This window comes from Streptopelia decaocto, assembly GCF_964273445.1.
Source record: "Streptopelia decaocto genome assembly, contig: HAP1_SCAFFOLD_51, whole genome shotgun sequence".
NCBI classification, from domain to species: Eukaryota; Metazoa; Chordata; class Aves; order Columbiformes; family Columbidae; genus Streptopelia; species Streptopelia decaocto.
In genome coordinates this window covers 643,815-930,581 of record NW_028117052.1, presented here as the reverse complement: position 1 = coordinate 930,581, position 286,767 = coordinate 643,815, and positions in this window count along the sequence as shown.

Genomic DNA, 286,767 nt, shown 5'->3' with positions numbered 1-286,767 from the left:
CGGAGTTTGAGAGATTTGGACGTGAAAGGGTACCAATCTTGTCGGGGATTGGGAACCCTTCGCCAGAATGTCCAAAGTTTCAGCGGGATTTCCAAAATGTTGAAAGGAACTCGAACCATGTCAACCTTGGTTTTGAGAATCTCTCCCGGAGTTTGAGAGATTTGGACGTGAAAGGGTACCAATCTTGACGGGGATTGGGAACCCTTCGCGAGAATGTCCAAAGTTTCAGCGGGATTTCCAAAATGTTGAATGGAACTCGAAACATGTCAACCTTGGTTTTGAGAATCTCTCCCGGAGTTTGAGAGTTTGGACGTGAAAGGGTACCAATCTTGTCGGGGATTGGGAACCCTTCGCGACAATGTCCAAAGTTTCAGCGGGATTTCCAAAATGTTGAGAGGAACTCGAACCATGTCAACCTTGGTTTTGAGAATCTCTCCCGGAGTTTGAGAGATTTGGACGTGAAAGGGTACCAATCTTGTCGGGGATCGGGAACCCTTCGCAAGAATGTCCAAAGTTTCAGCGGGATTTCCAAAATGTTGAAAGGAACTCGAACCATGTCAACCTTGGTTTTGAGAATCTCTCCCGGAGTTTGAGAGATTTGGACGTGAAAGGGTACCAATCTTGTCGGGGATTGGGAACCCTTCGTGAGAATGTCCAAAGTTTCAGCAGGGTTTCCAAAATGTTGAAAGGAACTCGAAACATGTCAACCTTGGTTTTGAGAATCTCTCCCGGAGTTTGAGAGATTTGGACGTGAAAGGGTACCAATCTTGTCGGGGATTGGGAACCCTTCGCAAGAATGTCCAAAGTTTCAGCGGGATTTTCAAAATGTTGAAAGGAACTCGAAACATGTCAGCCATGGTTTTGAGAATCTCTCCCGGAGTTTGAGAGATTTGGACATGAAAGGGTACCAATCTTGTCGGGGATTGGGAACCCTTCGCGAGAATGTCCAAAGTTTCAGCGGGATTTCCAAAATGTTGAAAGGAACTCGAAACATGTCAACCTTGGTTTTGAGAATCTCTCCCGGAGTTTGAGAGATTTGGACGTTAAAGGGTACCAATCTTGTCGGGGATTGGGAACCCTTCGCCAGAATGTCCAAAGTTTCAGCGGGATTTCCAAAATGTTGAAAGGAACTCGAACCATGTCAACCTTGGTTTTGAGAATCTCTCCCGGAGTTTGAGAGATTTGGACGTTAAAGGGTACCAGTCTTGTCGGGGATTGGGAACCCTTCGCCAGAATGTCCAAAGTTTCAGCGGGATTTCCAAAATGTTGAAAGGAACTCGAACCATGTCAACCTTGGTTTTGAGAATCTCTCCCGGAGTTTGAGAGATTTGGACGTGAAAGGGTACCAATCTTGTCGGGGATTGGGAACCCTTCGCGAGAATGTCCAAAGTTTCAGCGGGATTTCCAAAATGTTGAAAGGAACTCGAAACATGTCAACCTTGGTTTTGAGAATCTCTCCCGGAGTTTGAGAGATTTGGACGTGAAAGGGTACCAATCTTGTCGGGGATCGGGAACCCTTCGCGAGAATGTCCAAAGTTTCAGCGGGATTTCCAAAATGTTGAAAGGAACTCGAAACGTTTCAACCATGGTTTTGAGAATCTCTCCCGGAGTTTGAGAGATTTGGACGTGAAAGAGTACCAGTCTTGTCGGGGATTGGGAACCCTTCGCGACAATGTCCAAAGTTTCAGCGGGATTTCCAAAATGTTGAAAGGAACTCGAAACATGTCAACCTTGGTTTTGAGAATCTCTCCCGGAGTTTGAGAGATTTGGACGTGAAAGGGTACCAGTCTTGTCGGGGATTGGGAACCCTTCGCGAGAATGTCCAAAGTTTCAGCGGGATTTTTAAAATGTTGAAAGGAACTGGAACCATGTCAACCTTGGTTTTGAGAATCTCTCCCGGAGTTTGAGAGATTTGGACGTGAAAGGGTACCAATCTTGTCGGGGATTGGGAACCCTTCGCGAGAATGTCCAAAGTTTCAGCGGGATTTCCAAAATGTTGAAAGGAACTCGAAACATGTCAACCTTGGTTTTGAGAATCTCTCCCGGAGTTTGAGAGATTTGGACGTGAAAGGGTACCAGTCTTGTCGGGGATTGGGAACCCTTCGCGAGAATGTCCAAAGTTTCAGCGGGATTTTTAAAATGTTGAAAGGAACTGGAACCATGTCAACCTTGGTTTTGAGAATCTCTCCCGGAGTTTGAGAGATTTGGACGTGAAAGGGTACCAATCTTGTCGGGGATTTGGAACCTTTCGCGAGAATGTCCAAAGTTTCAGCGGGATTTCCAAAATGTTGAAAGGAACTCGAAACATGTCAACCTTGGTTTTGAGAATCTCTCCCGGAGTTTGAGAGATTTGGACGTGAAAGGGTACCAGTCTTGTCGGGGATTGGGAACCCTTCGCGAGAATGTCCAAAGTTTCAGCGGGATTTTTAAAATGTTGAAAGGAACTGGAACCATGTCAACCTTGGTTTTGAGAATCTCTCCCGGAGTTTGAGAGATTTGGAAGTGAAAGGGTACCAATCTTGACGGGGATTGGGAACCCTTCGCAAGAATGTCCAAAGTTTCAGCGGGATTTCCAAAATGTTGAAAGGAACTCGAAACATGTCAACCTTGGTTTTGAGAATCTCTCCCGGAGTTTGAGAGATTTGGACGTGAAAGGGTACCAATCTTGTCGGGGATTGGGAACCCTTCGCCAGAATGTCCAAAGTTTCAGCGGGATTTCCAAAATGTTGAAAGGAACTCGAACCATGTCAACCTTGGTTTTGAGAATCTCTCCCGGAGTTTGAGAGATTTGGACGTGAAAGGGTACCAATCTTGACGGGGATTGGGAACCCTTCGCGAGAATGTCCAAAGTTTCAGCGGGATTTCCAAAATGTTGAATGGAACTCGAAACATGTCAACCTTGGTTTTGAGAATCTCTCCCGGAGTTTGAGAGTTTGGACGTGAAAGGGTACCAATCTTGTCGGGGATTGGGAACCCTTCGCGACAATGTCCAAAGTTTCAGCGGGATTTCCAAAATGTTGAGAGGAACTCGAACCATGTCAACCTTGGTTTTGAGAATCTCTCCCGGAGTTTGAGAGATTTGGACGTGAAAGGGTACCAATCTTGTCGCGGGGATCGGGAACCCTTCGCGAGTATGTCCAAAGTTTCAGCGGGATTTCCAAAATGTTGAAAGGAACTCGAACCATGTCAACCTTGGTTTTGAGAATCTCTCCCGGAGTTTGAGAGATTTGGACGTGAAAGGGTACCAATCTTGTCGGGGATTGGGAACCCTTCGTGAGAATGTCCAAAGTTTCAGCAGGGTTTCCAAAATGTTGAAAGGAACTCGAAACATGTCAACCTTGGTTTTGAGAATCTCTCCCGGAGTTTGAGAGATTTGGACGTGAAAGGGTACCAATCTTGTCGGGGATTGGGAACCCTTCGCAAGAATGTCCAAAGTTTCAGCGGGATTTTCAAAATGTTGAAAGGAACTCGAAACATGTCAGCCATGGTTTTGAGAATCTCTCCCGGAGTTTGAGAGATTTGGACATGAAAGGGTACCAATCTTGTCGGGGATTGGGAACCCTTCGCGAGAATGTCCAAAGTTTCAGCGGGATTTCCAAAATGTTGAAAGGAACTCGAAACATGTCAACCTTGGTTTTGAGAATCTCTCCCGGAGTTTGAGAGATTTGGACGTTAAAGGGTACCAATCTTGTCGGGGATTGGGAACCCTTCGCCAGAATGTCCAAAGTTTCAGCGGGATTTCCAAAATGTTGAAAGGAACTCGAACCATGTCAACCTTGGTTTTGAGAATCTCTCCCGGAGTTTGAGAGATTTGGACGTTAAAGGGTACCAGTCTTGTCGGGGATTGGGAACCCTTCGCCAGAATGTCCAAAGTTTCAGCGGGATTTCCAAAATGTTGAAAGGAACTCGAAACATGTCAACCTTGGTTTTGAGAATCTCTCCCGGAGTTTGAGAGATTTGAACGTGAAAGGGTACCAATCTTGTCGGGGATTGGGAACCTTTCGCGAGAATGTCCAAAGTTTCAGCGGGATTTCCAAAATGTTGAAAGGAACTCGAAACATGTCAACCTTGGTTTTGAGAATCTCTCCCGGAGTTTGAGAGATTTGGACGTGAAAGGGTACCAGTCTTGTCGGGGATTGGGAACCCTTCGCGAGAATGTCCAAAGTTTCAGCGGGATTTCCAAAATGTTGAAAGGAACTCGAACCATGTCAACCTTGGTTTTGAGAATCTCTCCCGGAGTTTGAGAGATTTGGACGTGAAAGGGTACCAATCTTGTCGGGGATTGGGAACCCTTCGCGAGAATGTCCAAAGTTTCAGCGGGATTTCCAAAATGTTGAAAGGAACTCGAAACATGTCAACCTTGGTTTTGAGAATCTCTCCCGGAGTTTGAGAGATTTGGACGTGAAAGGGTACCAATCTTGTCGGGGATCGGGAACCCTTCGCGAGAATGTCCAAAGTTTCAGCGGGATTTCCAAAATGTTGAAAGGAACTCGAAACGTTTCAACCATGGTTTTGAGAATCTCTCCCGGAGTTTGAGAGATTTGGACGTGAAAGAGTACCAGTCTTGTCGGGGATTGGGAACCCTTCGCGACAATGTCCAAAGTTTCAGCGGGATTTCCAAAATGTTGAAAGGAACTCGAAACATGTCAACCTTGGTTTTGAGAATCTCTCCCGGAGTTTGAGAGATTTGGACGTGAAAGGGTACCAGTCTTGTCGGGGATTGGGAACCCTTCGCGAGAATGTCCAAAGTTTCAGCGGGATTTTTAAAATGTTGAAAGGAACTGGAACCATGTCAACCTTGGTTTTGAGAATCTCTCCCGGAGTTTGAGAGATTTGGACGTGAAAGGGTACCAATCTTGTCGGGGATTGGGAACCCTTCGCCAGAATGTCCAAAGTTTCAGCGGGATTTCCAAAATGTTGAAAGGAACTCGAACCATGTCAACCTTGGTTTTGAGAATCTCTCCCGGAGTTTGAGAGATTTGGACGTGAAAGGGTACCAATCTTGTCGGGGATTGGGAACCCTTCGCCAGAATGTCCAAAGTTTCAGCGGGGTTTCCAAAATGTTGAAAGGAACTCGAACCATGTCAACCTTGGTTTTGAGAATCTCTCCCGGAGTTTGAGAGATTTGGACGTGAAAGGGTACCAGTCTTGTCGGGGATTGGGAACCCTTCGCGAGAATGTCCAAAGTTTCAGCGGGATTTCCAAAATGTTGAAAGGAACTCGAAACATGTCAACCTTGGTTTTGAGAATCTCTCCCGGAGTTTGAGAGATTTGGACGTGAAAGGGTACCAGTCTTGTCGGGGATTGGGAACCCTTCGCGAGAATGTCCAAAGTTTCAGCGGGATTTTTAAAATGGTGAAAGGAACTGGAACCATGTCAACCTTGGTTTTGAGAATCTCTCCCGGAGTTTGAGAGATTTGGACGTGAAAGGGTACCAATCTTGACGGGGATTGGGAACCCTTTGCAAGAATGTCCAAAGTTTCAGCGGGATTTCCAAAATGTTGAAAGGAACTCGAAACATGTCAACCTTGGTTTTGAGAATCTCTCCCGGAGTTTGAGAGATTTGGACGTGAAAGGGTACCAATCTTGTCGGGGATCGGGAACCCTTCGCGAGAATGTCCAAAATTTCAGCGGGATTTCCAAAATGTTGAAAGGAACTCGAAATGTTTCAACCATGGTTTTGAGAATCTCTCCCGGAGTTTGAGAGATTTGGACGTGAAAGGGTACCAGTCTTGTCGGGGATTGGGAACCCTTCGCGACAATGTCCAAAGTTTCAGCGGGATTTCCAAAATGTTGAAAGGAACTCGAAACATGTCAACCTTGGTTTTGAGAATCTCTCCCGGAGTTTGAGAGATTTGGACGTGAAAGGGTACCAGTCTTGTCGGGGATTGGGAACCCTTCGCGAGAATGTCCAAAGTTTCAGCGGGATTTCCAAAATGTTGAAAGGAACTCGAACCATGTCAACCTTGGTTTTGAGAATCTCTCCCGGAGTTTGAGAGATTTGGACGTGAAAGGGTACCAATCTTGTCGGGGATTGGGAACCCTTCGCCAGAATGTCCAAAGTTTCAGCGGGATTTCCAAAATGTTGAAAGGAACTCGAAACATGTCAACCTTGGTTTTGAGAATCTCTCCCGGAGTTTGAGAGATTTGAACGTGAAAGGGTACCAATCTTGACGGGGATTGGGAACCCTTCGACAGAATGTCCAAAGTTTCAGCGGGATTTCCAAAATGTTGAAAGGAACTCGAAACATGTCAACCTTGGTTTTGAGAATCTCTCCCGGAGTTTGAGAGATTTGGACGTGAAAGGGTACCAATCTTGTCGGGGATTGGGAACCCTTCGCCAGAATGTCCAAAGTTTCACCGGAGTTTCCAAAATGTTGAAAGGAACTCGAAACATGTCAACCTTGGTTTTGAGAATCTCTCCCGGAGTTTGAGAGATTTGGACGTGAAAGGGTACCAATCTTGTCGGGGATTGGGAACCCTTCGCGAGAATGTCCAAAGTTTCAGCGGGATTTTTAAAATGTTGAAAGGAACTGGAACCATGTCAGCCATGGTTTTGAGAATCTCTCCCGGAGTTTGAGAGATTTGGACATGAAAGGGTACCAATCTTGTCGGGGATTGGGAACCCTTCACGAGAATGTAAAAAGTTTCAGCGGGATTTCCAAAATGTTGAAAGGAACTCGAAACATGTCAACCTTGGTTTTGAGAATCTCTCCCGGAGTTTGAGAGATTTGGACGTGAAAGGGTGCCAATCTTGTCGGGGATTGGGAACCCTTCGCAAGAATGTCCAAAGTTTCAGCGGGATTTCCAAAATGTTGAAAGGAACTCGAAACATGTCAACCTTGGTTTTGAGAATCTCTCCCGGAGTTTGAGAGATTTGGACGTGAAAGGGTACCAATCTTGTCGGGGATCGGGAACCCTTCGCAAGAATGTCCAAAGTTTCAGCGGGATTTCCAAAATGTTGAAAGGAACTCGAACCATGTCAACCTTGGTTTTGAGAATCTCTCCCGGAGTTTGAGAGATTTGGACGTGAAAGGGTACCAATCTTGTCGGGGATTGGGAACCCTTCGCGAGAATGTCCAAAGTTTCAGCGGGGTTTCCAAAATGTTGAAAGGAACTCGAAACATGTCAACCTTGGTTTTGAGAATCTCTCCCGGAGTTTGAGAGATTTGGACGTGAAAGGGTACCAATCTTGACGGGGATTGGGAACCCTTCGCGAGAATGTCCAAAGTTTCAGCGGGATTTTTAAAATGTTGAAAGGAACTGGAACCATGTCAGCCATGGTTTTGAGAATCTCTCCCGGAGTTTGAGAGATTTGGACATGAAAGGGTACCAATCTTGTCGGGGATTGGGAACCCTTCGCGAGAATGTCCAAAGTTTCAGCGGGATTTCCAAAATGTTGAAAGGAACTCGAACCATGTCAACCTTGGTTTTGAGAATCTCTCCCGGAGTTTGAGAGATTTGGACGTGAAAGGGTGCCAATCTTGTCGGGGATTGGGAACCCTTCGCAAGAATGTCCAAAGTTTCAGCGGGATTTCCAAAATGTTGAAAGGAACTCGAACCATGTCAACCTTGGTTTTGAGAATCTCTCCCGGAGTTTGAGAGATTTGGACGTGAAAGGGTACCAATCTTGTCGGGGATTGGGAACCCTTCGCGACAATGTCCAAAGTTTCAGCGGGATTTTTAAAATGTTGAAAGGAACTGGAACCATGTCAGCCATGGTTTTGAGAATCTCTCCCGGAGTTTGAGAGATTTGGACATGAAAGGGTACCAATCTTGTCGGGGATTGGGAACCCTTCGCGAGAATGTCCAAAGTTTCAGCGGGATTTCCAAAATGTTGAAAGAAACTCAAAACATGTCAACCTTGGTTTTGAGAATCTCTCCCGGAGTTTGAGAGATTTGGACGTGAAAGGGTGCCAATCTTGTCGGGGATTGGGAACCCTTCGCAAGAATGTCCAAAGTTTCAGCGGGATTTCCAAAATGTTGAAAGGAACTCGAACCATGTCAACCTTGGTTTTGAGAATCTCTCCCGGAGTTTGAGAGATTTGGACGTGAAAGGGTACCAATCTTGTCGGGGATCGGGAACCCTTCGCAAGAATGTCCAAAGTTTCAGCGGGATTTCCAAAATGTTGAAAGGAACTCGAACCATGTCAACCTTGGTTTTGAGAATCTCTCCCGGAGTTTGAGAGATTTGGACGTGAAAGGGTACCAATCTTGTCGGGGATTGGGAACCCTTCGCGAGAATGTCCAAAGTTTCAGCGGGGTTTCCAAAATGTTGAAAGGAACTCGAACCATGTCAACCTTGGTTTTGAGAATCTCTCCCGGAGTTTGAGAGATTTGGACGTGAAAGGGTACCAATCTTGTCGGGGATTGGGAACCCTTCGCAAGAATGTCCAAAGTTTCAGCGGGATTTCCAAAATGTTGAAAGGAACTGGAACCATGTCAACCTTGGTTTTGAGAATCTCTCCCGGAGTTTGAGAGATTTGGACGTGAAAGGGTACCAATCTTGTCGGGGATTGGGAACCCTTCGCCAGAATGTCCAAAGTTTCAGCGGGATTTCCAAAATGTTGAAAGGAACTCGAAACATGTCAACTTTGTTTTTGAGAATCTCTCCCGGAGTTTGAGAGATTTGGACGTGAAAGGGTACCAATCTTGTCGGGGATTGGGAACCCTTCGCAAGAATGTCCAAAGTTTCAGCGGGATTTCCAAAATGTTGAAAGGAACTCGAAACATGTCAACCTTGGTTTTGAGAATCTCTCCCGGAGTTTGAGAGATTTGGACGTTAAAGGGTACCAGTCTTGTCGGGGATTGGGAACCCTTCGCCAGAATGTCCAAAGTTTCAGCGGGATTTCCAAAATGTTGAAAGGAACTCGAAACATGTCAACCTTGGTTTTGAGAATCTCTCCCGGAGTTTGAGAGATTTGGACGTGAGAGGGTACCAATCTTGTCGGGAATTGGGAACCTTTCGCGAGAATGTCCAAAGTTTCAGCGGGATTTCCAAAATGTTGAAAGGAACTCGAAACATGTCAACCTTGGTTTTGAGAATCTCTCCCGGAGTTTGAGAGATTTGGACGTGAAAGGGTACCAATCTTGTCGGGGATCGGGAACCCTTCGCAAGAATGTCCAAAGTTTCAGCGGGATTTCCAAAATGTTGAAAGGAACTCGAAACATGTCAACCTTGGTTTTGAGAATCTCTCCCGGAGTTTGAGAGATTTGGACGTGAAAGGGTACCAATCTTGTCGGGGATTGGGAACCCTTCGCGAGAATGTCCAAAGTTTCAGCGGGATTTTTAAAATGTTGAAAGGAACTGGAACCATGTCAGCCATGGTTTTGAGAATCTCTCCCGGAGTTTGAGAGATTTGGACATGAAAGGGTACCAATCTTGTCGGGGATTGGGAACCCTTCGCGAGAATGTAAAAAGTTTCAGCGGGATTTCCAAAATGTTGAAAGGAACTCGAAACATGTCAACCTTGGTTTTGAGAATCTCTCCCGGAGTTTGAGAGATTTGGACGTGAAAGGGTGCCAATCTTGTCGGGGATTGGGAACCCTTCGCAAGAATGTCCAAAGTTTCAGCGGGATTTCCAAAATGTTGAAAGGAACTCGAAACATGTCAACCTTGGTTTTGAGAATCTCTCCCGGAGTTTGAGAGATTTGGACGTGAAAGGGTACCAATCTTGTCGGGGATCAGGAACCCTTCGCAAGAATGTCCAAAGTTTCAGCGGGATTTCCAAAATGTTGAAAGGAACTCGAAACATGTCTACCTTGGTTTTGAGAATCTCTCCCGGAGTTTGAGAGATTTGGACGTGAAAGGGTACCAATCTTGTCGGGGATTGGGAACCCTTCGCGAGAATGTCCAAAGTTTCAGCGGGGTTTCCAAAATGTTGAAAGGAACTCGAAACATGTCAACCTTGGTTTTGAGAATCTCTCCCGGAGTTTGAGAGATTTGGACGTGAAAGGGTACCAATCTTGACGGGGATTGGGAACCCTTCGCGAGAATGTCCAAAGTTTCAGCGGGATTTTTAAAATGTTGAAAGGAACTGGAACCATGTCAGCCATGGTTTTGAGAATCTCTCCCGGAGTTTGAGAGATTTGGACATGAAAGGGTACCAATCTTGTCGGGGATTGGGAACCCTTCGCGAGAATGTCCAAAGTTTCAGCGGGATTTCCAAAATGTTGAAAGGAACTCGAACCATGTCAACCTTGGTTTTGAGAATCTCTCCCGGAGTTTGAGAGATTTGGACGTGAAAGGGTGCCAATCTTGTCGGGGATTGGGAACCCTTCGCAAGAATGTCCAAAGTTTCAGCGGGATTTCCAAAATGTTGAAAGGAACTCGAACCATGTCAACCTTGGTTTTGAGAATCTCTCCCGGAGTTTGAGAGATTTGGACGTGAAAGGGTACCAATCTTGTCGGGGATTGGGAACCCTTCGCGAGAATGTCCAAAGTTTCAGCGGGATTTCCAAAATGTTGAAAGAAACTCAAAACATGTCAACCTTGGTTTTGAGAATCTCTCCCGGAGTTTGAGAGATTTGGACGTGAAAGGGTGCCAATCTTGTCGGGGATTGGGAACCCTTCGCAAGAATGTCCAAAGTTTCAGCGGGATTTCCAAAATGTTGAAAGGAACTCGAACCATGTCAACCTTGGTTTTGAGAATCTCTCCCGGAGTTTGAGAGATTTGGACGTGAAAGGGTACCAATCTTGTCGGGGATCGGGAACCCTTCGCAAGAATGTCCAAAGTTTCAGCGGGATTTCCAAAATGTTGAAAGGAACTCGAACCATGTCAACCTTGGTTTTGAGAATCTCTCCCGGAGTTTGAGAGATTTGGACGTGAAAGGGTACCAATCTTGTCGGGGATTGGGAACCCTTCGCGAGAATGTCCAAAGTTTCAGCGGGGTTTCCAAAATGTTGAAAGGAACTCGAACCATGTCAACCTTGGTTTTGAGAATCTCTCCCGGAGTTTGAGAGATTTGGACGTGAAAGGGTACCAATCTTGTCGGGGATTGGGAACCCTTCGCAAGAATGTCCAAAGTTTCAGCGGGATTTCCAAAATGTTGAAAGGAACTGGAACCATGTCAACCTTGGTTTTGAGAATCTCTCCCGGAGTTTGAGAGATTTGGACGTGAAAGGGTACCAATCTTGTCGGGGATTGGGAACCCTTCGCCAGAATGTCCAAAGTTTCAGCGGGATTTCCAAAATGTTGAAAGGAACTCGAAACATGTCAACTTTGTTTTTGAGAATCTCTCCCGGAGTTTGAGAGATTTGGACGTGAAAGGGTACCAATCTTGTCGGGGATTGGGAACCCTTCGCAAGAATGTCCAAAGTTTCAGCGGGATTTCCAAAATGTTGAAAGGAACTCGAAACATGTCAACCTTGGTTTTGAGAATCTCTCCCGGAGTTTGAGAGATTTGGACGTTAAAGGGTACCAGTCTTGTCGGGGATTGGGAACCCTTCGCCAGAATGTCCAAAGTTTCAGCGGGATTTCCAAAATGTTGAAAGGAACTCGAAACATGTCAACCTTGGTTTTGAGAATCTCTCCCGGAGTTTGAGAGATTTGGACGTGAGAGGGTACCAATCTTGTCGGGAATTGGGAACCTTTCGCGAGAATGTCCAAAGTTTCAGCGGGATTTCCAAAATGTTGAAAGGAACTCGAAACATGTCAACCTTGGTTTTGAGAATCTCTCCCGGAGTTTGAGAGATTTGGACGTGAAAGGGTACCAATCTTGTCGGGGATCGGGAACCCTTCGCAAGAATGTCCAAAGTTTCAGCGGGATTTCCAAAATGTTGAAAGGAACTCGAAACATGTCAACCTTGGTTTTGAGAATCTCTCCCGGAGTTTGAGAGATTTGGACGTGAAAGGGTACCAATCTTGTCGGGGATTGGGAACCCTTCGCGAGAATGTCCAAAGTTTCAGCGGGATTTTTAAAATGTTGAAAGGAACTGGAACCATGTCAGCCATGGTTTTGAGAATCTCTCCCGGAGTTTGAGAGATTTGGACATGAAAGGGTACCAATCTTGTCGGGGATTGGGAACCCTTCGCGAGAATGTAAAAAGTTTCAGCGGGATTTCCAAAATGTTGAAAGGAACTCGAAACATGTCAACCTTGGTTTTGAGAATCTCTCCCGGAGTTTGAGAGATTTGGACGTGAAAGGGTACCAATCTTGTCGGGGATTGGGAACCCTTCGCGAGAATGTCCAAAGTTTCAGCGGGATTTCCAAAATGTTGAAAGGAACTCGAAACATGTCAACCTTGGTTTTGAGAATCTCTCCCGGAGTTTGAGAGATTTGAACGTGAAAGGGTACCAATCTTGACGGGGATTGGGAACCCTTCGACAGAATGTCCAAAGTTTCAGCGGGATTTCCAAAATGTTGAAAGGAACTCGAAACATGTCAACCTTGGTTTTGAGAATCTCTCCCGGAGTTTGAGAGATTTGGACGTGAAAGGGTACCAATCTTGTCGGGGATTGGGAACCCTTCGCCAGAATGTCCAAAGTTTCACCGGAGTTTCCAAAATGTTGAAAGGAACTCGAAACATGTCAACCTTGGTTTTGAGAATCTCTCCCGGAGTTTGAGAGATTTGGACGTGAAAGGGTACCAATCTTGTCGGGGATTGGGAACCCTTCGCGAGAATGTCCAAAGTTTCAGCGGGATTTTTAAAATGTTGAAAGGAACTGGAACCATGTCAGCCATGGTTTTGAGAATCTCTCCCGGAGTTTGAGAGATTTGGACATGAAAGGGTACCAATCTTGTCGGGGATTGGGAACCCTTCACGAGAATGTAAAAAGTTTCAGCGGGATTTCCAAAATGTTGAAAGGAACTCGAAACATGTCAACCTTGGTTTTGAGAATCTCTCCCGGAGTTTGAGAGATTTGGACGTGAAAGGGTGCCAATCTTGTCGGGGATTGGGAACCCTTCGCAAGAATGTCCAAAGTTTCAGCGGGATTTCCAAAATGTTGAAAGGAACTCGAAACATGTCAACCTTGGTTTTGAGAATCTCTCCCGGAGTTTGAGAGATTTGGACGTGAAAGGGTACCAATCTTGTCGGGGATTGGGAACCCTTCGCGAGAATGTCCAAAGTTTCAGCGGGGTTTCCAAAATGTTGAAAGGAACTCGAAACATGTCAACCTTGGTTTTGAGAATCTCTCCCGGAGTTTGAGAGATTTGGACGTGAAAGGGTACCAATCTTGACGGGGATTGGGAACCCTTCGCGAGAATGTCCAAAGTTTCAGCGGGATTTTTAAAATGTTGAAAGGAACTGGAACCATGTCAGCCATGGTTTTGAGAATCTCTCCCGGAGTTTGAGAGATTTGGACATGAAAGGGTACCAATCTTGTCGGGGATTGGGAACCCTTCGCGAGAATGTCCAAAGTTTCAGCGGGATTTCCAAAATGTTGAAAGGAACTCGAACCATGTCAACCTTGGTTTTGAGAATCTCTCCCGGAGTTTGAGAGATTTGGACGTGAAAGGGTGCCAATCTTGTCGGGGATTGGGAACCCTTCGCAAGAATGTCCAAAGTTTCAGCGGGATTTCCAAAATGTTGAAAGGAACTCGAACCATGTCAACCTTGGTTTTGAGAATCTCTCCCGGAGTTTGAGAGATTTGGACGTGAAAGGGTACCAATCTTGTCGGGGATTGGGAACCCTTCGCGAGAATGTCCAAAGTTTCAGCGGGATTTCCAAAATGTTGAAAGAAACTCAAAACATGTCAACCTTGGTTTTGAGAATCTCTCCCGGAGTTTGAGAAATTTGGACGTGAAAGGGTGCCAATCTTGTCGGGGATTGGGAACCCTTCGCAAGAATGTCCAAAGTTTCAGCGGGATTTCCAAAATGTTGAAAGGAACTCGAACCATGTCAACCTTGGTTTTGAGAATCTCTCCCGGAGTTTGAGAGATTTGGACGTGAAAGGGTACCAATCTTGTCGGGGATCGGGAACCCTTCGCAAGAATGTCCAAAGTTTCAGCGGGATTTCCAAAATGTTGAAAGGAACTCGAACCATGTCAACCTTGGTTTTGAGAATCTCTCCCGGAGTTTGAGAGATTTGGACGTGAAAGGGTACCAATCTTGTCGGGGATTGGGAACCCTTCGCGAGAATGTCCAAAGTTTCAGCGGGGTTTCCAAAATGTTGAAAGGAACTCGAACCATGTCAACCTTGGTTTTGAGAATCTCTCCCGGAGTTTGAGAGATTTGGACGTGAAAGGGTACCAATCTTGTCGGGGATTGGGAACCCTTCGCAAGAATGTCCAAAGTTTCAGCGGGATTTCCAAAATGTTGAAAGGAACTGGAACCATGTCAACCTTGGTTTTGAGAATCTCTCCCGGAGTTTGAGAGATTTGGACGTGAAAGGGTACCAATCTTGTCGGGGATTGGGAACCCTTCGCCAGAATGTCCAAAGTTTCAGCGGGATTTCCAAAATGTTGAAAGGAACTCGAAACATGTCAACTTTGTTTTTGAGAATCTCTCCCGGAGTTTGAGAGATTTGGACGTGAAAGGGTACCAATCTTGTCGGGGATTGGGAACCCTTCGCAAGAATGTCCAAAGTTTCAGCGGGATTTCCAAAATGTTGAAAGGAACTCGAAACATGTCAACCTTGGTTTTGAGAATCTCTCCCGGAGTTTGAGAGATTTGGACGTTAAAGGGTACCAGTCTTGTCGGGGATTGGGAACCCTTCGCCAGAATGTCCAAAGTTTCAGCGGGATTTCCAAAATGTTGAAAGGAACTCGAAACATGTCAACCTTGGTTTTGAGAATCTCTCCCGGAGTTTGAGAGATTTGGACGTGAGAGGGTACCAATCTTGTCGGGAATTGGGAACCTTTCGCGAGAATGTCCAAAGTTTCAGCGGGATTTCCAAAATGTTGAAAGGAACTCGAAACATGTCAACCTTGGTTTTGAGAATCTCTCCCGGAGTTTGAGAGATTTGGACGTGAAAGGGTACCAATCTTGTCGGGGATCGGGAACCCTTCGCAAGAATGTCCAAAGTTTCAGCGGGATTTCCAAAATGTTGAAAGGAACTCGAAACATGTCAACCTTGGTTTTGAGAATCTCTCCCGGAGTTTGAGAGATTTGGACGTGAAAGGGTACCAATCTTGTCGGGGATTGGGAACCCTTCGCGAGAATGTCCAAAGTTTCAGCGGGATTTTTAAAATGTTGAAAGGAACTGGAACCATGTCAGCCATGGTTTTGAGAATCTCTCCCGGAGTTTGAGAGATTTGGACATGAAAGGGTACCAATCTTGTCGGGGATTGGGAACCCTTCGCGAGAATGTAAAAAGTTTCAGCGGGATTTCCAAAATGTTGAAAGGAACTCGAAACATGTCAACCTTGGTTTTGAGAATCTCTCCCGGAGGTTGAGAGATTTGGACGTGAAAGGGTGCCAATCTTGTCGGGGATTGGGAACCCTTCGCAAGAATGTCCAAAGTTTCAGCGGGATTTCCAAAATGTTGAAAGGAACTCGAAACATGTCAACCTTGGTTTTGAGAATCTCTCCCGGAGTTTGAGAGATTTGGACGTGAAAGGGTACCAATCTTGTCGGGGATCAGGAACCCTTCGCAAGAATGTCCAAAGTTTCAGCGGGATTTCCAAAATGTTGAAAGGAACTCGAACCATGTCAACCTTGGTTTTGAGAATCTCTCCCGGAGTTTGAGAGATTTGGACGTGAAAGGGTACCAATCTTGTCGGGGATTGGGAACCCTTCGCGAGAATGTCCAAAGTTTCAGCGGGGTTTCCAAAATGTTGAAAGGAACTCGAAACATGTCAACCTTGGTTTTGAGAATCTCTCCCGGAGTTTGAGAGATTTGGACGTGAAAGGGTACCAATCTTGACGGGGATTGGGAACCCTTCGCGAGAATGTCCAAAGTTTCAGCGGGATTTTTAAAATGTTGAAAGGAACTGGAACCATGTCAGCCATGGTTTTGAGAATCTCTCCCGGAGTTTGAGAGATTTGGACATGAAAGGGTACCAATCTTGTCGGGGATTGGGAACCCTTCGCGAGAATGTCCAAAGTTTCAGCGGGATTTCCAAAATGTTGAAAGGAACTCGAACCATGTCAACCTTGGTTTTGAGAATCTCTCCCGGAGTTTGAGAGATTTGGACGTGAAAGGGTGCCAATCTTGTCGGGGATTGGGAACCCTTCGCCAGAATGTCCAAAGTTTCAGCGGGATTTCCAAAATGTTGAAAGGAACTCGAACCATGTCAACCTTGGTTTTGAGAATCTCTCCCGGAGTTTGAGAGATTTGGACGTGAAAGGGTACCAATCTTGTCGGGGATTGGGAACCCTTCGCGACAATGTCCAAAGTTTCAGCGGGATTTTTAAAATGTTGAAAGGAACTGGAACCATGTCAGCCATGGTTTTGAGAATCTCTCCTGGAGTTTGAGAGATTTGGACATGAAAGGGTACCAATCTTGTCGGGGATTGGGAACCCTTCGCGAGAATGTAAAAAGTTTCAGCGGGATTTCCAAAATGTTGAAAGGAACTCGAAACATGTCAACCTTGGTTTTGAGAATCTCTCCCGGAGGTTGAGAGATTTGGACGTGAAAGGGTGCCAATCTTGTCGGGGATTGGGAACCCTTCGCAAGAATGTCCAAAGTTTCAGCGGGATTTCCAAAATGTTGAAAGGAACTCGAAACATGTCAACCTTGGTTTTGAGAATCTCTCCCGGAGTTTGAGAGATTTGGACGTGAAAGGGTACCAATCTTGTCGGGGATCAGGAACCCTTCGCAAGAATGTCCAAAGTTTCAGCGGGATTTCCAAAATGTTGAAAGGAACTCGAACCATGTCAACCTTGGTTTTGAGAATCTCTCCCGGAGTTTGAGAGATTTGGACGTGAAAGGGTACCAATCTTGTCGGGGATTGGGAACCCTTCGCGAGAATGTCCAAAGTTTCAGCGGGGTTTCCAAAATGTTGAAAGGAACTCGAAACATGTCAACCTTGGTTTTGAGAATCTCTCCCGGAGTTTGAGAGATTTGGACGTGAAAGGGTACCAATCTTGACGGGGATTGGGAACCCTTCGCGAGAATGTCCAAAGTTTCAGCGGGATTTTTAAAATGTTGAAAGGAACTGGAACCATGTCAGCCATGGTTTTGAGAATCTCTCCCGGAGTTTGAGAGATTTGGACATGAAAGGGTACCAATCTTGTCGGGGATTGGGAACCCTTCGCGAGAATGTCCAAAGTTTCAGCGGGATTTCCAAAATGTTGAAAGGAACTCGAACCATGTCAACCTTGGTTTTGAGAATCTCTCCCGGAGTTTGAGAGATTTGGACGTGAAAGGGTGCCAATCTTGTCGGGGATTGGGAACCCTTCGCAAGAATGTCCAAAGTTTCAGCGGGATTTCCAAAATGTTGAAAGGAACTCGAACCATGTCAACCTTGGTTTTGAGAATCTCTCCCGGAGTTTGAGAGATTTGGACGTGAAAGGGTACCAATCTTGTCGGGGATTGGGAACCCTTCGCGACAATGTCCAAAGTTTCAGCGGGATTTTTAAAATGTTGAAAGGAACTGGAACCATGTCAGCCATGGTTTTGAGAATCTCTCCCGGAGTTTGAGAGATTTGGACATGAAAGGGTACCAATCTTGTCGGGGATTGGGAACCCTTCGCGAGAATGTCCAAAGTTTCAGCGGGATTTCCAAAATGTTGAAAGGAACTGGAACCATGTCAACCTTGGTTTTGAGAATCTCTCCCGGAGTTTGAGAGATTTGGACGTGAAAGGGTGCCAATCTTGTCGGGGATTGGGAACCCTTCGCAAGAATGTCCAAAGTTTCAGCGGGATTTCCAAAATGTTGAAAGGAACTCGAACCATGTCAACCTTGGTTTTGAGAATCTCTCCCGGAGTTTGAGAGATTTGGACGTGAAAGGGTACCAATCTTGTCGGGGATCGGGAACCCTTCGCAAGAATGTCCAAAGTTTCAGCGGGATTTCCAAAATGTTGAAAGGAACTCGAACCATGTCAACCTTGGTTTTGAGAATCTCTCCCGGAGTTTGAGAGATTTGGACGTGAAAGGGTACCAATCTTGTCGGGGATTGGGAACCCTTCGCGAGAATGTCCAAAGTTTCAGCGGGGTTTCCAAAATGTTGAAAGGAACTCGAACCATGTCAACCTTGGTTTTGAGAATCTCTCCCGGAGTTTGAGAGATTTGGACGTGAAAGGGTACCAATCTTGTCGGGGATTGGGAACCCTTCGCAAGAATGTCCAAAGTTTCAGCGGGATTTCCAAAATGTTGAAAGGAACTCGAAACATGTCAGCCATGGTTTTGAGAATCTCTCCCGGAGTTTGAGAGATTTGGACATGAAAGGGTACCAATCTTGTCGGGGATTGGGAACCCTTCGCGAGAATGTCCAAAGTTTCAGCGGGATTTCCAAAATGTTGAAAGGAACTCGAAACATGTCAACCTTGGTTTTGAGAATCTCTCCCGGAGTTTGAGAGATTTGGACGTGAAAGGGTGCCAATCTTGTCGGGGATTGGGAACCCTTCGCGAGAATTTCCAAAGTTTCAGCGGGATTTCCAAAATGTTGAAAGGAACTCGAACCATGTCAACCTTGGTTTTGAGAATCTCTCCCGGAGTTTGAGAGATTTGGACGTGAAAGGGTACCAATCTTGTCGGGGATCGGGAACCCTTCGCAAGAATGTCCAAAGTTTCAGCGGGATTTCCAAAATGTTGAAAGGAACTGGAACCATGTCAACCTTGGTTTTGAGAATCTCTCCCGGAGTTTGAGAGATTTGGACGTGAAAGGGTACCAATCTTGTCGGGGATAGGGAACCCTTCGTGAGAATGTCCAAAGTTTCAGCAGGATTTCCAAAATGTTGAAAGGAACTCGAAACATGTCAACTTTGTTTTTGAGAATCTCTCCCGGAGTTTGAGAGATTTGGACGTGAAAGGGTACCAATCTTGTCGGGGATTGGGAACCCTTCGCAAGAATGTCCAAAGTTTCAGCGGGATTTCCAAAATGTTGAAAGGAACTCGAAACATTTCAACCATGGTTTTGAGAATCTCTCCCGGAGTTTGAGAGATTTGGACATGAAAGGGTACCAATCTTGTCGGGGATTGGGAACCCTTCGCGAGAATGTCCAAAGTTTCAGCGGGATTTCCAAAATGTTGAAAGGAACTCGAAACATGTCAACCTTGGTTTTGAGAATCTCTCCCGGAGTTTGAGAGATTTGGACGTGAAAGGGTACCAATCTTGTCGGGGACTGGGAACCCTTCGCGAGAATGTCCAAAGTTTCAGCGGGATTTCCAAAATGTTGAAAGGAACTCGAAACATGTCAACCTTGGTTTTGAGAATCTCTCCCGGAGTTTGAGAGATTTGGACGTGAAAGGGTACCAATCTTGTCGGGGATTGGGAACCCTTCGCGAGAATGTCCAAAGTTTCAGCGGGATTTCCAAAATGTTGAAAGGAACTCGAACCATGTCAACCTTGGTTTTGAGAATCTCTCCCGGAGTTTGAGAGATTTGGACGTGAAAGGGTACCAGTCTTGTCGGGGATTGGGAACCCTTCGCGACAATATCCAAAGTTTCAGCGGGATTTCCAAAATGTTGAAAGGAACTCGAAACATGTCAACCTTGGTTTTGAGAATCTCTCCCAGAGTTTGAGAGATTTGGACGTGAAAGGTTACCAATCTTGTCAGGGATTGGGAACCCTTCACGAGAATGTCCAAAGTTTCAGTGGATTTCCAAAATGTTGAAAGGAACTCGAAACGTTTCAACCATGGTTTTGAGAATCTCTCCCGGAATTTGAGAGATTTGGACGTGAAAGGGTACCAATCTTGTCGGGGATTGGGAACCCTTCGCGAGAATGTCCAAAGTTTCAGCGGGATTTCCAAAATGTTGAAAGGAACTCGAACTATGTCAACCATGGTTTTGAGAATCTCTCCCGGAGTTTGAGAGATTTGGACGTTAAAGGGTACCAGTCTTGTCGGGGATTGGGAACCCTTCGCCAGAATGTCCAAAGTTTCAGCGGGATTTCCAAAATGTTGAAAGGAACTCGAAACATGTCAACCTTGGTTTTGAGAATCTCTCCCGGAGTTTGAGAGATTTGGACGTGAGAGGGTACCAATCTTGTCGGGAATTGGGAACCTTTCGCGAGAATGTCCAAAGTTTCAGCGGGATTTCCAAAATGTTGAAAGGAACTCGAAACATGTCAACCTTGGTTTTGAGAATCTCTCCCGGAGTTTGAGAGATTTGGATGTGAAAGGGTACCAATCTTGTCGGGGATCGGGAACCCTTCGCAAGAATGTCCAAAGTTTCAGCGGGATTTCCAAAATGTTGAAAGGAACTCGAAACATGTCAACCTTGGTTTTGAGAATCTCTCCCGGAGTTTGAGAGATTTGGACGTAAAAGGGTACCAATCTTGTCAGGGATTGGGAACCCTTCGCGAGAATGTCCAAAGTTTCAGCAGGATTTCCAAAATGTTGAAAGGAACTCGAAACATGTCAACTTTGGTTTTGAGAATCTCTCCCGGAGTTTGAGAGATTTGGACGTGAAAGGGTACCAATCTTGACGGGGATTGGGAACCCTTCGCAAGAATGTCCAAAGTTTCAGCGGGATTTCCAAAATGTTGAAAGGAACTCGAAACATGTCAGCCATGGTTTTGAGAATCTCTCCCGGAGTTTGAGAGATTTGGACATGAAAGGGTACCAATCTTGTCGGGGATTGGGAACCCTTCGCGAGAATGTCCAAAGTTTCAGCGGGATTTCCAAAATGTTGAAAGGAACTCGAAACATGTCAACCTTGGTTTTGAGAATCTCTCCCGGAGTTTGAGAGATTTGGACGTGAAAGGGTGCCAATCTTGTCGGGGATTGGGAACCCTTCGCGAGAATTTCCAAAGTTTCAGCGGGATTTCCAAAATGTTGAAAGGAACTCGAACCATGTCAACCTTGGTTTTGAGAATCTCTCCCGGAGTTTGAGAGATTTGGACGTGAAAGGGTACCAATCTTGTCGGGGATTGGGAACCCTTCGCAAGAATGTCCAAAGTTTCAGCGGGATTTCCAAAATGTTGAAAGGAACTGGAACCATGTCAACCTTGGTTTTGAGAATCTCTCCCGGAGTTTGAGAGATTTGGACGTGAAAGGGTACCAATCTTGTCGGGGATAGGGAACCCTTCGTGAGAATGTCCAAAGTTTCAGCAGGATTTCCAAAATGTTGAAAGGAACTCGAAACATGTCAACTTTGTTTTTGAGAATCTCTCCCGGAGTTTGAGAGATTTGGACGTGAAAGGGTACCAATCTTGTCGGGGATTGGGAACCCTTCGCAAGAATGTCCAAAGTTTCAGCGGGATTTCCAAAATGTTGAAAGGAACTCGAAACATTTCAACCATGGTTTTGAGAATCTCTCCCGGAGTTTGAGAGATTTGGACATGAAAGGGTACCAATCTTGTCGGGGATTGGGAACCCTTCGCGAGAATGTCCAAAGTTTCAGCGGGATTTCCAAAATGTTGAAAGGAACTCGAAACATGTCAACCTTGGTTTTGAGAATCTCTCCCGGAGTTTGAGAGATTTGGACGTGAAAGGGTACCAATCTTGTCGGGGACTGGGAACCCTTCGCGAGAATGTCCAAAGTTTCAGCGGGATTTCCAAAATGTTGAAAGGAACTCGAAACATGTCAACCTTGGTTTTGAGAATCTCTCCCGGAGTTTGAGAGATTTGGACGTGAAAGGGTACCAATCTTGTCGGGGATTGGGAACCCTTCGCGAGAATGTCCAAAGTTTCAGCGGGATTTCCAAAATGTTGAAAGGAACTCGAACCATGTCAACCTTGGTTTTGAGAATCTCTCCCGGAGTTTGAGAGATTTGGACGTGAAAGGGTACCAGTCTTGTCGGGGATTGGGAACCCTTCGCGACAATATCCAAAGTTTCAGCGGGATTTCCAAAATGTTGAAAGGAACTCGAAACATGTCAACCTTGGTTTTGAGAATCTCTCCCAGAGTTTGAGAGATTTGGACGTGAAAGGTTACCAATCTTGTCAGGGATTGGGAACCCTTCACGAGAATGTCCAAAGTTTCAGTGGATTTCCAAAATGTTGAAAGGAACTCGAAACGTTTCAACCATGGTTTTGAGAATCTCTCCCGGAATTTGAGAGATTTGGACGTGAAAGGGTACCAATCTTGTCGGGGATTGGGAACCCTTCGCGAGAATGTCCAAAGTTTCAGCGGGATTTCCAAAATGTTGAAAGGAACTCGAACTATGTCAACCATGGTTTTGAGAATCTCTGCCGGAGTTTGAGAGATTTGGACGTGAAAGGGTACCAATCTTGTCGGGGATTGGGAACCCTTCGCCAGAATGTCCAAAGTTTCAGCGGGATTTCCAAAATGTTGAAAGAAACTCAAAACATGTCAACCTTGGTTTTGAGAATCTCTCCCAGAGTTTGAGAGATTTGGACGTGAAAGGTTACCAATCTTGTCAGGGATTGGGAACCCTTCGCGAGAATGTCCAAAGTTTCAGCGGGATTTCCAAAATGTTGAAAGGAACTCGAAACATGTCAACCTTGGTTTTGAGAATCTCTCCCGGAATTTGAGAGATTTGGACGTGAAAGGGTACCAGTCTTGTCGGGGATTGGGAACCCTTCGCGAGAATGTCCAAAGTTTCAGCGGAATTTCCAAAATGTTGAAAGGAACTCGAACCATGTCAACCTTGGTTTTATGAATCTCTCCCGGAGTTTGAGAGATTTGGACGTGAAAGGGTACCAATCTTGTCGGGGATCGGGAACCCTTCGCGAGAATGTCCAAAGTTTCAGCGGGATTTCCAAAATGTTGAAAGGAACTCGAAACATGTCAACCTTGGTTTTGAGAATCTCTCCCGGAGTTTGAGAGATTTGGACGTGAAAGGGTGCCAATCTTGTCGGGGATTGGGAACCCTTCACGAGAATTTCCAAAGTTTCAGCGGGATTTCCAAAATGTTGAAAGGAACTCGAACCATGTCAACCTTGGTTTTGAGAATCTCTCCCGGAGTTTGAGAGATTTGGACGTGAAAGGGTACCAATCTTGTCGGGGATTGGGAACCCTTCGCAAGAATGTCCAAAGTTTCAGCGGGATTTCCAAAATGTTGAAAGGAACTGGAACCATGTCAACCTTGGTTTTGAGAATCTCTCCCGGAGTTTGAGAGATTTGGACGTGAAAGGGTACCAATCTTGTCGGGGATAGGGAACCCTTCGTGAGAATGTCCAAAGTTTCAGCAGGATTTCCAAAATGTTGAAAGGAACTCGAAACATGTCAACTTTGTTTTTGAGAATCTCTCCCGGAGTTTGAGAGATTTGGACGTGAAAGGGTACCAATCTTGTCGGGGATTGGGAACCCTTCGCAAGAATGTCCAAAGTTTCAGCGGGATTTCCAAAATGTTGAAAGGAACTCGAAACATTTCAACCATGGTTTTGAGAATCTCTCCCGGAGTTTGAGAGATTTGGACATGAAAGGGTACCAATCTTGTCGGGGATTGGGAACCCTTCGCGAGAATGTCCAAAGTTTCAGCGGGATTTCCAAAATGTTGAAAGGAACTCGAAACATGTCAACCTTGGTTTTGAGAATCTCTCCCGGAGTTTGAGAGATTTGGACGTGAAAGGGTACCAATCTTGTCGGGGACTGGGAACCCTTCGCGAGAATGTCCAAAGTTTCAGCGGGATTTCCAAAATGTTGAAAGGAACTCGAAACATGTCAACCTTGGTTTTGAGAATCTCTCCCGGAGTTTGAGAGATTTGGACGTGAAAGGGTACCAATCTTGTCGGGGATTGGGAACCCTTCGCGAGAATGTCCAAAGTTTCAGCGGGATTTCCAAAATGTTGAAAGGAACTCGAACCATGTCAACCTTGGTTTTGAGAATCTCTCCCGGAGTTTGAGAGATTTGGACGTGAAAGGGTACCAGTCTTGTCGGGGATTAGGAACCCTTCGCGACAATATCCAAAGTTTCAGCGGGATTTCCAAAATGTTGAAAGGAACTCGAAACATGTCAACCTTGGTTTTGAGAATCTCTCCCAGAGTTTGAGAGATTTGGACGTGAAAGGTTACCAATCTTGTCAGGGATTGGGAACCCTTCACGAGAATGTCCAAAGTTTCAGTGGATTTCCAAAATGTTGAAAGGAACTCGAAACGTTTCAACCATGGTTTTGAGAATCTCTCCCGGAATTTGAGAGATTTGGACGTGAAAGGGTACCAATCTTGTCGGGGATTGGGAACCCTTCGCGAGAATGTCCAAAGTTTCAGCGGGATTTCCAAAATGTTGAAAGGAACTCGAACTATGTCAACCATGGTTTTGAGAATCTCTCCCGGAGTTTGAGAGATTTGGACGTGAAAGGGTACCAATCTTGTCGGGGATTGGGAACCCTTCGCCAGAATGTCCAAAGTTTCAGCGGGATTTCCAAAATGTTGAAAGAAACTCAAAACATGTCAACCTTGGTTTTGAGAATCTCTCCCAGAGTTTGAGAGATTTGGACGTGAAAGGTTACCAATCTTGTCAGGGATTGGGAACCCTTCGCGAGAATGTCCAAAGTTTCAGCGGGATTTCCAAAATGTTGAAAGGAACTCGAACCATGTCAACCTTGGTTTTGAGAATCTCTCCCGGAATTTGAGAGATTTGGACGTGAAAGGGTACCAATCTTGTCGGGGATTGGGAACCCTTCGCGAGAATGTCCAAAGTTTCAGCGGAATTTCCAAAATGTTGAAAGGAACTCGAACCATGTCAACCTTGGTTTTATGAATCTCTCCCGGAGTTTGAGAGATTTGGACGTGAAAGGGTACCAATCTTGTCGGGGATCGGGAACCCTTCGCGAGAATGTCCAAAGTTTCAGCGGGATTTCCAAAATGTTGAAAGGAACTCGAAACATGTCAACCTTGGTTTTGAGAATCTCTCCCGGAGTTTGAGAGATTTGGACGTGAAAGGGTGCCAGTCTTGTCGGGGATTGGGAACCCTTCGCCAGAATGTCCAAAGTTTCAGCGGGATTTCCAAAATGTTGAAAGGAACTCGAAACATGTCAACTTTGGTTTTGAGAATCTCTCCCGGAGTTTGAGAGATTTGGACGTGAAAGGGTGCCAATCTTGTCGGGGATTGGGAACCCTTCGCGAGAATGTCCAAAGTTTCAGCGGGATTTCCAAAATGTTGAAAGGAACTTGAACCATGTCAACCTTGGTTTTGAGAATCTCTCCCGGAGTTTGAGAGATTTGGACGTGAAAGGGTACCAATCTTGTCGGGGATCGGGAACCCTTCGCGAGAATGTCCAAAGTTTCAGCGGGATTTCCCAAATGTTGAAAGGAACTCGAACCATGTCAACCTTGGTTTTGAGAATCTCTCCCGGAGTTTGAGAGATTTGGACGTGAAAGGGTACCAATCTTGACGGGGATTGGGAACCCTTCGCAAGAATGTCCAAAGTTTCAGCGGGATTTCCAAAATGTTGAAAGGAACTCGAAACATGTCAACCTTGGTTTTGAGAATCTCTCCCGGAGTTTGAGAGATTTGGACGTGAAAGGGTACCAGTCTTGTCGGGGATTGGGAACCCTTCGCGAGAATGTCCAAAGTTTCAGCGGGATTTCCAAAATGTTGAAAGGAACTCGAAACGTTTCAACTTTGGTTTTGAGAATCTCTCCCGGAGTTTGAGAGATTTGGACGTGAAAGGGTACCAATCTTGTCGGGGATTGGGAACCCTTCGCGAGAATGTCCAAAGTTTCAGCGGGATTTCCAAAATGTTGAAAGGAACTCGAAACATGTCAACCTTAGTTTTGAGAATCTCTCCCGGAGTTTGAGAGATTTGGACGTGAAAGGGTACCAATCTTGTCGGGGATCGGGAACCCTTCGCGAGAATGTCCAAAGTTTCAGCGGGATTTCCCAAATGTTGAAAGGAACTCGAAACATGTCAACCTTGGTTTTGAGAATCTCTCCCGGAGTTTGAGAGATTTGGACGTGAAAGGGTACCAATCTTGTCGGGGATTGGGAACCCTTCGCGAGAATGTCCAAAGTTTCAGCGGGATTTCCAAAATGTTGAAAGGAACTCGAAACATGTCAACTTTGGTTTTGAGAATCTCTCCCGGAGTTTGAGAGATTTGGACGTGAAAGGGTACCAATCTTGTCGGGGATTGGGAACCCTTCGCGAGAATGTCCAAAGTTTCAGCGGGATTTCCAAAATGTTGAAAGGAACTCGAAACATGTCAACCTTGGTTTTGAGAATCTCTCCCGGAGTTTGAGAGATTTGGACGTGAAAGGGTACCAGTCTTGTCGGGGATCGGGAACCCTTCGTGAGAATGTCCAAAGTTTCAGCGGGATTTCCCAAATGTTGAAAGGAACTCGAACCATGTCAACCTTGGTTTTGAGAATCTCTCCCGGAGTTTGAGAGATTTGGACGTGAAAGGGTACCAATCTTGTCGGGGATTGGGAACCCTTCGCCAGAATGTCCAAAGTGTCAGTGGGATTTCCAAAATGTTGAAAGGAACTCGAACCATGTCAACCTTGGTTTTGAGAATCTCTCCCGGAGTTTGAGAGATTTGGACGTGAAAGGGTACCAATCTTGTTGGGGATTGGGAACCCTTCGCGAGAATGACCAAAGTTTCAGCGGGATTTCCAAAATGTTGAAAGGAACTCGGAACATGTCAACCTTGGTTTTGAGAATCTCTCCCGGAGTTTGAGGGATTTGGACGTGAAAGGGTACCAATCTTGTCGGGGATTGGGAACCCTTCGCGACAATGTCCAAAGTTTCAGCGGGATTTTTAAAATGTTGAAAGAAACTCGAAACATGTCAACCTTGGTTTTGAGAATCTCTCCCGGAGTTTGAGAGATTTGGACGTGAAAGGGTATCAGTCTTGTCGGGGATTGGGAACCCTTCGCGAGAATGTCCAAAGTTTCAGCGGGATTTCCAAAATGTTGAAAGAAACTCAAAACATGTCAACCTTGGTTTTGAGAATCTCTCCCAGAGTTTGAGAGATTTGGACGTGAAAGGGTACCAATCTTGTCAGGGATTGGGAACCCTTCGCGAGAATGTCCAAAGTTTCAGCGGGATTTCCAAAATGTTGAAAGGAACTCGAACCATGTCAACCTTGGTTTTGAGAATCTCTCCCGGAATTTGAGAGATTTGGACGTGAAAGGGTACCAATCTTGTCGGGGATTGGGAACCCTTCACGAGAATGTCCAAAGTTTCAGCGGGATTTCCAAAATGTTGAAAGGAACTCGAAACGTTTCAACCATGGTTTTGAGAATCTCTCCCGGAGTTTGAGAGATTTGGACGTGAAAGGGTACCAATCTTGTCGGGGATTGGGAACCCTTCGCGAGAATGTCCAAAGTTTCAGCGGGATTTCCAAAATGTTGAAAGGAACTCGAAACATGTCAACCTTGGTTTTGAGAATCTCTCCCGGAGTTTGAGAGATTTGGACGTGAAAGGGTACCAATCTTGCCGGGGATTGGGAACCCTTCGCGAGAATGTCCAAAGTTTCAGCGGGATTTCCAAAATGTTGAAAGGAACTCGAACCATGTCAACCTTGGTTTTGAGAATCTCTCCCGGAGTTTGAGAGATTTGGACGTGAAAGGGTACCAATCTTGTCGGGGATTGGGAACCCTTCGCGAGAATGTCCAAAGTTTCAGCGGGATTTCCAAAATGTTGAAAGGAACTCGTAACGTTTCAACCATGGTTTTGAGAATCTCTCCCGGAGTTTGAGAGATTTGGACGTGAAAGGGTACCAATCTTGTCGGGGATTGGGAACCCTTCGCGAGAATGTCCAAAGTTTCAGCGGGATTTCCAAAATGTTGAAAGGAACTCGAACCATGTCAACCTTGGTTTTGAGAATCTCTCCCGGAGTTTGAGAGATTTGGACGTGAAAGGGTACCAATCTTGTCGGGGATCGGGAACCCTTCGCGAGAATGTCCAAAGTTTCAGCGGGATTTCCAAAATGTTGAAAGGAACTCGAAACATTTCAACCATGGTTTTGAGAATCTCTCCCGGAGTTTGAGAGATTTGGACGTGAAAGGGTACCAATCTTGTCGGGGATTGGGAACCCTTCGCGAGAATGTCCAAAGTTTCAGCGGGATTTCCAAAATGTTGAAAGGAACTCGAACCATGTCAAACTTGGTTTTGAGAATCTCTCCCGGAGTTTGAGAGATTTGGACGTGAAAGGGTACCAATCTTGTCGGGGATTGGGAACCCTTCGCGAGAATGACCAAAGTTTCAGCGGGATTTCCAAAATGTTGAAAGGAACTCGGAACATGTCAACCTTGGTTTTGAGAATCTCTCCCGGAGTTTGAGGGATTTGGACGTGAAAGGGTACCAATCTTGTCGGGGATTGGGAACCCTTCGCGACAATGTCCAAAGTTTCAGCGGGATTTTTAAAATGTTGAAAGGAACTCGAAACATGTCAACCTTGGTTTTGAGAATCTCTCCCGGAGTTTGAGAGATTTGGACGTGAAAGGGTACCAGTCTTGTCGGGGATTGGGAACCCTTCGCGAGAATGTCCAAAGTTTCAGCGGGATTTCCAAAATGTTGAAAGAAACTCAAAACATGTCAACCTTGGTTTTGAGAATCTCTCCCGGAGTTTGAGAGATTTGGACGTGAAAGGGTACCAATCTTGTCAGGGATTGGGAACCCTTCGCGAGAATGTCCAAAGTTTCAGCGGGATTTCCAAAATGTTGAAAGGAACTCGAACCATGTCAACCTTGGTTTTGAGAATCTCTCCCGGAATTTGAGAGATTTGGACGTGAAAGGGTACCAATCTTGCCGGGGATTGGGAACCCTTCGCGAGAATGTCCAAAGTTTCAGCGGGATTTCCAAAATGTTGAAAGGAACTCGAACCATGTCAACCTTGGTTTTGAGAATCTCTCCCGGAGTTTGAGAGATTTGGACGTGAAAGGGTACCAATCTTGTCGGGGATTGGGAACCCTTCGCCAGAATGTCCAAAGTTTCAGCGGGATTTCCAAAATGTTGAAAGGAACTCGTAACGTTTCAACCATGGTTTTGAGAATCTCTCCCGGAGTTTGAGAGATTTGGACGTGAAAGGGTACCAATCTTGTCGGGGATCGGGAACCCTTCGCGACAATGTCCAAAGTTTCAGCGGGATTTCCAAAATGTTGAAAGGAACTCTAACCATGTCAACCTTGGTTTTGAGAATCTCTCCCGGAGTTTGAGAGATTTGGACGTGAAAGGGTACCAATCTTGTCGGGGATTGGGAACCCTTTGCGAGAATGTCCAAAGTTTCAGCGGGATTTCCAAAATGTTGAAAGGAACTCGAACCATGTCAACCTTGGTTTTGAGAATCTCTCCCGGAGTTTGAGAGATTTGGACGTGAAAGGGTACCAATCTTGTCGGGGATTGGGAACCCTTCGCGAGAATGTCCAAAGTTTCAGCGGGATTTCCAAAATGTTGAAAGGAACTCGAAACATGTCAACCTTGGTTTTGAGAATCTCTCCCGGAGTTTGAGAGATTTGGACGTGAAAGGGTACCAATCTTGGCGGGGATTGGGAACCCTTCACGAGAATGTCCAAAGTTTCAGCGGGATTTCCAAAATGTTGAAAGGAACTCGAAACGTTTCAACCATGGTTTTGAGAATCTCTCCCGGAGTTTGAGAGATTTGGACGTGAAAGGGTACCAATCTTGTCGGGGATTGGGAACCCTTCGCGAGAATGTCCAAAGTTTCAGCGGGATTTCCAAAATGTTGAAAGGAACTCGAAACATGTCAACCTTGGTTTTGAGAATCTCTCCCGGAGTTTGAGAGATTTGGACGTGAAAGGATACCAATCTTGGCGGGGATTGGGAACCCTTCGCCAGAATGTCCAAAGTTTCAGCGGGATTTCCAAAATGTTGAAAGGAACTCGAAACGTTTCAACCTTGGTTTTGAGAATCTCTCCCGGAGTTTGAGAGATTTGGACGTGAAAGGGTACCAATCTTGTCGGGGATTGGGAACCCTTCGCGAGAATGTCCAAAGTTTCAGCGGGATTTCCAAAATGTTGAAAGGAACTCGAAACATGTCAACCTTGGTTTTGAGAATCTCTCCCGGAGTCTGAGAGATTTGGACGTGAAAGGGTACCAATCTTGTCAGGGATTGGGAACCCTTCGCGAGAATGTCCAAAGTTTCAGCGGGATTTCCAAAATGTTGAAAGGAACTCGAACCATGTCAACCTTGGTTTTGAGAATCTCTCCCGGAGTTTGAGAGATTTGGACGTGAAAGGGTACCAATCTTGTCGGGGATTGGGAACCCTTCGCCAGAATGTCCAAAGTTTCAGCAGGATTTCCAAAATGTTGAAAGGAACTCGAAACATGTCAATCTTGGTTTTGAGAATCTCTCCCGGAGTTTGAGAGATTTGGACGTGAAAGGGTACCAATCTTGTCGGGGATTGGGAACCCTTCGCGAGAATGTCCAAAGTTTCAGCGGGATTTCCAAAATGTTGAAAGGAACTCGAAACATGTCAACCTTGGTTTTGAGAATCTCTCCCGGAGTTTGAGAGATTTGGACGTGAAAGGGTACCAATCTTGTCGGGGATTGGGAACCCTTCGCGAGAATGTCCAAAGTTTCAGCGGGATTTCCAAAATGTTGAAAGGAACTCGAAACATGTCAACCTTGGTTTTGAGAATCTCTCCCGGAGTTTGAGAGATTTGGACGTGAAAGGGTACCAATCTTGGCGGGGATTGGGAACCCTTCGCGAGAATGTCCAAAGTTTCAGCGGGATTTCCAAAATGTTGAAAGGAACTCGAAACGTTTCAACCATGGTTTTGAGAATCTCTCCCGGAGTCTGAGAGATTTGGACGTGAAAGGGTACCAATCTTGTCGGGGATTGGGAACCCTTCGCGAGAATGTCCAAAGTTTCAGCGGGATTTCCAAAATGTTGAAAGGAACTCGAAACATGTCAACCTTGGTTTTGAGAATCTCTCCCGGAGTTTGAGAGATTTGGACGTGAAAGGGTACCAATCTTGTCGGGGATTGGGAACCCTTCGCCAGAATGTCCAAAGTTTCAGCAGGATTTCCAAAATGTTGAAAGGAACTCGAAACATGTCAACCTTGGTTTTGAGAATCTCTCCCGGAGTTTGAGAGATTTGGACGTGAAAGGGTACCAATCTTGTCGGGGATTGGGAACCCTTCGCAAGAAGGTCCAAAGTTTCAGCGGGATTTCCAAAATGTTGAAAGGAACTCGAAACATGTCAACCTTGGTTTTGAGAATCTCTCCCGGAGTTTGAGAGATTTGGACGTGAAAGGGTACCAATCTTGTCGGGGATTGGGAACCCTTCGCCAGAATGTCCAAAGTTTCAGCGGGATTTCCAAAATGTGTAAAGGAACTCGAAACATGTCAACCTTGGTTTTGAGAATCTCTCCCGGTGTTTGAGAGATTTGGACGTGAAAGGGTACCGATCTTGTCGGGGATTGGGAACCCTTCACGAGAATGTCCAAAGTTTCAGGGGGATTTCCAAAATGTTTTGAGGAACTCGAAATATGTCAACCTTGGTTTTGAGAATCTCTCCCGGAGTTTGAGAGATTTGGACGTGAAAGGGTGCCAATCTTGTCGGGGATTGGGAACCCTTCGCGAGAATGTCCAAAGTTTCAGCGGGATTTCCGAAATGTTGAAAGGAACTCGAAACATGTCAACCTTGGTTTTGAGAATCTCTCCTGGAGTTTGAGAGATTTGGACGTGAAAGGGTACCAATCTTGTCGGGGATTGGGAACCCTTCGCGAGAATGTCCAAAGTTTCAGCGGGATTTCCAAAATGTTGAAAGGAACTCGAAACGTTTCAACCATGGTTTTGAGAATCTCTCCCGGAGTTTGAGAGATTTGGACGTGAAAGGGTACCAATCTTGTCGGGGATTGGGAACCCTTCGCGAGAATGTCCAAAGTTTCAGCGGGATTTCCAAAATGTTGAAAGGAACTCGAACCATGTCAACCTTGGTTTTGAGAATCTCTCCCGGAGTTTGAGAGATTTGGACGTGAAAGGGTACCAATCTTGTCGGGGATTAGGAACCCTTCGCGAGAATGACCAAAGTTTCAGTGGGATTTCCAAAATTTTGAAAGGAACTCGAAACATGTCAACCTTGGTTTTGAGAATCTCTCCCGGAGTTTGAGAGATTTGGACGTGAAAGGGTGCCAATCTTGTCGGGGATCGGGAACCCTTCGCGAGAATGTCCAAAGTTTCAGCGGGATTTCCAAAATGTTGAAAGGAACTCGAACCATGTCAACCTTGGTTTTGAGAATCTCTCCCGGAGTTTGAGAGATTTGGACGTGAAAGGGTACCAATCTTGTCGGGGATCGGGAACCCTTCGCAAGAATGTCCAAAGTTTCAGCGGGATTTCCAAAATGTTGAAAGGAACTCGAACCATGTCAACCTTGGTTTTGAGAATCTCTCCCGGAGTTTGAGAGATTTGGACGTGAAAGGGTACCAATCTTGTCGGGGATTGGGAACCCTTCGTGAGAATGTCCAAAGTTTCAGCAGGATTTCCAAAATGTTGAAAGGAACTCGAAACATGTCAACTTTGTTTTTGAGAATCTCTCCCGGAGTTTGAGAGATTTGGACGTGAAAGGGTACCAGTCTTGTCGGGGATTGGGAACCCTTCGCGAGAATGTCCAAAGTTTCAGTGGGATTTCCAAAATGTTGAAAGGAACTCGAACCATGTCAACCTTGGTTTTGAGAATCTCTCCCGGAGTTTGAGAGATTTGGACGTGAAAGGGTACCAATCTTGTTGGGGATTGGGAACCCTTCGCGAGAATGACCAAAGTTTCAGCGGGATTTCCAAAATGTTGAAAGGAACTCGGAACATGTCAACCTTGGTTTTGAGAATCTCTCCCGGAGTTTGAGGGATTTGGACGTGCAAGGGTACCAATCTTGTCGGGGATTGGGAACCCTTCGCGACAATGTCCAAAGTTTCAGCGGGATTTTTAAAATGTTGAAAGGAACTCGAAACATGTCAACCTTGGTTTTGAGAATCTCTCCCGGAGTTTGAGAGATTTGGACGTGAAAGGGTACCAGTCTTGTCGGGGATTGGGAACCCTTCACGAGAATGTCCAAAGTTTCAGCGGGATTTCCAAAATGTTGAAAGGAACTCGAACCATGTCAACCTTGGTTTTGAGAATCTCTCCCGGAGTTTGAGAGATTTGGACGTGAAAGGGTACCAATCTTGTCGGGGATTGGGAACCCTTCGCCAGAATGTCCAAAGTTTCAGAGGGATTTCCAAAATGTTGAAAGGAACTCGTAACGTTTCAACCATGGTTTTGAGAATCTCTCCCGGAGTTTGAGAGATTTGGACGTGAAAGGGTACCAATCTTGTCGGGGATTGGGAACCCTTCGCGACAATGTCCAAAGTTTCAGCGGGATTTCCAAAATGTTGAAAGGAACTCGAACCATGTCAACCTTGGTTTTGAGAATCTCTCCCGGAGTTTGAGAGATTTGGACGTGAAAGGGTACCAATCTTGTCGGGGATCGGGAACCCTTCGCGAGAATATCCAAAGTTTCAGCGGGATTTCCAAAATGTTGAAAGGAACTCGAAACATTTCAACCATGGTTTTGAGAATCTCTCCCGGAGTTTGAGAGATTTGGACGTGAAAGGGTACCAATCTTGTCGGGGATTGGGAACCCTTCGCGAGAATGTCCAAAGTTTCAGCGGGATTTCCAAAATGTTGAAAGGAACTCGAACCATGTCAACCTTGGTTTTGAGAATCTCTCCCGGAGTTTGAGAGATTTGGACGTGAAAGGGTACCAATCTTGTCGGGGATTGGGAACCCGTCGCGAGAATGACCAAAGTTTCAGTGGGATTTCCAAAATGTTGAAAGGAACTCGGAACATGTCAACCTTGGTTTTGAGAATCTCTCCCGGAGTTTGAGAGATTTGGACGTGAAAGGGTACCAATCTTGTCGGGGACTGGGAACCCTTCGCGAGAATGTCCAAAGTTTCAGCGGGATTTCCAAAATGTTGAGAGGAACTCGAACCATGTCAACCATGGTTTTGAGAATCTCTCCCGGAGTTTGAGAGATTTGGACGTGAAAGGGTACCAATCTTGTCGGGGATTGGGAACCCTTCGCGAGAATGTCCAAAGTTTCAGCGGGATTTCCAAAATGTTGAAAGGAACTCGAAACATGTCAACCTTGGTTTTGAGAATCTCTCCCGGAGTTTGAGAGATTTGGACGTGAAAGTGTACCAATCTTGGCGGGGATTGGGAACCCTTCGCGAGAATGTCCAAAGTTTCAGCGGGATTTCCAAAATGTTGAAAGGAACTCGAAACGTTTCAACCATGGTTTTGAGAATCTCTCCCGGAGTTTGAGACATTTGGACGTGAAAGGGTACCAATCTTGTCGGGGATTGGGAACCCTTCGCGAGAATGTCCAAAGTTTCAGCGGGATTTCCAAAATGTTGAAAGGAACTCGAAACATGTCAACCTTGGTTTTGAGAATCTCTCCCGGAGTTTGAGAGATTTGGACGTGAAAGGGTACCAATCTTGGCGGGGATTGGGAACCCTTCGCGAGAATGTCCAAAGTTTCAGCGGGATTTCCAAAATGTTGAAAGGAACTCGAAACATGTCAACCATGGTTTTGAGAATCTCTCCCGGAGTTTGAGAGATTTGGACGTGAAAGGGTACCAATCTTGTCGGGGATTGGGAACCCTTCGCGAGAATGTCCAAAGTTTCAGCGGGATTTCCAAAATGTTGAAAGGAACTCGAAACATGTCAACCTTGGTTTTGAGAATCTCTCCCGGAGTCTGAGAGATTTGGACGTGAAAGGGTACCAATCTTGTCGGGGATTGGGAACCCTTCGCGAGAATGTCCAAAGTTTCAGCGGGATTTCCAAAATGTTGAAAGGAACTCGAACCATGTCAACCTTGGTTTTGAGAATCTCTCCCGGAGTTTGAGAGATTTGGACGTGAAAGGGTACCAATCTTGTCGGGGATTGGGAACCCTTCGCCAGAATGTCCAAAGTTTCAGCAGGATTTCCAAAATGTTGAAAGGAACTCGAACCATGTCAACCTTGGTTTTGAGAATCTCTCCCGGAGTTTGAGAGATTTGGACGTGAAAGGGTACCAATCTTGTCGGGGATTGGGAACCCTTCGCGAGAATGTCCAAAGTTTCAGCGGGATTTCCAAAATGTTGAAAGGAACTCGAACCATGTCAACATTGGTTATGAGAATCTCTCCCGGAGTTTGAGAGATTTGGACGTGAAAGGGTACCAATCTTGTCGGGGATTGGGAACCCTTCGCCAGAATGTCCAAAGTTTCAGCGGGATTTCCAAAATGTTGAAAGGAACTCGAAACATGTCAACCTTGGTTTTGAGAATCTCTCCCGGAGTTTGAGAGATTTGGACGTGAAAGGGTACCAATCTTGTCGGGGATCGGGAACCCTTCGCGAGAATGTCCAAAGTTTCAGCGGGATTTCCAAAATGTTGAAAGGAACTCGAAACGTTTCAACCATGGTTTTGAGAATCTCTCCCGGAGTTTGAGAGATTTGGACGTGAAAGGGTACCAGTCTTGTCGGGGATTGGGAACCCTTCGCGACAATATCCAAAGTTTCAGCGGGATTTCCAAAATGTGTAAAGGAACTCGAAACATGTCAACCTTGGTTTTGAGAATCTCTCCCGGAGTTTGAGAGATTTGGACGTGAAAGGGTACTGATCTTGTCGGGGATTGGGAACCCTTCACGAGAATGTCCAAAGTTTCAGGGGGATTTCCAAAATGTTGAGAGGAACTCGAAACATGTCAACCTTGGTTTTGAGAATCTCTCCCGGAGTGTGAGAGATTTGGACGTGAAAGGGTGCCAATCTTGTCGGGGATCGGGAACCCTTCGCGAGAATGTCCAAAGTTTCAGCGGGATTTCCAAAATGTTGAAAGGAACTCGAACCATGTCAACCTTGGTTTTGAGAATCTCTCCCGGAGTTTGAGAGATTTGGACGTGAAAGGGTACCAATCTTGTCGGGGATCGGGAACCCTTCGCAAGAATGTCCAAAGTTTCAGCGGGATTTCCAAAATGTTGAAAGGAACTCGAACCATGTCAACCTTGGTTTTGAGAATCTCTCCCGGAGTTTGAGAGATTTGGACGTGAAAGGGTACCAATCTTGTCGGGGATTGGGAACCCTTCGCGACAATGTCCAAAGTTTCAGCGGGATTTCCAAAATGTTGAAAGGAACTCGAACCATGTCAACCTTGGTTTTGAGAATCTCTCCCGGAGTTTGAGAGATTTGGACGTGAAAGGGTACCAATCTTGTCGGGGATCGGGAACCCTTCGCGAGAATATCCAAAGTTTCAGCGGGATTTCCAAAATGTTGAAAGGAACTCGAAACATTTCAACCATGGTTTTGAGAATCTCTCCCGGAGTTTGAGAGATTTGGACGTGAAAGGGTACCAATCTTGTCGGGGATTGGGAACCCTTCGCGAGAATGTCCAAAGTTTCAGTGGGATTTCCAAAATGTTGAAAGGAACTCGAAACATGTCAACCTTGGTTTTGAGAATCTCTCCCGGAGTTTGAGAGATTTGGACGTGAAAGTGTACCAATCTTGGCGGGGATTGGGAACCCTTCGCGAGAATGTCCAAAGTTTCAGCGGGATTTCCAAAATGTTGAAAGGAACTCGAAACGTTTCAACCATGGTTTTGAGAATCTCTCCCGGAGTTTGAGACATTTGGACGTGAAAGGGTACCAATCTTGTCGGGGATTGGGAACCCTTCGCGAGAATGTCCAAAGTTTCAGCGGGATTTCCAAAATGTTGAAAGGAACTCGAAACATGTCAACCTTGGTTTTGAGAATCTCTCCCGGAGTTTGAGAGATTTGGACGTGAAAGGGTACCAATCTTGGCGGGGATTGGGAACCCTTCGCGAGAATGTCCAAAGTTTCAGCGGGATTTCCAAAATGTTGAAAGGAACTCGAAACATGTCAACCATGGTTTTGAGAATCTCTCCCGGAGTTTGAGAGATTTGGACGTGAAAGCTACCAATCTTGTCGGGGATTGGGAACCCTTCGCGAGAATGTCCAAAGTTTCAGCGGGATTTCCAAAATGTTGAAAGGAACTCGAAACATGTCAACCTTGGTTTTGAGAATCTCTCCCGGAGTCTGAGAGATTTGGACGTGAAAGGGTACCAATCTTGTCGGGGATTGGGAACCCTTCGCGAGAATGTCCAAAGTTTCAGCGGGATTTCCAAAATGTTGAAAGGAACTCGAACCATGTCAACCTTGGTTTTGAGAATCTCTCCCGGAGTTTGAGAGATTTGGACGTGAAAGGGTACCAATCTTGTCGGGGATTGGGAACCCTTCGCCAGAATGTCCAAAGTTTCAGCAGGATTTCCAAAATGTTGAAAGGAACTCGAACCATGTCAACCTTGGTTTTGAGAATCTCTCCCGGAGTTTGAGAGATTTGGACGTGAAAGGGTACCAATCTTGTCGGGGATTGGGAACCCTTCGCGAGAATGTCCAAAGTTTCAGCGGGATTTCCAAAATGTTGAAAGGAACTCGAACCATGTCAACCTTGGTTTTGAGAATCTCTCCCGGAGTTTGAGAGATTTGGACGTGAAAGGGTACCAATCTTGTCGGGGATTGGGAACCCTTCGCCAGAATGTCCAAAGTTTCAGCGGGATTTCCAAAATGTTGAAAGGAACTCGAAACATGTCAACCTTGGTTTTGAGAATCTCTCCCGGAGTTTGAGAGATTTGGACGTGAAAGGGTACCAATCTTGTCGGGGATCGGGAACCCTTCGCGAGAATGTCCAAAGTTTCAGCGGGATTTCCAAAATGTTGAAAGGAACTCGAAACGTTTCAACCATGGTTTTGAGAATCTCTCCCGGAGTTTGAGAGATTTGGACGTGAAAGGGTACCAGTCTTGTCGGGGATTGGGAACCCTTCGCGACAATATCCAAAGTTTCAGCGGGATTTCCAAAATGTGTAAAGGAACTCGAAACATGTCAACCTTGGTTTTGAGAATCTCTCCCGGAGTTTGAGAGATTTGGACGTGAAAGGGTACCGATCTTGTCGGGGATTGGGAACCCTTCACGAGAATGTCCAAAGTTTCAGGGGGATTTCCAAAATGTTGAGAGGAACTCGAAACATGTCAACCTTGGTTTTGAGAATCTCTCCCGGAGTGTGAGAGATTTGGACGTGAAAGGGTGCCAATCTTGTCGGGGATTGGGAACCCTTCGCGAGAATGTCCAAAGTTTCAGCGGGATTTCCAAAATGTTGAAAGGAACTCGAAACATGTCAACCTTGGTTTTGAGAATCTCTCCCGGAGTTTGAGAGATTTGGACGTGAAAGGGTACCAATCTTGTCGGGGATTGGGAACCCTTCGCGAGAATGTCCAAAGTTTCAGCGGGATTTCCAAAATGTTCAAAGGAACTCGAAACGTTTCAACCATGGTTTTGAGAATCTCTCCCGGAGTTTGAGAGATTTGGACGTGAAAGGGTACCAATCTTGTCGGGGATTGGGAACCGTTCGCGAGAATGTCCAAAGTTTCAGCGGGATTTCCAAAATGTTGAAAGGAACTCGAACCATGTCAACCTTGGTTTTGAGAATCTCTCCCGGAGTTTGAGAGATTTGGACGTGAAAGGGTACCAATCTTGTCGGGGATTGGGAACCCTTCGCGAGAATGACCAAAGTATCAGTGGGATTTCCAAAATGTTGAAAGGAACTCGGAACATGTCAACCTTCATTTTGAGAATCTCTGCCGGAGTTTGAGGGATTTGGACGTGAAAGGGTACCAATCTTGTCGGGGATTGGGAACCCTTCGCGACAATATCCAAGGTTTCAGCGGGATTTTTAAAATGTTGAAAGGAACTCGAAACATGTCAACCTTGGTTTTGAGAATCTCTCCCGGAGTTTGAGAGATTTGGACGTGAAAGGGTACCGATCTTGTCGGGGATTGGGAACCCTTCACGAGAATGTCCAAAGTTTCAGCGGGATTTCCAAAATGTTGAAAGGAACTCGAAACATGTCAACCTTGGTTTTGAGAATCTCTCCCGGAGTTTGAGAGATTTGGACGTGAAAGGGTACCAATCTTGTCAGGGATTGGGAACCCTTCGCGTGAATGTCCAAAGTTTCTGCAGGATTTCCAAAATGTTGAAAGGAACTCGAAACATGTCAACCTTGGTTTTGAGAATCTCTCCCAGAGTTTGAGAGATTTGGACGTGAAAGGTTACCAATCTTGTCGGGGATTGGGAACCCTTCGCGAGAATGTCCAAAGTTTCAGCGGGATTTCCAAAATGTTGAAAGGAACTCGAACCATGTCAACCTTGGTTTTGAGAATCTCTCCCGGAGTTTGAGAGATTTGGACGTGAAAGGGTACCAATCTTGTCGGGGATCGGGAACCCTTCGCAAGAATGTCCAAAGTTTCAGCGGGATTTCCAAAATGTTGAAAGGAACTCGAAACATGTCAACCTTGGTTTTGAGAATCTCTCCCGGAGTTTGAGAGATTTGGACGTGAAAGGGTACCGATCTTGTCGGGGATTGGGAACCCTTCACGAGAATGTCCAAAGTTTCAGGGGGATTTCCAAAATGTTGAGAGGAACTCGAAACATGTCAACCTTGGTTTTGAGAATCTCTCCCGGAGTTTGAGAGATTTGGACGTGAAAGGGTGCCAATCTTGTCGGGGATCGGGAACCCTTCGCGAGAATGTCCAAAGTTTCAGCGAAATTTCCAAAATGTTGAAAGGAACTCGAAACATGTCAACCTTGGTTTTGAGAATCTCTCCCGGAGTTTGAGAGATTTGGACGTGAAAGGGTACCAATCTTGTCAGGGATTGGGAACCCTTTGCGTGAATGTCCAAAGTTTCTGCAGGATTTCCAAAATGTTGAAAGGAACTCGAAACATGTCAACCTTGGTTTTGAGAATCTCTCCCGGAGTTTGAGAGATTTGGACGTGAAAGGGTACCAATCTTGTCGGGGATTGGGAACCCTTCGCGAGAATGTCCAAAGTTTCAGCGGGATTTCCAAAATGTTGAAAGGAACTCGAACCATGTCAACCTTGGTTTTGAGAATCTCTCCCGGAGTTTGAGAGATTTGGACGTGAAAGGGTACCAATCTTGTCGGGGATCGGGAACCCTTCGCAAGAATGTCCAAAGTTTCAGCGGGATTTCCAAAATGTTGAAAGGAACTCGAAACATGTCAACCTTGGTTTTGAGAATCTCTCCCGGAGTTTGAGAGATTTGGACGTGAAAGGGTACCAATCTTGTCGGGGATTGGGAACCCTTCGTGAGAATGTCCAAAGTTTCAGCAGGATTTCCAAAATGTTGAAAGGAACTCGAAACATGTCAACTTTGTTTTTGAGAATCTCTCCCGGAGTTTGAGAGATTTGGACGTGAAAGGGTACCAATCTTGTCGGGGATTGGGAACCCTTCGCAAAAATGTCCAAAGTTTCAGCGGGATTTCCAAAATGTTGAAAGGAACTCGAAACATGTCAGCCATGGTTTTGAGAATCTCTCCCGGAGTTTGAGAGATTTGGACATGAAAGGGTACCAATCTTGTCGGGGATTGGGAACCCTTCGCGAGAATGTCCAAAGTTTCAGCGGGATTTCCAAAATGTTGAAAGGAACTCGAAACATGTCAACCTTGGTTTTGAGAATCTCTCCCAGAGTTTGAGAGATTTGGACGTGAAAGGGTACCAATCTTGTCGGGGATTGGGAACCCTTCGCAAGAATGTCCAAAGTTTCAGCGGGATTTCCAAAATGTTGAAAGGAACTCGAACCATGTCAACCTTGGTTTTGAGAATCTCTCCCGGAATTTGAGAGATTTGGACGTGAAAGGGTACCAATCTTGTCGGGGATTGGGAACCCTTCGCGAGAATGTCCAAAGTTTCAGCGGGATTTCCAAAATGTTGAAAGGAACTCGAACCATGTCAACCTTGGTTTTGAGAATCTCTCCCGGAGTTTGAGAGATTTGGACGTGAAAGGGTACCGATCTTGTCGGGGATTGGGAACCCTTCGCGAGAATGTCCAAAGTTTCAGCGGGATTTCCAAAATGTTGAAAGGAACTCGAACCATGTCAACCTTGGTTTTGAGAATCTCTCCCGGAGTTTGAGAGATTTGGACGTGAAAGGGTACCAGTCTTGTCGGGGATTGGGAACCCTTCGCGAGAATGTCCAAAGTTGCAGCAGGATTTCCAAAATGTTGAAAGAAACTCAAAACATGTCAACCTTGGTTTTGAGAATCTCTCCCAGAGTTTGAGAGATTTGGACGTGAAAGGTTACCAATCTTGTCAGGGATTGGGAACCCTTCGCGAGAATGTCCAAAGTTTCAGCGGGATTTCCAAAATGTTGAAAGGAACTCGAAACATGTCAGCCATGGTTTTGAGAATCTCTCCCGGAGTTTGAGAGATTTGGACATGAAAGGGTACCAATCTTGTCGGGGATTGGGATCCCTTCGCGAGAATGTCCAAAGTTTCAGCGGGATTTCCAAAATGTTGAAAGGAACTCGAAACATGTCAACCTTGGTTTTGAGAATCTCTCCCAGAGTTTGAGAGATTTGGACGTGAAAGGTTACCAATCTTGTCGGGGATTGGGAACCCTTCGCAAGAATGTCCAAAGTTTCAGCGGGATTTCCAAAATGTTGAAAGGAACTCGAACCATGTCAACCTTGGTTTTGAGAATCTCTCCCGGAATTTGAGAGATTTGGACGTGAAAGGGTACCAATCTTGTCGGGGATTGGGAACCCTTCGCCAGAATGTCCAAAGTTTCAGCGGGATTTCCAAAATGTTGAAAGGAACTCGAACCATGTCAACCTTGGTTTTGAGAATCTCTCCCGGAGTTTGAGAGATTTGGACGTGAAAGGGTACCGATCTTGTCGGGGATTGGGAACCCTTCGCGAGAATGTCCAAAGTTTCAGCGGGATTTCCAAAATGTTGAAAGGAACTCGAACCATGTCAACCTTGGTTTTGAGAATCTCTCCCGGAGTTTGAGAGATTTGGACGTGAAAGGGTACCAGTCTTGTCGGGGATTGGGAACCCTTCGCGAGAATGTCCAAAGTTTCAGCAGGATTTCCAAAATGTTGAAAGAAACTCAAAACATGTCAACCTTGGTTTTGAGAATCTCTCCCAGAGTTTGAGAGATTTGGACGTGAAAGGTTACCAATCTTGTCAGGGATTGGGAACCCTTCGCGAGAATGTCCAAAGTTTCAGCGGGATTTCCAAAATGTTGAAAGGAACTCGAACCATGTCAACCATGGTTTTGAGAATCTCTCCCGGAATTTGAGAGATTTGGACGTGAAAGGGTACCAATCTTGTCGGGGATTGGGAACCCTTCGCGAGAATGTCCAAAGTTTCAGCGGGATTTCCAAAATGTTGAAAGGAACTCGAACCATGTCAACCTTGGTTTTGAGAATCTCTCCCGGAGTTTGAGAGATTTGGACGTGAAAGGGTACCAATCTTGTCGGGGATTGGGAACCCTTCGCGAGAATGTCCAAAGTTTCAGCGGGATTTCCAAAATGTTGAAAGGAACTCGAACCATGTCAACCTTGGTTTTGAGAATCTCTGCCGGAGTTTGAGAGATTTGGACGTGAAAGGGTACCAATCTTGTCGGGGATTGGGAACCCTTCGCGACAATGTCCAAAGTTTCAGCGGGATTTCCAAAATGTTGAAAGGAACTCGAAACATGTCAACTTTGGTTTTGAGAATCTCTCCCGGAGTTTGAGAGATTTGGACGTGAAAGGGTACCAATCTTGTCGGGGATTGGGAACCCTTCACGAGAATGTCCAAAGTTTCAGCGGGATTTCCAAAATGTTGAAAGGAACTCGAACCATGTCAACCTTGGTTTTGAGAATCTCTCCCGGAGTTTGAGAGATTTGGACGTGAAAGGGTAACAATCTTGTCGGGGATTGGGAACCCTTCGCGAGAATGTCCAAAGTTTCAGCGGGATTTCCAAAATGTTGAAAGGAACTCGAACCATGTCAACCTTGGTTTTGAGAATCTCTCCCGGAGTTTGAGTGATTTGGACGTGAAAGGGTACCAATCTTGTCGGGGATTGGGAACCCTTCGCGAGAATGACCAAAGTTTCAGTGGGATTTCCAAAATGTTGAAAGGAACTCGGAACATGTCAACCTTGGTTTTGAGAATCTCTGCCGGAGTTTGAGGGATTTGGACGTGAAAGGGTACCAATCTTGTCGGGGATTGGGAACCCTTCGCGACAATGTCCAAAGTTTCAGCGGGATTTTTAAAATGTTGAAAGTAACTCGAAACATGTCAACCTTGGTTTTGAGAATCTCTCCCGGAGTCTGAGAGATTTGGACGTGAAAGGGTACCAATCTTGTCGGGGATCGGGAACCCTTCGCGAGAATGTCCAAAGTTTCAGCGGGATTTCCAAAATGTTGAAAGGAACTCGAACCATGTCAACCTTGGTTTTGAGAATCTCTCCCGGAGTTTGAGAGATTTGGACGTGAAAGGGTACCAATCTTGTCGGGGATTGGGAACCCTTCGCGAGAATGTCCAAAGTTTCAGCGGGATTTCCAAAATGTTGAAAGGAACTCGAACCATGTCAACCATGGTTTTGAGAATCTCTCCCGGAGTTTGAGAGATTTGGACGTGAAAGGGTACCAATCTTGTCGGGGATTGGGAACCCTTCACGAGAATGTCCAAAGTTTCAGCGGGATTTCCAAATGTTGAAAGAAACTCAAAACATGTCAACCTTGGTTTTGAGAATCTCTCCCGGAGTTTGAGAGATTTGGACGTGAAAGGGTACCAATCTTGTCGGGGATTGGGAACCCTTCGCGAGAATGTCCAAAGTTTCAGCGGGATTTCCAAAATGTTGAAAGGAACTCGAAACGTTTCAACCATGGTTTTGAGAATCTCTCCCGGAGTCTGAGAGATTTGGACGTGAAAGGGTACCAATCTTGTCGGGGATTGGGAACCCTTCGCGAGAATGTCCAAAGTTTCAGCGGGATTTCCAAAATGTTGAAAGGAACTCGAACCATGTCAACCTTGGTTTTGAGAATCTCTCCCGGAGTTTGAGAGATTTGGACGTGAAAGGGTACCAATCTTGTCGGGGATTGGGAACCCTTCGCGAGAATGTCCAAAGTTTCAGCGGGATTTTTAAAATGTTGAAAGGAACTGGAACCATGTCAACCTTGGTTTTGAGAATCTCTCCCGGAGTTTGAGAGATTTGGACGTGAAAGGGTGCCAATCTTGTCGGGGATCGGGAACCCTTCGCAAGAATGTCCAAAGTTTCAGCGGGATTTCCAAAATGTTGAAAGGAACTCGAAACATGTCAACCTTGGTTTTGAGAATCTCTCCCGGAGTTTGAGAGATTTGGACGTGAAAGGGTACCAATCTTGTCAGGGATTGGGAACTTTTCGCGAGAATGTCCAAAGTTTCAGCAGGATTTCCAAAATGTTGAAAGGAACTCGAAACATGTCAACCTTGGTTTTGAGAATCTCTCCCGGAGTTTGAGAGATTTGGACGTGAAAGGGTGCCAATCCTGTCGGGGATTGGGAACCCTTCGCGAGAATGTCCAAAGTTTCAGCGGGATTTCCAAAATGTTGAAAGGAACTCGAACCATGTCAACCTTGGTTTTGAGAATCTCTCCCGGAGTTTGAGAGATTTGGACGTGAAAGGGTACCAATCTTGTCGGGGATCGGGAACCCTTCGCGAGAATGTCCAAAGTTTCAGCGGGATTTCCAAAATGTTGAAAGGAACTCGAACCATGTCAACCTTGGTTTTGAGAATCTCTCCCGGAGTTTGAGAGATTTGGACGTGAAAGGGTACCAATCTTGTCGGGGATTGGGAACCCTTCGCAAGAATGTCCAAATTTTCAGCGGGATTTACAAAATGTTGAAAGGAACTCGAAACATGTCAGCCATGGTTTTGAGAATCTCTCCCGGAGTTTGAGAGATTTGGACGTGAAAGGGTACCAATCTTGTCGGGGATTGGGAACCCTTCGCGAGAATGTCCAAAGTTTCAGCGGGATTTCCAAAATGTTGAAAGGAACTCGAAACATGTCAACCTTGGTTTTGAGAATCTCTCCCGGAGTTTGAGAGATTTGGACGTGAAAGGGTACCAATCTTGTCGGGGATTGGGAACCCTTCGCGAGAATGTCCAAATTTTCAGCGGGATTTCCAAAATGTTGAAAGGAACTCGAAACATGTCAGCCATGGTTTTGAGAATCTCTCCCGGAGTTTGAGAGATTTGGACGTGAAAGGTTACCAATCTTGTCGGGGATTGGGAACCCTTCGCGAGAATGTCCAAAGTTTCAGCGGGATTTCCAAAATGTTGAAAGGAACTCGAAACATGTCAACCTTGGTTTTGAGAATCTCTCCCGGAGTTTGAGAGATTTGGACGTGAAAGGGTACCAATCTTGTCGGGGATTGGGAACCCTTCGCGAGAATGTCCAAAGTTTCAGCAGGATTTCCAAAATGTTGAAAGGAACTCGAAACATGTCAACCTTGGTTTTGAGAATCTCTCCCGGAGTTTGAGAGATTTGGACGTGAAAGGGTGCCAATCTTGTCGGGGATTGGGAACCCTTCGCGAGAATGTCCAAAGTTTCAGCGGGATTTCCAAAATGTTGAAAGGAACTCGAACCATGTCAACCTTGGTTTTGAGAATCTCTCCCGGAGTTTGAGAGATTTGGACGTGAAAGGGTACCAATCTTGTCGGGGATCGGGAACCCTTCGCAAGAATGTCCAAAGTTTCAGCGGGATTTCCAAAATGTTGAAAGGAACTCGAAACATGTCAACCTTGGTTTTGAGAATCTCTCCCGGAGTTTGAGAGATTTGGACGTGAAAGGGTACCAATCTTGTCGGGGATTGGGAACCCTTCGCGAGAATGTCCAAAGTTTCAGCGGGATTTCCAAAATGTTGAAAGGAACTCGAAACATGTCAACCTTGGTTTTGAGAATCTCTCCCGGAGTTTGAGAGATTTGGACGTGAAAGGGTACCAATCTTGTCGGGGACTGGGAACCCTTCGCGAGAATGTCCAAAGTTTCAGCGGGATTTCCAAAATGTTGAAAGGAACTCGAACCATGTCAACCATGGTTTTGAGAATCTCTCCCGGAGTTTGAGAGATTTGGACGTGAAAGGGTACCAATCTTGTCGGGGATTGGGAACCCTTCACGAGAATGTCCAAAGTTTCAGCGGGATTTCCAAAATGTTGAAAGGAACTGGAACCATGTCAACCTTGGTTTTGAGAATCTCTCCCGGAGTTTGAGAGATTTGGACGTGAAAGGGTACCAATCTTGTCAGGGATTGGGAACCCTTCGCGAGAATGTCCAAAGTTTCAGCAGGATTTCCAAAATGTTGAAAGGAACTCGAAACATGTCAACCTTGGTTTTGAGAATCTCTCCCGGAGTTTGAGAGATTTGGACGTGAAAGGGTGCCAATCTTGTCGGGGATTGGGAACCCTTCGCGAGAATGTCCAAAGTTTCAGCGGGATTTCCAAAATGTTGAAAGGAACTCGAACCATGTCAACCTTGGTTTTGAGAATCTCTCCCGGAGTTTGAGAGATTTGGACGTGAAAGGGTACCAATCTTGTCGGGGATCGGGAACCCTTCGCAAGAATGTCCAAAGTTTCAGCGGGATTTCCAAAATGTTGAAAGGAACTCGAACCATGTCAACCTTGGTTTTGAGAATCTCTCCCGGAGTTTGAGAGATTTGGACGTGAAAGGGTACCAATCTTGTCGGGGATCGGGAACCCTTCGCGAGAATGTCCAAAGTTTCAGCGGGATTTCCAAAATGTTGAAAGGAACTCGAACCATGTCAACCTTGGTTTTGAGAATCTCTCCCGGAGTTTGAGAGATTTGGACGTGAAGGGGTACCAATCTTGTCGGGGATCGGGAACCCTTCGCAAGAATGTCCAAAGTTTCAGCGGGATTTCCAAAATGTTGAAAGGAACTCGAACCATGTCAACCTTGGTTTTGACAATCTCTCCCGGAGTTTGAGAGATTTGGACGTGAAAGGGTACCAATCTTGTCGGGGATTGGGAACCCTTCGCAAGAATGTCCAAATTTTCAGCGGGATTTCCAAAATGTTGAAAGGAACTCGAAACATGTCAACCTTGGTTTTGAGAATCTCTCCCGGAGTTTGAGAGATTTGGACGTGAAAGGGTACCAATCTTGTCGGGGACTGGGAACCCTTCGCGAGAATGTCCAAAGTTTCAGCGGGATTTCCAAAATGTTGAAAGGAACTCGAACCATGTCAACCATGGTTTTGAGAATCTCTCCCGGAGTTTGAGAGATTTGGACGTGAAAGGGTACCAATCTTGTCGGGGATTGGGAACCCTTCACGAGAATGTCCAAAGTTTCAGCGGGATTTCCAAAATGTTGAAAGGAACTGGAACCATGTCAACCTTGGTTTTGAGAATCTCTCCCGGAGTTTGAGAGATTTGGACGTGAAAGGGTACCAATCTTGTCAGGGATTGGGAACCCTTCGCGAGAATGTCCAAAGTTTCAGCAGGATTTCCAAAATGTTGAAAGGAACTCGAAACATGTCAACCTTGGTTTTGAGAATCTCTCCCGGAGTTTGAGAGATTTGGACGTGAAAGGGTACCAATCTTGTCAGGGATTGGGAACCCTTCGCGAGAATGTCCAAAGTTTCAGCAGGATTTCCAAAATGTTGAAAGGAACTCGAAACATGTCAACCTTGGTTTTGAGAATCTCTCCCGGAGTTTGAGAGATTTGGACGTGAAAGGGTGCCAATCTTGTCGGGGATTGGGAACCCTTCGCGAGAATGTCCAAAGTTTCAGCGGGATTTCCAAAATGTTGAAAGGAACTCGAAACATGTCAACCTTGGTTTTGAGAATCTCTCCCGGAGTTTGAGAGATTTGGACGTGAAAGGGTACCAATCTTGTCGGGGACTGGGAACCCTTCGCGAGAATGTCCAAAGTTTCAGCGGGATTTCCAAAATGTTGAAAGGAACTCGAACCATGTCAACCATGGTTTTGAGAATCTCTCCCGGAGTTTGAGAGATTTGGACGTGAAAGGGTACCAATCTTGTCGGGGATTGGGAACCCTTCGCGAGAATGTCCAAAGTTTCAGCGGGATTTCCAAAATGTTGAAAGGAACTCAAAACATGTCAACCTTGGTTTTGAGAATCTCTCCCGGAGTTTGAGAGATTTGGACGTGAAAGGGTACCAATCTTGACGGGGATTGGGAACCCTTCGCGACAATGTCCAAAGTTTCAGCGGGATTTCCAAAATGTTGAAAGGAACTCGAAACATTTCAACCATGGTTTTGACAATCTCTCCCGGAGTTTGAGAGATTTGGACGTGAAAGGGTGCCAATCTTGTCGGGGATTGGGAACCCTTCGCGAGAATGTCCAAAGTTTCAGCGGGATTTCCAAAATGTTGAAAGGAACTCGAAACATGTCAACCTTGGTTTTGAGAATCTCTCCCGGAGTTTGAGAGATTTGGACGTGAAAGGATACCAATCTTGTCGGGGATCGGGAACCCTTCGCGAGAATGTCCAAAGTTTCAGCGGGATTTCCAAAATGTTGAAAGGAACTCGAAACGTTTCAACCATGGTTTTGAGAATCTCTCCCGGAGTTTGAGAGATTTGGACGTGAAAGGGTACCAGTCCTGTCGGGGATTGGGAACCCTTCGCGACAATGTCCAAAGTTTCAGCGGGATTTCCAAAATGTTGAAAGGAACTCGAAACATGTCGACCTTGGTTTTGAGAATCTCTCCCGGAGTTTGAGAGATTTGGACGTGAAAGGGTACCGATCTTGTCGGGGATTGGGAACCCTTCACGAGAATGTCCAAAGTTTCAGGGGGATTTCCAAAATGTTGAGAGGAACTCGAAACATGTCAACCTTGGTTTTGAGAATCTCTCCCGGAGTTTGAGAGATTTGGACGTGAAAGGGTGCCAATCTTGTCGGGGATTGGGAACCCTTCGCGAGAATGTCCAAAGTTTCAGCGGGATTTCCAAAATGTTGAAAGGAACTCGAACCATGTCAACCTTGGTTTTGAGAATCTCTCCCGGAGTTTGAGAGATTTGGACGTGAAAGGGTACCAATCTTGTCGGGGATCGGGAACCCTTCGCAAGAATGTCCAAAGTTTCAGCGGGATTTCCAAAATGTTGAAAGGAACTCGAACCATGTCAACCTTGGTTTTGAGAATCTCTCCCGGAGTTTGAGAGATTTGGACGTGAAAGGGTACCAATCTTGTCGGGGATCGGGAACCCTTCGCGAGAATGTCCAAAGTTTCAGCGGGATTTCCAAAATGTTGAAAGGAACTCGAACCATGTCAACCTTGGTTTTGAGAATCTCTCCCGGAGTTTGAGAGATTTGGACGTGAAGGGGTACCAATCTTGTCGGGGATCGGGAACCCTTCGCAAGAATGTCCAAAGTTTCAGCGGGATTTCCAAAATGTTGAAAGGAACTCGAACCATGTCAACCTTGGTTTTGACAATCTCTCCCGGAGTTTGAGAGATTTGGACGTGAAAGGGTACCAATCTTGTCGGGGATTGGGAACCCTTCGCAAGAATGTCCAAATTTTCAGCGGGATTTCCAAAATGTTGAAAGGAACTCGAAACATGTCAACCTTGGTTTTGAGAATCTCTCCCGGAGTTTGAGAGATTTGGACGTGAAAGGGTACCAATCTTGTCGGGGACTGGGAACCCTTCGCGAGAATGTCCAAAGTTTCAGCGGGATTTCCAAAATGTTGAAAGGAACTCGAACCATGTCAACCATGGTTTTGAGAATCTCTCCCGGAGTTTGAGAGATTTGGACGTGAAAGGGTACCAATCTTGTCGGGGATTGGGAACCCTTCACGAGAATGTCCAAAGTTTCAGCGGGATTTCCAAAATGTTGAAAGGAACTGGAACCATGTCAACCTTGGTTTTGAGAATCTCTCCCGGAGTTTGAGAGATTTGGACGTGAAAGGGTACCAATCTTGTCAGGGATTGGGAACCCTTCGCGAGAATGTCCAAAGTTTCAGCAGGATTTCCAAAATGTTGAAAGGAACTCGAAACATGTCAACCTTGGTTTTGAGAATCTCTCCCGGAGTTTGAGAGATTTGGACGTGAAAGGGTACCAATCTTGTCAGGGATTGGGAACCCTTCGCGAGAATGTCCAAAGTTTCAGCAGGATTTCCAAAATGTTGAAAGGAACTCGAAACATGTCAACCTTGGTTTTGAGAATCTCTCCCGGAGTTTGAGAGATTTGGACGTGAAAGGGTGCCAATCTTGTCGGGGATTGGGAACCCTTCGCGAGAATGTCCAAAGTTTCAGCGGGATTTCCAAAATGTTGAAAGGAACTCGAAACATGTCAACCTTGGTTTTGAGAATCTCTCCCGGAGTTTGAGAGATTTGGACGTGAAAGGGTACCAATCTTGTCGGGGATTGGGAACCCTTCGCCAGAATGTCCAAAGTTTCAGCGGGATTTCCAAAATGTTGAAAGGAACTCGAACCATGTCAACCATGGTTTTGAGAATCTCTCCCGGAGTTTGAGAGATTTGGACGTGAAAGGGTACCAATCTTGTCGGGGATTGGGAACCCTTCGCGAGAATGTCCAAAGTTTCAGCGGGATTTCCAAAATGTTGAAAGGAACTCAAAACATGTCAACCTTGGTTTTGAGAATCTCTCCCGGAGTTTGAGAGATTTGGACGTGAAAGGGTACCAATCTTGACGGGGATTGGGAACCCTTCGCGACAATGTCCAAAGTTTCAGCGGGATTTCCAAAATGTTGAAAGGAACTCGAAACATTTCAACCATGGTTTTGACAATCTCTCCCGGAGTTTGAGAGATTTGGACGTGAAAGGGTGCCAATCTTGTCGGGGATTGGGAACCCTTCGCGAGAATGTCCAAAGTTTCAGCGGGATTTCCAAAATGTTGAAAGGAACTCGAAACATGTCAACCTTGGTTTTGAGAATCTCTCCCGGAGTTTGAGAGATTTGGACGTGAAAGGATACCAATCTTGTCGGGGATCGGGAACCCTTCGCGAGAATGTCCAAAGTTTCAGCGGGATTTCCAAAATGTTGAAAGGAACTCGAAACGTTTCAACCATGGTTTTGAGAATCTCTCCCGGAGTTTGAGAGATTTGGACGTGAAAGGGTACCAGTCCTGTCGGGGATTGGGAACCCTTCGCGACAATGTCCAAAGTTTCAGCGGGATTTCCAAAATGTTGAAAGGAACTCGAAACATGTCGACCTTGGTTTTGAGAATCTCTCCCGGAGTTTGAGAGATTTGGACGTGAAAGGGTACCGATCTTGTCGGGGATTGGGAACCCTTCACGAGAATGTCCAAAGTTTCAGGGGGATTTCCAAAATGTTGAGAGGAACTCGAAACATGTCAACCTTGGTTTTGAGAATCTCTCCCGGAGTTTGAGAGATTTGGATGTGAAAGGGTGCCAATCTTGTCGGGGATTGGGAACCCTTCGCGAGAATGTCCAAAGTTTCAGCGGGATTTCCAAAATGTTGAGAGGAACTCGAACCATGTCAACCTTGGTTTTGAGAATCTCTCCCGGAGTTTGAGAGATTTGGACGTGAAAGGGTGCCAATCCTGTCGGGGATTGGGAACCCTTCGCGAGAATGTCCAAAGTTTCAGCGGGATTTCCAAAATGTTGAAAGGAACTCGAACCATGTCAACCTTGGTTTTGAGAATCTCTCCCGGAGTTTGAAAGATTTGGACGTGAAAGGGTACCAATCTTGTCGGGGATTGGGAACCCTTCGCAAGAATGTCCAAAGTTTCAGCAGGATTTCCAAAATGTTGAAAGGAACTCGAACCCTGTCAACCTTGGTTTTGAGAATCTCTCCCGGAGTTTGAGAGATTTGGACGTGAAAGGGTACCAATCTTGTCGGGGATTGGGAACCCTTCGCGAGAATTTCCAAAGTTTCAGCGGGATTTCCAAAATGTTGAAAGGAACTCAAAACATGTCAACCTTGGTTTTGAGTATCTCTCCCGGACCTTGAGAGATTTGGACGTGAAAGGGTACCAGTCTTGTCGGGGATTGGGAACCCTTCGCGAGAATGTCCAAAGTTTCAGCGGGATTTCCAAAATGTTGAAAGGAACTCGAAACATGTCAACCTTGGTTTTGAGAATCTCTCCCGGAGTTTGAGAGATTTGGACATGAAAGGGTACCAATCTTGTCGGGGATTGGGAACCCTTCGCGAGAATGTCCAAAGTTTCAGCGGGATTTCCAAAATGTTGAAAGGAACTCGAAACATGTCAACCTTGGTTTTGAGAATCTCTCCCGGAGTCTGAGAGATTTGGACGTGAAAGGGTGCCAATCTTGTCGGGGATTGGGAACCCTTCGCCAGAATGTCCAAAGTTTCAGCGGGATTTCCAAAATGTTGAAAGGAACTCGAACCATGTCAACCTTGGTTTTGAGAATCTCTCCCGGAGTTTGAGAGATTTGGACGTGAAAGGGTACCAATCTTGTCGGGGATTGGGAACCCTTCGTGAGAATTTCCAAAGTTTCAGCGGGATTTCCAAAATGTTGAAAGGAACTCGAAACATGTCAACCTTGGTTTTGAGTATCTCTCCCGGAGTTTGAGAGATTTGGACGTGAAAGGGTACCAGTCTTGTCGGGGATTGGGAACCCTTCGCGAGAATGTCCAAAGTTTCAGCAGGATTTCCAAAATGTTGAAAGGAACTCGAAACATGTCAACCTTGGTTTTGAGAATCTCTCCCGGAGTTTGAGAGATTTGGACGTGAAAGGGTGCCAATCTTGTCGGGGATTGGGAACCCTTCGCGGGAATGTCCAAAGTTTCAGCGGGATTTCCAAAATGTTGAAAGGAACTCGAACCATGTCAACCTTGGTTTTGACAATCTCTCCCGGAGTTTGAGAGATTTGGACGTGAAAGGGTACCAATCTTGTCGGGGATTGGGAACCCTTCGCGAGAATTTCCAAAGTTTCAGCGGGATTTCCAAAATGTTGAAAGGAACTCAAAACATGTCAACCTTGGTTTTGAGTATCTCTCCCGGACCTTGAGAGATTTGGACGTGAAAGGGTACCAGTCTTGTCGGGGATTGGGAACCCTTCGCGAGAATGTCCAAAGTTTCAGCGGGATTTCCAAAATGTTGAAAGGAACTCGAAACATGTCAACCTTGGTTTTGAGAATCTCTCCCGGAGTTTGAGAGATTTGGACATGAAAGGGTACCAATCTTGTCGGGGATTGGGAACCCTTCGCGAGAATGTCCAAAGTTTCAGCGGGATTTCCAAAATGTTGAAAGGAACTCGAAACATGTCAACCTTGGTTTTGAGAATCTCTCCCGGAGTCTGAGAGATTTGGACGTGAAAGGGTGCCAATCTTGTCGGGGATTGGGAACCCTTCGCCAGAATGTCCAAAGTTTCAGCGGGATTTCCAAAATGTTGAAAGGAACTCGAACCATGTCAACCTTGGTTTTGAGAATCTCTCCCGGAGTTTGAGAGATTTGGACGTGAAAGGGTACCAATCTTGTCGGGGATTGGGAACCCTTCGTGAGAATTTCCAAAGTTTCAGCGGGATTTCCAAAATGTTGAAAGGAACTCGAAACATGTCAACCTTGGTTTTGAGTATCTCTCCCGGAGTTTGAGAGATTTGGACGTGAAAGGGTACCAGTCTTGTCGGGGATTGGGAACCCTTCGCGAGAATGTCCAAAGTTTCAGCAGGATTTCCAAAATGTTGAAAGGAACTCGAAACATGTCAACCTTGGTTTTGAGAATCTCTCCCGGAGTTTGAGAGATTTGGACGTGAAAGGGTGCCAATCTTGTCGGGGATTGGGAACCCTTCGCGGGAATGTCCAAAGTTTCAGCGGGATTTCCAAAATGTTGAAAGGAACTCGAACCATGTCAACCTTGGTTTTGACAATCTCTCCCGGAGTTTGAGAGATTTGGACGTGAAAGGGTACCAATCTTGTCGGGGATCGGGAACCCTTCGCAAGAATGTCCAAAGTTTCAGCGGGATTTCCAAAATGTTGAAAGGAACTCGAAACATGTCAACCTTGGTTTTGAGAATCTCTCCCGGAGTTTGAGAGATTTGGACGTGAAAGGGTACCAATCTTGTCGGGGATTGGGAACCCTTCGCGAGAATGTCCAAAGTTTCAGCGGGATTTCCAAAATGTTGAAAGGAACTCGAAACATGTCAACCTTGGTTTTGAGTATCTCTCCCGGAGTTTGAGAGATTTGGACGTGAAAGGGTACCAGTCTTGTCGGGGATTGGGAACCCTTCGCGAGAATGTCCAAAGTTTCAGCAGGATTTCCAAAATGTTGAAAGGAACTCGAAACATGTCAACCTTGGTTTTGAGAATCTCTCCCGGAGTTTGAGAGATTTGGACGTGAAAGGGTGCCAATCTTGTCGGGGATTGGGAACCCTTCGCGAGAATGTCCAAAGTTTCAGCGGGATTTCCAAAATGTTGAAAGGAACTCGAACCATGTCAACCTTGGTTTTGACAATCTCTCCCGGAGTTTGAGAGATTTGGACGTGAAAGGGTACCAATCTTGTCGGGGATCGGGAACCCTTCGCAAGAATGTCCAAAGTTTCAGCGGGATTTCCAAAATGTTGAAAGGAACTCGAAACATGTCAACCTTGGTTTTGAGAATCTCTCCCGGAGTTTGAGAGATTTGGACGTGAAAGGGTACCAATCTTGTCGGGGATTGGGAACCCTTCGCGAGAATGTCCAAAGTTTCAGCGGGATTTCCAAAATGTTGAAAGGAACTCGAAACATGTCAACCTTGGTTTTGAGAATCTCTCCCGGAGTTTGAGAGATTTGGACGTGAAAGGGTACCAATCTTGTCGGGGACTGGGAACCCTTCGCGAGAATGTCCAAAGTTTCAGCGGGATTTCCAAAATGTTGAAAGGAACTCGAACCATGTCAACCATGGTTTTGAGAATCTCTCCCGGAGTTTGAGAGATTTGGACGTGAAAGGGTACCAATCTTGTCGGGGATTGGGAACCCTTCGCGAGAATGTCCAAAGTTTCAGCGGGATTTCCAAAATGTTGAAAGGAACTCGAAACGTTTCAACCATGGTTTTGAGAATCTCTCCCGGAGTTTGAGAGATTTGGACGTGAAAGGGTACCAATCTTGTCGGGGATTGGGAACCCTTCGCGAGAATGTCCAAAGTTTCAGCGGGATTTCCAAAATGTTGAAAGGAACTCGAAACATGTCAACCTTGGTTTTGAGAATCTCTCCCGGAGTTTGAGAGATTTGGACGTGAAAGGGTACCAATCTTGTCGGGGATCGGGAACCCTTCGCGAGAATGTCCAAAGTTTCAGCGGGATTTCCAAAATGTTGAAAGGAACCGGAAACGTTTCAACCATGGTTTTGAGAATCTCTCCCGGAGTTTGAGAGATTTGGACGTGAAAGGGTACCAGTCTTGTCGGGGATTGGGAACCCTTCGCGACAATGTCCAAAGTTTCAGCGGGATTTCCAAAATGTTGAAAGGAACTCGAAACATGTCGACCTTGGTTTTGAGAATCTCTCCCGGAGTTTGAGAGATTTGGACGTGAAAGGGTACCGATCTTGTCGGGGATTGGGAACCCTTCACGAGAATGTCCAAAGTTTCAGGGGGATTTCCAAAATGTTGAGAGGAACTCGAAACATGTCAACCTTGGTTTTGAGAATCTCTCCCGGAGTTTGAGAGATTTGGACGTGAAAGTGTGCCAATCCTGTCGGGGATTGGGAACCCTTCGCGAGAATGTCCAAAGTTTCAGCGGGATTTCCAAAATGTTGAAAGGAACTCGAACCATGTCAACCATGGTTTTGAGAATCTCTCCCGGAGTTTGAAAGATTTGGACGTGAAAGGGTACCAATCTTGTCGGGGATTGGGAACCCTTCGCAAGAATGTCCAAAGTTTCAGCAGGATTTCCAAAATGTTGAAAGGAACTCGAACCATGTCAACCTTGGTTTTGAGAATCTCTCCCGGAGTTTGAGAGATTTGGACGTGAAAGGGTACCAATCTTGTCGGGGATTGGGAACCCTTCGCGAGAATTTCCAAAGTTTCAGCGGGATTTCCAAAATGCTGAAAGGAACTCAAAACATGTCAACCTTGGTTTTGAGTATCTCTCCCGGACTTTGAGAGATTTGGACGTGAAAGGGTACCAGTCTTGTCGGGGATTGGGAACCCTTCGCGAGAATGTCCAAAGTTTCAGCGGGATTTCCAAAATGTTGAAAGGAACTCGAAACATGTCAACCTTGGTTTTGAGAATCTCTCCCGGAGTTTGAGAGATTTGGACATGACAGGGTACCAATCTTGTCGGGGATTGGGAACCCTTCGCGAGAATGTCCAAAGTTTCAGCGGGATTTCCAAAATGTTGAAAGGAACTCGAAACATGTCAACCTTGGTTTTGAGAATCTCTCCCGGAGTCTGAGAGATTTGGACGTGAAAGGGTACCAATCTTGTCGGGGATTGGGAACCCTTCGCCAGAATGTCCAAAGTTTCAGCGGGATTTCCAAAATGTTGAAAGGAACTCGAACCATGTCAACCTTGGTTTTGAGAATCTCTCCCGGAGTTTGAGAGATTTGGACGTGAAAGGGTACCAATCTTGTCGGGGATTGGGAACCCTTCGTGAGAATTTCCAAAGTTTCAGCGGGATTTCCAAAATGTTGAGAGGAACTCGAAACATGTCAACCTTGGTTTTGAGTATCTCTCCCGGAGTTTGAGAGATTTGGACGTGAAAGGGTACCAGTCTTGTCGGGGATTGGGAACCCTTCGCGAGAATGTCCAAAGTTTCAGCGGGATTTCCAAAATGTTGAAAGGAACTCGAAACATGTCAACCTTGGTTTTGAGAATCTCTCCCGGAGTTTGAGAGATTTGGACGTGAAAGGGTACCAATCCTGTCGGGGATTGGGAACCCTTCGCCAGAATGTCCAAAGTTTCAGCGGGATTTCCAAAATGTTGAAAGGAACTCGAAACATGTCAACCTTGGTTTTGAGAATCTCTCCCGGAGTTTGAGAGATTTGGACGTGAAAGGGTACCAATCTTGTCGGGGATTGGGAACCCTTCGCCAGAATGTCCAAAGTTTCAGCGGGATTTCCAAAATGTTGAAAGGAACTCGAAACATGTCAACCTTGGTTTTGAGAATCTCTCCCGGAGTTTGAGAGATTTGGACGTGAAAGGGTACCAATCTTGTCGGGGACTGGGAACCCTTCGCGAGAATGTCCAAAGTTTCAGCGGGATTTCCAAAATGTTGAAAGGAACTCGAACCATGTCAACCATGGTTTTGAGAATCTCTCCCGGAGTTTGAGAGATTTGGACGTGAAAGGGTACCAATCTTGTCGGGGATTGGGAACCCTTCGTGAGAATTTCCAAAGTTTCAGCGGGATTTCCAAAATGTTGAAAGGAACTCGAAACATGTCAACCTTGGTTTTGAGTATCTCTCCCGGACTTTGAGAGATTTGGACGTGAAAGGGTACCAATCGTGTCGGGGATCGGGAACCCTTCGCGAGAATGTCCAAAGTTTCAGCGGGATTTCCAAAATGTTGAAAGGAACTCGAAACATGTCAACCTTGGTTTTGAGAATCTCTCCCGGAGTTTGAGAGATTTGGACGTGAAAGGGTACCAATCTTGTCGGGGATTGGGAACCCTTCGCCAGAATGTCCAAAGTTTCAGCGGGATTTCCAAAATGTTGAAAGGAACTCGAACTATGTCAACCTTGGTTTTGAGAATCTCTCCCGGAGTTTGAGAGATTTGGACGTGAAAGGGTACCAATCTTGTCGGGGATTGGGAACCCTTCGCGAGAATGTCCAAAGTTTCAGCGGGATTTCCAAAATGTTGAAAGGAACTCGAAACATGTCAACCTTGGTTTTGAGAATCTCTGCCGGAGTTTGAGAGATTTGGACGTGAAAGGGTACCAATCTTGTCGGGGATCGGGAACCCTTCGCGAGAATGTCCAAAGTTTCAGTGGGATTTCCAAAATGTTGAAAGGAACTCGAAACATGTCAACCTTGGTTTTGAGAATCTCTCCCGGAGTTTGAGAGATTTGGACGTGAGAGGGTACCAATCTTGTCGGGGATTGGGAACCCTTCGCGAGAATGTCCAAAGTTTCAGCGGGATTTCCAAAATGTTGAGAGGAACTCGAAACATGTCAACCTTGGTTTTGAGAATCTCTCCCGGAGTTTGAGAGATTTGGACGTGAAAGGGTGCCAATCCTGTCGGGGATTGGGAACCCTTCGCGAGAATGTCCAAAGTTTCAGCGGGATTTCCAAAATGTTGAAAGGAACTCGAACCATGTCAACCTTGGTTTTGAGAATCTCTCCCGGAGTTTGAAAGATTTGGACGTGAAAGGGTACCAATCTTGTCGGGGATTGGGAACCCTTCGCAAGAATGTCCAAAGTTTCAGCAGGATTTCCAAAATGTTGAAAGGAACTCGAACCATGTCAACCTTGGTTTTGAGAATCTCTCCCGGAGTTTGAGAGATTTGGACGTGAAAGGGTACCAATCTTGTCGGGGATTGGGAACCCTTCGCGAGAATTTCCAAAGTTTCAGCGGGATTTCCAAAATGCTGAAAGGAACTCAAAACATGTCAACCTTGGTTTTGAGTATCTCTCCCGGACTTTGAGAGATTTGGACGTGAAAGGGTACCAGTCTTGTCGGGGATTGGGAACCCTTCGCGAGAATGTCCAAAGTTTCAGCGGGATTTCCAAAATGTTGAAAGGAACTCGAAACATGTCAACCTTGGTTTTGAGAATCTCTCCCGGAGTTTGAGAGATTTGGACATGACAGGGTACCAATCTTGTCGGGGATTGGGAACCCTTCGCGAGAATGTCCAAAGTTTCAGCGGGATTTCCAAAATGTTGAAAGGAACTCGAAACATGTCAACCTTGGTTTTGAGAATCTCTCCCGGAGTCTGAGAGATTTGGACGTGAAAGGGTACCAATCTTGTCGGGGATTGGGAACCCTTCGCGAGAATGTCCAAAGTTTCAGCGGGATTTCCAAAATGTTGAAAGGAACTCGAACCATGTCAACCTTGGTTTTGAGAATCTCTCCCGGAGTTTGAGAGATTTGGACGTGAAAGGGTACCAATCTTGTCGGGGATTGGGAACCCTTCGTGAGAATTTCCAAAGTTTCAGCGGGATTTCCAAAATGTTGAAAGGAACTCGAAACATGTCAACCTTGGTTTTGAGTATCTCTCCCGGAGTTTGAGAGATTTGGACGTGAAAGGGTACCAGTCTTGTCGGGGATTGGGAACCCTTCGCGAGAATGTCCAAAGTTTCAGCGGGATTTCCAAAATGTTGAAAGGAACTCGAAACATGTCAACCTTGGTTTTGAGAATCTCTCCCGGAGTTTGAGAGATTTGGACGTGAAAGGGTACCAATCCTGTCGGGGATTGGGAACCCTTCGCGAGAATGTCCAAAGTTTCAGCGGGATTTCCAAAATGTTGAAAGGAACTCGAAACATGTCAACCTTGGTTTTGAGAATCTCTCCCGGAGTTTGAGAGATTTGGACGTGAAAGGGTACCAATCTTGTCGGGGATTGGGAACCCTTCGCCAGAATGTCCAAAGTTTCAGCGGGATTTCCAAAATGTTGAAAGGAACTCGAAACATGTCAACCTTGGTTTTGAGAATCTCTCCCGGAGTTTGAGAGATTTGGACGTGAAAGGGTACCAATCTTGTCGGGGATTGGGAACCCTTCGCGAGAATGTCCAAAGTTTCAGCGGGATTTCCAAAATGTTGAAAGGAACTCGAAACATGTCAACCTTGGTTTTGAGAATCTCTCCCGGAGTTTGAGAGATTTGGACGTGAAAGGGTACCAATCTTGTCGGGGACTGGGAACCCTTCGCGAGAATGTCCAAAGTTTCAGCGGGATTTCCAAAATGTTGAAAGGAACTCGAACCATGTCAACCATGGTTTTGAGAATCTCTCCCGGAGTTTGAGAGATTTGGACGTGAAAGGGTACCAATCTTGTCGGGGATTGGGAACCCTTCGCGAGAATGTCCAAAGTTTCAGCGGGATTTCCAAAATGTTGAAAGGAACTCGAAACGTTTCAACCATGGTTTTGAGAATCTCTCCCGGAGTTTGAGAGATTTGGACGTGAAAGGGTACCAATCTTGTCGGGGATTGGGAACCCTTCGCGAGAATGTCCAAAGTTTCAGCGGGATTTCCAAAATGTTGAAAGGAACTCGAAACATGTCAACCTTGGTTTTGAGAATCTCTCCCGGAGTTTGAGAGATTTGGACGTGAAAGGGTACCAATCTTGTCGGGGATCGGGAACCCTTCGCGAGAATGTCCAAAGTTTCAGCGGGATTTCCAAAATGTTGAAAGGAACCGGAAACGTTTCAACCATGGTTTTGAGAATCTCTCCCGGAGTTTGAGAGATTTGGACGTGAAAGGGTACCAGTCTTGTCGGGGATTGGGAACCCTTCGCGACAATGTCCAAAGTTTCAGCGGGATTTCCAAAATGTTGAAAGGAACTCGAAACATGTCGACCTTGGTTTTGAGAATCTCTCCCGGAGTTTGAGAGATTTGGACGTGAAAGGGTACCGATCTTGTCGGGGATTGGGAACCCTTCACGAGAATGTCCAAAGTTTCAGGGGGATTTCCAAAATGTTGAGAGGAACTCGAAACATGTCAACCTTGGTTTTGAGAATCTCTCCCGGAGTTTGAGAGATTTGGACGTGAAAGTGTGCCAATCCTGTCGGGGATTGGGAACCCTTCGCGAGAATGTCCAAAGTTTCAGCGGGATTTCCAAAATGTTGAAAGGAACTCGAACCATGTCAACCTTGGTTTTGAGAATCTCTCCCGGAGTTTGAAAGATTTGGACGTGAAAGGGTACCAATCTTGTCGGGGATTGGGAACCCTTCGCAAGAATGTCCAAAGTTTCAGCAGGATTTCCAAAATGTTGAAAGGAACTCGAACCATGTCAACCTTGGTTTTGAGAATCTCTCCCGGAGTTTGAGAGATTTGGACGTGAAAGGGTACCAATCTTGTCGGGGATTGGGAACCCTTCGCGAGAATTTCCAAAGTTTCAGCGGGATTTCCAAAATGCTGAAAGGAACTCAAAACATGTCAACCTTGGTTTTGAGTATCTCTCCCGGACTTTGAGAGATTTGGACGTGAAAGGGTACCAGTCTTGTCGGGGATTGGGAACCCTTCGCGAGAATGTCCAAAGTTTCAGCGGGATTTCCAAAATGTTGAAAGGAACTCGAAACATGTCAACCTTGGTTTTGAGAATCTCTCCCGGAGTTTGAGAGATTTGGACATGACAGGGTACCAATCTTGTCGGGGATTGGGAACCCTTCGCGAGAATGTCCAAAGTTTCAGCGGGATTTCCAAAATGTTGAAAGGAACTCGAAACATGTCAACCTTGGTTTTGAGAATCTCTCCCGGAGTCTGAGAGATTTGGACGTGAAAGGGTACCAATCTTGTCGGGGATTGGGAACCCTTCGCCAGAATGTCCAAAGTTTCAGCGGGATTTCCAAAATGTTGAAAGGAACTCGAACCATGTCAACCTTGGTTTTGAGAATCTCTCCCGGAGTTTGAGAGATTTGGACGTGAAAGGGTACCAATCTTGTCGGGGATTGGGAACCCTTCGTGAGAATTTCCAAAGTTTCAGCGGGATTTCCAAAATGTTGAGAGGAACTCGAAACATGTCAACCTTGGTTTTGAGTATCTCTCCCGGAGTTTGAGAGATTTGGACGTGAAAGGGTACCAGTCTTGTCGGGGATTGGGAACCCTTCGCGAGAATGTCCAAAGTTTCAGCGGGATTTCCAAAATGTTGAAAGGAACTCGAACCATGTCAACCTTGGTTTTGAGAATCTCTCCCGGAGTTTGAGAGATTTGGACGTGAAAGGGTACCAATCTTGTCGGGGATTGGGAACCCTTCGTGAGAATTTCCAAAGTTTCAGCGGGATTTCCAAAATGTTGAAAGGAACTCGAAACATGTCAACCTTGGTTTTGAGTATCTCTCCCGGAGTTTGAGAGATTTGGACGTGAAAGGGTACCAGTCTTGTCGGGGATTGGGAACCCTTCGCGAGAATGTCCAAAGTTTCAGCGGGATTTCCAAAATGTTGAAAGGAACTCGAAACATGTCAACCTTGGTTTTGAGAATCTCTCCCGGAGTTTGAGAGATTTGGACGTGAAAGGGTACCAATCCTGTCGGGGATTGGGAACCCTTCGCCAGAATGTCCAAAGTTTCAGCGGGATTTCCAAAATGTTGAAAGGAACTCGAAACATGTCAACCTTGGTTTTGAGAATCTCTCCCGGAGTTTGAGAGATTTGGACGTGAAAGGGTACCAATCTTGTCGGGGATTGGGAACCCTTCGCCAGAATGTCCAAAGTTTCAGCGGGATTTCCAAAATGTTGAAAGGAACTCGAAACATGTCAACCTTGGTTTTGAGAATCTCTCCCGGAGTTTGAGAGATTTGGACGTGAAAGGGTACCAATCTTGTCGGGGATTGGGAACCCTTCGCGAGAATGTCCAAAGTTTCAGCGGGATTTCCAAAATGTTGAAAGGAACTCGAAACATGTCAACCTTGGTTTTGAGAATCTCTCCCGGAGTTTGAGAGATTTGGACGTGAAAGGGTACCAATCTTGTCGGGGACTGGGAACCCTTCGCGAGAATGTCCAAAGTTTCAGCGGGATTTCCAAAATGTTGAAAGGAACTCGAACCATGTCAACCATGGTTTTGAGAATCTCTCCCGGAGTTTGAGAGATTTGGACGTGAAAGGGTACCAATCTTGTCGGGGATTGGGAACCCTTCGCGAGAATGTCCAAAGTTTCAGCGGGATTTCCAAAATGTTGAAAGGAACTCGAAACGTTTCAACCATGGTTTTGAGAATCTCTCCCGGAGTTTGAGAGATTTGGACGTGAAAGGGTACCAATCTTGTCGGGGATTGGGAACCCTTCGCGAGAATGTCCAAAGTTTCAGCGGGATTTCCAAAATGTTGAAAGGAACTCGAAACATGTCAACCTTGGTTTTGAGAATCTCTCCCGGAGTTTGAGAGATTTGGACGTGAAAGGGTACCAATCTTGTCGGGGATCGGGAACCCTTCGCGAGAATGTCCAAAGTTTCAGCGGGATTTCCAAAATGTTGAAAGGAACCGGAAACGTTTCAACCATGGTTTTGAGAATCTCTCCCGGAGTTTGAGAGATTTGGACGTGAAAGGGTACCAGTCTTGTCGGGGATTGGGAACCCTTCGCGACAATGTCCAAAGTTTCAGCGGGATTTCCAAAATGTTGAAAGGAACTCGAAACATGTCGACCTTGGTTTTGAGAATCTCTCCCGGAGTTTGAGAGATTTGGACGTGAAAGGGTACCGATCTTGTCGGGGATTGGGAACCCTTCACGAGAATGTCCAAAGTTTCAGCGGGATTTCCAAAATGTTGAGAGGAACTCGAAACATGTCAACCTTGGTTTTGAGAATCTCTCCCGGAGTTTGAGAGATTTGGACGTGAAAGTGTGCCAATCCTGTCGGGGATTGGGAACCCTTCGCGAGAATGTCCAAAGTTTCAGCGGGATTTCCAAAATGTTGAAAGGAACTCGAACCATGTCAACCTTGGTTTTGAGAATCTCTCCCGGAGTTTGAAAGATTTGGACGTGAAAGGGTACCAATCTTGTCGGGGATTGGGAACCCTTCGCAAGAATGTCCAAAGTTTCAGCAGGATTTCCAAAATGTTGAAAGGAACTCGAACCATGTCAACCTTGGTTTTGAGAATCTCTCCCGGAGTTTGAGAGATTTGGACGTGAAAGGGTACCAATCTTGTCGGGGATTGGGAACCCTTCGCGAGAATTTCCAAAGTTTCAGCGGGATTTCCAAAATGCTGAAAGGAACTCAAAACATGTCAACCTTGGTTTTGAGTATCTCTCCCGGACTTTGAGAGATTTGGACGTGAAAGGGTACCAGTCTTGTCGGGGATTGGGAACCCTTCGCGAGAATGTCCAAAGTTTCAGCGGGATTTCCAAAATGTTGAAAGGAACTCGAAACATGTCAACCTTGGTTTTGAGAATCTCTCCCGGAGTTTGAGAGATTTGGACATGACAGGGTACCAATCTTGTCGGGGATTGGGAACCCTTCGCGAGAATGTCCAAAGTTTCAGCGGGATTTCCAAAATGTTGAAAGGAACTCGAAACATGTCAACCTTGGTTTTGAGAATCTCTCCCGGAGTCTGAGAGATTTGGACGTGAAAGGGTACCAATCTTGTCGGGGATTGGGAACCCTTCGCCAGAATGTCCAAAGTTTCAGCGGGATTTCCAAAATGTTGAAAGGAACTCGAACCATGTCAACCTTGGTTTTGAGAATCTCTCCCGGAGTTTGAGAGATTTGGACGTGAAAGGGTACCAATCTTGTCGGGGATTGGGAACCCTTCGTGAGAATTTCCAAAGTTTCAGCGGGATTTCCAAAATGTTGAGAGGAACTCGAAACATGTCAACCTTGGTTTTGAGTATCTCTCCCGGAGTTTGAGAGATTTGGACGTGAAAGGGTACCAGTCTTGTCGGGGATTGGGAACCCTTCGCGAGAATGTCCAAAGTTTCAGCGGGATTTCCAAAATGTTGAAAGGAACTCGAAACATGTCAACCTTGGTTTTGAGAATCTCTCCCGGAGTTTGAGAGATTTGGACGTGAAAGGGTACCAATCCTGTCGGGGATTGGGAACCCTTCGCCAGAATGTCCAAAGTTTCAGCGGGATTTCCAAAATGTTGAAAGGAACTCGAAACATGTCAACCTTGGTTTTGAGAATCTCTCCCGGAGTTTGAGAGATTTGGACGTGAAAGGGTACCAATCTTGTCGGCGATTGGGAACCCTTCGCCAGAATGTCCAAAGTTTCAGCGGGATTTCCAAAATGTTGAAAGGAACTCGAAACATGTCAACCTTGGTTTTGAGAATCTCTCCCGGAGTTTGAGAGATTTGGACGTGAAAGGGTACCAATCTTGTCGGGGACTGGGAACCCTTCGCGAGAATGTCCAAAGTTTCAGCGGGATTTCCAAAATGTTGAAAGGAACTCGAACCATGTCAACCATGGTTTTGAGAATCTCTCCCGGAGTTTGAGAGATTTGGACGTGAAAGGGTACCAATCTTGTCGGGGATTGGGAACCCTTCGTGAGAATTTCCAAAGTTTCAGCGGGATTTCCAAAATGTTGAAAGGAACTCGAAACATGTCAACCTTGGTTTTGAGTATCTCTCCCGGACTTTGAGAGATTTGGACGTGAAAGGGTACCAATCGTGTCGGGGATCGGGAACCCTTCGCGAGAATGTCCAAAGTTTCAGCGGGATTTCCAAAATGTTGAAAGGAACTCGAAACATGTCAACCTTGGTTTTGAGAATCTCTCCCGGAGTTTGAGAGATTTGGACGTGAAAGGGTACCAATCTTGTCGGGGATTGGGAACCCTTCGCCAGAATGTCCAAAGTTTCAGCGGGATTTCCAAAATGTTGAAAGGAACTCGAACTATGTCAACCTTGGTTTTGAGAATCTCTCCCGGAGTTTGAGAGATTTGGACGTGAAAGGGTACCAATCTTGTCGGGGATTGGGAACCCTTCGCGAGAATGTCCAAAGTTTCAGCGGGATTTCCAAAATGTTGAAAGGAACTCGAAACATGTCAACCTTGGTTTTGAGAATCTCTGCCGGAGTTTGAGAGATTTGGACGTGAAAGGGTACCAATCTTGTCGGGGATCGGGAACCCTTCGCGAGAATGTCCAAAGTTTCAGTGGGATTTCCAAAATGTTGAAAGGAACTCGAAACATGTCAACCTTGGTTTTGAGAATCTCTCCCGGAGTTTGAGAGATTTGGACGTGAGAGGGTACCAATCTTGTCGGGGATTGGGAACCCTTCGCGAGAATGTCCAAAGTTTCAGCGGGATTTCCAAAATGTTGAGAGGAACTCGAAACATGTCAACCTTGGTTTTGAGAATCTCTCCCGGAGTTTGAGAGATTTGGACGTGAAAGGGTGCCAATCCTGTCGGGGATTGGGAACCCTTCGCGAGAATGTCCAAAGTTTCAGCGGGATTTCCAAAATGTTGAAAGGAACTCGAACCATGTCAACCTTGGTTTTGAGAATCTCTCCCGGAGTTTGAAAGATTTGGACGTGAAAGGGTACCAATCTTGTCGGGGATTGGGAACCCTTCGCAAGAATGTCCAAAGTTTCAGCAGGATTTCCAAAATGTTGAAAGGAACTCGAACCATGTCAACCTTGGTTTTGAGAATCTCTCCCGGAGTTTGAGAGATTTGGACGTGAAAGGGTACCAATCTTGTCGGGGATTGGGAACCCTTCGCGAGAATTTCCAAAGTTTCAGCGGGATTTCCAAAATGCTGAAAGGAACTCAAAACATGTCAACCTTGGTTTTGAGTATCTCTCCCGGACTTTGAGAGATTTGGACGTGAAAGGGTACCAGTCTTGTCGGGGATTGGGAACCCTTCGCGAGAATGTCCAAAGTTTCAGCGGGATTTCCAAAATGTTGAAAGGAACTCGAAACATGTCAACCTTGGTTTTGAGAATCTCTCCCGGAGTTTGAGAGATTTGGACATGACAGGGTACCAATCTTGTCGGGGATTGGGAACCCTTCGCGAGAATGTCCAAAGTTTCAGCGGGATTTCCAAAATGTTGAAAGGAACTCGAAACATGTCAACCTTGGTTTTGAGAATCTCTCCCGGAGTCTGAGAGATTTGGACGTGAAAGGGTACCAATCTTGTCGGGGATTGGGAACCCTTCGCGAGAATGTCCAAAGTTTCAGCGGGATTTCCAAAATGTTGAAAGGAACTCGAACCATGTCAACCTTGGTTTTGAGAATCTCTCCCGGAGTTTGAGAGATTTGGACGTGAAAGGGTACCAATCTTGTCGGGGATTGGGAACCCTTCGTGAGAATTTCCAAAGTTTCAGCGGGATTTCCAAAATGTTGAAAGGAACTCGAAACATGTCAACCTTGGTTTTGAGTATCTCTCCCGGAGTTTGAGAGATTTGGACGTGAAAGGGTACCAGTCTTGTCGGGGATTGGGAACCCTTCGCGAGAATGTCCAAAGTTTCAGCGGGATTTCCAAAATGTTGAAAGGAACTCGAAACATGTCAACCTTGGTTTTGAGAATCTCTCCCGGAGTTTGAGAGATTTGGACGTGAAAGGGTACCAATCCTGTCGGGGATTGGGAACCCTTCGCCAGAATGTCCAAAGTTTCAGCGGGATTTCCAAAATGTTGAAAGGAACTCGAAACATGTCAACCTTGGTTTTGAGAATCTCTCCCGGAGTTTGAGAGATTTGGACGTGAAAGGGTACCAATCTTGTCGGGGATTGGGAACCCTTCGCCAGAATGTCCAAAGTTTCAGCGGGATTTCCAAAATGTTGAAAGGAACTCGAAACATGTCAACCTTGGTTTTGAGAATCTCTCCCGGAGTTTGAGAGATTTGGACGTGAAAGGGTACCAATCTTGTCGGGGACTGGGAACCCTTCGCGAGAATGTCCAAAGTTTCAGCGGGATTTCCAAAATGTTGAAAGGAACTCGAACCATGTCAACCATGGTTTTGAGAATCTCTCCCGGAGTTTGAGAGATTTGGACGTGAAAGGGTACCAATCTTGTCGGGGATTGGGAACCCTTCGTGAGAATTTCCAAAGTTTCAGCGGGATTTCCAAAATGTTGAAAGGAACTCGAAACATGTCAACCTTGGTTTTGAGTATCTCTCCCGGACTTTGAGAGATTTGGACGTGAAAGGGTACCAATCTTGTCGGGGATCGGGAACCCTTCGCGAGAATGTCCAAAGTTTCAGCGGGATTTCCAAAATGTTGAAAGGAACTCGAAACATGTCAACCTTGGTTTTGAGAATCTCTCCCGGAGTTTGAGAGATTTGGACGTGAAAGGGTACCAATCTTGTCGGGGATTGGGAACCCTTCGCCAGAATGTCCAAAGTTTCAGCGGGATTTCCAAAATGTTGAAAGGAACTCGAAACATGTCAACCTTGGTTTTGAGAATCTCTCCCGGAGTTTGAGAGATTTGGACGTGAAAGGGTACCAATCTTGTCGGGGATTGGGAACCCTTCGCGAGAATGTCCAAAGTTTCAGCGGGATTTCCAAAATGTTGAAAGGAACTCGAACCATGTCAACCTTGGTTTTGAGAATCTCTGCCGGAGTTTGAGAGATTTGGACGTGAAAGGGTACCAATCTTGTCGGGGATCGGGAACCCTTCGCGAGAATGTCCAAAGTTTCAGTGGGATTTCCAAAATGTTGAAAGGAACTCGAAACATGTCAACCTTGGTTTTGAGAATCTCTCCCGGAGTTTGAGAGATTTGGACGTGAGAGGGTACCAATCTTGTCGGGGATTGGGAACCCTTCGCGAGAATGTCCAAAGTTTCAGCGGGATTTCCAAAATGTTGAGAGGAACTCGAAACATGTCAACCTTGGTTTTGAGAATCTCTCCCGGAGTCTGAGAGATTTGGACGTGAAAGGGTACCAATCGTGTCGGGGATCGGGAACCCTTCGCGAGAATGTCCAAAGTTTCAGTGGGATTTCCAAAATGTTGAAAGGAACTCGAAACATGTCAACCTTGGTTTTGAGAATCTCTCCCGGAGTTTGAGAGATTTGGACGTGAAAGGGTACCAATATTTTCGGGGATTGGGAACCCTTCGCGAGAAAGTCCAAAGTTTCAGCGGGATTTCCAAAATGTTGAAAGGAACTCGAAACATGTCAACCTTGGTTTTGAGAATCTCTCCCGGAGTTTGAGAGATTTGGACGTGAAAGGGTACCAATCTTGTCGGGGATTGGGAACCCTTCGCGAGAATGTCCAAAGTTTCAGCGGGATTTCCAAAATGTTGAAAGGAACTCGATACATGTCAACCATGGTTTTGAGAATCTCTCCCGGAGTTTGAGAGATTTGGACGTGAAAGGGTACCAATCTTGTCGGGGATTGGGAACCCTTCGCGAGAATGTCTAAAGTTTCAGCGGGATTTCCAAAATGTTGAAAGGAACTCGAAACATGTCAACCTTGGTTTTGAGAATCTCTCCCGGAGTTTGAGAGATTTGGACGTGAAAGGGTACCAGTCTTGTCGGGGATCGGGAACCCTTCGCGAGAATGTCCAAAGTTTCAGCGGGATTTCCAAAATGTTGAAAGGAACTCGAAACATGTCAACCTTGGTTTTGAGAATCTCTCCCGGAGTTTGAGAGATTTGGACGTGAAAGGGTACCAATCTTGTCAGGGATTGGGAACGCTTCGCGAGAATGTCCAAAGTTTCAGCGGGATTTCCAAAATGTTGAAAGGAACTCGAAACATGTCAACCTTGGTTTTGAGAATCTCTGCCGGAGTTTGAGAGATTTGGACGTGAAAGGGTACCAATCTTGTCGGGGATTGGGAACCCTTCGCGAGAAAGTCCTAAGTTTCAGCGGGATTTCCAAAATGTTGAAAGAAACTCGAAACATGTCAACCTTGGTTTTGAGAATCTCTCAGGGAGTTTGAGAGATTTGGACGTGAAAGGGTACCAATCTTGTCGGGGATTGGGAACCCTTCGCGAGAATGTCCAAAGTTTCAGCGGGATTTCCAAAATGTTGAAAGGAACTCGAAACATGTCAACCTTGGTTTTGAGAATCTCTCCCGGAGTTTGAGAGATTTGGACGTGAAAGGGTACCAATCTTGTCGGGGATTGGGAACCCTTCGCAAGAATGTCCAAAGTTTCAGCGGGATTTCCAAAATGTTGAAAGGAACTCGAAACATGTCAACCTTGGTTTTGAGAATCTCTCCCGGAGTTTGAGAGATTTGGACGTGAGAGGTTACGAATCTTGTCGGGGATTGGGAACCCTTCGCGAGAATGTCCAAAGTTTCAGCGGGATTTCCAAAATGTTGAAAGGAACTCGAAACATGTCAACCTTGGTTTTGAGAATCTCTGCCGGAGTTTGAGAGATTTGGACGTGAAAGGGTACCAATCGTGTCGGGGATCGGGAACCCTTCGCGAGAATGTCCAAAGTTTCAGTGGGATTTCCAAAATGTTGAAAGGAACTCGAAACATGTCAACCTTGGTTTTGAGAATCTCTCCCGGAGTTTGAGAGATTTGGACGTGAAAGGGTACCAATCTTGTCGGGGATTGGGAACCCTTCGCGAGAATGTCCAAAGTTTCAGCGGGATTTCCAAAATGTTGAAAGGAACTCGAAACATGTCAACCTTGGTTTTGAGAATCTCTCCCGGAGTGTGAGAGATTTGGACGTGAAAGGGTACCAATCTTGTCGGGGATTGGGAACCCTTCGCCAGAATGTCCAAAGTTTCAGCGGGATTTCCAAAATGTTGAAAGGAACTCGAAACATGTCAACCTTGGTTTTGAGAATCTCTCCCGGAGTTTGAGAGATTTGGACGTGAAAGGGTACGAATCTTGTCGGGGATTGGGAACCCTTCGCGAGAATGTCCAAAGTTTCAGCGGGATTTCCAAAATGTTGAAAGGAACTCGAAACATGTCAACCTTGGTTTTGAGAATCTCTGCCGGAGTTTGAGAGATTTGGACGTGAAAGGGTACCAATCTTGTCGGGGATTGGGAACCCTTCGCGAGAATGTCCAAAGTTTCAGCGGGATTTCCAAAATGTTGAGAGGAACTCGAAACATGTCAACCTTGGTTTTGAGAATCTCTCCCGGACTTTGAGAGATTTGGACGTGAAAGGGTACCAATCGTGTCGGGGATCGGGAACCCTTCGCGAGAATGTCCAAAGTTTCAGTGGGATTTCCAAAATGTTGAAAGGAACTCGAAACATGTCAACCTTGGTTTTGAGAATCTCTCCCGGAGTTTGAGAGATTTGGACGTGAAAGGGTACCAATCTTGTCGGGGATTGGGAACCCTTCGCGAGAAAGTCCAAAGTTTCAGCGGGATTTCCAAAATGTTGAAAGGAACTCGAAACATGTCAACCTTGGTTTTGAGAATCTCTCCCGGAGTTTGAGAGATTTGGACGTGAAAGGGTACCAATCTTGTCGGGGATTGGGAACCCTTCGCAAGAATGTCCAAAGTTTCAGCGGGATTTCCAAAATGTTGAAAGGAACTCGAAACATGTCAACCTTGGTTTTGAGAATCTCTCCCGGAGTTTGAGAGATTTGGACGTGAGAGGTTACGAATCTTGTCGGGGATTGGGAACCCTTCGCGAGAATGTCCAAAGTTTCAGCGGGATTTCCAAAATGTTGAAAGGAACTCGAAACATGTCAACCTTGGTTTTGAGAATCTCTGCCGGAGTTTGAGAGATTTGGACGTGAAAGGGTACCAATCGTGTCGGGGATCGGGAACCCTTCGCGAGAATGTCCAAAGTTTCAGTGGGATTTCCAAAATGTTGAAAGGAACTCGAAACATGTCAACCTTGGTTTTGAGAATCTCTCCCGGAGTTTGAGAGATTTGGACGTGAGAGGGTACCAATCTTGTCGGGGATTGGGAACCCTTCGCGAGAATGTCCAAAGTTTCAGCGGGATTTCCAAAATGTTGAGAGGAACTCGAAACATGTCAACCTTGGTTTTGAGAATCTCTCCCGGAGTTTGAGAGATTTGGACGTGAAAGGGTGCCAATCCTGTCGGGGATTGGGAACCCTTCGCGAGAATGTCCAAAGTTTCAGCGGGATTTCCAAAATGTTGAAAGGAACTCGAACCATGTCAACCTTGGTTTTGAGAATCTCTCCCGGAGTTTGAAAGATTTGGACGTGAAAGGGTACCAATCTTGTCGGGGATTGGGAACCCTTCGCAAGAATGTCCAAAGTTTCAGCAGGATTTCCAAAATGTTGAAAGGAACTCGAACCATGTCAACCTTGGTTTTGAGAATCTCTCCCGGAGTTTGAGAGATTTGGACGTGAAAGGGTACCAATCTTGTCGGGGATTGGGAACCCTTCGCGAGAATTTCCAAAGTTTCAGCGGGATTTCCAAAATGCTGAAAGGAACTCAAAACATGTCAACCTTGGTTTTGAGTATCTCTCCCGGACTTTGAGAGATTTGGACGTGAAAGGGTACCAGTCTTGTCGGGGATTGGGAACCCTTCGCGAGAATGTCCAAAGTTTCAGCGGGATTTCCAAAATGTTGAAAGGAACTCGAAACATGTCAACCTTGGTTTTGAGAATCTCTCCCGGAGTTTGAGAGATTTGGACATGACAGGGTACCAATCTTGTCGGGGATTGGGAACCCTTCGCGAGAATGTCCAAAGTTTCAGCGGGATTTCCAAAATGTTGAAAGGAACTCGAAACATGTCAACCTTGGTTTTGAGAATCTCTCCCGGAGTCTGAGAGATTTGGACGTGAAAGGGTACCAATCTTGTCGGGGATTGGGAACCCTTCGCGAGAATGTCCAAAGTTTCAGCGGGATTTCCAAAATGTTGAAAGGAACTCGAACCATGTCAACCTTGGTTTTGAGAATCTCTCCCGGAGTTTGAGAGATTTGGACGTGAAAGGGTACCAATCTTGTCGGGGATTGGGAACCCTTCGTGAGAATTTCCAAAGTTTCAGCGGGATTTCCAAAATGTTGAAAGGAACTCGAAACATGTCAACCTTGGTTTTGAGTATCTCTCCCGGAGTTTGAGAGATTTGGACGTGAAAGGGTACCAGTCTTGTCGGGGATTGGGAACCCTTCGCGAGAATGTCCAAAGTTTCAGCGGGATTTCCAAAATGTTGAAAGGAACTCGAAACATGTCAACCTTGGTTTTGAGAATCTCTCCCGGAGTTTGAGAGATTTGGACGTGAAAGGGTACCAATCCTGTCGGGGATTGGGAACCCTTCGCCAGAATGTCCAAAGTTTCAGCGGGATTTCCAAAATGTTGAAAGGAACTCGAAACATGTCAACCTTGGTTTTGAGAATCTCTCCCGGAGTTTGAGAGATTTGGACGTGAAAGGGTACCAATCTTGTCGGGGATTGGGAACCCTTCGCCAGAATGTCCAAAGTTTCAGCGGGATTTCCAAAATGTTGAAAGGAACTCGAAACATGTCAACCTTGGTTTTGAGAATCTCTCCCGGAGTTTGAGAGATTTGGACGTGAAAGGGTACCAATCTTGTCGGGGACTGGGAACCCTTCGCGAGAATGTCCAAAGTTTCAGCGGGATTTCCAAAATGTTGAAAGGAACTCGAACCATGTCAACCATGGTTTTGAGAATCTCTCCCGGAGTTTGAGAGATTTGGACGTGAAAGGGTACCAATCTTGTCGGGGATTGGGAACCCTTCGTGAGAATTTCCAAAGTTTCAGCGGGATTTCCAAAATGTTGAAAGGAACTCGAAACATGTCAACCTTGGTTTTGAGTATCTCTCCCGGACTTTGAGAGATTTGGACGTGAAAGGGTACCAATCTTGTCGGGGATCGGGAACCCTTCGCGAGAATGTCCAAAGTTTCAGCGGGATTTCCAAAATGTTGAAAGGAACTCGAAACATGTCAACCTTGGTTTTGAGAATCTCTCCCGGAGTTTGAGAGATTTGGACGTGAAAGGGTACCAATCTTGTCGGGGATTGGGAACCCTTCGCCAGAATGTCCAAAGTTTCAGCGGGATTTCCAAAATGTTGAAAGGAACTCGAACTATGTCAACCTTGGTTTTGAGAATCTCTCCCGGAGTTTGAGAGATTTGGACGTGAAAGGGTACCAATCTTGTCGGGGATTGGGAACCCTTCGCGAGAATGTCCAAAGTTTCAGCGGGATTTCCAAAATGTTGAAAGGAACTCGAACCATGTCAACCTTGGTTTTGAGAATCTCTGCCGGAGTTTGAGAGATTTGGACGTGAAAGGGTACCAATCTTGTCGGGGATCGGGAACCCTTCGCGAGAATGTCCAAAGTTTCAGTGGGATTTCCAAAATGTTGAAAGGAACTCGAAACATGTCAACCTTGGTTTTGAGAATCTCTCCCGGAGTTTGAGAGATTTGGACGTGAGAGGGTACCAATCTTGTCGGGGATTGGGAACCCTTCGCGAGAATGTCCAAAGTTTCAGCGGGATTTCCAAAATGTTGAGAGGAACTCGAAACATGTCAACCTTGGTTTTGAGAATCTCTCCCGGAGTTTGAGAGATTTGGACGTGAAAGGGTACCAATCGTGTCGGGGATCGGGAACCCTTCGCGAGAATGTCCAAAGTTTCAGTGGGATTTCCAAAATGTTGAAAGGAACTCGAAACATGTCAACCTTGGTTTTGAGAATCTCTCCCGGAGTTTGAGAGATTTGGACGTGAAAGGGTACCAATATTTTCGGGGATTGGGAACCCTTCGCGAGAAAGTCCAAAGTTTCAGCGGGATTTCCAAAATGTTGAAAGGAACTCGAAACATGTCAACCTTGGTTTTGAGAATCTCTCCCGGAGTTTGAGAGATTTGGACGTGAAAGGGTACCAATCTTGTCGGGGATTGGGAACCCTTCGCGACAATGTCCAAAGTTTCAGCGGGATTTCCAAAATGTTGAAAGGAACTCGATACATGTCAACCATGGTTTTGAGAATCTCTCCCGGACTTTGAGAGATTTGGACGTGAAAGGGTACCAATCTTGTCGGGGATTGGGAACCCTTCGCGAGAATGTCTAAAGTTTCAGCGGGATTTCCAAAATGTTGAAAGGAACTCGAAACATGTCAACCTTGGTTTTGAGAATCTCTCCCGGAGTTTGAGAGATTTGGACGTGAAAGGGTACCAGTCTTGTCGGGGATCGGGAACCCTTCGCGAGAATGTCCAAAGTTTCAGCGGGATTTCCAAAATGTTGAAAGGAACTCGAAACATGTCAACCTTGGTTTTGAGAATCTCTCCCGGAGTTTGAGAGATTTGGACGTGAAAGGGTACCAATCTTGTCAGGGATTGGGAACGCTTCGCGAGAATGTCCAAAGTTTCAGCGGGATTTCCAAAATGTTGAAAGGAACTCGAAACATGTCAACCTTGGTTTTGAGAATCTCTGCCGGAGTTTGAGAGATTTGGACGTGAAAGGGTACCAATCTTGTCGGGGATTGGGAACCCTTCGCGAGAAAGTCCTAAGTTTCAGCGGGATTTCCAAAATGTTGAAAGAAACTCGAAACATGTCAACCTTGGTTTTGAGAATCTCTCAGGGAGTTTGAGAGATTTGGACGTGAAAGGGTACCAATCTTGTCGGGGATTGGGAACCCTTCGCGAGAATGTCCAAAGTTTCAGCGGGATTTCCAAAATGTTGAAAGGAACTCGAAACATGTCAACCTTGGTTTTGAGAATCTCTCCCGGAGTTTGAGAGATTTGGACGTGAAAGGGTACCAATCTTGTCGGGGATTGGGAACCCTTCGCAAGAATGTCCAAAGTTTCAGCGGGATTTCCAAAATGTTGAAAGGAACTCGAAACATGTCAACCTTGGTTTTGAGAATCTCTCCCGGAGTTTGAGAGATTTGGACGTGAGAGGTTACGAATCTTGTCGGGGATTGGGAACCCTTCGCGAGAATGTCCAAAGTTTCAGCGGGATTTCCAAAATGTTGAAAGGAACTCGAAACATGTCAACCTTGGTTTTGAGAATCTCTGCCGGAGTTTGAGAGATTTGGACGTGAAAGGGTACCAATCGTGTCGGGGATCGGGAACCCTTCGCGAGAATGTCCAAAGTTTCAGTGGGATTTCCAAAATGTTGAAAGGAACTCGAAACATGTCAACCTTGGTTTTGAGAATCTCTCCCGGAGTTTGAGAGATTTGGACGTGAAAGGGTACCAATCTTGTCGGGGATTGGGAACCCTTCGCGAGAATGTCCAAAGTTTCAGCGGGATTTCCAAAATGTTGAAAGGAACTCGAAACATGTCAACCTTGGTTTTGAGAATCTCTCCCGGAGTGTGAGAGATTTGGACGTGAAAGGGTACCAATCTTGTCGGGGATTGGGAACCCTTCGCCAGAATGTCCAAAGTTTCAGCGGGATTTCCAAAATGTTGAAAGGAACTCGAAACATGTCAACCTTGGTTTTGAGAATCTCTCCCGGAGTTTGAGAGATTTGGACGTGAAAGGGTACGAATCTTGTCGGGGATTGGGAACCCTTCGCGAGAATGTCCAAAGTTTCAGCGGGATTTCCAAAATGTTGAAAGGAACTCGAAACATGTCAACCTTGGTTTTGAGAATCTCTGCCGGAGTTTGAGAGATTTGGACGTGAAAGGGTACCAATCTTGTCGGGGATTGGGAACCCTTCGCGAGAATGTCCAAAGTTTCAGCGGGATTTCCAAAATGTTGAGAGGAACTCGAAACATGTCAACCTTGGTTTTGAGAATCTCTCCCGGACTTTGAGAGATTTGGACGTGAAAGGGTACCAATCGTGTCGGGGATCGGGAACCCTTCGCGAGAATGTCCAAAGTTTCAGTGGGATTTCCAAAATGTTGAAAGGAACTCGAAACATGTCAACCTTGGTTTTGAGAATCTCTCCCGGAGTTTGAGAGATTTGGACGTGAAAGGGTACCAATCTTGTCGGGGATTGGGAACCCTTCGCGAGAAAGTCCAAAGTTTCAGCGGGATTTCCAAAATGTTGAAAGGAACTCGAAACATGTCAACCTTGGTTTTGAGAATCTCTCCCGGAGTTTGAGAGATTTGGACGTGAAAGGGTACCAATCTTGTCGGGGATTGGGAACCCTTCGCCAGAATGTCCAAAGTTTCAGCGGGATTTCCAAAATGTTGAAAGGAACTCGAAACATGTCAACCTTGGTTTTGAGAATCTCTCCCGGAGTTTGAGAGATTTGGACGTGAGAGGTTACGAATCTTGTCGGGGATTGGGAACCCTTCGCGAGAATGTCCAAAGTTTCAGCGGGATTTCCAAAATGTTGAAAGGAACTCGAAACATGTCAACCTTGGTTTTGAGAATCTCTGCCGGAGTTTGAGAGATTTGGACGTGAAAGGGTACCAATCGTGTCGGGGATCGGGAACCCTTCGCGAGAATGTCCAAAGTTTCAGTGGGATTTCCAAAATGTTGAAAGGAACTCGAAACATGTCAACCTTGGTTTTGAGAATCTCTCCCGGAGTTTGAGAGATTTGGACGTGAAAGGGTACCAATCTTGTCGGGGATTGGGAACCCTTCGCGAGAATGTCCAAAGTTTCAGCGGGATTTCCAAAATGTTGAAAGGAACTCGAAACATGTCAACCTTGGTTTTGAGAATCTCTCCCGGAGTGTGAGAGATTTGGACGTGAAAGGGTACCAATCTTGTCGGGGATTGTGAACCCTTCGCCAGAATGTCCAAAGTTTCAGCGGGATTTCCAAAATGTTGAAAGGAACTCGAAAGATGTCAACCTTGGTTTTGAGAATCTCTCCCGGAGTTTGAGAGATTTGGACGTGAAAGGGTACGAATCTTGTCGGGGATTGGGAACCCTTCGCGAGAATGTCCAAAGTTTCAGCGGGATTTCCAAAATGTTGAAAGGAACTCGAAACATGTCAACCTTGGTTTTGAGAATCTCTCCCGGAGTTTGAGAGATTTGGACGTGAAAGGGTACCAATCTTGTCGGGGATTGGGAACCCTTCGCGAGAATGTCCAAAGTTTCAGCGGGATTTCCAAAATGTTGAGAGGAACTCGAAACATGTCAACCTTGGTTTTGAGAATCTCTCCCGGACTTTGAGAGATTTGGACGTGAAAGGGTACCAATCGTGTCGGGGATCGGGAACCCTTCGCGAGAATGTCCAAAGTTTCAGTGGGATTTCCAAAATGTTGAAAGGAACTCGAAACATGTCAACCTTGGTTTTGAGAATCTCTCCCGGAGTTTGAGAGATTTGGACGTGAAAGGGTACCAATCTTGTCGGGGATTGGGAACCCTTCGCGAGAAAGTCCAAAGTTTCAGCGGGATTTCCAAAATGTTGAAAGGAACTCGAAACATGTCAACCTTGGTTTTGAGAATCTCTCCCGGAGTTTGAGAGATTTGGACGTGAAAGGGTACCAATCTTGTCGGGGATTGGGAACCCTTCGCGAGAATGTCCAAAGTTTCAGCGGGATTTCCAAAATGTTGAAAGGAACTCGATACATGTCAACCATGGTTTTGAGAATCTCTCCCGGAGTCTGAGAGATTTGGACGTGAAAGGGTACCAATCTTGTCGGGGATTGGGAACCCTTCGCGAGAATGTCCAAAGTTTCAGCGGGATTTCCAAAATGTTGAAAGGAACTCGAAACATGTCAACCTTGGTTTTGAGAATCTCTCCCGGAGTTTGAGAGATTTGGACGTGAAAGGGTACCAGTCTTGTCGGGGATCGGGAACCCTTCGCGAGAATGTCCAAAGTTTCAGCGGGATTTCCAAAATGTTGAAAGGAACTCGATACATGTCAACCATGGTTTTGAGAATCTCTCCCGGAGTTTGAGAGATTTGGACGTGAAAGGGTACCAATCTTGTCGGGGATTGGGAACCCTTCGCGAGAATGTCCAAAGTTTCAGCGGGATTTCCAAAATGTTGAAAGGAACTCGAAACATGTCAACCTTGGTTTTGAGAATCTCTCCCGGAGTTTGAGAGATTTGGACGTGAAAGGGTACCAGTCTTGTCAGGGATCGGGAACCCTTCGCGAGAATGTCCAAAGTTTCAGCGGGATTTCCAAAATGTTGAAAGGAACTCGAAACATGTCAACCTTGGTTTTGAGAATCTCTCCCGGAGTTTGAGAGATTTGGACGTGAAAGGGTACCAATCTTGTCAGGGATTGGGAACCCTTCGCGAGAATGTCCAAAGTTTCAGCGGGATTTCCAAAATGTTGAAAGGAACTCGAAACATGTCAACCTTGGTTTTGAGAATCTCTCCCGGAGTTTGAGAGATTTGGACGTGAAAGGGTACCAATCTTGTCGGGGATTGGGAACCCTTCGCGAGAATGTCCAAAGTTTCAGCGGGATTTCCAAAATGTTGAAAAGAACTCGAACCATGTCAACCTTGGTTTTGAGAATCTCTGCCGGAGTTTCAGAGATTTGGACGTGAAAGGGTACCAATCTTGTCGGGGATTGGGAACCCTTCGCGAGAATGTCCAAAGTTTCAGCGGGATTTCCAAAATGTTGAGAGGAACTCGAAACATGTCAACCTTGGTTTTGAGAATCTCTCCCGGAGTTTGAGAGATTTGGACGTGAAAGGGTACCAGTCTTGTCGGGGATCGGGAACCCTTCGCGAGAATGTCCAAAGTTTCAGCGGGATTTCCAAAATGTTGAAAGGAACTCGAAACATGTCAACCTTGGTTTTGAGAATCTCTCCCGGAGTTTGAGAGATTTGGACGTGAAAGGGTACCAATCTTGTCAGGGATTGGGAACCCTTCGCGAGAATGTCCAAAGTTTCAGCGGGATTTCCAAAATGTTGAAAGAAACTCGAAACATGTCAACCTTGGTTTTGAGAATCTCTCCCGGAGTTTGAGAGATTTGGACGTGAAAGGGTACCAATCTTGTCAGGGATTGGGAACCCTTCGCGAGAATGTCCAAAGTTTCAGCGGGATTTCCAAAATGTTGAAAGGAACTCGAAACATGTCAACCTTGGTTTTGAGAATCTCTCCCGGAGTTTGAGAGATTTGGACGTGAAAGGGTACCAATCTTGTCGGGGATTGGGAACCCTTCGCCAGAATGTCCAAAGTTTCAGCGGGATTTCCAAAATGTTGAAAGGAACTCGAACTATGTCAACCTTGGTTTTGAGAATCTCTCCCGGAGTTTGAGAGATTTGGACGTGAAAGGGTACCAATCTTGTCGGGGATTGGGAACCCTTCGCGAGAATGTCCAAAGTTTCAGCGGGATTTCCAAAATGTTGAAAGGAACTCGAAACATGTCAACCTTGGTTTTGAGAATCTCTCCCGGACTTTGAGAGATTTGGACGTGAAAGGGTACCAATCTTGTCGGGGATCGGGAACCCTTCGCGAGAATGTCCAAAGTTTCAGTGGGATTTCCAAAATGTTGAAAGGAACTCGAAACATGTCAACCTTGGTTTTGAGAATCTCTCCCGGAGTTTGAGAGATTTGGACGTGAAAGGGTACCAATCTTGTCGGGGATTGGGAACCCTTCGCGAGAATGTCCAAAGTTTCAGCGGGATTTCCAAAATGTTGAAAGGAACTCGAAACATGTCAACCTTGGTTTTGAGAATCTCTCCCGGAGTTTGAGAGATTTGGACGTGAGAGGGTACCAATCTTGTCGGGGATTGGGAACCCTTCGCGAGAATGTCCAAAGTTTCAGCGGGATTTCCAAAATGTTGAGAGGAACTCGAAACATGTCAACCTTGGTTTTGAGAATCTCTCCCGGACTTTGAGATATTTGGACGTGAAAGGGTACCAATCGTGTCGGGGATCGGGAACCCTTCGCGAGAAAGTCCAAAGTTTCAGCGGGATTTCCAAAATGTTGAAAGGAACTCGAAACATGTCAACCTTGGTTTTGAGAATCTCTCCCGGAGTTTGAGAGATTTGGACGTGAAAGGGTACCAATCTTGTCGGGGATCGGGAACCCTTCGCGAGAATGTCCAAAGTTTCAGTGGGATTTCCAAAATGTTGAAAGGAACTCGAAACATGTCAACCTTGGTTTTGAGAATCTCTCCCTGAGTTTGAGAGATTTGGACGTGAAAGGGTACCAATCTTGTCGGGGATTGGGAACCCTTCGCGAGAATGTCCAAAGTTTCAGCGGGATTTCCAAAATGTTGAAAGGAATTCGATACATGTCAACCATGGTTTTGAGAATCTCTCCCGGAGTTTGAGAGATTTGGACGTGAAAGGGTACCAATCTTGTCGGGGATTGGGAACCCTTCGCGAGAATGTCCAAAGTTTCAGCGGGATTTCCAAAATGTTGAAAGGAACTCGAAACATGTCAACCTTGGTTTTGAGAATCTCTCCCGGAGTTTGAGAGATTTGGACGTGAAAGGGTACCAGTCTTGTCGGGGATCGGGAACCCTTCGCGAGAATGTCCAAAGTTTCAGCGGGATTTCCAAAATGTTGAAAGGAACTCGAAACATGTCAACCTTGGTTTTGAGAATCTCTCCCGGAGTTTGAGAGATTTGGACGTGAAAGGGTACCAATCTTGTCAGGGATTGGGAACCCTTCGCGAGAATGTCCAAAGTTTCAGCGGGATTTCCAAAATGTTGAAAGGAACTCGAAACATGTCAACCTTGGTTTTGAGAATCTCTCCCGGAGTTTGAGAGATTTGGACGTGAAAGGGTACCAATCTTGTCAGGGATTGGGAACCCTTCGCGAGAATGTCCAAAGTTTCAGCGGGATTTCCAAAAAGTTGAAATGAACTCGAAACATGTCAACCTTGGTTTTGAGAATCTCTCCCGGACTTTGAGAGATTTGGACGTGAAAGGGTACCAATCTTGTCGGGGATTGGGAACCCTTCGCGAGAATGTCCAAAGTTTCAGCGGGATTTCCAAAATGTTGAAAGGAACTCGAAACATGTCAACCTTGGTTTTGAGAATCTCTCCCGGAGTTTGAGAGATTTGGACGTGAAAGGGTACCAATCTTGTCGGGGATTGGGAACCCTTCGCGAGAATGTCCAAAGTTTCAGCGGGATTTCCAAAATGTTGAAAGGAACTCGAAACATGTCAACCTTGGTTTTGAGAATCTCTCCTGGAGTTTGAGAGATTTGGACGTGAAAGGGTACCAATCTTGTCGGGGATTGGGAACCCTTCGCGAGAATGTCCAAAGTTTCAGTGGGATTTCCAAAATGTTGAAAGGAACTCGAACCATGTCAACCTTGGTTTTGAGAATCTCTCCCGGAGTTTGAGAGATTTGGACGTGAAAGGGTACCAATCTTGTCGGGGATTGGGAACCCTTCGCGAGAATGTCCAAAGTTTCAGCGGGATTTCCAAAATGTTGAAAGGAACTGGAACCATGTCAACCTTGGTTTTGAGAATCTCTGCCGGAGTTTGAGAGATTTGGACGTGAGAGGGTACCAATCGTGTCGGGGATCGGGAACCCTTCGCGAGAATGTCCAAAGTTCCAGTGGGATTTCCAAAATGTTGAAAGGAACTCGAAACATGTCAACCTTGGTTTTGAGAATCTCTCCCGGAGTTTGAGAGATTTGGACGTGAAAGGGTACCAATCTTGTCGGGGATTGGGAACCCTTCGCGAGAAAGTCCAAAGTTTCAGCGGGATTTCCAAAATGTTGAAAGGAACTCGAAACATGTCAACCTTGGTTTTGAGAATCTCTCCCGGAGTTTGAGAGATTTGGACGTGAAAGGGTACCAATCTTGTCGGGGATTGGGAACCCTTCGCGAGAATGTCCAAAGTTTCAGCGGGATTTCCAAAATGTTGAAAGGAACTCGATACATGTCAACCTTGGTTTTGAGAATCTCTCCCGGAGTTTGAGAGATTTGGACGTGAAAGGGTACCAATCTTGTCGGGGATTGGGAACCCTTCGCGACAATGTCCAAAGTTTCAGCGGGATTTCCAAAATGTTGAAAGGAACTCGAAACATGTCAACCTTGGTTTTGAGAATCTCTGCCGGAGTTTGAGAGATTTGGACGTGAAAGGGTACCAATCTTGTCAGGGATTGGGAACCCTTCGCGAGAATGTCCAAAGTTTCAGCGGGATTTCCAAAATGTTGAAAGGAACTCGAAACATGTCAACCTTGGTTTTGAGAATCTCTCCCGGAGTTTGAGAGATTTGGACGTGAAAGGGTACCAATCTTGTCGGGGATTGGGAACCCTTCGCGAGAATGTCCAAAGTTTCAGCGGGATTTCCAAAATGTTGAAAAGAACTCGAACCATGTCAACCTTGGTTTTGAGAATCTCTGCCGGAGTTTCAGAGATTTGGACGTGAAAGGGTACCAATCTTGTCGGGGATTGGGAACCCTTCGCGAGAATGTCCAAAGTTTCAGCGGGATTTCCAAAATGTTGAGAGGAACTCGAAACATGTCAACCTTGGTTTTGAGAATCTCTCCCGGAGTTTGAGAGATTTGGACGTGAAAGGGTACCAGTCTTGTCGGGGATCGGGAACCCTTCGCGAGAATGTCCAAAGTTTCAGCGGGATTTCCAAAATGTTGAAAGGAACTCGAAACATGTCAACCTTGGTTTTGAGAATCTCTCCCGGAGTTTGAGAGATTTGGACGTGAAAGGGTACCAATCTTGTCAGGGATTGGGAACCCTTCGCGAGAATGTCCAAAGTTTCAGCGGGATTTCCAAAATGTTGAAAGAAACTCGAAACATGTCAACCTTGGTTTTGAGAATCTCTCCCGGAGTTTGAGAGATTTGGACGTGAAAGGGTACCAATCTTGTCAGGGATTGGGAACCCTTCGCGAGAATGTCCAAAGTTTCAGCGGGATTTCCAAAATGTTGAAAGGAACTCGAAACATGTCAACCTTGGTTTTGAGAATCTCTCCCGGAGTTTGAGAGATTTGGACGTGAAAGGGTACCAATCTTGTCGGGGATTGGGAACCCTTCGCCAGAATGTCCAAAGTTTCAGCGGGATTTCCAAAATGTTGAAAGGAACTCGAACTATGTCAACCTTGGTTTTGAGAATCTCTCCCGGAGTTTGAGAGATTTGGACGTGAAAGGGTACCAATCTTGTCGGGGATTGGGAACCCTTCGCGAGAATGTCCAAAGTTTCAGCGGGATTTCCAAAATGTTGAAAGGAACTCGAAACATGTCAACCTTGGTTTTGAGAATCTCTCCCGGACTTTGAGAGATTTGGACGTGAAAGGGTACCAATCTTGTCGGGGATCGGGAACCCTTCGCGAGAATGTCCAAAGTTTCAGTGGGATTTCCAAAATGTTGAAAGGAACTCGAAACATGTCAACCTTGGTTTTGAGAATCTCTCCCGGAGTTTGAGAGATTTGGACGTGAAAGGGTACCAATCTTGTCGGGGATTGGGAACCCTTCGCGAGAATGTCCAAAGTTTCAGCGGGATTTCCAAAATGTTGAAAGGAACTCGAAACATGTCAACCTTGGTTTTGAGAATCTCTGCCGGAGTTTGAGAGATTTGGACGTGAGAGGGTACCAATCTTGTCGGGGATTGGGAACCCTTCGCGAGAATGTCCAAAGTTTCAGCGGGATTTCCAAAATGTTGAGAGGAACTCGAAACATGTCAACCTTGGTTTTGAGAATCTCTCCCGGACTTTGAGATATTTGGACGTGAAAGGGTACCAATCGTGTCGGGGATCGGGAACCCTTCGCGAGAAAGTCCAAAGTTTCAGCGGGATTTCCAAAATGTTGAAAGGAACTCGAAACATGTCAACCTTGGTTTTGAGAATCTCTCCCGGAGTTTGAGAGATTTGGACGTGAAAGGGTACCAATCTTGTCGGGCATCGGGAACCCTTCGCGAGAATGTCCAAAGTTTCAGTGGGATTTCCAAAATGTTGAAAGGAACTCGAAACATGTCAACCTTGGTTTTGAGAATCTCTCCCTGAGTTTGAGAGATTTGGACGTGAAAGGGTACCAATCTTGTCGGGGATTGGGAACCCTTCGCGAGAATGTCCAAAGTTTCAGCGGGATTTCCAAAATGTTGAAAGGAATTCGATACATGTCAACCATGGTTTTGAGAATCTCTCCCGGAGTTTGAGAGATTTGGACGTGAAAGGGTACCAATCTTGTCGGGGATTGGGAACCCTTCGCGAGAATGTCCAAAGTTTCAGCGGGATTTCCAAAATGTTGAAAGGAACTCGAAACATGTCAACCTTGGTTTTGAGAATCTCTCCCGGAGTTTGAGAGATTTGGACGTGAAAGGGTACCAGTCTTGTCGGGGATCGGGAACCCTTCGCGAGAATGTCCAAAGTTTCAGCGGGATTTCCAAAATGTTGAAAGGAACTCGAAACATGTCAACCTTGGTTTTGAGAATCTCTCCCGGAGTTTGAGAGATTTGGACGTGAAAGGGTACCAATCTTGTCAGGGATTGGGAACCCTTCGCGAGAATGTCCAAAGTTTCAGCGGGATTTCCAAAATGTTGAAAGGAACTCGAAACATGTCAACCTTGGTTTTGAGAATCTCTCCCGGAGTTTGAGAGATTTGGACGTGAAAGGGTACCAATCTTGTCAGGGATTGGGAACCCTTCGCGAGAATGTCCAAAGTTTCAGTGGGATTTCCAAAATGTTGAAAGGAACTCGAAACATGTCAACCTTGGTTTTGAGAATCTCTCCCGGACTTTGAGAGATTTGGACGTGAAAGGGTACCAATCTTGTCGGGGATTGGGAACCCTTCGCGAGAATGTCCAAAGTTTCAGCGGGATTTCCAAAATGTTGAAAGGAACTCGAAACATGTCAACCTTGGTTTTGAGAATCTCTCCCGGAGTTTGAGAGATTTGGACGTGAAAGGGTACCAATCTTGTCGGGGATTGGGAACCCTTCGCGAGAATGTCCAAAGTTTCAGCGGGATTTCCAAAATGTTGAAAGGAACTCGAAACATGTCAACCTTGGTTTTGAGAATCTCTCCTGGAGTTTGAGAGATTTGGACGTGAAAGGGTACCAATCTTGTCGGGGATTGGGAACCCTTCGCGAGAATGTCCAAAGTTTCAGTGGGATTTCCAAAATGTTGAAAGGAACTCGAACCATGTCAACCTTGGTTTTGAGAATCTCTCCCGGAGTTTGAGAGATTTGGACGTGAAAGGGTACCAATCTTGTCGGGGATTGGGAACCCTTCGCGAGAATGTCCAAAGTTTCAGCGGGATTTCCAAAATGTTGAAAGGAACTGGAACCATGTCAACCTTGGTTTTGAGAATCTCTGCCGGAGTTTGAGAGATTTGGACGTGAGAGGGTACCAATCGTGTCGGGGATCGGGAACCCTTCGCGAGAATGTCCAAAGTTCCAGTGGGATTTCCAAAATGTTGAAAGGAACTCGAAACATGTCAACCTTGGTTTTGAGAATCTCTCCCGGAGTTTGAGAGATTTGGACGTGAAAGGGTACCAATCTTGTCGGGGATTGGGAACCCTTCGCGAGAAAGTCCAAAGTTTCAGCGGGATTTCCAAAATGTTGAAAGGAACTCGAAACATGTCAACCTTGGTTTTGAGAATCTCTCCCGGAGTTTGAGAGATTTGGACGTGAAAGGGTACCAATCTTGTCGGGGATTGGGAACCCTTCGCGAGAATGTCCAAAGTTTCAGCGGGATTTCCAAAATGTTGAAAGGAACTCGATACATGTCAACCTTGGTTTTGAGAATCTCTCCCGGAGTTTGAGAGATTTGGACGTGAAAGGGTACCAATCTTGTCGGGGATTGGGAACCCTTCGCGAGAATGTCCAAAGTTTCAGCGGGATTTCCAAAATGTTGAAAGGAACTCGAAACATGTCAACCTTGGTTTTGAGAATCTCTGCCGGAGTTTGAGAGATTTGGACGTGAAAGGGTACCAATCTTGTCGGGGATTGGGAACCCTTCGCGAGAAAGTCCAAAGTTTCAGCGGGAGTTCCAAAATGTTGAAAGGAACTCGAACTATGTCAACCTTGGTTTTGAGAATCTCTCCCGGAGTTTGAGAGATTTGGACGTGAAAGGGTACCAATCTTGTCGGGGATTGGGAACCCTTCGCGAGAATGTCCAAAGTTTCAGCGGGATTTCCAAAATGTTGAAAGGAACTCGAACCATGTCAACCTTGGTTTTGAGAATCTCTCCCGGAGTTTGAGAGATTTGGACGTGAAAGGGTACCAATCTTGTCGGGGATTGGGAACCCTTCGCGAGAATGTCCAAAGTTTCAGCGGGATTTCCAAAATGTTGAAAGGAACTCGAAACATGTCAACCTTGGTTTTGAGAATCTCTCCCGGAGTTTGAGAGATTTGGACGTGAAAGGGTACCAATCTTGTCGGGGATCGGGAACCCTTCGCGAGAATGTCCAAAGTTTCAGTGGGATTTCCAAAATGTTGAAAGGAACTCGAAACATGTCAACCTTGGTTTTGAGAATCTCTCCCGGAGGTTGAGAGATTTGGACATGAAAGGGTACCAATCTTGTCGGGGATCGGGGACCCTTCGCGAGAAAGTCCAACGTTTCAGCGGGATTTCCAAAATGTTGAAAGGAACTCGAAACATGTCAACCTTGGTTTTGAGAATCTCTCCCGGAGTTTGAGAGATTTGGACGTGAAAGGGTACCAATCTTGTCGGGGATTGGGAACCCTTCGCGAGAATGTCCAAAGTTTCAGCGGGATTTCCAAAATGTTGAAAGGAACTCGAACCATGTCAACCTTGGTTTTGAGAATCTCTCCCGGAGTTTGAGAGATTTGGACGTGAAAGCGTACCAATCTTGTCGGGGATTGGGAACCCTTCGCGAGAAAGTCCAAAGTTTCAGCGGGATTTCCAAAATGTTGAAAGGAACTCGAAACATGTCAACCTTGGTTTTGAGAATCTCTCCCAGAGTTTGAGAGATTTGGACGTGAAAGGGTACCAATCTTGTCGGGGATTGGGAACCCTTCGCGAGAATGTCCAAAGTTTCAGCGGGATTTCCAAAATGTTGAAAGGAACTCGAAACATGTCAACCATGGTTTTGAGAATCTCTCCCGGAGTTTGAGAGATTTCTACTTGAAAGGGTTCCAATCTTGTCGAAGATTGGGAACCCTTCGCGACAATGTCCAAAGTTTCAGCGGGATTTCCAAAATGTTGAAAGGAACTCGAAACATGTCAACCTTGGTTTTGAGAATCTCTCCCGGAGTTTGAGAGATTTGGACGTGAAAGGGTACCAATCTTGTCAGGGATTGGGAACCCTTCGCGAGAATATCCAAACTTTCAGCAGGATTTCCAAAATGTTGAAAGGAACTCGAAACATGTCAACCTTGGTTTTGAGAATCTCTCCCTGAGTTTGAGAGATTTGGACGTGAAAGGGTGCCAATCTTGTCGGGGATTGGGAACCCTTCGCCAGAATGTCCAAAGTTTCAGCGGGATTTCCAAAATGTTGAAAGGAACTCGAACCATGTCAACCTTAGTTTTGAGAATCTCTCCCGGAGTTTGAGAGATTTGGACGTGAAAGGGTACCAATCTTGTCGGGGATTGGGAACCCTTCGCGAGAATGTCCAAAGTTTCAGCGGGATTTCCAAAATGTTGAAAGGAACTCGAAACATGTCAACCTTGGTTTTGAGAATCTCTCCCGGAGTTTGAGAGATTTGGACGTGAAAGGGTACCAATCTTGTCGGAGATCGGGAACCCTTCGCTAGAATGTCCAAAGTTTCAGCGGGATTTCCAAAATGTTGAAAGGAACTCGAAACATGTCAACCTTGGTTTTGAGAATCTCTCCCGGAGTTTGAGAGATTTGGACGTGAAAGGGTACCAATCTTGTCGGGGATTGGGAACCCTTCGCGAGAATGTCCAAAGTTTCAGCGGGATTTCCAAAATGTTGAAAGGAACTCGAACCATGTCAACCTTGGTTTTGAGAATCTCTCCCGGAGTTTGAGAGATTTGGACGTGAAAGGGTACCAATCTTGTCGGGGATTGGGAACCCTTCGCGAGAATGTCCAAAGTTTCAGCGGGATTTCCAAAATGTTGAAAGGAACTCGAAACATGTCAACCTTGGTTTTGACAATCTCTCCCGGAGTTTGAGAGATTTGGACGTGAAAGGGTACCAATCTTGTCGGGGATTGGGAACCCTTCGCGAGAAAGTCCAAAGTTTCAGCGGGATTTCCAAAATGTTGAAAGGAACTCGAAACATGTCAACCTTGGTTTTGAGAATCTCTCCCGGAGTTTGAGAGATTTGGACGTGAAAGGGTACCAATCTTGTCGGGGATTGGGAACCCTTCGCGAGAATGTCCATAGTTTCAGCGGGATTTCCAAAATGTTGAAAGGAACTCGAAACATGTCAACCATGGTTTTGAGAATCTCTCCCGGAGTTTGAGAGATTTGGACGTGAAAGGGTACCAATCTTGTCGGGGATTGGGAACCCTTCGCGAGAATGTCCAAAGTTTCAGCAGGATTTCCAAAATGTTGAAAGGAACTCGAAACATGTCAACCTTGGTTTTGAGAATCTCTCCCGGAGTTTGAGAGATTTGGACGTGAAAGGGTGCCAATCTTGTCGGGGATTGGGAACCCTTCGCCAGAATGTCCAAAGTTTCAGCGGTATTTCCAAAATGTTGAAAGGAACTCGAACCATGTCAACCTTAGTTTTGAGAATCTCTCCCGGAGTTTGAGAGATTTGGACGTGAAAGGGTACCAGTCTTGTCGGGGATTGGGAACCCTTCGCGAGAATGTCCAAAGTTTCAGCGGGATTTCCAAAATGTTGAAAGGAACTCGAAACATGTCAACCTTGGTTTTGAGAATCTCTCCCGGAGTTTGAGAGATTTGGATGTGAAAGGGTACCAATCTTGTCGGGGATTGGGAACCCTTCGCGAGAATGTCCAAAGTTTCAGCGGGATTTCCAAAATGTTGAAAGGAACTCGAACCATGTCAACCTTGGTTTTGAGAATCTCTCCCGGAGTTTGAGAGATTTGGACGTGAAAGGGTACCAATCTTGTCGGGGATTGGGAACCCTTCGCCAGAATGTCCAAAGTTTCAGCGGGATTTCCAAAATGTTGAAAGGAACTCGAAAGATGTCAACCTGGGTTTTGAGAATCTCCCCGGAGTTTGAGAGATTTGGACGTGAAAGGGTACCAATCTTGTCGGGGATTGGGAACCCTTCGCGAGAAAGTCCAAAGTTTCAGCGGGATTTCCAAAATGTTGAAAGGAACTCGAACTATGTCAACCTTGGTTTTGAGAATCTCTCCCGGAGTTTGAGAGATTTGGACGTGAAAGGGTACCAATCTTGTCGGGGATTGGGAACCCTTCGCGAGAATGTCCAAAGTTTCAGCGGGATTTTTAAAATGTTGAAAGGAACTCGAAACATGTCAACCTTGGTTTTGAGAATCTCTCCCGGAGTTTGAGAGATTTGGACATGAAAGGGTACCAATCTTGTCGGGGATCGGGAACCCTTCGCGAGAAAGTCCAACGTTTCAGCGGGATTTCCAAAATGTTGAAAGGAACTCGAAACATGTCAACCTTGGTTTTGAGAATCTCTCCCGGAGTTTGAGAGATTTGGACGTGAAAGCGTACCAATCTTGTCGGGGATTGGGAACCCTTCGCGAGAAAGTCCAAAGTTTCAGCGGGATTTCCAAAATGTTGAAAGGAACTCGAAACATGTCAACCTTGGTTTTGAGAATCTCTCCCAGAGTTTGAGAGATTTGGACGTGAAAGGGTACCAATCTTGTCGGGGATTGGGAACCCTTCGCGAGAATGTCCAAAGTTTCAGCGGGATTTCCAAAATGTTGAAAGGAACTCGAAACATGTCAACCATGGTTTTGAGAATCTCTCCCGGAGTTTGAGAGATTTCTACTTGAAAGGGTTCCAATCTTGTCGAAGATTGGGAACCCTTCGCGACAATGTCCAAAGTTTCAGCGGGATTTCCAAAATGTTGAAAGGAACTCGAAACATGTCAACCTTGGTTTTGAGAATCTCTCCCGGAGTTTGAGAGATTTGGACGTGAAAGGGTACCAATCTTGTCGGGGATTGGGAACCCTTCGTGAGAATGTCCAAAGTTTCAGCGGGATTTCCAAAATGTTGAAAGGAACTCGAACCATGTCAACCTTGGTTTTGAGAATCTCTCCCGGAGTTTGAGAGATTTGGACGTGAAAGGGTACCAATCTTGTCGGGGATTGGGAACCCTTCGCGACAATGTCCAAAGTTTCAGCGGGATTTCCAAAATGTTGAAAGGAACTCGAAACATGTCAACCTTGGTTTTGACAATCTCTCCCGGAGTTTGAGAGATTTGGACGTGAAAGGGTACCAATCTTGTCGGGGATTGGGAACCCTTCGCCAGAATGTCCAAAGTTTCAGCGGGATTTCCAAAATGTTGAAAGGAACTCGAACCATGTCAACCTTGGTTTTGAGAATCTCTCCCGGAGTTTGAGAGATTTGGACGTGAAAGGGTACCAATCTTGTCGGGGATTGGGAACCCTTCGCGAGAATGTCCAAAGTTTCAGCGGGATTTCCAAAATGTTGAAAGGAACTCGAAACATGTCAACCATGGTTTTGAGAATCTCTCCCGGAGTTTGAGAGATTTGGACGTGAAAGCGTACCAATCTTGTCGGGGATTGGGAACCCTTCGCGAGAAAGTCCAAAGTTTCAGCGGGATTTCCAAAATGTTGAAAGGAACTCGAAACATGTCAACCTTGGTTTTGAGAATCTCTCCCAGAGTTTGAGAGATTTGGACGTGAAAGGGTACCAATCTTGTCGGGGATTGGGAACCCTTCGCGAGAATGTCCAAAGTTTCAGCGGGATTTCCAAAATGTTGAAAGGAACTCGAAACATGTCAACCATGGTTTTGAGAATCTCTCCCGGAGTTTGAGAGATTTCTACTTGAAAGGGTTCCAATCTTGTCGAAGATTGGGAACCCTTCGCGACAATGTCCAAAGTTTCAGCGGGATTTCCAAAATGTTGAAAGGAACTCGAAACATGTCAACCTTGGTTTTGAGAATCTCTCCCGGAGTTTGAGAGATTTGGACGTGAAAGGGTACCAATCTTGTCGGGGATTGGGAACCCTTCGTGAGAATGTCCAAAGTTTCAGCGGGATTTCCAAAATGTTGAAAGGAACTCGAACCATGTCAACCTTGGTTTTGAGAATCTCTCCCGGAGTTTGAGAGATTTGGACGTGAAAGGGTACCAATCTTGTCGGGGATTGGGAACCCTTCGCGACAATGTCCAAAGTTTCAGCGGGATTTCCAAAATGTTGAAAGGAACTCGAAACATGTCAACCTTGGTTTTGACAATCTCTCCCGGAGTTTGAGAGATTTGGACGTGAAAGGGTACCAATCTTGTCGGGGATTGGGAACCCTTCGCCAGAATGTCCAAAGTTTCAGCGGGATTTCCAAAATGTTGAAAGGAACTCGAACCATGTCAACCTTGGTTTTGAGAATCTCTCCCGGAGTTTGAGAGATTTGGACGTGAAAGGGTACCAATCTTGTCGGGGATTGGGAACCCTTCGCGAGAATGTCCAAAGTTTCAGCGGGATTTCCAAAATGTTGAAAGGAACTCGAAACATGTCAACCATGGTTTTGAGAATCTCTCCCGGAGTTTGAGAGATTTGGACGTGAAAGGGTACCAATCTTGTCGGGGATTGGGAACCCTTCGCGAGAATGTCCAAAGTTTCAGCAGGATTTCCAAAATGTTGAAAGGAACTCGAAACATGTCAACCTTGGTTTTGAGAATCTCTCCCGGAGTTTGAGAGATTTGGACGTGAAAGGGTGCCAATCTTGTCGGGGATTGGGAACCCTTCGCCAGAATGTCCAAAGTTTCAGCGGGATTTCCAAAATGTTGAAAGGAACTCGAACCATGTCAACCTTAGTTTTGAGAATCTCTCCCGGAGTTTGAGAGATTTGGACGTGAAAGGGTACCAGTCTTGTCGGGGATTGGGAACCCTTCGCGAGAATGTCCAAAGTTTCAGCGGGATTTCCAAAATGTTGAAAGGAACTCGAAACATGTCAACCTTGGTTTTGAGAATCTCTCCCGGAGTTTGAGAGATTTGGATGTGAAAGGGTACCAATCTTGTCGGGGATTGGGAACCCTTCGCGAGAATGTCCAAAGTTTCAGCGGGATTTCCAAAATGTTGAAAGGAACTCGAACCATGTCAACCTTGGTTTTGAGAATCTCTCCCGGAGTTTGAGAGATTTGGACGTGAAAGGGTACCAATCTTGTCGGGGATTGGGAACCCTTCGCCAGAATGTCCAAAGTTTCAGCGGGATTTCCAAAATGTTGAAAGGAACTCGAAAGATGTCAACCTGGGTTTTGAGAATCTCCCCGGAGTTTGAGAGATTTGGACGTGAAAGGGTACCAGTCTTGTCGGGGATCGGGAACCCTTCGCTAGAATGTCCAAAGTTTCAGCGGATTTTCCAAAATGTTGAAAGGAACTCGAAACATGTCAACCTTGGTTTTGAGAATCTCTCCCGGAGTTTGAGAGATTTGGACGTGAAAGGGTACCAGTCTTGTCGGGGATTGGGAACCCTTCGCAAAAATGTCCAAAGTTTCAGCGGGATTTCCAAAATGTTGAAAGGAACTCGAAACATGTCAACCTTGGTTTTGAGAATCTCTCCCGGAGTTTGAGAGATTTGGACGTGAAAGGGTACCAGTCTTGTCGGGGATGGGGAACCCTTCGCGAGAATGTCCAAAGTTTCAGCGGGATTTCCAAAATGTTGAAAGGAACTCGAAACATGTCAACCTTGGTTTTGAGAATCTCTCCCGGAGTTTGAGAGATTTGGACGTGAAAGGGTACCAATCTTGTCGGGGATTGGGAACCCTTCGCCAGAATGTCCAAACTTTCAGCGGGATTTCCAAAATGTTGAAAGGAACTCGAACCATGTCAACCTTGGTTTTGAGAATCTCTCCCGGAGTTTGAGAGATTTGGACGTGAAAGGGTACCAATCTTGTCGGGGATTGGGAACCCTTCGCGAGAATGTCCAAAGTGTCAGTGGGATTTCCAAAATGTTGAAAGGAACTCGGAACATGTCAGCCTTGGTTTTGAGAATCTCTCCCGGAGTTTGAGAGATTTGGACGTGAAAGGGTACCAATCTTGTCAAGGATTGGGAACCCTTCGCGACAATGTCCAAAGTTTCAGCGGGATTTTTAAAATGTTGAAAGGAACTCGAAACATGTCAACCTTGGTTTTGAGAATCTCTCCCGGAGTTTGAGAGATTTGGACGTGAAAGGGTACCAATCTTGTCGGGGATCGGGAACCCTTCGCGAGAATGTCCAAAGTTTCAGCGGGATTTCCAAAATGTTGAAAGGAACTCGAACCATGTCAACCTTGGTTTTGAGAATCTCTCCCGGAGTTTGAGAGATTTGGACGTGAAAGGGTACCAATCTTGTCGGGGATTGGGAACCCTTCGCGAGAATGTCCAAAGTTTCAGCGGGATTTCCAAAATGTTGAAAGAAACTCAAAACATGTCAACCTTGGTTTTGAGAATCTCTCCCGGAGTTTGAGAGATTTGGACGTGAAAGGGTACCAATCTTGTCGGGCATTGGGAACCCTTCGCGAGAATGTCCAAACTTTCAGCGGGATTTCCAAAATGTTGAAAGGAACTCGAACCATGTCAACCTTGGTTTTGAGAATCTCTCCCGGAGTTTGAGAGATTTGGACGTGAAAGGGTACCAATCTTGTCGGGGATTGGGAACCCTTCGCGAGAATGTCCAAAGTGTCAGTGGGATTTCCAAAATGTTGAAAGGAACTCGGAACATGTCAGCCTTGGTTTTGAGAATCTCTGCCGGAGTTTGAGAGATTTGGACGTGAAAGGGTACCAATCTTGTCAAGGATTGGGAACCCTTCGCGACAATGTCCAAAGTTTCAGCGGGATTTTTAAAATGTTGAGAGGAACTCGAAACATGTCAACCTTGGTTTTGAGAATCTCTCCCGGAGTTTGAGAGATTTGGACGTGAAAGGGTACCAATCTTGTCGGGGATCGGGAACCCTTCGCGAGAATGTCCAAAGTTTCAGCGGGATTTCCAAAATGTTGAAAGGAACTCGAACCATGTCAACCTTGGTTTTGAGAATCTCTCCCGGAGTTTGAGAGATTTGGACGTGAAAGGGTACCAATCTTGTCGGCGACTGGGAACCCTTCGCGAGAATGTCCAAAGTTTCAGCGGGATTTCCAAAATGTTGAAAGGAACTCGAACCATGTCAACCATGGTTTTGAGAATCTCTCCCGGAGTTTGAGAGATTTGGACGTGAAAGGGTACCAATCTTGTCGGGGATTGGGAACCCTTCGCGAGAATGTCCAAAGTTTCAGCGGGATTTCCAAAATGTTGAAAGGAACTCGAAACGTTTCAACCATGGTTTTGAGAATCTCTCCCGGAGTTTGAGAGATTTGGACGTGAAAGGGTACCAATCTTGTCGGGGATTGGGAACCCTTCGCGAGAATGTCCAAAGTTTCAGCGGGATTTCCAAAATGTTGAAAGGAACTCGAACCATGTCAACCTTGGTTTTGAGAATCTCTCCCGGAGTCTGAGAGATTTGGACGTGAAAGGGTACCAATCTTGTCGGGGATTGGGAACCCTTCGCGAGAATGTCCAAAGTTTCAGCGGGATTTCCAAAATGTTGAAAGGAACTCGAACCATGTCAACCTTGGTTTTGACAATCTCTCCCCGAGTTTGAGAGATTTGGACGTTAAAGGGTACCAATCTTGTCGGGGATTGGGAACCCTTCGCGAGAATGTCCAAAGTTTCAGCGGGATTTCCAAAATGTTGAAAGGAACTCGAAACGTTTCAACCATGGTTTTGAGAATCTCTCCCGGAGTTTGAGATATTTGGACGTGAAAGGGTACCAATCTTGTCGGGGATTGGGAACCCTTCGCAAGAATGTCCAAAGTTTCAGTGGGATTTCCAAAATGTTGAAAGGAACTCGAACCATGTCAACCTTGGTTTTGAGAATCTCTCCCGGAGTCTGAGAGATTTGGACGTGAAAGGGTACCAATCTTGTCGGGGATTGGGAACCCTTCGCGAGAATGTCCAAAGTTTCAGCGGGATTTCCAAAATGTTGAAAGGAACTCGAACCATGTCAACCTTGGTTTTGAGAATCTCTCCCGGAGTTTGAGAGATTTGGACGTGAAAGGGTACCAGTCTTGTCGGGGATTGGGAACCCTTCGCGAGAATGTCCAAAGTTTCAGCGGGATTTCCAAAATGTTGAAAGAAACTCAAAACATGTCAACCTTGGTTTTGAGAATCTCTCCCGGAGTTTGAGAGATTTGGACGTGAAAGGGTACCAATCTTGTCGGGGATTGGGAACCCTTCGCGAGAATGTCCAAAGTTTCAGCGGGATTTCCAAAATGTTGAAAGGAACTCGAAACGTTTCAACCATGGTTTTGAGAATCTCTCCCGGAGTTTGAGAGATTTGGACGTGAAAGGGTACCAATCTTGTCGGGGATTGGGAACCCTTCGCGACAATGTCCAAAGTTTCAGCGGGATTTCCAAAATGTTGAAAGGAACTCGAAACGTTTCAACCATGGTTTTGAGAATCTCTCCCGGAGTTTGAGAGATTTGGACGTGAAAGGGTACCAATCTTGTCGGGGATTGGGAACCCTTCGCGAGAATGTCCAAAGTTTCAGCGGGATTTCCAAAATGTTGAAAGGAACTCGAACCATGTCAACCTTGGTTTTGAGAATCTCTCCCGGAGTTTGAGAGATTTGGACGTGAAAGGGTACCAGTCTTGTCGGGGATTGGGAACCCTTCGCGAGAATGTCCAAAGTTTCAGCGGGATTTCCAAAATGTTGAAAGGAACTCGAACCATGTCAACCTTGGTTTTGAGAATCTCTCCCGGAGTTTGAGAGATTTGGACGTGAAAGGGTACCAGTCTTGTCGGGGATGGGGAACCCTTCGCGAGAATGTCCAAAGTTTCAGCGGGATTTCCAAAATGTTGAAAGGAACTCGAAACATGTCAACCTTGGTTTTGAGAATCTCTCCCGGAGTTTGAGAGATTTGGACGTGAAAGGGTACCAATCTTGTCGGGGATTGGGAACCCTTTGCGAGAATGTCCAAAGTTTCAGCGGGATTTCCAAAATGTTGAAAGGAACTCGAAACATGTCAACCTTGGTTTTGAGAATCTCTCCCGGAGTTTGAGAGATTTGGACGTGAAAGGGTACCAATCTTGTCGGGGATTGGGAACCCTTCGCGACAATGTCCAAAGTTTCAGCGGGATTTCCAAAATGTTGAAAGGAACTCGAAACATGTCAACCTTGGTTTTGAGAATCTCTGCCGGAGTTTGAGAGATTTGGACGTGAAAGGGTACCAATCTTGTCGGGAATTGGGAACCCTTCGCGAGAATGTCCAAAGTGTCAGTGGGATTTCCAAAATGTTGAAAGGAACTCGGAACATGTCAGCCTTGGTTTTGAGAATCTCTGCCGGAGTTTGAGAGATTTGGACGTGAAAGGGTACCAATCTTGTCAAGGATTGGGAACCCTTCGCGACAATGTCCAAAGTTTCAGCGGGATTTTTAAAATGTTGAAAGGAACTCGAAACATGTCAACCTTGGTTTTGAGAATCTCTCCCGGAGTTTGAGAGATTTGGACGTTGAAGGGTACCAATCTTGTCGGGGATCGGGAACCCTTCGCGAGAATGTCCAAAGTTTCAGCGGGATTTCCAAAATGTTGAAAGGAACTCGAACCATGTCAACCTTGGTTTTGAGAATCTCTCCCGGAGTTTGAGAGATTTGGACGTGAAAGGGTACCAATCTTGTCGGCGACTGGGAACCCTTCGCGAGAATGTCCAAAGTTTCAGCGGGATTTCCAAAATGTTGAAAGGAACTCGAACCATGTCAACCATGGTTTTGAGAATCTCTCGCGGAGTTTGAGAGATTTGGACGTGAAAGGGTACCAATCTTGTCGGGGATTGGGAACCCTTCGCGAGAATGTCCAAAGTTTCAGCGGGATTTCCAAAATGTTGAAAGGAACTCGAAACGTTTCAACCATGGTTTTGAGAATCTCTCCCGGAGTTTGAGATATTTGGACGTGAAAGGGTACCAATCTTGTCGGGGTTTGGGAACCCTTCGCAAGAATGTCCAAAGTTTCAGCGGGATTTCCAAAATGTTGAAAGGAACTCGAACCATGTCAACCTTGGTTTTGAGAATCTCTCCCGGAGTCTGAGAGATTTGGACGTGAAAGGGTACCAATCTTGTCGGGGATTGGGAACCCTTCGCGAGAATGTCCAAAGTTTCAGCGGGATTTCCAAAATGTTGAAAGGAACTCGAACCATGTCAACCTTGGTTTTGAGAATCTCTCCCGGAGTTTGAGAGATTTGGACGTGAAAGGGTACCAGTCTTGTCGGGGATTGGGAACCCTTCGCGAGAATGTCCAAAGTTTCAGCGGGATTTCCAAAATGTTGAAAGGAACTTGAAACATGTCAACCTTGGTTTTGAGAATCTCTCCCGGAGTTTGAGAGATTTGGACGTGAAAGGGTACCAGTCTTGTCGGGGATGGGGAACCCTTCGCGAGAATGTCCAAAGTTTCAGCGGGATTTCCAAAATGTTGAAAGGAACTCGAAACATGTCAACCTTGGTTTTGAGAATCTCTCCCGGAGTTTGAGAGATTTGGACGTGAAAGGGTACCAATCTTGTCGGGGATTGGGAACCCTTCGCGAGAATGTCCAAAGTTTCAGCGGGATTTCCAAAATGTTGAAAGGAACTCGAAACATGTCAACCTTGGTTTTGAGAATCTCTCCCGGAGTTTGAGAGATTTGAACGTGAAAGGGTACCAATCTTGTCGGGGATTGGGAACCCTTCGCGACAATGTCCAAAGTTTCAGCGGGATTTCCAAAATGTTGAAAGGAACTCGAAACATGTCAACCTTGGTTTTGAGAATCTCTCCCGGAGTTTGAGAGATTTGGACGTGAAAGGGTACCAATCTTGTCGGGGATTGGGAACCCTTCGCGAGAATGTCCAAAGTGTCAGTCGGATTTCCAAAATGTTGAAAGGAACTTGGAACATGTCAGCCTTGGTTTTGAGAATCTCTGCCGGAGTTTGAGAGATTTGGACGTGAAAGGGTACCAATCTTGTCAAGGATTGGGAACCCTTCGCGACAATGTCCAAAGTTTCAGCGGGATTTTTAAAATGTTGAAAGGAACTCGAAACATGTCAACCTTGGTTTTGAGAATCTCTCCCGGAGTTTGAGAGATTTGGACGTGAAAGGGTACCAATCTTGTCGGGGATCGGGAACCCTTCGCGAGAATGTCCAAAGTTTCAGCGGGATTTCCAAAATGTTGAAAGGAACTCGAACCATGTCAACCTTGGTTTTGAGAATCTCTCCCGGAGTTTGAGAGATTTGGACGTGAAAGGGTACCAATCTTGTCGGCGACTGGGAACCCTTCGCGAGAATGTCCAAAGTTTCAGCGGGATTTCCAAAATGTTGAAAGGAACTCGAACCATGTCAACCATGGTTTTGAGAATCTCTCGCGGAGTTTGAGAGATTTGGACGTGAAAGGGTACCAATCTTGTCGGGGATTGGGAACCCTTCGCGAGAATGTCCAAAGTTTCAGCGGGATTTCCAAAATGTTGAAAGAAACTCAAAACATGTCAACCTTGGTTTTGAGAATCTCTCCTGGAGTTTGAGAGATTTGGACGTGAAAGGGTACCAATCTTGTCGGGGATTGGGAACCCTTCGCGAGAATGTCCAAAGTTTCAGCGGGATTTCCAAAATGTTGAAAGGAACTCGAAACATGTCAACCTTGGTTTTGAGAATCTCTCCCGGAGTCTGAGAGATTTGGACGTGAAAGGGTACCAATCTGGTCGGGGATTGGGAACCCTTCGCGAGAATGTCCAAAGTTTCAGCGGGATTTCCAAAATGTTGAAAGGAACTCGAACCATGTCAACCTTGGTTTTGAGAATCTCTCCCGGAGTTTGAGAGATTTGGACGTGAAAGGGTACCAATCTTGTCGGGGATTGGGAACCCTTCGCGAGAATGTCCAAAGTTTCAGCGGGATTTCCAAAATGTTGAAAGGAACTCGAAACATGTCAACCTTGGTTTTGAGAATCTCTCCCGGAGTTTGAGAGATTTGGACGTGAAAGGGTACCAATCTTGTCGGGGATTGGGAACCCTTCGCGAGAATGTCCAAACTTTCAGCGGGATTTCCAAAATGTTGAAAGGAACTCGAAACATGTCAACCTTGGTTTTGAGAATCTCTCCCGGAGTTTGAGAGATTTGGACGTGAAAGGGTACCAATCTTGTCGGGGATTGGGAACCCTTCGCGAGAATGTCCAAAGTGTCAGTGGGATTTCCAAAAAGTTGAAAGGAACTCGGAACATGTCAGCCTTGGTTTTGAGAATCTCTCCCGGAGTTTGAGAGATTTGGACGTGAAAGGGTACCAATCTTGTCAAGGATTGGGAACCCTTCGCGACAATGTCCAAAGTTTCAGCGGGATTTTTAAAATGTTGAAAGGAACTCGAAACATGTCAACCTTGGTTTTGAGAATCTCTCCCGGAGTTTGAGAGATTTGGACGTGAAAGGGTACCAATCTTGTCGGGGATCGGGAACCCTTCGCGAGAATGTCCAAAGTTTCAGCGGGATTTCCAAAATGTTGAAAGGAACTCGAACCATGTCAACCTTGGTTTTGAGAATCTCTCCCGGAGTTTGAGAGATTTGGACGTGAAAGGGTACCAATCTTGTCGGCGACTGGGAACCCTTCGCGAGAATGTCCAAAGTTTCAGCGGGATTTCCAAAATGTTGAAAGGAACTCGAACCATGTCAACCATGGTTTTGAGAATCTCTCGCGGAGTTTGAGAGATTTGGACGTGAAAGGGTACCAATCTTGTCGGGGATTGGGAACCCTTCGCGAGAATGTCCAAAGTTTCAGCGGGATTTCCAAAATGTTGAAAGAAACTCAAAACATGTCAACCTCGGTTTTGAGAATCTCTCCCGGAGTTTGAGAGATTTGGACGTGAAAGGGTACCAATCTTGTCGGGGATTGGGAACCCTTCGCGAGAATGTCCAAAGTTTCAGCGGGATTTCCAAAATGTTGAAAGGAACTCGAAACGTTTCAACCATGGTTTTGAGAATCTCTCCCGGAGTTTGAGAGATTTGGACGTGAAAGGGTACCAATCTTGTCGGGGATTGGGAACCCTTCGCGAGAATGTCCAAAGTTTCAGCGGGATTTCCAAAATGTTGAAAGGAACTCGAACCATGTCAACCTTGGTTTTGAGAATCTCTCCCGGAGTCTGAGAGATTTGGACGTGAAAGGGTACCAATCTTGTCGGGGATTGGGAACCCTTCGCGAGAATGTCCAAAGTTTCAGCGGGATTTCCAAAATGTTGAAAGGAACTCGAACCATGTCAACCTTGGTTTTGACAATCTCTCCCGGAGTTTGAGAGATTTGGACGTGAAAGTGTACCAATCTTGTCGGGGATTGGGAACCCTTCGCGAGAATGTCCAAAGTTTCAGTAGGATTTCCAAAATGTTGAAAGGAACTCGAAACGGTTCAACCATGGTTTTGAGAATCTCTCCCGGAGTTTGAGAGATTTGGACGTGAAAGGGTACCAATCTTGTCGGCGACTGGGAACCCTTCGCAAGAATGTCCAAAGTTTCAGCGGGATTTCCAAAATGTTGAAAGGAACTCGAACCATGTCAACCTTGGTTTTGAGAATCTCTCCCGGAGTTTGAGAGATTTGGACGTGAAAGGGTACCAATCTTGTCGGGGATTGGGATCCCTTCGCGAGAATGTCCAAAGTTTCAGTGGGATTTCCAAAATGTTGAAAGGAACTCGGAACATGTCAACCTTGGTTTTGAGAATCTCTGCCGGAGTTTGAGAGATTTGGACGTGAAAGTGTACCAATCTTGTCGGGGATTGGGAACCCTTCGCGAGAATGTCCAAAGTTTCAGCGGGATTTCCAAAATGTTGAAAGGAACTCGAAACATGTCAACCTTGGTTTTGAGAATCTCTCCCGGAGTTTGAGAGATTTGGACGTGAAAGGGTACCAATCTTGTCGGGGATTGGGAACCCTTCGCGAGAATGTCCAAAGTTTCAGCGGGATTTCCAAAATGTTGAAAGGAACTCGAAACATGTCAACCTTGGTTTTGAGAATCTCTCCCGGAGTTTGAGAGATTTGGACGTGAAAGGGTACCAATCTTGTCGGGGATAGGGAACCCTTCGCGAGAATGTCCAAAGTTTCAGCGGGATTTCCAAAATGTTGAAAGGAACTCGAAACGTTTCAACCATGGTTTTGAGAATCTCTCCCGGAGTTTGAGAGATTTGGACGTGAAAGGGTACCAATCTTGTCGGGGATTGGGAACCCTTCGCGACAATGTCCAAAGTTTCAGCGGGATTTCCAAAATGTTGAAAGGAACTCGAAACATGTCGACCTTGGTTTTGAGAATCTCTGCCGGAGTTTGAGAGATTTGGACGTGAAAGTGTACCGATCTTGTCGGGGATTGGGAACCCTTCACGAGAATGTCCAAAGTTTCAGGGGGATTTCCAAAATGTTGAGAGGAACTCGAACCATGTCAACCTTGGTTTTGAGAATCTCTCCCGGAGTTTGAGAGATTTGGACGTGAAAGGGTGCCAATCTTGTCGGGGATTGGGAACCCTTCGCGAGAATGTCCAAAGTTTCAGCGGGATTTCCAAAATGTTGAAAGGAACTCGAACCATGTCAACCTTGGTTTTGAGAATCTCTCCTGGAGTTTGAGAGATTTGGACGTGAAAGGGTACCAATCTTGTCGGGGATCGGGAACCCTTCGCAAGAATGTCCAAAGTTTCAGCGGGATTTCCAAAATGTTGAAAGGAACTCGAAACATGTCAACCTTGGTTTTGAGAATCTCTGCCGGAGTTTGAGAGATTTGGACGTGAAAGGGTACCAATCTTGTCAGGGATTGGGAACCCTTCGCGAGAATGTCCAAAGTTTCAGCAGGATTTCCAAAATGTTGAAAGGAACTTGAAACATGTCAACTTTGGTTTTGAGAATCTCTCCCGGAGTTTGAGAGATTTGGACGTGAAAGGGTACCAATCTTGTCGGGGATTGGGAACCCTTCGCGAGAATGTCCAAAGTTTCAGCGGGATTTCCAAAATGTTGAAAGGAACTCGAACCATGTCAACCTTGGTTTTGAGAATCTCTCCCGGAGTCTGAGAGATTTGGACGTGAAAGGGTACCAATCTTGTCGGGGACTGGGAACCCTTCGCGAGAATGTCCAAAGTTTCAGCGGGATTTCCAAAATGTTGAAAGGAACTCGAAACATGTCAACCTTGGTTTTGAGAATCTCTCCCGGAGTTTGAGGGATTTGGACGTGAAAGGGTACCAATCTTGTCGGGGATTGGGAACCCTTCGCGAGAATGTCCAAAGTTTCAGCGGGATTTCCAAAATGTTGAAAGGAACTCGAAACGTTTCAACCATGGTTTTGAGAATCTCTCCCGGAGTTTGAGAGATTTGGACCTGAAAGGGTACCAATCTTGTCGGGGATTGGGAACCCTTCGCGAGAATGTCCAAAGTTTCAGCGGGATTTCCAAAATGTTGAAAGGAACTCGAAACATGTCAACCTTGGTTTTGAGAATCTCTCCCGGAGTTTGAGAGATTTGGACGTGAAAGGGTACCAATCTAGTCGGGGATTGGGAACCCTTCGCGACAATGTCCAAAGTTTCAGCGGAATTTCCAAAATGTTGAAAGGAACTCGAACCATGTCAACCTTGGTTTTGAGAATCTCTCCCGGAGTTTGAGAGATTTGGACGTGAAAGGGTACCAATCTTGTCAGGGATTGGGAACCCTTCGCCAGAATATCCAAACTTTCAGCGGGATTTCCAAAATGTTGAAAGGAAGTCGAAACATGTCAACCTTGGTTTTGAGAATCTCTCCCGGAATTTGAGAGATTTGGACGTGAAAGGGTGCCAATCTTGTCGGGGATTGGGAACCCTTCGCGAGAATGTCCAAAGTTTCAGCGGGATTTCCAAAATGTTGAAAGGAACTCGAAACATGTCAACCTTGGTTTTGAGAATCTCTCCCGGAGTTTGAGAGATTTGGACCTGAAAAGGTACCAATCTTGTCGGGGATTGGGAACCCTTCGCGAGAATGTCCAAAGTTTCAGCGGGATTTCCAAAATGTTGAAAGGAACTCGAACCATGTCAACCTTGGTTTTGAGAATCTCTCCCGGAGTTTGAGAGATTTGGACGTGAAAGGGTACCAATCTAGTCGGGGATTGGGAACCCTTCGCGACAATGTCCAAAGTTTCAGCGGAATTTCCAAAATGTTGAAAGGAACTCGAACCATGTCAACCTTGGTTTTGAGAATCTCTCCCGGAGTTTGAGAGATTTGGACGTGAAAGGGTACCAATCTTGTCAGGGATTGGGAACCCTTCGCCAGAATATCCAAACTTTCAGCAGGATTTCCAAAATGTTGAAAGGAACTCGAAACATGTCAACCTTGGTTTTGAGAATCTCTCCCGGAATTTGAGAGATTTGGACGTGAAAGGGTGCCAATCTTGTCGGGGATTGGGAACCCTTCGCGAGAATGTCCAAAGTTTCAGCGGGATTTCCAAAATGTTGAAAGGAACTCGAAACATGTCAACCTTGGTTTTGAGAATCTCTCCCGGAGTTTGAGAGATTTGGACGTGAAAGGGTACCAATCTTGTCGGGGATTTGGAACCCTTCGCGAGAATGTCCAAAGTTTCAGCGGGATTTCCAAAATGTTGAAAGGAACTCGAAACATGTCAACCTTGGTTTTGAGAATCTCTCCCGGAGTTTGAGAGTTTTGGACGTGAAAGGGTACCAATCTTGTCGGGGATCGGGAACCCTTCGCGAGAAAGTCCAAAGTTTCAGCGGGATTTCCAAAATGTTGAAAGGAACTCGAAACATGTCAACCTTGGTTTTGAGAATCTCTCCCGGAGTTTGAGAGATTTGGACGTGAAAGGGTACCAATCTTGTCGGGGATTGGGAACCCTTCGCGAGAATGTCCAAAGTTTCAGCGGGATTTCCAAAATGTTGAAGGGAACTCGAAACATGTCAACCATGGTTTTGAGAATCTCTCCTGGAGTTTGAGAGATTTGGACGTGAAAGGGTACCAATCTTGTCGGGGATTGGGAACCCTTCGCGAGAATGTCCAAAGTTTCAGCGGGATTTCCAAAATGTTGAAAGGAACTCGAACCATGTCAACCTTGGTTTTGACAATCTCTGCCGGAGTTTGAGAGATTTGGACTTGAAAGGGTACCAATCTTGTCGGGGATTGGGAACCCTTCGCGAGAAAGTCCAAAGTTTCAGCGGGATTTCCAAAATGTTGAAAGGAACTCGAAACATGTCAACCTTGGTTTTGAGAATCTCTCCCGGAGTTTGAGAGATTTGGACGTGAAAGGGTACCAATCTTGTCGGGGATTGGGAACCCTTCGCGAGAATGTCCAAAGTTTCAGCGGGATTTCCAAAATGTTGAAGGGAACTCGAAACATGTCAACCATGGTTTTGAGAATCTCTCCTGGAGTTTAAGAGATTTGGACGTGAAAGGGTACCAATCTTGTCGGGGATTTGGAACCCTTCGCGAGAATGTCCAAAGTTTCAGCGGGATTTCCAAAATGTTGAAAGGAACTCGAACCATGTCAACCTTGGTTTTGAGAATCTCTGCCGGAGTTTGAGAGATTTGGACTTGAAAGAGTACCAATCTTGTCGGGGATTGGGAACCCTTCGCGAGAATGTCCAAAGTTTCAGCGGGATTTCCAAAATGTTGAAAGGAACTCGAAACATGTCAACTTTGGTTTTGAGAATCTCTCCCGGAGTTTGAGAGATTTGGACGTGAAAGGGTACCAATCTTGTCGGGGATCGGGAACCCTTCGCGAGAATGTCCAAAGTTTCAGTGGGATTTCCAAAATGTTGAAAGGAACTCGAACCATGTCAACCTTGGTTTTGAGAATCTCTCCCGGAGTTTGAGAGATTTGGACGTGAAAGGGTACCAATCTTGTCGGGGATTGGGAACCCTTCGCGAGAATGTCCAAAGTTTCAGCGGGATTTCCAAAATGTTGAAAGGAACTCGAAACATGTCAACCTTGGTTTTGAGAATCTCTCCCGGAGTGTGAGAGATTTGGACGTGAAAGGGTACCAGTCTTGTCGGGGATTGGGAACCCTTCGCGAGAATGTCCAAAGTTTCAGCGGGATTTCCAAAATGTTGAAAGGAACTCGAAACATGTCAACCTTGGTTTTGAGAATCTCTCCCGGAGTTTGAGAGATTTGGACGTGAAAGGGTACCAATCTAGTCGGGGATTGGGAACCCTTCGCGACAATGTCCAAAGTTTCAGCGGAATTTCCAAAATGTTGAAAGGAACTCGAACCATGTCAACCTTGGTTTTGAGAATCTCTCCCGGAGTTTGAGAGATTTGGACGTGAAAGGGTACCAATCTTGTCAGGGATTGGGAACCCTTCGCCAGAATATCCGAACTTTCAGCAGGATTTCCAAAATGTTGAAAGGAACTCGAAACATGTCAACCTTGGTTTTGAGAATCTCTCCCGGAGTTTGAGAGATTTGGACGTGAAAGGGTACCAATCTAGTCGGGGATTGGGAACCCTTCGCGACAATGTCCAAAGTTTCAGCGGAATTTCCAAAATGTTGAAAGGAACTCGAACCATGTCAACCTTGGTTTTGAGAATCTCTCCCGGAGTTTGAGAGATTTGGACGTGAAAGGGTACCAATCTTGTCAGGGATTGGGAACCCTTCGCCAGAATATCCAAACTTTCAGCAGGATTTCCAAAATGTTGAAAGGAACTCGAAACATGTCAACCTTGGTTTTGAGAATCTCTCCCGGAATTTGAGAGATTTGGACGTGAAAGGGTGCCAATCTTGTCGGGGATTGGGAACCCTTCGCGAGAATGTCCAAAGTTTCAGCGGGATTTCCAAAATGTTGAAAGGAACTCGAAACATGTCAACCTTGGTTTTGAGAATCTCTCCCGGAGTTTGAGAGATTTGGACGTGAAAGGGTACCAATCTTGTCGGGGATTGGGAACCCTTCGCGAGAATGTCCAAAGTTTCAGCGGGATTTCCAAAATGTTGAAAGGAACTCGAAACATGTCAACCTTGGTTTTGAGAATCTCTCCCGGAGTTTGAGAGTTTTGGACGTGAAAGGGTACCAATCTTGTCGGGGATCGGGAACCCTTCGCGAGAAAGTCCAAAGTTTCAGCGGGATTTCCAAAATGTTGAAAGGAACTGGAACCATGTCAACCTTGGTTTTGAGAATCTCTCCCGGAGTTTGAGAGATTTGGACGTGAAAGGGTACCAATCTTGTCGGGGATTGGGAACCCTTCGCGAGAATGTCCAAAGTTTCAGCGGGATTTCCAAAATGTTGAAGGGAACTCGAAACATGTCAACCATGGTTTTGAGAATCTCTCCTGGAGTTTGAGAGATTTGGACGTGAAAGGGTACCAATCTTGTCGGGGATTGGGAACCCTTCGCGAGAATGTCCAAAGTTTCAGCGGGATTTCCAAAATGTTGAAAGGAACTCGAACCATGTCAACCTTGGTTTTGAGAATCTCTGCCGGAGTTTGAGAGATTTGGACTTGAAAGGGTACCAATCTTGTCGGGGATTGGGAACCCTTCGCGAGAATGTCCAAAGTTTCAGCGGGATTTCCAAAATGTTGAAAGGAACTCGAAACATGTCAACCTTGGTTTTGAGAATCTCTCCCGGAGTTTGAGAGATTTGGACGTGAAAGGGTACCAATCTTGTCGGGGATCGGGAACCCTTCGCGAGAATGTCCAAAGTTTCAGTGGGATTTCCAAAATGTTGAAAGGAACTCGAAACATGTCAACCTTGGTTTTGAGAATCTCTCCCGGAGTTTGAGAGATTTGGACGTGAAAGGGTACCAATCTTGTCGGGGATCGGGAACCCTTCGCGAGAAAGTCCAAAGTTTCAGCGGGATTTCCAAAATGTTGAAAGGAACTCGAAACATGTCAACCTTGGTTTTGAGAATCTCTCCCGGAGTTTGAGAGATTTGGACGTGAAAGGGTACCAATCTTGTCGGGGATTGGGAACCCTTCGCGAGAATGTCCAAAGTTTCAGCGGGATTTCCAAAATGTTGAAGGGAACTCGAAACATGTCAACCATGGTTTTGAGAATCTCTCCTGGAGTTTAAGAGATTTGGACGTGAAAGGGTACCAATCTTGTCGGGGATTGGGAACCCTTCGCGAGAATGTCCAAAGTTTCAGCGGGATTTCCAAAATGTTGAAAGGAACTCGAACCATGTCAACCTTGGTTTTGAGAATCTCTGCCGGAGTTTGAGAGATTTGGACTTGAAAGAGTACCAATCTTGTCGGGGATTGGGAACCCTTCGCGAGAATGTCCAAAGTTTCAGCGGGATTTCCAAAATGTTGAAAGGAACTCGAAACTTGTCAACCTTGGTTTTGAGAATCTCTCCCGGAGTTTGAGAGATTTGGACGTGAAAGGGTACCAATCTTGTCGGGGATCGGGAACCCTTCGCGAGAATGTCCAAAGTTTCAGTGGGATTTCCAAAATGTTGAAAGGAACTCGAAACATGTCAACCTTGGTTTTGAGAATCTCTCCCGGAGTTTGAGAGATTTGGACGTGAAAGGGTACCAATCTTGTCGGGGATTGGGAACCCTTCGCGAGAATGTCCAAAGTTTCAGCGGGATTTCCAAAATGTTGAAAGGAACTCGAACCATGTCAACCTTGGTTTTGAGAATCTCTCCCGGAGTTTGAGAGATTTGGACGTGAAAGGGTACCAATCTAGTCGGGGATTGGGAACCCTTCGCGACAATGTCCAAAGTTTCAGCGGAATTTCCAAAATGTTGAAAGGAACTCGAACCATGTCAACCTTGGTTTTGAGAATCTCTCCCGGAGTTTGAGAGATTTGGACGTGAAAGGGTACCAATCTTGTCAGGGATTGGGAACCCTTCGCCAGAATATCCAAACTTTCAGCAGGATTTCCAAAATGTTGAAAGGAACTCGAAACATGTCAACCTTGGTTTTGAGAATCTCTCCCGGAATTTGAGAGATTTGGACGTGAAAGGGTGCCAATCTTGTCGGGGATTGGGAACCCTTCGCGAGAATGTCCAAAGTTTCAGCGGGATTTCCAAAATGTTGAAAGGAACTCGAAACATGTCAACCTTGGTTTTGAGAATCTCTCCCGGAGTTTGAGAGATTTGGACGTGAAAGGGTACCAATCTTGTCGGGGATTGGGAACCCTTCGCGAGAATGTCCAAAGTTTCAGCGGGATTTCCAAAATGTTGAAAGGAACTCGAAACATGTCAACCTTGGTTTTGAGAATCTCTCCCGGAGTTTGAGAGTTTTGGACGTGAAAGGGTACCAATCTTGTCGGGGATCGGGAACCCTTCGCGAGAAAGTCCAAAGTTTCAGCGGGATTTCCAAAATGTTGAAAGGAACTCGAAACATGTCAACCTTGGTTTTGAGAATCTCTCCCGGAGTTTGAGAGATTTGGACGTGAAAGGGTACCAATCTTGTCGGGGATTGGGAACCCTTCGCGAGAATGTCCAAAGTTTCAGCGGGATTTCCAAAATGTTGAAGGGAACTCGAAACATGTCAACCATGGTTTTGAGAATCTCTCCTGGAGTTTGAGAGATTTGGACGTGAAAGGGTACCAATCTTGTCGGGGATTGGGAACCCTTCGCGAGAATGTCCAAAGTTTCAGCGGGATTTCCAAAATGTTGAAAGGAACTCGAACCATGTCAACCTTGGTTTTGAGAATCTCTGCCGGAGTTTGAGAGATTTGGACTTGAAAGGGTACCAATCTTGTCGGGGATTGGGAACCCTTCGCGAGAATGTCCAAAGTTTCAGCGGGATTTCCAAAATGTTGAAAGGAACTCGAAACATGTCAACCTTGGTTTTGAGAATCTCTCCCGGAGTTTGAGAGATTTGGACGTGAAAGGGTACCAATCTTGTCGGGGATCGGGAACCCTTCGCGAGAATGTCCAAAGTTTCAGTGGGATTTCCAAAATGTTGAAAGGAACTCGAAACATGTCAACCTTGGTTTTGAGAATCTCTCCCGGAGTTTGAGAGATTTGGACGTGAAAGGGTACCAATCTTGTCGGGGATCGGGAACCCTTCGCGAGAAAGTCCAAAGTTTCAGCGGGATTTCCAAAATGTTGAAAGGAACTCGAAACATGTCAACCTTGGTTTTGAGAATCTCTCCCGGAGTTTGAGAGATTTGGACGTGAAAGGGTACCAATCTTGTCGGGGATTGGGAACCCTTCGCGAGAATGTCCAAAGTTTCAGCGGGATTTCCAAAATGTTGAAGGGAACTCGAAACATGTCAACCATGGTTTTGAGAATCTCTCCTGGAGTTTAAGAGATTTGGACGTGAAAGGGTACCAATCTTGTCGGGGATTGGGAACCCTTCGCGAGAATGTCCAAAGTTTCAGCGGGATTTCCAAAATGTTGAAAGGAACTCGAACCATGTCAACCTTGGTTTTGAGAATCTCTGCCGGAGTTTGAGAGATTTGGACTTGAAAGAGTACCAATCTTGTCGGGGATTGGGAACCCTTCGCGAGAATGTCCAAAGTTTCAGCGGGATTTCCAAAATGTTGAAAGGAACTCGAAACTTGTCAACCTTGGTTTTGAGAATCTCTCCCGGAGTTTGAGAGATTTGGACGTGAAAGGGTACCAATCTTGTCGGGGATCGGGAACCCTTCGCGAGAATGTCCAAAGTTTCAGTGGGATTTCCAAAATGTTGAAAGGAACTCGAAACATGTCAACCTTGGTTTTGAGAATCTCTCCCGGAGTTTGAGAGATTTGGACGTGAAAGGGTACCAATCTTGTCGGGGATTGGGAACCCTTCGCGAGAATGTCCAAAGTTTCAGCGGGATTTCCAAAATGTTGAAAGGAACTCGAAACATGTCAACCTTGGTTTTGAGAATCTCTCCCGGAGTGTGAGAGATTTGGACGTGAAAGGGTACCAGTCTTGTCGGGGATTGGGAACCCTTCGCGAGAATGTCCAAAGTTTCAGCGTGATTTCCAAAATGTTGAAAGGAACTCAAAACATGTCAACCTTGGTTTTGAGAATCTCTCCCGGAGTTTGAGAGATTTGGACGTGAAAGGGTACCAATCTTGTCAGGGATTGGGAACCCTTCGCGAGAATGTCCAAAGTTTCAGCGGGATTTCCAAAATGTTGAAAGGAACTCGTAACATGTCAACCTTGGTTTTGAGAATCTCTCCCGGAGTTTGAGAGATTTGGACGTGAAAGGGTACCAATCTTGTCGGGGATTGGGAACCCTTCGCGAGAATGTCCAAAGTTTCAGCGGGATTTCCAAAATGTTGAAAGGAACTCGAAACATGTCAACCTTGGTTTTGAGAATCTCTCCCGGAGTTTGAGAGATTTGGACGTGAAAGGGTACCAATCTTGTCGGGGATTGGGAACCCTTCGCGAGAATGTCCAAAGTTTCAGCAGGATTTCCAAAATGATGAAAGGAATTCGAAACATGTCAACCATGGTTTTGAGAATCTCTCCCGGAGTTTGAGAGATTTCTATGTGAAAGGGTACCAATCTTGTCGAAGATTGGGAACCCTTCGCGACAATGTCCAAAGTTTCAGCGGGATTTCCAAAATGTTGAAAGGAACTCGAAACATGTCAACCTTGGTTTTGAGAATCTCTCCCGGAGTTTGAGAGATTTGGACGTGAAAGGGTACCAATCTTGTCAGGGATTGGGAACCCTTCGCGAGAATATCCAAACTTTCAGCAGGATTTCCAAAATGTTGAAAGGAACTCGAAACATGTCAACCTTGGTTTTGAGAATCTCTCCCGGAATTTGAGAGATTTGGACGTGAAAGGGTGCCAATCTTGTCGGGGATTGGGAACCCTTCGCGAGAATGTCCAAAGTTTCAGCGGGATTTCCAAAATGTTGAAAGGAACTCGAACCATGTCAACCTTGGTTTTGAGAATCTCTCCCGGAGTTTGAGAGATTTGGACGTGAAAGGGTACCAATCTTGTCGGGGATTGGGAACCCTTCGCGAGAATGTCCAAAGTTTCAGCGGGATTTCCAAAATGTTGAGAGGAACTCGAACCATGTCAACCTTGGTTTTGAGAATCTCTCCCGGAGTTTGAGAGATTTGGACGTGAAAGGGTGCCAATCTTGTCGGGGATTAGGAACCCTTCGCGAGAATGTCCAAAGTTTCAGCGGGATTTCCAAAATGTTGAAAGGAACTCGAAACATGTCAACCTTGGTTTTGAGAATCTCTCCCGGAGTTTGAGAGATTTGGACGTGAAAGGGTACCAATCTTGTCGGGGATTGGGAACCCTTCGCGAGAATGTCCAAAGTTTCAGCGGGATTTCCAAAATGTTGAAAGGAACTCGAACCATGTCAACCTTGGTTTTGAGAATCTCTCCCGGAGTTTGAGAGATTTGGACGTGAAAGGGTACCAATCTTATCGGGGATTGGGAACCCTTCGCGAGAATGTCCAAAGTTTCAGCGGGATTTCCAATATGTTGAAAGGAACTCGAAACATGTCAACCTTGGTTTTGAGAATCTCTCCCGGAGTGTGAGAGATTTGGACGTGAAAGGGTACCAGTCTTGTCGGGGATTGGGAACCCTTCGCGAGAATGTCCAAAGTTTCAGCGTGATTTCCAAAATGTTGAAAGGAACTCGAAACATGTCAACCTTGATTTTGAGAATCTCTCCCGGAGTTTGAGAGATTTGGACGTGAAAGGGTACCAATCTTGTCGGGGATTGGGAACCCTTCGCGAGAAAGTCCAAAGTTTCAGCGGGATTTCCAAAATGTTGAAAGGAACTCGAAACATGTCAACCTTGGTTTTGAGAATCTCTCCCGGAGTTTGAGAGATTTGGACGTGAAAGGGTACCAATCTTGTCGAAGATTGGGAACCCTTCGCGACCATGTCCAAAGTTTCAGCGTGATTTCCAAAATGTTGAAAGGTACTCGAACCATGTCAACCTTGGTTTTGAGAATCTCTGCCGGAGTTTGAGAGATTTGGACGTGAAAGGGTACCAATCTTGTCGGGGATTGGGAACCCTTCGCGACAATGTCCAAAGTTTCAGCGGGATTTCCAAAATGTTGAAAGAAACTCGAAACGTTTCAACCATGGTTTTGAGAATCTCTCCCGGAGTTTGAGAGATTTGGACGTGAAAGGGTACCAATCTTGTTCGGGGATTGGGAACCCTTCGCGACAATGTCCAAAGTTTCAGCGGGATTTCCAAAATGTTGAAAGGAACTCGAAACATGTCAACCTTGGTTTTGAGAATCTCTGCCGGAGTTTGAGAGATTTGGACGTGAAAGGGTACCGATCTTGTTGGGGATTGGGAACCCTTCACGAGAATGTCCAAAGTTTCAGGGGGATTTCCAAAATGTTGAGAGGAACTCGAACCATGTCAACCTTGGTTTTGAGAATCTCTCCCGGAGTTTGAGAGATTTTAACGTGAAAGGGTGCCAATCTTGTCGGGGATTGGGAACCCTTTGCGAGAATGTCCAAAGTTTCAGCGGGATTTCCAAAATGTTGAAAGGAACTCGAACCATGTCAACCTTGGTTTTGAGAATCTCTCCCGGAGTTTGAGAGATTTGGACGTGAAAGGGTACCAATCTTGTCGGGGATTGGGAACCCTTCGCGAGAATGTCCAAAGTTTCAGCGGGATTTCCAAAATGTTGAAAGGAACTCGAAACATGTCAACCTTGGTTTTGAGAATCTCTGCCGGAGTTTGAGAGATTTGGACGTGAAAGGGTGCCAATCTTGTCGGGGATTGGGAACCCTTCGCGAGAATGTCCAAAGTTTCAGCGGGATTTCCAAAATGTTGAAAGGAACTCGAACCATGTCAACCTTGGTTTTGAGAATCTCTCCCGGAGTTTGAGAGATTTGGACGTGAAAGGGTACCAGTCTTGTCGGGGATTGGGAACCCTTCGCGAGAATGTCCAAAGTTTCAGCGGGATTTCCAAAATGTTGAGAGGAACTCGAAACATGTCAACCTTGGTTTTGAGAATCTCTCCCGGACTTTGAGAGATTTGGACGTGAAAGGGTACCAATCTTGTCGGGGATTGGGAACACTTCGCGAGAATGTCCAAAGTTTCAGCGGGATTTCCAAAATGTTGAAAGGAACTCGAACCATGTCAACCTTGGTTTTGAGAATCTCTCCTGGAGTTTGAGAGATTTGGACGTGAAAGGGTACCAATCTTGTCAGGGATTGGGAACCCTTCGCCAGAATATCCAAACTTTCAGCAGGATTTCCAAAATGTTGAAAGGAACTCGAAACATGTCAACCTTGGTTTTGAGAATCTCTCCCGAAATTTGAGAGATTTGGACGTGAAAGGGTGCCAATCTTGTCGGGGATTGGGAACCCTTCGCGAGAATGTCCAAAGTTTCAGCGGGATTTCCAAAATGTTGAAAGGAACTCGAACCATGTCAACCTTGGTTTTGAGAATCTCTCCCGGAGTTTGAGAGATTTGGACGTGAAAGGGTACCAATCTTGTCGGGGATTGGGAACCCTTCGCGAGAATGTCCAAAGTTTCAGCGGGATTTCCAAAATGTTGAAAGGAACTCGAAACATGTCAACCTTGGTTTTGAGAATCTCTCCCGGAGTTTGAGAGATTTGGACGTGAAAGGGTGCCAATCTTGTCGGGGATTGGGAACCCTTCGCGAGAATGTCCAAAGTTTCAGCGGGATTTCCAAAATGTTGAAAGGAACTCGAACCATGTCAACCTTGGTTTTGAGAATCTCTCCCGGAGTTTGAGAGATTTGGACGTGAAAGGGTACCAATCTTGTCGGGGATTGGGAACCCTTCGCGAGAATGTCCAAAGTTTCAGCGGGATTTCCAAAATGTTGAAGGGAACTCGAAACATGTCAACCATGGTTTTGAGAATCTCTCCCGGAGTTTGAGAGATTTGGACGTGAAAGGGTACCAATCTTGTCGGGGATTGGGAACCCTTCACGAGAATGTCCAAAGTTTCAGCGGGATTTCCAAAATGTTGAAAGGAACTCGAAACATGTCAACCTTGGTTTTGAGAATCTCTCCCGGAGTTTGAGAGATTTGGACGTGAAAGGGTACCAATCTTGTCGGGGATTGGGAACCCTTCGCGAGAATGTCCAAAGTTTCAGTGGGATTTCCAAAATGTTGAAAGGAACTCGAACCATGTCAACCTTGGTTTTGAGAATCTCTCCCGGAGTTTGAGAGATTTGGACGTGAAAGGGTACCAATCTTGTTGGGGATTGGGAACCCTTTGCGAGAATGTCCAAAGTTTCAGTGGGATTTCCAAAATGTTGAAAGGAACTCGAAACATGTCAACCTTGGTTTTGAGAATCTCTCCCGGAGTTTGAGAGATTTGGACGTGAAAGGGTACCAATCTTGTCGGGGATTGGGAACCCTTCGCGAGAATGTCCAAAGTTTCAGCGGGATTTCCAAAATGTTGAAAGGAACTCGAAACATGTCAACCTTGGTTTTGAGAATCTCTCCCGGAGTTTGAGTGATTTGGACGTGAAAGGGTACCAATCTTGTCGGGGATTGGGAACCCTTCGCCAGAATGTCCAAAGTTTCAGCGGGATTTCCAAAATGTTGAAAGGAACTCGAAACATGTCAACCTTGGTTTTGAGAATCTCTCCCGGAGTGTGAGAGATTTGGACGTGAAAGGGTACCAGTCTTGTCGGGGATTGGGAACCCTTCGCGAGAATGTCCAAAGTTTCAGCGTGATTTCCAAAATGTTGAAAGGAACTCGAAACATGTCAACCTTGGTTTTGAGAATCTCTCCCGGAGTTTGAGAGATTTGGACGTGAAAGGGTACCAATCTTGTCGGGGATTGGGAACCCTTCGCGAGAAAGTCCAAAGTTTCAGCGGGATTTCCAAAATGTTGAAAGGAACTCGAAACATGTCAACCTTGGTTTTGAGAATCTCTCCCGGAGTTTGAGAGATTTGGACGTGAAAGGGTACCAATCTTGTCGGGGATTGGGAACCCTTCGCGAGAATGTCCAAAGTTTCAGCGGGATTTCCAAAATGTTGAAAGGAACTCGAAACATGTCAACCTTGGTTTTGAGAATCTCTCCCGGAGTTTGAGAGATTTGGACGTGAAAGGGTACCAATCTTGTCGGGGATTGGGAACCCTTCGCGAGAAAGTTTAAAGTTTCTGCGGGATTTCCAAAATGTTGAAAGGAACTCGAAACATGTCAACCTTGGTTTTGAGAATCTCTCCCGGAGTTTGAGAGATTTGGACGTGAAAGGGTACCAATCTTGTCGGGGATTGGGAACCCTTCGCGACAATGTCCAAAGTTTCAGCGGGATTTCCAAAATGATGAAAGGAACTCGAAACATGTCAACCATGGTTTTGAGAATCTCTCCCGGAGTTTGAGAGATTTCTACGTGAAAGAGTACCAATCTTGTCGAAGATTGGGAACCCTTCGCGACAATGTGCAAAGTTTAAGCGGGATTTCCAAAATGTTGAAAGGAACTCGAACCATGTCAACCTTGGTTTTGAGAATCTCTCCCGGAGTTTGAGAGATTTGGACGTGAAAGGGTACCAATCTTGTCAGGGATTGGGAACCCTTCGCGAGAATATCCAAACTTTCAGCAGGATTTCCAAAATGTTGAAAGGAACTCGAACCATGTCAACCTTGGTTTTGAGAATCTCTCCCGGAATTTGAGAGATTTGGACGTGAAAGGGTGCCAATCTTGTCGGGGATTGGGAACCCTTCGCGAGAATGTCCAAAGTTTCAGCGGGATTTCCAAAATGTTGAGAGGAACTCGAACCATGTCAACCTTGGTTTTGAGAATCTCTCCCGGAGTTTGAGAGATTTGGACGTGAAAGGGTACCAATCTTGTCGGGGATTGGGAACCCTTCGCGAGAATGTCCGAAGTTTCAGCGGGATTTCCAAAATGTTGAAAGGAACTCGAAACATGTCAACCTTGGTTTTGAGAATCTCTCCCGGAGTTTGAGAGATTTGGACGTGAAAGGGTGCCAATCTTGTCGGGGATTGGGAACCCTTCGCGAGAATGTCCAAAGTTTCAGCGGGATTTCCAAAATGTTGAAAGGAACTCGAACCATGTCAACCTTGGTTTTGAGAATCTCTCCCGGAGTTTGAGAGTTTTGGACGTGAAAGGGTACCAATCTTGTCGGGGATTGGGAACCCTTCGCGAGAATGTCCAAAGTTTCAGCGGGATTTCCAAAATGTTGAAAGGAACTGGAACCATGTCAACCTTGGTTTTGAGAATCTCTCCCGGAGTTTGAGAGATTTGGACGTGAAAGGGTACCAATCTTGTCGGGGATTGGGAACCCTTCGCGAGAATGTCCAAAGTTTCAGCGGGATTTCCAAAATGTTGAAGGGAACTCGAAACATGTCAACCATGGTTTTGAGAATCTCTCCCGGAGTTTGAGAGATTTGGACGTGAAAGGGTACCAATCTTGTCGGGGATTGGGAACCCTTCGCGAGAATGTCCAAAGTTTCAGCGGGATTTCCAAAATGTAGAAATAAACTCGAAACATGTCAACCTTGGTTTTGAGAATCTCTCCCGGAGTTTCAGAGATTTGGACGTGAAAGTGTACCAATCTTGTCGGGGATTGGGAACCCTTCCCGAGAATGTCCAAAATTTCAGCGGGATTTCCAAAATGTTGAAAGGAACTCGAAACATGTCAACCTTGGTTTTGAGAATCTCTGCCGGAGTTTGAGAGATTTGGACGTGAAAGGGTACCAATCTTGTCGGGGATTGGGAACCCTTCGCGAGAATGTCCAAAGTTTCAGCGGGATTTCCAAAATGTTGAAAGGAACTCGAAACATGTCAACCTTGGTTTTGAGAATCTCTCCCGGAGTTTGAGAGATTTGGACGTGAAAGGGTACCAATCTTGTCGGGGATTGGGAACCCTTCGCGAGAATGTCCAAAGTTTCAGCGGGATTTCCAAAATGATGAAAGGAACTCGAAACATGTCAAACATGGTTTTGAGAATCTCTCCCGGAGTTTGAGAGATTTCTACGTGAAAGGGTACCAATCTTGTCGAAGATTGGGAACCCCTCGCCAGAATGTCCAAAGTTTAAGAGGGATTTCCAAAATGTTGAAAGGAACTCGAAACATGTCAACCTTGGTTTTGAGAATCTCTCCCGGAGTTTGAGAGATTTGGACGTGAAAGGGTACCAATCTTGTCAGGGATTGGGAACCCTTCGCGAGAATATCCAAACTTTCAGCAGGATTTCCAAAATGTTGAAAGGAACTCGAAACGTGTCAACCTTGGTTTTGAGAATCTCTCCCGGAGTTTGAGAGATTTGGACGTGAAAGGGTGCCAATCTTGTCGGGGATTGGGAACCCTTCGCGAGAATGTCCAAAGTTTCAGCGGGATTTCCAAATTGTTGAAAGGAACTCGAACCATGTCAACCTTGGTTTTGAGAATCTCTCCCGGAGTTTGAGAGATTTGGACGTGAAAGGGTACGAATCTTGTCGGGGATTGGGAACCCTTCGCGAGAATGTCCAAAGTTTCAGCGGGATTTCCAAAATGTTGAAAGGAACTCGAAACATGTCAACCTTGGTTTTGAGAATCTCTCCCGGAGTTTGAGAGATTTGGACGTGAAAGGGTTCCAATCTTGTCGGGGATTGGGAACCCTTCGCGAGAATGTCCAAAGTTTCAGCGGGATTTCCAAAATGTTGAAAGGAACTCGAAACATGTCAACCTTGGTTTTGAGAATCTCTCCCGGAGTTTGAGAGATTTGGACATGAAAGGGTACCAATCTTGTCGGGGATTGGGAACCCTTCGCGAGAATGTCCAAAGTTTCAGCGGGATTTCCAAAATGTTGAAAGGAACTCGAAACATGTCAACCTTGGTTTTGAGAATCTCTCCCGGAGTTTGAGAGATTTGGACGTGAAAGGGTACCAATCTTGTCGGGGATTGGGAACCCTTCGCGAGAAAGTCCAAAGTTTCAGCGGGATTTCCAAAATGTTGAAAGGAACTCGAAACATGTCAACCTTGGTTTTGAGAATCTCTCCCGGAGTTTGAGAGATTTGGACGTGAAAGGGTACCAATCTTGTCGGGGATTGGGAACCCTTCGCGAGAATGTCCAAAGTTTCAGCGGGATTTCCAAAATGATGAAAGGAACTCGAAACATGTCAACCATGGTTTTGAGAATCTCTCCCGGAGTTTGAGAGATTTGGACATGAAAGGGTACCAGTCTTGTCGGGGATTGGGAACCCTTCGCGAGAATGTCCAAAGTTTCAGCGGGATTTCCAAAATGTTGAAAGGAACTCGAAACATGTCAACCTTGGTTTTGAGAATCTCTCCCGGAGTTTGAGAGATTTGGACGTGAAAGGGTACCAATCTTGTCAGGGATTGGGAACCCTTCGCCAGAATATACAAACTTTCAGCAGGATTTCCAAAATGTTGAAAGGAACTCGAAACATGTCAACCTTGGTTTTGAGAATCTCTCCCGGAATTTGAGAGATTTGGACGTGAAAGGGTGCCAATCTTGTCGGGGATTGGGAACCCTTCGCCAGAATGTCCAAAGTTTCAGCGGGATTTCCAAAATGTTGAAAGGAACTCGAACCATGTCAACCTTGGTTTTGAGAATCTCTCCCGGAGTTTGAGAGATTTGGACGTGAAAGGGTACCAATCTTGTCGGGGATTGGGAACCCTTCGCGAGAATGTCCAAAGTTTCAGCGGGATTTCCAAAATGTTGAAAGGAACTCGAAACATGTCAACCTTGGTTTTGAGAATCTCTCCCGGAGTTTGAAAGTTTTGGACGTGAAAGGGTACCAATCTTGTCGGGGATTGGGAACCCTTCGCGACAATGTCCAAAGTTTCAGCGGGATTTCCAAAATGTTGAAAGGAACTCGAAACATGTCAACCTTGGTTTTGAGAATCTCTGCCGGAGTTTGAGAGATTTGGACGTGAAAGGGTACCAATCTTGTCGGGGATTGGGAACCCTTCGCGAGAATGTCCAAAGTTTCAGCGGGATTTCCAAAATGTTGAAAGGAACTCGAAACATGTCAACCTTGGTTTTGAGAATCTCTCCCGGAGTTTGAGAGATTTGGACGTGAAAGGGTATCAATCTTGTCGGGGATCGGGAACCCTTCGCGAGAATGTCCAAAGTGTCAGTGGGATTTCCAAAATGTTGAAAGGAACTCGAAACATGTCAACCTTGGTTTTGAGAATCTCTCCCGGAGTTTGAGAGATTTGGACATGAAAGGGTACCAATCTTGTCGGGGATTGGGAACCCTTCGCGACAATGTCCAAAGTTTCAGCGGGATTTCCAAAATGTTGAAAGGAACTCGAAACATGTCAACCTTGGTTTTGAGAATCTCTCCCGGAGTTTGAGAGATTTGGACATGAAAGGGTACCAATCTTGTCGGGGATTGGGAACCCTTCGCGAGAATGTCCAAAGTTTCAGCGGGATTTCCAAAATGTTGAAAGGAACTCGAAACATGTCAACCTTGGTTTTGAGAATCTCTCCCGGAGTGTGAGAGATTTGGACGTGAAAGGGTACCAGTCTTGGCGGGGATTGGGAACCCTTCGCGAGAATGTCCAAAGTTTCAGCGTGATTTCCAAAATGTTGAAAGGAACTCGAAACATGTCAACCTTGGTTTTGAGAATCTCTCCCGGAGTTTGAGAGATTTGGACGTGAAAGGGTACCAATCTTGTCGGGGATTGGGAACCCTTCGCGAGAAAGTCCATATTTTCAGCGGGATTTCCAAAATGTTGAAAGGAACTCGAACCATGTCAACCTTGGTTTTGAGAATCTCTCCCGGAATTTGAGAGATTTGGACGTGAAAGGGTACCAATCTTGTCGGGGATTGGGAACCCTTCGCGAGAATGTCCAAAGTTTCAGTGGGATTTCCAAAATGTTGAAAGGAACTCGGAACATGTCAGCCTTGGTTTTGAGAATCTCTGCCGGAGTTTGAGAGATTTGGACGTGAAAGTGTACCAATCTTGTCGGGGATTGGGAACCCTTCGCGAGAATGTCCAAAGTTTCAGCGGGATTTCCAAAATGTTGAAAGGAACTCGAAACATGTCAACCTTGGTTTTGAGAATCTCTCCCGGAGTTTGAGAGATTTGGACGTGAAAGGGTACCAATCTTGTCGGGGATTGGGAACCCTTCGCGAGAAAGTCCAAAGTTTCAGCGGGATTTCCAAAATGTTGAAAGGAACTCGAAACATGTCAACCTTGGTTTTGAGAATCTCTCCCGGAGTTTGAGAGATTTGGACGTGAAAGGGTACCAATCTTGTCGGGGATTGGGAACCCTTCGCGAGAATGTCCAAAGTTTCAGCGGGATTTCCAAAATGATGAAAGGAACTCGAAACATGTCAACCATGGTTTTGAGAATCTCTCCCGGAGTTTGAGAGATTTGGACATGAAAGGGTACCAATCTTGTCGGGGATTGGGAACCCTTCGCGAGAATGTCCAAAGTTTCAGCGGGATTTCCAAAATGTTGAAAGGAACTCGAAACATGTCAACCTTGGTTTTGAGAATCTCTCCCGGAGTTTGAGAGATTTGGACGTGAAAGGGTACCAATCTTGTCAGGGATTGGGAACCCTTCGCCAGAATATACAAACTTTCAGCAGGATTTCCAAAATGTTGAAAGGAACTCGAAACATGTCAACCTTGGTTTTGAGAATCTCTCCCGGAATTTGAGAGATTTGGACGTGAAAGGGTGCCAATCTTGTCGGGGATTGGGAACCCTTCGCCAGAATGTCCAAAGTTTCAGCGGGATTTCCAAAATGTTGAAAGGAACTCGAACCATGTCAACCTTGGTTTTGAGAATCTCTCCCGGAGTTTGAGAGATTTGGACGTGAAAGGGTACCAATCTTGTCGGGGATTGGGAACCCTTCGCGAGAATGTCCAAAGTTTCAGCGGGATTTCCAAAATGTTGAAAGGAACTCGAAACATGTCAACCTTGGTTTTGAGAATCTCTCCCGGAGTTTGAAAGTTTTGGACGTGAAAGGGTACCAATCTTGTCGGGGATTGGGAACCCTTCGCGACAATGTCCAAAGTTTCAGCGGGATTTCCAAAATGTTGAAAGGAACTCGAAACATGTCAACCTTGGTTTTGAGAATCTCTGCCGGAGTTTGAGAGATTTGGACGTGAAAGGGTACCAATCTTGTCGGGGATTGGGAACCCTTCGCGAGAATGTCCAAAGTTTCAGCGGGATTTCCAAAATGTTGAAAGGAACTCGAAACATGTCAACCTTGGTTTTGAGAATCTCTCCCGGAGTTTGAGAGATTTGGACGTGAAAGGGTATCAATCTTGTCGGGGATCGGGAACCCTTCGCGAGAATGTCCAAAGTGTCAGTGGGATTTCCAAAATGTTGAAAGGAACTCGAAACATGTCAACCTTGGTTTTGAGAATCTCTCCCGGAGTTTGAGAGATTTGGACATGAAAGGGTACCAATCTTGTCGGGGATTGGGAACCCTTCGCGACAATGTCCAAAGTTTCAGCGGGATTTCCAAAATGTTGAAAGGAACTCGAAACATGTCAACCTTGGTTTTGAGAATCTCTCCCGGAGTTTGAGAGATTTGGACATGAAAGGGTACCAATCTTGTCGGGGATTGGGAACCCTTCGCGAGAATGTCCAAAGTTTCAGCGGGATTTCCAAAATGTTGAAAGGAACTCGAAACATGTCAACCTTGGTTTTGAGAATCTCTCCCGGAGTGTGAGAGATTTGGACGTGAAAGGGTACCAGTCTTGTCGGGGATTGGGAACCCTTCGCGAGAATGTCCAAAGTTTCAGCGTGATTTCCAAAATGTTGAAAGGAACTCGAAACATGTCAACCTTGGTTTTGAGAATCTCTCCCGGAGTTTGAGAGATTTGGACGTGAAAGGGTACCAATCTTGTCGGGGATTGGGAACCCTTCGCGAGAAAGTCCATATTTTCAGCGGGATTTCCAAAATGTTGAAAGGAACTCGAACCATGTCAACCTTGGTTTTGAGAATCTCTCCCGGAATTTGAGAGATTTGGACGTGAAAGGGTACCAATCTTGTCGGGGATTGGGAACCCTTCGCGAGAATGTCCAAAGTTTCAGTGGGATTTCCAAAATGTTGAAAGGAACTCGGAACATGTCAGCCTTGGTTTTGAGAATCTCTGCCGGAGTTTGAGAGATTTGGACGTGAAAGTGTACCAATCTTGTCGGGGATTGGGAACCCTTCGCGAGAATGTCCAAAGTTTCAGCGGGATTTCCAAAATGTTGAAAGGAACTCGAAACATGTCAACCTTGGTTTTGAGAATCTCTCCCGGAGTCTGAGAGATTTGGACGTGAAAGGGTACCAATCTTGTCGGGGATTGGGAACCCTTCGCGAGAATGTCCAAAGTTTCAGCGGGATTTCCAAAATGTTGAAAGGAACTCGAACCATGTCAACCTTGGTTTTGAGAATCTCTCCCGGAGTTTGAGAGATTTGGACATGAAAGGGTACCAATCTTGTCGGGGATTGGGAACCCTTCGCGAGAATGTCCAAAGTTTCAGCGGGATTTCCAAAATGTTGAAAGGAACTCGAAACATGTCAACCTTGGTTTTGAGAATCTCTCGCGGAGTTTGAGAGATTTGGACGTGAAAGGGTACCAATCTTGTCGGGGATTGGGAACCCTTCGCGAGAAAGTCCAAAGTTTCAGCGGGATTTCCAAAATGTTGAAAGGAACTCGAACCATGTCAACCTTGGTTTTGAGAATCTCTCCAGGAGTTTGAGAGATTTGGACGTGAAAGGGTACCAATCTTGTTGGGGATTGGGAACCCTTCGCGAGAATGTCCAAAGTTTCAGTGGGATTTCCAAAATGTTGAAAGGAACTCGAAACATGTCAACCTTGGTTTTGAGAATCTCTCCCGGAGTTTGAGAGATTTGGACGTGAAAGGGTACCAATCTTGTCGGGGATTGGGAACCCTTCGCGAGAATGTCCAAAGTTTCAGCGGGATTTCCAAAATGTTGAAAGGAACTCGAAACATGTCAACCTTGGTTTTGAGAATCTCTCCCGGAGTTTGAGTGATTTGGACGTGAAAGGGTACCAATCTTGTCGGGGATTGGGAACCCTTCGCGAGAATGTCCAAAGTTTCAGCGGGATTTCCAAAATGTTGAAAGGAACTCGAAACATGTCAACCTTGGTTTTGAGAATCTCTCCCGGAGTGTGAGAGATTTGGACGTGAAAGGGTACCAGTCTTGTCGGGGATTGGGAACCCTTCGCGAGAATGTCCAAAGTTTCAGCGTGATTTCCAAAATGTTGAAAGGAACTCGAAACATGTCAACCTTGGTTTTGAGAATCTCTCCCGGAGTTTGAGAGATTTGGACGTGAAAGGGTACCAATCTTGTCGGGGATTGGGAACCCTTCGCGAGAAAGTCCAAAGTTTCAGCGGGATTTCCAAAATGTTGAAAGGAACTCGAAACATGTCAACCTTGGTTTTGAGAATCTCTCCCGGAGTTTGAGAGATTTGGACGTGAAAGGGTACCAATCTTGTCGGGGATTGGGAACCCTTCGCGAGAATGTCCAAAGTTTCAGCGGGATTTCCAAAATGTTGAAAGGAACTCGAAACATGTCAACCTTGGTTTTGAGAATCTCTCCCGGAGTTTGAGAGATTTGGACGTGAAAGGGTACCAATCTTGTCGGGGATTGAGAACCCTTCGCGAGAAAGTTTAAAGTTTCAGCGGGATTTCCAAAATGTTGAAAGGAACTCGAAACATGTCAACCTTGGTTTTGAGAATCTCTCCCGGAGTTTGAGAGATTTGGACGTGAAAGGGTACCAATCTTGTCGGGGATTGGGAACCCTTCGCGACAATGTCCAAAGTTTCAGCGGGATTTCCAAAATGATGAAAGGAACTCGAAACATGTCAACCATGGTTTTGAGAATCTCTCCCGGAGTTTGAGAGATTTCTACGTGAAAGGGTACCAATCTTGTCGAAGATTGGGAACCCTTCGCGATAATGTGCAAAGTTTAAGCGGGATTTCCAAAATGTTGAAAGGAACTCGAAACATGTCAACCTTGGTTTTGAGAATCTCTCCCGGAGTTTGAGAGATTTGGACGTGAAAGGGTACCAATCTTGTCAGGGATTGGGAACCCTTCGCGAGAATATCCAAACTTTCAGCAGGATTTCCAAAATGTTGAAAGGAACTCGAAACTTGTCAACCTTGGTTTTGAGAATCTCTCCCGGAATTTGAGAGATTTGGACGTGAAAGGGTGCCAATCTTGTCGGGGATTGGGAACCCTTCGCGAGAATGTCCAAAGTTTCAGCGGGATTTCCAAAATGTTGAGAGGAACTCGAACCATGTCAACCTTGGTTTTGAGAATCTCTCCCGGAGTTTGAGAGATTTGGACGTGAAAGGGTACCAATCTTGTCGGGGATTGGGAACCCTTCGCGAGAATGTCCGAAGTTTCAGCGGGATTTCCAAAATGTTGAAAGGAACTCGAAACATGTCAACCTTGGTTTTGAGAATCTCTCCCGGAGTTTGAGAGATTTGGACGTGAAAGGGTGCCAATCTTGTCGGGGATTGGGAACCCTTCGCGAGAATGTCCAAAGTTTCAGCGGGATTTCCAAAATGTTGAAAGGAACTCGAAACATGTCAACCTTGGTTTTGAGAATCTCTCCCGGAGTTTGAGAGTTTTGGACGTGAAAGGGTACCAATCTTGTCGGGGATTGGGAACCCTTCGCGAGAAAGTCCAAAGTTTCAGCGGGATTTCCAAAATGTTGAAAGGAACTGGAACCATGTCAACCTTGGTTTTGAGAATCTCTCCCGGAGTTTGAGAGATTTGGACGTGAAAGGGTACCAATCTTGTCAGGGATTGGGAACCCTTCGCGAGAATGTCCAAAGTTTCAGCGGGATTTCCAAAATGTTGAAGGGAACTCGAAACATGTCAACCATGGTTTTGAGAATCTCTCCCGGAGTTTGAGAGATTTGGACGTGAAAGGGTACCAATCTTGTTGGGGATTGGGAACCCTTCGCGAGAATGTCCAAAGTTTCAGCGGGATTTCCAAAATGTTGAAAGGAACTCGAAACATGTCAACCTTGGTTTTGAGAATCTCTCCCGGAGTTTGAGAGATTTGGACGTGAAAGGGTACCAATCTTGTCGGGGATTGGGAACCCTTCGCGAGAATGTCCAAAGTTTCAGCGGGATTTCCAAAATGATGAAAGGAACTCGAAACATGTCAAACATGGTTTTGAGAATCTCTCCCGGAGTTTGAGAGATTTCTACGTGAAAGGGTACCAATCTTGTCGAAGATTGGGAACCCCTCGCCAGAATGTCCAAAGTTTAAGAGGGATTTCCAAAATGTTGAAAGGAACTCGAAACATGTCAACCTTGGTTTTGAGAATCTCTCCCGGAGTTTGAGAGATTTGGACGTGAAAGGGTACCAATCTTGTCAGGGATTGGGAACCCTTCGCGAGAATATCCAAACTTTCAGCAGGATTTCCAAAATGTTGAAAGGAACTCGAAACGTGTCAACCTTGGTTTTGAGAATCTCTGCCGGAGTTTGAGAGATTTGGACGTGAAAGGGTACCAATCTTGTCGGGGATTGGGAACCCTTCGCGAGAATGTCCAAAGTTTCAGCGGGATTTCCAAAATGTTGAGTGGAACTCGAACCATGTCAACCTTGGTTTTGAGAATCTCTCCCGGAGTTTGAGAGATTTGGACGTGAAAGGGTACCAATCTTGTCGGGGATTGGGAACCCTTCGCGAGAATGTCCAAAGTTTCAGCGGGATTTCCAAAATGTTGAAAGGAACTCGAAACATGTCAACCTTGGTTTTGAGAATCTCTCCCGGAGTTTGAGAGATTTGGACGTGAAAGGGTACCAATCTTGTCGGGGATTGGGAACCCTTCGCGAGAATGTCCAAAGTTTCAGCGGGATTTCCAAAATGTTGAAAGGAACTCGAAACATGTCAACCTTGGTTTTGAGAATCTCTCCCGGACTTTGAGAGATTTGGACGTGAAAGGGTACCAATCTTGTCGGGGATTGGGAACCCTTCGCGAGAATGTCCAAAGTTTCAGCGGGATTTCCAAAATGATGAAAGGAACTCGAAACATGTCAACCATGGTTTTGAGAATCTCTCCCGGAGTTTGAGAGATTTCTACGTGAAAGGGTACCAATCTTGTCGAAGATTGGGAACCCTTCGCGAGAATGTCCAAAGTTTCAGCGGGATTTCCAAAATGTTGAAAGGAACTCGAAACATGTCAACCTTGGTTTTGAGAATCTCTCCCGGACTTTGAGAGATTTGGACGTGAAAGGGTACCAATCTTGTCGGGGATTGGGAACCCTTCGCGAGAATGTCCAAAGTTTCAGCGGGATTTCCAAAATGATGAAAGGAACTCGAAACATGTCAACCATGGTTTTGAGAATCTCTCCCGGAGTTTGAGAGATTTCTACGTGAAAGGGTACCAATCTTGTCGAAGATTGGGAACCCTTCGCGAGAATGTCCAAAGTTTCAGCGGGATTTCCAAAATGTTGAAAGGAACTCGAAACATGTCAACCTTGGTTTTGAGAATCTCTCCCGGACTTTGAGAGATTTGGACGTGAAAGGGTACCAATCTTGTCAGGGATTGGGAACCCTTCGCCAGAATATCCAAACTTTCAGCAGGATTTCCAAAATGTTGAAAGGAACTCGAAACATGTCAACCTTGGTTTTGAGAATCTCTCCCGGAATTTGAGAGATTTGGACGTGAAAGGGTGCCAATCTTGTCGGGGATTGGGAACCCTTCGCGAGAATGTCCAAAGTTTCAGCGGGATTTCCAAAATGTTGAAAGGAACTCGAACCATGTCAACCTTGGTTTTGAGAATCTCTCCCGGACTTTGAGAGATTTGGACGTGAAAGGGTACCAATCTTGTCGGGGATTGGGAACCCTTCGCGAGAATGTCCAAAGTTTCAGCGGGATTTCCAAAATGTTGAAAGGAACTCGAAACATGTCAACCTTGGTTTTGAGAATCTCTCCCGGACTTTGAGAGATTTGGACGTGAAAGGGTACCAATCTTGTCGGGGATTGGGAACCCTTCGCGAGAATGTCCAAAGTTTCAGCGGGATTTCCAAAATGATGAAAGGAACTCGAAACATGTCAACCATGGTTTTGAGAATCTCTCCCGGAGTTTGAGAGATTTCTACGTGAAAGGGTACCAATCTTGTCGAAGATTGGGAACCCTTCGCGAGAATGTCCAAAGTTTCAGCGGGATTTCCAAAATGTTGAAAGGAACTCGAAACATGTCAACCTTGGTTTTGAGAATCTCTCCTGGAGTTTGAGAGATTTGGACGTGAAAGGGTACCAATCTTGTCAGGGATTGGGAACCCTTCGCCAGAATATCCAAACTTTCAGCAGGATTTCCAAAATGTTGAAAGGAACTCGAAACATGTCAACCTTGGTTTTGAGAATCTCTCCCGGAATTTGAGAGATTTGGACGTGAAAGGGTGCCAATCTTGTCGGGGATTGGGAACCCTTCGCGAGAATGTCCAAAGTTTCAGCGGGATTTCCAAAATGTTGAAAGGAACTCGAACCATGTCAACCTTGGTTTTGAGAATCTCTCCCGGAGTTTGAGAGATTTGGACGTGAAAGGGTACCAATCTTGTCGGGGATTGGGAACCCTTCGCGAGAATGTCCAAAGTTTCAGCGGGATTTCCAAAATGTTGAAAGGAACTCGAAACATGTCAACCTTGGTTTTGAGAATCTCTCCCGGAGTTTGAAAGTTTTGGACGTGAAAGGGTACCAGTCTTGTCGGGGATGGGGAACCCTTCGCGAGAAAGTCCAAAGTTTCAGCGGGATTTCCAAAATGTTGAAAGGAACTCGAACCATGTCAACCTTGGTTTTGAGAATCTCTCCCGGAGTTTGAGAGATTTGGACGTGAAAGGGTACCAATCTTGTTGGGGATTGGGAACCCTTCGCGAGAATGTCCAAAGTTTCAGCGGGATTTCCAAAATGTTGAAAGGAACTCGAAACATGTCAACCATGGTTTTGAGAATCTCTCCCGGAGTTTGAGAGATTTGGACGTGAAAGGGTACCAATCTTGTCGGGGATTGGGAACCCTTCGCGACAATGTCCAAAGTTTCAGCGGGATTTCCAAAATGTTGAAAGGAACTCGAAACATGTCAACCTTGGTTTTGAGAATCTCTGCCGGAGTTTGAGAGATTTGGACGTGAAAGGGTACCAATCTTGTCGGGGATTGGGAACCCTTCGCGAGAATGTCCAAAGTTTCAGCGGGATTTCCAAAATGTTGAAAGGAACTCGAAACATGTCAACCTTGGTTTTGAGAATCTCTCCCGGAGTTTGAGAGATTTGGACGTGAAAGGGTATCAATCTTGTCGGGGATCGGGAACCCTTCGCGAGAATGTCCAAAGTGTCAGTGGGATTTCCAAAATGTTGAAAGGAACTCGAAACATGTCAACCTTGGTTTTGAGAATCTCTCCCGGAGTTTGAGAGATTTGGACATGAAAGGGTACCAATCTTGTCGGGGATTGGGAACCCTTCGCGACAATGTCCAAAGTTTCAGCGGGATTTCCAAAATGTTGAAAGGAACTCGAAACATGTCAACCTTGGTTTTGAGAATCTCTCCCGGAGTTTGAGAGATTTGGACATGAAAGGGTACCAATCTTGTCGGGGATTGGGAACCCTTCGCGAGAATGTCCAAAGTTTCAGCGGGATTTCCAAAATGTTGAAAGGAACTCGAAACATGTCAACCTTGGTTTTGAGAATCTCTCCCGGAGTGTGAGAGATTTGGACGTGAAAGGGTACCAGTCTTGTCGGGGATTGGGAACCCTTCGCGAGAATGTCCAAAGTTTCAGCGTGATTTCCAAAATGTTGAAAGGAACTCGAAACATGTCAACCTTGGTTTTGAGAATCTCTCCCGGAGTTTGAGAGATTTGGACGTGAAAGGGTACCAATCTTGTCGGGGATTGGGAACCCTTCGCGAGAAAGTCCATATTTTCAGCGGGATTTCCAAAATGTTGAAAGGAACTCGAACCATGTCAACCTTGGTTTTGAGAATCTCTCCCGGAATTTGAGAGATTTGGACGTGAAAGGGTACCAATCTTGTCGGGGATTGGGAACCCTTCGCGAGAATGTCCAAAGTTTCAGCGGGATTTCCAAAATGTTGAAAGGAACTCGAAACATGTCAACCTTGGTTTTGAGAATCTCTCCCGGAGTTTGAGAGATTTGGACGTGAAAGGGTACCAGTCTTGTCGGGGATTGGGAACCCTTCGCCAGAATGTCCAAAGTTTCAGCGGGATTTCCAAAATGTTGAAAGGAACTCGAACCAAGTCAACCTTGGTTTTGAGAATCTCTCCCGGAGTTTGAGAGATTTGGACGTGAAAGGGTACCAGTCTTGTCGGGGATGGGGAACCCTTCGCGAGAATGTCCAAAGTTTCAGCGGGATTTCCAAAATGTTGAAAGGAACTCGAAACATGTCAACCTTGGTTTTGAGAATCTCTCCCGGAGTTTGAGAGATTTGGACGTGAAAGGGTACCAGTCTTGTCGGGGATTGGGAACCCTTCGCGACAATGTCCAAAGTTTCAGCGGGATTTCCAAAATGTTGAAAGGAACTCGAACCATGTCAACCTTGGTTTTGAGAATCTCTCCCGGAGTTTGAGAGATTTGGACGTGAAAGGGTACCAGTCTTGTCGGGGATTGGGAACCCTTCGCGAGAATGTCCAAAGTTTCAGCGGGATTTCCAAAATGTTGAAAGGAACTCGAACCATGTCAACCTTGGTTTTGAGAATCTCTCCCGGAGTTTGAGAGATTTGGACGTGAAAGGGTACCAATCTTGTCGGGGATTGGGAACCCTTCGCGAGAATGTCCAAAGTTTCAGCGAGATTTCCAAAATGTTGAAAGGAACTCGAAACATGTCAACCTTGGTTTTGAGAATCTCTCCTGGAGTTTGAGAGATTTGGACGTGAAAGGGTACCAATCTTGTCGGGGATTGGGAACCCTTCGCGAGAATGTCCAAAGTTTCAGCGGGATTTCCAAAATGTTGAAAGGAACTCGAAACATGTCAACCTTGGTTTTGAGAATCTCTCCCGGAGTTTGAGAGATTTGGACGTGAAAGGGTACCAGTCTTGTCGGGGATTGGGAACCCTTCGCCAGAATGTCCAAAGTTTCAGCGGGATTTCCAAAATGTTGAAAGGAACTCGAACCAAGTCAACCTTGGTTTTGAGAATCTCTCCCGGAGTTTGAGAGATTTGGACGTGAAAGGGTACCAGTCTTGTCGGGGATGGGGAACCCTTCGCGAGAATGTCCAAAGTTTCAGCGGGATTTCCAAAATGTTGAAAGGAACTCGAAACATGTCAACCTTGGTTTTGAGAATCTCTCCCGGAGTTTGAGAGATTTGGACGTGAAAGGGTACCAGTCTTGTCGGGGATTGGGAACCCTTCGCGAGAATGTCCAAAGTTTCAGCGGGATTTCCAAAATGTTGAAAGGAACTCGAACCATGTCAACCTTGGTTTTGAGAATCTCTCCCGGAGTTTGAGAGATTTGGACGTGAAAGGGTACCAGTCTTGTCGGGGATTGGGAACCCTTCGCGAGAATGTCCAAAGTTTCAGCGGGATTTCCAAAATGTTGAAAGGAACTCGAACCATGTCAACCTTGGTTTTGAGAATCTCTCCCGGAGTTTGAGAGATTTGGACGTGAAAGGGTACCAATCTTGTCGGGGATTGGGAACCCTTCGCGAGAATGTCCAAAGTTTCAGCGAGATTTCCAAAATGTTGAAAGGAACTCGAAACATGTCAACCTTGGTTTTGAGAATCTCTCCTGGAGTTTGAGAGATTTGGACGTGAAAGTGTACCAATCTTGTCGGGGATTGTGACCCCTTCGCGAGAATGTCCAAAGTTTCAGTGGGATTTCCAAAATGTTGAAAGGAACTCGAAACATGTCAACCTTGGTTTTGAGAATCTCTCCCGGAGTTTGAGAGATTTGGACGTGAAAGGGTACCAATCTTGTCGGGGATTGGGAACCCTTCGCGAGAATGTCCAAAGTTTCAGCGGGATTTCCAAAATGTTGAGAGGAACTCGAACCATGTCAACCTTGCTTTTGAGAATCTCTCCTGGAGTTTGAGAGATTTGGACGTGAAAGGGTACCAATCTTGTTGGGGATTGGGAACCCTTCGCGACAATGTCCAAAGTTTCAGCGGGATTTCCAAAATGTTGAAAGGAACTCGAAAGATGTCAACCTTGGTTTTGAGAATCTCTCCCGGAGTTTGAGAGATTTGGACGTGAAAGGGTACCAGTCTTGTCGGGGATCGAGAACCCTTCGCGAGAATGTCCAAAGTTTCAGCGGATTTTCCAAAATGTTGAAAGGAACTCGAAACATGTCAACCTTGGTTTTGAGAATCTCTTCTGGAGTTTGAGAGATTTGGACGTGAAAGGGTACCAGTCTTGTCGGGGATTGGGAACCCTTCGCGAGAATGTCCAAAGTTTCAGCGGGATTTCCAAAATATTGAAAGGAACTCGAAACATGTCAACCTTGGTTTTGAGAATCTCTCCCGGAGTTTGAGAGATTTGGACGTGAAAGGGTACCAGTCTTGTCGGGGATGGGGAACCCTTCGCGAGAATGTCCAAAGTTTCAGCGGGATTTCCAAAATGTTGAAAGGAACTCGAAACATGTCAACCTTGGTTTTGAGAATCTCTCCCGGAGTTTGAGAGATTTGGACGTGAAAGTGTACCAATCTTGTCGGGGATTGGGAACCCTTCGCGAGAATGTCCAAAGTTTCAGCAGGATTTCCAAAATGTTGAAAGGAACTCGAAACATGTCAACCTTGGTTTTGAGAATCTCTCCCGGAGTTTGAGAGATTTGGACGTGAAAGGGTACCGAACTTGTCGGGGATTGGGAACCCTTCGCGAGAATGTCCAAAGTTTCAGCGGGATTTCCAAAATGTTGAAAGGAACTCGAAACGTTTCAACCATGGTTTTGAGAATCTCTCCCGGAGTTTGAGAGATTTGGACGTGAAAGGGTACCAATCTTGTCGGGGATTGGGAACCCTTTGCGAGAATGTCCAAAGTTTCAGCGGGATTTCCAAAATGTTGAAAGGAACTCGAAACATGTCAACCTTGGTTTTGAGAATCTCTCCCGGACTTTGAGAGATTTGGACGTGAAAGGGTACAAATCTTGTCCGGGATCGGGAACCCTTCGCAAGAATGTCCAAAGTTTCAGCGGGATTTCCAAAATGTTGAAAGGAACTGGAACCATGTCAACCTTGGTTTTGAGAATCTCTCCCGGAGTTTGAGAGATTTGGACGTGAAAGGGTACCAATCTTGTCGGGGATTGGGAACCCTTCGCGACAATGTCCAAAGTTTCAGTGGGATTTCCAAAATGTTGAAAGGAACTCGAAACATGTCAACCTTGGTTTTGAGAATCTCTCCCGGAGTTTAAGAGATTTGGACGTGAAAGGGTACCAATCTTGTCGGGGATTGGGAACCCTTTGCGAGAATGTCCAAAGTTTCAGCGGGATTTCCAAAATGTTGAAAGGAACTCGAAACATGTCAACCTTGGTTTTGAGAATCTCTCCCGGAGTTTGAGAGATTTGGACATGAAAGGGTACCAATCTTGTCGGGGATTGGGAACCCTTCGCGAGAATGTCCAAAGTTTCAGCGGGATTTCCAAAATGTTGAAAGGAACTGGAACCATGTCAACCTTGGTTTTGAGAATCTCTCCCGGAGTTTGAGAGATTTGGACGTGAAAGGGTGCCAATCTTGTCGGGGATTGGGAACCCTTCGCGAGAATGTCCAAAGTTTCAGCGGGATTTCCAAAATGTTGAAAGGAACTCGAACCATGTCAACCTTGGTTTTGAGAATCTCTCCCGGAGTTTGAGAGATTTGGACGTGAAAGGGTACCAATCTTGTCGGGGACTGCGAACCCTTCGCGAGAATGTCCAAAGTTTCAGCGGGATTTCCAAAATGTTGAAAGGAACCCGAACCATGTCAACCATGGTTTTGAGAATCTCTCCCGGAGTTTGAGAGATTTGGACGTGAAAGGGTACCAATCTTGTCGGGGATTGGGAACCCTTCGCGAGAATGTCCAAAGTTTCAGCGGGATTTCCAAAATGTTGAAAGGAACTCGAAACGTTTCAACCATGGTTTTGAGAATCTCTCCCGGAGTTTGAGAGATTTGGACGTGAAAGGGTACCAATCTTGTCGGGGATTGGGAACCCTTCGCGAGAATGTCCAAAGTTTCAGCGGGATTTCCAAAATGTTGAAAGGAACTCGAAACATGTCAACCTTGGTTTTGAGAATCTCTCCCGGAGTCTGAGAGATTTGGACGTGAAAGGGTACCAATCTTGTCGGGGATTGGGAACCCTTCGCGAGAATGTCCAAAGTTTCAGCGGGATTTCCAAAATGTTGAAAGGAACTCGAACCATGTCAAACTTGGTTTTGAGAATCTCTGCCGGAGTTTGAGAGATTTGGACGTGAAAGGGTACCAATCTTGTCGGGGATTGGGAACCCTTCGCGAGAATGTCCAAAGTTTCAGCGGGATTTCCAAAATGTTGAAAGGAACTCAAACCATGTCAACCTTGGTTTTGAGAATCTCTCCCGGAGTTTGAGAGATTTGGACGTGAAAGGGTACCAATCTTGTCGGGGATTGGGAACCCTTCGCGAGAATGTCCAAAGTTTCAGCGGGATTTCCAAAATGTTGAAAGGAACTCGAAACATGTCAACCTTGGTTTTGAGAATCTCTCCCGGAGTTTGAGAGATTTGGACGTGAAAGGGTACCAATCTTGTCGGGGATTGGGAACCCTTCGCGAGAATGTCCAAAGTTTCAGTGGGATTTCCAAAATGTTGAAAGGAACTCGAAACATGTCAACCTTGGTTTTGAGAATCTCTGCCGGAGTTTGAGAGATTTGGACGTGAAAGTGTACCAATCTTGTCGTGGATTGGGAACCCTTCGCGACAATGTCCAAAGTTTCAGCGGGATATTTAAAATGTTGAAAGGAACTGGAACCATGTCAACCTTGGTTTTGAGAATCTCTCCCGGAGTTTGAGAGATTTGGACGTGAAAGGGTACAAATCTTGTCGGGGATTGGGAACCCTTCGCGACAATGTCCAAAGTTTCAGCGGGATTTCCAAAATGTTGAAAGGAACTGGAACCATGTCAACCTTGGTTTTGAGAATCTCTCCCGGAGTTTGAGAGATTTGGACGTGAAAGGGTACCAATCTTGTCGGGGATTGGGAACCCTTCGCGACAATGTCCAAAGTTTCAGCGGGATTTCCAAAATGTTGAAAGGAACTGGAACCATGTCAACCTTGGTTTTGAGAATCTCTCCCGGAGTTTGAGAGATTTGGACGTGAAAGGGTACCAATCTTTTCGGGGATTGGGAACCCTTCGCGAGAATGTCCAAAGTTTCAGCGGGATTTCCAAAATGTTGAAAGGAACTGGAACCATGTCAACCTTGGTTTTGAGAATCTCTCCTGGAGTTTGAGAGATTTGGACGTGAAAGGGTGCCAATCTTGTCGGGGATTGGGAACCCTTCGCGAGAATGTCCAAAGTTTCAGCGGGATTTCCAAAATGTTGAAAGGAACTCGAACCATGTCAACCTTGGTTTTGAGAATCTCTCCCGGAGTTTGAGAGATTTGGACGTGAAAGGGTACCAATCTTGTCGGGGACTGCGAACCCTTCGCGAGAATGTCCAAAGTTTCAGCGGGATTTCCAAAATGTTGAAAGGAACCCGAACCATGTCAACCATGGTTTTGAGAATCTCTCCCGGAGTTTGAGAGATTTGGACGTGAAAGGGTACCAATCTTGTCGGGGATTGGGAACCCTTCGCGAGAATGTCCAAAGTTTCAGCGGGATTTCCAAAATGTTGAAAGGAACTCGAAACGTTTCAACCATGGTTTTGAGAATCTCTCCCGGAGTTTGAGAGATTTGGACGTGAAAGGGTACCAATCTTGTCGGGGATTGGGAACCCTTCGCGAGAATGTCCAAAGTTTCAGCGGGATTTCCAAAATGTTGAAAGGAACTCGAAACATGTCAACCTTGGTTTTGAGAATCTCTCCCGGAGTTTGAGAGATTTGGACGTGAAAGGGTACCAATCTTGTCGGGGATTGGGAACCCTTCGCGAGAATGTCCAAAGTTTCAGCGGGATTTCCAAAATGTTGAAAGGAACTCGAACCATGTCAAACTTGGTTTTGAGAATCTCTCCCGGAGTCTGAGAGATTTGGACGTGAAAGGGTAACAATCTTGTCGGGGATTGGGAACCCTTTGCGAGAATGTCCAAAGTTTCAGCGGGATTTCCAAAATGTTGAAAGGAACTCGAACCATGTCAACCTTGGTTTTGAGAATCTCTCCCGGAGTTTGAGAGATTTGGACGTGAAAGGGTACCAATCTTGTCGGGGATTGGGAACCCTTCGCGAGAATGTCCAAAGTTTCAGCGGGATTTCCAAAATGTTGAAAGGAACTCGAAACATGTCAACCTTGGTTTTGAGAATCTCTCCCGGAGTTTGAGAGATTTGGACGTGAAAGGGTACCAATCTTGTCGGGGATTGGGAACCCTTCGCGAGAAAGTCCAAAGTTTCAGCGGGATTTCCAAAATGTTGAAAGGAACTCGAAACATGTCAACCTTGGTTTTGAGAATCTCTCCCGGAGTCTGAGAGATTTGGACGTGAAAGGGTACCAATCTTGTCGGGGATTGGGAACCCTTCGCGAGAATGTCCAAAGTTTCAGCGGGATTTCCAAAATGTTGAAAGGAACTCGAACCATGTCAAACTTGGTTTTGAGAATCTCTGCCGGAGTCTGAGAGATTTGGACGTGAAAGGGTAACAATCTTGTCGGGGATTGGGAACCCTTCGCGAGAATGTCCAAAGTTTCAGCGGGATTTCCAAAATGTTGAAAGGAACTCGAAGCATGTCAACCTTGGTTTTGAGAATCTCTCCCGGAGTTTGAGAGATTTGGACGTGAAAGGGTACGAATCTTGTCGGGGATTGGGAACCCTTCGCGAGAATGTCCAAAGTTTCAGCGGGATTTCCAAAATGTTGAAAGGAACTCGAAACATGTCAACCTTGGTTTTGAGAATCTCTCCCGGAGTTTGAGAGATTTGGACGTGAAAGGGTACCAGTCTTGTCAGGGATTGGGAACCCTTCGCGACAATGTCCAAAGTTTCAGTGGGATTTCCAAAATGTTGAAAGGAACTCGAAACATGTCAACCTTGGTTTTGAGAATCTCTGCCGGAGTTTGAGAGATTTGGACGTGAAAGTGTACCAATCTTGTCGTGGATTGGGAACCCTTCGCGACAATGTCCAAAGTTTCAGCGGGATATTTAAAATGTTGAAAGGAACTGGAACCATGTCAACCTTGGTTTTGAGAATCTCTCCCGGAGTTTGAGAGATTTGGACGTGAAAGGGTACAAATCTTGTCGGGGATTGGGAACCCTTCGCGACAATGTCCAAAGTTTCAGCGGGATTTCCAAAATGTTGAAAGGAACTGGAACCATGTCAACCTTGGTTTTGAGAATCTCTCCCGGAGTTTGAGAGATTTGGACGTGAAAGGGTACCAATCTTGTCGGGGATTGGGAACCCTTCGCGACAATGTCCAAAGTTTCAGCGGGATTTCCAAAATGTTGAAAGGAACTCGAAACATGTCAACCTTGGTTTTGAGAATCTCTCCCGGAGTTTGAGAGATTTGGACGTGAAAGGGTGCCAATCTTGTCGGGGATTGGGAACCCTTCGCGAGAATGTCCAAAGTTTCAGCGGGATTTCCAAAATGTTGAAAGGAACTCGAAACATGTCAACCTTGGTTTTGAGAATCTCTCCCGGAGTTTGAGAGATTTGGACGTGAAAGGGTACCAATCTTGTCGGGGACTGCGAACCCTTCGCGAGAATGTCCAAAGTTTCAGCGGAATTTCCAAAATGTTGAAAGGAACCCGAACCATGTCAACCATGGTTTTGAGAATCTCTCCCGGAGTTTGAGAGATTTTGACGTGAAAGGGTACCAATCTTGTCGGGGATTGGGAACCCTTCGCGAGAATGTCCAAAGTTTCAGCGGGATTTCCAAAATGTTGAAAGGAACTCGAAACATGTCAACCTTGGTTTTGAGAATCTCTCCCGGAGTCTGAGAGATTTGGACGTGAAAGGGTACCAATCTTGTCGGGGATTGGGAACCCTTCGCGAGAATGTCCAAAGTTTCAGCGGGATTTCCAAAATGTTGAAAGGAACTCGAACCATGTCAAACTTGGTTTTGAGAATCTCTCCCGGAGTCTGAGAGATTTGGACGTGAAAGGGTAACAATCTTGTCGGGGATTGGGAACCCTTCGCGAGAATGTCCAAAGTTTCAGCGGGATTTCCAAAATGTTGAAAGGAACTCGAACCATGTCAACCTTGGTTTTGAGAATCTCTCCCGGAGTTTGAGAGATTTGGACGTGAAAGGGTACGAATCTTGTCGGGGATTGGGAACCCTTCGCGAGAATGTCCAAAGTTTCAGCGGGATTTCCAAAATGTTGAAAGGAACTCGAAACATGTCAACCTTGGTTTTGAGAATCTCTCCCGGAGTTTGAGAGATTTGGACGTGAAAGGGTACCAATCTTGTCGGGGATTGGGAACCCTTCGCGAGAATGTCCAAAGTTTCAGTGGGATTTCCAAAATGTTGAAAGGAACTCGAAACATGTCAACCTTGGTTTTGAGAATCTCTGCCGGAGTTTGAGAGATTTGGACGTGAAAGGGTAACAATCTTGTCGTGGATTGGGAACCCTTCGCGACAATGTCCAAAGTTTCAGCGGCATATTTAAAATGTTGAAAGGAACTGGAACCATGTCAACCTTGGTTTTGAGAATCTCTCCCGGAGTTTGAGAGATTTGGACGTGAAAGGGTACAAATCTTGTCCGGGATCGGGAACCCTTCGCAAGAATGTCCAAAGTTTCAGCGGGATTTCCAAAATGTTGAAAGGAACTGGAACCATGTCAACCTTGGTTTTGAGAATCTCTCCCGGAGTTTGAGAGATTTGGACGTGAAAGGGTGCCAATCTTGTCGGGGATTGGGAACCCTTCGCGAGAATGTCCAAAGTTTCAGCGGGATTTCCAAAATGTTGAAAGGAACTCGAACCATGTCAACCTTGGTTTTGAGAATCTCTCCCGGAGTTTGAGAGATTTGGACGTGAAAGGGTACCAATCTTGTCGGGGATTGGGAACCCTTTGCAAGAATGTCCAAAGTTTCAGCGGGATTTCCAAAATGTTGAAAGGAACTCGAAACATGTCAACCTTGGTTTTGAGAATCTCTCCCGGAGTTTGAGAGATTTGGACGTGAAAGGGTACCAATCTTGTTGGGGATTGGGAACCCTTCGCGAGAATGTCCAAAGTTTCAGCGGGATTTCCAAAATGTTGAAAGGAACTGGAACCATGTCAACCTTGGTTTTGAGAATCTCTCCCGGAGTTTGAGAGATTTGGACGTGAAAGGGTGCCAATCTTGTCGGGGATTGGGAACCCTTCGCGAGAATGTCCAAAGTTTCAGCGGGATTTCCAAAATGTTGAAAGGAACTCGAACCATGTCAACCTTGGTTTTGAGAATCTCTCCCGGAGTTTGAGAGATTTGGACGTGAAAGGGTACGAATCTTGTCGGGGATTGGGAACCCTTCGCGAGAATGTCCAAAGTTTCAGCGGGATTTCCAAAATGTTGAAAGGAACTCGAAACATGTCAACCTTGGTTTTGAGAATCTCTCCCGGAGTTTGAGAGATTTGGACGTGAAAGGGTACCAATCTTGTCGGGGATTGGGAACCCTTCGCGAGAATGTCCAAAGTTTCAGTGGGATTTCCAAAATGTTGAAAGGAACTCGAACCATGTCAACCTTGGTTTTGAGAATCTCTGCCGGAGTTTGAGAGATTTGGACGTGAAAGTGTACCAATCTTGTCGTGTATTGGGAACCCTTCGCGACAATGTCCAAAGTTTCAGCGGGATATTTAAAATGTTGAAAGGAACTGGAACAATGTCAACCTTGGTTTTGAGAATCTCTCCCGGACTTTGAGAGATTTGGACGTGAAAGGGTACAAATCTTGTCCGGGATCGGGAACCCTTCGCAAGAATGTCCAAAGTTTCAGCGGGATTTCCAAAATGTTGTAAGGAACTGGAACCATGTCAACCTTGGTTTTGAGAATCTCTCCCGGAGTTTGAGAGATTTGGACGTGAAAGGGTACCAATCTTGTCGTGGATTGGGAACACTTCGCGACAATGTCCAAAGTTTCAGTGGGATTTCCAAAATGTTGAAAGGAACTCGAAACATGTCAACCTTGGTTTTGAGAATCTCTCCCGGAGTTTGAGAGATTTGGACGTGAAAGGGTACCAATCTTGTCGGGGATTGGGTACCCTTTGCGAGAATGTCCAAAGTTTCAGCGGGATTTCCAAAATGTTGAAAGGAACTCGAAACATGTCAACCTTGGTTTTGAGAATCTCTCCCGGAGTTTGAGAGATTTGGACGTGAAAGGGTACCAATCTTGTCGGGGATTGGGAACCCTTCGCGAGAATGTCCAAAGTTTCAGCGGGATTTCCAAAATGTTGAAAGGAACTGGAACCATGTCAACCTTGGTTTTGAGAATCTCTCCCGGAGTTTGAGAGATTTGGACGTGAAAGGGTACCAATCTTGACGGGGATTGGGAACCCTTTGCAAGAATGTCCAAAGTTTCAGCGGGATTTCCAAAATGTTGAAAGGAACTCGAAACATGTCAACCTTGGTTTTGAGAATCTCTCCCGGAGTTTGAGAGATTTGGACGTGAAAGGGTACCAATCTTGTCGGGGACTGCGAACCCTTCGCGAGAATGTCCAAAGTTTCAGCGGGATTTCCAAAATGTTGAAAGGAACTCAAAACATGTCAACCTTGGTTTTGAGAATCTCTCCCGGAGTTTGAGAGATTTGGACGTGAAAGGGTACCAATCTTGTCGGGGATTGGGAACCCTTCGCGAGAATGTCCAAAGTTTCAGTGGGATTTCCAAAATGTTGAAAGGAACTCGAAACGTTTCAACCATGGTTTTGAGAATCTCTCCCGGAGTTTGAGAGATTTAGACGTGAAAGGGTACCAATCTTGTCGGGGATTGGGAACCCTTCGCGAGAATGTCCAAAGTTTCAGCGGGATTTCCAAAATGTTGAAAGGAACTCGAAACATGTCAACCTTGGTTTTGAGAATCTCTCCCGGAGTTTGAGAGATTTGGACGTGAAAGGGTACCAATCTTGTCGGGGATTGGGAACCCTTCGCGAGAATGTCCAAAGTTTCAGCGGGATTTCCAAAATGTTGAAAGGAACTGGAACCATGTCAACCTTGGTTTTGAGAATCTCTCCCGGAGTTTGAGAGATTTGGACGTGAAAGGGTGCCAATTTTGTCGGGGATTGGGAACCCTTCGCGAGAATGTCCAAAGTTTCAGCGGGATTTCCAAAATGTTGAAAGGAACTCGAACCATGTCAACCTTAGTTTTGAGAATCTCTCCCGGAGTTTGAGAGATTTGGACGTGAAAGGGTACCAATCTTGTCGGGGATTGGGAACCCTTCGCGAGAATGTCCAAAGTTTCAGCGGGATTTCCAAAATGTTGAAAGGAACTCAAAACATGTCAACCTTGGTTTTGAGAATCTCTCCCGGAGTTTGAGAGATTTGGACGTGAAAGGGTACCAATTTTGTCGGGGATTGGGAACCCTTCGCGAGAATGTCCAAAGTTTCAGCGGGATTTCCAAAATGTTGAAAGGAACTCGAAACGTTTCAACCATGGTTTTGAGAATCTCTCCCGGAGTTTGAGAGATTTAGACGTGAAAGGGTACCAATCTTGTCGGGGATTGGGAACCCTTCGCGAGAATGTCCAAAGTTTCAGCGGGATTTCCAAAATGTTGAAAGGAACTCGAACCATGTCAACCATGGTTTTGAGAATCTCTCCCGGAGTTTGAGAGATTTGGACGTGAAAGGGTACCAATCTTGTCGGGGATTGGGAACCCTTCGCGAGAATGTCCAAAGTTTCAGCGGGATTTCCAAAATGTTGAAAGGAACTCGAACCATGTCAAACTTGGTTTTGAGAATCTCTCCCGGAGTCTGAGAGATTTGGACATGAAAGGGTAACAATCTTGTCGGGGATTGGGAACCCTTCGCGAGAATGTCCAAAGTTTCAGCGGGATTTCCAAAATGTTGAAAGGAACTCGAAACATGTCAACCTTGGTTTTGAGAATCTCTCCCGGAGTTTGAGAGATTTGGACGTGAAAGGGTACGAATCTTGTCGGGGATTGGGAACCCTTCGCGAGAATGTCCAAAGTTTCAGCGGGATTTCCAAAATGTTGAAAGGAACTCGAACCATGTCAACCTTGGTTTTGAGAATCTCTGCCGGAGTTTGAGAGATTTGGACGTGAAAGTGTACCAATCTTGTCGTGGATTGGGAACCCTTCGCGACAATGTCCAAAGTTTCAGCGGGATATTTAAAATGTTGAAAGGAACTGGAACCATGTCAACCTTGGTTTTGAGAATCTCTCCCGGAGTTTGAGAGATTTGGACGTGAAAGGGTACCAATCTTGTCGTGGATTGGGAACCCTTCGCGACAATGTCCAAAGTTTCAGCGGGATTTTTAAAATGTTGAAAGGAACTGGAACCATGTCAACCTTGGTTTTGAGAATCTCTCCCGGAGTTTGAGAGATTTGGACGTGAAAGGGTACCAATCTTGTCGTGGATTGGGAACCCTTCGCGACAATGTCCAAAGTTTCAGCGGGATTTTTAAAATGTTGAAAGGAACTGGAACCATGTCAACCTTGGTTTTGAGAATCTCTCCCGGAGTTTGAGAGATTTGGACGTGAAAGGGTACCAATCTTGTCGGGGATTGGGAACCCTTCGCGAGAATGTCCAAAGTTTCAGCGGGATTTCCAAAATGTTGAAAGGAACTCGAACCATGTCAACCTTGGTTTTGAGAATCTCTCCCGGAGTTTGAGAGATTTGGACGTGAAAGGGTACCAATCTTGTCGGGGACTGGGAACCCTTCGCGAGAATGTCCAAAGTTTCAGCGGGATTTCCAAAATGTTGAAAGGAACTGGAACCATGTCAACCTTGGTTTTGAGAATCTCTCCCGGAGTCTGAGAGATTTGGACGTGAAAGGGTACCAATCTTGTCGGGGATTGGGAACCCTTCGCGAGAATGTCCAAAGTTTCAGCGGGATTTCCAAAATGTTGAAAGGAACTCGAACCATGTCAACCTTGGTTTTGAGAATCTCTCCCGGAGTTTGAGAGATTTGGACGTGAAAGGGGACCAATCTTGTCGGGGATTGGGAACCCTTCGCGAGAATGTCCAAAGTTTCAGTGGGATTTCCAAAATGTTGAAAGGAACTCGAAACATGTCAACCTTGGTTTTGAGAATCTCTCCCGGAGTTTGAGAGATTTGGACGTGAAAGGGTACCAATCTTGACGGGGATTGGGAACCCTTCGCGACAATGTCCAAAGTTTCAGCGGGATTTTTAAAATGTTGAAAGGAACTGGAACCATGTCAACCTTGGTTTTGAGAATCTCTCCCGGAGTTTGAGAGATTTGGACGTGAAAGGGTACCGATCTTGTCGGGGATTGGGAACCCTTCACAAGAATGTCCAAAGTTTCAGCGGGATTTCCAAAATGTTGAAAGGAACTCGAACCATGTCAGCCATGGTTTTGAGAATCTCTCCCGGAGTTTGAGAGATTTGGACGTGAAAGGGTACCAATCTTGTCGGGGATTGGGAACCCTTCGCGAGAATGTCCAAAGTTTAGGCGGGATTTCCAAAATGTTGAAAGGAACTCGAAACATGTCAACCTTGGTTTTGAGAATCTCTCCCGGAGTTTGAGAGATTTGGACGTGAAAGGGTACCAATCTTGTCGGGGATTGGGAACCCTTCGCGAGAATGTCCAGAGTTTCAGCGGGATTTCCAAAATGTTGAAAGGAACTCGAAACATGTCAACCTTGGTTTTGAGAATCTCTCCTGGAGTTTGAGAGATTTGGACGTGAAAGGGTACCAATCGTGTCGGGGATCGGGAACCCTTCGCGAGAATGTCCAAAGTTTCAGTGGGATTTCCAAAATGTTGAAAGGAACTCGAAACATGTCAACCTTGGTTTTGAGAATCTCTCCCGGAGTTTGAGAGATTTGGACGTGAAAGGGTACCAATCTTGTCGGGGATTGGGAACCCTTCGCGAGAATGTCCAAAGTTTCAGCGGGATTTCCAAAATGTTGAGAGGAACTTGAAACATGTCAACCTTGGTTTTGAGAATCTCTCCCGGAGTTTGAGAGATTTGGACATGAAAGGGTACCAATCTTGTCGGGGATTGGGAACCCTTCGCGAGAATGTCCAAAGTTTCAGTGGGATTTCCAAAATGTTGAAAGGAACTCGAACCATGTCAACCTTGGTTTTGAGAATCTCTCCCGGAGTTTGAGAGATTTGGACGTGAAAGGGTACCAGTATTGTCGGAGATTGGGAACCCTTCGCGAAAATGTCCAAATTTTCAGCAGGATTACCAAAATGTTGAAAGGAACTCGAAACATGTCAACCTTGGTTTTGAGAATCTCTCCCGGAGTTTGAGAGATTTGGACGTGAAAGGGTACCAGTCTTGTCGGGGATTGGGAACCCTTCGCGAGAATGTCCAAAGTTTCAGCGGGATTTCCAAAATGTTGAAAGGAACTGGAACCATGTCAACCTTGGTTTTGAGAATCTCTCCCGGAGTTTGAGAGATTTGGACGTGAAAGGGTACCAATCTTGTCGGGGATTGGGAACCCTTCGCGAGAATGTCCAAAGTTTCAGTGGGATTTCCAAAATGTTGAAAGGAACTCGAAACATGTCAACCTTGGTTTTGAGAATCTCTCCCGGAGTTTGAGAGATTTGGACGTGAAAGGGTACCAATCTTGACGGGGATTGGGAACCCTTCGCGACAATGTCCAAAGTTTCAGCGGGATTTTTAAAATGTTGAAAGGAACTGGAACCATGTCAACCTTGGTTTTGAGAATCTCTCCCGGAGTTTGAGAGATTTGGACGTGAAAGGGTACCGATCTTGTCGGGGATTGGGAACCCTTCACGAGAATGTCCAAAGTTTCAGCGGGATTTCCAAAATGTTGAAAGGAACTCGAACCATGTCAGCCATGGTTTTGAGAATCTCTCCCGGAGTTTGAGAGATTTGGACGTGAAAGGGTACCAATCTTGTCGGGGATTGGGAACCCTTCGCGAGAATGTCCAAAGTTTAGGCGGGATTTCCAAAATGTTGAAAGGAACTCGAAACATGTCAACCTTGGTTTTGAGAATCTCTCCCGGAGTTTGAGAGATTTGGACGTGAAAGGGTACCAATCTTGTCGGGGATTGGGAACCCTTCGCGAGAATGTCCAGAGTTTCAGCGGGATTTCCAAAATGTTGAAAGGAACTCGAAACATGTCAACCTTGGTTTTGAGAATCTCTGCCGGAGTTTGAGAGATTTGGACGTGAAAGGGTACCAATCGTGTCGGGGATCGGGAACCCTTCGCGAGAATGTCCAAAGTTTCAGTGGGATTTCCAAAATGTTGAAAGGAACTGGAACCATGTCAACCTTGGTTTTGAGAATCTCTCCCGGAGTTTGAGAGATTTGGACGTGAAAGGGTACCAATCTTGTCGGGGATTGGGAACCCTTCGCGAGAATGTCCAAAGTTTCAGCGGGATTTCCAAAATGTTGAAAGGAACTCGAACCATGTCAACCTTGGTTTTGAGAATCTCTCCCGGAGTTTGAGAGATTTGGACGTGAAAGGGGACCAATCTTGTCGGGGATTGGGAACCCTTCGCGAGAATGTCCAAAGTTTCAGTGGGATTTCCAAAATGTTGAAAGGAACTCGAAACATGTCAACCTTGGTTTTGAGAATCTCTCCCGGAGTTTGAGAGATTTGGACGTGAAAGGGTACCAATCTTGACGGGGATTGGGAACCCTTCGCGACAATGTCCAAAGTTTCAGCGGGATTTTTAAAATGTTGAAAGGAACTGGAACCATGTCAACCTTGGTTTTGAGAATCTCTCCCGGAGTTTGAGAGATTTGGACGTGAAAGGGTAGCGATCTTGTCGGGGATTGGGAACCCTTCACGAGAATGTCCAAAGTTTCAGCGGGATTTCCAAAATGTTGAAAGGAACTCGAACCATGTCAGCCATGGTTTTGAGAATCTCTCCCGGAGTTTGAGAGATTTGGACGTGAAAGGGTACCGATCTTGTCGGGGATTGGGAACCCTTCACGAGAATGTCCAAAGTTTCAGCGGGATTTCCAAAATGTTGAAAGGAACTCGAACCATGTCAGCCATGGTTTTGAGAATCTCTCCCGGAGTTTGAGAGATTTGGACGTGAAAGGGTACCAATCTTGTCGGGGATTGGGAACCCTTCACGAGAATGTCCAAAGTTTCAGCGGGATTTCCAAAATGTTGAGAGGAACTCGAAACATGTCAACCTTGGTTTTCAGAATCTCTCCCGGAGTTTGAGAGATTTGGACGTGAAAGGGTACCAATCTTGTCGGGGATTGGGAACCCTTCGCGAGAATGTCCAAAGTTTCAGCGGGATTTCCAAAATGTTGAAAGGAACTCGAAACATGTCAACCTTGGTTTTGAGAATCTCTCCCGGAGTTTGAGAGATTTGGACGTGAAAGGGTACCAATCTTGTCGGGGATTGGGAACCCTTCGCGAGAATGTCCAAAGTTTCAGCGGGATTTCCAAAATGTTGAGAGGAACTCGAAACATGTCAACCTTGGTTTTCAGAATCTCTCCCGGAGTTTGAGAGATTTGGACGTGAAAGGGTACCAATCTTGTCGGGGATTGGGAACCCTTCGCGAGAATGTCCAAAGTTTCAGCGGGATTTCCAAAATGTTGAAAGGAACTCGAACCATGTCAACCTTGGTTTTGAGAATCTCTCCCGGAGTTTGAGAGATTTGGACGTGAAAGGGTACCAATCTTGTCGGGGATTGGGAACCCTTCGCGAGAATGTCCAAAGTTTCAGTGGGATTTCCAAAATGTTGAAAGGAACTCGAAACATGTCAACCTTGGTTTTGAGAATCTCTCCCGGAGTTTGAGAGATTTGGACGTGAAAGGGTACCAATCTTGTCGGGGATTGGGAACCCTTCGCGAGAATGTCCAAAGTTTCAGCGGGATTTCCAAAATGTTGAAAGGAACTCGAAACATGTCAACCTTGGTTTTGAGAATCTCTCCCGGAGTTTGAGAGATTTGGATGTGAAAGGGTACCAATCTTGTTGGGGATTGGGAACCCTTCGCGAGAATGTCCAAAGTTTCAGCGGGATTTCCAAAATGTTGAAAGGAACTCGAAACATGTCAACCATGGTTTTGAGAATCTCTCCCGGAGTTTGAGAGATTTGGACGTGAAAGGGTACCAATCTTGTCGAAGATTGGGAACCCTTCGCGACAATGTCCAAAGTTTCAGCGGGATTTCCAAAATGTTGAAAGGAACTCGAAACATGTCAACCTTGGTTTTGAGAATCTCTCCCGGAGTTTGAGAGATTTGGACGTGAAAGGGTACCAATCTTGTCGGGGATTGGGAACCCTTCGCGAGAATGTCCAAAGTTTCAGCGGGATTTCCAAAATGTTGAAAGGAACTCGAAACATGTCAACCTTGGTTTTGAGAATCTCTCCCGGAGTTTGAGAGATTTGGACGTGAAAGGGTACCAATCTTGTCGGGGATTGGGAACCCTTCGCGAGAATGTCCAAAGTTTCAGCGGGATTTCCAAAATGTTGAAAGGAACTCGAAACATGTCAACCTTGGTTTTGAGAATCTCTCCCGGAGTTTGAGAGATTTGGATGTGAAAGGGTACCAATCTTGTTGGGGATTGGGAACCCTTCGCGAGAATGTCCAAAGTTTCAGCGGGATTTCCAAAATGTTGAAAGGAACTCGAAACATGTCAACCATGGTTTTGAGAATCTCTCCCGGAGTTTGAGAGATTTGGACGTGAAAGGGTGCCAATCTTGTCGGGGATTGGGAACCCTTCGCGAGAATGTCCAAAGTTTCAGCGGGATTTCCAAAATGTTGAAAGGAACTCGAACCATGTCAACCTTGGTTTTGAGAATCTCTCCCGGAGTTTGAGAGATTTGGACGTGAAAGGGTACCAGTATTGTCGGAGATTGGGAACCCTTCGCGAAAATGTCCAAATTTTCAGCGGGATTTCCAAAATGTTGAAAGGAACTCGAAACATGTCAACCTTGGTTTTGAGAATCTCTCCCGGAGTTTGAGAGATTTGGACGTGAAAGGGTACCAGTCTTGTCGGGGATTGGGAACCCTTCGCGAGAATGTCCAAAGTTTCAGCGGGATTTCCAAAATGTTGAAAGGAACTCGAACCATGTCAACCTTGGTTTTGAGAATCTCTCCCGGAGTTTGAGAGATTTGGACGTGAAAGGGTACTGATCTTGTCGCGGATTGGGAACCCTTCGCGAGAATGTCCAAAGTTTCAGCGGGATTTCCAAAATGTTGAAAGGAACTCGAAACATGTCAACCTTGGTTTTGAGAATCTCTGCCGGAGTTTGAGAGATTTGGACGTGAAAGGGTACCAGTCTTGTCGGGGATTGGGAACCCTTCGCGAGAATGTCCAAAGTTTCAGCGGGATTTCCAAAATGTTGAGAGGAACTCGAATCATGTCAACCTTGGTTTTGAGAATCTCTCCCGGAGTTTGAGAGATTTGGACGTGAAAGGGTACCAGTCTTGTCGGGGATTGGGAACCCTTCGCGAGAAAGTCCAAAGTTTCAGCGGGATTTCCAAAATGTTGAAAGGAACTCGAAACATGTCAACCTTGGTTTTGAGAATCTCTCCCGGAGTTTGAGAGATTTGAATGTGAAAGGGTACCAATCTTGTCGGGGATTGGGAACCCTTCGCGAGAATGTACAAAGTTTCAGCGGGATTTCCAAAATGTTGAAAGGAACTGGAACCATGTCAACCTTGGTTTTGAGAATCTCTCCCGGAGTTTGAGAGATTTGGACGTGAAAGGGTACCAATCTTGTCGGGGATTGGGAACCCTTCGCGAGAATGTCCAAAGTTTCAGTGGGATTTCCAAAATGTTGAAAGGAACTCGAAACATGTCAACCTTGGTTTTGAGAATCTCTCCCGGAGTTTGAGAGATTTGGACGTGAAAGGGTACCAATCTTGACGGGGATTGGGAACCCTTCGCGACAATGTCCAAAGTTTCAGCGGGATTTTTAAAATGTTTAAAGGAACTGGAACCATGTCAACCTTGGTTTTGAGAATCTCTCCCGGAGTTTGAGAGATTTGGACGTGAAAGGGTACCGATCTTGTCGGGGATTGGGAACCCTTCACGAGAATGTCCAAAGTTTCAGCGGGATTTCCAAAATGTTGAAAGGAACTCGAACCATGTCAGCCATGGTTTTGAGAATCTCTCCCGGAGTTTGAGAGATTTGGACGTGAAAGGGTACCAATCTTGTCGGGGATTGGGAACCCTTCGCGAGAATGTCCAAAGTTTAGGCGGGATTTCCAAAATGTTGAAAGGAACTCGAAACATGTCAACCTTGGTTTTGAGAATCTCTCCCGGAGTTTGAGAGATTTGGACGTGAAAGGGTACCAATCTTGTCGGGGATTGGGAACCCTTCGCGAGAATGTCCAGAGTTTCAGCGGGATTTCCAAAATGTTGAAAGGAACTCGAAACATGTCAACCTTGGTTTTGAGAATCTCTGCCGGAGTTTGAGAGATTTGGACGTGAAAGGGTACCAATCGTGTCGGGGATCGGGAACCCTTCGCGAGAATGTCCAAAGTTTCAGTGGGATTTCCAAAATGTTGAAAGGAACTCGAAACATGTCAACCTTGGTTTTGAGAATCTCTCCCGGAGTTTGAGAGATTTGGACGTGAAAGGGTACCAATCTTGTCGGGGATTGGGAACCCTTCGCGAGAATGTCCAAAGTTTCAGCGGGATTTCCAAAATGTTGAAAGGAACTCGAACCATGTCAACCTTGGTTTTGAGAATCTCTCCCGGACTTTGAGAGATTTGGACGTGAAAGGGGACCAATCTTGTCGGGGATTGGGAACCCTTCGCGAGAATGTCCAAAGTTTCAGTGGGATTTCCAAAATGTTGAAAGGAACTCGAAACATGTCAACCTTGGTTTTGAGAATCTCTCCCGGAGTTTGAGAGATTTGGACGTGAAAGGGTACCAATCTTGACGGGGATTGGGAACCCTTCGCGACAATGTCCAAAGTTTCAGCGGGATTTTTAAAATGTTGAAAGGAACTGGAACCATGTCAACCTTGGTTTTGAGAATCTCTCCCGGAGTTTGAGAGATTTGGACGTGAAAGGGTAGCGATCTTGTCGGGGATTGGGAACCCTTCACGAGAATGTCCAAAGTTTCAGCGGGATTTCCAAAATGTTGAAAGGAACTCGAACCATGTCAGCCATGGTTTTGAGAATCTCTCCCGGAGTTTGAGAGATTTGGACGTGAAAGGGTACCGATCTTGTCGGGGATTGGGAACCCTTCACGAGAATGTCCAAAGTTTCAGCGGGATTTCCAAAATGTTGAAAGGAACTCGAACCATGTCAGCCATGGTTTTGAGAATCTCTCCCGGAGTTTGAGAGATTTGGACGTGAAAGGGTACCAATCTTGTCGGGGATTGGGAACCCTTCACGAGAATGTCCAAAGTTTCAGCGGGATTTCCAAAATGTTGAGAGGAACTCGAAACATGTCAACCTTGGTTTTCAGAATCTCTCCCGGAGTTTGAGAGATTTGGACGTGAAGGGGTACCAATCTTGTCGGGGATTGGGAACCCTTCGCGAGAATGTCCAAAGTTTCAGCGGGATTTCCAAAATGTTGAAAGGAACTCGAACCATGTCAACCTTGGTTTTGAGAATCTCTCCCGGAGTTTGAGAGATTTGGACGTGAAAGGGTACCAATCTTGTCGGGGATTGGGAACCCTTCGCGAGAATGTCCAAAGTTTCAGTGGGATTTCCAAAATGTTGAAAGGAACTCAAACCATGTCAACCTTGGTTTTGAGAATCTCTCCCGGAGTTTGAGAGATTTGGACGTGAAAGGGTACCAATCTTGTCGGGGATTGGGAACCCTTCGCGAGAATGTCCAAAGTTTCAGCGGGATTTCCAAAATGTTGAAAGGAACTTGAAACATGTCAACCTTGGTTTTGAGAATCTCTCCCGGAGTTTGAGAGATTTGGATGTGAAAGGGTACCAATCTTGTTGGGGATTGGGAACCCTTCGCGAGAATGTCCAAAGTTTCAGCGGGATTTCCAAAATGTTGAAAGGAACTCGAAACATGTCAACCATGGTTTTGAGAATCTCTCCCGGAGTTTGAGAGATTTGGACGTGAAAGGGTACCAATCTTGTCGAAGATTGGGAACCCTTCGCGACAATGTCCAAAGTTTCAGCGGGATTTCCACAATGTTGAAAGGAACTCGAAACATGTCAACCTTGGTTTTGAGAATCTCTCCCGGAGTTTGAGAGATTTGGACGTGAAAGGGTACCAATCTTGTCGGGGATTGGGAACCCTTCGCGAGAATGTCCAAAGTTTCAGCGGGATTTCCAAAATGTTGAAAGGAACTCGAAACATGTCAACCTTGGTTTTGAGAATCTCTCCCGGAGTTTGAGAGATTTGGACGTGAAAGGGTACCAATCTTGTCGGGGATTGGGAACCCTTCGCGAGAATGTCCAAAGTTTCAGCGGGATTTCCAAAATGTTGAAAGGAACTCGAAACATGTCAACCTTGGTTTTGAGAATCTCTCCCGGAGTTTGAGAGATTTGGATGTGAAAGGGTACCAATCTTGTCGGGGATTGGGAACCCTTCGCGACAATGTCCAAAGTTTCAGCGGGATTTCCAAAATGTTGAAAGGAACTCGAAACATGTCAACCATGGTTTTGAGAATCTCTCCCGGAGTTTGAGAGATTTGGACGTGAAAGGGTACCAATCTTGTCGAAGATTGGGAACCCTTCGCGACAATGTCCAAAGTTTCAGCGGGATTTCCAAAATGTTGAAAGGAACTCGAAACATGTCAACCTTGGTTTTGAGAATCTCTCCCGGACTTTGAGAGATTTGGACGTGAAAGGGTACCAATCTTGTCGGGGATTGGGAACCCTTCGCCAGAATATCCAAACTTTCAGCAGTATTTCCAAAATGTTGAAAGGAACTCGAACCATGTCAACCTTGGTTTTGAGAATCTCTCCCGGAGTTTGAGAGATTTGGACGTGAAAGTGTAACAATCTTGTCGGGGATTGGGAACCCTTCGCGAGAATGTCCAAAGTTTCAGCGGGATTTCCAAAATGTTGAAAGGAACTCGAAACATGTCGACCTTGGTTTTGAGAATCTCTCCCGGAGTTTGAGAGATTTGGACGTGAAAGGGTACCGATCTTGTCGGGGATTGGGAACCCTTCACGAGAATGTCCAAAGTTTCAGGGGGATTTCCAAAATGTTGAGAGGAACTCGAAACATGTCAACCTTGGTTTTCAGAATCTCTCCCGGAGTTTGAGAGATTTGGACGTGAAAGGGTGCCAATCTTGTCGGGGATTGGGAACCCTTCGCGACAATGTCCAAAGTTTCAGCGGGATTTCCACAATGTTGAAAGGAACTCGAAACATGTCAACCTTGGTTTTGAGAATCTCTCCCGGAGTTTGAGAGATTTGGACGTGAAAGGGTACCAATCTTGTCGGGGATTGGGAACCCTTCGCGAGAATGTCCAAAGTTTCAGCGGGATTTCCAAAATGTTGAAAGGAACTCGAAACATGTCAACCTTGGTTTTGAGAATCTCTCCCGGAGTTTGAGAGATTTGGACGTGAAAGGGTACCAATCTTGTCGGGGATTGGGAACCCTTCGCGAGAATGTCCAAAGTTTCAGCGGGATTTCCAAAATGTTGAAAGGAACTCGAAACATGTCAACCTTGGTTTTGAGAATCTCTCCCGGAGTTTGAGAGATTTGGATGTGAAAGGGTACCAATCTTGTCGGGGATTGGGAACCCTTCGCGACAATGTCCAAAGTTTCAGCGGGATTTCCAAAATGTTGAAAGGAACTCGAAACATGTCAACCATGGTTTTGAGAATCTCTCCCGGAGTTTGAGAGATTTGGACGTGAAAGGGTACCAATCTTGTCGAAGATTGGGAACCCTTCGCGACAATGTCCAAAGTTTCAGCGGGATTTCCAAAATGTTGAAAGGAACTCGAAACATGTCAACCTTGGTTTTGAGAATCTCTCCCGGACTTTGAGAGATTTGGACGTGAAAGGGTACCAATCTTGTCGGGGATTGGGAACCCTTCGCCAGAATATCCAAACTTTCAGCAGTATTTCCAAAATGTTGAAAGGAACTCGAACCATGTCAACCTTGGTTTTGAGAATCTCTCCCGGAGTTTGAGAGATTTGGACGTGAAAGTGTAACAATCTTGTCGGGGATTGGGAACCCTTCGCGACAATGTCCAAAGTTTCAGCGGGATTTCCAAAATGTTGAAAGGAACTCGAAACATGTCGACCTTGGTTTTGAGAATCTCTCCCGGAGTTTGAGAGATTTGGACGTGAAAGGGTACCAATCTTGTCGGGGATTGGGAACCCTTCACGAGAATGTCCAAAGTTTCAGGGGGATTTCCAAAATGTTGAGAGGAACTCGAAACATGTCAACCTTGGTTTTCAGAATCTCTCCCGGAGTTTGAGAGATTTGGACGTGAAAGGGTGCCAATCTTGTCGGGGATTGGGAACCCTTCGCGAGAATGTCCAAAGTTTCAGCGGGATTTTTAAAATGTTGAAAGGAACTGGAACCATGTCAACCTTGGTTTTGAGAATCTCTCCCGGAGTTTGAGAGATTTGGACGTGAAAGGGTAGCGATCTTGTCGGGGATTGGGAACCCTTCACGAGAATGTCCAAAGTTTCAGCGGGATTTCCAAAATGTTGAAAGGAACTCGAACCATGTCAGCCATGGTTTTGAGAATCTCTCCCGGAGTTTGAGAGATTTGGACGTGAAAGGGTACCGATCTTGTCGGGGATTGGGAACCCTTCACGAGAATGTCCAAAGTTTCAGCGGGATTTCCAAAATGTTGAAAGGAACTCGAACCATGTCAGCCATGGTTTTGAGAATCTCTCCCGGAGTTTGAGAGATTTGGACGTGAAAGGGTACCAATCTTGTCGGGGATTGGGAACCCTTCACGAGAATGTCCAAAGTTTCAGCGGGATTTCCAAAATGTTGAGAGGAACTCGAAACATGTCAACCTTGGTTTTCAGAATCTCTCCCGGAGTTTGAGAGATTTGGACGTGAAGGGGTACCAATCTTGTCGGGGATTGGGAACCCTTCGCGAGAATGTCCAAAGTTTCAGCGGGATTTCCAAAATGTTGAAAGGAACTCGAACCATGTCAACCTTGGTTTTGAGAATCTCTCCCGGAGTTTGAGAGATTTGGACGTGAAAGGGTACCAATCTTGTCGGGGATTGGGAACCCTTCGCGAGAATGTCCAAAGTTTCAGTGGGATTTCCAAAATGTTGAAAGGAACTCAAACCATGTCAACCTTGGTTTTGAGAATCTCTCCCGGAGTTTGGGAGATTTGGACGTGAAAGGGTACCAATCTTGTCGGGGATTGGGAACCCTTCGCGAGAATGTCCAAAGTTTCAGCGGGATTTCCAAAATGTTGAAAGGAACTTGAAACATGTCAACCTTGGTTTTGAGAATCTCTCCCGGAGTTTGAGAGATTTGGATGTGAAAGGGTACCAATCTTGTTGGGGATTGGGAACCCTTCGCGAGAATGTCCAAAGTTTCAGCGGGATTTCCAAAATGTTGAAAGGAACTCGAAACATGTCAACCATGGTTTTGAGAATCTCTCCCAGAGTTTGAGAGATTTGGACGTGAAAGGGTACCAATCTTGTCGAAGATTGGGAACCCTTCGCGACAATGTCCAAAGTTTCAGCGGGATTTCCACAATGTTGAAAGGAACTCGAAACATGTCAACCTTGGTTTTGAGAATCTCTCCCGGAGTTTGAGAGATTTGGACGTGAAAGGGTACCAATCTTGTCGGGGATTGGGAACCCTTCGCGAGAATGTCCAAAGTTTCAGCGGGATTTCCAAAATGTTGAAAGGAACTCGAAACATGTCAACCTTGGTTTTGAGAATCTCTCCCGGAGTTTGAGAGATTTGGACGTGAAAGGGTACCAATCTTGTCGGGGATTGGGAACCCTTCGCGAGAATGTCCAAAGTTTCAGCGGGATTTCCAAAATGTTGAAAGGAACTCGAAACATGTCAACCTTGGTTTTGAGAATCTCTCCCGGAGTTTGAGAGATTTGGATGTGAAAGGGTACCAATCTTGTCGGGGATTGGGAACCCTTCGCGACAATGTCCAAAGTTTCAGCGGGATTTCCAAAATGTTGAAAGGAACTCGAAACATGTCAACCATGGTTTTGAGAATCTCTCCCGGAGTTTGAGAGATTTGGACGTGAAAGGGTACCAATCTTGTCGAAGATTGGGAACCCTTCGCGACAATGTCCAAAGTTTCAGCGGGATTTCCAAAATGTTGAAAGGAACTCGAAACATGTCAACCTTGGTTTTGAGAATCTCTCCCGGACTTTGAGAGATTTGGACGTGAAAGGGTACCAATCTTGTCGGGGATTGGGAACCCTTCGCCAGAATATCCAAACTTTCAGCAGTATTTCCAAAATGTTGAAAGGAACTCGAACCATGTCAACCTTGGTTTTGAGAATCTCTCCCGGAGTTTGAGAGATTTGGACGTGAAAGTGTAACAATCTTGTCGGGGATTGGGAACCCTTCGCGAGAATGTCCAAAGTTTCAGCGGGATTTCCAAAATGTTGAAAGGAACTCGAAACATGTCGACCTTGGTTTTGAGAATCTCTCCCGGAGTTTGAGAGATTTGGACGTGAAAGGGTACCGATCTTGTCGGGGATTGGGAACCCTTCACGAGAATGTCCAAAGTTTCAGGGGGATTTCCAAAATGTTGAGAGGAACTCGAAACATGTCAACCTTGGTTTTCAGAATCTCTCCCGGAGTTTGAGAGATTTGGACGTGAAAGGGTGCCAATCTTGTCGGGGATTGGGAACCCTTCGCGACAATGTCCAAAGTTTCAGCGGGATTTCCACAATGTTGAAAGGAACTCGAAACATGTCAACCTTGGTTTTGAGAATCTCTCCCGGAGTTTGAGAGATTTGGACGTGAAAGGGTACCAATCTTGTCGGGGATTGGGAACCCTTCGCGAGAATGTCCAAAGTTTCAGCGGGATTTCCAAAATGTTGAAAGGAACTCGAAACATGTCAACCTTGGTTTTGAGAATCTCTCCCGGAGTTTGAGAGATTTGGACGTGAAAGGGTACCAATCTTGTCGGGGATTGGGAACCCTTCGCGAGAATGTCCAAAGTTTCAGCGGGATTTCCAAAATGTTGAAAGGAACTCGAAACATGTCAACCTTGGTTTTGAGAATCTCTCCCGGAGTTTGAGAGATTTGGATGTGAAAGGGTACCAATCTTGTCGGGGATTGGGAACCCTTCGCGACAATGTCCAAAGTTTCAGCGGGATTTCCAAAATGTTGAAAGGAACTCGAAACATGTCAACCATGGTTTTGAGAATCTCTCCCGGAGTTTGAGAGATTTGGACGTGAAAGGGTACCAATCTTGTCGAAGATTGGGAACCCTTCGCGACAATGTCCAAAGTTTCAGCGGGATTTCCAAAATGTTGAAAGGAACTCGAAACATGTCAACCTTGGTTTTGAGAATCTCTCCCGGACTTTGAGAGATTTGGACGTGAAAGGGTACCAATCTTGTCGGGGATTGGGAACCCTTCGCCAGAATATCCAAACTTTCAGCAGTATTTCCAAAATGTTGAAAGGAACTCGAACCATGTCAACCTTGGTTTTGAGAATCTCTCCCGGAGTTTGAGAGATTTGGACGTGAAAGTGTAACAATCTTGTCGGGGATTGGGAACCCTTCGCGAGAATGTCCAAAGTTTCAGCGGGATTTCCAAAATGTTGAAAGGAACTCGAAACATGTCGACCTTGGTTTTGAGAATCTCTCCCGGAGTTTGAGAGATTTGGACGTGAAAGGGTACCGATCTTGTCGGGGATTGGGAACCCTTCACGAGAATGTCCAAAGTTTCAGGGGGATTTCCAAAATGTTGAGAGGAACTCGAAACATGTCAACCTTGGTTTTCAGAATCTCTCCCGGAGTTTGAGAGATTTGGACGTGAAAGGGTGCCAATCTTGTCGGGGATTGGGAACCCTTCGCGAGAATGTCCAAAGTTTCAGCGGGATTTCCAAAATGTTGAAAGGAACTGGAACCATGTCAACCTTGGTTTTGAGAATCTCTCCCGGAGTTTGAGAGATTTGGACGTGAAAGGGTACCAATCTTGTTGGGGATTGGGAACCCTTCGCGAGAATGTCCAAAGTTTCAGTGGGATTTCCAAAATGTTGAAAGGAACTCGAAACATGTCAACCTTGGTTTTGAGAATCTCTCCCGGAGTTTGAGAGATTTGGACGTGAAAGGGTACCAATCTTGACGGGGATTGGGAACCCTTCGCGACAATGTCCAAAGTTTCAGCGGGATTTTTAAAATGTTGAAAGGAACTGGAACCATGTCAACCTTGGTTTTGAGAATCTCTCCCGGAGTTTGAGAGATTTGGACGTGAAAGGGTACCGATCTTGTCGGGGATTGGGAACCCTTCACGAGAATGTCCAAAGTTTCAGCGGGATTTCCAAAATGTTGAAAGGAACTCGAACCATGTCAGCCATGGTTTTGAGAATCTCTCCCGGAGTTTGAGAGATTTGGACGTGAAAGGGTACCAATCTTGTCGGGGATTGGGAACCCTTCGCGAGAATGTCCAAAGTTTAGGCGGGATTTCCAAAATGTTGAAAGGAACTCGAAACATGTCAACCTTGGTTTTGAGAATCTCTCCCGGAGTTTGAGAGATTTGGACGTGAAAGGGTACCAATCTTGTCGGGGATTGGGAACCCTTCGCGAGAATGTCCAAAGTTTCAGTGGGATTTCCAAAATGTTGAAAGGAACTTGAACCATGTCAACCTTGGTTTTGAGAATCTCTCCCGGAGTTTGAGAGATTTGGACGTGAAAGGGTACCAATCTTGTCGGGGATTGGGAACCCTTCGCGAGAATGTCCAAAGTTTCAGCGGGATTTCCAAAATGTTGAAAGGAACTCGAAACATGTCAACCTTGGTTTTGAGAATCTCTCCCGGAGTTTGAGAGATTTGGATGTGAAAGGGTACCAATCTTGTTGGGGATTGGGAACCCTTCGCGAGAATGTCCAAAGTTTCAGCGGGATTTCCAAAATGTTGAAAGGAACTCGAAACATGTCAACCATGGTTTTGAGAATCTCTCCCGGAGTTTGAGAGATTTGGACGTGAAAGGGTACCAATCTTGTCGGGGATTGGGAACCCTTCGCGAGAATGTCCAAAGTTTAGGCGGGATTTCCAAAATGTTGAAAGGAACTCGAAACATGTCAACCTTGGTTTTGAGAATCTCTCCCGGAGTTTGAGAGATTTGGACGTGAAAGGGTACCAATCTTGTCGGGGATTGGGAACCCTTCGCGAGAATGTCCAAAGTTTCAGTGGGATTTCCAAAATGTTGAAAGGAACTCGAACCATGTCAACCTTGGTTTTGAGAATCTCTCCCGGAGTTTGAGAGATTTGGACGTGAAAGGGTACCAATCTTGTCGGGGATTGGGAACCCTTCGCGAGAATGTCCAAAGTTTCAGCGGGATTTCCAAAATGTTGAAAGGAACTCGAAACATGTCAACCTTGGTTTTGAGAATCTCTCCCGGAGTTTGAGAGATTTGGATGTGAAAGGGTACCAATCTTGTTGGGGATTGGGAACCCTTCGCGAGAATGTCCAAAGTTTCAGCGGGATTTCCAAAATGTTGAAAGGAACTCGAAACATGTCAACCATGGTTTTGAGAATCTCTCCCGGAGTTTGAGAGATTTGGACGTGAAAGGGTACCAATCTTGTCGAAGATTGGGAACCCTTCGCGACAATGTCCAAAGTTTCAGCGGGATTTCCAAAATGTTGAAAGGAACTCGAAACATGTCAACCTTGGTTTTGAGAATCTCTCCCGGAGTTTGAGAGATTTGGACGTGAAAGGGTACCAATCTTGTCGGGGATCGGGAACCCTTCGCGAGAATGTCCAAAGTTTCAGCGGGATTTCCAAAATGTTGAAAGGAACTCGAAACATGTCAACCTTGGTTTTGAGAATCTCTCCCGGAGTTTGAGAGATTTGGACGTGAAAGGGTACCAATCTTGTCGGGGATTGGGAACCCTTCGCGAGAATGTCCAAAGTTTCAGCGGGATTTCCAAAATGTTGAAAGGAACTCGAAACATGTCAACCTTGGTTTTGAGAATCTCTCCCGGAGTTTGAGAGATTTGGATGTGAAAGGGTACCAATCTTGTTGGGGATTGGGAACCCTTCGCGAGAATGTCCAAAGTTTCAGCGGGATTTCCAAAATGTTGAAAGGAACTCGAAACATGTCAACCATGGTTTTGAGAATATCTCCCGGAGTTTGAGAGATTTGGACGTGAAAGGGTACCAATCTTGTCGAAGATTGGGAACCCTTCGCGACAATGTCCAAAGTTTCAGCGGGATTTCCAAAATGTTGAAAGGAACTCGAAACATGTCAACCTTGGTTTTGAGAATCTCTCCCGGACTTTGAGAGATTTGGACGTGAAAGGGTACCAATCTTGTCAGGGATTGGGAACCCTTCGCCAGAATATCCAAACTTTCAGCAGGATTTCCAAAATGTTGAAAGGAACTCGAACCATGTCAACCTTGGTTTTGAGAATCTCTCCCGGAGTTTGAGAGATTTGGACGTGAAAGTGTAACAATCTTGTCGGGGATTGGGAACCCTTCGCGAGAATGTCCAAAGTTTCAGCGGGATTTCCAAAATGTTGAAAGGAACTCGAAACATGTCAACCTTGGTTTTGAGAATCTCTCCCGGAGTCTGAGAGATTTGGACGTGAAAGGGTAACAATCTTGTCGGGGATTGGGAACCCTTCGCGAGAATGTCCAAAGTTTCAGCGGGATTTCCAAAATGTTGAAAGGAACTCGAACCATGTCAACCTTGGTTTTGAGAATCTCTCCCGGAGTTTGAGAGATTTGGACGTGAAAGGGTGCCAATCTTGTCGGGGATTGGGAACCCTTCGCGAGAATGTCCAAAGTTTCAGCGGGATTTCCAAAATGTTGAAAGGAACTCGAACCATGTCAACCTTGGTTTTGAGAATCTCTCCCGGAGTTTGAGAGATTTGGACGTGAAAGGGTACCAATCTTGTCGGGGATTGGGAACCCTTCGCGAGAATGTCCAAAGTTTCAGCGGGATTTCCAAAATGTTGAAAGGAACTCGGAACATGTCAACCTTGGTTTTGAGAATCTCTGCCGGAGTTTGAGAGATTTGGACGTGAAAGTGTACCAATCTTGTCGTGGATTGGGAACCCTTCGCGACAATGTCCAAAATTACAGCGGGATTTTTAAAATGTTGAAAGGAACTCGAACCATGTCAACCTTGGTTTTGAGAATCTCTCCCGGAGTTTGAGAGATTTGGACGTGAAAGGGTACCAATCTTGTCGGGGATTGGGAACCCTTCGCGAGAATGTCCAAAGTTTCAGCGGGCTTTCCAAAATGTTGAAAGGAACTCGAAACATGTCAACCTTGGTTTTGAGAATCTCTGCCGGAGTTTGAGAGATTTGGACGTGAAAGGGTACCAATCTTGTCGGGGATAGGGAACCCTTCGCGAGAATGTCCAAAGTTTCAGCAGGATTTCCAAAATGTTGAAAGGAACTCGAAACGTTTCAACCATGGTTTTGAGAATCTCTCCCGGAGTTTGAGAGATTTGGACGTGAAAGGGTACCAATCTTGTCGGGGATTGGGAACCCTTCGCAAGAATGTCCAAAGTTTCAGCGGGATTTCCAAAATGTTGAAAGGAACTCGAAACATGTCAGCCATGGTTTTGAGAATCTCTCCCGGAGTTTGAGAGATTTGGACATGAAAGGGTACCAATCTTGTCGGGGATTGGGAACCCTTCGCGAGAATGTCCAAAGTTTCAGCGGGATTTCCAAAATGTTGAAAGGAACTCGAACCATGTCAACCTTGGTTTTGAGAATCTCTCCCGGATTTTGAGAGATTTGGACGTGAAAGGGTGCCAATCTTGTCGGGGATTGGGAACCCTTCGCGAGAATGTCCAAAGTTTCAGCGGGATTTCCAAAATGTTGAAAGGAACTCGAAACATGTCAACCTTGGTTTTGAGAATCTCTCCCGGAGTTTGAGAGATTTGGACGTGAAAGGGTACCAATCTTGTCGGGGATTGGGAACCCTTCGCCAGAATGTCCAAAGTTTCAGCGGGATTTCCAAAATGTTGAAAGGAACTCGAAACATGTCAACCTTGGTTTTGAGAATCTCTCCCGGAGTTTGAGAGATTTGGACGTGAAAGGGTACCAATCTTGTCGGGGATTGGGAACCCTTCGCGAGAATGTCCAAAGTTTCAGCGGGATTTCCAAAATGTTGAAAGGAACTCGAAACATGTCAGCCATGGTTTTGAGAATCTCTCCCGGAGTTTGAGAGATTTGGACGTGAAAGGGTACCAATCTTGTCGGGGATTGGGAACCCTTCGCGACAATGTCCAAAGTTTCAGCGGGATTTCCAAAATGTTGAAAGGAACTCAAAACATGTCAACCTTGGTTTTGAGAATCTCTCCCGGAGTTTGGGAGATTTGGACGTGAAAGGGTACCGATCTTGTCGGGGATTGGGAACCCTTCACGAGAATGTCCAAAGTTTCAGGGGGATTTCCAAAATGTTGAGAGGAACTCGAACCATGTCAACCTTGGTTTTGAGAATCTCTCCCGGAGTTTGAGAGATTTAGACGTGAAAGGGTGCCAATCTTGTCGGGGAGTGGGAACCCTTCGCGACAATGTCCAAAGTTTCAGCGGGATTTCCAAAATGTTGAAAGGAACTCGAACCATGTCAACCTTGGTTTTGAGAATCTCTCCCGGAGTTTGAGAGATTTGGACGTGAAAGGGTACCAATCTTGTCGGGGATTGGGAACCCTTCGCGAGAATGTCCAAAGTTTCAGCGGGCTTTCCAAAATGTTGAAAGGAACTCGAAACATGTCAACCTTGGTTTTGAGAATCTCTGCCGGAGTTTGAGAGATTTGGACGTGAAAGGGTACCAATCTTGTCGGGGATAGGGAACCCTTCGCGAGAATGTCCAAAGTTTCAGCAGGATTTCCAAAATGTTGAAAGGAACTCGAAACGTTTCAACCATGGTTTTGAGAATCTCTCCCGGAGTTTGAGAGATTTGGACGTGAAAGGGTACCAATCTTTTCGGGGATATGGAACCCTTCGCGACAATGTCCAAAGTTTCAGCGGGATTTCCAAAATGTTGAAAGGAACTCGAAACATGTCGACCTTGGTTTTGAGAATCTCTCCCGGAGTTTGAGAGATTTGGACGTGAAAGGGTACCGATCTTGTCGGGGATTGGGAACCCTTCACGAGAATGTCCAAAGTTTCAGGGGGATTTCCAAAATGTTGAAAGGAACTCGAAACATGTCAACCTTGGTTTTCAGAATCTCTCCCGGAGTTTGAGAGATTTGGACGTGAAAGGGTGCCAATCTTGTCGGGGATTGGGAACCCTTCGCGAGAATGTCCAAAGTTTCAGCGGGATTTCCAAAATGTTGAAAGGAACTCGAACCATGTCAACCTTGGTTTTGAGAATCTCTCCCGGAGTTTGAGAGATTTGGACGTGAAAGGGTACCAATCTTGTCGGGGATTGGGAACCCTTCGTGAGAATGTCCAAAGTTTCAGCAGGATTTCCAAAATGTTGAAAGGAACTCGAAACATGTCAACTTTGTTTTTGAGAATCTCTCCCGGAGTTTGAGAGATTTGGACGTGAAAGGGTACCAATCTTGTCGGGGATTGGGAACCCTTCGCAAGAATGTCCAAAGTTTCAGCGGGATTTCCAAAATGTTGAAAGGAACTCGAAACATGTCAGCCATGGTTTTGAGAATCTCTCCCGGAGTTTGAGAGATTTGGACATGAAAGGGTACCAATCTTGTCGGGGATTGGGAACCCTTCGCGAGAATGTCCAAAGTTTCAGCGGGATTTCCAAAATGTTGAAAGGAACTCGAACCATGTCAACCTTGGTTTTGAGAATCTCTCCCGGAGTTTGAGAGATTTGGACGTGAAAGGGTACCAATCTTGTCGGGGATTGGGAACCCTTCGCGAGAATGTCCAAAGTTTCAGCGGGATTTCCAAAATGTTGAAAGGAACTCGAAACATGTCAACCTTGGTTTTGAGAATCTCTCCCGGAGTTTGAGAGATTTGGACGTGAAAGGGTACCAATCTTGTCGGGGATTGGGAACCCTTCGCCAGAATGTCCAAAGTTTCAGCGGGATTTCCAAAATTTTGAAAGGAACTCGAAACATGTCAACCTTGGTTTTGAGAATCTCTCCCGGAGTTTGAGAGATTTGGACGTGAAAGGGTACCAATCTTGTCGGGGATTGGGAACCCTTCGCGAGAATGTCCAAAGTTTCAGCGGGATTTCCAAAATGTTGAAAGGAACTCGAAACATGTCAGCCATGGTTTTGAGAATCTCTCCCGGAGTTTGAGAGATTTGGACGTGAAAGGGTACCAATCTTGTCGGGGATTGGGAACCCTTCGCGACAATGTCCAAAGATTCAGCGGGATTTCCAAAATGTTGAAAGGAACTCAAAACATGTCAACCTTGGTTTTGAGAATCTCTCCCGGAGTTTGAGAGATTTGGACGTGAAAGGGTACCGATCTTGTCGGGGATTGGGAACCCTTCACGAGAATGTCCAAAGTTTCAGGGGGATTTCCAAAATGTTGAGAGGAACTCGAAACATGTCAACCTTGGTTTTGAGAATCTCTCCCGGAGTTTGAGAGATTTGGACGTGAAAGGGTACCAATCGTGTCGGGGATCGGGAACCCTTCGCGAGAATGTCCAAAGTTTCAGTGGGATTTCCCAAATGTTGAAAGGAACTCGAAACATGTCAACCTTGGTTTTGAGAATCTCTCCCGGAGTTTGAGAGATTTGGACGTGAAAGGGTACCAATCTTGTCGGGGATTGGGAACCCTTCGCGAGAATGTCCAAAGTTTCAGCGGGATTTCCAAAATGTTGAAAGGAACTCGAAACATGTCAACCTTGGTTTTGAGAATCTCTCCCGGAGTTTGAGAGATTTGGACGTGAAAGGGTACCAGTATTGTCGGGGATTGGGAACCCTTCGCGAGAATGTCCAAAGTTTCAGCGGGATTTCCAAAATGTTGAAAGGAACTCGAAACATGTCAACCTTGGTTTTGAGAATCTCTCCCGGAGTTTGAGAGATTTGGACGTGAAAGGGTACCAATCTTGTCGGGGATTGGGAACCCTTCGCGAGAAAGTCCAAAGTTTCAGCGGGATTTCCAAAATGTTGAAAGGAACTCGAAACATGTCAACCTTGGTTTTGAGAATCTCTCCCGGACTTTGAGAGATTTGGACGTGAAAGGGTACCAATCTTGTCGGGGATTGGGAACCCTTCGCGAGAATGTCCAAAGTTTCAGCGGGATTTCCAAAATGTTGAAAGGAACTCGAAACATGTCAACCATGGTTTTGAGAATCTCTCCCGGAGTTTGAGAGATTTGGACGTGAAAGGGTACCAATCTTGTCGGGGATTGGGAACCCTTCGCGAGAATGTCCAAAGTTTCAGCGGGATTTCCAAAATGTTGAAAGGAACTCGAACCATGTCAACCTTGGTTTTGAGAATCTCTCCCGGAGTTTGAGAGATTTGGACGTGAAAGGGTACCAATCTTGTCGGGGATTGGGAACCCTTCGCGAGAAAGTCCAAAGTTTCAGCGGGATTTCCAAAATGTTGAAAGGAACTCGAAACATGTCAACCTTGGTTTTGAGAATCTCTCCCGGAGTTTGAGAGATTTGGATGTGAAAGGGTACCAATCTTGTCGGGGATTGGGAACCCTTCACGAGAATGTCCAAAGTTTCAGTGGGATTTCCAAAATGTTGAAAGGAACTCGAAACATGTCAACCATGGTTTTGAGAATCTCTCCCGGAGTTTGAGAGATTTGGACGTGAAAGGGTACCAATCTTGTCGAAGATTGGGAACCCTTCGCGAGAATGTCCAAAGTTTCAGCGGGATTTCCAAAATGTTGAAAGGAACTCGAAACATGTCAACCTTGGTTTTGAGAATCTCTCCCGGAGTTTGAGAGATTTGGACGTGAAAGGGTACCAATCTTGTCAGGGATTGGGAACCCTTCGCCAGAATATCCAAACTTTCAGCAAGATTTCCAAAATGTTGAAAGGAACTCGAACCATGTCAACCTTGGTTTTGAGAATCTCTCCCGGAGTTTGAGAGATTTGGACGTGAAAGTGTAACAATCTTGTCGGGGATTGGGAACCCTTCGCGAGAATGTCCAAAGTTTCAGCGGGATTTCCAAAATGTTGAAAGGAACTCGAAAGATGTCAACCTTGGTTTTGAGAATCTCTCCCGGAGTCTGAGAGATTTGGACGTGAAAGTGTAACAATCTTGTCGGGGATTGGGAACCCTTCGCGAGAATGTCCAAAGTTTCAGCGGGATTTCCAAAATGTTGAAAGGAACTCGAACCATGTCAACCTTGGTTTTGAGAATCTCTCCCGGAGTTTGAGAGATTTGGACGTGAAAGGGTACCAATCTTGTCGGGGATTGGGAACCCTTCGCGAGAATGTCCAAAGTTTCAGCGGGATTTCCAAAATGTTGAAAGGAACTCGAACCATGTCAACCTTGGTTTTGAGAATCTCTCCCGGAGTTTGAGAGATTTGGACGTGAAAGGGTACCAATCTTGTCGGGGATTGGGAACCCTTCGCGAGAATGTCCAAAGTTTCAGTGGGATTTCCAAAATGTTGAAAGGAACTCGGAACATGTCAACCTTGGTTTTGAGAATCTCTCCCGGAGTTTGAGAGATTTGGACGTGAAAGGGTACCAATCTTGTCGTGGATTGGGAACCCTTCGCGACAATGTCCAAAATTTCAGCGGGATTTTTAAAATGTTGAAAGGAACTCGAACCATGTCAACCTTGGTTTTGAGAATCTCTCCCGGAGTTTGAGAGATTTGGACGTGAAAGGGTACCAATCTTGTCGGGGATTGGGAACCCTTCGCGAGAATGTCCAAAGTTTCAGCGGGATTTCCAAAATGTTGAAAGGAACTCGAAACATGTCAACCTTGGTTTTGAGAATCTCTGCCGGAGTTTGAGAGATTTGGACGTGAAAGGGTACCAATCTTGTCGGGGATAGGGAACCCTTCGCGAGAATGTCCAAAGTTTCAGCGGGATTTCCAAAATGTTGAAAGGAACTCGAAACGTTTCAACCATGGTTTTGAGAATCTCTCCCGGAGTTTGAGAGATTTGGACGTGAAAGGGTACCAATCTTGTCGGGGATTGGGAACCCTTCGCGACAATGTCCAAAGTTTCAGCGGGATTTCCAAAATGTTGAAAGGAACTCGAAACATGTCGACCTTGGTTTTGAGAATCTCTCCCGGAGTTTGAGAGATTTGGACGTGAAAGGGTACCGATCTTGTCGGGGATTGGGAACCCTTCACGAGAATGTCCAAAGTTTCAGGGCGATTTCCAAAATGTTGAGAGGAACTCGAAACATGTCAACCTTGGTTTTCAGAATCTCTCCCGGAGTTTGAGAGATTTGGACGTGAAAGGGTACCAATCTTGTCGGGGATTGGGAATCCTTCGCGAGAATGTCCAAAGTTTCAGCGGGATTTCCAAAATGTTGAAAGGAACTCGAACCATGTCAACCTTGGTTTTGAGAATCTCTCCCGGAGTTTGAGAGATTTGGACGTGAAAGGGTACCAATCTTGTCGGGGATCGGGAACCCTTCGCAAGAATGTCCAAAGTTTCAGCGGGATTTCCAAAATGTTGAAAGGAACTCGAAACATGTCAACCTTGGTTTTGAGAATCTCTCCCGGAGTTTGAGAGATTTGGACGTGAAAGGGTACCTATCTTGGCGGGGATTGGGAACCCTTCGCCAGAATATCCAAAGTTTCAGCAAGATTTCCAAAATGTTGAAAGGAACTCGAAACATGTCAACCTTGGTTTTGAGAATCTCTCCCGGAGTTTGAGAGATTTGGACGTGAAAGTGTAACAATCTTGTCGGGGATTGGGAACCCTTCGCGAGAATGTCCAAAGTTTCAGCGGGATTTCCAAAATGTTGAAAGGAACTCGAAACATGTCAACCTTGGTTTTGAGAATCTCTCCCGGAGTTTGAGAGATTTGGACGTGAAAGGGTCCCAATCTTGTCGGGGATTGGGAACCCTTCGCGAGAATGTCCAAAGTTTCAGCGGGATTTCCAAAATGTTGAAAGGAACTCGAACCATGTCAACCTTGGTTTTGAGAATCTCTCCCGGAGTTTGAGAGATTTGGACGTGAAAGGGTACCAATCTTGTCAGGGATTGGGAACCCTTCGCGAGAATGTCCAAAGTTTCAGCGGGATTTCCAAAATGTTGAAAGGAACTCGAACCATGTCAACCTTGGTTTTGAGAATCTCTCCCGGAGTTTGAGAGATTTGGACGTGAAAGGGTACCAATCTTGTCGGGGATTGGGAACCCTTCGCGAGAATGTCCAAAGTTTCAGTGGGATTTCCAAAATGTTGAAAGGAACTCAGAACATGTCAACCTTGGTTTTGAGAATCTCTGCCAGAGTTTGAGAGATTTGGACGTGAAAGTGTACAAATCTTGTCGTGGATTGGGAACCCTTCGCGACAATGTCCAAAATTTCAGCGGGATTTTTAAAATGTTGAAAGGAACTCGAACCATGTCAACCTTGGTTTTGAGAATCTCTCCCGGAGTTTGAGAGATTTGGACGTGAAAGGGTACCAATCTTGTCGGGGATTGGGAACCATTCGCGAGAATGTCCAAAGTTTCAGCGGGATTTCCAAAATGTTGAAAGGAACTCGAAACATGTCAACCTTGGTTTTGAGAATCTCTGCCGGAGTTTGAGAGATTTGGACGTGAAAGGGTACCAATCTTGTCGGGGATAGGGAACCCTTTGCGAGAATGTCCAAAGTTTCAGCGGGATTTCCAAAATGTTGAAAGGAACTCGAAACGTTTCAACCTTGGTTTTGAGAATCTCTCCCGGAGTTTGAGAGATTTGGACGTGAAAGGGTACCAATCTTGTCGGGGATCGGGAACCCTTCGCGGCAATGTCCAAAGTTTCAGCAGGATTTCCAAAATGTTGAAAGGAACTCGAAACATGTCAACCTTGGTTTTGAGAATCTCTCCCGGAGTTTGAGAGATTTGGACGTGAAAGGGTACCAATCTTGTCGGGGATTGGGAACCCTTCGCGAGAATGTCCAAAGTTTCAGCGGGATTTTTAAAATGTTGAAAGGAACTCGAAACATGTCAACCTTGGTTTTGAGAATCTCTCCCGGAGTTTGAGAGATTTGGACGTGAAAGGGTACCAATCTTGTCGGGGATTAGGAACCCTTCGCGAGAATGTCCAAAGTTTCAGCGGGATTTCCAAAATGTTGAAAGGAACTCGAACCATGTCAACCTTGGTTTTGAGAATCTCTCCCGGAGTTTGAGAGATTTGGACGTGAAAGGGTACCAATCTTGTCGGGGATTGGGAACCCTTCGCGAGAATGTCCAGAGTTTCAGCGGGATTTCCAAAATGTTGAAAGGAACTCGAAACATGTCAACCTTGGTTTTGAGAATCTCTCCCGGAGTTTGAGAGATTTGGACGTGAAAGGGTACCAATCGTGTCGGGGATCGGGAACCCTTCGCGAGAATGTCCAAAGTTTCAGTGGGATTTCCAAAATGTTGAAAGGAACTCAAAACATGTCAACCTTGGTTTTGAGAATCTCTCCCGGAGTTTGAGAGATTTGGACGTGAAAGGGTACCAATCTTGTCGGGGATTGGGAACCCTTCGCGAGAATGTCCAAAGTTTCAGCGGGATTTCCAAAATGTTGAAAGGAACTCGAAACATGTCAACCTTGGTTTTGAGAATCTCTCCCGGAGTTTGAGAGATTTGGACGTGAAAGTGTACCAGTGTTGTCGGGGATTGGGAACCCTTCGCGAGAATGTCCAAAGTTTCAGCGGGATTTCCAAAATGTTGAAAGGAACTCGAAACATGTCAACCTTGGTTTTGAGAATCTCTGCCGGAGTTTGAGAGATTTGGACGTGAAAGGGTACCAATCTTGTCAGGGATTGGGAACCCTTCGCGAGAATGTCCAAAGTTTCAGCGGGATTTCCAAAATGTTGAAAGGAACTCGAAACATGTCAACCTTGGTTTTGAGAATCTCTCCCGGAGTTTGAGAGATTTGGACGTGAAAGGGTACCAATCTTGTCGGGGATTGGGAACCCTTCGCGAGAATGTCCAAAGTTTCAGCGGGATTTCCAAAATGTTGAAAGGAACTCGAAACATGTCAACCTTGGTTTTGAGAATCTCTCCCGGAGTTTGAGAGATTTGGACGTGAAAGGGTACCAATCTTGTCGGGGATTGGGAACCCTTCGCGAGAATGTCCAAAGTTTCAGCGGGATTTCCAAAATGTTGAAAGGAACTCGAAACATGTCAACCTTGGTTTTGAGAATCTCTCCCGGAGTTTGAGAGATTTGGACGTGAAAGGGTACCAATCTTGTCGTGGATTGGGAACCCTTCGCGACAATGTCCAAAGTTTCAGCGGGATTTCCAAAATGTTGAAAAGAACTCGAAACATGTCAGCCATGGTTTTGAGAATCTCTCCCGGAGTTTGAGAGATTTGGACGTGAAAGGGTACCAATCTTGTCAGGGATTGGGAACCCTTCGCCAGAATATCCAAACTGTCAGCAGGATTTCCAAAATGTTGAAAGGAACTCGAAACATGTCAACCTTGGTTTTGAGAATCTCTCCCGGAGTTTGAGAGATTTGGACGTGAAAGGGTGCCAATCTTGTCGGGGATTGGGAACCCTTCGCGAGAATGTCCAAAGTTTCAGCGGGATTTCCAAAATGTTGAAAGGAACTCGAAACATGTCAACCATTGTTTTGAGAATCTCTCCCGGAGTTTGAGAGATTTGGACGTGAAAGGGTACCAATCTTGTCGAAGATTGGGAACCCTTCGCGACAATGTCCAAAGTTTCAGCGGGATTTCCAAAATGTTGAAAAGAACTCGAAACATGTCAACCATGGTTTTGAGAATCTCTCCCGGAGTTTGAGAGATTTGGACGTGAAAGGGTACCAATCTTGTCGGGGATTGGGAACCCTTCGTGAGAATGTCCAAAGTTTCAGCAGGATTTCCAAAATGTTGAAAGGAACTCGAAACATGTCAACCTTGGTTTTGAGAATCTCTCCCGGAGTTTGAGAGATTTGGACGTGAAAGGGTGCCAATCTTGTCGGGGATCGGGAACCCTTCTCGAGAATGTCCAAAGTTTCAGCGGGATTTCCAAAATGTTGAAAGGAACTCGAAACATGTCAACCTTGGTTTTGAGAATCTCTCCCGGAGTTTGAGAGATCTGGACGTGAAAGGGTACCAATCTTGTCGGGGATTGGGAACCCTTCGCGAGAATGTCCAAAGTTTCAGCGGGATTTCAAAAATGTTGAAAGGAACTCGAAACATGTCAACCTTGGTTTTGAGAATCTCTCCCGGAGTTTGAGAGATTTGGACTTGAAAGGGTCCCAATCTTGTCAGGGATTGGGACCCCTTCGCGAGAATGTCCAAAGTTTCAGCGGGATTTCCAAAATGTTGAAAGGAACTCGAAAGATGTCAACCTTGGTTTTGAGAATCTCTCCCGGAGTTTGAGAGATTTGGACGTGAAAGGGTACCAGTCTTGTCGGGGATCGGGAACCCTTCGCGACAATGTCCAAAGTTTAAGCGGATTTTCCAAAATGTTGAAAGGAACTCGAAACATGTCAACCTTGGTTTTGAGAATCTCTCCCGGAGTTTGAGAGATTTGGACGTGAAGGGGTACCAATCTTGTCGGGGATTGGGAACCCTTCGCGAGAATGTCCAAAGTTTCAGCGGGATTTCCAAAATGTTGAAAGGAACTCGAACCATGTCAACCTTGGTTTTGAGAATCTCTCCCGGAGTTTGAGAGATTTGGACGTGAGAGGGTACCAATATTGTCGGGGATTGGGAACCCTTCGCCAGAATGTCCAAAGTTTCAGCGGGATTTCCAAAATGTTGAAAGGAACTCGAAACATGTCAGCCATGGTTTTGAGAATCTCTCCCGGAGTTTGAGAGATTTGGACGTGAAAGGGTACCAATCTTGTCGGGGATTGGGAACCCTTCGCGAGAATGTCCAAAGTTTCAGCAGGATTTCCAAAATGTTGAAAGGAACTCGAAACATGTCAACTTTGGTTTTGAGAATCTCTCCCGGAGTTTGAGAGATTTGGACCTGAAAGGGTACCAATCTTGTCGGGGATTGGGAACCCTTCGCAAGAATGTCCAAAGTTTCAGCGGGATTTCCAAAATGTTGAAAGGAACTCGAAACATGTCAGCCATGGTTTTGAGAATCTCTCCCGGAGTTTGAGAGATTTGGACATGAAAGGGTACCAATCTTGTCGGGGATTGGGAATCCTTCGCGAGAATGTCCAAAGTTTCAGCGGGATTTCCAAAATGTTGAAAGGAACTCGAAACATGTCAACCTTGGTTTTGAGAATCTCTCCCGGAGTTTGAGAGATTTGGACGTGAAAGGGTACCAGTCTTGTCGGGGATTGGGAACCCTTCGCGAGAATGTCCAAAGTTTCAGCGGGATTTCCAAAATGTTGAAAGGAACTCGAACCAGGTCAACCTTGGTTTTGAGAATCTCTCCCGGAGTTTGAGAGATTTGGACGTGAAATGGTACCAATCTTGTCGGGGATTGGGAACCCTTCGCGAGAATGTCCAAAGTTTCAGCGGGATTTCCAAAATGTTGAAAGGAACTCAAAACATGTCAACCTTGGTTTTGAGAATCTCTCCCGGAGTTTGAGAGATTTGGACGTGAAAGGGTACCAATCTTGTCGGGGATTGGGAACCCTTCGCCAGAATGTCCAAAGTTTCAGCGGGATTTCCAAACTGTTGAAAGGAACTCGAAACATGTCAACCATGGTTTTGAGAATCTCTCCCGGAGTTTGAGAGATTTCTACGTGAAAGGGTACCAATCTTCTCGAAGATTGGGAACCCTTCGCGACAATGTCCAAAGTTTCAGCGGGATTTCCAAAATGTTGAAAAGAACTCGAAACATGTCAACCATGGTTTTGAGAATCTCTCCCGGAGTTTGAGAGATTTGGACGTGAAAGGGTACCAATCTTGTCAGGGATTGGGAACCCTTCGCCAGAATATCCAAACTGTCAGCGGGATTTCCAAAATGTTGAAAGGAACTCGAAACATGTCAAGCTTGGTTTTGAGAATCTCTCCCGGAGTTTGAGAGATTTGGACGTGAAAGGGTACCAATCTTGTCGGGGATTGGGAACCCTTCGCGAGAATGTCCAAAGTTTCAGCAGGATTTCCAAAATGTTGAAAGGAACTCGAAACATGTCAACTTTGGTTTTGAGAATCTCTCCCGGAGTTTGAGAGATTTGGACGTGAAAGGGTACCAATCTTGTCGGGGATTGGGAACCCTTCGCAAGAATGTCCAAAGTTTCAGCGGGATTTCCAAAATGTTGAAAGGAACTCGAAACATGTCAGCCATGGTTTTGAGAATCTCTCCCGGAGTTTGAGAGATTTGGACATGAAAGGGTACCAATCTTGTCGGGGATTGGGAATCCTTCGCGAGAATGTCCAAAGTTTCAGCGGGATTTCCAAAATGTTGAAAGGAACTCGAAACATGTCAACCTTGGTTTTGAGAATCTCTCCCGGAGTTTGAGAGATTTGGACGTGAAAGGGTACCAGTCTTGTCGGGGATTGGGAACCCTTCGCGAGAATGTCCAAAGTTTCAGCGGGATTTCCAAAATGTTGAAAGGAACTCGAACCAGGTCAACCTTGGTTTTGAGAATCTCTCCCGGAGTTTGAGAGATTTGGATGTGAAAGGGTACCAATCTTGTCGGGGATTGGGAATCCTTTGCGAGAATGTCCAAAGTTTCAGCGGGATTTCCAAAATATTGAAAGGAACTCGAAACATGTCAACCTTGGTTTTGAGAATCTCTCCCGGATTTTGAGAGATTTGGACGTGAAAGGGTACCAGTCTTGTCGGGGATTGGGAACCCTTCGCGAGAATGTCCAAAGTTTCAGCGGGATTTCCAAAATGTTGAAAGGAACTCGAAACATGTCAACCTTGGTTTTGAGAATCTCTCCCGGAGTTTGAAAGATTTGGACGTGAAAGGGTACCAATCTTGTCGGGGATTGGGAACCCTTCGCGAGAATGTCCAAAGTTTCAGCGGGATTTCCAAAATGTTGAAAGGAACTCGAAACATGTCAACCTTGGTTTTGAGAATCTCTCCCGCCGTTTGAGAGATTTGGACGTGAAAGGGTGCCATTCTTGTCGGGGATTGGGAACCCTTCGCGAGAATGTCCAAAGTTTCAGCGGGATTTCCAAAATGTTGAAAGGAACTCGAAACATGTCAACCTTGGTTTTGAGAATCTCTCCCGGAGTTTGAGAGATTTGGACGTGAAAGGGTACCAGTCTTGTCGGGGATTGGGAACCCTTCGCGAGAATGTCCAAAGTTTCAGCGGGATTTCCAAAATGTTGAAAGGAACTCGAACCATGTCAACCTTGGTTTTGAGAATCTCTCCCGGAGTTTGAGAGATTTGGACGTGAAATGGTACCAATCTTGTCGGGGATTGGGAACACTTCGCGAGAATGTCCAAAGTTTCAGCGGGATTTCCAAAATGTTGAAAGGAACTCGAAACATGTCAACCTTGGTTTTGAGAATCTCTCCCGGAGTTTGAGAGATTTGGACGTGAAAGGGTACCAATCTTGTCGGGGATTGGGAACCCTTCGCGAGAATGTCCAAAGTTTCAGCGGGATTTCCAAAATGTTGAAAGGAACTCGAAACATGTCAACCATGGTTTTGAGAATCTCTCCCGGAGTTTGAGAGATTTCTACGTGAAAGGGTACCAATCTTCTCGAAGATTGGGAACCCTTCGCGACAATGTCCAAAGTTTCAGCGGGATTTCCAAAATGTTGAAAAGAACTCGAACCATGTCAACCATGGTTTTGAGAATCTCTCCCGGAGTTTGAGAGATTTGGACGTGAAAGGGTACCAATCTTGTCAGGGATTGGGAACCCTTCGCCAGAATATCCAAACTGTCAGCAGGATTTCCAAAATGTTGAAAGGAACTCGAAACATGTCAACCTTGGTTTTGAGAATCTCTCCCGGAGTTTGAGAGATTTGGACGTGAAAGGGTGCCAATCTTGTCGGGGATTGTGAACCCTTCGCGAGAATGTCCAAAGTTTCAGCGGGATTTCCAAAATGTTGAAAGGAACTCGAAACATGTCAACCTTGGTTTTGAGAATCTCTCCCGGAGTTTGAGAGATTTGGACGTGAAAGGGTACCAGTCTTGTCGGGGATTGGGAACCCTTCGCGAGAATGTCCAAAGTTTCAGCGGGATTTCCAAAATGTTGAAAGGAACTCGAACCAGGTCAACCTTGGTTTTGAGAATCTCTCCCGGAGTTTGAGAGATTTGGACGTGAAATGGTACCAATCTTGTCGGGGATTGGGAACCCTTCGCGAGAATGTCCAAAGTTTCAGCGGGATTTCCAAAATGTTGAAAGGAACTCGAAACATGTCAACCTTGGTTTTGAGAATCTCTCCCGGAGTTTGAGAGATTTGGACGTGAAAGGGTACCAGTCTTGTCGGGGATCGGGAACCCTTCGCAAGAATGTCCAAAGTTTCAGCGGGATTTCCAAAATGTTGAAAGGAACTCGAAACATGTCAACCTTGGTTTTGAGAATCTCTCCCGGAGTTTGAGAGATTTGGACGTGAAAGGGTACCAATCTTGTCGGGGATTGGGAACCCTTCGCGAGAATGTCCAAAGTTTCAGCAGGATTTCCAAAATGTTGAAAGGAACTCGAAACATGTCAACTTTGGTTTTGAGAATCTCTCCCGGAGTTTGAGAGATTTGGACGTGAAAGGGTACCAATCTTGTCGGGGATTGGGAACCCTTCGCAAGAATGTCCAAAGTTTCAGCGGGATTTCCAAAATGTTGAAAGGAACTCGAAACATGTCAGCCATGGTTTTGAGAATCTCTCCCGGAGTTTGAGAGATTTGGACATGAAAGGGTACCAATCTTGTCGGGGATGGGGAATCCTTCGCGAGAATGTCCAAAGTTTCAGCGGGATTTCCAAAATGTTGAAAGGAACTCGAAACATGTCAACCTTGGTTTTGAGAATCTCTCCCGGAGTTTGAGAGATTTGGACGTGAAAGGGTACCAGTCTTGTCGGGGATTGGGAACCCTTCGCGAGAATGTCCAAAGTTTCAGCGGGATTTCCAAAATGTTGAAAGGAACTCGAACCAGGTCAACCTTGGTTTTGAGAATCTCTCCCGGAGTTTGAGAGATTTGGACGTGAAATGGTACCAATCTTGTCGGGGATTGGGAACCCTTCGCGAGAATGTCCAAAGTTTCAGCGGGATTTCCAAAATGTTGAAAGGAACTCGAAACATGTCAACCTTGGTTTTGAGAATCTCTCCCGGAGTTTGAGAGATTTGGACGTGAAAGGGTAGCAATCTTGTCGGGGATTGGGAACCCTTCGCCAGAATGTCCAAAGTTTCAGCGGGATTTCCAAAATGTTGAAAGGAACTCGAAACATGTCAACCATGGTTTTGAGAATCTCTCCCGGAGTTTGAGAGATTTCTACGTGAAAGGGTACCAATCTTCTCGAAGATTGGGAACCCTTCGCGACAATGTCCAAAGTTTCAGCGGGATTTCCAAAATGTTGAAAAGAACTCGAAACATGTCAACCATGGTTTTGAGAATCTCTCCCGGAGTTTGAGAGATTTGGACGTGAAAGGGTACCAATCTTGTCAGGGATTGGGAACCCTTCGCCAGAATATCCAAACTGTCAGCAGGATTTCCAAAATATTGAAAGGAACTCGAAACATGTCAACCTTGGTTTTGAGAATCTCTCCCGGAGTTTGAGAGATTTGGACGTGAAAGGGTGCCAATCTTGTCGGGGATTGGGAACCCTTCGCGAGAATGTCCAAAGTTTCAGCGGGATTTCCAAAATGTTGAAAGGAACTCGAAACATGTCAACCTTGGTTTTGAGAATCTCTCCCGGAGTTTGAGAGATCTGGACGTGAAAGGGTACCAATCTTGTCGGGGATTGGGAACCCTTCGCGACAATGTCCAAAGTTTCAGCGGGATTTCCAAAATGTTGAAAGGAACTCGAAACATGTCAACCTTGGTTTTGAGAATCTCTCCCGGAGTTTGAGAGATTTGGACTTGAAAGGGTACCAATCTTGTCAGGGATTGGGACCCCTTCGTGAGAATGTCCAAAGTTTCAGCGGGATTTCCAAAATGTTGAAAGGAACTCGAAACATGTCAACCTTGGTTTTGAGAATCTCTCCCGGAGTTTGAGAGATTTGGACGTGAAAGGGTACCAATCTTGTCGGGGATTGGGAACCCTTCGCGAGAATGTCCAAAGTTTCAGCGGGATTTCCAAAATGTTGAGAGGAACTCGAACCATGTCAACCTTGGTTTTGAGAATCTCTCCCGGAGTTTGAGAGATTTGGACGTGAAAGGGTACCAATCTTGTCGGGGATTGGGAACCCTTCGCGACAATGTCCAAAGTTTCAGCGGGATTTCCAAAATGTTGAAAGGAACTCGGACCATGTCAACCTTGGTTTTGAGAATCTCTCCCGGAGTTTGAGAGATTTGGACGTGAAAGGGTACCAGTCTTGTCGGGGATTGGGAATCCTTCGCGAGAATGTCCAAAGTTTCAGCGGGATTTCCAAAATGTTGAAAGGAACTCGAAACATGTCAACCTTGGTTTTGAGAATCTCTCCCGGAGTTTGAGAGATTTGGACGTGAAGGGGTACCAATCTTGTCGGGGATTGGGAACCCTTCGCGAGAATGTCCAAAGTTTCAGCGGGATTTCCAAAATGTTGAAAGGAACTCGAACCATGTCAACCTTGGTTTTGAGAATCTCTCCCGGAGTTTGAGAGATTTGGACGTGAGAGGGTACCAATATTGTCGGGGATTGAGAACCCTTCGCCAGAATGTCCAAAGTTTCAGCGGGATTTCCAAAATGTTGAAAGGAACTCAAACCATGTCAACCTTGGTTTTGAGAATCTCTCCCGGAGTTTGAGAGATTTGGACGTGAAAGGGTACCAATCTTGTCGGGGATTGGGAACCCTTCGCGAGAATGTCCAAAGTTTCAGCGGGATTTCCAAAATATTGAAAGGAACTCTAACCATGTCAACCTTGGTTTTGAGAATCTCTCCCGGAGTTTGAGAGATTTGGACGTGAAAGGGTACCAATCTTGTCGGGGATTGGGAACCCTTCGCCAGAATGTCCAAAGTTTCAGCGGGATTTCCAAAATGTTGAAAGGAACTCGAACCAGGTCAACCTTGGTTTTGAGAATCTCTCCCGGAGTTTGAGAGATTTGGACGTGAAAGGGTACCAATCTTGTCGGGGATTGGGAACCCTTAGCCAGAATGTCCAAAGTTTCAGCGGGATTTCCAAAATGTTGAAAGGAACTCGAAACATGTCAACCTTGGTTTTGAGAATCTCTGCCGGAGTTTGAGAGATTTGGACGTGAAAGGGTACCAGTCTTGTCGGGGATTGGGAACCCTTCGCGACAATGTCCAAAGTTTCAGCGGGATTTCCAAATGGTGAAAGGAACTCGAAACATGTCAACCTTGGTTTTGAGAATCTCTCCCGGAGTTTGAGAGATTTGGACGTGAAAGGGTAGCAATCTTGTCGGGGATTGGGAACCCTTCGCCAGAATGTCCAAAGTTTCAGCGGGATTTCCAAAATGTTGAAAGGAACTCGAAACATGTCAACTTTGGTTTTGAGAATCTCTCCCGGAGTTTGAGAGATTTCTACGTGAAAGGGTACCAATCTTGTCGAAGATTGGGAACCCTTCGCGACAATGTCCAAAGTTTCAGCAGGATTTCCAAAATGTTGAAAAGAACTCGAAACATGTCAACCATGGTTTTGAGAATCTCTCCCGGAGTTTGAGAGATTTGGACGTGAAAGGGTACCAATCTTGTCAGGGATTGGGAACCCTTCGCCAGAATATCCAAACTGTCAGCAGGATTTCCAAAATGTTGAAAGGAACTCGAAACATGTCAACCTTGGTTTTGAGAATCTCTCCCGGAGTTTGAGAGATTTGGACGTGAAAGGGTGCCAATCTTGTCGGGGATTGGGAACCCTTCGCGAGAATGTCCAAAGTTTCAGCGGGATTTCCAAAATGTTGAAAGGAACTCGAAACATGTCAACCTTGGTTTTGAGAATCTCTCACGGAGTTTGAGAGATCTGGACGTGAAAGGGTACCAATCTTGTCGGGGATTGGGAACCCTTCGCGAGAATGTCCAAAGTTTCAGCGGGATTTCCAAAATGTTGAAAGGAACTCGAAACGTTTCAACCTTGGTTTTGAGAATCTCTCCCGGAGTTTGAGAGATTTGGACGTGAAAGGGTACGAGTATTGTCGGGGATTGAGAACCCTTCGCGAGAATGTCCAAAGTTTCAGCGGGATTTCCAAAATGTTGAAAGGAACTCGAAAGATGTCAACCTTGGTTTTGAGAATCTCTCCCGGAGTTTGAGAGATTTGGACGTGAAAGGGGTACCAATCTTGTCGGGGATTGGGAACCCTTCGCGAGAATGTCCAAAGTTTCAGCGGGATTTCCAAAATGTTGAAAGGAACTCGAACCATGTCAACCTTGGTTTTGAGAATCTCTCCCGGAGTTTGAGAGATTTGGACGTGAAAGGGTACCAATCTTGTCGGGGATTGGGAACCCTTCGACAGAATGTCCAAAGTTTCAGCGGGATTTCCAAAATGTTGAAAGGAACTCGAAACATGTCAACCTTGGTTTTGAGAATCTCTCCCGGAGTTTGAGAGATTTGGACGTGAAAGGGTACCAATCTTGTCGGGGATTGGGAACCCTTCGCGAGAATGTCCAAAGTTTCAGCGGGATTTCCAAAATGTTGAGAGGAACTCGAACCATGTCAACCTTGGTTTTGAGAATCTCTCCTGGAGTTTGAGAGATTTGGACGTGAAAGGGTACCAATCTTGTCGGGGATTGGGAACCCTTCGCGACAATGTCCAAAGTTTCAGCGGGATTTCCAAAATGTTGAAAGGAACTCGGACCATGTCAACCTTGGTTTTGAGAATCTCTCCCGGAGTTTGAGAGATTTGGACGTGAAAGGGTACCAGTCTTGTCGGGGATTGGGAATCCTTCGCGAGAATGTCCAAAGTTTCAGCGGGATTTCCAAAATGTTGAAAGGAACTCGAAACATGTCAACCTTGGTTTTGAGAATCTCTCCCGGAGTTTGAGAGATTTGGACGTGAAGGGGTACCAATCTTGTCGGGGATTGGGAACCCTTCGCGAGAATGTCCAAAGTTTCAGCGGGATTTCCAAAATGTTGAAAGGAACTCGAACCATGTCAACCTTGGTTTTGAGAATCTCTCCCGGAGTTTGAGAGATTTGGACGTGAGAGGGTACCAATATTGTCGGGGATTGAGAACCCTTCGCCAGAATGTCCAAAGTTTCAGCGGGATTTCCAAAATGTTGAAAGGAACTCAAACCATGTCAACCTTGGTTTTGAGAATCTCTCTCGGAGTTTGAGAGATTTGGACGTGAAAGGGTACCAATCTTGTCGGGGATTGGGAACCCTTCGCGAGAATGTCCAAAGTTTCAGCGGGATTTCCAAAATATTGAAAGGAACTCTAACCATGTCAACCTTGGTTTTGAGAATCTCTCCCGGAGTTTGAGAGATTTGGACGTGAAAGGGTACCAATCTTGTCGGGGATTGGGAACCCTTCGCCAGAATGTCCAAAGTTTCAGCGGGATTTCCAAAATGTTGAAAGGAACTCGAACCAGGTCAACCTTGGTTTTGAGAATCTCTCCCGGAGTTTGAGAGATTTGGACGTGAAAGGGTACCAATCTTGTCGGGGATTGGGAACCCTTCGCCAGAATGTCCAAAGTTTCAGCGGGATTTCCAAAATGTTGAAAGGAACTCGAAACATGTCAACCTTGGTTTTGAGAATCTCTCCCGGAGTTTGAGAGATTTGGACGTGAAAGGGTACCAGTCTTGTCGGGGATTGGGAACCCTTCGCGAGAATGTCCAAAGTTTCAGCGGGATTTCCAAATGGTGAAAGGAACTCGAAACATGTCAACCTTGGTTTTGAGAATCTCTCCCGGAGTTTGAGAGATTTGGACGTGAAAGGGTAGCAATCTTGTCGGGGATTGGGAACCCTTCGCCAGAATGTCCAAAGTTTCAGCGGGATTTCCAAAATGTTGAAAGGAACTCGAACCATGTCAACCTTGGTTTTGAGAATCTCTCTCGGAGTTTGAGAGATTTGGACGTGAAAGGGTACCAATCTTGTCGGGGATTGGGAACCCTTCGCGAGAATGTCCAAAGTTTCAGCGGGATTTCCAAAATATTGAAAGGAACTCTAACCATGTCAACCTTGGTTTTGAGAATCTCTCCCGGAGTTTGAGAGATTTGGACGTGAAAGGGTACCAATCTTGTCGGGGATTGGGAACCCTTCGCCAGAATGTCCAAAGTTTCAGCGGGATTTCCAAAATGTTGAAAGGAACTCGAACCAGGTCAACCTTGGTTTTGAGAATCTCTCCCGGAGTTTGAGAGATTTGGACGTGAAAGGGTACCAATCTTGTCGGGGATTGGGAACCCTTCGCCAGAATGTCCAAAGTTTCAGCGGGATTTCCAAAATGTTGAAAGGAACTCGAAACATGTCAACCTTGGTTTTGAGAATCTCTGCCGGAGTTTGAGAGATTTGGACGTGAAAGGGTACCAGTCTTGTCGGGGATTGGGAACCCTTCGCGAGAATGTCCAAAGTTTCAGCGGGATTTCCAAATGGTGAAAGGAACTCGAAACATGTCAACCTTGGTTTTGAGAATCTCTCCCGGAGTTTGAGAGATTTGGACGTGAAAGGGTAGCAATCTTGTCGGGGATTGGGAACCCTTCGCCAGAATGTCCAAAGTTTCAGCGGGATTTCCAAAATGTTGAAAGGAACTCGAAACATGTCAACTTTGGTTTTGAGAATCTCTCCCGGAGTTTGAGAGATTTCTACGTGAAAGGGTACCAATCTTGTCGAAGATTGGGAACCCTTCGCGACAATGTCCAAAGTTTCAGCGGGATTTCCAAAATGTTGAAAAGAACTCGAAACATGTCAACCATGGTTTTGAGAATCTCTCCCGGAGTTTGAGAGATTTGGACGTGAAAGGGTACCAATCTTGTCAGGGATTGGGAACCCTTCGCCAGAATATCCAAACTGTCAGCAGGATTTCCAAAATGTTGAAAGGAACTCGAAACATGTCAACCTTGGTTTTGAGAATCTCTCCCGGAGTTTGAGAGATTTGGACGTGAAAGGGTGCCAATCTTGTCGGGGATTGGGAACCCTTCGCGAGAATGTCCAAAGTTTCAGCGGGATTTCCAAAATGTTGAAAGGAACTCGAAACATGTCAACCTTGGTTTTGAGAATCTCTCACGGAGTTTGAGAGATCTGGACGTGAAAGGGTACCAATCTTGTCGGGGATTGGGAACCCTTCGCGAGAATGTCCAAAGTTTCAGCGGGATTTCCAAAATGTTGAAAGGAACTCGAAACATGTCAACCTTGGTTTTGAGAATCTCTCCCGGAGTTTGAGAGATTTGGACGTGAAAGGGTACCAGTATTGTCGGGGATTGAGAACCCTTCGCGAGAATGTCCAAAGTTTCAGCGGGATTTCCAAAATGTTGAAAGGAACTCGAAACATGTCAACCTTGGTTTTGAGAATCTCTCCCGGAGTTTGAGAGATTTGGACGTGAAAGGGTACCAATCTTGTCGGGGATTGGGAACCCTTCGCGAGAATGTCCAAAGTTTCAGCGGGATTTCCAAAATGTTGAAAGGAACTCGAACCATGTCAACCTTGGTTTTGAGAATCTCTCCCGGAGTTTGAGAGATTTGGACGTGAAAGGGTACCAATCTTGTCAGGGATTGGGAACCCTTCGACAGAATGTCCAAAGTTTCAGCGGGATTTCCAAAATGTTGAAAGAAACTCGAAACATGTCAACCTTGGTTTTGAGAATCTCTCCCGGAGTTTGAGAGATTTGGACGTGAAAGGGTACCAGTCTTGTCGGGGATTGGGAACCCTTCGCCAGAATGTCCAAAGTTTCAGCGGGATTTCCAAAATGTTGAAAGGAACTCGAAACATGTCAACCTTGGTTTTGAGAATCTCTCCCGGAGTTTGAGAGATTTGGACGTGAAAGGGTACCAATCTTGTCGGGGATTGGGAACCCTTCGACAGAATGTCCAAAGTTTCAGCGGGATTTCCAAAATGTTGAAAGGAACTCGAAACATGTCAACCTTGGTTTTGAGAATCTCTCCCGGAGTTTGAGAGATTTGGACGTGAAAGGATACCAATCTTGTCGGGGATTGGGAACGCCTCGCAAGAATGCCAAAAGTTTCAGCGGGATTTCCAAAATGTTGAAAGGAACTTGAATCATGTCAACCTTGGTTTTGAGAATCTCTCCCGGAGTTTGAGAGATTTGGACGTGAAAGGGTACCAATCTTGTCGGGGATCGGGAACCCTTCGCGAGAATGTCCAAAGTTTCAGCGGGATTTCCAAAATGTTGAAAGGAACTCGAAACATGTCAACCTTGGTTTTGAGAATCTCTCCCGGAGTTTGAGAGATTTGGACGTGAAAGGGTACCAATCTTGTCGGGGATTGGGAACCCTTCGCGAGAATGTCCAAAGTTTCAGCGGGATTTCCAAAATGTTGAAAGGAACTCGAACCATGTCAACCTTGGTTTTGAGAATCTCTGCTGGAGTTTGAGAGATTTGGACATGAAAGGGTACCAATCTTGTCGGGGATTGGGAACCCTTCGCGAGGATGTCCAAAGTTTCAGCGGGATTTCCAAAATGTTGAAAGGAACTCGAAACATGTCAACCTTGGTTTTGAGAATCTCTCCCGGAGTCTGAGAGATTTGGACGTGAGAGGGTACCAATATTGTCGGGGATTGAGAACCCTTCGCCAGAATGTCCAAAGTTTCAGCGGGATTTCCAAAATGTTGAAAGGAACTCAAACCATGTCAACCTTGGTTTTGAGAATCTCTCTCGGAGTTTGAGAGATTTGGACGTGAAAGGGTACCAATCTTGTCGGGGATTGGGAACCCTTCGCGAGAATGTCCAAAGTTTCAGCGGGATTTCCAAAATATTGAAAGGAACTCTAACCATGTCAACCTTGGTTTTGAGAATCTCTCCCGGAGTTTGAGAGATTTGGACGTGAAAGGGTACCAATCTTGTCGGGGATTGGGAACCCTTCGCCAGAATGTCCAAAGTTTCAGCGGGATTTCCAAAATGTTGAAAGGAACTCGAACCAGGTCAACCTTGGTTTTGAGAATCTCTCCCGGAGTTTGAGAGATTTGGACGTGAAAGGGTACCAATCTTGTCGGGGATTGGGAACCCTTCGCCAGAATGTCCAAAGTTTCAGCGGGATTTCCAAAATGTTGAAAGGAACTCGAAACATGTCAACCTTGGTTTTGAGAATCTCTGCCGGAGTTTGAGAGATTTGGACGTGAAAGGGTACCAGTCTTGTCGGGGATTGGGAACCCTTCGCGAGAATGTCCAAAGTTTCAGCGGGATTTCCAAATGGTGAAAGGAACTCGAAACATGTCAACCTTGGTTTTGAGAATCTCTCCCGGAGTTTGAGAGATTTGGACGTGAAAGGGTAGCAATCTTGTCGGGGATTGGGAACCCTTCGCCAGAATGTCCAAAGTTTCAGCGGGATTTCCAAAATGTTGAAAGGAACTCGAAACATGTCAACTTTGGTTTTGAGAATCTCTCCCGGAGTTTGAGAGATTTCTACGTGAAAGGGTACCAATCTTGTCGAAGATTGGGAACCCTTCGCGACAATGTCCAAAGTTTCAGCGGGATTTCCAAAATGTTGAAAAGAACTCGAAACATGTCAACCATGGTTTTGAGAATCTCTCCCGGAGTTTGAGAGATTTGGACGTGAAAGGGTACCAATCTTGTCAGGGATTGGGAACCGTTCGCCAGAATATCCAAACTGTCAGCAGGATTTCCAAAATGTTGAAAGGAACTCGAAACATGTCAACCTTGGTTTTGAGAATCTCTCCCGGAGTTTGAGAGATTTGGACGTGAAAGGGTGCCAATCTTGTCGGGGATTGGGAACCCTTCGCGAGAATGTCCAAAGTTTCAGCGGGATTTCCAAAATGTTGAAAGGAACTCGAAACATGTCAACCTTGGTTTTGAGAATCTCTCACGGAGTTTGAGAGATCTGGACGTGAAAGGGTACCAATCTTGTCGGGGATTGGGAACCCTTCGCGAGAATGTCCAAAGTTTCAGCGGGATTTCCAAAATGTTGAAAGGAACTCGAAACATGTCAACCTTGGTTTTGAGAATCTCTCCCGGAGTTTGAGAGATTTGGACGTGAAAGGGTACCAGTATTGTCGGGGATTGAGAACCCTTCGCGAGAATGTCCAAAGTTTCAGCGGGATTTCCAAAATGTTGAAAGGAACTCGAAACATGTCAACCTTGGTTTTGAGAATCTCTCCCGGAGTTTGAGAGATTTGGACGTGAAAGGGGTACCAATCTTGTCGGGGATTGGGAACCCTTCGCGAGAATGTCCAAAGTTTCAGCGGGATTTCCAAAATGTTGAAAGGAACTCGAACCATGTCAACCTTGGTTTTGAGAATCTCTCCCGGAGTTTGAGAGATTTGGACGTGAAAGGGTACCAATCTTGTCAGGGATTGGGAACCCTTCGACAGAATGTCCAAAGTTTCAGCGGGATTTCCAAAATGTTGAAAGAAACTCGAAACATGTCAACCTTGGTTTTGAGAATCTCTCCCGGAGTTTGAGAGATTTGGACGTGAAAGGGTACCAATCTTGTCGGGGATTGGGAACCCTTCGCGAGAATGTCCAAAGTTTCAGCGGGATTTCCAAAATGTTGAAAGGAACTTGAAACATGTCAACCTTGGTTTTGAGAATCTCTCCCGGAGTTTGAGAGATTTGGACGTGAAAGGGTACCAATCTTGTCGGGGATTGGGAACCCTTCGACAGAATGTCCAAAGTTTCAGCGGGATTTCCAAAATGTTGAAAGGAACTCGAAACATGTCAACCTTGGTTTTGAGAATCTCTCCCGGAGTTTGAGAGATTTGGACGTGAAAGGGTACCAATCTTGTCGGGGATTGGGAACGCCTCGCAAGAATGCCAAAAGTTTCAGCGGGATTTCCAAAATGTTGAAAGGAACTCGAAACATGTCAACCTTGGTTTTGAGAATCTCTCCCGGAGTTTGAGAGATTTGGACGTGAAAGGGTACCAATCTTGTCGGGGATCGGGAACCCTTCGCGAGAATGTCCAAAGTTTCAGCGGGATTTCCAAAATGTTGAAAGGAACTCGAAACATGTCAACCTTGGTTTTGAGAATCTCTCCCGGAGTTTGAGAGATTTGGACGTGAAAGGGTACCAATCTTGTCGGGGATTGGGAACCCTTCGCGAGAATGTCCAAAGTTTCAGCGGGATTTCCAAAATGTTGAAAGGAACTCGAACCATGTCAACCTTGGTTTTGAGAATCTCTGCTGGAGTTTGAGAGATTTGGACATGAAAGGGTACCAATCTTGTCGGGGATTGGGAACCCTTCGCGAGGATGTCCAAAGTTTCAGCGGGATTTCCAAAATGTTGAAAGGAACTCGAAACATGTCAACCTTGGTTTTGAGAATCTCTCCCGGAGTCTGAGAGATTTGGACGTGAAAGGGTACCAATCTGGTCGGGGATTGGGAACCCTTCGCGACAATGTCCAAAGTTTCAGCGGGATTTCCAAAATGTTGAAAGAAACTCAAAACATGTCAACCTTGGTTTTGAGAATCTCTCCCAGAGTTTGAGAGATTTGGACGTGAAAGGGTACCAATCTTGTCGGGGATTGGGAACCCTTCGCCAGAATGTCCAAAGTTTCAGCGGGATTTCCAAAATGTTGAAAGGAACTCGAAACGTTTCAACCTTGGTTTTGAGAATCTCTCCCAGAGTTTGAGAGATTTGGACGTGAAAGGGTACCAATCTTGTCAGGGATTGGGAACCCTTCGCGAGAATGTCCAAAGTTTCAGCGGGATTTCCAAAATGTTGAAAGGAACTCGAACCATGTCAACCTTGGTTTTGAGAATCTCTCCCGGAGTTTGAGAGATTTGGACGTGAAAGGGTACCAATCTTGTCGGGGATTGGGAACCCTTCGCCAGAATGTCCAAAGTTTCAGCGGGATTTCCAAAATGTTGAAAGGAACTCGAAACATGTCAACCATGGTTTTGAGAATCTCTCCCGGAGTTTGAGAGATTTCTACGTGAAAGGGTACCAATCTTGTCGAAGATTGGGAACCCTTCGCGACAATGTCCAAAGTTTCAGCGGGATTTCCAAAATGTTGAAAAGAACTCGAAACATGTCAACCATGGTTTTGAGAATCTCTCCCGGAGTTTGAGAGATTTGGACGTGAAAGGGTACCAATCTTGTCAGGGATTGGGAACCCTTCGCCAGAATATCCAAACTGTCAGCAGGATTTCCAAAATGTTGAGAGGAACTCGAAACATGTCAACCTTGGTTTTGAGAATCTCTCCCGGAGTTTGAGAGATTTGGACGTGAAAGGGTGCCAATCTTGTCGGGGATTGGGAACCCTTCGCGAGAATGTCCAAAGTTTCAGCGGGATTTCCAAAATGTTGAAAGGAACTCGAAACATGTCAACCTTGGTTTTGAGAATCTCTCCCGGAGTTTGAGAGATTTGGACGTGAAAGGGTACCAATCTTGTCGGGGATTGGGAACCCTTCGCCAGAATGTCCAAAGTTTCAGCGGGATTTCCAAAATGTTGAAAGGAACTCGAAACGTTTCAACCTTGGTTTTGAGAATCTCTCCCAGAGTTTGAGTGATTTGGACGTGAAAGGGTACCAATCTTGTCAGGGATTGGGAACCCTTCGCGAGAATGTCCAAAGTTTCAGCGGGATTTCCAAAATGTTGAAAGGAACTCGAAACATGTCAACCATGGTTTTGAGAATCTCTCCCGGAGTTTGAGAGATTTCTACGTGAAAGGGTACCAATCTTGTCGAAGATTGGGAACCCTTCGCGACAATGTCCAAAGTTTCAGCGGGATTTCCAAAATGTTGAAAAGAACTCGAAACATGTTAACCATGGTTTTGAGAATCTCTCCCGGAGTTTGAGAGATTTGGACGTGAAAGGGTACCAATCTTGTCGGGGATTGGGAACCCTTCGCCAGAATATCCAAACTGTCAGCAGGATTTCCAAAATGTTGAGAGGAACTCGAAACATGTCAACCTTGGTTTTGAGAATCTCTCCCGGAGTTTGAGAGATTTGGACGTGAAAGGGTGCCAATCTTGTCGGGGATTGGGAACCCTTCGCGAGAATGTCCAAAGTTTCAGCGGGATTTCCAAAATGTTGAAAGGAACTCGAAACATGTCAACCTTGGTTTTGAGAATCTCTCCCGGAGTTTGAGAGATTTGGACGTGAAAGGGTACCAATCTTGTCGGGGATTGGGAACCCTTCGCGAGAATGTCCAAAGTTTCAGCGGGATTTCCAAAATGTTGAGAGGAACTCGAACCATGTCAACCTTGGTTTTGAGAATCTCTCCTGGAGTTTGAGAGATTTGGACGTGAAAGGGTACCAATCTTGTCGGGGATTGGGAACCCTTCGACAGAATGTCCAAAGTTTCAGTGGGATTTCCAAAATGTTGAAAGGAACTCGAACCATGTCAACCTTGGTTTTGAGAATCTCTCTCGGAGTTTGAGAGATTTGGACGTGAAAGGGTACCAGTCTTGTCGGGGATCGGGAACCCTTCGCGACAATGTCCAAAGTTTAAGCGGATTTTCCAAAATGTTGAAAGGAACTCGAAACATGTCAACCATGGTTTTGAGAATCTCTCCCGGAGTTTGAGAGATTTGGACGTGAAAGGGTACCAGTCTTGTCGGGGATTGGGAACCCTTCGCGAGAATGTCCAAAGTTTCAGCGGGATTTCCAAAATGTTGAAAGGAACTCGAACCATGTCAACCTTGGTTTTGAGAATCTCTCCCGGAGTTTGAGAGATTTGGACGTGAAAGGGTACCAATCTTGTCGGGGATTGGGAACCCTTCGCGAGAATGTCCAAAGTTTCAGCGGGATTTCCAAAATGTTGAAAGGAACTCGAACCATGTCAACCTTGGTTTTGAGAATCTCTCCCGGAGTTTGAGAGATTTGGACGTGAGAGGGTACCAATATTGTTGGGGATTGGGAACCCTTCGACAGAATGTCCAAAGTTTCAGCGGGATTTCCAAAATTTTGAAAAGAACTCGAAACATGTCAACCTTGGTTTTGAGAATCTCTATCGGAGTTTGAGAGATTTGGACGTGAAAGGGTACCAATCTTGTCGGGGATTGGGAACCCTTCGTGAGAATGTCCAAAGTTTCAGCGGGATTTCCAAAATGTTGAAAGGAACTCGAACCATGTCAACCTTGGTTTTGAGAATCTCTCCCGGAGTTTGAGAGATTTGGACGTGAATGGGTGCCAATCTTGTCGGGGATTGGGAACCCTTCGCGAGAATGTCCAAAGTTTCAGCGGGATTTCCAAAATGTTGAAAGGAACTCGAACCATGTCAACCTTGGTTTTGAGAATCTCTCCCGGAGTTTGAGAGATTTGGACGTGAAAGGGTACCAATCTTGTCGGGGATTGGGAACCCTTCGCGAGAATGTCCAAAGTTTCAGCGGGATTTCCAAAATGTTGAAAGGAACTCGAAACATGTCAACCTTGGTTTTGAGAATCTCTCCCGGAGTTTGAGAGATTTGGACGTGAAAGGGTACCAGTCTTGTCGGGGATTGGGAACCCTTCGCGAGAATGTCCAAAGTTTCAGCGGGATTTCCAAAATGTTGAAAGGAACTCGAAACATGTCAACCTTGGTTTTGAGAATCTCTGCCGGAGTTTGAGAGATCTGGACGTGAAAGGGTACCAATCTTGTCGGGGATTAGGAACCCTTCGCGAGAATGTCCAAAGTTTCAGCGGGATTTCCAAAATGTTGAAAGGAACTCGAAACATGTCAACCTTGGTTTTGAGAATCTCTCCCGGAGTTTGAGAGATTTGGACTTGAAAGGGTACCAATCTTGTCAGGGATTGGGACCCCTTCGCGAGAATGTCCAAAGTTTCAGCGGGATTTCCAAAATGTTGAAAGGAACTCGAAACATGTCAACCTTGGTTTTGAGAATGTCTCCCGGAGTTTGAGAGATTTGGACGTGAAAGGGTACCAATCTTGTCGGGGATTGGGAACCCTTCGCGAGAATGTCCAAAGTTTCAGTGGGATTTCCAAAATGTTGAAAGGAACTCGAACCATGTCAACCTTGGTTTTGAGAATCTCTCCCGGAGTTTGAGAGATTTGGACGTGAAAGGGTACCAATCTTGTCGGGGATTGGGAACCCTTCACGACAATGTCCAAAGTTTCAGCGGGATTTCCAAAATGTTGAAAGGAACTCGAACCATGTCAACCTTGGTTTTGAGAATCTCTCCCGGAGTCTGAGAGATTTGGACGTGAAAGGGTACCAGTCTTGTCGGGGATCGGGAACCCTTCGCGACAATGTCCAAAGTTTAAGCAGATTTTCCAAAATGTTGAAAGGAACTCGAAACATGTCAACCTTGGTTTTGAGAATCTCTCCCGGAGTTTGAGAGATTTGGACGTGAAAGGGTACCAATCTTGTCGGGGATTGGGAACCCTTCACGAGAATGTCCAAAGTTTCAGCGGGATTTCCAAAATGTTGAGAGGAACTCGAACCATGTCAACCTTGGTTTTGAGAATCTCTCCCGGAGTTTTAGAGATTTGGACGTGAGAGGGTACCAATATTGTCGGGGATTGGGAACCCTTCGCCAGAATGTCCAAAGTTTCAGCGGGATTTCCAAAATGTTGAAAGGAACTCGAAACATGTCAACCTTGGTTTTGAGAATCTGTCCCGGAGTTTGAGAGATTTGAACATGAAAGTGTACCAATCTTGTCGGGGATTGGGAACCCTTCGCGAGAATGTCGAAAGTTTCAGCGGGATTTCCAAAATGTTGAAAGGAACTCTAACCATGTCAACCTTGGTTTTGAGAATCTCTCCCGGAGTTTGAGAGATTTGGACGTGAAAGGGTACCAATCTTGTCGGGGATTGGAAACCCTTCGCGAGAATGTCCAAAGTTTCAGCGGGATTTCCAAAATGTTGAGAGGAACTCGAACCATGTCAACCTTGGTTTTGAGAATCTCTCCCGGAGTTTGAGAGATTTGGACGTGAAAGGGTACCAATCTTGTCGGGGATTGGGAACCCTTCGCGAGAATGTCCAAAGTTTCAGCGGGATTTCCAAAATGTTGAAAGGAACACGAACCATGTCAACCTTGGTTTTGAGAATCTCTGCCGGAGTTTGAGAGATTTGGACGTGAAAGGGTACCAATCTTGCCGGGGATTGGGAACGCCTCGCGAGAATGCCAAAAGTTTCAGCGGGATTTCCAAAATGTTGAAAGGAACTCGAACCATGTCAACCTTGGTTTTGAGAATCTCTCTCGGAGTTTGAGAGATTTGGACGTGAAAGGGTACCAGTCTTGTCGGGGATTGGGAACCCTTCGCGAGAATGTCCAAAGTTTCAGCGGGATTTCCAAAATGTTGAAAGGAACTCGAACCATGTCAACCTTGGTTTTGAGAATCTCTCCCCGAGTTTGAGAGATTTGGACGTGAAAGGGTACCAATCTTGTCGGGGATTGGGAACCCTTCGCCAGAATGTCCAAAGTTTCAGCGGGATTTCCAAAATGTTGAAAGAAACTCAAAACATGTCAACCTTGGTTTTGAGAATCTCTCCCAGAGTTTGAGAGTTTTGGACGTGAAAGGGTACCAATCTTGTCGGGGATTGGGAACCCTTTGCCAGAATGTCCAAAGTTTCAGCGGGATTTCCAAAATGTTGAAAGGAACTCGAACCATGTCAACCTTGGTTTTGAGAATCTCTCCCGGAGTTTGAGAGATCTGGACGTGAAAGGGTACCAATCTTGTCGGGGATTGGGAACGCCTCGCGAGAATGCCAAAAGTTTCAGCGGGATTTCCAAAATGTTGAAAGGAACTCGAACCATGTCAACCTTGGTTTTGAGAATCTCTCCCGGAGTTTGAGAGATTTGGACGTGAAAGGGTACCAATCTTGTCGGGGATTGGGAACCCTTCGCGAGAATGTCCAAAGTTTCAGCGGGATTTCCAAAATGTTGAAAGGAACTCGAAACGTTTCAACCATGGTTTTGAGAATCTCTGCCGGAGTTTGAGAGATTTGGACGTGAAAGGGTACCAATCTTGTCGGGGATTGGGAACCCTTCGTGAGAATGTCCAAAGTTTCAGCGGGATTTCCAAAATGTTGAAAGGAACTCGAACCATGTCAACCTTGGTTTTGAGAATCTCTCCCGGAGTTTGAGAGATTTGGACGTGAAAGGGTACCAATCTTGTCGGGGATTGGGAACCCTTCGCGACAATGTCCAAAGTTTCAGCGGGATTTCCAAAATGTTGAAAGGAACTCGAACCATGTCAACCTTGGTTTTGAGAATCTCTCCCGGAGTTTGAGAGATTTGGACGTGAAAGGGTACCAATCTTGTCGGGGATTGGGAACCCTTCGCGACAATGTCCAAAGTTTCAGCGGGATTTCCAAAATGTTGAAAGGAACTCGAAACATGTCAACCTTGGTTTTGAGAATCTCTCCCGGAGTTTGAGAGATTTGGACGTGAAAGGGTACCAATCTTGTCAGGGATTGGGACCCCTTCGCGAGAATGTCCAAAGTTTCAGCGGGATTTCCAAAATGTTGAAAGGAACTCGAAACATGTCAACCTTGGTTTTGAGAATCTCTCCCGGAGTTTGAGAGATTTGGACGTGAAAGGGTACCAATCTTGTCGGGGATTGGGAACCCTTTGCCAGAATGTCCAAAGTTTCAGCGGGATTTCCAAAATGTTGAAAGAAACTCGAACCATGTCAACCTTGGTTTTGAGAATCTCTCCCAGAGTTTGAGAGTTTTGGACGTGAAAGGGTACCAATCTTGTCGGGGATTGGGAACCCTTCGCGAGAATGTCCAAAGTTTCAGCGGGATTTTCAAAATGTTGAAAGGAACTCGAAACGTTTCAACCATGGTTTTGAGAATCTCTCCCGGAGTTTGAGAGATTTGGACGTGAAAGGGTACCAATCTTGTCGGGGATTGGGAACCCTTCGCGAGAATGTCCAAAGTTTCAGCGGGATTTCCAAAATGTTGAAAGGAACTCGAACCATGTCAACCTTGGTTTTGAGAATCTCTCCCGGAGTTTGAGAGATTTGGACGTGAAAGGGTACCAATCTAGTCGGGGATTGGGAACCCTTCGCGACAATGTCCAAAGTTTCAGCGGGATTTCCAAAATGTTGAAAGGAACTCGAAAGATGTCAACCTTGGTTTTGAGAATCTCTCCCGGAGTTTGAGAGATTTGGACGTGAAAGGGTACCAGTCTTGTCGGGGATCGGGAACCCTTCGCGACAATGTCCAAAGTTTAAGCAGATTTTCCAAAATGTTGAAAGGAACTCGAAACATGTCAACCTTGGTTTTGAGAATCTCTCCCGGAGTTTGAGAGATTTGGACGTGAAAGGGTACCAATCTTGTCGGGGATTGGGAACCCTTCACGAGAATGTCCAAAGTTTCAGCGGGATTTCCAAAATGTTGAAAGGAACTCGAAACATGTCAACCTTGGTTTTGAGAATCTCTGCCGGAGTTTGAGAGATTTGGACGTGAAAGGGTACCAATCTTGTCGGGGATTGGGAACCCTTCGCGAGAATGTCCAAAGTTTCAGCGGGATTTCCAAAATGTTGAAAAGAACTCGAAACATGTCAACCTTGGTTTTGAGAATCTCTCCCGGACTTTGAGAGATTTGGACGTGAAAGGGTACCAATCTTGTCGGGGATTGGGAACCCTTCGCGAGAATGTCCAAAGTTTCAGCGGGATTTCCAAAATGTTGAAAGGAACTCGAAACATGTCAACCTTGCTTTTGAGAATCTCTCCCGGAGTTTGAGAGATTTGGACGTGAAAGGGTACCAATCTTGTCGGGGATTGGGAACCCTTCGCCAGAATGTCCAAAGTTTCAGCGGGATTTCCAAAATGTTGAAAAGAACTCGAAACATGTCAACCTTGGTTTTGAGAATCTCTCCTGGAGTTTGAGAGATTTGGACGTGAAAGGGTACCAATCTTGTCGGGGATTGGGAACCTATCGCGACAATGTCCAAAGTTTCAGCGGGATTTCCAAAATGTTGAAAGGAACTCGAAAGATGTCAACCTTGGTTTTGAGAATCTCTCCCGGAGTTTGAGAGATTTGGACGTGAAAGGGTACCAGTCTTGTCGGGGATCGGGAACCCTTCGCGACAATGTCCAAAGTTTAAGCGGATTTTCCTAATTGTTGAAAGGAACTCGAAACATGTCAACCTTGGTTTTGAGAATCTCTCCCGGAGTTTGAGAGATTTGGACGTGAAAGGGTACCAGTCTTGTCGGGGATTGGGAACCCTTCGCGAGAATGTCCAAAGTTTCAGCGGGATTTCCAAAATGTTGAAAGGAACTCGAACCATGTCAACCTTGGTTTTGAGAATCTCTCCCGGAGTTTGAGAGATTTGGACGTGAAAGGGTACCAATCTTGTCGGGGATTGGGAACCCTTCGCGAGAATGTCCAAACTTTCAGTGGGATTTCCAAAATGTTGAAAGGAACTCTAACCATGTCAACCTTGGTTTTGAGAATCTCTCCCGGAGTTTGAGAGATTTGGACGTGAAAGGGTACCAATATTGTTGGGGATTGGGAACCCTTTGACAGAATGTCCAAAGTTTCAGCGGGATTTCCAAAATGTTGAAAAGAACTCGAAACATGTCAACCTTGGTTTTGAGAATCTCTGCCGGAGTTTGAGAGATTTGGACGTGAAAGGGTACCAATCTTGTCGGGGATTGGGAACCCTTCGCGAGAATGTCCAAAGTTTCAGCGGGATTTCCAAAATGTTGAAAAGAACTCGAAACATGTCAACCTTGGTTTTGAGAATCTCTCCCGGAGTTTGAGAGATTTGGACGTGAAAGGGTACCAATCTTGTCGGGGATTGGGAACCCTTCGCGAGAATGTCCAAAGTTTCAGCGGGATTTCCAAAATGTTGAAAGGAACTCGAACCATGTCAACCTTGCTTTTGAGAATCTCTCCCGGAGTTTGAGAGATTTGGACGTGAAAGGGTACCAATCTTGTCGGGGATTGGGAACCCTTCGCGAGAATGTCCAAAGTTTCAGCGGGATTTCCAAAATGTTGAAAAGAACTCGAAACATGTCAACCTTGGTTTTGAGAATCTCTCCTGGAGTTTGAGAGATTTGGACGTGAAAGGGTACCAATCTTGTCGGGGATTGGGAACCCTTCGCGACAACGTCCAAAGTTTAAGCGGATTTTCCTAATTGTTGAAAGGAACTCGAAACATGTCAACCTTGGTTTTGAGAATCTCTCCCGGAGTTTGAGAGATTTGGACGTGAAAGGGTACCAATCTTGTCGGGGATTGGGAACCCTTCGCGAGAATGTCCAAACTTTCAGTGGGATTTCCAAAATGTTGAAAGGAACTCTAACCATGTCAACCTTGGTTTTGAGAATCTCTCCCGGAGTTTGAGAGATTTGGACGTGAAAGGGTACCAATATTGTTGGGGATTGGGAACCCTTTGACAGAATGTCCAAAGTTTCAGCGGGATTTCCAAAATGTTGAAAAGAACTCGAAACATGTCAACCTTGGTTTTGAGAATCTCTCCCGGAGTTTGAGAGATTTGGACGTGAAAGGGTACCAATCTTGTCGGGGATTGGGAACCCTTCGTCAGATTGTCCAAAGTTTCAGCGGGATTTCCAAAATGTTGAAAGGAACTCGAACCATGTCAACCTTGGTTTTGAGAATCTCTCCCGGAGTTTGAGAGATTTGGACGTGAAAGGGTGCCAATCTTGTCGGGGATTGGGAACCCTTCGCGAGAATGTCCAAAGTTTCAGTGGGATTTCCAAAATGTTGAAAGGAACTCGAACCATGTCAACCTTGGTTTTGAGAATCTCTCCCGGAGTTTGAGAGATTTGGACGTGAAAGGGTACCAATCTTGTCGGGGATTGGGAACCCTTCGCGAGAATGTCCAAAGTTTCAGCGGGATTTCCAAAATGTTGAAAGGAACTCGAAAGATGTCAACCTTGGTTTTGAGAATCTCTCCCGGAGTTTGAGAGATTTGGACGTGAAAGGGTACCAGTCTTGTCGGGGATTGGGAACCCTTCGCGAGAATGTCCAAAGTTTCAGCGGGATTTCCAAAATGTTGAAAGGAACTCGAAACATGTCAACCTTGGTTTTGAGAATCTCTCCCGGAGTTTGAGAGATCTGGACGTGAAAGGGTACCAATCTTGTCGGGGATTGGGAACCCTTCGCGAGAATGTCCAAAGTTTCAGCGGGATTTCCAAAATGTTGAAAGGAACTCGAAACATGTCAACCTTGGTTTTGAGAATCTCTCCCGGACTTTGAGAGATTTGGACGTGAAAGGGTACCAATCTTGTCAGGGATTGGGACCCCTTCGCGAGAATGTCCAAAGTTTCAGCGGGATTTCCAAAATGTTGAAAGGAACTCGAAACATGTCAACCTTGGTTTTGAGAATCTCTCCCGGAGTTTGAGAGATTTGGACGTGAAAGGGTACCAATCTTGTCGGGGATTGGGAACCCTTCGCGAGAATGTCCAAAGTTTCAGCGGGATTTCCAAAATGTTGAAAGGAACTCGAACCATGTCAACCTTGGTTTTGAGAATCTCTCCCGGAGTTTGAGAGATTTGGACGTGAAAGGGTACCAATCTTGTCGGGGATTGGGAACCCTTCGCGACAATGTCCAAAGTTTCAGCGGGATTTCCAAAATGTTGAAAGGAACTCGAAAGATGTCAACCTTGGTTTTGAGAATCTCTCCCGGAGTTTGAGAGATTTGGACGTGAAAGGGTACCAGTCGTGTCGGGGATCGGGAACCCTTCGCGACAATGTCCGAAGTTTAAGCAGATTTTCCAAAATGTTGAAAGGAACTCGAAACATGTCAACCTTGGTTTTGAGAATCTCTCCTGGAGTTTGAGAGATTTGGACGTGAAAGGGTACCAATCTTGTCGGGGATTGGGAACCCTTCACGAGAATGTCCAAAGTTTCAGCGGGATTTCCAAAATGTTGAGAGGAACTCGAACCATGTCAACCTTGGTTTTGAGAATCTCTCCCGGAGTTTGAGAGATTTGGACGTGAGAGGGTACCAATATTGTCGGGGATTGGGAACCCTTCGCGAGAATGTCCAAAGTTTCAGCGGGATTTCCAAAATGTTGAAAGGAACTCGAAACATGTCAACCTTGGTTTTGAGAATCTCTCCCCGAGTTTGAGAGATTTGGACGTGAAAGGGTACCAATCTTGTCGGGGATTGGGAACCCTTCGCCAGAATGTCCAAAGTTTCAGCAGGATTTCCAAAATGTTGAAAGGAACTCGAACCATGTCAACCTTGGTTTTGAGAATCTCTCCCGGAGTTTGAGAGATTTGGACGTGAAAGGGTACGAATCTTGTCGGGGATTGGGAACCCTTCGCGAGAATGTCCAAAGTTTCAGCGGGATTTCCAAAATGTTGAAAGGAACTCGAACCAGGTCAACCTTGGTTTTGAGAATCTCTGCCGGAGTTTGAGAGATTTGGACGTGAAAGGGTACCAATCTTGTCGGGGATTGGGAACGCCTCGCGAGAATGTCCAAAGTTTCAGCGGGATTTCCAAAATGTTGAAAGGAACTCGAACCATGTCAACCTTGGTTTTGAGAATCTCTCTCGGAGTTTGAGAGATTTTGACGTGAAAGGGTACCAGTCTTGTCGGGGATTGGGAACCCTTCGCGAGAATGTCCAAAGTTTCAGCGGGATTTCCAAAATGTTGAAAGGAACTCGAAACATGTCAACCTTGGTTTTGAGAATCTCTCCCCGAGTTTGAGAGATTTGGACGTGAAAGGGTACCAATCTTGTCGGGGATTGGGAACCCTTTGCCAGAATGTCCAAAGTTTCAGCGGGATTTTTAAAATGTTGAAAGGAACTCGAACCATGTCAACCTTGGTTTTGAGAATCTCTCCCGGAGTTTGAGAGATTTGGACCTGAAAGGGTACCAATCTTGTCGGGGATTGGGAACCCTTCGCGAGAATGTCCAAAGTTTCAGCGGGATTTCCAAAATGTTGAAAGGAACTCGAAACATGTCAACCTTGGTTTTGAGAATCTCTCCCGGAGTTTGAGAGATTTGGACGTGAAAGGGTACCAATCTTGTCGGGGATTGGGAACGCCTCGCGAGAATGCCAAAAGTTTCAGTGGGATTTCCAAAATGTTGAAAGGAACTCGAAACATGTCAACCTTGGTTTTCAGAATCTCGCCCGGAGTTTGAGAGATTTGGACGTGAAAGGGTACCAATCTTGTCGGGGATTGGGAACCCTTCGCGAGAATGTCCAAAGTTTCAGCGGGATTTCCAAAATGTTGAAAGGAACTCGAAACATGTCAACCTTGGTTTTGAGAATCTCTGCCGGAGTTTGAGAGATTTGGACGTGAAAGGGTACCAATCTTGTCGGGGATTGGGAACCCTTCGCGAGAATGTCCAAAGTTTCAGCGGGATTTCCAAAATGTTGAAAAGAACTCGAAACATGTCAACCTTGGTTTTGAGAATCTCTCCCGGACTTTGAGAGATTTGGACGTGAAAGGGTACCAATCGTGTCGGGGATTGGGAACCCTTCGCGAGAATGTCCAAAGTTTCAGCGGGATTTCCAAAATGTTGAAAGGAACTCGAACCATGTCAACCTTGCTTTTGAGAATCTCTCCCGGAGTTTGAGAGATTTGGACGTGAAAGGGTACCAATCTTGTCGCTGATTGGGAACCCTTCGCTAGAATGTCCAAAGTTTCAGCGGGATTTCCAAAATGTTGAAAAGAACTCAAAACATGTCAACCTTGGTTTTGAGAATCTCTCCTGGAGTTTGAGAGATTTGGACGTGAAAGGGTACCAATCTTGTCGGGGATTGGGAACCCTTCGCGACAATGTCCAAAGTTTCAGCGGGATTTCCAAAATGTTGAAAGGAACTCGAAAGATGTCAACCTTGGTTTTGAGAATCTCTCCCGGAGTTTGAGAGATTTGGACGTGAAAGGGTACCAGTCTTGTCGGGGATCGGGAACCCTTCGCGACAATGTCCAAAGTTTAAGCGGATTTTCCTAATTGTTGAAAGGAACTCGAAACATGTCAACCTTGGTTTTGAGAATCTCTCCCGGAGTTTGAGAGATTTGGACGTGAAAGGGTACCAGTCTTGTCAGGGATTGGGAACCCTTCGCGAGAATGTCCAAAGTTTCAGCGGGATTTCCAAAATGTTGAAAGGAACTCGAAACATGTCAACCTTGGTTTTGAGAATCTCTCCCGGAGTTTGAGAGATTTGGACCTGAAAGGGTACCAATCTTGTCGGGGATTGGGAACCCTTCGCGAGAATGTCCAAAGTTTCAGCGGGATTTCCAAAATGTTGAAAGGAACTCGAAACATGTCAACCTTGGTTTTGAGAATCTCTCCCGGAGTTTGAGAGATTTGGACGTGAAAGGGTACCAATCTTGTCGGGGATTGGGAACGCCTCGCGAGAATGCCAAAAGTTTCAGCGGGATTTCCAAAATGTTGAAAGGAACTCGAAACATGTCAACCTTGGTTTTCAGAATCTCGCCCGGAGTTTGAGAGATTTGGACGTGAAAGGGTACCAATCTTGTCGGGGATTGGGAACCCTTCGCGAGAATGTCCAAAGTTTCAGCGGGATTTCCAAAATGTTGAAAGGAACTCGAAACATGTCAACCTTGGTTTTGAGAATCTCTGCCGGAGTTTGAGAGATTTGGACGTGAAAGGGTACCAATCTTGTCGGGGATTGGGAACCCTTCGCGAGAATGTCCAAAGTTTCAGCGGGATTTCCAAAATGTTGAAAAGAACTCGAAACATGTCAACCTTGGTTTTGAGAATCTCTCCCGGACTTTGAGAGATTTGGACGTGAAAGGGTACCAATCTTGTCGGGGATTGGGAACCCTTCGCGAGAATGTCCAAAGTTTCAGCGGGATTTCCAAAATGTTGAAAGGAACTCGAACCATGTCAACCTTGGTTTTGAGAATCTCTCCCGGAGTTTGAGAGATTTGGACGTGAAAGGGTACCAATCTTGTCGGGGATTGGGAACCCTTCGCGAGAATGTCCAAAGTTTCAGTGGGATTTCCAAAATGTTGAAAGGAACTCGGAACATGTCAACCTTGGTTTTGAGAATCTCTCCCGGAGTTTGAGAGATTTGGACGTGAAAGGGTACCAATCTTGTCGGGGATTGGGAACCCTTCGCGAGAATGTCCAAAGTTTCAGCGGGATTTCCAAAATGTTGAAAGGAACTCGAAAGATGTCAACCTTGGTTTTGAGAATCTCTCCCGGAGTTTGAGAGATTTGGACGTGAAAGGGTACCAGTCTTGTCGGGGATCGGGAACCCTTCGCGACAATGTCCAAAGTTTAAGCGGATTTTCCTAATTGTTGAAAGGAACTCGAAACATGTCAACCTTGGTTTTGAGAATCTCTCCCGGAGTTTGAGAGATTTGGACGTGAAAGGGTACCAGTCTTGTCGGGGATTGGGAACCCTTCGCGAGAATGTCCAAAGTTTCAGCGGGATTTCCAAAATGTTGAAAGGAACTCGAAACATGTCAACCTTGGTTTTGAGAATCTCTCCCGGAGTTTGAGAGATTTGGACGTGAAAGGGTACCAATCTTGTCGGGGATTGGGAACCCTTCGTCAGATTGTCCAAAGTTTCAGCGGGATTTCCAAAATGTTGAAAGGAACTCGAACCATGTCAACCTTGGTTTTGAGAATCTCTCCCGGAGTTTGAGAGATTTGGACGTGAAAGGGTGCCAATCTTGTCGGGGATTGGGAACCCTTCGCGAGAATGTCCAAAGTTTCAGTGGGATTTCCAAAATGTTGAAAGGAACTCGAACCATGTCAACCTTGGTTTTGAGAATCTCTCCCGGAGTTTGAGAGATTTGGACGTGAAAGGGTACCAATCTTGTCGGGGATTGGGAACCCTTCGCGAGAATGTCCAAAGTTTCAGCGGGATTTCCAAAATGTTGAAAGGAACTCGAAAGATGTCAACCTTGGTTTTGAGAATCTCTCCCGGAGTTTGAGAGATTTGGACGTGAAAGGGTACCAGTCTTGTCGGGGATTGGGAACCCTTCGCGAGAATGTCCAAAGTTTCAGCGGGATTTCCAAAATGTTGAAAGGAACTCGAAACATGTCAACCTTGGTTTTGAGAATCTCTGCCGGAGTTTGAGAGATCTGGACGTGAAAGGGTACCAATCTTGTCGGGGATTGGGAACCCTTCGCGAGAATGTCCAAAGTTTCAGCGGGATTTCCAAAATGTTGAAAGGAACTCGAAACATGTCAACCTTGGTTTTGAGAATCTCTCCCGGAGTTTGAGAGATTTGGACTTGAAAGGGTACCAATCTTGTCAGGGATTGGGACCCCTTCGCGAGAATGTCCAAAGTTTCAGCGGGATTTCCAAAATGTTGAAAGGAACTCGAAACATGTCAACCTTGGTTTTGAGAATCTCTCCCGGAGTTTGAGAGATTTGGACGTGAAAGGGTACCAATCTTGTCGGGGATTGGGAACCCTTCGCCAGAATGTCCAAAGTTTCAGCGGGATTTCCAAAATGTTGAAAGGAACTCGAACCATGTCAACCTTGGTTTTGAGAATCTCTCCCGGAGTTTGAGAGATTTGGACGTGAAAGGGTACCAATCTTGTCGGGGATTGGGAACCCTTCGCGACAATGTCCAAAGTTTCAGCGGGATTTCCAAAATGTTGAAAGGAACTCGAAAGATGTCAACCTTGGTTTTGAGAATCTCTCCCGGAGTTTGAGAGATTTGGACGTGAAAGGGTACCAGTCGTGTCGGGGATCGGGAACCCTTCGCGACAATGTCCAAAGTTTAAGCAGATTTTCCAAAATGTTGAAAGGAACTCGAAACATGTCAACCTTGGTTTTGAGAATCTCTCCTGGAGTTTGAGAGATTTGGACGTGAAAGGGTACCAATCTTGTCGGGGATTGGGAACCCTTCACGAGAATGTCCAAAGTTTCAGCGGGATTTCCAAAATGTTGAGAGGAACTCGAACCATGTCAACCTTGGTTTTGAGAATCTCTCCCGGAGTTTGAGAGATTTGGACGTGAGAGGGTACCAATCTTGTCGGGGATTGGGAACCCTTCGCGAGAATGTCCAAAGTTTCAGCGGGATTTCCAAAATGTTGAAAGGAACTCGAACCATGTCAACCTTGGTTTTGAGAATCTCTCCCGGAGTTTGAGAGATTTGGACGTGAAAGGGTACCAATCTTGTCGGGGATTGGGAACCCTTCGCCAGAATGTCCAAAGTTTCAGCAGGATTTCCAAAATGTTGAAAGGAACTCGAACCATGTCAACCTTGGTTTTGAGAATCTCTCCCGGAGTTTGAGAGATTTGGACGTGAAAGGGTACGAATCTTGTCAGGGATTGGGAACCCTTCGCGAGAATGTCCAAAGTTTCAGCGGGATTTCCAAAATGTTGAAAGGAACTCGAACCAGGTCAACCTTGGTTTTGAGAATCTCTCCCGGAGTTTGAGAGATTTGGACGTGAAAGGGTACCAATCTTGTCGGGGATTGGGAACGCCTCGCGAGAATGTCCAAAGTTTCAGCGGGATTTCCAAAATGTTGAAAGGAACTCGAACCATGTCAACCTTGGTTTTGAGAATCTCTCTCGGAGTTTGAGAGATTTGGACGTGAAAGGGTACCAGTCTTGTCGGGGATTGGGAACCCTTCGCGAGAATGTCCAAAGTTTCAGCGGGATTTCCAAAATGTTGAAAGGAACTCGAAACATGTCAACCTTGGTTTTGAGAATCTCTCCCCGAGTTTGAGAGATTTGGACGTGAAAGGGTACCAATCTTGTCGGGGATTGGGAACCCTTTGCCAGAATGTCCAAAGTTTCAGCGGGATTTCCAAAATGTTGAAAGGAACTCGAACCATGTCAACCTTGGTTTTGAGAATCTCTCCCGGAGTTTGAGAGATTTGGACGTGAAAGGGTACCAATCTTGTCGGGGATTGGGAACCCTTCGCGAGAATGTCCAAAGTTTCAGCGGGATTTCCAAAATGTTGAAAGGAACTCGAAACATGTCAACCTTGGTTTTGAGAATCTCTCCCGGAGTTTGAGAGATTTGGACGTGAAAGGGTACCAATCTTGTCGGGGATTGGGAACGCCTCGCGAGAATGCCAAAAGTTTCAGCGGGATTTCCAAAATGTTGAAAGGAACTCGAAACATGTCAACCTTGGTTTTCAGAATCTCGCCCGGAGATTGAGAGATTTGGACGTGAAAGGGTACCAATCTTGTCGGGGATTGGGAACCCTTCGCGAGAATGTCCAAAGTTTCAGCGGGATTTCCAAAATGTTGAAAGGAACTCGAAACATGTCAACCTTGGTTTTGAGAATCTCTCCCGGAGTTTGAGAGATTTGGACGTGAAAGGGTACCAATCTTGTCAGGGATTGGGACCCCTTCGCGAGAATGTCCAAAGTTTCAGCGGGATTTCCAAAATGTTGAAAGGAACTCGAAACATGTCAACCTTGGTTTTGAGAATCTCTCCCGGAGTTTGAGAGATTTGGACGTGAAAGGGTACCAATCTTGTCGGGGATTGGGAACGCCTCGCGAGAATGCCAAAAGTTTCAGCGGGATTTCCAAAATGTTGAAAGGAACTCGAAACATGTCAACCTTGGTTTTGAGAATCTCTCCCCGAGTTTGAGAGATTTGGACGTGAAAGGGTACCAATCTTGCCGGGGATTGGGAACCCTTCGCGAGAATGTCCAAAGTTTCAGCGGGATTTCCAAAATGTTGAAAGGAACTCGAAACATGTCAACCTTGGTTTTGAGAATCTCTCCCGGAGTTTGAGAGATTTGGACGTGAAAGGGTACCAATCTTGTCAGGGATTGGGACCCCTTCGCGAGAATGTCCAAAGTTTCAGCGGGATTTCCAAAATGTTGAAAGGAACTCGAAACATGTCAACCTTGGTTTTGAGAATCTCTCCAGGAGTTTGAGAGATTTGGACGTGAAAGTGTACCAATCTTGTCGGGGATTGGGAACCCTTCGCGAGAATGTCCAAAGTTTCAGCGGGATTTCCAAAATGTTGAAAGAAACTCAAAACATGTCAACCTTGGTTTTGAGAATCTCTCCCAGAGTTTGAGAGTTTTGGACGTGAAAGGGTACCAATCTTGTCGGGGATTGGGAACCCTTCGCGAGAATGTCCAAAGTTTCAGCGAGATTTCCAAAATGTTGAAAGGAACTCGAAACGTTTCAACCATGGTTTTGAGAATCTCTCCCGGAGTTTGAGAGATTTGGACGTGAAAGGGTACCAATCTTGTCGGGGATCGGGAACCCTTCGTGAGAATGTCCAAAGTTTCAGCGGGATTTCCAATATGTTGAAAGGAACTCGAACCATGTCAACCTTGGTTTTGAGAATCTCTCCCGGAGTTTGAGAGATTTGGACGTGAAAGGGTACCAATCTTGTCGGGGATTGGGAACCCTTCGCGAGAATGTCCAAAGTTTCAGCGGGATTTCCAAAATGTTGAAAGGAACTCGAACCATGTCAACCTTGGTTTTGAGAATCTCTCCCGGAGTTTGAGAGATTTGGACGTGAAAGGGTACCAATCTTGTCGGGGATTGGGAACCCTTCGCGAGAATGTCCAAAGTTTCAGCGGGATTTCCAAAATGTTGAAAGGAACTCGAAACATGTCAACCTTGGTTTTGAGAATCTCTCCCGGAGTTTGAGAGATTTGGACGTGAAAGGGTACCAGTCTTGTCGGGGATTGGGAACCCTTCGCGAGAATGTCCAAAGTTTCAGCGGGATTTCCAAAATGTTGAAAGGAACTCGAACCATGTCAACCTTGGTTTTGAGAATCTCTCCCGGAGTTTGAGAGATTTGGACGTGAAAGGGTACCAATCTTGTCGGGGATTGGGAACCCTTCGCGAGAATGTCCAAAGTTTCAGCGGGATTTCCAAAATGTTGAAAGGAACTCGAACCATGTCAACCTTGGTTTTGAGAATCTCTCCCGGAGCTTGAGAGATTTGGACGTGAAAGGGTACCAGTCTTGTCGGGGATTGGGAACCCTTCGCGAGAATGTCCAAAGTTTCAGCGGGATTTCCAAAATGTTGAAAGGAACTCGAACCATGTCAACCTTGGTTTTGAGAATCTCTCCCGGAGTTTGAGAGATTTGGACGTGAAAGGGTACCAATCTTGTCGGGGATTGGGAACCCTTCGACAGAATGTCCAAAGTTTCAGCGGGATTTCCAAAATGTTGAAAGGAACTCGAAACATGTCAACCTTGGTTTTGAGAATCTCTCCCGGAGTTTGAGAGATTTGGACGTGAAAGGGTACCAATCTTGTCGGGGATTGGGAACCCTTCGCGAGAATGTCCAAAGTTTCAGTGGGATTTCCAAAATGTTGAAAGGAACTCGAACCATGTGAACCTTTGTTTTGAGAATCTCTCCCGGAGTTTGAGAGATTTGGACGTGAAAGGGTACCAATCTTGTCGGGGATTGGGAACCCTTCGACAGAATGTCCAAAGTTTCAGCGGGATTTCCAAAATGTTGAAAGAAACTCGAAACATGTCAACCTTGGTTTTGAGAATCTCTCCCGGAGTTTGAGAGATTTGGATGTGAAAGGGTACCAATCTTGTCGGGGATTGGGAACCCTTCGCCAGAATGTCCAAAGTTTCAGCGGGATTTCCAAAATGTTGAAAGGAACTCGAACCATGTCAACCTTGGTTTTGAGAATCTCTCCCGGAGTTTGAGAGATTTGGACGTGAAAGGGTACCAATCTTGTCGGGGATTGGGAACCCTTCGCCAGAATGTCCAAAGTTTCAGCGGGATTTCCAAAATGTTGAAAGGAACTCGAACCATGTCAACCTTGGTTTTGAGAATCTCTGCCGGAGTTTGAGAGATTTGGACGTGAAAGGGTACCAATCTTGTCGGGGATTGGGAACCCTTCGCGAGAATGTCCAAAGTTTCAGCGGGATTTCCAAAATGTTGAAAGGAACTCGAAACATGTCAACCTTGGTTTTGAGAATCTCTCCCGGAGTTTGAGAGATTTGGACGTGAAAGGGTACCAATCTTGTCGGGGATTGGGAACCCTTCGCGAGAATGTCCAAAGTTTCAGTGGGATTTCCAAAATGTTGAAAGGAACTCGGAACATGTCAACCTTGGTTTTGAGAATCTCTCCCGGAGTTTGAGAGATTTGGACGTGAAAGGGTACCAATCTTGTCGGGGATTGGGAACCCTTCGCGAGAATGTCCAAAGTTTCAGCGGGATTTCCAAAATGTTGAAAGGAACTCGAAACATGTCAACCTTGGTTTTGAGAATCTCTCCCGGAGTTTGAGAGATTTGGACGTGAAAGGGTACCAATCTTGTCGGGGATTGGGAACCCTTCGCGAGAATGTCCAAAGTTTCAGCGGGATTTCCAAAATGTTGAAAGGAACTCGAAACATGTCAACCTTGGTTTTGAGAATCTCTCCCGGAGTTTGAGAGATTTGGACGTGAAAGGGTACCAATCTTGTCGGGGATTGGGAACCCTTCGCGAGAATGTCCAAAGTTTCAGCGGGATTTCCAAAATGTTGAAAGGAACTCGAAACATGTCAACCTTGGTTTTGAGAATCTCTCCCGGAGTTTGAGAGATTTGGACGTGAAAGGGTACCAATCTTGTCGGGGATTGGGAACCCTTCGCGAGAATGTCCAAAGTTTCAGCGGGATTTCCAAAATGTTGAAAGGAACTCGAACCATGTCAACCTTGGTTTTGAGAATCTCTCCCGGAGTTTGAGAGATTTGGACGTGAAAGGGTACCAATCTTGTCGGGGATTGGGAACCCTTCGCGAGAATGTCCAAAGTTTCAGCGGGATTTCCAAAATGTTGAAAGGAACTCGAAACATGTCAACCTTGGTTTTGAGAATCTCTCCCGGAGTTTGAGAGATTTGGACGTGAAAGGGTACCAATCTTGTCGGGGATTGGGAACCCTTCGCGAGAATGTCCAAAGTTTCAGCGGGATTTCCAAAATGTTGAAAGGAACTCGAACCATGTCAACCTTGGTTTTGAGAATCTCTCCCGGAGTTTGAGAGATTTGGACGTGAAAGGGTACCAATCTTGTCGGGGATTGGGAACCCTTCGCGAGAATGTCCAAAGTTTCAGCGGGATTTCCAAAATGTTGAAAGGAACTCGAAACATGTCAACCTTGGTTTTGAGAATCTCTCCCGGAGTTTGAGAGATTTGGACGTGAAAGGGTACCAATCTTGTCGGGGATTGGGAACCCTTCGCGAGAATGTCCAAAGTTTCAGTGGGATTTCCAAAATGTTGAAAGGAACTCGAAACATGTCAACCTTGGTTTTGAGAATCTCTCCCGGAGTTTGAGAGATTTGGACGTGAAAGGGTACCAATCTTGTCGGGGATTGGGAACCCTTCGACAGAATGTCCAAAGTTTCAGCGGGATTTCCAAAATGTTGAAAGAAACTCGAAACATGTCAACCTTGGTTTTGAGAATCTCTCCCGGAGTTTGAGAGATTTGGATGTGAAAGGGTACCAATCTTGTCGGGGATTGGGAACCCTTCGCCAGAATGTCCAAAGTTTCAGCGGGATTTCCAAAATGTTGAAAGGAACTCGAACCATGTCAACCTTGGTTTTGAGAATCTCTGCCGGAGTTTGAGAGATTTGGACGTGAAAGGGTACCAATCTTGTCGGGGATTGGGAACCCTTTGCGAGAATGTCCAAAGTTTCAGTGGGATTTCCAAAATGTTGAAAGGAACTCGAAACATGTCAACCTTGGTTTTGAGAATCTCTCCCGGATTTTGAGAGATTTGGACGTGAAAGGGTACCAATCCTGTCGGGGATTGGGAACCCTTCGCGAGAATGTCCAAAGTTTCAGCGGGATTTCCAAAATGTTGAAAGGAACTCGAACCATGTCAACCTTGGTTTTGAGAATCTCTCCCGGAGTTTGAGAGATTTGGACGTGAAAGGGTACCAATCTTGTCGGGGATTGGGAACCCTTCGCGAGAATGTCCAAAGTTTCAGCGGGATTTCCAAAATGTTGAAAGGAACTCGAAACATGTCAACCTTGGTTTTGAGAATCTCTCCCGGAGTTTGAGAGATTTGGACGTGAAAGGGTACCAATCTTGTCGGGGATTGGGAACCCTTCGCCAGAATGTCCAAAGTTTCAGCGGGATTTCCAAAATGTTGAAAGGAACTCGAACCATGTCAACCTTGGTTTTGAGAATCTCTCCCGGAGTTTGAGAGATTTGGACGTGAAAGGGTACCAGTCTTGTCGGGGATTGGGAACCCTTCGCGAGAATGTCCAAAGTTTCAGCGGGATTTCCAAAATATTGAAAGGAACTCTAACCATGTCAACCTTGGTTTTGAGAATCTCTCCCGGAGTTTGAGAGATTTGGACGTGAAAGGGTACCAGTCTTGTCGGGGATTGGGAACCCTTCGCGAGAATGTCCAAAGTTTCAGCGGGATTTCCAAAATGTTGAAAGGAACTCGAAACATGTCAACCTTGGTTTTGAGAATCTCTCCCGGAGTTTGAGAGATTTGGACGTGAAAGGGTACCAATCTTGTCGGGGATTGGGAACCCTTCGCGAGAATGTCCAAAGTTTCAGCGGGATTTCCAAAATGTTGAAAGGAACTCGAACCATGTCAACCTTGGTTTTGAGAATCTCTCCCAGAGTTTGAGAGATTTGGACGTGAAAGTGTACCAATCTTGTCGGGGATCGGGAACCCTTCGCGAGAATGTCCAAAGTTTCAGTGGGATTTCCAAAATGTTGAAAGGAACTCCAAACATGTCAACCTTGGTTTTGAGAATCTCTCCCGGAGTTTGAGAGATTTGGACGTGAAAGGGTACCAATCTTGTCGGGGATTGGGAAGCCTTCGCGAGAATGTCCAAAGTTTCAGCGGGATTTCCAAAATGTTGAAAGGAACTCGAAACATGTCAACCTTGGTTTTGAGAATCTCTGCCGGAGTTTGAGAGATTTGGACGTGAAAGGGTACCAATCTTGTCGGGGATTGGGAACCCTTCGCGAAAATGTCCAAAGTTTCAGCGGGATTTCCAAAATGTTGAAAGGAACTCGAAACATGTCAACCTTGGTTTTGAGAATCTCTCCCGGAGTTTGAGAGATTTGGACGTGAAAGGGTACCAATCTTGTCGGGGATTGGGAACCCTTCGCGAGAATGTCCAAAGTTTCAGCGGGATTTCCAAAATGTTGAAAGGAACTCGAACCATGTCAACCTTGGTTTTGAGAATCTCTCCCAGAGTTTGAGAGATTTGGACGTGAAAGGGTACCAATCTTGTCGGGGATCTAGAACCCTCCGCCAGAATGTCCAAAGTTTCAGCGGGATTTTAAAATGTTGAAAGGAACTCGAAACATGTCAACCTTGGTTTTGAGAATCTCTCCCGGAGTTTGAGAGATTTGGACGTGAAAGGGTACCAATCTTGTCGGGGATTGGGAACCCTTCGCGAGAATGTCCAAAGTTTCAGCAGGATTTCCAAAATGTTGAAAGGAATTCGAAACGTTTCAACCATGGTTTTGAGAATCTCTCCCGGAGTTTGAGAGATTTGGACGTGAAAGGGTCCCAATCTTGTCGGGGATTGGGAACCCTTCGCGAGAATGTCCAAAGTTTCAGCGGGATTTCCAAAATGTTGAAAGGAACTCGAAACGTTTCACCCATGGTTTTGAGAATCTCTCCCGGAGTTTGAGAGATTTGGACGTGAAAGGGTACCAATCTTGTCGGGGATTGGGAACCCTTCGCGAGAATGTCCAAAGTTTCAGCGGGATTTCCAAAATGTTGAAAGGAACTCTAACCATGTCAACCTTGGTTTTGAGAATCTCTCCCGGAGTTTGAGAGATTTGGACGTGAAAGGGTACCAATCTTGTCGGGGATTGGGAACCCTTCGCGAGAATGTCCAAAGTTTCAGTGGGATTTCCAAAATGTTGAAAGGAACTCGAACCATGTCAACCTTGGTTTTGAGAATCTCTCCCGGAGTTTGAGAGATTTGGACGTGAAAGGGTACCAATCTTGTCGGGGATTGGGAACCCTTCGCGAGAATGTCCAAAGTTTCAGTGGGATTTCCAAAATGTTGAAAGGAACTCGGAACATGTCAACCTTGGTTTTGAGAATCTCTCCCGGAGTTTGAGAGATTTGGACGTGAAAGGGTACCAATCTTGTCGGGGATTGGGAACCCTTCGCGAGAATGTCCAAAGTTTCAGCGGGATTTCCAAAATGTTGAAAGGAACTCGAAACATGTCAACCTTGGTTTTGAGAATCTCTCCCGGAGTTTGAGAGATTTGGACGTGAAAGGGTACCAATCTTGTCGGGGATTGGGAACCCTTCGCCAGAATGTCCAAAGTTTCAGCGGGATTTCCAAAATGTTGAAAGGAACTCGAAACATGTCAACCTTGGTTTTGAGAATCTCTCCCGGAGTTTGAGAGATTTGGACGTGAAAGGGTACCAGTCTTGTCGGGGCTTGGGAACCCTTCGCGAGAATGTCCAAAGTTTCAGCGGGATTTCCAAAATGTTGAAAGGAACTCGAAACATGTCAACCTTGGTTTTGAGAATCTCTCCCGGAGTTTGAGAGATTTGGACGTGAAAGGGTACCAATCTTGTCGGGGATTGGGAACCCTTCGCGAGAATGTCCAAAGTTTCAGCGGGATTTCCAAAATGTTGAAAGGAACTCGAACCATGTCAACCTTGGTTTTGAGAATCTCTCCCGGAGTTTGAGAGATTTGGACGTGAAAGGGTACCAATCTTGTCGGGGATTGGGAACCCTTCGCGAGAATGTCCAAAGTTTCAGCGGGATTTCCAAAATGTTGAAAGGAACTCGAACCATGTCAACCTTGGTTTTGAGAATCTCTCCCGGAGTTTGAGAGATTTGGACGTGAAAGGGTACCAATCTTGTTGGGGATTGGGAACCCTTCGCGAGAATGTCCAAAGTTTCAGCGGGATTTCCAAAATGTTGAAAGGAACTCGAACCATGTCAACCATGGTTTTGAGAATCTCTCCCGGACTTTGAGAGATTTGGACGTGAAAGGGTACCAGTCTTGTCGGGGATCGGGAACCCTTCGCCAGAATGTCCAAAGTTTCAGCGGGATTTCCCAAATGTTGAAAGGAACTCGAAACATGTCAACCTTGGTTTTGAGAATCTCTCCCGGAGTTTGAGAGATTTGGACGTGAAAGGGTACTAATCTTGTCGGGGATTGGGAACCCTTCGCGAGAATGTCCAAAGTTTCAGCGGGATTTCCAAAATGTTGAAAGGAACTCGAAACATGTCAACCTTGGTTTTGAGAATCTCTCCCGGAGTTTGAGAGATTTGGACGTGAAAGGGTACCAATCTTGTCGGGGATTGGGAACCCTTCGCGAGAATGTCCAAAGTTTCAGTGGGATTTCCAAAATGTTGAAAGGAACTCGAACCATGTCAACCTTGGTTTTGAGAATCTCTCCCGGAGTTTGAGAGATTTGGACGTGAAAGGGTACCAATCTTGTCGGGGATTGGGAACCCTTCGCGAGAATGTCCAAAGTTTCAGTGGGATTTCCAAAATGTTGAAAGGAACTCGGAACATGTCAACCTTGGTTTTGAGAATCTCTCCCGGAGTTTGAGGGATTTGGACGTGAAAGGGTACCAATCTTGTCGGGGATTGGGAACCCTTACCGACAATGTCCAAAGTTTCAGCGGGATTTTTAAAATGTTGAAAGGAACTCGAAACATGTCAACCTTGGTTTTGAGAATCTCTCCCGGACTTTGAGAGATTTGGACGTGAAAGGATACCAATCTTGTTGGGGATCGGGAACCCTTCGCGACAATGTCCAAAGTTTCAGCGGGATTTCCAAAATGTTGAAAGGAACTCGAAACATGTCAACCTTGGTTTTGAGAATCTCTCCCGGAGTTTGAGAGATTTGGACGTGAAAGGGTACCAATCTTGTCGGGGATTGGGAACCCTTCGCGAGAATGTCCAAAGTTTCAGCAGGATTTCCAAAATGTTGAAAGAAACTCAAAACATGTCAACCTTGGTTTTGAGAATCTCTCCCGGAGTTTGAGAGATTTGGACGTGAAAGGGTACCAATCTTGTCGGGGATTGGGAACCCTTCGCCAGAATGTCCAAAGTTTCAGCGGGATTTCCAAAATGTTGAAAGGAACTCGAACCATGTCAACCTTGGTTTTGAGAATCTCTCCCGGAGTTTGAGAGATTTGGACGTGAAAGGGTACCAGTCTTGTCGGGGATTGGGAACCCTTCGCGAGAATGTCCAAAGTTTCAGCGGGATTTCCAAAATGTTGAAAGGAACTCGAAACGTTTCACCCATGGTTTTGAGAATCTCTCCCGGAGTTTGAGAGATTTGGACGTGAAAGGGTACCAATCTTGTCGGGGATTGGGAACCCTTCGCGACAATGTCCAAAGTTTCAGCGGGATTTCCAAAATGTTGAAAGGAACTCTAACCATGTCAACCTTGGTTTTGAGAATCTCTCCCGGAGTTTGAGAGATTTGGACGTGAAAGGGTACCAATCTTGTCGGGGATTGGGAACCCTTCGCGAGAATGTCCAAAGTTTCAGCGGGATTTCCAAAATGTTGAAAGGAACTCGAACCATGTCAACCTTGGTTTTGAGAATCTCTGCCGGAGTTTGAGAGATTTGGACTTGAAAGGGTACCAATCTTGTCGGGGATTGGGAACCATTCGCGAGAATGTCCAAAGTTTCAGCGGGATTTCCAAAATGTTGAAAGGAACTCGAAACATGTCAACCTTGGTTTTGAGAATCTCTCCCGGAGTTTGAGAGATTTGGACGTGAAAGGGTACCAATCTTGTCGGGGATTGGGAACCCTTCGCGAGAATGTCCAAAGTTTCAGCGGGATTTCCAAAATGTTGAAAGGAACTCGAACCATGTCAACCTTGGTTTTGAGAATCTCTCCCGGAGTTTGAGAGATTTGGACGTGAAAGGGTACCAATCTTGTCGGGGATTGGGAACCCTTCGCGAGAATGTCCAAAGTTTCAGCGGGATTTCCAAAATGTTGAAAGGAACTCGGAACATGTCAACCTTGGTTTTGAGAATCTCTCCCGGAGTTTGAGAGATTTGGACGTGAAAGGGTACCAATCTTGTCGGGGATTGGGAACCCTTCGCGAGAATGTCCAAAGTTTCAGCGGGATTTCCAAAATGTTGAAAGGAACTCGAAACATGTCAACCTTGGTTTTGAGAATCTCTCCCGGAGTTTGAGAGATTTGGACGTGAAAGTGTACCAATCTTGTCGGGGATTGGGAACCCTTCGCGAGAATGTCCAAAGTTTCAGCGGGATTTCCAAAATGTTGAAAGGAACTCGAAACATGTCAACCTTGGTTTTGAGAATCTCTCCCGGAGTTTGAGAGATTTGGACGTGAAAGGGTACCAATCTTGTCGGGGATCGGGAACCGTTCGCGAGAATGTCCAAAGTTTCAGCGGGATTTCCAAAATGTTGAAAGGAACTCGAACCATGTCAACCTTGGTTTTGAGAATCTCTCCCGGAGTTTGAGAGATTTGGACGTGAAAGGGTTCCAATCTTGTCGGGGATTGGGAACCCTTCGCGAGAATGTCCAAAGTTTCAGCGGGATTTCCAAAATGTTGAAAGGAACTCGAAACATGTCAACCTTGGTTTTGAGAATCTCTCCCGGAGTTTGAGAGATTTGGACGTGAAAGGGTACCAATCTTGTCGGGGATTGGGAACCCTTCGCGAGAATGTCCAAAGTTTCAGCGGGATTTCCTAAATGTTGAAAGGAACTCGAACCATGTCAACCTTGGTTTTGAGAATCTCTCCCGGAGTTTGAGAGATTTGGACGTGAAAGGGTACCAATCTTGTCGGGGATCGGGAACTCTTCGCGAGAATGTCCAAAGTTTCAGCGGGATTTCCAAAATGTTGAAAGGAACTCGAACCATGTCAACCTTGGTTTTGAGAATCTCTCCCGGAGTTTGAGAGATTTGGACGTGAAAGGGTACCAATCTTGTCAGGGATTGGGAACCCTTCGCGAGAATGTCCAAAGTTTCAGCGGGATTTCCAAAATGTTGAGAGGAACTCGAAACATGTCAACCTTGGTTTTGAGAATCTCTCCCGGAGTTTGAGAGATTTGGACGTGAAAGGGTACCAATCTTGTTGGGGATTGGGAACCCTTCGCGAGCATGTCCAAAGTTTCAGTGGGATTTCCAAAATGTTGAAAGGAACTCGAACCATGTCAACCTTGGTTTTGAGAATCTCTCCCGGAGTTTGAGAGATTTGGACGTGAAAGGGTACCAATCTTGTTGGGGATTGGGAACCCTTCGCGAGCATGTCCAAAGTTTCAGCGGGATTTCCAAAATGTTGAAAGGAACTCGGAACATGTCAACCTTGGTTTTGAGAATCTCTGCCGGAGTTTGAGGGATTTGGACGTGAAAGGGTACCAATCTTGTCGGGGATTGGGAACCCTTACCGACAATGTCCAAAGTTTCAGCGGGATTTTTAAAATGTTGAAAGGAACTCGAAAGATGTCAACCTTGGTTTTGAGAATCTCTCCCGGAGTTTGAGAGATTTGGACGTGAAAGGGTACCAATCTTGTCGGGGATCGGGAACCCTTCGCGAGAATGTCCAAAGTTTCAGCGGGATTTCCAAAATGTTGAAAGGAACTCGAAACATGTCAACCTTGGTTTTGAGAATCTCTCCCGGAGTTTGAGAGATTTGGACGTGAAAGGGTACCAATCTTGTCGGGGATTGGGAACCCTTCGCGAGAATGTCCAAAGTTTCAGCGGGATTTCCAAAATGTTGAAAGGAACTCGAACCATGTCAACCTTGGTTTTGAGAATCTCTCCCGGAGTTTGAGAGATTTGGACGTGAAAGGGTACCAATCTTGTCGGGGATTGGGAACCCTTCGCGAGAATGTCCAAAGTTTCAGCGGGATTTCCAAAATGTTGAAAGGAACTCGAAACGTTTCAACCATGGTTTTGAGAATCTCTCCCGGAGTTTGAGAGATTTGGACGTGAAAGGGTACCAATCTTGTCGGGGATTGGGAACCCTTCGCGACAATGTCCAAAGTTTCAGCGGGATTTCCAAAATGTTGAAAGGAACTCGAAACATGTCAGCCATGGTTTTGAGAATCTCTCCCGGAGTTTGAGAGATTTGGACGTGAAAGGGTACCAATCTTGTCGGGGATTGGGAACCCTTCACGAGAATGTCCAAAGTTTCAGGGGGATTTCCAAAATGTTGAAAGGAACTCGAAACATGTCAACCTTGGTTTTGAGAATCTCTCCCGGACTTTGAGAGATTTGAACGTGAAAGGGTGCTAATCTTGTCGGGGATTGGGAACCCTTCGCGAGAATGTCCAAAGTTTCAGCGGGATTTCCAAAATGTTGAAAGGAACTCGAAACATGTCAATTTTGGTTTTGAGAATCTCTCCCGGAGTTTGAGAGATTTGGACGTGAAAGGGTACCAATCGTGTCGGGGTTTGGGAACCCTTCGCAAGAATGTCCAAAGTTTCAGCGGGATTTCCAAAATGTTGAAAGGAACTCGAAACATGTCAGCCATGGTTTTGAGAATCTCTCCCGGAGTTTGAGAGATTTGGACATGAAAGGGTACCAATCTTGTCGGGGATTGGGAACCCTTCGCGAGAATGTCCAAAGTTTCAGCGGGATTTCCAAAATGTTGAAAGGAACTCGAACCATGTCAACCTTGGTTTTGAGAATCTCTCCCGGAGTTTGAGAGATTTGGACATGAAAGGGTACCAATCTTGTCGGGGATTGGGAACCCTTCGCGAGAATGTCCAAAGTTTCAGCGGGATTTCCAAAATGTTGAAAGGAACTCGAAACATGTTGACCTTGGTTTTGAGAATCTCTCCCGGAGTTTGAGACATTTGGACGTGAAAGGGTACCAATCTTGTCGGGGATTGGGAACCCTTCGCCAGAATGTCCAAAGTTTCAGCGGGATTTCCAAAATGGTGAAAGAAACTCAAAACATGTCAACCTTGGTTTTGAGAATCTCTCCCGGAGTTTGAGAGATTTGGACGTGAAAGGGTCCCAATCTTGTCGGGGATTGGGAACCCTTCGCCAGAATGTCCAAAGTTTCAGCGGGATTTCCAAAATGTTGAAAGGAACTCGAAACATGTCAACCTTGGTTTTGAGAATCTCTCCCGGAGTTTGAGAGATTTGGACGTGAAAGGGTACCAATCTTGTCGGGGATTGGGAACCCTTCGCGAGAATGTCCAAAGTTTCAGCGGGATTTCCAAAATGTTGAAAGAAACTCAAAACATGTCAACTTTGGTTTTGAGAATCTCTCCCGGAGTTTGAGAGATTTGGACGTGAAAGGGTACCAATCTTGTCGGGGATTGGGAACCCTTCGCGAGAATGTCCAAAGTTTCAGCGGGATTTCCAAAATGTTGAAAGGAACTCGAAACATGTCAGCCATGGTTTTGAGAATCTCTCCCGGAGTTCGAGAGATTTGGACGTGAAAGGGTACCAATCTTGTCGGGGATTGGGAACCCTTCGCGAGAATGTCCAAAGTTTCAGCGGGATTTCCAAAATGTTGAAAGGAACTCGAACCATGTCAACCTTGGTTTTGAGAATCTCTCCCGGAGTTTGAGAGATTTGGACGTGAAAGGGTACCAATCTTGTCGGGGATTGGGAACCCTTCGCGAGAATGTCCAAAGTTTCAGCGGGATTTCCAAAATGGTGAAAGAAACTCAAAACATGTCAACCTTGGTTTTGAGAATCTCTCCCGGAGTTTGAGAGATTTGGACGTGAAAGGGTCCCAATCTTGTCGGGGATTGGGAACCCTTCGCGAGAATGTCCAAAGTTTCAGCAGGATTTCCAAAATTTTGAAAGGAACTCGAACCATGTCAACCATGGTTTTGAGAATCTCTCCCGGAGTTTGAGAGATTTGGACGTGAAAGGGTACCAATCTTGTCGGGGATTGGGAACCCTTCGCGAGAATGTCCAAAGTTTCAGCGGGATTTCCAAAATGGTGAAAGAAACTCAAAACATGTCAACCTTGGTTTTCAGAATCTCTCCTGGAGTTTGAGAGATTTGGACGTGAAAGGGTACCAATCTTGTCGGGGATTGGGAACCCTTCGCGAGAATGTCCAAAGTTTCAGCGGGATTTCCAAAATGTTGAAAGGAACTCGAAACATGTCAACCTTGGTTTTGAGAATCTCTCCCGGAGTTTGAGAGATTTGGACGTGAAAGGGTACCAATCTTGTCAAGGATTGGGAACCCTTCGCGAGAATGTCCAAAGTTTCAGCGGGATTTCCAAAATGTTGAAAGGTACTCGAACCATGTCAACCATGGTTTTGAGAATCTCTCCCGGAGTCTGAGAGATTTGGACGTGAAAGGGTACCAATCTTGTCGGGGATTGGGAACCCTTCGCGACAATGTCCAAAATTTCAGCGGGATTTCCAAAATGTTGAAAGGAACTCGAAACATGTTGACCTTGGTTTTGAGAATCTCTCCCGGAGTTTGAGAGATTTGGACGTGAAAGGGTACCAGTCTTGTCGGGGATTGGGAACCCTTCGCAAGAATGTCCAAAGTTACAGCGGGATTTCCAAAATGTTGAAAGGAACTCGAAACATGTCAACCTTGGTTTTGAGAATCTCTCCCGGAGTTTGAGAGATTTGGACGTGAAAGGGTACCAATCTTGTCGGGGATTGGGAACCCTTCGTGAGAATGTCCAAAGTTTCAGCGGGATTTCCAAAATGTTGAAAGGAACTCGAAACATGTCAACCTTGGTTTTGAGAATCTCTCCCGGAGTTTGAGAGATTTGGACGTGAAAGGGTACCAATCTTGTCGGGGATTGGGAACCCTTCGCGAGAATGTCCAAAGTTTCAGCGGGATTTCCAAAATGTTGAAAGGAACTCGAAACATGTCAATTTTGGTTTTGAGAATCTCTCCCGGAGTTTGAGAGATTTGGACGTGAAAGGGTACCAATCGTGTCGGGGATTGGGAACCCTTCGCAAGAATGTCCAAAGTTTCAGCGGGATTTCCAAAATGTTGAAAGGAACTCGAAACATGTCAGCCATGGTTTTGAGAATCTCTCCCGGAGTTTGAGAGATTTGGACGTGAAAGGGTACCAGTCTTGTCGGGGATTGGGAACCCTTCGCGAGAATGTCCAAAGTTTCAGCGGGATTTCCAAAATGTTGAAAGGAACTCGAACCATGTCAACCTTGGTTTTGAGAATCTCTCCCGGAGTTTGAGAGATTTGGACGTGAAAGGGTACCAATCTTGTCGGGGATTGGGAACCCTTCGCGAGAATGTCCAAAGTTTCAGCGGGATTTCCAAAATGTTGAAAGGAACTCGAACCATGTCAACCATGGTTTTGAGAATCTCTCCCGGAGTTTGAGAGATTTGGACGTGAAAGGGTACCAATCTTGTCGGGGATTGGGAACCCTTCGCGAGAATGTCCAAAGTTTCAGCGGGATTTCCAAAATGGTGAAAGAAACTCAAAACATGTCAACCTTGGTTTTGAGAATCTCTCCCGGAGTTTGAGAGATTTGGACGTGAAAGGGTCCCAATCTTGTCGGGGATTGGGAACCCTTCGCGAGAATGTCCAAAGTTTCAGCGGGATTTCCAAAATTTTGAAAGGAACTCGAACCATGTCAACCATGGTTTTGAGAATCTCTCCCGGAGTTTGAGAGATTTGGACGTGAAAGGGTACCAATCTTGTCGGGGATTGGGAACCCTTCGCGAGAATGTCCAAAGTTTCAGCGGGATTTCCAAAATGTTAAAAGGAACTCGAAACGTTTCAACCATGGTTTTGAGAATCTCTCCCGGAGTTTGAGAGATTTTGACGTGAAAGGGTACCAATCTTGTCGGGGATTGGGAACCCTTCGCGAGAATGTCCAAATTTTCAGCGGGATTTCCAAAATGTTGAAAGGAACTCGAACCATGTCAACCTTGGTTTTGAGAATCTCTCCCGGAGTCTGAGAGATTTGGACGTGAAAGGGTACCAATCTTGTCGGGGATTGGGAACCCTTCGCGACAATGTCCAAAATTTCAGCGGGATTTCCAAAATGTTGAAAGGAACTCGAAACATGTTGACCTTGGTTTTGACAATCTCTCCCGGAGTTTGAGAGATTTGGACGTGAAAGGGTACCAGTCTTGTCGGGGATTGGGAACCCTTCGCGAGAATGTCCAAAGTTTCAGCGGGATTTCCAAAATGTTGAAAGGAACTCGAAACATGTCAACCTTGGTTTTGAGAATCTCTCCCGGAGTTTGAGAGATCTGGACGTGAAAGGGTACCAGTATTGTCGGGGATTGGGAACCGTTCGCGAGAATGTCCAAAGTTTCAGCGGGATTTCCAAAATGTTGAAAGGAACTCGAAACATGTCAACCTTGGTTTTGAGAATCTCTCCCGGAGTTTGAGAGATTTGGACGTGAAAGGGTACCAATCTTGTCGGGGATTGGGAACCCTTCGCGAGAATGTCCAAAGTTTCAGCGGGATTTCCAAAATGTTGAAAGGAACTCGAAACATGTCAACCTTGGTTTTGAGAATCTCTCCCGGAGTTTGAGAGATTTGGACGTGAAAGGGTACCAATCTTGTCGGGGATTGGGAACCCTTCGCGAGAATGTCCAAAGTTTCAGCGGGATTTCCAAAATGTTGAAAGGAACTCGAACCATGTCAATTTTGGTTTTGAGAATCTCTCCCGGAGTTTGAGAGATTTGGACGTGAAAGGGTACCAATCGTGTCGGGGATTGGGAACCCTTCGCAAGAATGTCCAAAGTTTCAGCGGGATTTCCAAAATGTTGAAAGGAACTCGAACCATGTCAGCCATGGTTTTGAGAATCTCTCCCGGAGTTTGAGAGATTTGGACGTGAAAGGGTACCAGTCTTGTCGGGGATTGGGAACCCTTCGCGAGAATGTCCAAAGTTTCAGCGGGATTTCCAAAATGGTGAAAGAAACTCAAAACATGTCAACCTTGGTTTTGAGAATCTCTCCCGGAGTTTGAGAGATTTGGACGTGAAAGGGTCCCAATCTTGTCGGGGATTGGGAACCCTTTGCGAGAATGTCCAAAGTTTCAGCGGGATTTCCAAAATGTTGAAAGGAACTCGAACCATGTCAACCTTGGTTTTGAGAATCTCTCCCGGAGTCTGAGAGATTTGGACGTGAAAGGGTACCAATCTTGTCGGGGATTGGGAACCCTTCGCGACAATGTCCAAAATTTCAGCGGGATTTCCAAAATGTTGAAAGGAACTCGAAACATGTTGACCTTGGTTTTGACAATCTCTCCCGGAGTTTGAGAGATTTGGACGTGAAAGGGTACCAGTCTTGTCGGGGATTGGGAACCCTTCGCGACAATGTCCAAAGTTTCAGCGGGATTTCCAAAATGTTGAAAGGAACTCGAAACATGTCAACCTTGGTTTTGAGAATCTCTCCCGGAGTTTGAGAGATTTGGACGTGAAAGGGTACCAATCTTGTCGGGGATCGGGAACCCTTCGCGAGAATGTCCAAAGTTTCAGCGGGATTTCCAAAATGTTGAAAGGAACTCGAAACATGTCAACCTTGGTTTTGAGAATCTCTCCCGGAGTTTGAGAGATTTGGACGTGAAAGGGTACCAATCTTGTCGGGGATCGGGAACCCTTCGCGACAATGTCCAAAGTTTCAGCGGGATTTCCAAAATGTTGAAAGGAACTCGAAACATGTCAACCTTGGTTTTGAGAATCTCTCCCGGAGTTTGAGAGATTTGGACGTGAAAGGGTACCAGTCTTGTCGGGGATTGGGAACCCTTCGCGAGAATTTCCAAAGTTTCAGCGGGATTTCCAAAATATTGAAAGGAACTCGAAACATGTCAACCTTGGTTTTGAGAATCTCTCCCGGAGTTCGAGAGATTTGGACGTGAAAGGGTACCAATCTTGTCGGGGATTGGGAACCCTTCGCGAGAATGTCCAAAGTTTCAGCGGGATTTCCAAAATGTTGAAAGGAACTCGAAACATGTCAACCTTGGTTTTGAGAATCTCTCCCGGAGTTTGAGAGATTTGGACGTGAAAGGGTACCAATCTTGTCGGGGATTGGGAACCCTTCGCGAGAATGTCCAAAGTTTCAGCGGGATTTCCAAAATGTTGAAAGGAACTCGAACCATGTCAATTTTGGTTTTGAGAATCTCTCCCGGAGTTTGAGAGATTTGGACGTGAAAGGGTACCAATCGTGTCGGGGATTGGGAACCCTTCGCAAGAATGTCCAAAGTTTCAGCGGGATTTCCAAAATGTTGAAAGGAACTCGAACCATGTCAGCCATGGTTTTGAGAATCTCTCCCGGAGTTTGAGAGATTTGGACGTGAAAGGGTACCAGTCTTGTCGGGGATTGGGAACCCTTCGCGAGAATGTCCAAAGTTTCAGCGGGATTTCCAAAATGGTGAAAGAAACTCAAAACATGTCAACCTTGGTTTTGAGAATCTCTCCCGGAGTTTGAGAGATTTGGACGTGAAAGGGTCCCAATCTTGTCGGGGATTGGGAACCCTTTGCGAGAATTTCCAAAGATTCAGCGGGATTTCCAAAATGTTGAAAGGAACTCGAACCATGTCAACCATGGTTTTGAGAATCTCTCCCGGAGTTTGAGAGATTTGGACGTGAAAGGGTACCAATCTTGTCGGGGATTGGGAACCCTTCGCGAGAATGTCCAAAGTTTCAGCGGGATTTCCAAAATGGTGAAAGAAAGTCAAAACATGTCAACCTTGGTTTTCAGAATCTCTCCCGGAGTTTGAGAGATTTGGACGTGAAAGGGTACCAATCTTGTCGGGGATTGGGAACCCTTCGCGAGAATGTCCAAAGTTTCAGCGGGATTTCCAAAATGTTGAAAGGAACTCGAAACGTTTCAACCATGGTTTTGAGAATCTCTCCCGGAGTTTGAGAGATTTGGACGTGAAAGGGTACCAATCTTGTCGGGGATTGGGAACCCTTCGCGAGAATGTCCAAATTTTCAGCGGGATTTCCAAAATGTTGAAAGGAACTCGAACCATGTCAACCTTGGTTTTGAGAATCTCTCCCGGAGTCTGAGAGATTTGGACGTGAAAGGGTACCAATCTTGTCGGGGATTGGGAACCCTTCGCGACAATGTCCAAAATTTCAGCGGGATTTCCAAAATGTTGAAAGGAACTCGAAACATGTTGACCTTGGTTTTGACAATCTCTCCCGGAGTTTGAGAGATTTGGACGTGAAAGGGTACCAGTCTTGTCGGGGATTGGGAACCCTTCGCGAGAATGTCCAAAGTTTCAGCGGGATTTCCAAAATGTTGAAAGGAACTCGAAACATGTCAACCTTGGTTTTGAGAATCTCTCCCGGAGTTTGAGAGATTTGGACGTGAAAGGGTACCAATCTTGTCGGGGCTTGGGAACCCTTCGCGAGAATGTCCAAAGTTTCAGTGGGATTTCCAAAATGTTGAAAGGAACTCGAACCATGTCAACCTTGGTTTTGAGAATCTCTGCCAAAGTCTGAGAGATTTGGACGTGAAAGGGTACCGAACTTGTCGGGGATTGGGAACCCTTCGCGAGAATGTCCAAAATTTCAGCGGGATTTCCAAAATGTTGAAAGGAACTCGAAACATGTCAACCTTGGTTTTGAGAATCTCTCCCGGAGTTTGAGAGATTTGGACGTGAAAGGGTACCAATCTTGTCGGGGATCGGGAACCCTTCGCGAGAATGTCCAAAGTTTCAGCGGGATTTCCAAAATGTTGAAAGGAACTCGAAACATGTCAACCTTGGTTTTGAGAATCTCTCCCGGAGTTTGAGAGATTTGGACGTGAAAGGGTACCAATCTTGTCGGGGATTGGGAACCCTTCGCGAGAATGTCCAAAGTTTCAGCGGGATTTCCAAAATGTTGAAAGGAACTCGAAACATGTCAACCTAGGTTTTGAGAATCTCTCCCGGAGTTTGAGAGATTTGGACGTGAAAGGGTACCAGTCTTGTCGGGGATTGGGAACCCTTCGCGAGAATTTCCAAAGTTTCAGCGGGATTTCCAAAATATTGAAAGGAACTCGAAACATGTCAACCTTGGTTTTGAGAATCTCTCCCGGAGTTTGAGAGATTTGGACGTGAAAGGGTACCAATCTTGTCGGGGATCGGGAACCCTTCGCGAGAATGTCCAAATTTTCAGCGGGATTTCCAAAATGTTGAGAGGAACTCGAAACATGTCAACCTTGGTTTTGAGAATCTCTCCCGGAGTTTGAGAGATTTGGACGTGAAAGGGTACCAATCTTGTCGGGGATTGGGAACCCTTCGCGAGAATGTCCAAAGTTTCAGCGGGATTTCCAAAATGTTGAAAGGAACTCGAAACATGTCAACCTTGGTTTTGAGAATCTCTCCCGGAGTTTAAGAGATTTGGACATGAAAGGGTACTAATCTTGTCGGGGATTGGGAACCCTTCGCGACAATGTCCAAAGTTTCAGCGGGATTTCCAAAATGTTGAAAGGAACTCGAAACGTGTCAACCTTGGTTTTGAGAATCTCTCCCAGAGTTTGAGAGATTTGGACGTGAAAGGGTACCAGTCTTATCGGGGATTGGGAACCCTTCGCGACAATGTCCAAAGTTTAGGCGGGATTTCCAAAATGTTGAAAGGAACTCGAAACATGTCAACCTTGGTTTTGAGAATCTCTCCCGGAGTTTGAGAGATTTGGACGTGAAAGGGTACAAATCGTGTCGGGGATCGGGAACCCTTCGCGAGAATGTCCAAAGTTTCAGCGGGATTTCCAAAATGTTGAAAGGAACTCGAAACATGTCAACCTTGGTTTTGAGAATCTCTCCCGGAGTTTGAGAGATTTGGACGTGAAAGTGTACCAATCTTGTCGGAGATCGGGAACCCTTCGCGAGAATGTCCAAAGTTTCAGCGGGATTTCCAAAATGTTGAAAGGAACTCGAAACATGTCAAGCTTGGTTTTGAGAATCTCTCCCGGAGTTTGAGAGATTTGGACGTGAAAGGGTACCAATCTTGTCGGGGATCGGGAACCCTTCGCGAGAATGTCCAAAGTTTCAGCGGGATTTCCAAAATGTTGAAAGGAACTCGAAACATGTCAACCTTGGTTTTGAGAATCTCTCCCGGACTTTGAGAGATTTGGACGTGAAAGGGTACCAATCTTGTCGGGGATTGGGAACCCTTCGCGAGAATGTCCAAAGTTTCAGCGGGATTTCCAAAATGTTGAAAGGAACTCGAAACATGTCAACCTTGGTTTTGAGAATCTCTCCCGGAGTTTGAGAGATTTGGACGTGAAAGGGTACCAATCTTGTCGGGGATTGGGAACCCTTCGCGAGAATGTCCAAAGTTTCAGCGGGATTTCCAAAATGTTGAGAGGAACTCGAACCATGTCAACCTTGGTTTTGAGAATCTCTCCCGGAGTTTGAGAGATTTGGACGTGAAAGTGTACCAATCTTGTCGGGGATTGGGAACCCTTCGCGAGAATGTCCAAAGTTTCAGCGGGATTTCCAAAATGTTGAAAGGAACTCGAAACATGTCAAGCTTGGTTTTGAGAATCTCTCCCGGAGTTTGAGAGATTTGGACGTGAAAGGGTACCAATCTTGTCGGGGATTGGGAACCCTTCGCAAGAATGTCCAAAGTTTCACCGGGATTTCCAAATTGTTGAAAGGAACTCGAACCATGTCAACCTTGGTTTTGAGAATCTCTGCCGGAGTTTGAGAGATTTGGACGTGAAAGGGTACCAGTCTTGTCGGGGATTGGGAACCCTTCGCGACAATGTCCAAAGTTTCAGCGGGATTTCCAAAATGTTGAAATGAACTCGAAACATGTCAACCTTGGTTTTGAGAATCTCTGCCGGAGTTTGAGAGATTTGGACGTGAAAGGGTACCAATCTTGTCGGGGATTGGGAACCCTTCGCGACAATGTCCGAAGTTTCAGCGGGATTTCCAAAATGTTGAAAGGAACTCAAAACATGTCACCCTTGGTTTTGAGAATCTCTCCCGGAGTTTGAGAGATTTGGACGTGAAAGGGTACCAATCTTGTCGGGGATTGGGAACCCTTCACGAGAATGTCCAAAGTTTCAGCGGGATTTCCAAAATGTTGAAAGGAACTCGAAACATGTCAACCATGGTTTTGAGAATCTCTCCCGGAGTTTGAGAGATTTGGACGTGAAAGGGTACCAATCTTGTCGGGGATTGGGAACCCTTCGCGAGAATGTCCAAAGTTTCAGCGGGATTTCCAAACTGTTGAAAGGAACTCGAACCATGTCAACCTTGGTTTTGAGAATCTCTCCCGGAGTTTGAGAGATTTGCACGTGAAAGGGTACCAACCTTGTCGGGGATTGGGAACCCTTCGCGAGAATTTCCAAAGATTCAGCGGGATTTCCAAAATGTTGAAAGGAACTCGAAACATGTCAACCTTGGTTTTGAGAATCTCTCCCGGAGTTTGAGAGATTTGGACGTGAAAGGGTATCAATCTTATCAGGGATTGGGAACCCTTCGCGAGAATGTCCAAAGTTTCAGCAGGATTTCCCAAATATTGAAAGGAACTCGAAACATGTCAACCTTGGTTTTGAGAATCTCTCCCGGACTTTGAGAGATTTGGACGTGAAAGGGTACCAGTATTGTCGGGGATTGGGAACCCTTCGCGAGAATGTCCAAAGTTTCAGCGGGATTTCCAAAATGTTGAAAGGAACTCGAAACGTGTTAACCTTGGTTTTGAGAATCTCTCCCGGACTTTGAGAGATTTGGACGTGAAAGGGTACCAATCTTGTCGGGGATTGGGAACCCTTCGCGAGAATGTCCAAAGTTTCAGCGCGATTTCCAAAATGTTGAAAGGACCTCGAACCATGTCAACCTTGGTTTTCAGAATCTCTCCCGGAGTTTGAGAGATTTGGATGTGAAAGGGTACCAATCTTGTCGGGGATCGGGAAGCCTTCGCGGGAATGTCCAAAGTTTCAGCGGGATTTCCAAAATGTTGAAAGGAACTCGAAACATGTCAACCTTGGTTTTGAGAATCTCTGCCGGAGTTTTTAGAGATTTGGACGTGAAAGGGTACCAATCTTGTCGGGGATTGGGAACCCTTCGCGAGAATGTCCAAAGTTTCAGCGGGATTTCCAAAATGTTCAAAGGAACTCGAAACATGTCAACCTTGGTTTTGAGAATCTCTGCCGGAGTTTGAGAGATTTGGACGTGAAAGGGTACCAATCTTGTCGGGGATTGGGAACCCTTCGCGAGAATGTCCAAAGTTTCAGCGGGATTTCCAAAATGTTAAAAGGAACTCGAAACATGTCAACCTTGGTTTTGAGGATCTCTCCCGGACTTTGAGAGATTTGGACGTGAAAGGGTACCAATCTTGTCGGGGATTGGGAACCCTTCGCGAGAATGTCCAAAGTTTCAGCGGGATTTCCAAAATGTTGAAAGGAACTCGAAACATGTCAACCTTGGTTTTGAGAATCTCTCCCGGAGTTTGAGAGATTTGGACGTGAAAGGGTACCAATCTTGTCGGGGATTGGGAACCCTTCGCGAGAATGTCCAAAGTTTCAGCGGGATTTCCAAAATGTTGAAAGGAACTCGAAACATGTGAACCTTGGTTTTGAGAATCTCTCCCGGAGTTTGAGAGATTTGGACGTGAAAGGGTACCAATCTTGTCGGGGATTGGGAACCCTTCGCGAGAATGTCCAAAGTTTCAGCGGGATTTCCAAAATGTTGAGAGGAACTCGAAACATGTCAACCTTGGTTTTGAGAATCTCTCCCGGAGTTTGAGAGATTTGGACATGAAAGGGTACCAATCTTGTCGGGGATTGGGAACCCTTCGCAAGAATGTCCAAAGTTTCACCGGGATTTCCAAATTGTTGAAAGGAACTCGAACCATGTCAACCTTGGTTTTGAGAATCTCTGCCGGAGTTTGAGAGATTTGGACGTGAAAGGGTACCAGTCTTGTCGGGGATTGGGAACCCTTCGCGACAATGTCCAAAGTCTCAGGTGGATTTCCAAAATGTTGAAATGAACTCGAAACATGTCAACCTTGGTTTTGAGAATCTCTGCCGGAGTTTGAGAGATTTGGACGTGAAAGGGTACCAATCTTGTCGGGGATTGGGAACCCTTCGCGACAATGTCCGAAGTTTCAGCGGGATTTCCAAAATGTTGAAAGGAACTCGAAACATGTCAACCTTGGTTTTGAGAATCTCTGCCGGAGTTTTTAGAGATTTGGACGTGAAAGGGTACCAATCTTGTCGGGGATTGGGAACCCTTCGCGAGAATGTCCAAAGTTTCAGCGTGATTTCCAAAATGTTGAAAGGAACTCGAAACATGTCAACCTTGGTTTTGAGAATCTCTCCCGGAGTTTGAGAGATTTGGACGTGAAAGGGTACCAATCTTGTCGGGGATTGGGAACCCTTCGCGAGAATGTCCAAAGTTTCAGCGGGATTTCCAAAATGTTAAAAGGAACTCGAAACATGTCAACCTTGGTTTTGAGGATCTCTCCCGGACTTTGAGAGATTTGGACGTGAAAGGGTACCAATCTTGTCGGGGATTGGGAACCCTTCGCGAGAATGTCCAAAGTTTCAGCGGGATTTCCAAAATGTTGAAAGGAACTCGAAACATGTCAACCTTGGTTTTGAGAATCTCTCCCGGAGTTTGAGAGATTTGGACGTGAAAGGGTACCAATCTTGTCGGGGATTGGGAACCCTTCGCGAGAATGTCCAAAGTTTCAGCGGGATTTCCAAAATGTTGAAAGGAACTCGAACCATGTCAACCTTGGTTTTGAGAATCTCTCCCGGAGTTTGAGAGATTTGGACGTGAAAGGGTACCAATCTTGTCGGGGATTGGGAACCCTTCGCGAGAATGTCCAAAGTTTCAGCAGAATTTCCAAAATGTTGAGAGGAACTCGAAACATGTCAACCTTGGTTTTGAGAATCTCTCCCGGAGTTTGAGAGATTTGGACATGAAAGGGTACCAATCTTGTCGGGGATTGGGAACCCTTCGCAAGAATGTCCAAAGTTTCACCGGGATTTCCAAATTGTTGAAAGGAACTCGAACCATGTCAACCTTGGTTTTGAGAATCTCTGCCGGAGTTTGAGAGATTTGGACGTGAAAGGGTACCAGTCTTGTCGGGGATTGGGAACCCTTCGCGACAATGTCCAAAGTTTCAGGTGGATTTCCAAAATGTTGAAATGAACTCGAAACATGTCAACCTTGGTTTTGAGAATCTCTGCCGGAGTTTGAGAGATTTGGACGTGAAAGGGTACCAATCTTGTCGGGGATTGGGAACCCTTCGCGACAATGTCCGAAGTTTCAGCGGGATTTCCAAAATGTTGAAAGGAACTCAAAACATGTCACCCTTGGTTTTGAGAATCTCTCCCGGAGTTTGAGAGATTTGGACGTGAAAGGGTACCAATCTTGTCGGGGATTGGGAACCCTTCACGAGAATGTCCAAAGTTTCAGCGGGATTTCCAAAATGTTGAAAGGAACTCGAAACATGTCAACCATGGTTTTGAGAATCTCTCCCGGAGTTTGAGAGATTTGGACGTGAAAGGGTACCAATCTTGTCGGGGATTGGGAACCCTTCGCGAGAATGTCCAAAGTTTCAGCGGGATTTCCAAACTGTTGAAAGGAACTCGAACCATGTCAACCTTGGTTTTGAGAATCTCTCCCGGAGTTTGAGAGATTTGCACGTGAAAGGGTACCAACCTTGTCGGGGATTGGGAACCCTTCGCGAGAATTTCCAAAGTTTCAGCGGGATTTCCAAAATGTTGAAAGGAACTCGAAACATGTCAACCTTGGTTTTGAGAATCTCTCCCAGAGTTTGAGAGATTTGGACGTGAAAGGGTATCAATCTTATCAGGGATTGGGAACCCTTCGCGAGAATGTCCAAAGTTTCAGCAGGATTTCCCAAATATTGAAAGGAACTCGAAACATGTCAACCTTGGTTTTGAGAATCTCTCCCGGACTTTGAGAGATTTGGACGTGAAAGGGTACCAGTATTGTCGGGGATTGGGAACCCTTCGCGAGAATGTCCAAAGTTTCAGCGGGATTTCCAAAATGTTGAAAGGAACTCGAAACGTGTTAACCTTGGTTTTGAGAATCTCTCCCGGACTTTGAGAGATTTGGACGTGAAAGGGTACCAATCTTGTCGGGGATTGGGAACCCTTCGCGAGAATGTCCAAAGTTTCAGCGCGATTTCCAAAATGTTGAAAGGACCTCGAACCATGTCAACCTTGGTTTTCAGAATCTCTCCCGGAGTTTGAGAGATTTGGATGTGAAAGGGTACCAATCTTGTCGGGGATCGGGAAGCCTTCGCGAGAATGTCCAAAGTTTCAGCGGGATTTCCAAAATGTTGAAAGGAACTCGAAACATGTCAACCTTGGTTTTGAGAATCTCTGCTGGAGTTTTTAGAGATTTGGACGTGAAAGGGTACCAATCTTGTCGGGGATTGGGAACCCTTCTCGAGAATGTCCAAAGTTTCAGCGTGATTTCCAAAATGTTGAAAGGAACTCGAAACATGTCAACCTTGGTTTTGAGAATCTCTCCCGGAGTTTGAGAGATTTGGACGTGAAAGGGTACCAATCTTGTCGGGGATTGGGAACCCTTCGCGAGAATGTCCAAAGTTTCAGCGGGATTTCCAAAATGTTGAAAGGAACTCGAACCATGTCAACCTTGGTTTTGAGAATCTCTGCCGGAGTTTCAGAGATTTGGACGTGAAAGGGTACCAATCTTGTCGGGGATTGGGAACCCTTCGCGAGAATGTCCAAAGTTTCAGCGGGATTTCCAAAATGTTGAAAGGAACTCGAAACATGTCACCCTTGGTTTTGAGAATCTCTCCCGGACTTTGAGAGATTTGGACGTGAAAGGGTACCAATCTTGTCGGGGATTGGGAACCCTTCGCCAGAATGTCCAAAGTTTCAGCGGGATTTCCAAAATGTAGAAAGGAACTCAAAACATATTAACCTTGGTTTTGAGAATCTCTCCCGGAGTTTGAGAGATTTGGACGTGAAAGGGTACCAATCTTGTCGGGGATTGGGAACCCTTCGCGAGAATGTCCAAAGTTTCAGCGGGATTTCCAAAATGTTGAAAGGAACTCGAACCATGTCAACCTTGGTTTTGAGAATCTCTCCCGGAGTTTGAGAGATTTGGATGTGAAAGGGTACCAATCTTGTCGGGGATCGGGAACCCTTCGCCAGAATGTCCAAAGTTTCAGCATTATTTCCAAAATGTTGAAAGGAACTCGAAACATGTCAACCTTGGTTTTGAGAATCTCTGCCGGAGTTTGAGAGATTTGGACGTGAAAGGGTACCAATCTTGTCGGGGATTGGGAACCCTTCGCGAGAATGTCCAAAGTTTCAGCGGGATTTCCAAAATGTTGAAAGGAACTCGAAACATGTGAACCTTGGTTTTGAGAATCTCTGCCGGAGTTTGAGAGATTTGAGCGTGAAAGGGTACCAATCTTGTCGGGGATTGGGAACCCTTTGCGAGAATGTCCAATGTTTCAGGTGGATTTCCAAAATGTTGATATGAACTCGAAACATATCAACCTTGGTTTTGAGAATCTCTCCCGGAGTTTGAGAGATTTGGACGTGAAAGGGTACCAATCTTGTCGGGGATTGGGAACCCTTCGCGAGAATGTCCAAAGTTTCAGCGGGATTTCCAAAATGTTGAAAGGAACTCGAACCATGTCAACCTTGGTTTTGAGAATCTCTCCCGGAGTTTGAGAGATTTGGACGTGAAAGGGTACCAATCTTGTCGGGGATTGGGAACCCTTCGCGAGAATGTCCAAAGTTTCAGCGGGATTTCCAAAATGTCGAAAGGAACTCAAAACATATCAACCTTGGTTTTGAGAATCTCTCCCGGAGTTTGAGAGATTTGGACGTGAAAGGGTACCAATCTTGTTGGGGATTGGGAACCCTTCGCGAGAATGTCCAAAGTTTCAGCGGGATTTCCAAAATGTTGAGAGGAACTCGAAACATGTCAACCTTGGTTTTGAGAATCTCTCCCGGAGTTTGAGAGATTTGGATGTGAAAGGGTACCAATCTTGTCGGGGATCGGGAAGCCTTCGCGAGAATGTCCAAAGTTTCAGCGGGATTTCCAAAATGTTGAAAGGAACTCGAAACATGTCAACCTTGGTTTTGAGAATCTCTGCCGGAGTTTGAGAGATTTGGACGTGAAAGGGTACCAATCTTGTCGGGGATTGGGAACCCTTCGCGAAAATGTCCAAAGTTTCAGCGGGATTTCCAAAATGTTGAAAGGAACTCGAAACATGTCAACCTTGGTTTTGAGAATCTCTCCCGGAGTTTGAGAGATTTGGACGTGAAAGGGTACCAATCTTGTCAGGGATTGGGAACCCTTCGCGAGAATGTCCAAAGTTTCAGCAGGATTTCCAAAATGTTGAGAGGAACTCGAAACATGTCAACCTTGGTTTTGAGAATCTCTCCCGGAGTTTGAGAGATTTGGACATGAAAGGGTACCAATCTTGTCGGGGATTGGGAACCCTTTGCGAGAGTGTCCAAAGTTTCAGCGGGATTTCCAAAATGTTGAAAGGAACTCGAAACATGTCAACCTTGGTTTTGAGAATCTCTCCCAGAGTTTGAGAGATTTGGACGTGAAAGGGTACCAATCTTGTCGGGGATCGGGAACCCTTCGCGAGAATGTCCAAAGTTTCAGCAGTATATCCAAAATGTTGAAAGGAACTCGAAACATGTCAACCTTGGTTTTGAGAATCTCTCCCGGAGTTTGAGAGATTTGGACGTGAAAGGGTACCAATCTTGTCGGGGATTGGGAACCCTTCGCCAGAATGTCCAAAGTTTCAGCGGAATTTCCAAAATGTTGAAAGGAACTCGAAACATGTCAACCTTGGTTTTGAGAATCTCTCCCGGACTTTGAGAGATTTGGACGTGAAAGGGTACCAATCTTGTCGGGGATTGGGAACCCTTCGCGAGAATGTCCAAAGTTTCAGCGGGATTTCCAAAATGTTGAAAGGAACTCGAAACATGTCAACCTTGGTTTTGAGAATCTCTCCCGAAGTTGGAGAGATTTGGACGTGAAAGGGTACCAATCTTGTCGGGGATTGGGAACCCTTCGCCAGAATGTCCAAAGTTTCAGCGGGATTTCCAAAATGTTGAAAGGAACTCGAAACATGTCAACCTTGGTTTTTAGAGTCTCTCCCGGAGTATGAGAGATTTGGACGTGAAAGGGTACCAATCTTGTCGGGGATTGGGAACCCTTCGCGAGAATGTCCAAAGTTTCAGCGGGATTTCCAAAATGTTGAAAGGAACTCGAAACATGTCAACCTTGGTTTTGAGAATCTCTCCCGGAGTTTAAGAGATTTGGACATGAAAGGGTACTAATCTTGTCGGGGATTGGGAACCCTTCGCGACAATGTCCAAAGTTTCAGCGGGATTTCCAAAATGTTGAAAGGAACTCGAAACGTGTCAACCTTGGTTTTGAGAATCTCTCCCAGAGTTTGAGAGATTTGGACGTGAAAGGGTACCAGTCTTATCGGGGATTGGGAACCCTTCGCGACAATGTCCAAAGTTTAGGCGGGATTTCCAAAATGTTGAAAGGAACTCGAAACATGTCAACCTTGGTTTTGAGAATCTCTCCCGGAGTTTGAGAGATTTGGACGTGAAAGGGTACAAATCGTGTCGGGGATCGGGAACCCTTCGCGAGAATGTCCAAAGTTTCAGCGGGATTTCCAAAATGTTGAAAGGAACTCGAAACATGTCAACCTTGGTTTTGAGAATCTCTCCCGGAGTTTGAGAGATTTGGACGTGAAAGTGTACCAATCTTGTCGGAGATCGGGAACCCTTCGCGAGAATGTCCAAAGTTTCAGCGGGATTTCCAAAATGTTGAAAGGAACTCGAAACATGTGAACCTTGGTTTTGAGAATCTCTCCCGGAGTTTGAGAGATTTGGACGTGAAAGGGTACCAATCTTGTCGGGGATCGGGAACCCTTCGCGAGAATGTCCAAAGTTTCAGCGGGATTTCCAAAATGTTGAAAGGAACTCGAAACATGTCAACCTTGGTTTTGAGAATCTCTCCCGGACTTTGAGAGATTTGGACGTGAAAGGGTACCAATCTTGTCGGGGATTGGGAACCCTTCGCGAGAATGTCCAAAGTTTCAGCGGGATTTCCAAAATGTTGAAAGGAACTCGAAACATGTCAACCTTGGTTTTGAGAATCTCTCCCGGAGTTTGAGAGATTTGGACGTGAAAGGGTACCAATCTTGTCGGGGATTGGGAACCCTTCGCGAGAATGTCCAAAGTTTCAGCGGGATTTCCAAAATGTTGAGAGGAACTCGAACCATGTCAACCTTGGTTTTGAGAATCTCTCCCGGAGTTTGAGAGATTTGGACGTGAAAGTGTACCAATCTTGTCGGGGATTGGGAACCCTTCGCGAGAATGTCCAAAGTTTCAGCGGGATTTCCAAAATGTTGAAAGGAACTCGAAACATGTCAAGCTTGGTTTTGAGAATCTCTCCCGGAGTTTGAGAGATTTGGACGTGAAAGGGTACCAATCTTGTCGGGGATTGGGAACCCTTCGCAAGAATGTCCAAAGTTTCACCGGGATTTCCAAATTGTTGAAAGGAACTCGAACCATGTCAACCTTGGTTTTGAGAATCTCTGCCGGAGTTTGAGAGATTTGGACGTGAAAGGGTACCAGTCTTGTCGGGGATTGGGAACCCTTCGCGACAATGTCCAAAGTTTCAGCGGGATTTCCAAAATGTTGAAATGAACTCGAAACATGTCAACCTTGGTTTTGAGAATCTCTGCCGGAGTTTGAGAGATTTGGACGTGAAAGGGTACCAATCTTGTCGGGGATTGGGAACCCTTCGCGACAATGTCCGAAGTTTCAGCGGGATTTCCAAAATGTTGAAAGGAACTCAAAACATGTCACCCTTGGTTTTGAGAATCTCTCCCGGAGTTTGAGAGATTTGGACGTGAAAGGGTACCAATCTTGTCGGGGATTGGGAACCCTTCACGAGAATGTCCAAAGTTTCAGCGGGATTTCCAAAATGTTGAAAGGAACTCGAAACATGTCAACCATGGTTTTGAGAATCTCTCCCGGAGTTTGAGAGATTTGGACGTGAAAGGGTACCAATCTTGTCGGGGATTGGGAACCCTTCGCGAGAATGTCCAAAGTTTCAGCGGGATTTCCAAACTGTTGAAAGGAACTCGAACCATGTCAACCTTGGTTTTGAGAATCTCTCCCGGAGTTTGAGAGATTTGCACGTGAAAGGGTACCAACCTTGTCGGGGATTGGGAACCCTTCGCGAGAATTTCCAAAGATTCAGCGGGATTTCCAAAATGTTGAAAGGAACTCGAAACATGTCAACCTTGGTTTTGAGAATCTCTCCCGGAGTTTGAGAGATTTGGACGTGAAAGGGTATCAATCTTATCAGGGATTGGGAACCCTTCGCGAGAATGTCCAAAGTTTCAGCAGGATTTCCCAAATATTGAAAGGAACTCGAAACATGTCAACCTTGGTTTTGAGAATCTCTCCCGGACTTTGAGAGATTTGGACGTGAAAGGGTACCAGTATTGTCGGGGATTGGGAACCCTTCGCGAGAATGTCCAAAGTTTCAGCGGGATTTCCAAAATGTTGAAAGGAACTCGAAACGTGTTAACCTTGGTTTTGAGAATCTCTCCCGGACTTTGAGAGATTTGGACGTGAAAGGGTACCAATCTTGTCGGGGATTGGGAACCCTTCGCGAGAATGTCCAAAGTTTCAGCGCGATTTCCAAAATGTTGAAAGGACCTCGAACCATGTCAACCTTGGTTTTCAGAATCTCTCCCGGAGTTTGAGAGATTTGGATGTGAAAGGGTACCAATCTTGTCGGGGATCGGGAAGCCTTCGCGGGAATGTCCAAAGTTTCAGCGGGATTTCCAAAATGTTGAAAGGAACTCGAAACATGTCAACCTTGGTTTTGAGAATCTCTGCCGGAGTTTTTAGAGATTTGGACGTGAAAGGGTACCAATCTTGTCGGGGATTGGGAACCCTTCGCGAGAATGTCCAAAGTTTCAGCGGGATTTCCAAAATGTTGAAAGGAACTCGAAACATGTCAACCTTGGTTTTGAGAATCTCTGCCGGAGTTTGAGAGATTTGGACGTGAAAGGGTACCAATCTTGTCGGGGATTGGGAACCCTTCGCGAGAATGTCCAAAGTTTCAGCGGGATTTCCAAAATGTTAAAAGGAACTCGAAACATGTCAACCTTGGTTTTGAGGATCTCTCCCGGACTTTGAGAGATTTGGACGTGAAAGGGTACCAATCTTGTCGGGGATTGGGAACCCTTCGCGAGAATGTCCAAAGTTTCAGCGGGATTTCCAAAATGTTGAAAGGAACTCGAAACATGTCAACCTTGGTTTTGAGAATCTCTCCCGGAGTTTGAGAGATTTGGACGTGAAAGGGTACCAATCTTGTCGGGGATTGGGAACCCTTCGCGAGAATGTCCAAAGTTTCAGCGGGATTTCCAAAATGTTGAAAGGAACTCGAAACATGTGAACCTTGGTTTTGAGAATCTCTCCCGGAGTTTGAGAGATTTGGACGTGAAAGGGTACCAATCTTGTCGGGGATTGGGAACCCTTCGCGAGAATGTCCAAAGTTTCAGCGGGATTTCCAAAATGTTGAGAGGAACTCGAAACATGTCAACCTTGGTTTTGAGAATCTCTCCCGGAGTTTGAGAGATTTGGACATGAAAGGGTACCAATCTTGTCGGGGATTGGGAACCCTTCGCAAGAATGTCCAAAGTTTCACCGGGATTTCCAAATTGTTGAAAGGAACTCGAACCATGTCAACCTTGGTTTTGAGAATCTCTGCCGGAGTTTGAGAGATTTGGACGTGAAAGGGTACCAGTCTTGTCGGGGATTGGGAACCCTTCGCGACAATGTCCAAAGTCTCAGGTGGATTTCCAAAATGTTGAAATGAACTCGAAACATGTCAACCTTGGTTTTGAGAATCTCTGCCGGAGTTTGAGAGATTTGGACGTGAAAGGGTACCAATCTTGTCGGGGATTGGGAACCCTTCGCGACAATGTCCGAAGTTTCAGCGGGATTTCCAAAATGTTGAAAGGAACTCGAAACATGTCAACCTTGGTTTTGAGAATCTCTGCCGGAGTTTTTAGAGATTTGGACGTGAAAGGGTACCAATCTTGTCGGGGATTGGGAACCCTTCGCGAGAATGTCCAAAGTTTCAGCGTGATTTCCAAAATGTTGAAAGGAACTCGAAACATGTCAACCTTGGTTTTGAGGATCTCTCCCGGACTTTGAGAGATTTGGACGTGAAAGGGTACCAATCTTGTCGGGGATTGGGAACCCTTCGCGAGAATGTCCAAAGTTTCAGCGGGATTTCCAAAATGTTGAAAGGAACTCGAAACATGTCAACCTTGGTTTTGAGAATCTCTCCCGGAGTTTGAGAGATTTGGACGTGAAAGGGTACCAATCTTGTCGGGGATTGGGAACCCTTCGCGAGAATGTCCAAAGTTTCAGCGGGATTTCCAAAATGTTGAAAGGAACTCGAAACATGTCAACCTTGGTTTTGAGAATCTCTCCCGGAGTTTGAGAGATTTGGACGTGAAAGGGTACCAATCTTGTCGGGGATTGGGAACCCTTCGCGAGAATGTCCAAAGTTTCAGCAGAATTTCCAAAATGTTGAGAGGAACTCGAAACATGTCAACCTTGGTTTTGAGAATCTCTCCCGGAGTTTGAGAGATTTGGACATGAAAGGGTACCAATCTTGTCGGGGATTGGGAACCCTTCGCAAGAATGTCCAAAGTTTCACCGGGATTTCCAAATTGTTGAAAGGAACTCGAACCATGTCAACCTTGGTTTTGAGAATCTCTGCCGGAGTTTGAGAGATTTGGACGTGAAAGGGTACCAGTCTTGTCGGGGATTGGGAACCCTTCGCGACAATGTCCAAAGTTTCAGGTGGATTTCCAAAATGTTGAAATGAACTCGAAACATGTCAACCTTGGTTTTGAGAATCTCTGCCGGAGTTTGAGAGATTTGGACGTGAAAGGGTACCAATCTTGTCGGGGATTGGGAACCCTTCGCGACAATGTCCGAAGTTTCAGCGGGATTTCCAAAATGTTGAAAGGAACTCAAAACATGTCACCCTTGGTTTTGAGAATCTCTCCCGGAGTTTGAGAGATTTGGACGTGAAAGGGTACCAATCTTGTCGGGGATTGGGAACCCTTCACGAGAATGTCCAAAGTTTCAGCGGGATTTCCAAAATGTTGAAAGGAACTCGAAACATGTCAACCATGGTTTTGAGAATCTCTCCCGGAGTTTGAGAGATTTGGACGTGAAAGGGTACCAATCTTGTCGGGGATTGGGAACCCTTCGCGAGAATGTCCAAAGTTTCAGCGGGATTTCCAAACTGTTGAAAGGAACTCGAACCATGTCAACCTTGGTTTTGAGAATCTCTCCCGGAGTTTGAGAGATTTGCACGTGAAAGGGTACCAACCTTGTCGGGGATTGGGAACCCTTCGCGAGAATTTCCAAAGTTTCAGCGGGATTTCCAAAATGTTGAAAGGAACTCGAAACATGTCAACCTTGGTTTTGAGAATCTCTCCCAGAGTTTGAGAGATTTGGACGTGAAAGGGTATCAATCTTATCAGGGATTGGGAACCCTTCGCGAGAATGTCCAAAGTTTCAGCAGGATTTCCCAAATATTGAAAGGAACTCGAAACATGTCAACCTTGGTTTTGAGAATCTCTCCCGGACTTTGAGAGATTTGGACGTGAAAGGGTACCAGTATTGTCGGGGATTGGGAACCCTTCGCGAGAATGTCCAAAGTTTCAGCGGGATTTCCAAAATGTTGAAAGGAACTCGAAACGTGTTAACCTTGGTTTTGAGAATCTCTCCCGGACTTTGAGAGATTTGGACGTGAAAGGGTACCAATCTTGTCGGGGATTGGGAACCCTTCGCGAGAATGTCCAAAGTTTCAGCGCGATTTCCAAAATGTTGAAAGGACCTCGAACCATGTCAACCTTGGTTTTCAGAATCTCTCCCGGAGTTTGAGAGATTTGGATGTGAAAGGGTACCAATCTTGTCGGGGATCGGGAAGCCTTCGCGAGAATGTCCAAAGTTTCAGCGGGATTTCCAAAATGTTGAAAGGAACTCGAAACATGTCAACCTTGGTTTTGAGAATCTCTGCTGGAGTTTTTAGAGATTTGGACGTGAAAGGGTACCAATCTTGTCGGGGATTGGGAACCCTTCTCGAGAATGTCCAAAGTTTCAGCGTGATTTCCAAAATGTTGAAAGGAACTCGAAACATGTCAACCTTGGTTTTGAGAATCTCTCCCGGAGTTTGAGAGATTTGGACGTGAAAGGGTACCAATCTTGTCGGGGATTGGGAACCCTTCTCGAGAATGTCCAAAGTTTCAGCGTGATTTCCAAAATGTTGAAAGGAACTCGAACCATGTCAACCTTGGTTTTGAGAATCTCTGCCGGAGTTTCAGAGATTTGGACGTGAAAGGGTACCAATCTTGTCGGGGATTGGGAACCCTTCGCGAGAATGTCCAAAGTTTCAGCGGGATTTCCAAAATGTTGAAAGGAACTCGAAACATGTCACCCTTGGTTTTGAGAATCTCTCCCGGACTTTGAGAGATTTGGACGTGAAAGGGTACCAATCTTGTCGGGGATTGGGAACCCTTCGCCAGAATGTCCAAAGTTTCAGCGGGATTTCCAAAATGTAGAAAGGAACTCAAAACATATTAACCTTGGTTTTGAGAATCTCTCCCGGAGTTTGAGAGATTTGGACGTGAAAGGGTACCAATCTTGTCGGGGATTGGGAACCCTTCGCGAGAATGTCCAAAGTTTCAGCGGGATTTCCAAAATGTTGAAAGGAACTCGAACCATGTCAACCTTGGTTTTGAGAATCTCTCCCGGAGTTTGAGAGATTTGGATGTGAAAGGGTACCAATCTTGTCGGGGATCGGGAACCCTTCGCCAGAATGTCCAAAGTTTCAGCATTATTTCCAAAATGTTGAAAGGAACTCGAAACATGTCAACCTTGGTTTTGAGAATCTCTGCCGGAGTTTGAGAGATTTGGACGTGAAAGGGTACCAATCTTGTCGGGGATTGGGAACCCTTCGCGAGAATGTCCAAAGTTTCAGCGGGATTTCCAAAATGTTGAAAGGAACTCGAAACATGTGAACCTTGGTTTTGAGAATCTCTGCCGGAGTTTGAGAGATTTGAGCGTGAAAGGGTACCAATCTTGTCGGGGATTGGGAACCCTTTGCGAGAATGTCCAATGTTTCAGGTGGATTTCCAAAATGTTGATATGAACTCGAAACATATCAACCTTGGTTTTGAGAATCTCTCCCGGAGTTTGAGAGATTTGGACGTGAAAGGGTACCAATCTTGTCGGGGATTGGGAACCCTTCGCGAGAATGTCCAAAGTTTCAGCGGGATTTCCAAAATGTTGAAAGGAACTCGAACCATGTCAACCTTGGTTTTGAGAATCTCTCCCGGAGTTTGAGAGATTTGGACGTGAAAGGGTACCAATCTTGTCGGGGATTGGGAACCCTTCGCGAGAATGTCCAAAGTTTCAGCGGGATTTCCAAAATGTCGAAAGGAACTCAAAACATATCAACCTTGGTTTTGAGAATCTCTCCCGGAGTTTGAGAGATTTGGACGTGAAAGGGTACCAATCTTGTTGGGGATTGGGAACCCTTCGCGAGAATGTCCAAAGTTTCAGCGGGATTTCCAAAATGTTGAGAGGAACTCGAAACATGTCAACCTTGGTTTTGAGAATCTCTCCCGGAGTTTGAGAGATTTGGATGTGAAAGGGTACCAATCTTGTCGGGGATCGGGAAGCCTTCGCGAGAATGTCCAAAGTTTCAGCGGGATTTCCAAAATGTTGAAAGGAACTCGAAACATGTCAACCTTGGTTTTGAGAATCTCTGCCGGAGTTTGAGAGATTTGGACGTGAAAGGGTACCAATCTTGTCGGGGATTGGGAACCCTTCGCGAAAATGTCCAAAGTTTCAGCGGGATTTCCAAAATGTTGAAAGGAACTCGAAACATGTCAACCTTGGTTTTGAGAATCTCTCCCGGAGTTTGAGAGATTTGGACGTGAAAGGGTACCAATCTTGTCAGGGATTGGGAACCCTTCGCGAGAATGTCCAAAGTTTCAGCAGGATTTCCAAAATGTTGAGAGGAACTCGAAACATGTCAACCTTGGTTTTGAGAATCTCTCCCGGAGTTTGAGAGATTTGGACATGAAAGGGTACCAATCTTGTCGGGGATTGGGAACCCTTTGCGAGAGTGTCCAAAGTTTCAGCGGGATTTCCAAAATGTTGAAAGGAACTCGAAACATGTCAACCTTGGTTTTGAGAATCTCTCCCAGAGTTTGAGAGATTTGGACGTGAAAGGGTACCAATCTTGTCGGGGATCGGGAACCCTTCGCGAGAATGTCCAAAGTTTCAGCAGTATATCCAAAATGTTGAAAGGAACTCGAAACATGTCAACCTTGGTTTTGAGAATCTCTCCCGGAGTTTGAGAGATTTGGACGTGAAAGGGTACCAATCTTGTCGGGGATTGGGAACCCTTCGCCAGAATGTCCAAAGTTTCAGCGGAATTTCCAAAATGTTGAAAGGAACTCGAACCATGTCAACCTTGGTTTTGAGAATCTCTCCCGGACTTTGAGAGATTTGGACGTGAAAGGGTACCAATCTTGTCGGGGATTGGGAACCCTTCGCGAGAATGTCCAAAGTTTCAGCGGGATTTCCAAAATGTTGAAAGGAACTCGAAACATGTCAACCTTGGTTTTGAGAATCTCTCCCGAAGTTGGAGAGATTTGGACGGGAAAGGGTACCAATCTTGTCGGGGATTGGGAACCCTTCGCCAGAATGTCCAAAGTTTCAGCGGGATTTCCAAAATGTTGAAAGGAACTCGAAACATGTCAACCTTGGTTTTGAGAGTCTCTCCCGGAGTATGAGAGATTTGGACGTGAAAGGGTACCAATCTTGTCGGGGATTGGGAACCCTTCGCGAGAATGTCCAAAGTTTCAGCGGGATTTCCAAAATGTTGTTAGGAACTGGAAACATGTCAACCTTGGTTTTGAGAATCTCTCCCGGAGTTTGAGAGATTTGGACATGAAAGGGTACCAATCTTGTCGGGGATTGGGAAGACTTCGCGAGAATGTCCAAAGTTTCAGCGGGATTTCCAAAATGTTGAAAGGAACTCGAAACATGTCAACCTTGGTTTTGAGAATCTCTCCCGGAGTTGGAGAGATTTGGACGTGAAAGGATACCAATCTTGTCGGCGATCGGGAACCGTTCGCGAGAATGTCCAAAGTTTCAGCGGGATTTCCAAAATGTTGAAAGGAACTGGAACCATGTCAACCTTGGTTTTGAGAATCTCTCCCGGAGTTTGAGAGATTTGGACGTGAAAGGGTACCAATCTTGTCGGGGATTGGGAACCCTTCGCGACAATGTCCAAAGTTTCAGCGGGATTTCCAAAATATTGAAAGGAACTCGAAACATGTCAACCTTGGTTTTGAGAATCTCTCCCGGAGTTTGAGAGATTTGGACGTGAAAGGGTACCAATCTTGTCGGGGATTGGGAACCCTTCGCAAGAATGTCCAAAGTTTCAGCGGGATTTCCAAAATGTTGAAAGGAACTCGAAACATGTCAACCTTGGTTTTGAGAATCTCTCTCGGAGTTTGAGAGATTTGGACGTGAATGGGTACCAATCTTGTCGGGGATCGGGAACCCTTCGCGAGAATGTCCAAAGTTTCAGCATTATTTCCAAAATGTTGAAATGAACTCGAAACATGTCAACCTTGGTTTTGAGAATCTCTCCCGGAGTTTGAGAGATTTGGACGTGAAAGGGTACCAATCTTGTCGGGGATTGGGAACCCTTCGCCAGAATGTCCAAAGTTTCAGCGGGATTTCCAAAATGTTGAAAGGAACTCAAAACATGTCTACCTTGGTTTTGAGAATCTCTCCCGGACTTTGAGAGATTTGGACGTGAAAGGGTACCAATCTTGTCAGGGATTGGGAACCCTTCGCGAGAATGTCCAAAGTTTCAGCGGGATTTCCAAAATGTTGAAAGGAACTCGAAACATATCAACCTTGGTTTTGAGAATCTCTCCCTGAGTTTGAGAGATTTGGACGTGAAAGGGTACCAATCTTGTCAGGGATTGGGAACCCTTCGCGAGAATGTCCAAAGTTTCAGCGGGATTTCCAAAATGTTGAAAGGAACTCGAAACATGTCAACCTTGGTTTTGAGAATCTCTCCCGGAGTTTAAGAGATTTGAATGTAAAAGGGTACCAATCTTGTCGGGGATTGGGAACCCTTCGCGACAATGTCCAAAGTTTCAGCGGGATTTCCGAAATGTTGAAAGGAACTCGAAACATGTCAACCATGGTTTTGAGAATCTCTCCCAGAGTTTGAGAGATTTGGACGTGAAAGGGTACCAATCTTGTCGGGGATTGGGAACCCTTCGCGAGAATGTCCAAAGTTTCAGCGGGATTTCCAAAATGTTGAAAGGAACTCGAAACATGTCAACCTTGGTTTTGAGAATCTCTCCCGGAGTTTGAGAGATTTGGACGTGAAAGGTACCAATCTTGTCGGGGATTGAGAACCCTTCGCCAGAATGTCCAAAGCTTCAGCAGGATTTCCAAAATGTTGAAAGGAACTCGAAACATGTCAACCTTGGTTTTGAGAATCTCTCCCGGAGTTTGAGAGATTTGGACGTGAAAGGGTACCAGTCTTGTCGGGGATTGGGAACCCTTCGCCAGAATGTCCAAAGTTTCAGCGGGATTTCCAAAATGTTGAAAGGAACTCGAACCATGTCAACCTTGGTTTTGAGAATCTCTCCCGGAGTTTGAGAGATTTGGACGTGAAAGGGTACCAATCTTGTCGGGGATTGGGAACCCCTCGCCAGAATGTCCAAAGTTTCAGCGGGATTTCCAAAATGTTGAAAGGAACTCGAAACATGTCAACCTTGGTTTTGAGAATCTCTCCCGGAGTTTGAGAGATTTGGACGTGAAAGGGTACCAATCTTGTCAGGGATTGGGAACCCTTCGCGAGAATGTCCAAAGTTTCAGCAGGATTTCCAAAATGTTGAGAGGAACTCGAAACATGTCAACCTTGGTTTTGAGAATCTCTCCCGGAGTTTGAGAGATTTGGACGTGAATGGGTACCAGTCTTGTCGGGGATCGGGAACCCTTCGCGAGAATGTCCAAAGTTTCAGCATTATTTCCAAAATGTTGAAATGAACTCGAAACATGTCAACCTTGGTTTTGAGAATCTCTCCCGGAGTTTGAGAGATTTGGACATGAAAGGGTACCAATCTTGTCGGGGATTGGGAACCCTTCGCCAGAATGTCCAAAGTTTCAGCGGGATTTCCAAAATGTTGAAAGGAACTCGAAACATGTCTACCTTGGTTTTGAGAATCTCTCCCGGACTTTGAGAGATTTGGACGTGAAAGGGTACCAATCTTGTCGGGGATTGGGAACCCTTCGCGAGAATGTCCAAAGTTTCAGCGGGATTTCCAAAATGTTGAAAGGAACTCGAAACATATCAACCTTGGTTTTGAGAATCTCTCCCTGAGTTTGAGAGATTTGGACGTGAAAGGGTACCAATCTTGTCGGGGATTGGGAACCCCTCGCCAGAATGTCCAAAGTTTCAGCGGGATTTCCAAAATGTTGAAAGGAACTCGAACCATGTCAACCTTGGTTTTGAGAATCTCTCCCGGAGTTTGAGAGATTTGGACGTGAAAGGGTACCAATCTTGTCGGGGATTGGGAACCCTTCGCGAGAATGTCCAAAGTTTCAGCGGGATTTCCAAAATGTTGAAAGGAACTCGAAACATGTCAACCTTGGTTTTGAGAATCTCTCCCGGAGTTTGAGAGATTTGGACGTGATAGGGTACCAATCTTGCCGGGGATTGGGAACCCTTCGCCAGAATGTCCAAAGTTTCAGCGGGATTTCCAAAATGTTGAAAGGAACTCGAAACATGTCAACCTTGGTTTTGAGAATCTCTCCTGGAGTTTGAGAGATTTGGACGTGAAAGGGTACCAATCTTGTCGGGGATTGGGAACCCTTCGCCAGAATGTCCAAAGTTTCAGCGGGATTTCCAAAATGTTGAAAGGAACTCGAAACATGTCAACCTTGGTTTTGAGAATCTCTCCCGGAGTTTGAGAGATTTGGACGTGAAAGGGTACCAATCTTGTCGGGGATTGGGAAGCCTTCACGACAATGTACAAAGTTTCAGCGGGATTTCCAAAATGTTGAAAGGAACTCGAAACATGTCAACCTTGGTTTTGAGAATCTCTCCCGGAGTTTGAGAGATTTGGACGTGAAAGGGTACCAATCTTGTCGGGGATTGGGAACCCTTCGCGAGAATGTCCAAAGTTTCAGCGGGATTTCCAAAATGTTGAAAGGAACTCAAAACATGTCAACCTTGGTTTTGAGAATCTCTCCCGGAGTTTGAGAGATTTGGACGTGAAAGGGTACCAATCTTGTCGGGGATTGGGAACCCTTCGCGACAATGTCCAAAGTTTCAGCAGGATTTCCAAAATGTTGAAAGGAACTCGAAACATGTCAACCTTGGTTTTGAGAATCTCTCCCGGAGTTTGAGAGATTTGCACGTGAAAGGGTACCAATCTTGTCGGGGATTGGGAACCCTTTGCGAGAATGTCCAAAGTTTCAGCAGGATTTCCAAAATGTTGAAAGGAACTCGAACCATGTCAACCTTGGTTTTGAGAATCTCTCCCGGACTTTGAGAGATTTGGACGTGAAAGGGTACCAATCTTGTCGGGGATTGGGAACCCTTCGCGAGAATGTCCAAAGCTTCAGTGGGATTTCCAAAATGTTGAAAGGAACTCGAAACATGTCAACCTTGGTTTTGAGAATCTCTCCCGGACTTTGAGAGATTTGGACGTGAAAGGGTACCAATCTTGTCGGGGATTGGGAACCCTTCGCGAGAATGTCCAAAGTTTCAGCGGGATTTCCAAAATGTTGAAAGGAACTCGAAACATGTCAACCTTGGTTTTGAGAATCTCTCCCGGAGTTTGAGAGATTTGGACGTGAAAGGGTACCAATCTTGTCGGGGATCTGGGAACCCTTCTCGAGAATGTCCAAAGTTTCAGCGGGATTTCCAAAATGTTGAGAGGAACTCGAAACATGTCAACCTTGGTTTTGAGAATCTCTCCCGTAGTTTGAGAGATTTGGACGTGAAAGGGTAGCAATCTTGTCGGGGATTGGGAACCCTTCGCGAGAATGTCCAAAGTTTCAGCAGGATTTCCAAAATGTTGAAAGGAACTCCAAACATGTCAACCTTGGTTTTGAGAATCTCTCCCGGAGTTTGAGAGATTTGGACGTGAAAGGGTACCAATCTTGTCGGGGATTGGGAACCCTTCGCGAGAATGTCCAAAGTTTCAGCGGGATTTCCAAAATCTTGAAAGGAACTGGAAACATGTCAACCTTGGTTTTGAGAATCTCTCCCGGAGTTTGAGAGATTTGGACATGAAAGGGTACCAATCTTGTCGGGGATTGGGAAGACTTCGCGAGAATGTCCAAAGTTTCAGCGGGATTTCCAAAATGTTGAAAGGAACTCGAACCATGTCAACCTTGGTTTTGAGAATCTCTCCCGGAGTTTGAGAGATTTGGACGTGAAAGGATACCAATCTTGTCGGGGATCGGGAACCGTTCGCGAGAATGTCCAAAGTTTCAGCGGGATTTCCAAAATGTTGAAAGGAACTGGAACCATGTCAACCTTGGTTTTGAGAATCTCTCCGGAGTTTGAGAGATTTGGACGTGAAAGGGTACCAATCTTGTCGGGGATTGGGAACCCTTCGCGAGAATGTCCAAAGTTTCAGCAGGATTTCCAAAATGTTGAAAGGAACTCGAACCATGTCAACCTTGGTTTTGAGAATCTCTCCCGGAGTTTGAGAGATTTGGACGTGAAAGGGTACCAATCTTGTCGGGGATTGGGAACCCCTCGCCAGAATGTCCAAAGTTTCAGCGGGATTTCCAAAATGTTGAAAGGAACTCGAACCATGTCAACCTTGGTTTTGAGAATCTCTCCCGGAGTTTGAGAGATTTGGACGTGAAAGGGTACCAATCTTGTCGGGGATTGGGAACCCTTCGCGAGAATGTCCAAACTTTCAGCGGGATTTCCAAAATGTTGAAAGGAACTCGAAACATGTCAACCTTGGTTTTGAGAATCTCTCCCGGAGTTTGAGAGATTTGGACGTGAAAGGGTACCAATCTTGCCGGGGACTGGGAACTCTTCGCGAGAATGTCCAAAGTTTCAGCGGGATTTCCAAAATGTTGAAAGGAACTCGAAACATGTCAACCTTGGTTTTGAGAATCTCTCCCGGAGTTTGAGAGATTTGGACGTGAAAGGGTACCAATCTTGTCGGGGATTGGGAAGCCTTCGCGAGAATGTCCAAAGTTTCAGCGGGATTTCCAAAATGTTGAAAGGAACTCGAAACATGTCAACCTTGGTTTTGAGAATCTCTCCCGGAGTTTGAGAGATTTGGACGTGAAAGGGTACCAATCTTGTCGGGGATTGGGAACCCTTCGCCAGAATGTCCAAAGTTTCAGCGGGATTTCCAAAATGTTGAAAGGAACTCAAAACATGTCAACCTTGGTTTTGAGAATCTCTCCCGGAGTTTGAGAGATTTGGACGTGAAAGGGTACCAATCTTGTCGGGGATTGGGAACCCTTCGCGACAATGTCCAAAGTTTCAGCAGGATTTCCAAAATGTTGAAAGGAACTCGAAACATGTCAACCTTGGTTTTGAGAATCTCTCCCGGAGTTTGAGAGATTTGCACGTGAAAGGGTACCAATCTTGTCGGGGATTGGGAACCCTTTGCGAGAATGTCCAAAGTTTCAGCGGGATTTCCAAAATGTTGAAAGGAACTCGAACCATGTCAACCTTGGTTTTGAGAATCTCTCCCGGACTTTGAGAGATTTGGACGTGAAAGGGTACCAATCTTGTCGGGGATTGGGAACCCTTCGCGAGAATGTCCAAAGTTTCAGTGGGATTTCCAAAATGTTGAAAGGAACTCGAAACATGTCAACCTTGGTTTTGAGAATCTCTCCCGGACTTTGAGGGATTTGGACGTGAAAGGGTACCAATCTTGTCGGGGATTGGGAACCCTTCGCGAGAATGTCCAAAGTTTCAGCGGGATTTCCAAAATCTTGAAAGGAACTGGAAACATGTCAACCTTGGTTTTGAGAATCTCTCCCGGAGTTTGAGAGATTTGGACATGAAAGGGTACCAATCTTGTCGGGGATTGGGAAGACTTCGCGAGAATGTCCAAAGTTTCAGCGGGATTTCCAAAATGTTGAAAGGAACTCGAACCATGTCAACCTTGGTTTTGAGAATCTCTCCCGGAGTTTGAGAGATTTGGACGTGAAAGGGTACCAATCTTGTCTGGGATCGGGAACCCTTCGCCAGAATGTCCAAAGTTTCAGCGGGATTTCCAAAATGTTGAAAGGAACTCGAAACATGTCAACCTTGGTTTTGAGAATCTCTCCCGGAGTTTGAGAGATTTGGACGTGAAAGGGTACCAATCTTTTCGGGGATTGGGAACCCTTCGCGAGAATGTCCAAACTTTCAGCGGGATTTCCAAAATGTTGAAAGGAACTCGAAACATGTCAACCTTGGTTTTGAGAATCTCTCCCGGAGTTTGAGAGATTTGGACGTGAAAGGGTACCAATCTTGTCGGGGATTGGGAACCCTTCGCGAGAATGTCCAAAGTTTCAGCGGGATTTCCAAAATGTTTAAAGGAACTCGAAACATGTCAACCTTGGTTTTGAGAATCTCTCCCGGAGTTTGAGAGATTTGGACGTGAAAGGGTACCAGTCTTGTCGGGGATCGGGAACCCTTCGCGAGAATGTCCAAAGTTTCAGCCGGATTTCCAAAATGTTGAAAGGAACTCGAAACATGTCAACCTTGGTTTTGAGAATCTCTCCCGGAGTTTGAGAGATTTGGACGTGAAAGGGTACCAGTCTTGTCGGGGATCGGGAACCCTTCGCGAGAATGTCCAAAGTTTCAGCGGGATTTCCAAAATGTTGAAAGGAACTCGAAACATATCAACCTTGGTTTTGAGAATCTCTCCCTGAGTTTGAGAGATTTGGACGTGAAAGGGTACCAATCTTGTCGGGGATTGGGAACCCTTCGCGAGAATGTCCAAAGTTTCAGCGGGATTTCCAAAATGTTGAAAGGAACTCGAAACATGTCAACCTTGGTTTTGAGAATCTCTCCCGGAGTTTGAGAGATTAGGACGTGAAAGGTACCAATCTTGTCGGGGATTGAGAACCCTTCGCCAGAATGTCCAAAGTTTCAGCAGGATTTCCAAAATGTTGAAAGGAACTCGAAACATGTCAACCTTGGTTTTGAGAATCTCTGCCGGAGTTTGAGAGATTTGGACGTGAAAGGGTACCAATCTTATCAGGGATTGGGAACCCTTCGCGAGAATGTCCAAAGTTTCAGCAGGATTTCCAAAATATTGAAAGGAACTCGAAACATGTCAACCTTGGTTTTGAGAATCTCTCCCGGAGTTTGAGAGATTTGGACGTGAAAGGGTACCAGTCTTGTCGGGGATTGGGAACCCTTCGCGAGAATGTCCAAAGTTTCAGCAGGATTTCCAAAATGTTGAAAGGAACTCGAAACATGTCAACCTTGGTTTTGAGAATCTCTCCCGGAGTTTGAGAGATTTGGACGTGAAAGGGTACCAATCTTGTCGGGGATTGGGAACCCCTCGCCAGAATGTCCAAAGTTTCAGCGGGATTTCCAAAATGTTGAAAGGAACTCGAAACATGTCAACCTTGGTTTTGAGAATCTCTCCCTGAGTTTGAGAGATTTGGACGTGAAAGGGTACCAATCTTGTCGGGGATTGGGAACCCTTCGCGAGAATGTCCAAAGTTTCAGCGGGATTTCCAAAATGTTGAAAGGAACTCGAAACATGTCAACCTTGGTTTTGAGAATCTCTCCCGGAGTTTGAGAGATTTGGACGTGAAAGGGTACCAATCTTGCCGGGGATTGGGAACCCTTCGCCAGAATGTCCAAAGTTTCAGCGGGATTTCCAAAATGTTTAAAGGAACTCGAAACATGTCAACCTTGGTTTTGAGAATCTCTCCCGGAGTTTGAGAGATTTGGACGTGAAAGGGTACCAATCTTGTCGGGGATTGGGAAGCCTTCGCGAGAATGTCCAAAGTTTCAGCGGGATTTCCAAAATGTTGAAAGGAACTCAAAACATGTCAACCTTGGTTTTGAGAATCTCTCCCGGAGTTTGAGAGATTTGGACGTGAAAGGGTACCAATCTTGTCGGGGATTGGGAACCCTTCGCGACAATGTCCAAAGTTTCAGCAGGATTTCCAAAATGTTGAAAGGAACTCGAAACATGTCAACCTTGGTTTTGAGAATCTCTCCCGGAGTTTGAGAGATTTGCACGTGAAAGGGTACCAATCTTGTCGGGGATTGGGAATCCTTTGCGAGAATGTCCAAAGTTTCAGCGGGATTTCCAAAATGTTGAAAGGAACTCGAACCATGTCAACCTTGGTTTTGAGAATCTCTCCCAGAGTTTGAGAGATTTGGACGTGAAAGGGTACCAATCTTGTCGGGGATTGGGAACCCTTCGCCAGAATGTCCAAAGTTTCAGCGGGATTTCCAAAATGTTGAAAGGAACTCGAAACATGTCAACCTTGGTTTTGAGAATCTCTCCCGGAGTTTGAGAGATTTGGACGTGAAAGGGTACCAATCTTGTCGGGGATTGGGAACCCTTCGCGAGAATGTCCAAAGTTTCAGCGGGATTTCCAAAATGTTGAAAGGAACTCGAAACATGTCAACCTTGGTTTTGAGAATCTCTCCCGGAGTTTGAGAGATTTGGACGTTAAAGGATACCAATCTTGTCGGGGATCGGGAACCGTTCGCGAGAATGTCCAAAGTTTCAGCGGGATTTCCAAAATGTTGAAAGGAACTCGAAACATGTCAACCTTGGTTTTGAGAATCTCTCCGGAGTTTGAGAGATTTGGACGTGAAAGGGTACCAATCTTGTCGGGGATTGGGAACCCTTCGCGACAATGTCCAAAGTTTCAGCGGGATTTCCAAAATGTTGAAAGGAACTCGAAACATGTCAACCTTGGTTTTGAGAATCTCTCCCGGACTTTGAGAGATTTGGACGTGAAAGGGTACCAATCTTGTCGGGGATGGGGAACCCTTCGCGAGAATGTCCAAAGTTTCAGCGGGATTTCCAAAATGTTGAAAGGAACTCGAACCATGTCAACCTTGGTTTTGAGAATCTCTCCCGGAGTTTGAGAGATTTGGACGTGAAAGGGTACCAGTCTTGTCGGGGATCGGGAACCCTTCGCGAGAATGTCCAAAGTTTCAGCGGGATTTCCAAAATGTTGAAAGGAACTCGAAACATGTCAACCTTGGTTTTGAGAATCTCTCCCGGAGTTTGAGAGATTTGGACGTGAAAGGGTACCAATCTTGTCGGGGATTGGGAACCCTTCGCGACAATGTCCAAAGTTTCAGCGGGATTTCCAAAATGTTGAAAGGAACTCGAAACATGTCAACCTTGGTTTTGAGAATCTCTCCCGGAGTTTGAGAGATTTGGACGTGAAAGGGTACCAATCTTGTCGGGGATTGGGAACCCTTCGCCAGAATGTCCAAAGTTTCAGCGGGATTTCCAAAATGTTGAAAGGAACTCGAAACATGTCAACCTTGGTTTTGAGAATCTCTCCCGGAGTTTGAGAGATTTGCACGTGAAAGGGTACCAATCTTGTCGGGGATTGGGAACCCTTCGCGACAATGTCCAAAGTTTCAGCGGGATTTCCAAAATGTTGAAAGGAACTCGAAACATGTCAACCTTGGTTTTGAGAATCTCTCCCGGAGTTTGAGAGATTTGCACGTGAAAGGGTACCAATCTTGTCGGGGATTGGGAACCCTTCGCGAGAATGTCCAAAGTTTCAGCGGGATTTCCAAAATGTTGAAAGGAACTCGAAACATGTCAACCTTGGTTTTGAGAATCTCTCCCGGAGTTTGAGAGATTTGGACGTGAAAGGGTACCAATCTTGCCGGGGATTGGGAACCCTTCGCGAGAATGTCCAAAGTTTCAGCGGGATTTCCAAAATGTTGAAAGGAACTCGAAACATGTCAACCTTGGTTTTGAGAATCTCTCCCGGAGTTTGAGATTTGGACGTGAAAGGGTACCAATCTTGTCGGGGATTGGGAACCCTTCGCCAGAATGTCCAAAGTTTCAGCGGGATTTCCAAAATGTTGAAAGGAACTCGAAACATGTCAACCTTGGTTTTGAGAATCTCTCCCGGAGTTTGAGAGATTTGGATGTGAAAGGGTACCAATCTTGTCGGGGATTGGGAAGCCTTCGCGAGAATGTCCAAAGTTTCAGCGGGATTTCCAAAATGTTGAAAGGAACTCGAACCATGTCAACCTTGGTTTTGAGAATCTCTCCCGGAGTTTGAGAGATTTGGACGTGAAAGGGTACCAATCTTGTCGGGGATTGGGAACCCTTCGCGACAATGTCCAAAGTTTCAGCGGGATTTCCAAAATGTTGAAAGGAACTCAAAACATGTCAACCTTGGTTTTGAGAATCTCTCCCGGAGTTTGAGAGATTTGGACGTGAAAGGGTACCAATCTTGTCGGGGATCGGGAACCGTTCGCGAGAATGTCCAAAGTTTCAGCGGGATTTCCAAAATGTTGAAAGGAACTCGAAACATGTCAACCTTGGTTTTGAGAATCTCTCCCGGACTTTGAGAGATTTGGACGTGAAAGGGTACCAATCTTGTCGGGGATTGGGAACCCTTCGCGACAATGTCCAAAGTTTCAGCGGGATTTCCAAAATGTTGAAAGGAACTCGAAACATGTCAACCTTGGTTTTGAGAATCTCTCCCGGAGTTTGAGAGATTTGGACGTGAAAGGGTACCAATCTTGTCGGGGATTGGGAACCCTTCGCGACAATGTCCAAAGTTTCAGCGGGATTTCCAAAATGTTCAAAGGAACTCGAAACATGTCAACCTTGGTTTTGAGAATCTCTCCCGGACTTTGAGAGATTTGGACGTGAAAGGGTACCAATCTTGTCGGGGATTGGGAACCCTTCGCCAGAATGTCCAAAGTTTCAGCAGGATTTCCAAAATGTTGAAAGGAACTCGAAACATGTCAACCTTGGTTTTGAGAATCTCTCCCGGACTTTGAGAGATGTGGACGTGAAAGGGTACCAATCTTGTCGGGGATTGGGAACCCTTCGCGAGAATGTCCAAAGTTTCAGCGGGATTTCCAAAATGTTGAAAGGAACTCGAACCATGTCAACCTTGGTTTTGAGAATCTCTCCCGGAGTTTGAGAGATTTGAACGTGAAAGGGTACCAATCTTGTCGGGGATTGGGAACCCTTCGCCATAATGTCCAAAGTTTCAGTGGGATTTCCAAAATGTTGAAAGGAACTCGAAACATGTCAACCTTGGTTTTGAGAATCTCTCCCGGAGTTTGAGAGATTTGGACGTGAAAGGGTACCAATCTTGTCGGGGATTGGGAACCCTTCGCCAGAATGTCCAAAGTTTCAGCGGGATTTCCAAAATGTTGAAAGGAACTCGAAACATGTCAACCTTGGTTTTGAGAATCTCTCCCGGAGTTTGAGAGATTTGGACGTGAAAGGGTACCAATCTTGTCGGGGATTGGGAACCCTTCGCCAGAATGTCCAAAGTTTCAGCGGGATTTCCAAAATGTTGAAAGGAACTCGAAACATGTCAACCTTGGTTTTGAGAATCTCTCCCGGAGTTTGAGAGATTTGGACGTGAAAGGATACCAATCTTGTCGGGGATCGGGAACCGTTCGCGAGAATGTCCAAAGTTTCAGCGGGATTTCCAAAATGTTGAAAGGAACTGGAACCATGTCAACCTTGGTTTTGAGAATCTCTCCCGGAGCTTGAGAGATTTGGACGTGAAAGGGTACCAATCTTGTCGGGGATTGGGAACCCTTCGTGAGAATGTCCAAACTTTCAGCGGGATTTCCAAAATGTTGAAAGGAACTCGAAACATGTCAACCTTGGTTTTGAGAATCTCTCCCAGACTTTGAGAGGTTTGGACGTGAAAGGGTACCAGTCTTGTCGGGGATTGGGAACCCTTCGCGAGAATGTCCAAAGTTTCAGCGGGATTTCCAAAATGTTGAAAGGAACTCGAAACATGTCAACCTTGGTTTTGAGAATCTCTCCCGGAGTTTGAGAGATTTGGACGTGAAAGGGTACCAATCTTGTCGGGGATTGGGAACCCTTCGCAAGAATGTCCAAAGTTTCAGCGGGATTTCCAAAATGTTGAAAGGAACTCGAAACATGTCAACCTTGGTTTTGAGAATCTCTCCCGGAGTTTGAGAGATTTGGACGTGAATGGGTACCAGTCTTGTCGGGGATCGGGAACCCTTCGCGAGAATGTCCAAAGTTTCAGCGGATTTCCAAAATGTTGAAAGGAACTCGAAACATGTCAACCTTGGTTTTGAGAATCTCTCCCGGACTTTGAGAGATTTGGACGTGAAAGGGTACCAATCTTGTCGGGGATTGGGAACCCTTCGCCAGAATGTCCAAAGTTTCAGCGGGATTTCCAAAATGTTGAAAGGAACTCGAAACATGTCAACCTTGGTTTTGAGAATCTCTCCCGGAGTTTGAGAGATTTGCACGTGAAAGGGTACCAATCTTGTCGGGGATTGGGAACCCTTCGCGAGAATGTCCAAAGTTTCAGCGGGATTTCCAAAATGTTGAAAGGAACTCGAAACATGTCAACCTTGGTTTTGAGAATCTCTCCCGGAGTTTGAGAGATTTGGACGTGAAAGGGTACCAGTCTTGTCGGGGATTGGGAACCCTTCGCGACAATGTCCAAAGTTTCAGCGGGATTTCCAAAATGTTGAAAGGAACTCGAAACATGTCAACCTTGGTTTTGAGAATCTCTCCCGGACTTTGAGAGATTTGGACGTGTAAGGGTACCAATCTTGTCGGGGATTGGGAACCCTTCGCCAGAATGTCCAAAGTTTCAGCGGGATTTCCAAAATGTTGAAAGGAACTCGAAACATGTCAACCTTGGTTTTGAGAATCTCTCCCGGACTTTGAGAGATTTGAACGTGAAAGGGTACCAATCTTGTCGGGGATTGGGAACCCTTCGCCATAATGTCCAAAGTTTCAGTGGGATTTCCAAAATGTTGAAAGGAACTCGAAACATGTCAACCTTGGTTTTGAGAATCTCTCCCGGAGTTTGAGAGATTTGGACGTGAAAGGGTACCAATCTTGTCGGGGATTGGGAACCCTTCGCGACAATGTCCAAAGTTTCAGCGGGATTTCCAAAATGTTGAAAGGAACTCGAAACATGTCAACCTTGGTTTTGAGAATCTCTCCCGGAGTTTGAGAGATTTGGACGTGAAAGGGTACCAATCTTGTCGGGGATTGGGAAGACTTCGCGAGAATGTCCAAAGTTTCAGCGGGATTTCCAAAATGTTGAAAGGAACTCGAAACATGTCAACCTTGGTTTTGAGAATCTCTCCCGGAGTTTGAGAGATTTGGACGTGAAAGGATACCAATCTTGTCGGGGATCGGGAACCGTTCGCGAGAATGTCCAAAGTTTCAGCGGGATTTCCAAAATGTTGAAAGGAACTGGAACCATGTCAACCTTGGTTTTGAGAATCTCTCCCGGAGCTTGAGAGATTTGGACGTGAAAGGGTACCAATCTTGTCGGGGATTGGGAACCCTTCGTGAGAATGTCCAAACTTTCAGCGGGATTTCCAAAATGTTGAAAGGAACTCGAAACATGTCAACCTTGGTTTTGAGAATCTCTCCCAGACTTTGAGAGGTTTGGACGTAAAAAGGGTACCAGTCTTGTCGGGGATTGGGAACCCTTCGCGAGAATGTCCAAAGTTTCAGCGGGATTTCCAAAATGTTGAAAGGAACTCGAAACATGTCAACCTTGGTTTTGAGAATCTCTCCCGGAGTTTGAGAGATTTGGACGTGAAAGGGTACCAATCTTGTCGGGGATTGGGAACCCTTCGCAAGAATGTCCAAAGTTTCAGCGGGATTTCCAAAATGTTGAAAGGAACTCGAAACATGTCAACCTTGGTTTTGAGAATCTCTCCCGGAGTTTGAGAGATTTGGACGTGAATGGGTACCAGTCTTGTCGGGGATCGGGAACCCTTCGCGAGAATGTCCAAAGTTTCAGCGGATTTCCAAAATGTTGAAAGGAACTCGAAACATGTCAACCTTGGTTTTGAGAATCTCTCCCGGACTTTGAGAGATTTGGACGTGAAAGGGTACCAATCTTGTCGGGGATTGGGAACCCTTCGCCAGAATGTCCAAAGTTTCAGCGGGATTTCCAAAATGTTGAAAGGAACTCGAAACATGTCAACCTTGGTTTTGAGAATCTCTCCCGGAGTTTGAGAGATTTGGACGTGAAAGGGTACCAATCTTGTCGGGGATTGGGAACCCTTCGCGAGAATGTCCAAAGTTTCAGCGGGATTTCCAAAATGTTGAAAGGAACTCGAAACATGTCAACCTTGGTTTTGAGAATCTCTCCCGGAGTTTGAGAGATTTGGACGTGAAAGGGTACCAGTCTTGTCGGGGATTGGGAACCCTTCGCGACAATGTCCAAAGTTTCAGCGGGATTTCCAAAATGTTGAAAGGAACTCGAAACATGTCAACCTTGGTTTTGAGAATCTCTCCCGGACTTTGAGAGATTTGGACGTGAAAGGGTACCAGTCTTGTCGGGGACTGGGAACCCTTCACGAGAATGTCCAAAGTTTCAGCGGGATTTCCAAAATGTTGAAAGGAACTCGAACCATGTCAACCTTGGTTTTGAGAATCTCTCCCGGACTTTGAGAGATGTGGACGTGAAAGGGTACCAATCTTGTCGGGGATTGGGAACCCTTCGCGACAATGTCCAAAGTTTCAGCTGGATTTCCAAAATGTTGAAAGGAACTCGAACCATGTCAACCTTTGTTTTGAGAATCTCTCCCGGACTTTGAGAGATTTGGACGTGAGAGGGTACCAATCTTGTCGGGGATTGGGAACCCTTCGTGAGAATGTCCAAAGTTTCAGCGGGATTTCCAAAATGTTGAAAGGACCTCGAAACATGTCAACCTTGGTTTTGAGAATCTCTCCCGGAGTTTGAGAGATTTGCACGTGAAAGGGTACCAATCTTGTCGGGGAATGGGAACCCTTCGCGAGAATGTCCAAAGTTTCAGCGGGATTTCCAAAATGTTGAAAGGAACTCGAAACATGTCAACCTTGGTTTTGAGAATCTCTCCCGGACTTTGAGAGTTTTGGACGTGAAAGGGTACCAATCTTGTCAGGGATCGGGAACCCTTCGCCAGAATGTCCAAAGTTTCAGCGGGATTTCCAAAATGTTGAAAGGAACTCGAAACATGTCAACCTTGGTTTTGAGAATCTCTCCCGGAGTTTGAGAGATTTGGACGTGAAAGGGTACCAATCTTGTCGGGGATTGGGAACCCTTCGCGAGAATGTCCAAAGTTTCAGCGGGATTTCCAAAATGTTGAAAGGAACTCGAAACATGTCAACCTTGGTTTTGAGAATCTGTCCCGGAGTTTGAGAGATTTGGACGTGAAAGGGTACCAATCTTGTCGGGAATTGGGAACCCTTCGCGAGAATGTCCAAAGTTTCAGCGGGATTTCCAAAATGTTGAAAGGAACTCGAAACATGTCAACCTTGGTTTTGAGAATCTCTCCCGGAGTTTGAGAGATTTGGACGTGAAAGGGTACCAGTCTTGTCGGGGATCGGGAACCCTTTGCGAGAATGTCCAAAGTTTCAGCGGGATTTCCAAAATGTTGAAAGGAACTCGAAACATGTCAACCTTGGTTTTGAGAATCTCTCCCGGAGTTTGAGAGATTTGCACGTGAAAGGGTACCAGTCTTGTCGGGGATTGGGAACCCTTCACGAGAATGTCCAAAGTTTCAGGGGGATTTCCAAAATGTTGAAAGGAACTCGAAACATGTCAACCTTGGTTTTGAGAATCTCTCCCGGACTTTGAGAGATTTGGACGTGAAAGGGTACCAGTCTTGTCGGGGACTGGGAACCCTTCACGAGAATGTCCAAAGTTTCAGCGGGATTTCCAAAATTTTGAAAGGAACTCGAAACATGTCAACCTTGGTTTTGAGAATCTCTCCCGGAGTTCGAGAGATTTGGACGTGAAAGGGTACCAATCTTGTCGGGGATTGGGAACCCTTAGCGAGAATGTCCAAAGTTTCAGCTGGATTTCCAAAATGTTGAAAGGAACTCGAAACATGTCAACCTTGGTTTTGAGAATCTCTCCCGGACTTTGAGAGATTTGGACGTGAAAGGGTACCAATCTTGTCGGGGATTGGGAACCCTTCGCGAGAATGTCCAAAGTTTCAGCGGGATTTCCAAAATGTTGAAAGGAACTCGAAACATGTCAACCTTGGTTTTGAGAATCTCTCCCGGAGTTTGAGAGATTTGGACGTGAAAGGGTACCAATCTTGTCTGGGATCGGGAACCCTTCACCAGAATGTCCAAAGTTTCAGCGGGATTTCCAAAATGTTGAAAGGAACTCGAAACATGTCAACCTTGGTTTTGAGAATCTCTCCCGGAGTTTGAGAGATTTGGACGTGAAAGGGTACCAATCTTGTCGGGGATTGGGAACCCTTCGCGAGAATGTCCAAAGTTTCAGCGGGATTTCCAAAATGTTGAAAGGAACTCGAAACATGTCAACCTTGGTTTTGAGAATCTCTCCCGGAGTTTGAGAGATTTGGACGTGAAAGGGTACCAATCTTGTCGGGGATATGGAACCCTTCGCGAGAATGTCCAAAGTCTCAGCGGGATTTCCAAAATGTTGAAAGGAACTCGAAACATATCAACCTTGGTTTTGAGAATCTCTCCCGGAGTTTGAGAGATTTGGACGTGAAAGGGTACCAGTCTTGTCGGGGATCGGGAACCCTTCGCGAGAATGTCCAAAGTTTCAGCGGGATTTCCAAAATGTTGAAAGGAACTCGAAACATGTCAACCTTGGTTTTGAGAATCTCTCCCAGAGTTTGAGAGATTTGGACGTGAAAGGGTACCAGTCTTGTCGGGGATCGGGAACCCTTCGCGAGAATGTCCAAAGTTTCAGCGGGATTTCCAAAATGTTGAAAGGAACTCGAAACATGTCAACCATGGTTCTGAGAATCTCTCCCGGAGTTTGAGAGATTTGGACGTGAAAGGGTACCAGTCTTGTCGGGGATTGGGAACCCTTCGCGAAAATGTCCAAAGTTTCAGCGGGATTTCCAAAATGTTGAAAGGAACTCGAAACATGTCAACCTTGGTTTTGAGAATCTCTCCCGGAGTTTGAGAGATTTGGACGTGAAAGGGTACCAATCTTGTCGGGGATCGGGAACCCTTCGCGAGAATGTCCAAAGTTTCAGCGGGATTTCCAAAATGTTGAAAGGAACTCGAAACATGTCAACCTTGGTTTTGAAAATCTCTCCCGGAGTTTGAGAGATTTGGACGTGAAAGGGTACCAATCTTGTCGGGGATTGGGAACCCTTCGCGAGAATGTCCAAAGTTTCAGCGGGATTTCCAAAATGTTGAAAGGAACTCGAAACATATCAACCTTGGTTTTGAGAATCTCTCCCGGAGTTTGAGAGATTTGGACGTGAAAGGGTACCAATCTTGTCGGGGATCTAGAACCCTCCGCCAGAATGTCCAAAGTTTCAGCGGGATTTCCAAAATGTTGAAAGGAACTCGAAACATGTCAACCTTGGTTTTGAGAATCTCTCCCGGACTTTGAGAGATTTGGACGTGAAAGGGTACCAATCTTGTCGGGGATCTAGAACCCTCCGCCAGAATGTCCAAAGTTTCAGCGGGATTTCCAAAATGTTGAAAGGAACTCGAAACATGTCAACCTTGGTTTTGAGAATCTCTCCCGGAGTTTGAGAGATTTGGACGTGAAAGGGTACCAATCTTGTCGGGGATTGGGAACCCTTCACCAGAATGTCCAAAGTTTCAGCGGGATTTCCAAAATGTTGAAAGGAACTCGAAACATGTCAACCTTGGTTTTGAGAATCTCTCCCGGAGTTTGAGAGATTTGGACGTGAAAGGGTACCAATCTTGTCGGGGATTGGGAACCCTTCGCGAGAATGTCCAAAGTTTCAGCGGGATTTCCAAAATGTTGAAAGGAACTCGAAACATATCAACCTTGGTTTTGAGAATCTCTCCCGGAGTTTGAGAGATTTGGACGTGAAAGGGTACCAATCTTTTCGGGGATCTACAACCCTCCGCCAGAATGTCCAAAGTTTCAGCGGGATTTCCAAAATGTTGAAAGGAACTCGAAACATGTCAACCTTGGTTTTGAGAATCTCTCCCGGAGTTTGAGAGATTTGGACGTGAAAGGGTACCAATCTTGTCGGGGATTGGGAACCCTTCGCGAAAATGTCCAAAGTTTCAGCGGGATTTCCAAAATGTTGAAAGGAACTCGAAACATGTCAACCTTGGTTTTGAGAATCTCTCCCGGAGTTTGAGAGATTTGGACGTGAAAAGGTACCAATCGTGTCGGGGATTGGGAACCCTTCGCCAGAATGTCCAAAGTTTCAGCGGGATTTCCAAAATGTTGAAAGGAACTCGAAACATATCAACCTTGGTTTTGAGAATCTCTCCCGGAGTTTGAGAGATTTGGACGTGAAAAGGTACCAATCTTGTCGGGGATCTAGAACCCTCCGCCAGAATGTCCAAAGTTTCAGCGGGATTTCCAAAATGTTGAAAGGAACTCGAAACATGTCAACCTTGGTTTTGAGAATCTCTCCCGGAGTTTGAGAGATTTGGACGTGAAAGGGTACCAATCTTGTCAAGGATTGGGAACCCTTCGCGAGAATGTCCAAAGTTTCAGCGGGATTTCCAAAATGTTGAAAGGAACTCGAAACATATCAACCTTGGTTTTGAGAATCTCTCCCGGAGTTTGAGAGATTTGGAAGTGAAAGGGTACCAATCTTGTCGGGGATCTAGAACCCTCCGCCAGAATGTCCAAAGTTTCAGCGGGATTTCCAAAATGTTGAAAGGAACTCGAAACATGTCAACCTTGGTTTTGAGAATCTCTCCCGGACTTTGAGAGATTTGGACGTGAAAGGGTACCAATCTTGTCGGGGATCTAGAACCCTCCGCCAGAATGTCCAAAGTTTCAGCAGGATTTCCAAAATGTTGAAAGGAACTCGAAACATGTCAACCTTGGTTTTGAAAATCTCTCCCGGAGTTTGAGAGATTTGGACGTGAAAGGGTACCAATCTTGTCGGGGATTGGGAACCCTTCGCGAGAATGTCCAAAGTTTCAGCGGGATTTCCAAAATGTTGAAAGGAACTCGAAACATGTCAACCTTGGTTTTGAGAATCTCTCCCGGAGTTTGAGAGATTTGAACGTGAAAGGGTACCAATCTTGTTGGGGATTTGGAACCCTTCGCGAGAATGTCCAAAGTTTCAGCGGGATTTCCAAAATGTTGAAAGGAACTCGAAACATGTCAACCTTGGTTTTGAGAATCTCTCCCGGAGTTTGAGAGATTTGGACGTGAAAGGGTACCAATCTTGTCGGGGATTGGGAACCCTTCGCGAGAATGTCCAAAGTTTCAGCGGGATTTCCAAAATGTTGAAAGGAACTCGAAACATGTCAACCTTGGTTTTGAGAATCTCTCCCGGAGTTTGAGAGATTTGGACGTGAAAGGGTACCAGTCTTGTCGGGGATTGGGAACCCTTCGCGACAATGTCCAAAGTTTCAGCGGGATTTCCAAAATGTTGAGAGGAACTCGAAACATGTCAACCTTGGTTTTGAGAATCTCTCCCGGCGTTTGAGAGATTTGGACGTGAAAGGGTACCAAACTTGTCGGGGATTGGGAACCCTTCGCGAGAATGTCCAAAGTTTCAGCGGGATTTCCAAAATGTTGAAAGGAACTCGAAACATGTCAACCTTGGTTTTGAGAATCTCTCCCGGACTTTGAGAGTTTTGGACGTGAAAGGGTACCAATCTTGTCGGGGATTGGGAACCCTTCGCGAGAATGTCCAAAGTTTCAGCGGGATTTCCAAGATGTTAAAAGGAACTCGAAACATGTCAACCTTGGTTTTGAGAATCTCTCCCGGAGTTTGAGAGATTTGGACGTGAAAGGGTACCAATCTTGTCGGGGATTGGGAACCCTTCACCAGAATGTCCAAAGTTTCAGCGGGATTTCCAAAATGTTGAAAGGAACTCGAAACATGTCAACCTTGGTTTTGAGAATCTCTCCCGGAGTTTGAGAGATTTGGACGTGAAAGGGTACCAATCTTGTCGGGGATTGGGAACCCTTCGCGAGAATGTCCAAAGTTTCAGCGGGATTTCCAAAATGTTGAAAGGAACTCGAAACATGTCAACCTTGGTTTTGAGAATCTCTCCCGGAGTTTGAGAGATTTGGACGTGAAAGGGTACCAATCTTTTCGGGGATCTACAACCCTCCGCCAGAATGTCCAAAGTTTCAGCGGGATTTCCAAAATGTTGAAAGGAACTCGAAACATGTCAACCTTGGTTTTGAGAATCTCTCCCGGAGTTTGAGAGATTTGGACGTGAAAGGGTACCAATCTTGTCGGGGATTGGGAACCCTTCGCGAAAATGTCCAAAGTTTCAGCGGGATTTCCAAAATGTTGAAAGGAACTCGAAACATGTCAACCTTGGTTTTGAGAATCTCTCCCGGAGTTTGAGAGATTTGGACGTGAAAAGGTACCAATCGTGTCGGGGATTGGGAACCCTTCGCCAGAATGTCCAAAGTTTCAGCGGGATTTCCAAAATGTTGAAAGGAACTCGAAACATATCAACCTTGGTTTTGAGAATCTCTCCCTGAGTTTGAGAGATTTGGACGTGAAAAGGTACCAATCTTGTCGGGGATCTAGAACCCTCCGCCAGAATGTCCAAAGTTTCAGCGGGATTTCCAAAATGTTGAAAGGAACTCGAAACATGTCAACCTTGGTTTTGAGAATCTCTCCCAGATTTTGAGAGATTTGGACGTGAAAGGGTACCAATCTTGTCGGGGATTGGGAACCCTTCGCGACAATGTCCAAAGTTTCAGCGGGATTTCCAAAATGTTGAAAGGAACTCGAAACATGTCAACCTTGGTTTTGAGAATCTCTGCCGGAGTTTGAGAGATTTGGACGTGAAAGGGTACCAATCTTGTCGGGGATTGGGAACCCTTCGCGACAATGTCCAAAGTTTCAGCGGGATTTCCAAAATGTTGAAAGGAACTCGAAACATGTCAACCTTGGTTTTGAGAATCTCTCCCGGAGTTTGAGAGATTTGGACGTGAAAGGGTACCAATCTTGTCGGGGATTGGGAACCCTTCGCGAGAATGTCCAAAGTTTCAGCGGGATTTCCAAAATGTTGAAAGGAACTCGAAACATGTCAACCTTGGTTTCGAGAATCTCTCCCGGAGTTTGAGAGATTTGGACGTGAAAGGGTACCAAACTTGTCGGGGATTGGGAACCCTTCGCCAGAATGTCCAAAGTTTCAGCGGGATTTCCAAAATGTTGAAAGGAACTCGAAACATGTCAACCTTGGTTTTGAGAATCTCTCCCGGAGTTTGAGAGATTTGGACGTGAAAGGGTACCAATCTTGTCGGGGATTGGGAACCCTTCGCGAGAATGTCCAAAGTTTCAGCGGGATTTCCAAAATGTTGAAAGGAACTCGAAACATGTCAAGCTTGGTTTTGAGGTTCTTAGCCGGAGTTTGAGAGTTTTGGACGTGAAAGGGTACCAATCTTGTCGGGGATTGGGAACCCTTCGCGAGAATGTCCAAAGTTTCAGCGGGATTTCCAAAATGTTGAAAGGAACTCGAAACATGTCAACCTTGGTTTTGAGAATCTCTCCCGGAGTTTGAGAGATTTGGACGTGAAAGGGTACCAATCTTGTCGGGGATTGGGAACCCTTCGCGAGAATGTCCAAAGTTTCAGCGGGATTTCCAAAATGTTGAAAGGAACTCGAAACATGTCAACCTTGGTTTTGAGAATCTCTCCCGGAGTTTGAGAGATTTGGACGTGAAAGGGTACCAATCTTGTCAAGGATTGGGAACCCTTCGCGAGAATGTCCAAAGTTTCAGCGGGATTTCCAAAATGTTGAAAGGAACTCGAAACATATCAACCTTGGTTTTGAGAATCTCTCCCGGAGTTTGAGAGATTTGGACGTGAAAGGGTACCAATCTTTTCGGGGACCTACAACCCTCCGCCAGAATGTCCAAAGTTTCAGCGGGATTTCCAAAATGTTGAAAGGAACTCGAAACATGTCAACCTTGGTTTTGAGAATCTCTCCCGGAGTTTGAGAGATTTGGACGTGAAAGGGTCCCAATCTTGTCGGGGATTGGGAACCCTTCGCGAGAATGTCCAAAGTTTCAGCGGGATTTCCAAAATGTTGAAAGGAACTCGAAACATGTCAGCCTTGGTTTTGAGAATCTCTCCCGGACTTTGAGAGATTTGGACGTGAAAGGGTACCAATCTTGTCGGGGATTGGGAACCCTTCGCGAAAATGTCCAAAGTTTCAGCGGGATTTCCAAAATGTTGAAAGGAACTCGAAACATGTCAACCTTGGTTTTGAGAATCTCTCCCGGAGTTTGAGAGATTTGGACGTGAAAGGGTACCAATCTTGTCGGGGATTGGGAACCCTTCGCGAGAATGTCCAAAGTTTCAGCGGGATTTCCAAAATGTTGAAAGGAACTCGAAACATGTCAACCTTGGTTTTGAGAATCTCTCCCGGACTTTGAGAGATTTGGACGTGAAAGGGTACCAATCTTGTCGGGGATTGGGAACCCTTCGCGAGAATGTCCAAAGTTTCAGCGGGATTTCCAAAATGTTGAAAGGAACTCGAAACATGTCAACCTTGGTTTTGAGAATCTCTCCCGGAGTTTGAGAGATTTGAACGTGAAAGGGTACCAATCTTGTTGGGGATTTGGAACCCTTCGCGAGAATGTCCAAAGTTTCAGCGGGATTTCCAAAATGTTGAAAGGAACTCGAAACATGTCAACCTTGGTTTTGAGAATCTCTCCCGGAGTTTGAGAGATTTGGACGTGAAAGGGTACCAATCTTGTCGGGGATTGGGAACCCTTCGCGAGAATGTCCAAAGTTTCAGCGGGATTTCCAAAATGTTGAAAGGAACTCGAAACATGTCAACCTTGGTTTTGAGAATCTCTCCCGGACTTTGAGAGATTTGGACGTGAAAGGGTACCAATCTTGTCGGGGATTGGGAACCCTTCGCGACAATGTCCAAAGTTTCAGCGGGATTTCCAAAATGTTGAAAGGAACTCGAAACATGTCAACCTTGGTTTTGAGAATCTCTCCCGGAGTTTGAGAGATTTGGACGTGAAAGGGTACCAAACTTGTCGGGGATTGGGAACCCTTCGCGAGAATGTCCAAAGTTTCAGCGGGATTTCCAAAATGTTGAAAGGAACTCGAAACATGTCAACCTTGGTTTTGAGAATCTCTCCCGGACTTTGAGAGTTTTGGACGTGAAAGGGTACCAGTCTTGTCGGGGATTGGGAACCCTTCGCGAGAATGTCCAAAGTTTCAGCGGGATTTCCAAGATGTTAAAAGGAACTCGAAACATGTCAACCTTGGTTTTGAGAATCTCTCCCGGAGTTTGAGAGATTTGGACGTGAAAGGGTACCAATCTTGTCGGGGATTGGGAACCCTTCACCAGAATGTCCAAAGTTTCAGCGGGATTTCCAAAATGTTGAAAGGAACTCGAAACATGTCAACCTTGGTTTTGAGAATCTCTCCCGGAGTTTGAGAGATTTGGACGTGAAAGGGTACCAATCTTGTCGGGGATTGGGAACCCTTCGCGAGAATGTCCAAAGTTTCAGCGGGATTTCCAAAATGTTGAAAGGAACTCGAAACATATCAACCTTGGTTTTGAGAATCTCTCCCGGAGTTTGAGAGATTTGGACGTGAAAGGGTACCAATCTTGTCGGGGATCTACAACCCTCCGCCAGAATGTCCAAAGTTTCAGCGGGATTTCCAAAATGTTGAAAGGAACTCGAAACATGTCAACCTTGGTTTTGAGAATCTCTCCCGGAGTTTGAGAGATTTGGACGTGAAAGGGTACCAATCTTGTCGGGGATTGGGAACCCTTCGCGAAAATGTCCAAAGTTTCAGCGGGATTTCCAAAATGTTGAAAGGAACTCGAAACATGTCAACCTTGGTTTTGAGAATCTCTCCCGGAGTTTGAGAGATTTGGACGTGAAAAGGTACCAATCGTGTCGGGGATTGGGAACCCTTCGCCAGAATGTCCAAAGTTTCAGCGGGATTTCCAAAATGTTGAAAGGAACTCGAAACATATCAACCTTGGTTTTGAGAATCTCTCCCTGAGTTTGAGAGATTTGGACGTGAAAAGGTACCAATCTTGTCGGGGATCTAGAACCCTCCGCCAGAATGTCCAAAGTTTCAGCGGGATTTCCAAAATGTTGAAAGGAACTCGAAACATGTCAACCTTGGTTTTGAGAATCTCTCCCAGAGTTTGAGAGATTTGGACGTGAAAGGGTACCAATCTTGTCGGGGATTGGGAACCCTTCGCGACAATGTCCAAAGTTTCAGCGGGATTTCCAAAATGTTGAAAGGAACTCGAAACATGTCAACCTTGGTTTTGAGAATCTCTGCCGGAGTTTGAGAGATTTGGACGTGAAAGGGTACCAATCTTGTCGGGGATTGGGAACCCTTCGCGAGAATGTCCAAAGTTTCAGCGGGATTTCCAAAATGTTGAAAGGAACTCGAAACATGTCAACCTTGGTTTTGAGAATCTCTCCCGGACTTTGAGAGATTTGGACGTGAAAGGGTACCAATCTTGTCGGGGATTGGGAACCCTTCGCGACAATGTCCAAAGTTTCAGCGGGATTTCCAAAATGTTGAAAGGAACTCGAAACATGTCAACCTTGGTTTTGAGAATCTCTCCCGGAGTTTGAGAGATTTGGACGTGAAAGGGTACCAAACTTGTCGGGGATTGGGAACCCTTCGCGAGAATGTCCAAAGTTTCAGCGGGATTTCCAAAATGTTGAAAGGAACTCGAAACATGTCAACCTTGGTTTTGAGAATCTCTCCCGGACTTTGAGAGTTTTGGACGTGAAAGGGTACCAGTCTTGTCGGGGATTGGGAACCCTTCGCGAGAATGTCCAAAGTTTCAGCGGGATTTCCAAGATGTTAAAAGGAACTCGAAACATGTCAACCTTGGTTTTGAGAATCTCTCCCGGAGTTTGAGAGATTTGGACGTGAAAGGGTACCAATCTTGTCGGGGATTGGGAACCCTTCACCAGAATGTCCAAAGTTTCAGCGGGATTTCCAAAATGTTGAAAGGAACTCGAAACATGTCAACCTTGGTTTTGAGAATCTCTCCCGGAGTTTGAGAGATTTGGACGTGAAAGGGTACCAATCTTGTCGGGGATTGGGAACCCTTCGCGAGAATGTCCAAAGTTTCAGCGGGATTTCCAAAATGTTGAAAGGAACTCGAAACATATCAACCTTGGTTTTGAGAATCTCTCCCGGAGTTTGAGAGATTTGGACGTGAAAGGGTACCAATCTTGTCGGGGATCTACAACCCTCCGCCAGAATGTCCAAAGTTTCAGCGGGATTTCCAAAATGTTGAAAGGAACTCGAAACATGTCAACCTTGGTTTTGAGAATCTCTCCCGGAGTTTGAGAGATTTGGACGTGAAAGGGTACCAATCTTGTCGGGGATTGGGAACCCTTCGCGAAAATGTCCAAAGTTTCAGCGGGATTTCCAAAATGTTGAAAGGAACTCGAAACATGTCAACCTTGGTTTTGAGAATCTCTCCCGGAGTTTGAGAGATTTGGACGTGAAAAGGTACCAATCGTGTCGGGGATTGGGAACCCTTCGCCAGAATGTCCAAAGTTTCAGCGGGATTTCCAAAATGTTGAAAGGAACTCGAAACATATCAACCTTGGTTTTGAGAATCTCTCCCTGAGTTTGAGAGATTTGGACGTGAAAAGGTACCAATCTTGTCGGGGATCTAGAACCCTCCGCCAGAATGTCCAAAGTTTCAGCGGGATTTCCAAAATGTTGAAAGGAACTCGAAACATGTCAACCTTGGTTTTGAGAATCTCTCCCAGAGTTTGAGAGATTTGGACGTGAAAGGGTACCAATCTTGTCGGGGATTGGGAACCCTTCGCGACAATGTCCAAAGTTTCAGCGGGATTTCCAAAATGTTGAAAGGAACTCGAAACATGTCAACCTTGGTTTTGAGAATCTCTGCCGGAGTTTGAGAGATTTGGACGTGAAAGGGTACCAATCTTGTCGGGGATTGGGAACCCTTCGCGACAATGTCCAAAGTTTCAGCGGGATTTCCAAAATGTTGAAAGGAACTCGAAACATGTCAACCTTGGTTTTGAGAATCTCTCCCGGAGTTTGAGAGATTTGGACGTGAAAGGGTACCAATCTTGTCGGGGATTGGGAACCCTTCGCGAGAATGTCCAAAGTTTCAGCGGGATTTCCAAAATGTTGAAAGGAACTCGAAACATGTCAACTTGGTTTCGAGAATCTCTCCCGGAGTTTGAGAGATTTGGACGTGAAAGGGTACCAAACTTGTCGGGGATTGGGAACCCTTCGCCAGAATGTCCAAAGTTTCAGCGGGATTTCCAAAATGTTGAAAGGAACTCGAAACATGTCAACCTTGGTTTTGAGAATCTCTCCCGGAGTTTGAGAGATTTGGACGTGAAAGGGTACCAATCTTGTCGGGGATTGGGAACCCTTCGCGAGAATGTCCAAAGTTTCAGCGGGATTTCCAAAATGTTGAAAGGAACTCGAAACATGTCAACCTTGGTTTTGAGAATCTCTCCCGGAGTTTGAGAGATTTGGACGTGAAAGGGTACCAATGTTGTTGGGGATCGGGAACCCTTCGCGAGAATGTCCAAAGTTTCAGCGGGATTTCCAAAATGTTGAAAGGAACTCGAAACATGTCAACCTTGGTTTTGAGAATCTCTCCCGGAGTTTGAGAGATTTGGACGTGAAAGGGTACCAATCTTGTCGGGGATTGGGAACCCTTCGCGAGAATGTCCAAAGTTTCAGCGGGATTTCCAAAATGTTGAAAGGAACTCGAAACATGTCAACCTTGGTTTTGAGAATCTCTCCCGGAGTTTGAGAGATTTGGACGTGAAAGGGTACCAATCTTGTCGGGGATTGGGAACCCTTCGCGAGAATGTCCAAAGTTTCAGCGGGATTTCCAAAATGTTGAAAGGAACTCGAAACATGTCAACCTTGGTTTTGAGAATCTCTCCCGGAGTTTGAGAGATTTGGACGTGAAAGGGTCCCAATCTTGTCGGGGATTGGGAACCCTTCGCGAGAATGTCCAAAGTTTCAGCGGGATTTCCAAAATGTTGAAAGGAACTCGAAACATGTCAGCCTTGGTTTTGAGAATCTCTCCCGGACTTTGAGAGATTTGGACGTGAAAGGGTACCAATCTTGTCGGGGATTGGGAACCCTTCGCGAAAATGTCCAAAGTTTCAGCGGGATTTCCAAAATGTTGAAAGGAACTCGAAACATATCAACCTTGGTTTTGAGAATCTCTCCCGGAGTTTGAGAGATTTGGACGTGAAAGGGTACCAATCTTTTCGGGGATCTACAACCCTCCGCCAGAATGTCCAAAGTTTCAGCGGGATTTCCAAAATGTTGAAAGGAACTCGAAACATGTCAACCTTGGTTTTGAGAATCTCTCCCGGAGTTTGAGAGATTTGGACGTGAAAGGGTACCAATCTTGTCGGGGATTGGGAACCCTTCGCGAAAATGTCCAAAGTTTCAGCGGGATTTCCAAAATGTTGAAAGGAACTCGAAACATGTCAACCTTGGTTTTGAGAATCTCTCCCGGAGTTTGAGAGATTTGGACGTGAAAAGGTACCAATCGTGTCGGGGATTGGGAACCCTTCGCCAGAATGTCCAAAGTTTCAGCGGGATTTCCAAAATGTTGAAAGGAACTCGAAACATATCAACCTTGGTTTTGAGAATCTCTCCCTGAGTTTGAGAGATTTGGACGTGAAAAGGTACCAATCTTGTCGGGGATCTAGAACCCTCCGCCAGAATGTCCAAAGTTTCAGCGGGATTTCCAAAATGTTGAAAGGAACTCGAAACATGTCAACCTTGGTTTTGAGAATCTCTCCCAGAGTTTGAGAGATTTGGACGTGAAAGGGTACCAATCTTGTCGGGGATTGGGAACCCTTCGCGACAATGTCCAAAGTTTCAGCGGGATTTCCAAAATGTTGAAAGGAACTCGAAACATGTCAACCTTGGTTTTGAGAATCTCTGCCGGAGTTTGAGAGATTTGGACGTGAAAGGGTACCAATCTTGTCGGGGATTGGGAACCCTTCGCGACAATGTCCAAAGTTTCAGCGGGATTTCCAAAATGTTGAAAGGAACTCGAAACATGTCAACCTTGGTTTTGAGAATCTCTCCCGGAGTTTGAGAGATTTGGACGTGAAAGGGTACCAATCTTGTCGGGGATTGGGAACCCTTCGCGAGAATGTCCAAAGTTTCAGCGGGATTTCCAAAATGTTGAAAGGAACTCGAAACATGTCAACCTTGGTTTTGAGAATCTCTCCCGGAGTTTGAGAGATTTGGACGTGAAAGGGTACCAATCTTGTCGGGGATTGGGAACCCTTCGCGACAATGTCCAAAGTTTCAGCGGGATTTCCAAAATGTTGAGAGGAACTCGAAACATGTCAACCTTGGTTTTGAGAATCTCTCCCGGCGTTTGAGAGATTTGGACGTGAAAGGGTACCAAACTTGTCGGGGATTGGGAACCCTTCGCGAGAATGTCCAAAGTTTCAGCGGGATTTCCAAAATGTTGAAAGGAACTCGAAACATGTCAAGCTTGGTTTTGAGGTTCTTAGCCGGAGTTTGAGAGTTTTGGACGTGAAAGGGTACCAATCTTGTCGGGGATCGGGAACCCTTCGCGAGAATGTCCAAAGTTTCAGCGGGATTTCCAAAATGTTGAAAGGAACTCGAAACATGTCAACCTTGGTTTTGAGAATCTCTCCCGGAGTTTGAGAGATTTGGACGTGAAAGGGTACCAATCTTGTCGGGGATTGGGAACCCTTCGCGAGAATGTCCAAAGTTTCAGCGGGATTTCCAAAATGTTGAAAGGAACTCGAAACATGTCAACCTTGGTTTTGAGAATCTCTCCCGGAGTTTGAGAGATTTGGACGTGAAAGGGTACCAATCTTGTCGGGGATTGGGAACCCTTCGCGAGAATGTCCAAAGTTTCAGCGGGATTTCCAAAATGTTGAAAGGAACTCGAAACATGTCAACCTTGGTTTTGAGAATCTCTCCCGGAGTTTGAGAGATTTGGACGTGAAAGGGTCCCAATCTTGTCGGGGATTGGGAACCCTTCGCGAGAATGTCCAAAGTTTCAGCGGGATTTCCAAAATGTTGAAAGGAACTCGAAACATGTCAGCCTTGGTTTTGAGAATCTCTCCCGGACTTTGAGAGATTTGGACGTGAAAGGGTACCAATCTTGTCGGGGATTGGGAACCCTTCGCGAAAATGTCCAAAGTTTCAGCGGGATTTCCAAAATGTTGAAAGGAACTCGAAACATGTCAACCTTGGTTTTGAGAATCTCTCCCGGAGTTTGAGAGATTTGGACGTGAAAGGGTACCAATCTTGTCGGGGATTGGGAACCCTTCGCGAGAATGTCCAAACTTTCAGCGGGATTTCCAAAATGTTGAAAGGAACTCGAAACATGTCAACCTTGGTTTTGAGAATCTCTCCCGGACTTTGAGAGATTTGGACGTGAAAGGGTACCAATCTTGTCGGGGATCTAGAACCCTTCGCGAGAATGTCCAAAGTTTCAGCGGGATTTCCAAAATGTTGAAAGGAACTCGAAACATGTCAACCTTGGTTTTGAGAATCTCTCCCGGAGTTTGAGAGATTTGGACGTGAAAGGGTACCAATCTTGTCGGGGATTGGGAACCCTTCGCGACAATGTCCAAAGTTTCAGCGGGATTTCCAAAATGTTGAAAGGAACTCGAAACATGTCAACCTTGGTTTTGAGAATCTCTCCCGGAGTTTGAGAGATTTGGACGTGAAAGGGTACCAATCTTGTCGGGGATCTAGAACGCTCCGCCAGAATGTCCAAAGTTTCAGCGAGATTTCCAAAATGTTGAAAGGAACTCGAAACATGTCAACCTTGGTTTTGAGAATCTCTCCCGGACTTTGAGAGATTTGGACGTGAAAGGGTACCAGTCTTGTCGAGGATTGGGAACCCTTCGCGAGAATGTCCAAAGTTTCAGCGGGATTTCCAAAATGTTGAAAGGAACTCGAACCATGTCAACCTTGGTTTTGAGAATCTCTCCCGGACTTTGAGAGATTTGGACGTGAAAGGGTACCAGTCTTGTCGGGGATTGGGAACCCTTCGCGAGAATGTCCAAAGTTTCAGCGGGATTTCCAAAATGTTGAAAGGAACTCGAAACATGTCAACCTTGGTTTTGAGAATCTCTCCCGGACTTTGAGAGATTTGGACGTGAAAGGGTACCAGTCTTGTCGAGGATTGGGAACCCTTCGCGAGAATGTCCAAAGTTTCAGCGGGATTTCCAAAATGTTGAAAGGAACTCGAAACATGTCAACCTTGGTTTTGAGAATCTCTCCCGGAGTTTGAGAGATTTGGACGTGAAAGGGTACCAATCTTGTCGGGGATTGGGAACCCTTCGCGAGAATGTCCAAAGTTTCAGCGGGATTTCCAAAATGTTCAAAGGAACTCGAAACATGTCAACCTTAGTTTTGAGAATCTCTCCCGGAGTTTGAGAGATTTGGACGTGAAAGGGTACCAATCTTGTCGGGGATTGGGAACCCTTCGCGACAATGTCCAAAGTTTCAGCGGGATTTCCAAAATGTTGAAAGGAACTCGAAACATGTCAACCTTGGTTTTGAGAATCTCTCCCGGACTTTGAGAGATTTGGACGTGAAAGGGTACCAATCTTGTCGGGGATCGGGAACCCTTCGCGAGAATGTCCAAAGTTTCAGCGGGATTTCCAAAATGTTAAAAGGAACTCGAAACATGTCAACCTTGGTTTTGAGAATCTCTCCCGGAGTTTGAGAGATTTGGACGTGAAAGGGTACCAATCTTGTCGGGGATTGGGAACCCTTCGCGAGAATGTCCAAAGTTTCAGCGGGATTTCCAAAATGTTGAAAGGAACTCGAAACATGTCAACCTTGGTTTTGAGAATCTCTCCCGGAGTTTGAGAGATTTGGACGTGATAGGGTACCAATCTTGTCGGGGATTTGGAAGCCTTCGCGAGAATGTCCAAAGTTTCAGCAAGATTTCCAAAATGTTGAAAGGAACTCGAAACATGTCAACCTTGGTTTTGAGAATCTCTCCCGGAGTTTGAGAGATTTGGACGTGAAAGGGTACCAGTCTTGTCGGGGATTGGGAACCCTTCGCGAGAATGTCCAAAGTTTCAGCGGGATTTCCAAATGTTGAAAGGAACTCGAAACATGTCAACCTTGGTTTTGAGAATCTCTCCTGGAGTTTGAGAGATTTGGACGTGAAAGGGTACCAATCTTGTCGGGGATTTGGAACCCTTCGCGAGAATGTCCAAAGTTTCAGCGGGATTTCCAAATGTTGAAAGGAACTCGAAACATGTCAACCTTGGTTTTGAGAATCTCTCCCGGAGTTTGAGAGATTTGGACGTGAAAGGGTACCAATCTTGTCGGGGATTGGGAACCCTTCGCGACAATGTCCAAAGTTTCAGCGGGATTTCCAAAATGTTGAAAGGAACTCGAAACATGTCAACCTTGGTTTTGAGAATCTCTCCCGGAGTTTGAGAGATTTGGACATGAAAGGGTACCAATCTTGTCGGGGATTGGGAACCCTTCGCGAGAATGTCCAAAGTTTCAGCGGGATTTCCAAAATGTTGAAAGGAACTCGAAACACGTCAACCTTGGTTTTGAGAATCTCTCCCGGAGTTTGAGAGATTTGGACGTGAAAGGGTACCAAACTTGTCGGGGATTGGGAACCCTTCGCGAGAATGTCCAAAGTTTCAGCGGGATTTCCAAAATGTTGAAAGGAACTCGAAACATGTCAACCTTGGTTTTGAGAATCTTAGCCGGAGATTGAGAGTTTTGGACGTGAAAGGGTACCAATCTTGTCGGGGATCGGGAACCCTTCGCGAGAATGTCCAAAGTTTCAGCGGGATTTCCAAAATGTTGAAAGGAACTCGAAACATGTCAACCTTGGTTTTGAGAATCTCTCCCGGAGTTTGAGAGATTTGGACATGAAAGGGTACCAATCTTGTCGGGGATTGGGAACCCTTCGCGAGAATGTCCAAAGTTTCAGCGGGATTTCCAAAATGTTGAAAGGAACTCGAAACACGTCAACCTTGGTTTTGAGAATCTCTCCCGGAGTTTGAGAGATTTGGACGTGAAAGGGTACCAATCTTGTCGGGGATTGGGAACCCTTCGCGAGAATGTCCAAAGTTTCAGCGGGATTTCCAAAATGTTGAAAGGAACTCGAAACATGTCAACCTTGGTTTTGAGAATCTTAGCCGGACTTTGAGAGATTTGGACGTGAAAGAGTACCAATCTTGTCGGGGATGGGGAACCCTTCGCGAGAATGTCCAAAGTTTCAGCGGGATTTCCAAAATGTTGAAAGGAACTCGAAACATGTCAACCTTGGTTTTGAGAATCTCTCCCGGAGTTTGAGAGATTTGGACGTGATAGGGTACCAATCTTGTCGGGGATTGGGAACCCTTCGCGACAATGTCCAAAGTTTCAGCGGGATTTCCAAAATGTTGAAAGGAACTCGAAACATGTCAACCTTGGTTTTGAGAATCTCTCCCGGAGTTTGAGAGATTTGGACGTGAAAGGGTACCAATCTTGTCGGGGATTGGGAACCCTTCGCGAGAATGTCCAAAGTTTCAGCGGGATTTCCAAAATGTTGAAAGGAACTCGAAACATGTCAACCTTGGTTTTGAGAATCTCTCCCGGAGTTTGAGAGATTTGGACGTGAAAGGGTACCAATCTTTTCGGGGATCTACAACCCTCCGCCAGAATGTCCAAAGTTTCAGCGGGATTTCCAAAATGTTGAAAGGAACTCGAAACATGTCAACCTTGGTTTTGAGAATCTCTCTTGGAGTTTGAGAGATTTGGACGTGAAAGGGTACCAATCTTGTCGGGGATTGGGAACCCTTCGCGAAAATGTCCAAAGTTTCAGCGGGATTTCCAAAATGTTGAAAGGAACTCGAAACATGTCAACCTTGGTTTTGAGAATCTCTCCCGGACTTTGAGAGATTTGGACGTGAAAAGGTACCAATCGTGTCGGGGATTGGGAACCCTTCGCCAGAATGTCCAAAGTTTCAGCGGGATTTCCAAAATGTTGAAAGGAACTCGAAACATATCAACCTTGGTTTTGAGAATCTCTCCCGGAGTTTGAGAGATTTGGACGTGAAAGGGTACCAATCTTGTCGGGGATTGGGAACCCTTCGCCAGAATGTCCAAAGTTTCAGCGGGATTTCCAAAATGTTGAAAGGAACTCGAAACATGTCAACCTTGGTTTTGAGAATCTCTCCCGGAGTTTGAGAGATTTGGACGTGAAAGGGTACCAATCTTGTCGGGGATTGGGAACCCTTCGCGAGAATGTCCAAAGTTTCAGCGGGATTTCCAAAATGTTGAAAGGAACTCGAAACATGTCAACCTTGGTTTTGAGAATCTCTCCCGGCGTTTGAGAGATTTGGACGTGAAAGGGTACCAATCTTGTCGGGGATTGGGAACCCTTCGCGACAATGTCCAAAGTTTCAGCGGGATTTCCAAAATGTTGAAAGGAACTCGAAACATGTCAACCTTGGTTTTGAGAATCTCTCCCGGACTTTGAGAGATTTGGACGTGAAAGGGTACCAATCTTGTCGGGGATTGGGAACCCTTCGCGAGAATGTCCAAAGTTTCAGCGGGATTTCCAAAATGTTGAAAGGAACTCGAAACATGTCAACCTTGGTTTTGAGAATCTCTCCCGGAGTTCGAGAGATTTGGACGTGAAAGGGTACCAATCTTGTCGGGGATCTAGAACCCTCCGCCAGAATGTCCAAAGTTTCAGCGGGATTTCCAAAATGTTGAAAGGAACTCGAAACATGTCAACCTTGGTTTTGAGAATCTCTCCCGGACTTTGAGAGATTTGGACGTGAAAGGGTACCAGTCTTGTCGAGGATTGGGAACCCTTCGCGAGAATGTCCAAAGTTTCAGCGGGATTTCCAAAATGTTGAAAGGAACTCGAACCATGTCAACCTTGGTTTTGAGAATCTCTCCCGGACTTTGAGAGATTTGGACGTGAAAGGGTACCAGTCTTGTCGAGGATTGGGAACCCTTCGCGAGAATGTCCAAAGTTTCAGCGGGATTTCCAAAATGTTGAAAGGAACTCGAAACATGTCAACCTTGGTTTTGAGAATCTCTCCCGGACTTTGAGAGATTTGGACGTGAAAGGGTACCAATCTTGTCGGGGATTGGGAACCCTTCGCGAGAATGTCCAAAGTTTCAGCGGGATTTCCAAAATGTTCAAAGGAACTCGAAACATGTCAACCTTAGTTTTGAGAATCTCTCCCGGAGTTTGAGAGATTTGGACGTGAAAGGGTACCAGTCTTGTCGGGGATTGGGAACCCTTCGCGAGAATGTCCAAAGTTTCAGCGGGATTTCCAAAATGTTGAAAGGAACTCGAAACATGTCAACCTTGGTTTTGAGAATCTCTCCCGGACTTTGAGAGATTTGGACGTGAAAGGGTACCAGTCTTGTCGAGGATTGGGAACCCTTCGCGAGAATGTCCAAAGTTTCAGCGGGATTTCCAAAATGTTGAAAGGAACTCGAAACATGTCAACCTTGGTTTTGAGAATCTCTCCCGGAGTTTGAGAGATTTGGACGTGAAAGGGTACCAATCTTGTCGGGGATTGGGAACCCTTCGCGAGAATGTCCAAAGTTTCAGCGGGATTTCCAAAATGTTCAAAGGAACTCGAAACATGTCAACCTTAGTTTTGAGAATCTCTCCCGGAGTTTGAGAGATTTGGACGTGAAAGGGTACCAATCTTGTCGGGGATTGGGAACCCTTCGCGACAATGTCCAAAGTTTCAGCGGGATTTCCAAAATGTTGAAAGGAACTCGAAACATGTCAACCTTGGTTTTGAGAATCTCTCCCGGACTTTGAGAGATTTGGACGTGAAAGGGTACCAATCTTGTCGGGGATCGGGAACCCTTCGCGAGAATGTCCAAAGTTTCAGCGGGATTTCCAAAATGTTAAAAGGAACTCGAAACATGTCAACCTTGGTTTTGAGAATCTCTCCCGGAGTTTGAGAGATTTGGACGTGAAAGGGTACCAATCTTGTCGGGGATTGGGAACCCTTCGCGAGAATGTCCAAAGTTTCAGCGGGATTTCCAAAATGTTGAAAGGAACTCGAAACATGTCAACCTTGGTTTTGAGAATCTCTCCCGGAGTTTGAGAGATTTGGACGTGATAGGGTACCAATCTTGTCGGGGATTTGGAAGCCTTCGCGAGAATGTCCAAAGTTTCAGCAAGATTTCCAAAATGTTGAAAGGAACTCGAAACATGTCAACCTTGGTTTTGAGAATCTCTCCCGGAGTTTGAGAGATTTGGACGTGAAAGGGTACCAGTCTTGTCGGGGATTGGGAACCCTTCGCGAGAATGTCCAAAGTTTCAGCGGGATTTCCAAATGTTGAAAGGAACTCGAAACATGTCAACCTTGGTTTTGAGAATCTCTCCTGGAGTTTGAGAGATTTGGACGTGAAAGGGTACCAATCTTGTCGGGGATTTGGAACCCTTCGCGAGAATGTCCAAAGTTTCAGCGGGATTTCCAAATGTTGAAAGGAACTCGAAACATGTCAACCTTGGTTTTGAGAATCTCTCCCGGAGTTTGAGAGATTTGGACGTGAAAGGGTACCAATCTTGTCGGGGATTGGGAACCCTTCGCGACAATGTCCAAAGTTTCAGCGGGATTTCCAAAATGTTGAAAGGAACTCGAAACATGTCAACCTTGGTTTTGAGAATCTCTCCCGGAGTTTGAGAGATTTGGACATGAAAGGGTACCAATCTTGTCGGGGATTGGGAACCCTTCGCGAGAATGTCCAAAGTTTCAGCGGGATTTCCAAAATGTTGAAAGGAACTCGAAACACGTCAACCTTGGTTTTGAGAATCTCTCCCGGAGTTTGAGAGATTTGGACGTGAAAGGGTACCAAACTTGTCGGGGATTGGGAACCCTTCGCGAGAATGTCCAAAGTTTCAGCGGGATTTCCAAAATGTTGAAAGGAACTCGAAACATGTCAACCTTGGTTTTGAGAATCTTAGCCGGAGATTGAGAGTTTTGGACGTGAAAGGGTACCAATCTTGTCGGGGATCGGGAACCCTTCGCGAGAATGTCCAAAGTTTCAGCGGGATTTCCAAAATGTTGAAAGGAACTCGAAACATGTCAACCTTGGTTTTGAGAATCTCTCCCGGAGTTTGAGAGATTTGGACATGAAAGGGTACCAATCTTGTCGGGGATTGGGAACCCTTCGCGAGAATGTCCAAAGTTTCAGCGGGATTTCCAAAATGTTGAAAGGAACTCGAAACACGTCAACCTTGGTTTTGAGAATCTCTCCCGGAGTTTGAGAGATTTGGACGTGAAAGGGTACCAATCTTGTCGGGGATTGGGAACCCTTCGCGAGAATGTCCAAAGTTTCAGCGGGATTTCCAAAATGTTGAAAGGAACTCGAAACATGTCAACCTTGGTTTTGAGAATCTTAGCCGGACTTTGAGAGATTTGGACGTGAAAGAGTACCAATCTTGTCGGGGATGGGGAACCCTTCGCGAGAATGTCCAAAGTTTCAGCGGGATTTCCAAAATGTTGAAAGGAACTCGAAACATGTCAACCTTGGTTTTGAGAATCTCTCCCGGAGTTTGAGAGATTTGGACGTGATAGGGTACCAATCTTGTCGGGGATTGGGAACCCTTCGCGACAATGTCCAAAGTTTCAGCGGGATTTCCAAAATGTTGAAAGGAACTCGAAACATGTCAACCTTGGTTTTGAGAATCTCTCCCGGAGTTTGAGAGATTTGGACGTGAAAGGGTACCAATCTTGTCGGGGATTGGGAACCCTTCGCGAGAATGTCCAAAGTTTCAGCGGGATTTCCAAAATGTTGAAAGGAACTCGAAACATGTCAACCTTGGTTTTGAGAATCTCTCCCGGAGTTTGAGAGATTTGGACGTGAAAGGGTACCAATCTTTTCGGGGATCTACAACCCTCCGCCAGAATGTCCAAAGTTTCAGCGGGATTTCCAAAATGTTGAAAGGAACTCGAAACATGTCAACCTTGGTTTTGAGAATCTCTCTTGGAGTTTGAGAGATTTGGACGTGAAAGGGTACCAATCTTGTCGGGGATTGGGAACCCTTCGCGAAAATGTCCAAAGTTTCAGCGGGATTTCCAAAATGTTGAAAGGAACTCGAAACATGTCAACCTTGGTTTTGAGAATCTCTCCCGGACTTTGAGAGATTTGGACGTGAAAAGGTACCAATCGTGTCGGGGATTGGGAACCCTTCGCCAGAATGTCCAAAGTTTCAGCGGGATTTCCAAAATGTTGAAAGGAACTCGAAACATATCAACCTTGGTTTTGAGAATCTCTCCCGGAGTTTGAGAGATTTGGACGTGAAAGGGTACCAATCTTGTCGGGGATCTAGAACCCTCCGCCAGAATGTCCAAAGTTTCAGCGGGATTTCCAAAATGTTGAAAGGAACTCGAAACATGTCAACCTTGGTTTTGAGAATCTCTCCCGGAGTTTGAGAGATTTGGACGTGAAAGGGTACCAATCTTGTCGGGGATTGGGAACCCTTCGCGAGAATGTCCAAAGTTTCAGCGGGATTTCCAAAATGTTGAAAGGAACTCGAAACATGTCAACCTTGGTTTTGAGAATCTCTCCCGGCGTTTGAGAGATTTGGACGTGAAAGGGTACCAATCTTGTCGGGGATTGGGAACCCTTCGCGACAATGTCCAAAGTTTCAGCGGGATTTCCAAAATGTTGAAAGGAACTCGAAACATGTCAACCTTGGTTTTGAGAATCTCTCCCGGACTTTGAGAGATTTGGACGTGAAAGGGTACCAATCTTGTCGGGGATTGGGAACCCTTCGCGAGAATGTCCAAAGTTTCAGCGGGATTTCCAAAATGTTGAAAGGAACTCGAAACATGTCAACCTTGGTTTTGAGAATCTCTCCCGGAGTTCGAGAGATTTGGACGTGAAAGGGTACCAATCTTGTCGGGGATCTAGAACCCTCCGCCAGAATGTCCAAAGTTTCAGCGGGATTTCCAAAATGTTGAAAGGAACTCGAAACATGTCAACCTTGGTTTTGAGAATCTCTCCCGGACTTTGAGAGATTTGGACGTGAAAGGGTACCAGTCTTGTCGAGGATTGGGAACCCTTCGCGAGAATGTCCAAAGTTTCAGCGGGATTTCCAAAATGTTGAAAGGAACTCGAACCATGTCAACCTTGGTTTTGAGAATCTCTCCCGGACTTTGAGAGATTTGGACGTGAAAGGGTACCAGTCTTGTCGAGGATTGGGAACCCTTCGCGAGAATGTCCAAAGTTTCAGCGGGATTTCCAAAATGTTGAAAGGAACTCGAAACATGTCAACCTTGGTTTTGAGAATCTCTCCCGGACTTTGAGAGATTTGGACGTGAAAGGGTACCAATCTTGTCGGGGATTGGGAACCCTTCGCGAGAATGTCCAAAGTTTCAGCGGGATTTCCAAAATGTTCAAAGGAACTCGAAACATGTCAACCTTAGTTTTGAGAATCTCTCCCGGAGTTTGAGAGATTTGGACGTGAAAGGGTACCAATCTTGTCGGGGATTGGGAACCCTTCGCGACAATGTCCAAAGTTTCAGCGGGATTTCCAAAATGTTGAAAGGAACTCGAAACATGTCAACCTTGGTTTTGAGAATCTCTCCCGGACTTTGAGAGTTTTGGACGTGAAAGGGTACCAATCTTGTCGGGGATCGGGAACCCTTCGCGAGAATGTCCAAAGTTTCAGCGGGATTTCCAAAATGTTAAAAGGAACTCGAAACATGTCAACCTTGGTTTTGAGAATCTCTCCCGGAGTTTGAGAGATTTGGACGTGAAAGGGTACCAATCTTGTCGGGGATTGGGAACCCTTCGCGAGAATGTCCAAAGTTTCAGCGGGATTTCCAAAATGTTGAAAGGAACTCGAAACATGTCAACCTTGGTTTTGAGAATCTCTCCCGGAGTTTGAGAGATTTGGACGTGATAGGGTACCAATCTTGTCGGGGATTTGGAAGCCTTCGCGAGAATGTCCAAAGTTTCAGCAAGATTTCCAAAATGTTGAAAGGAACTCGAAACATGTCAACCTTGGTTTTGAGAATCTCTCCCGGAGTTTGAGAGATTTGGACGTGAAAGGGTACCAGTCTTGTCGGGGATTGGGAACCCTTCGCGAGAATGTCCAAAGTTTCAGCGGGATTTCCAAATGTTGAAAGGAACTCGAAACATGTCAACCTTGGTTTTGAGAATCTCTCCTGGAGTTTGAGAGATTTGGACGTGAAAGGGTACCAATCTTGTCGGGGATTTGGAACCCTTCGCGAGAATGTCCAAAGTTTCAGCGGGATTTCCAAATGTTGAAAGGAACTCGAAACATGTCAACCTTGGTTTTGAGAATCTCTCCCGGAGTTTGAGAGATTTGGACGTGAAAGGGTACCAATCTTGTCGGGGATTGGGAACCCTTCGCGACAATGTCCAAAGTTTCAGCGGGATTTCCAAAATGTTGAAAGGAACTCGAAACATGTCAACCTTGGTTTTGAGAATCTCTCCCGGAGTTTGAGAGATTTGGACATGAAAGGGTACCAATCTTGTCGGGGATTGGGAACCCTTCGCGAGAATGTCCAAAGTTTCAGCGGGATTTCCAAAATGTTGAAAGGAACTCGAAACACGTCAACCTTGGTTTTGAGAATCTCTCCCGGAGTTTGAGAGATTTGGACGTGAAAGGGTACCAAACTTGTCGGGGATTGGGAACCCTTCGCGAGAATGTCCAAAGTTTCAGCGGGATTTCCAAAATGTTGAAAGGAACTCGAAACATGTCAACCTTGGTTTTGAGAATCTTAGCCGGAGATTGAGAGTTTTGGACGTGAAAGGGTACCAATCTTGTCGGGGATCGGGAACCCTTCGCGAGAATGTCCAAAGTTTCAGCGGGATTTCCAAAATGTTGAAAGGAACTCGAAACATGTCAACCTTGGTTTTGAGAATCTCTCCCGGAGTTTGAGAGATTTGGACATGAAAGGGTACCAATCTTGTCGGGGATTGGGAACCCTTCGCGAGAATGTCCAAAGTTTCAGCGGGATTTCCAAAATGTTGAAAGGAACTCGAAACACGTCAACCTTGGTTTTGAGAATCTCTCCCGGAGTTTGAGAGATTTGGACGTGAAAGGGTACCAGTCTTGTCGAGGATTGGGAACCCTTCGCGAGAATGTCCAAAGTTTCAGCGGGATTTCCAAAATGTTGAAAGGAACTCGAAACATGTCAACCTTGGTTTTGAGAATCTCTCCCGGAGTTTGAGAGATTTGGACGTGAAAGGGTACCAATCTTGTCGGGGATTGGGAACCCTTCGCGAGAATGTCCAAAGTTTCAGCGGGATTTCCAAAATGTTCAAAGGAACTCGAAACATGTCAACCTTAGTTTTGAGAATCTCTCCCGGAGTTTGAGAGATTTGGACGTGAAAGGGTACCAATCTTGTCGGGGATTGGGAACCCTTCGCGACAATGTCCAAAGTTTCAGCGGGATTTCCAAAATGTTGAAAGGAACTCGAAACATGTCAACCTTGGTTTTGAGAATCTCTCCCGGACTTTGAGAGTTTTGGACGTGAAAGGGTACCAATCTTGTCGGGGATCGGGAACCCTTCGCGAGAATGTCCAAAGTTTCAGCGGGATTTCCAAAATGTTAAAAGGACCTCGAAACATGTCAACCTTGGTTTTGAGAATCTCTCCCGGAGTTTGAGAGATTTGGACGTGAAAGGGTACCAATCTTGTCGGGGATTGGGAACCCTTCGCGAGAATGTCCAAAGTTTCAGCGGGATTTCCAAAATGTTGAAAGGAACTCGAAACATGTCAACCTTGGTTTTGAGAATCTCTCCCGGAGTTTGAGAGATTTGGACGTGATAGGGTACCAATCTTGTCGGGGATTTGGAAGCCTTCGCGAGAATGTCCAAAGTTTCAGCGGGATTTCCAAAATGTTGAAAGGAACTCGAAACATGTCAACCTTGGTTTTGAGAATCTCTCCCGGAGTTTGAGAGATTTGGACGTGAAAGGGTACCAGTCTTGTCGGGGATTGGGAACCCTTCGCGAGAATGTCCAAAGTTTCAGCGGGATTTCCAAATGTTGAAAGGAACTCGAAACATGTCAACCTTGGTTTTGAGAATCTCTCCTGGAGTTTGAGAGATTTGGACGTGAAAGGGTACCAATCTTGTCGGGGATTTGGAACCCTTCGCGAGAATGTCCAAAGTTTCAGCGGGATTTCCAAATGTTGAAAGGAACTCGAAACATGTCAACCTTGGTTTTGAGAATCTCTCCCGGAGTTTGAGAGATTTGGACGTGAAAGGGTACCAATCTTGTCGGGGATTGGGAACCCTTCGCGACAATGTCCAAAGTTTCAGCGGGATTTCCAAAATGTTGAAAGGAACTCGAAACATGTCAACCTTGGTTTTGAGAATCTCTCCCGGAGTTTGAGAGATTTGGACATGAAAGGGTACCAATCTTGTCGGGGATTGGGAACCCTTCGCGAGAATGTCCAAAGTTTCAGCGGGATTTCCAAAATGTTGAAAGGAACTCGAAAAACGTCAACCTTGGTTTTGAGAATCTCTCCCGGAGTTTGAGAGATTTGGACGTGAAAGGGTACCAAACTTGTCGGGGATTGGGAACCCTTCGCGAGAATGTCCAAAGTTTCAGCGGGATTTCCAAAATGTTGAAAGGAACTCGAAACATGTCAACCTTGGTTTTGAGAATCTTAGCCGGAGATTGAGAGTTTTGGACGTGAAAGGGTACCAATCTTGTCGGGGATCGGGAACCCTTCGCGAGAATGTCCAAAGTTTCAGCGGGATTTCCAAAATGTTGAAAGGAACTCGAAACATGTCAACCTTGGTTTTGAGAATCTCTCCCGGAGTTTGAGAGATTTGGACATGAAAGGGTACCAATCTTGTCGGGGATTGGGAACCCTTCGCGAGAATGTCCAAAGTTTCAGCGGGATTTCCAAAATGTTGAAAGGAACTCGAAACACGTCAACCTTGGTTTTGAGAATCTCTCCCGGAGTTTGAGAGATTTGGACGTGAAAGGGTACCAAACTTGTCGGGGATTGGGAACCCTTCGCGAGAATGTCCAAAGTTTCAGCGGGATTTCCAAAATGTTGAAAGGAACTCGAAACATGTCAACCTTGGTTTTGAGAATCTTAGCCGGACTTTGAGAGATTTGGACGTGAAAGAGTACCAATCTTGTCGGGGATGGGGAACCCTTCGCGAGAATGTCCAAAGTTTCAGCGGGATTTCCAAAATGTTGAAAGGAACTCGAAACATGTCAACCTTGGTTTTGAGAATCTCTCCCGGAGTTTGAGAGATTTGGACGTGATAGGGTACCAATCTTGTCGGGGATTGGGAACCCTTCGCGACAATGTCCAAAGTTTCAGCGGGATTTCCAAAATGTTGAAAGGAACTCGAAACATGTCAACCTTGGTTTTGAGAATCTCTCCCGGAGTTTGAGAGATTTGGACGTGAAAGGGTACCAATCTTGTCGGGGATTGGGAACCCTTCGCGAGAATGTCCAAAGTTTCAGCGGGATTTCCAAAATGTTGAAAGGAACTCGAAACATGTCAACCTTGGTTTTGAGAATCTCTCCCGGAGTTTGAGAGATTTGGACGTGAAAGGGTACCAATCTTTTCGGGGATCTACAACCCTCCGCCAGAATGTCCAAAGTTTCAGCGGGATTTCCAAAATGTTGAAAGGAACTCGAAACATGTCAACCTTGGTTTTGAGAATCTCTCCCGGAGTTTGAGAGATTTGGACGTGAAAGGGTACCAATCTTGTCGGGGATTGGGAACCCTTCGCGAAAATGTCCAAAGTTTCAGCGGGATTTCCAAAATGTTGAAAGGAACTCGAAACATGTCAACCTTGGTTTTGAGAATCTCTCCCGGACTTTGAGAGATTTGGACGTGAAAAGGTACCAATCGTGTCGGGGATTGGGAACCCTTCGCCAGAATGTCCAAAGTTTCAGCGGGATTTCCAAAATGTTGAAAGGAACTCGAAACATATCAACCTTGGTTTTGAGAATCTCTCCCGGAGTTTGAGAGATTTGGACGTGAAAGGGTACCAATCTTGTCGGGGATCTAGAACCCTCCGCCAGAATGTCCAAAGTTTCAGCGGGATTTCCAAAATGTTGAAAGGAACTCGAAACATGTCAACCTTGGTTTTGAGAATCTCTCCCAGAGTTTGAGAGATTTGGACGTGAAAGGGTACCAATCTTGTCGGGGATTGGGAACCCTTCGCGAGAATGTCCAAAGTTTCAGCGGGATTTCCAAAATGTTGAAAGGAACTCGAAACATGTCAACCTTGGTTTTGAGAATCTCTCCCGGAGTTTGAGAGATTTGGACGTGAAAGGGTACCAGTCTTGTCGGGGATTGGGAACCCTTCGCGAGAATGTCCAAAGTTTCAGCGGGATTTCCAAAATGTTGAAAGGAACTCGAAACATGTCAACCTTGGTTTTGAGAATCTCTCCCGGACTTTGAGAGATGTGGACGTGAAAGGGTACCAGTCTTGTCGAGGATTGGGAACCCTTCGCGAGAATGTCCAAAGTTTCAGCGGGATTTCCAAAATGTTGAAAGGAACTCGAAACATGTCAACCTTGGTTTTGAGAATCTCTCCCGGAGTTTGAGAGATTTGGACGTGAAAGGGTACCAATCTTGTCGGGGATTGGGAACCCTTCGCGAGAATGTCCAAAGTTTCAGCGGGATTTCCAAAATGTTCAAAGGAACTCGAAACATGTCAACCTTGGTTTTGAGAATCTCTCCCGGAGTTTGAGAGATTTGGACGTGAAAGGGTACCAATCTTGTCGGGGATTGGGAACCCTTCGCGACAATGTCCAAAGTTTCAGCGGGATTTCCAAAATGTTGAAAGGAACTTGAAACATGTCAACCTTGGTTTTGAGAATCTCTCCCGGAGTTTGAGAGATTTGGACGTGAAAGGGTACCAGTCTTGTCGGGGATTGGGAACCCTTCGCGAGAATGTCCAAAGTTTCAGCGGGATTTCCAAAATGTTGAAAGGAACTCGAAACATGTCAACCTTGGTTTTGAGAATCTCTCCCGGAGTTTGAGAGATTTGGACGTGATAGGGTACCAATCTTGTCGGGGATTGGGAACCCTTCGCGACAATGTCCAAAGTTTCAGCGGGATTTCCAAAATGTTGAAAGGAACTCGAAACATGTCAACCTTGGTTTTGAGAATCTCTCCCGGAGTTTGAGAGATTTGGACGTGAAAGGGTACCAATCTTGTCGGGGATTGGGAACCCTTCGCGAGAATGTCCAAAGTTTCAGCGGGATTTCCAAAATGTTGAAAGGAACTCGAAACATGTCAACCTTGGTTTTGAGAATCTCTCCCGGAGTTTGAGAGATTACGACGTGAAAGGGTACCAATCTTTTCGGGGATCTACAACCCTCCGCCAGAATGTCCAAAGTTTCAGCGGGATTTCCAAAATGTTGAAAGGAACTCGAAACATGTCAACCTTGGTTTTGAGAATCTCTCTTGGAGTTTGAGAGATTTGGACGTGAAAGGGTACCAATCTTGTCGGGGATTGGGAACCCTTCGCGAGAATGTCCAAAGTTTCAGCGGGATTTCCAAAATGTTGAAAGGAACTCGAAACATGTCAACCTTGGTTTTGAGAATCTCTCCCGGAGTTCGAGAGATTTGGACGTGAAAAGGTACCAATCGTGTCGGGGATTGGGAACCCTTCGCCAGAATGTCCAAAGTTTCAGCGGGATTTCCAAAATGTTGAAAGGAACTCGAAACATATCAACCTTGGTTTTGAGAATCTCTCCCGGAGTTTGAGAGATTTGGACGTGAAAGGGTACCAATCTTGTCGGGGATCTAGAACCCTCCGCCAGAATGTCCAAAGTTTCAGCGGGATTTCCAAAATGTTGAAAGGAACTCGAAACATGTCAACCTTGGTTTTGAGAATCTCTCCCGGAGTTTGAGAGATTTGGACGTGAAAGGGTACCAATCTTGTCGGGGATTGGGAACCCTTCGCGAGAATGTCCAAAGTTTCAGCGGGATTTCCAAAATGTTGAAAGGAACTCGAAACATGTCAACCTTGGTTTTGAGAATCTCTCCCGGCGTTTGAGAGATTTGGACGTGAAAGGGTACCAATCTTGTCGGGGATTGGGAACCCTTCGCGACAATGTCCAAAGTTTCAGCGGGATTTCCAAAATGTTGAAAGGAACTCGAAACATGTCAACCTTGGTTTTGAGAATCTCTCCCGGACTTTGAGAGATTTGGACGTGAAAGGGTACCAATCTTGTCGGGGATTGGGAACCCTTCGCGAGAATGTCCAAAGTTTCAGCGGGATTTCCAAAATGTTGAAAGGAACTCGAACCATGTCAACCTTGGTTTTGAGAATCTCTCCCGGAGTTCGAGAGATTTGGACGTGAAAGGGTACCAATCTTGTCGGGGATCTAGAACCCTCCGCCAGAATGTCCAAAGTTTCAGCGGGATTTCCAAAATGTTGAAAGGAACTCGAAACATGTCAACCTTGGTTTTGAGAATCTCTCCCGGACTTTGAGAGATTTGGACGTGAAAGGGTACCAGTCTTGTCGAGGATTGGGAACCCTTCGCGAGAATGTCCAAAGTTTCAGCGGGATTTCCAAAATGTTGAAAGGAACTCGAAACATGTCAACCTTGGTTTTGAGAATCTCTCCCGGAGTTTGAGAGATTTGGACGTGAAAGGGTACCAGTCTTGTCGGGGATTGGGAACCCTTCGCGAGAATGTCCAAAGTTTCAGCGGGATTTCCAAAATGTTGAAAGGAACTCGAAACATGTCAACCTTGGTTTTGAGAATCTCTCCCGGACTTTGAGAGATGTGGACGTGAAAGGGTACCAGTCTTGTCGAGGATTGGGAACCCTTCGCGAGAATGTCCAAAGTTTCAGCGGGATTTCCAAAATGTTGAAAGGAACTCGAAACATGTCAACCTTGGTTTTGAGAATCTCTCCCGGAGTTTGAGAGATTTGGACGTGAAAGGGTACCAATCTTGTCGGGGATTGGGAACCCTTCGCGAGAATGTCCAAAGTTTCAGCGGGATTTCCAAAATGTTCAAAGGAACTCGAAACATGTCAACCTTGGTTTTGAGAATCTCTCCCGGAGTTTGAGAGATTTGGACGTGAAAGGGTACCAATCTTGTCGGGGATTGGGAACCCTTCGCGACAATGTCCAAAGTTTCAGCGGGATTTCCAAAATGTTGAAAGGAACTTGAAACATGTCAACCTTGGTTTTGAGAATCTCTCCCGGAGTTTGAGAGATTTGGACGTGAAAGGGTACCAGTCTTGTCGGGGATTGGGAACCCTTCGCGAGAATGTCCAAAGTTTCAGCGGGATTTCCAAAATGTTGAGAGGAACTCGAAACATGTCAACCTTGGTTTTGAGAATCTCTCCCGAAGTTCGAGAGATTTGGACGTGAAAGGGTACCAATCTTGTCGGGGATCTAGAACACTCCGCCAGAATGTCCAAAGTTTCAGCGGGATTTCCAAAATGTTGAAAGGAACTCCAAACATGTCAACCTTGGTTTTGAGAATCTCTCCCAGAGTTTGAGAGATTTGGACGTGAAAGGGTACCAATCTTGTCGGGGATTGGGAACCCTTTGCGAGAATGTCCAAAGTTTCAGCGGGATTTCCAAAATGTCGAAAGGAACTCGAAACATGTCAACCTTGGTTTTGAGAATCTCTCCCGGAGTTTGAGAGATTTGGACGTGAAAGGGTACCAATCTTGTCGGGGATCTAGAACCCTCCGCCAGAATGTCCAAAGTTTCAGCGGGATTTCCAAAATGTTGAAAGGAACTCGAAACATGTCAACCTTGGTTTTGAGAATCTCTCCCGGACTTTGAGAGATTTGGACGTGAAAGGGTACCAGTCTTGTCGAGGATTGGGAACCCTTCGCGAGAATGTCCAAAGTTTCAGCGGGATTTCCAAAATGTTGAAAGGAACTCGAAACATGTCAACCTTGGTTTTGAGAATCTCTCCTGGAGTTTGAGAGATTTGGACGTGAAAGGGTACCAATCTTGTCGGGGATTGGGAACCCTTCGCGAGAATGTCCAAAGTTTCAGCGGGATTTCCATAATGTTGAAAGGAACTCGAAACATGTCAACCTTGGTTTTGAGAATCTCTCCCGGAGTTTGAGAGATTTGGACGTGAAAGGGTACCAGTCTTGTCGGGGATTGGGAACCCTTCGCGAGAATGTCCAAAGTTTCAGCGGGATTTCCAAAATGTTGAAAGGAACTCGAAACATGTCAACCTTGGTTTTGAGAATCTCTCCCGGACTTTGAGAGATTTGGACGTGAAAGGGTACCAGTCTTGTCGGGGATTGGGAACCCTTCGCGAGAATGTCCAAAGTTTCAGCGGGATTTCCAAAATGTTGAAAGGAACTCGAAACATGTCAACCTTGGTTTTGAGAATCTCTCCCGGAGTTCGAGAGATTTGGACGTGAAAGGGTACCAATCTTGTCGGGGATCTAGAACACTCCGCCAGAATGTCCAAAGTTTCAGCGGGATTTCCAAAATGTTGAAAGGAACTCCAAACATGTCAACCTTGGTTTTGAGAATCTCTCCCGGAGTTTGAGAGATTTGGACGTGAAAGGGTACCAGTCTTGTCGAGGATTGGGAACCCTTCGCGAGAATGTCCAATGTTTCAGCGGGATTTCCAAAATGTTGAAAGGAACTCGAAACATGTCAACCTTGGTTTTGAGAATCTCTCCCGGACTTTGAGAGATTTGGACGTGAAAGGGTACCAATCTTGTCGGGGATTGGGAACCCTTCGCGAGAATGTCCAAAGTTTCAGCGGGATTTCCAAAATGTTCAAAGGAACTCGAAACATGTCAACCTTAGTTTTGAGAATCTCTCCCGGAGTTTGAGAGATTTGGACGTGAAAGGGTACCAATCTTGTCGGGGATTGGGAACCCTTCGCGAGAATGTCCAAAGTTTCAGCGGGATTTCCAAAATGTTGAAAGGAACTCCAAACATGTCAACCTTGGTTTTGAGAATCTCTGCCGGAGTTCGAGAGATTTGGACGTGAAAGGGTACCAATCTTG